Source organism: Molothrus aeneus, chromosome 8 (assembly GCF_037042795.1).
Source record: "Molothrus aeneus isolate 106 chromosome 8, BPBGC_Maene_1.0, whole genome shotgun sequence".
NCBI lineage: Eukaryota > Metazoa > Chordata > Aves > Passeriformes > Icteridae > Molothrus > Molothrus aeneus.
The window spans coordinates 28,941,165-29,195,048 of NC_089653.1; the positions used below are offsets into that span (position 1 = coordinate 28,941,165).

Sequence of the window (253,884 nt, forward strand, 5' to 3'; positions counted from 1 at the left end):
CTTTCAGCCTCTCCAAACCAGAATGAAGCCAGCAGTGGATTGGTAAATGCAGATTTATTTTTACATTTTTGTTTTTATAATTTATATCTGTGTGTGTACTTTGTGGGAGACTTCCAACTGCTTCTTATGAAGATTTTTGTGTTAACATCTCTTTTGAAAGCAAGAGGGATGTGGCACACTTGCAAACCTGGAGATAAATACCATCTGTTTAGTTAACTTCTCTGAGAATATTGGTGGAATGTTGTTCTTTTTTTAAAACATATATACAAGAGCAATTCAGAGATTTGAATTGCAGGTCCTTCCAAAACAATTGACTATAAGACTTTATTTTATAAGGCTACAAAAGATAAATGTATTTTTTATTAAAGACTCTGTAAACTACACTTTCTACCTCAGAGCAAAAGATTTTCTATCATCCTCTTTGGGAGAAAAAAAACCCCAACTACAACCAATCCAAAAAGCCTTCTGCACAATTACTATGGAGCAACATTTCCCAGTCCCTATTTTGGCTTTTTCCTCGCTGTTGCTCTGCAGTTTTCTGTAATTAATACAGATAAAAAATTTTGGTGACGCAGAATTAGGGGGCGTAATTTGTATTCAGAGCCAAAAAAGACATGCATCTCACCCAAACAACTGAGTTTATTGTTACCAAAAAATGTTTCAGGAAATCATACTTCTGTCTCTGAACACAAACCAGAACTCAGCATGAAGCAGACAATAACAGAGACAGGGTTTTTTGCCAACATGCAGGAGCAGTGCAAGTGTCAGGGCAGGCTGATTGCTTGGGCAGAGTGTTTTGGAGAGCTCGAGGAGCATGCCTGGGAAATGGTCAGGATCACCTTTCAAAATACCTTCCCTGTGCAACTTAGAACTCTGATAACTTAATGGCACACTGGAAATCTCCAAGAAAACTCCCAGTGGGAAGGTGTCACATTTGCTCCCTCTATCCTGTCCATTTTTGTCCATGCCTGCTTTGAAGATGCCAAACCATTCATCTGCTTACCAGGGTGCCATTTAAAGTGTCTCTGCCCATTTAACTGAAATTATTCTGTAAAAGCCATGTAAAGTAGATAACCCCACTCATCCAGGCATCACTGGACCTTACAAACATTCCTAAAGGAAGTCAGCCAAAGTGTGATGAGCACTGTTTTACACATGGCAGCCAGGACAGTGGAGAGAGAACTCAGTTTCTTCTTGAGGATGCTGGTGCCCTCTGTCATGACAGGAGATGGATGCTATGAGGGGTCATTTTTTATTAACAGCATAACCTCTACATGTGGAACAAAGTCAGCATAATACAATGTTTGTGCACCTTCTTGGCAGTCCCTTGGCACTAGCTTGCCCAGCCTTTGCCCAGGAAAAGTAGCCCTAACTGCCATGATCTGTCAGCCCTCAGGGAAATTGCCAAAGAAACCCTACGTGTGAACAATTAAAAGCAAAAACCCCGCCAGCCCTAGATCAACAAAACACAACCTAAAAATATACCCACAGATGAGACACACTGAAGAATCCATCTAGTCATGCACAGTTGGCTGCTTAGTGATGTCAAAAACAGCTTGGTTTCATCTGTCCCAGGAGAGGCTGCTCAGCAAGTCTGTCATGGAGCTGTACCTCATGAGTGAAGGCTTCGCTGCTGTTCCTCCATCCTCATCCTTCTCTTTCACAGCTGGAGCTGTGGCAGCACAGAGAAGGAGGGAAAGCTAGAAGGAAAGTCCAATGCTAACTCATACTGGCAAACATTTTGATTGCTTTTGTGCACCATGCTCTCCTAACACGTTTTGAAATGGTTCAACATTTGGAAGATGGCACTGCAGGAGCTGAAGAAGCTGGAGCACTTTATGTACAGGACTTAATAGCAGCAGAATGACTCCTAAGTCCAAGAAACCTCAATAGCTGGCCCAGGAAGCCAAGCTGAGTGTTGGATACTGCCAAACAGAATGTGCTGCCTTCCCCTCCCACCTCCTGAAACACAGATCATCTGGGTAGCAAACGATGCCAGGACAGCTAAACATCTCCTACTTGCATCACCCCTGCAACTCCAGACCCTCCTGGAGCTGCCAAAGCACAATGATGATTTAGTTGGAAAAGTGTTTTCAGCCCTTGTAGAGCAGACCTTTAACCTTGGATTTTGTGCATCTCTCCTTCTTGCACCCTGCCCCCAAACCTTGCTCCTCTCTCTGAGTAACAGCAATTTTAACTGTCTGGCCTTAAAATGGTGGGAGGCTCTGGCCCTCTGCTGAGCAGCAGCTTTTACATGGGTGAGTGTGATTGCTCTTTGCTCATAATATATTCATTTGTTAAATATCAGTTTGGATATGAGTAAATGCTGAAATAGTTTTCCCGGTTTTCAGTCACCGACATGAGGCAAGGCATCCTGAAAGCTTGTTTATCCACCTTCCCTTTCCTCTCCCAGCACACTCTGCATTTCCTAAAATATCCTCCCGCTAGAGCTTTTGTCTTCAAAGCCTTTGCAGCTCTTCTGCTGCCATTGTGTGGAAATAGGAGCAAGCCCTTTCTCTCTGGCCTGGCAGGAAGAAGGGGTGGGATGGGTGTGGAGGCGTCTGTGCGTGCCAGAGAGTGAACAAGCATGAATAGGGCCAGCTGGCCCCTCTCCTGCCCGTCCCTCCATCATTTCCATCTGATGCTGCATCCTCATTGTAATTTTGCAGGCCACATTCACTAACACAAAGAGACTAGGGAGCAAGCAAATGAGCAGATATTTAAAGGGAAAAAGCCTTATTTCTTATTTTCTTAGATCATGGTAGACTGCAAAACAACAGGGAAAAATGAGATCAACTTTGTTGTCCTTTGTCCTTTTTTTTTTTGTCGGTTAAGCGTCCTTTTTTTTTTTTTTAAAATAATAAATCAAAACAGAAGAAAAACAACCAGGAAATTGTTCTCACAAAAACATGCTTTTTAATAAAAAAAGAGAAGAATGTTTATTGAGAGGGATTTTTTTCCTGGATATGTACAATACTAATGCAGGAGGATTATGCTAACAGAAAATGCCAAACATCATGGATTGACTTCCAAAGTGTGGACAGTCCAAAGAGCAACGTCCTCAGAGCAAGTAAGTCAACAGGAACAAGTGAACAGTGGTTTTTGGGTTTTTTTTTTTACAACAAATTACCAGCCATTATGACTGAAGACCTGACACAGAATAACCTGCAGTGAGATGTACAGAAATCCCTAAGACGACACAGAATTTGCACAAGAATGTAACTGCTTGTGTAAGAATTTCCTCCAGAAAATGGAAGCAGGTTCTAGACAGTTTTGGAAAAAGACAAAGAGAAAAAATAGGTGGAAAAAAGTGCAGGAAAATACTAACATTGGATATCCTCAGATCACAGTGAATGCCAGTCCTCCTTGGTCCAAATGCTACCTGTTACCTTTATCTTCACCACTTCTGCTTACCCTCAATTATTTGCTTTATCATCATGATGTAAGAAAAATTACTTTTATTATGAATCTTCTCCTGCTACTTCCATTTTGCTGCAGCTCTCGTCAACTTGTAGTTTACACAAAAAGTGCAAAATTCAACCCACCCTCAGGTGAAAAGCACATGCACCTTCCCAGCCAGAGCAGTGCTAATCACAGCTAATCATTTCAGTACTAGGTAATGCTGCACAAAACCTCGCACAAACCCTGTCAGGGCAAACTCAGTAGCAATAATTCTGGGGGAGGGAGAACATGGAGATCAATAACTGCCACCAGTTAAGCTTCCCACATGTTGGAGTGCTTTGAAGCAATTTCTCCCACTGACTGCACTTGGGATTTATTTTTTGTTCTTATCCAGAAACAATGTAGGCTACTGGGAAGAGGTAAGAGGTTGATTTTATGCAGCACTTCTCAGAAAAGCAGCAATATAAAAATCAAGACCACATTTTTCTTTGAATTTTTACCTCTTCTTAGTTTTCTTTTTAAGAAATGTATGACTCAGCTCAGTCTGGGTTGTGCGCTCCTGACTGCCAGGCACAATCCCCTGCAAGGCTTTGTTCCACCTCTAATAACCCTTACAAACATTCCTTCTGTCCTAACTTTCACTTAAAGGTTGAAGCCTTTGTCTCACCCCCAAGCAGGCAGAGGATGTCATTGCAAATAACCAGGTCTGGGGATGTGAGAGGGAGATCCTGTGCTCCCAGCATGCTGGGCTGCATGCTCCCAAAACAATTGCTTCATTTCTCAGAAGGGGGAACAGTTTCCATGGGTTAATCCACAAAGTCAAAAGAAAAAATCCATGATTTCTCTGTTTTATCCTCAGTGGGACACACATTTCTCTCTCAGCAGTGTGCTTTCTGCAGTATCTCCTGCTAAAATAAATGGTGGTTCCCTAAACAGTAATTTTTGCATCTTCAGGCTTTCTCTTGTTTCTCCAGCTTCCTTCTGTCATATATATCCTATTCCATAAACATTTCCATGAGAGGACCATATAGTTTTAATCTTATTTTGAAAATTACTCCAGAGTTTCAGTAGATGTACTGGCTTCTGCGCTTGAAGGAGTTTTCATGTCCCTGTGGTTCACTACATCTGTGGGGGTTTAGCTTTTGTAGCATTTAAGCTCTGACCTAAAGACAAGTGCAGTGGCCAAAAATCAACTCCTTACTCAGCTGAAGAGCTGCAGCTAGCAAGCCTGCCATGACTTATTTGTCAGCATGTAGCTCTGACAGGTTTGTTAGTGGGGGATAAGCTTCACCCCAGCTGAGTGATGGAGCAGACACAAAGGCTTTGGAGGAAAGAGGTTTGTAAGAAGTAAAATATTTTGGTATTTTGGAAGGAGGAATTTGAGGAAAACTGACCTTAAATTTATTACTCACTTTCTTCTGGGTTCTAGGAAGTTCTAGAACCCTTTTGACAGATTAAAAACCACTGCAAAAGAATGGAATCACTACCAGCAGGTGAAAGGGGGCTAAGATTTGGTTGTTTTAATCAAGGCAACAATTACCTCTAATTCTGTGCATGGCAACAGCTATTGGCACTGAATAAGGTAAAACAACAGAAACTGGTTTAAACTCTGGTTAAATGTGCTCAGAGAACTCCTGTGAATAGTCTAGATAGTAGTAGTTTAGTACCAATTTAGAATATCACAGTCTATCTTGGTAAGAAATGCTACTGAGAAATTTGTTGACTCTGTGCTCCTTTAAAATTCAGGTAATTTTTAGGCCACATCTTGAATTTGTTGCTTATGTTTTTATGAATGATAAAAACCAGATGGAACATCTTGTAAGAGTTGCAGGAATTGGCTTCTATTTTTTTGAATTACTATTGAGGTGCCCACATCTAATATGCATCTATTAAGTATAAACATTGCCTAGAGGCAAACATCAGAAGAGAACATGAAGCAAGGGTGTATAAAATTCAAGATAATATTGAGTCAAAAATGAGAATTCATCGTCCCCCTGATTTTACCTTAAGAACAGAGCGATCAGAATTTCCCACAGAGAATTCTTACTCTTGTAAGAATTTACTACTTAGTGAGACTTTATCCATTTGACTGAAATTCCAACTGGAAAATACATTAGAAGTATTTAAATATTTCTAATAGCTTGCAAAGAGTTTGAAAGTTTTCAATCCTATTCAGTACCAAACTAAATTTTAAATTCCATCTGGGGAATAACAACATAATGTTTTAGATTATTCAAGTCAAACCAGTGCTAAAGAGATAAAATGGGAACTTTCAATTTTCTCCCCGTTAAAGGTGTTCTTAGTCCATTGGAGACATATTCCTGATCACATCTTTTTCTTCTCAAAAGTGAAGGCTGTAATTAAAAAAGAAAACCAGAAAATCAGCACTGAAGCAAATTTATAAACTTGAATACTGTGGAGTTGGACAAAATGACCTTCCAAAGTTAAAGAGAAGCTGAAACAGCCAATAATTGAAATGTCACAGGAGGAGCTGGCTGCTGAGAAAAAGCAAATATTTAAAGAGGAGAAATATTTAACAAGTCACTGGATTAATTTCTCTGCCAAGTTCATCAGAACCAAATATATTTCTATTTGATGTCAGGGACATCAGGTACAATCTGACTAACCTTATGGGCATAAAACTACCCTGGAGGCCTCCTTGGCCCAGAATAGTTTTAATGCAGAACATGCAGAATGCAGAACAGTTTAATGCAGAAAGAAATAATGTCATAAATTGAACATATTTTTCAGTGAGGTAGATGCACCTTGGTATTGAAGACAAAGAACTGCATTTTATGAAAGAAAGTTATAATTGTATGAATAACTGCTTGTGCTTCCATCTTTTACTGCTTGCTCTGAAGGAGCTGCTGCTGCAGCAGAATCCAGCTCTTTTATTAGAACCTAAGTATGAGATACTCCTGTCACTTGACATACATAAGATTTATGTCCCTTCAGGGAGCTGTTCTGAGTTTTGCTCTTCTACTTCACTGGTTTCTCACCATCTTTACTCCATGGAAATATCACAGTGATTAGCCAACAATCGCAAATTTTAATTAAATTGAGATTTCAAGGTGATTCCTGCTTTGTTTTCTTGATCTCCAGCCTCGTGGTACAGGCTTTGCAAATGTAGATACTTTCATGTTTTCAGTCTACTGATTTGAACTGCAACAAATTGTGACCACTCATGTTCAAAAGGCTGGGTCTCTAGAGGGACGTAATTTCACTGGGGGGGAAAAAAAAAGAAACAAAAAAAAAACCAAAACCAAACCAGAGAACCTGGGAACAGGTCTCCAGACAAAAGTATGTCTAGGCATGCTTTGAAATGATTAAGAATTCCAGTTCCTCCTAAATCTTCTTACTAACACGGTGGGAATGAAGCTGCTCAATGGGAAATGGCCAGTGCCCTGGTGGAGACAGATGGACAGCTCCTGCTAGGGGTCAGCACCTCAGTCCCATCCTCCTGAGGGAGCTGATCTCAGGGAGCCTGGTCAGTGAAGCAAGGGCTGCACCCCTCACCACGGACCAAGTCCCTGCATGGTCACTCCTTGGGGCTGCTGCCTGCTGGAGGGGCCACCACCCACACGGGGACAAGGGAAACCCTCAGCTGCTGTTTGTTATTCTTGCTGTTATTCTTGCAAATACCTGAAAGGTTCACCTTCAGTGCCTCTTTCACTGGAACAGCTTGTGGAATGAAGAGTAACACTGACTACTGCAAAACCTCAGCCATACATTTCAGTTCAGTCTCCATTTTACCTTTGTGTGCACTACTTTTAAAAAGAAGCATAAACATGCTGTTAATAATACTAATGACAGTGTCTGTTCCAGTACAAGATGATTTGGATGTGTTTATGGAAGTCCATGATTTAATTTACACACAACTGAATTGGTGAGATTTACAACTGGAACGGTAGATCATCTCTAGGTACATCTTTATTTGGATAGTTCCTATATTACTGTTATATGGATAAAATTAATCTTTTAAAGGGCTATATAAAGCCCAGGCTAAGCTTGTTCATTAGGCACTCAACACATGATATTTTAGTGACTGAAAGGGGAAAAAAAAATTAAACAATTTGCATAATTCAATACTGTAGCATGTGACTGCACAGACAAGGTCACCATGCTAAACTAACATCATCCACACCACATGCAACTTCGAAAAATCCTCCAATATTTGCATGATGATGCCTGTAAAGTGTCAGACTCATAAGGGTATTTTTTTCCTTTCTGCCCATTTAATAAGCAATTTAATTTTTTAAATTAGGACTTCAGTATATTTTTAATTTACAGGACAAAAAGCTTAAGTGCCCTGTTGAGCTTTTTTGACTACCTGTAAAAACCACCACTTTTTCCTCTACTACATATAAATTTTATTTCCAAAGGTAACCCTCACTGACTCAGATAACCAAGACAACCAATACAAAAGCAGTTACTTTTGTAATTAGAAGCTTATTAGGTTGTTATTTACAGTATAAGTGATCAATAGTTTTTACTCTGGATCAGACAGTGTCAAAGCTCTAATAATTGGTATTAAATGCAAGAGAGATACTGCAACCAAAGCAAACATTAAAAAATCTTCAAAAAGTATATACTATACTGGGAGATTATTAAAATTCCCGATACTGGCTAAAATGTTTAATGTGCTGAATACAAATGATATTTCAGAGAAAGATTTGTGGATCAAAGATGGATTTAATAATCATAATGTTTAGGAATTTGTTTTGAAAATATTTTTAATTGGATAATGTCAGACTTCTGAATTACAATGCTGTGTTCATTAGCATTTCAATAGGTTATACTATCAACTCCTTTTGACATAAAAGAATTTGACTCATTTTAAAAATCATGAATCTCATGATCTTTTTTCTGCTGCCACTAGTTTTCAGTAATTTGATTATCTTCTACAAGAAGAGCAACAGGAACCACATGGGCTTTGCTGGTAATGATGGTCTATATATCTTTTCTCAGAAAGCAGCTCTGCTGCCTTTGAAAGTAATTTGCAGTTTCTTATCAACACAGAATTAAAAAGTAATATTGTCTAATTTGTTATGTTCAGTGGCACAGAGTATTGTAGAATTCTATCACATGCAAATCGCTTTGAAACCTGTATTATGTGACTATAATCAAGAGTACATAAATGAATTTCAAAATTTATGAAAGTGTTTATTATTAGCCAAGAAAAATCTCAAAAGACGAACTTGTCAATAGGTTTAATAGTCTCTTAGCAAGATGTGTATTTTGCACACTCAAACCTCAGTGCAGTTCATAAAATAGTAATTTGTACTTTATAGTTGTATTGCAAATAACTGGTCTGGACATTTCAGTGCAGGACAGGGCATAATTGTGTAAGTCTCAGAGTAAATCTGTACATTCAACATGATGAACTCCTTGCTTGCAGAAGTTATCTTCTACTTCCAAGAGGAACCAAAACTGATTACTGTTGATCACTTAGACATAACTGCTTGTAACAGTCAACAAGCCATCACAGTAAGGTATAAAGACAGCCCTTAAGAGAAATGCTGCCTATCTGATGACATTTAAAGCTTTAAAGAACTCCTTCTAGATACTGCAGGAAATCATCATGAGCCAGCGCAGGCTGCCAATGCCATTGAGTGGAACCAAGCCATTAAATCATGTGTACTGGTAACACTGCCATCCAAACCATTAAATTAATTTATGGAGCTGGTCTTGCAAACAGTTCATCACGTCAGCAATGCCAAGGTCTGTGGTAGGAACTACTAGGGTGAGAAAAGCCTATCACATGGGTACATGTGCAGGATGCTGCTTTGCAATTGGATCAACCATCCTTCTGTGTTGGTTTTAGCAGTTCTAAGAAATAAAACATGGTTTAAATGATATCCTACTACCTCTTGTCCCTTTACAATGTTTTGGTAAGAGAAGTAAGGCATGAAGTTCCTGTAGCTGTTTGATCTGACATTATCAGGTATGTATAAACAGATGATGATGTTTTAGCAGAGCAAATAAATTGTATGTCATTTTTTTATTAAACAAAGAGTATAATAACTGGACTATATTATCACAATGGAAGCATAGAAGACCATAGACTGTACAGCTGAAACCCTGTAGCAATATTTGTTCCTCATATTTAAAGAAATGTATCTTTATCAAGCTTTCACAATGGCTGCATTTTGCTAATGTAAAGAATTTTCACTCTTGTTAAGGCTAGATGATTATAATTAAAAGATAAATGTACTGTTAGGAGGTTCTACGCCACACTCTATGAGAATTGAACTGAAAGACATACATTATACCTGTATGTGAAGTAGAATGGCTTCTCAGCAGGGAACGCAGAATCACTTACAGTACGTAAACATTTAAAGAGGAAAATGCTAACACACTGAAAGAGTTTAACATCAGTAGCGATTTATCAAATGAAGGAGTTTCATAAAGTCCACTCTCTGGGAGAACATTCACCATTAGACAAAAGCCTGGCATCCTTGATAGTCTGAAGTTCAATCAATTTGAAAACCAAAACCATTCAATGAGATAAACAAGATTTTAAGAAAACCATCATCTTCTTTCTCAGGTAAAAGCCAGAATTAAAATAATAATTATTAAAATAATCCAACCAGGTCACTTTACAGGCAAATTTACACACTGTCTCTTTAAAACACAGCATGCCCAAAAGCCTTTTGGGTTTGGAATGTAGCACTGCACCAAGTATTTCACAAAGCCTCTAAATATCACAAGAAGCTTTTTTTAGAGAGAAAAAAAAAATAAAATTCCAGCTGACTGAGACTGTTCTAGCAGGAGTGCCTCAGCATAGCTCCCAGACCTGGAATTCCAGATAAACAACAGAGGACAGCAAACAGATTTTTTTTTTTTGGGATTTTTTTTTTTAAACACTTTTGTCCTTTTGTAATGCAGCTACAAGACGACTGATGAGCTTAGGGACAAAGAGAGTGAGAGTGCAAGTGCCATCAGGGTGAGCTGTGTGCTTAGATAGGAGCTGGTGGGAAGAGCCAGGGAATTCTCTGCGGATATGTGACTGGTGGAGACTCCCGCTGTGTTGTCCTTCCCCAGAGCGTTCTGCAAGACACAACACCTTCCTTGGTCACCAGCACAACATTTGCATTGCAAAGCACTTCAGTTCTACTTCATGAAACTCATCTTTTGTGTGCCCATGTCCCACCCTCCGCTGATACCTGTACATCAATCTCATAAATTGAATGATAAGAAGGGCATTAAAACAGATGTTGCAATGACAGTATTTTGAAATTAGTTAACACTAGTACTGCACACTTCAAAAAAGAGAAGAATATTTAAAAATTCTTACTTTAGCAATGCTTCCATGTGTAAAGTATTGGGGTTTTTTTCAGGCATCTGGGTTTGTCATGTCAGTTTGTTTTATAACAAAAAAAGCAAGACCCCTAGAGAGACTGCACCCTCTGTACAGTCAACAGAGGAAATTTGTTTGACAAGTTATTTTTGGATAACAATAAATAAAATTTAATCCATGGGTGCAGATTATTAAGTATCCTTACTAGGTGCAACGGTGTTTATTATGGGATCTGCCTAAACATGTACCATATAGGTACTGAAATATCAAACCAGCATAGAACACTTTGAGCCCAGCTCTGAACTTCTAAGTGAAATCATTCTTTAATGCATTATGATATCCAAATACAACAAAACTGACAAGACAAGTGTGAGGTAGGCCATGATAATCTTGACAAATTTGGAATGTCTTTTCTTATGGGGAGGCACCTGTGCTGTGAAATATCCAAGATCCACACTTACCTCATTAAGACAGAGCTCTGTATCTACAGATTCATTGGATTTTCGCTTCTTCTGTGCCTATGAAAAAACACAAATTTTATTCCCAGTACAATTTATACTTCCAGCAGCACAAAGCACTTAGATAAATTTGCATCAGTTGTCATAATCCTATAATTTTAACAGCGATTTGCACATTATTAGCAAATAAACTCCAAATGTAACTGTACGTTTTCCAATAACACTCACATTCTCATTTGAATTTACAGCAAAATTTCCAACAGTCAACTAAGGGTACTTAGTAATTACAATGATGAGTGCCATCAGCTGCAGAGAACATGTTATCTCTTCTATGGCCCCTTAAAAATGCTGCTGGACGTTCATGAGAAGAAATGAAATGAGACAGTTAATAATTACCATAATACCACTGCATATTAACAAATAATCTATGATATACCTCAGTTTGAGGAAAATATACAACACAGGAGTATTTTATCCTTAATGATTCTTGTAATTTCCCCAAATATTATGATAAAAATATAAATATTATTTTAATATATGCCATGGTTGCCAGAGAATCTCCTCTACAAAGCTGCAGAAAGAACACTGACTCAAGCAAGAAGCATTTCAGGTGACATCATCCAAAGTGGAAGCAGCAGCCTGCACTCTGTCCAGCAGCAGGAGGTGTTTAATATTTCCACTTCTCAAGTGAACAGTGTGGGCTGGGTGTTTTCTGCTTTTCTACAGGGGCAGTACTAATCCTCAGGGTGTGGAAGGTGCTCTCAATAAATAGTGCTGTGGCTGACTTGAGCACTTCAGTGATTCTCAGTATCAGTTCTTTTGTAAGTTCCAGAAACAAACCAAGCACACTTTTACAGCAGGTAACTGAGCTGAAGTAAATCAGTTCTTGTAAGAGAAGACATGGGTTTACAAAACTACTGACTGCACTGGGCACATCTGGTGCCTCCACCTGGAAGTTTTGTTGGACCTGCCTCTTATTTCCTGCAAAAAACAAAGATCTGAATCTCAGAGTGCTGCTTTCATTTTGCACTGCAGAATCTCAGTGGTTTAGGCAGTGATGGCCTGGACTAAAGCAGATGTGAGAAAGTGCTGAGCACTCTGATTTTATGCCCTCAAAAATTCAGTTCCACATACTGATATTTATTTCATATCTGAGAGCCACCGGTTCTGCCAATGGATACAAAACAGCCTTTGACCTAATTACTGATTTTAGAATTCAAATGAAGGAACTGAACTTTTTATTAGGAAGCACATCCTCTGCTTTTGGTGAGACATGAACATATTACAGACAACTGAAAAAGTGAAACAGCTGGGATTTAAGAAAAAGACAGCTTAGCTATAGTAATAATACATACTGAATATATGTTGATAGTTTTTGTATATATGACAAAATAATAGCTCAATTTAGTAATAAACATCCTCCGTAAAATTTCCTTCTTACATACCCTCCCTACTAATTAGCACCATTAAAGTGGTTATGGTAAGCATAAATTTACCTGTCTAAATGGAAAAAGAAATGCCTGGAAGTAAATTTACAACAAAAAGAAGCACCACAGTGAAGCCTTTGTGCTGTGTTTGTAGTGCATAGGAAACTTCTTTTAAAGGCAACTGGGTATCTTTCTACTCCTAAATGGCTGGCTTCAAGGAGGCAGGTAAAGAAGGATAAACTAGATTTAAATCCTGATTTTCTTATGTCCATAACACCCATACTACCTTGATTTGGAATGTGAGGCTTCAGCTAAAGCCTCTGGATCAGAGGTTCAGATCCTGAAGGTGTAGGCTGTACGGATCATACAAGACTCTTATTTCTGTTTGTCACTTATTGTTAACTTTCCTATTCCCACGTGTGTTTGTTTATTTGAAACACTGCTTACACGTGCTGTGGATTGACAGCACTGTGCTAACTACAGGTCTACACCTGGTAGCTGGTTTCAACACCCAAGTCAGAATTTATATGCCTTTTGTACTGTGTTTATCAAATGAGTAAAAACATCATTATTTTGCCTATATACAGTAAAGTCTTCCTTTACTTCATTCAGCCTGAAAACAATAGAGTGCAGCAGCTAAAACATATCTACCTTTGAGAACACTATTTTAAGGGTAAAATCGACAGCTAAAAAAAAAAATCACCATAAAAGCCCCTTTTCAATCATTTTGATAAACATTGCCTGGTTTTCATTTGGAAGGTGATACTTCTCTGCATCCATATACTTATTGTAGACATTGTAACATCAACGCTTATTCACATGCATCCTCTATTAAAATGTCCTCCTCTCTTAGCACTGAAAAGCAATTTTAATAATCAGACAGGCTTTTCCCTTATCAAAACAGAAAGGACAGTATCTTCTATTTAAAAATACAACAAAAACTCAACCTTTTATTGGGAGGAAGGCAAACAGAAAGAAAAAACTGTCATTCTGAGGATGAGATGAGACATTATATGCCAAGTTTCAAATTGGAAGAGTACATTTTTAGTGTTGAGTTATAAACCTGTGAGAATGGGTTGTAATGGAAATACTGGCATAGGCTGCACTACTGGAATACAACAGAGCACCACTAAATCACAAATAATGGGATAAAAAAACCAAACCTACATGTTGAAGAGAGTGCTTTAGTGAATGTCCTTTACTTAAAACCAAAGGGGAAAATTCTTCCTGTCTTGGGCAGAAATAGCTCTACACCAAGCAGAATTCTTTCTTTGTGCTACAGTGAGTGAACACCTTATCAGAGATTAAAAATAAAATCAGAGCTTAGAGGTTATGCTGGTAGCCCTGGAGGAAATAGACCCAGACTGGGAGATGTGCATTTGAATTAAAGAGGATACCCTCTGCAGTCAGATATTTACTTTCTAACATCTTCCATTATCCTAAAAATTTAAACAAGAGAAATGAGTGTCCATCACGTACAGCTGCAGACAATTCTGGAATAACTGCACCACCAGTTAATCTGGGAATTGAGAGTTGTTCATTATGCAAGATGCCAAAGATTCACTGCCAATCCCATCTCAGGTATCCAGCCTGCCTACCAAGCAGGCAAGAAGGTGTTTTCAAATGTTCTGGAAGTACCTAACTCCACAGGAGTAAGAGAGCACACACAAATGTCTAAGTTGTCTGTATTCAAATTTGTGTTCTTTTAAAATTTTAATATAAAGCTGTTTATCTGGTGAAAAACAGCTTTATATTAAAATAAATCTACAGGGACTCTATCATTAAATAAAAAATCAAGCAGGGCTGGGCTGATAAAAATAATGATTTTAAAACAGAGACGGAAAATCAGCTTAAAATAAGTGGCTAACAAAGATGTATGAGTTCTTTTCTACTGAGGAAAAATAGCATTTGCTAATGACTTACTTAATGACACGCTGAGCTGTGACATATCTCAGTCTGTAAAACAAAGTTACATAAATGGGCTGACACTCCAGCTTTGCAGGGAATTGTAATTCATTAATGTGAGCTACTCTGGCAAAGCTGCATCCATACAGCCAACAGGCTTGACCTCACTTAAGCTTTTATGTTTTCTAAAAATGAATACCCCTCTTCCCAGAGAATCTCCTCACTGTAGCAGCACATCTCAAGCAATAGATGGGATTTAGAGATAATTGTATTTAAGCACCTCCTGATGAGCTTCAGTATCATGTCTGCTAGTCACATATAAGCCTTGTTTTGATCTCAAAACCCTTAGCTTTTAGTATTAGAACAAAAATATTGGACTTGGTCAGGGGCTGGTAGAGTAACCAACAGTATGTCCAGGAAAAAAACCCGAATCTCATTATGAGAAGCAAAATTTCACTTCTTTCCTAGAAAGAGAGTTAAATCAGGATTAGCAAATGACCTAGTAGTTTTCTAAAAAGAGAAAGGAATATTGCTTATAGAGCATTTCTCCTTCAGAAGACTCTGTGGACCTCCATGTTTCCTTCTGATCCTAGATGAGTTTAATTGCATGCTCCTAGTTAGTCTTCTCTTGCCCTGCACCTAATAATTATCATAAGATCCTCCTAAAACAACTCCCTGCTTTCCATCTCCCAAATCCCTCTGGATCCAGGCTCTGCAGACACTACAGCCCTGAATTTATGTCCAGAAATGCAATCTTGCAATTATGCATCCAGCTTTTGCAAATCCCAGCACTGCATGGTTAATAAAAGCATTAAACACTGCAGCAGTGTCTCACCAGGAGTCAGCACACACACTCAGGGCTTGTCACCCAGCAGTATTTCTATATGTTCACTACAGCATCCATCAACTTCTGTTCCCCAAAGCAAGGAAAGTTCTGACTGGGGATGTCTCCAAATGGAGGTGAGCTTCAATGGGAGGGAGGGAAGGAGAGGAGAGGGGTGTAAAGGGAGCTGAATGCATTGCTCTGAATGCAAACAGGCACAGAGTGAGCACCCAAATTCAGAACCCAGCCCCTTTAGCTACCCACTTTGGGCTTTATGAGCTTTATGGAATGTATTGCTTGGACAGGGAGAGGCAACAGAAGCATCATTAGGACAGATATCTGCTAGGTAGGCTGTTTATACAGCTAATTTTAATGAGTGAGCCCTTGTCCTCTCCTGAGATCCTGGTTAGTTATGCCAATATTAACAAGCCTTTCTGAAGAAGAGGGACAAATCTCCCAGAATGCATCCTTCAAATGACCACACTTCTAAAGCAGCTATAACAAATGAGTGTTTGTTCTTTTTGTTCTTCTCCTGTGTTGATTAGAGAGATTTACTATGCAACTAACCTGCTTTCCCCAACAGCAGGACACAATAAGCAGAGAAATATACAGACTGTAAAAATGCAATCAGTTTAATTCTTCTGTGCTCACTAAGTGGATGGTTCATCTATCACAAGTGACAACAGTATTTTCTTATTACCACAGGAGTACTCTGCCACACTGGAGTATAATTACTTTCAACAGGGAAGATAAGAAAAGTGTGGGTCAGAGACACAGGCTAGTGAAATAAAGATTCAATTCAGCACAGGGTAATTCTGAAACCCATACCATCCAGCCAGAGTGCAGATCTATTTAAGCTATAAAAACAAGCAGCTCTGTGCTGTCCTATAACAAAGCAGCCAGATATTTTTCTGCTGTGTTTTTTTTTTCCCTCTCTGCTGAATCAACCCTCAAGATACAAGCTCAGGGCATGAAATTATCAGTTGTCATTCTGCATAAAAGCACTGCAGTTCTGTCATGACACTTTGTGGAGAGAAGAAAGTATCTTCTAGAAACAAGCATCATGAAGACATTACTGGCACTATGCTCCAGAGCTACACAGATAACACCCAGCACAGAAGGAAGCAAATCACAAGATTTTCAGCTGAGACACATTAAATAAAGTAAACCAAGCATCCCCTGGTGCCCAAATATGCACTGGGAAAACACACACTGAAGGGATTTTTACAGCATTTCCCTTATCCCTCAACATTAATAAATTCTTGCTGGATTGGAGGACTTAAACATGAGAAACAAGAAACAGAGAGCAACCTTAAAGCAGGGAAGTTTGTTTTCTGGCCAGGAAAGAGAAGGACTATAGAAATCCTCTGGAAGAGGGGCTGGACAAAGGTAGGTCCTTGTTGTGCTAAAGCCAGCTCTGCAGTGACCAGGGAGGGAGAACCACCCAGTCCTTCTGGACAGGGCCAGGTGGGCTGGGAACAGCATCTCCTCCCCAGACTGCAGAGGAACAACAACTCAAATCAGCTCTGGGCTCACAGACACTCCAGACACTTGGGGCTACTGACAGATGCAGATGGAAACACACACAGCAGCAGACACCACTTCAGAAATCTAAGAAATGGGCAGAAGAGTTGATAAAGTCTGATATGGATAGAGGGGAAACTCCCTTCAGCTTCTTCGATTTGCAAATTGTTAGAAAATTTGATTGAAGGGGTAAGAATTGGAAGTAATCCTCCCAAAATGGGCTGAAAAGAGTGTGGAAGGAAGGAAAGATGACCTATATTATATTAATTATTGCTAGACCATTCCCAGATCCTTATGTTAATAAACATGAGACCTCATTAAGCTCCATCTCTCACTGCACTTATTTGGCTGGGATAACATGGCACTGAAATTGCCTAACAGCAATCTTAAAGGTTTTATAAAAAACAGATCCTATCAAAAACACCAAACTGATCAAACAGCTTACAAGGACCAGACATGGAGATCTTCAAATATTTATTTCAAGCAATTAGTTTCCCAGTGAGCACAGCACAAAATATGACATCCAGCCAAGACAACTGAGCTGACTTACCTTTCATGGCAGTACAGTAACTTGCTAACAATTTTGTTTTCATGTTCAGTCATTCATTTAGCTGAGTAAAATGAATTTCTATAGTCCCAGATTCTTCCTTCCTATTTTTAGGGAATATTATGCAATTCTCCTAATATGGTCTTTTTATGGATTTGCTGCGAGCAAATATTTTTGCATTAAGAAAGGCAAAGGAGGAAAGAGAATACTAAAAGGCAGAGACTGAATAAGTTTTATTAGGCTAATATCTCAACATCTTGGGCTGCCTAGGTTGTTGGGTTTTTTTCTCTAGTTATAAAACTAAACATCCATGTAATCCAAAGTTGAGTTGTTTTGGATTTTATTACTAAAATGCATTTCTCAAGTGATTCACCACAGAGATGAACCCAGAGCCATGGACAGCAGGTACAGGTAGCATCTGGCTGCTGCACACTGAACAGCACCTGAAGAAAAACAGCAGGAACACAAAGCCATTGTAGTCCCAGTTAGAAGAGGGGAATTTTGAGGGAATGTAATTGAAGCACAAGAGATCCCACAACACTTCTCCAGGCTGGAGCGTGTGGCCCCACGTGTCCGAATATCAGAACAAAGTTGCTCAGCTTGGCAGCAGGTGAAGTTGCTGCCTCCTGGATTAGCCATGGTGCCCTGGAGTGTGGTGGGAGCAGCCCTGAGCAGCTGCCAGCCAGGGCTACTGCAGGAGCACAGCAGCTCTGTGCTAACGAGCCTTGGACAGAGGCACCAAACCCATGCAGGGCTTCTGCAAGGCCTCCAGGGCAGCCTGGGCAGGGGCTCCAGGGCAGGCAGAATTCCCTGTGCCTGCTGCTGGCTGGAGAGCTTCCCTCTCTGCAGTCACACACCAGGACAGGGTGCAGCCAGGACCCTGCTGAGGCAGCTCCACAGCCAAGAGCAGAGCTGCAGGAGGGATGCTCAGCCACGGCTTGGCCTTTGAGGCTCCCAGTTGCAGCTGTGGGAGGTGAAGGGATGGAGCAAACAAGGTCAGGCACTGCCTCTGTGCCCTGGCAGGAGCAGGGCTGCTGCTCTGGGGTTCTGCAGCTGGCAGGGAAGATCAGGCAAGCTTGCCTGAACACCAGGCTGAGCCTCAGCACGACAGGAAGCTTCCCTTCGTGCCATGCCAGCCCTGAGCAGCCGGCATTACTGCTGCTTTTCTGAGCACTGCCCTCGCTCATAAATTTTAAAAGGGAAGGCAATGGAACGACCATGAGCATCTGCTTTTTGTTAAGTGCCTCAAAATGTTCAGGACTTTCTGTTAACAATATGTGTGCGCACGTGTGCATTGTGAGTACTGGCATGGTTACACAGAGACAAAAGGCTGAAAGCCTCAAAAGGGTGAAAACACTTCAGGTAAAAAGTGACTCTTCCTGCAATTACAGACAGGCAAAGGCTACAATAAAGTAACAGTGAAGCAGCCTTGCACAAAAAGGTAAAAGAAACCAGTTATCTGAGCACCCACCCTGCATCCATCCCTCGCTGCCCCTGTTTCGTTTGCACATTTCAAGCCCAACATATCAACTCCACAGTTGTGTGGTGGTGCACCCAAGTCCCACTAAATCATGGCATGATTCAGAGGGTAGTTCTTTTCTTTTAAAATAATCCACTCTTGAACAGCTGTGATTTGGATTAATTAGTGAATTTCGCATTTTTGGCACAATCTGCTCTCCAGAAGTGCCACTGAAATAAAAAATTAAAGCATTCACTCCCTTCTCTAATCCTGTAGCTGAATTTTGCAGGTGCACAGATGCATCCTTAGAACTGGCAGGGCTGCAATTGTAGTGAACTTGCTGCAGTACTTGTCTCAGCTCCTTTCTAGCACTGACAATACTATTTAGAATAAAAATATGCTTTTTTTTTTTTAATTGTGGAATCAAATCTAGCAAGGCGAGTGTTTAAAAAAAACCCCAGGTTATGGTGTATTGTGGCTTTGATAGGCAGCTATTCCTCAAGAATTTAGCTAGAACCACACACATAACGTGAAAATTTTCACCCAAATAATTAATGTTTTAGATCTTTTTTAATATGAAATGTAAGACAACTTCAACTTTAAGCATAGCTGCTAGCAATGTCTATGACAACCTATTTTTATTTTCATTAGAATAAAAGCCTTTAGAAGTCTGTAGAAAGGTGTGCAAATTCACTACTCTCATCCCTGTTTAATAATTCTGGAGGCATTTTAATTTCTAAAAAAAAAGTGAAGTATCATACAATTTGGATTACTGGCATTTTATTTTCTAAGACAAGCGTATTTTTCAACAGATTTAAGTCATGACCGAAAAAAAAATCCAATTGGTCTCATTTACAGATCTCCATTAGGTAAGCTAGACCTTGGTTTGTCCTGTCAGCTTCCTAAATGTTATTAAAAGGCCCCTGCAAAATGGATCTTAAAACTCAATACTTGTGAAAGACTTTGATGTAGCATCCAACATTCATTCTCCCCTTGCTGAAGTGAGTGAGGGAAAGAAAAATCACCCCTTCTCAGAAATACTATCAGTGAAACCCTGACAGTAATTCTCTTTAATGGGTTATCCTACAGTGGACCATACTTTAATGGATGGTATTAGAGTGGCCTTCCTCATATCTCTGATTTACACATGAATGATGCTCTCACAAACAGCCACACTGTAATTAATGAGCTATTCAAAAAAGCACAGAAACTCCTGTAAGAGATCTCTGCAGAATCATGGCATTGTTTGAAAGGTGCCTTATTTTTACTGCCCTGATCCCACCACACCCACAGGAATTTCTCCACTTGCCAGGCAGTACCAACTGGAAATCAAAAGCAACTTCCTAATATCATCTGCATATATGGCCTGAAATTTGAGAAGTAAGAAGCATGGAGGATTTTTTTCCATCACTGAAAAAAATTTCTTACACACAAAAAAGTACTGTGAATGTTAGATGTTTAACAATTATAACCCCACTAAAACAAAACCGTGCCTATAATGACCAGATTATGCAAATGATTACCAGATTATGAAAATTGTATTCACAGGATATAATCCTTCTTTGTTTCATCCCACAAGTTCTTTACAGAAGGACAGAAGGCTCAAATTTTTGTTTACATTTAATAAACTGGAAAATAAAAACAGATGAATGCTAATAATGTCAGTAATGCAGATCAACATCACTTTGGGTATATTTTGGAATGTTTCCATACCAAGCTGGAAGTAGCTTTAGAAGCTTAGTTGTGACTAGTCTGCCTACTTTTTGAAGAATTAAATTGTGGTAGACTGGATAGTTCAGGGGATTATTAATGGGACATACAGACTGAAATTCCAAGGTAGCTTGTTTAATCTAGCTCAGGTCAATACTGACAACTATTCTACAGCAGTTTTGAAATGAGGAGGTGGTTCTGAAGCACTTCTTCTCTAAACAGGACAGGTTCAATGCACAAAAGTGGCACTAATTTGCACCTCAGGCAGATCACCTCATCAGACTGGGGAATTAATGAGGTATAGGTTTATAGTATCACAAAGCATGCAGAATGTTTTCCTATGCCCTCCACTTCCTTTTCTGTGAGATGAGCTGCTGTGTTAAAAAGGGACAGTCCCACTCTAGCCTCAGATTTTTCTAAATCTACCGCAAATGCTGTAAGAAAAATCTTGAAGGTGCCTTGTGCTACCAAATTTTAATATCCTTTGGTGGAACTCAAGAGAGATTATAAAGTTTCACCTAGAAAAACATCTTAGGAATGCTATCTGAAGAGAATCTTGATTGATGATGGTTGGCAGCAAATATTTCCCTGAATGTATAACGGTTTTATTAATAGCTCTGGACTGAGCTGAAGTAGAAAACATGGCAAGTGAGGGGTGTTTTTTTGTGATCTACCTACTCAGATGCATCTAATCCCTCACTAGCATCAGCTTTGTCTTCCTAGCAAGTTTCAGTGTCAATACATTGCCATCAAGTATCTAGAGAGGAAGCACTAAAAACAAATTACAACTGTGTGTGTGCCAACCATAGCAGCAGTCTGGTTTCTTGTGTTTCTCCTGCCTACAGATCAGAGGGTGGAAAGTCACAAGGATGACAGCATTGCTAGAAACAAAAGATGGGTGTGATGCAGAAGTACCTTCTGTATATTAACATTTGCTATTGTGTCTGGACACCAGTGCTGATACTGCACTACTGAGCTGTCCCAGGAATTAAATGGGCTGAAATGCCATGTTCAGTGGCCAAGACAGGCCAAGCCTCTCTGGTGATTGAGAGCAGCATCCTCAGAAGGATTTGGGATATCACTGTGCTGCTCCCATCCAGTGACTGCAGGAGACATGCCACTGCTGAGGGGCTGGGCACAGATGGATGGAGCGGCACTCCAGCAGGCTCTGCACAGAACAAAGGGCAGCAGATGATGAACAGGGGCTGCAGAGCACATGTGAGCAGATGTGTCTCGCTGGCCTGCAGATGATGTGGAGCTGAAGCTTTGCCATTTGCTCTCTCTAAATGTCCATGGAACACCAGGGTCCAGTCCCCTGTTACAGGGACAAAAGCCAAGCCAACTGGCATTTTAGGGGCTGTCCCTGTGACATGGACTCACTTCAGCTCCCAGAGAGCAGAGCTCTCTCTCTCACTGAGGGCACTTACCAAAGAGCTGCACTGGTACTAAATATAACATGAGCCACCAGCCTGAAGGTGAAAAACTCTGCCTAATTAATTATTCCTAGGTATTCTCATTAAGCTGTTCTCTGGGTATAGACAGACTGTGTTTTTTATCTAAACCTTTTAGTTTAGTTTAGTTTATCTAAACCTTTTAGTATCAACCTGTTTAGTTGTGCATATAACAATCTGAATTTCTTCTCTGCATATGCCCATGACTGAGTCCTTAGGAATAATCAGGAAACCTTAATCAAAATTAACACAAACTCTTGATGAGAGCAGGATTCCGCAAACAGCTGCAAGAATTTCTCAAAGTTCAAAACCAATATGAAAAAAGGGATAATTATTTTCCACTGCATTTGGATTCTGAAACTGTATACATGCAGCCAGGTCCCTGCAGGAACAGACCCCAAAATTCACCCTGAGGACCAGACAATGGCAGTGCATGTGTGACTGAGGTGTGCAGAACAGCACTCCAGCACAGAAATCACCACAGACCAGGCAAGATACATGCAACTGTTAATGCACTACTTTTCCTACTGAAGGTAAGCCTTTGTAAAAACCATCCTGAATACCATCAGAACATTTCTGATCAAACCATCTTTTTTACATTTGTGCAGGCACAAATTTAGGAATGGGTTTTCACAGATTCTAGTAACTGCTTTGCTTTTGTCTGTGCACACCTGATTTATATGCTCATTTATCCAACCCTCTGCACAAATTAGGTACTTAGGGCTGCAGGTAGCTTTTTAGAGCCTGCCTGGTACATGCCCTACCTGCCACACACATAAAAAATTCAAATGCACACATTTCAAATCTGAGGATGAATTCAGAACATCCAAATGTTTAGGGTCATGTGGTAATGTATAACTTGCCTTGAATCAGAGGTTTCTTGAGGCTTCTGAAAATGTCAATCTGGAAATCTATAGCACCATGTAATGCAGTATTTAATAAATTACTGCCTGAATTCCTAATTCTGCTTTAAGAAAGACATGAGGGAGGATAATCCTATAATTCTTTAGGAAGCATGCTGAGTGAACCTATGAAAAATATTCTGTGTTAAGCACATCAGTCTGTTTACCCGTGACTCATAAACAGAGCTAAACACGCAGGAGGGCTTAACCTGAGGTGGGATTATTGGGCCAAGTTCACTGATTGGAACAGGATTTGGTGTGAAATAGTCAGGCTCTCCTCCAAAGTACTGACTAAAATAAACATTTTGCACTCCTATTGATTTTGACAGCAAGGGGCTCAAATGGGTGTCTCATGTTCCGGAACTCAACAGCAAATTCAAAAATGCTGTAGAGTAGATGGTTTGATGCAACATAAAGATCTATTATTCAGGTAAAACAGCTAATTAGGAGTCATGGGCATAAAAAGTAGGAGATAAAGGGTGAGATTTATTCCCAGTATTTGATTACTAATGTACAGTGAAGACTGGAAGTAAAATGAGCAGAAAGGGTAAAAGCAGAACAGAAATTTCTCTTCAGATGTTTTGTTGTAAATAATTTTTTTTATTAAGAGTATAGATTAGTCAATTTTGTTAAAAGATTGTGTTTAATTTTCTGTCCTATAAACTTGGTTTGATTACTTGAAAAATTAATGAATGCTATGGAAAAGGTTCCAAATTTCAGTTCTTCAACATTGTACCATTTTTGCAGCTACGCTGTCTCGTCAGCAATATATGGGTTAGAATGATTACTTATTATTGCACTATAATTTCCACTGGGCTTTTCTATATTTCATTTGCTGGTGGTAACACAGAATAAACTATTCCTAGAAAGTCTTCTTTATTATTCCTGAAATGATTTTGATCATATCTACCACATGGCAACTGAGAGTCTGGGTAGTTTATTTTTGAAAAATGTTAAGTCTCTGGGTTACACAGAAATATCAAAGAATGGTGTGCATACATGTAAGGGGTAATGGATAATTACAATGTACACTTAAGGATAATTGCAATATACACAACTGTGGAGTTATTCCCTTTTTACAAGTGTATAAACAAAAGCAGAATTTGATTAGGTCGTGTGATTGCCTCTTTAAAATCAAATTACTTTATATGCATAAACATACTTCAGGTACTTGGGTTTGCTGTTGGCAGAGGAAGGCAATGCATCCTCCTTAATCAAGGATAAGGAAGCAGGGTTGATTCAGACATTTCACCAAAATCAGAATGCAGACTTACTGCAATCTCAGCTGCACCCCAGTATGGCCACAACCCCCCTGTGCCCCTCTCCACTGAGCCTTCCAGGGCAGCCCAGCCCAGCATGGACACAACTCCAGGATTATACAGGCTCAACACCCTTCCAGCTCAGTCTGGTGCAGATTTTGGTGGGTTTTTTTCCCCTGAATCTGCATTTAGCCATTATATAATGAGAGGAAAATACAGAAAAATAACATAAATAAGTTTCATAGCAGATTCAGTCTATGAGGCGGTTGAGTGTCCAAACATTACAGAATGGATCTTCAAGAAAAGAGGACAAAATAACCCAAACCCACAAGGAAAGAAAAGAAACAAACAAAAACCACACAAAAAGAAAAAAAACCCAACAAAACAAACCAACCAAACAAACAAAAACAGACAGGAAAAGGATCTAATGAAGACTAATGGCTAACTGGAAGTGAAGTTTCAGGTGTAGATATGCCAGTGAGCATAAGACCATGAACTCCAATCAACACTTTTCTGTAGGATTGGACAAAATGTGATCAACCACTTGTCCCAGAAAAGAGCACAGGTTTGCTGTGCTCTAGGAAATAGATAGCTCATCTATGGAAATAACATTCTGATCACCAAGATAGTATCCAGTAGTATCTGCAAGGCTTCAAGAGCCACCAAGGGTGACAGCAAATGAGAAAATTACAGCAATGTCAATGTAGTTCCCATCTGTGAGCTCTTCTCTACCCACTCATATACCCAGGGAGGGGCAGGCAACCCCACACGCCTGCTCCAGGATCCAGGAACATTTCTCCCACCTCTGGGGATTTCAGGGAACCAGAGACAAGGCAAACCCCTTGACCCTGCAGCAGGATTGTGCACAACTCATCAGGTCCCTCTCTGTTAGTGAGCCTTCACCTCCAGGGAATGAGGAGCTGTACAACAAATTGCTGCTCTGCTCCCCTAAACTCTCACCCCCTCTGCACCACCCCCTCCAAGAGAGAGAAAGCAGGTAATTCATAAAACTCTCTGCATCTGTGACTAAAATGCTCCATTACCCAGAATTATTCAGCCTCCACACTGTCATTTGTCCTAAGCCATCATACTACAAAACAAAATTGTCGATACCACTTCAATAAAAGTGTTTAAAAGTACATTTCAATTATAGAAGTCTTGTGAAATCCTTCTGCTTACCTAGGGAAGAACAATTATTTGCAAAAATGGCAGAACTGATAAAGATTTAATGTGTTAAATTCTGATCAATTCTGGCAACTGCTGAGCTATTTTCATACCTTAGCAAGAAACATCTCTCTATTGACAACTGTATTCATTATCTCATATATTTATATCTGATAAAGCCTTTTACTTTGGTTTTCCTCATGAATCTTTGTGGATACATTTTTTGAGGATAACCTAATGCATTAACATCATTTATAATAGTAAAGTATTTACTGTTTCTGAAGCACTCAAATATACTATGTGGTTTTCAGAACAAGTGAGGCTATAAAATGATAGCTGCACTGAAGTTAACAGCAATTAATTGGGCTTTTAAGGCCAAGACTACCTTTTCATGAGGAGTTTCTGGAATAACTAGTATGATGAGATTTTGGTGCATAATAAGGACTGCTTGAGAGCTATTTCTGTAAAAAAAAAAAAAAAAAAAAAAAAAAAAGGAATTCAAGATTTCAAGGCTTCTAGTCTTGACTTCTGTTCTATTAAAAATCTGGTGGAAAAACCCCTTTTGCCTACTCTTGCTTGACAATAGGATGAGCCTGCTGGCATAACCAGAGCTTCTTTCACTCCAGCAAGTAGAGATGGGAGCAGAGACATGACTAAAACCTAATATTTGCTAATAGCAAACAATATGTCTTAAACAAAGCACTTTGTCAGGTCCCATAAAGGCACAATATATCCTGAATTCTACTTCCAAAGATAGTATGATTAAACACGTACCATCACAATGCAATGACCTAGAATTTTTATTGGTGGTAGTTATGCCTTAAAATTAATTTATAATACTGTACTCCTTTTTATGGCTGTTTTTTGCAGACTATAGTGAGCTATCTGTTTTAAAAGGGAAATACATGATGGACTAGGTATTTGACTGAGAACTAGAGTTGGCTGACATTAGGAATACCTTCAATATGATGAAGAACCACATAAAGTAATAACAAGGGCTATGAGTAGTTTGATTTGGCTTATCTGATGAAATCCAATTTTCTGATTCTGGTTTATTCTAGCACTTTGTATTTCTGTTGTATTCTTCTAAGAGGATACTCATGTGAAACACAGAAACAACTGTAGCTTAGGGGAACACTGCAAATGCAAATCTGGTATTAGTAGCAATAATTTGCAAAATTCTTTCTGAGGATAAAAACTATAATCCCTCCCAAAAAATTTTCAATTTTCTGTAAAAGTCTGTAGTGCATTTTCACAAAGCTGCATTTTTTTAAGTCGTTAAATTGGTTTTTAGTAACCTCATACTCATTTTCAATTGAACAATTATTAAACTATAAAACAAAATTGCACAATTCCTAAAACTGTAGTCTGGAGTTTTACAATCTGCTATAAAGTGCTGTATTATTATAATACACTAAAGATGCTCAGACTATTAAAACTTTTTTTTTAAATGAACCATAAAATATTTTATCATTGATGAAATAATTCTGAAGTATTATGCTCTTCAGCAGTATACATGCACAATATTTTGGTCTCATGAAAAGTATGCTAATCAAAAACCCACAGTTTAAACTATAATTCTAATGTGCAACATAAACCATGTCACTGTCTTTCAGGAAGAGTTTATTACACCCAATTTCAAGCATTAAAAATCAGAGTATTGATCATTAAATATAAGGTCCAGTCTTACAGAGAGATCTCCATGCCAAAGAAACTGAGTGTTAAGCACTGGTGATAACAACAGAGATGTTGTTCCTGTTGTAAAGTTTTAACTCCACAAATTTATTTCACTCCACAAATCACAACTGATCTTGTAAGGGGCCTGATGTTCAACTCAGAAGTTCAACCAAGCCTGGTAAATGAGAACAACTTTTTCCTGACTACTGATGGCTGATGTCTCGTAGCAGCACTGATGTGTCTGAGCTATCACGTTTGATCCTTGGCCACATCCTCTCACTGTTCCTCTCTCTTCAAAAGAGAGGCAAAAACTCCCTGCACACTTAGACATTCATCAGCGGTATGAACCACATCTTTAACTTCAGCAGGATTTCAACAAACTTGAAAACAAGCTATCTTGTGTGGTCCTGCAATTCTTTGGCAAAGAAGGTGAAAAGCTCAGTCTAGCTCTGAGTGGGAGCACCCACGCAACCACACCATGAACACACCCACGTGTGTGTGCACATTTGTCTCATTCATGTTTTCTGAAAAATCTCTTTGCCCAGGATTTTGCTCCTGGGAAGCTGAGAAGCCTCAGAGAAAAATGAAAACAAGAATTATCTGACTTGCTTCTTCTGTGTTTTGCTACTTTGGAATGTGTTTGGACATTGTTTACCAACAGGTGATTGTTTCATTGGTTTCTGCTGTGAATTGTTTTGACTTAATGACCAATCAGTGCCAAACTGTGTCAAGGCTCTGGAAAGAGTCATGAGTTTTCTTTAGTATCTTTCTAGCCTTCTGTCTGTATGCTTTCTGTATTCTTTAGTATAGTTTAGTATTCTTTAATATAATATAGATAATAAAGTAATAAATTAGCCTTCTAAGAGCATGGAGTCAGATGCATCATTCCTTCATGCCATGGGGCACCCCACAAACACAACACACATTCCCTGCAAGCCAGCCTGTGGCACTGGGAGCCACTGTCTGCACAGCAAGGCAGCTGGGCTGGGGCTGCTTTCCTGCCAGGAAACACCAGGATTTCCACACAGATTGAAAACCCCAACATGTCTCCATGATGTTACCCTCACCTCCTCTGGATCTGGCAAGAGTCATGCAGTAAATGACCACAGTCTCAGGGAATTGCACATCCACGCTTTCTGAGCACCCACTCCAGCATGGTGCTGAGGGCAACAAGGATTAACCTCCCTGAAACCAGTGTCAATGAAATCAATGGACAAAGCAGTATCTGTTGTGGCAAAACAGAACTTCATTTAGTGCTCCGTGAATTAGAGGTGTAAGACTAAAGATGAAACTTTAAGTTAGCCCTGTCAGATCTTAATCTGTATACACAAAGCACTCAAGACTTCTTTAGGTACAAGGGACTTGCCCTAAAGCAAATTAAAGACATTGCTTTTTAGCAGAAAAGCTGCCAATAAGTGTTCTCTAAATCACTCTTACCAGCAGGCCGACCCCATTATGTCAGCTAATCCTGGAAATACAGGAGGTAGATTTAAATCTTTTCATAAAAAACATTAAGTCTTTTTTTTTTTCTCCTTTCTTTTGGTTCTGGCACAGCATTGGGAGTTTTATACTGTTGTCCATCTTTTGCCCCAGACTATATCTTTCTGTGTAGTTGGAATGCCCAGAGGAAGAAGTCCAAGCAGGACTTTCCCAAGGGATAGAGCAGGCAAGGCATTTGAAAAATCAGTGCTTGTATATCACAAAAAGTTCACAGGTTGTGTGAGGGAAGGGGGAAAGAGGGTGCCAGGTGTATGGGTGAGTTAACAGCGGTGCTCAGGGGATAAAACAAGCCTTGTCTCCACCACAGTGCTCCATCTCAGCAGCTGTGCCATTCCCTCACCCACACACTGCCTGTGCTTCCTGCTTATGCTCACCCACCACCCAATTACCAGCCGGTGGAGATCCACACCTGCTGTGGCCTGATCCTCAGAATGCTGCACAGGAGCTTTTAACCCTCTCCAAACATCTACATAATGCTTTGAAAAATGGTATTTAGCACCTGGGAAGCAACATTAAGCAGTTAGAGAGGGTACTTAACCCACCAGATTAGCAGCTCCCTGCACAGTGCTGAAGGTCTGCACAGACAGATCTCCAGGGCAAAAGCAGAGTAATTTTCAGTCTCAGTTACACTCAATTCCTGCTCTCCTCAGAGTAATGTGAGCCCTCTCTCCTGTTTTTGTCCTAGGATTCACCATTATAAGTATTTTTTTTAAATCACAAGTAGTACACGAATTTGTGGAAGAGCAGCTTGCATTATGGCCCACATCTGCTAAAAACACCCATTAATCTTACATGCCAATAGAAAGAATTGATATATTTAAGTATCCAGATTTCTCTTTCCCAATGTTCCCCACAAGATGTTTGATATTTTCAATTTCTATCTCATAGTTTTTAAATTTTGCTGCTGAGAGCACAACAACATTTACATACTGGACTTGTCTTCAGTCCAAAGGGTCAGGGATCTCAATTATATCTCCCCATTGCTACATTCTTCAAAAGCACAAAAATCTTAATTTCTCTTTGAATGCTGGCTATCCAAAGCAAGAACAAGACACAATAAATATGAGAAAACAAAGTATAGAGCTAACTAACAAGACTTGGATGCATATATTTACTTAAATGTCCTTAACCATCTTGACTTCTACAATTTTTTTCTTTTGCAAAACATCCTTTAAAATATTATAGAAACCCCATGTGGGAGTCTGAGTTTTTTATTTATCTCTGCAATGACCCAGGAACAACTGGTCCAATCTATCACTTGAGGTTCATTTCATTATCATCCTTCAGTTCTATCCATCTCTCCTAAATGCAAAGGCAGCCTTTTTTTGAAGAATACATGCTGTGAGTACACATCCAAACTCATTCTTTTGTCCCTTTCAAATAATCCAACACGATGGTTCAGGCAGTGGGGGTAGAACATGAGACTGGAAGACCAGAACCATTTTTTGACTGGCATACTGAATGCAAGTTATGACTGAAAATGAAGGATTAACATATATGTCAGTTAAATAGAAAACATCAGAGTGAAGCCACCAGAAAAAAAGATAGGGTTGGCAATTACTTAATAAAATCTGCCTGCATAAGGAACATGCTGCTGGGATTCATCTTCCTTTTTGTTCACAATACTTTATGTTATTTTTATATGGTGCTAAGGATTCTTTGCAAGATGTCAAGCCCTTCAAATATACTTAAATTTAGCATTTTGTATAAACCTAACTACTGTTTACTGTGTTTAGCAAATTCTGTTAGAAGTCAGGTTTGTAAAAAGAGTTTAAAGGATTCTTGAATAAATCAAGCATCTTCCTGGCAAAGATAGAATGCTGACTTAATTGAGGGCAGGAAAAAAGAGTATCTCACACAATCCGTGCATATGTAAACATAAAGCAAGCAGATTCCAGAAATAAACATTTTGCTGTATTGATTTGAAGTAAGATAATACCCCACAATAGGATGAATTGCAAATTCTCATAGCAATGATAAGTTCAAATGAAGAACAACTTCTAAGCAGCATCACTAAAATAAACATTATTTTAAATTCCAAATCTTCAACAGGTTTTTGAAGTAAATATTGAGTACAGGTAAACAAAATTATCTCGTATTTTCTTCAAGCATTCCCCACCTTTCAGATTCCCAGGTTTGCTTGTGCAGGAGAACACGGCACAGCAACAAAACCATGGGTGCACTCCTGCTCCTCACACGACCACTCTGAACAAGTCAGAGAGAAATGTATCAAAAATTGCTCAGTCAGTGCTGCTCCTGGCAGATTGGGTTAGTGCCCTGTATTTTACAGCCCCGGGAGGTTGGTATTGCTCATTTCTGTGCCATATTATACTAATCAATCACTTCCTGCTCTTTCTTCCATTGCTGTATTTCTTTCACTGGCAATTTATACTAATCAATCACTTCCTGCTCTTTCTTCCTTTGCTGTATTTTTTAACCCACTAACTAGAATATGCAGCCCTGTTGCATCTCAATGACCGCTTCCCTAGCCCTCCTCTGCCATTGTCGTTTTGTGCTGAGACTGATGCTTGTAATTTGACTTTTCACAGCGTTCAGGCTATATTGCCTTTTAGAAACCTTTCAGCTCAGCTGCTAAGCATATAAAAAAGCTTTTGGCCACACTAGTTCATGTTTTGAAAACACTACAAAGGCATATTTTTATGGGAGGAGAGGCTTGGAATGAATACCCTTCTCCAAGTGCAACATGAATACCAGTTCTTTTATAAAATTTGCATTAAGGTTTAAGTCTCACATGCAAAGTGGCACCATACTGTCCAAAAAACATAGATTTCTTTTTACAAAATTGTGGGCTTGTTTTGGCTCTGTTCGTAAGTTACTTCTTGAAAAACGCATTAAAATATTAGAGCTTTGTTCTTTGTGTTTCAGTTCTGACAGAAGGAAGTGGTAGGCATAGAATATTGTGCTTCACAGGAATAAAACTGCTTGGTTCACATAACTTCAGTGACATTTTAGTGCAGACTTTATCTACAGTTTCTACCAAACACCAGAGATCCTTTATTTAAAGGAACCTAATTTCCCTACCAACCTTTATTTCTTGTGCCAAGTACTTCGGGGGGTACCCTTGAAGTCATAGCACAGCTTTAAACCAGAGCTGATAAATTCATGTGGGATGTGACTTCAAAATTCCACAGTAACAGGAGGAAGGACAGGGAAGAATTTAAGTTATTTTCAAAACACAAGAACATCTATTCAAGCCTAAGGAACATTTGCAAATTCAAGTGAATCCAATGGGATTTGTGATCATTTGCCATTTCTTCAGTTCTTTATTTATTATGTGTACTTTGGTAGCATCTGGAGGCCTGACTCTACAGGGGGCTGTACAAACACTGAAGGAAAAAGTGATCTTTCCCATAACACAACTTTTTAATATAACATGAAGTGACTCAATAACATCCCATCAAGGTCCTGTTCTAAATGCAAGATATTCCAAGTTTCAGTCTTTAAAAGGCTTTGTTTCATTCAACATATCCTATTTGTTAAAATGACTATTGCAATAGCAATATATGCCTCTGTCTCTTTTATCAATAACTTACAAAGCTCAAATAATAATGAATGCACAGATGAGAAAAACAGAATTAAAACAGAAGGACCTAAACTCAGCACCCTCTATCATTAACCCCCTGTACTTTGTGACTCTGAAATGTCCCTCATGTTGATACAGATACAATTTTCCAATGCAAAATAGATGCAGGAACTGGAAAAGGATGAAGAAGAGAGAGTGGTGCAGGAAAAAATTAAGAAGCAAAACATACTTCTCAGAAATAAAATCCTTCTGGTACAGTGAACATGGAACCATTTAATATTAAGAAAACAAAGTGATTTTTTTTTTTTTATAGGAAGTGAAAAATCAATGCTTTAACAGTGAAATCCAGAGATACAGAAAGTATTATTTTATATACCAGCTGAGACCTTAAATCTTGGACACTTATATTTGTGTCACATAGCAATTTTCCTTCTGTAAAGACAAAAATAAACAGGACAAGCTGATCTATCCCTGCTTGACCTAATTTTGTATTTAAACCACCAGAAATTTTTACAGCCCGATTCCAATCTGGCCTAAGGATGTTTTCATTTTACATTTCCTACTGACTTCCTCCTGCCTTGAGTCTGCTGTCTTCTCCTGCCCAAGTCCTTCAATCTTTCAAAGATCTGCACAAACTGTCTTCAGCAAGTGGTGAGCCTCTAAATCCAGGATCAATGATCCACTATCAATAGCCTAATTTAAGTGTCAAAGAAAGTCACTACAGCCATTGGCCAAAATCACATCATGACCTCCACCTCAGTTCAGCAAAGTGCCTGATTCAAAAGTTTTATCTTTGTCCAGCTTCTTCAATGTGTAGCTTGCAGCACCATATGTTCTATAATATCCAGACCTACTCAGCCAAAAAACCTTCTTGAGTTTAATACCAATAACATAAGAAAGAAGGCAGCAGGACTTGCTAGCTCACATTAAGAGTTCCCTCTGAATTAGGAGTACTCAAGGGATTAATTTAATCTGACATATCCTGGCAGGATTTGGAGAGTGCCACATTCATATTCAAACCTGTGATAAGAAATTAAATACCATCCCCTGTTTCTGAGACAGCAAGGCAATAAAGTCCACTTTGAGATATGCAAGTTCCTGATTAAAATAAGAGTGTCTGACAGCTCACAACATATGCAGCTTGTAACTACACCACAGGAATAAACAGATATTCCAGTTTAGGCAGGCATCTAGTTAGGCAGAGCGAGACTCCTCGACAGGTACCTATGAAAAACTTTTATTTATGCACAACAAGAAGTATAAAACTCTTACCTGCAGGTTTGCACATGCTGGTGAATCGTTGTGGGAGGGTATTTCGTTGTTGGTGGTCTCTGACCCTGTGTTTCTGAGTCTGGAAGCTGTCGTGGTTGTGGCTGTAGTGGTCTGTACTGGTAAGATTGGCTGCCAGACATTCACATCAGTGCCATTGCCAAAGGCCTGAATTGCATTTTCTGTGAAAATAAATTACAGGCAATTTTCTATTTCTAAAAAAAAAAAGAAAGGCAAAAAGCAGAACTGAGTTGTTTTTTATTGCTGTTGCTATTATTATTATTACATTTTAAATGTGTATTTGTAGAAACTCAATTTTATGCTGAAAAATGTGTCTTATTTTTGAACCTATCAGAAACGGGAACGGAAAATCTGGGGTCACATAATTATTTGGTGCAGCCTCTTCTTTGTAATGTTTCCAGTAATTCTTGACAGAAGCTTTAAGACTTACCATAATCATATTTGTTACCATCCCGAAGACTCAAAAATTTACTTTCAACATTTAAAATACAGTTTGAATGTCATGTCCTAATTCAGGCAGGTGAAGTTACAGAGCAAACTAAAAACAGAGAACTGGATAAATATTTATTTCTACAGCTTGTTGTAGTAAAACTAATATGCCTGTAACTACAAAATAGTTTAACTAAGGCAATCTTTTCCTTACCATTTTCAATCAAAATCTGCATAATTGGGTGAGGGAAACATGGTTAAACTAAAACTTTAGAATATAAAAGTTAAAAAGCTTATCACAGTTTCACAGGATTAAAGAGTGTGTTTATAGCAAGAGTAAATTGGTTGGAGTTTTTTTATAAACAAATAGAAAAACAGTTCTTAATCAGGTCTTTGGGGATTCAACAAGGATTTGGGGATTTCTTATTTCAAATTCTTTGTACAAGAAATCAAACAATTTCACTGGGGACTAATATGTAGAAGTTATTAACACTTCTTCTCAGTGCCATTCCTTGCCTTATAAAATAATTTACATGTCATTTTCTTCTGAAAAAGATGTATTTTATCCTGATATTAGTTCTCAGAACTTCAAGATGCAAAGAGAAGAACTTGTAAAAAGCACCAGAATGAGCTGCATTAATGGAGACAAAGTGGGAAGAGGGATAGGATAAGTTTTCTTGTGTTTCCATGAATAAGGCAATATAAAAAGCAGTATTTCCTAAAATAACAGTAACTCTTTGTTTCCACTGTTGCAAGAATGGCCACAGAAATACCTGCAAACCTTCCAGTTTTCAAAGTAACAAGTGGCCTTTACAATTAGTCTTCAATTATTTCATATAAGCATACTTGATGATCCTTATGACTCTCTTCCAACGTGAAATATTCTGTGATTCTATGACAGAATCACAGAATTGTTTGGGTTTAAGGAATCTTTCAAGGTCTTCCAGTCCAGCCCCACTGCAATGAGCAACTTCAATTAGATCATTGTTGTAAATGTCCCAAATAACAGGTTTGTTTTCGATTTTGAAGGGGAAATATATTGAAAAACAGACTAGCAAGAAATTCCTAGTTTCTTCTTTTTGTGGAAAAAGAAGTTTTTGTGTTGTATAAAAGAAGTGGGAAGAATTTTAATGACATTTTCTCCAGGCAGTGGAAGTCTCACTAATGAAAATAAAAATTTTTAAAAATTCCTATTCTATGTGAAAGACAAAACTTTACAGAAAATCCAGAAACACCTTTAATTTCTTCCTGAAGAAGACATTATCTTGCAGCTAGGATGACATAATTTGTCTCCCAGTAACCTCCAATGTCTTTGATTTGTCTTCATTAATGCTTTTGTACTGATGGCAAAAGAAAGGACAAGGAATCGCTCTGTCTTTATGTTCCAAAAGGAACCTGCAATACTCTAGAAATTAATGCATTCACAAATGAATAAAATCTGAGCTGCTGCAATAGATATAAATGGCAACTGCCATTAGGCCTGAAGGTCTTATGGCATATTGTTAAATTTTACCCCTCATAAAGTTTGAACTCTTTTCTCTTTTTCTTTTGTTAAATGAACTTGAGTAATTGATTCATTCTTCCAAAGCTTAATAAATAGTGTATCACAGAGCAACTCAGGTTTCTGTGCACAGAACTCCCTGTGCCTTCACTGCAATGCTGTCTCTTGAGAAGCTACCAATGGGGATTTTCAGACCCTCAAGTAAAATACTGGGCCCTGCCTCAGCATCAGCTCAAGTCTGTAGGGCTGGATGGGCCAGTCTGGATCACTGAGTTCATTTTACTGTTTTGGAGAGAAGCAATGATATCTGCTTCTTTGCATATGCTGATGAAATATGACTTTTAAAACCACTTTTACCCTCAAAACTCCTTCTGGAAGCCTATTTCTTTACTTTAGTCTGATGGTTTCAAATTTTTCCATTTCAAGCCTAAATATGTATGGCCAATATCTCCCTTTTTGATCTTATGCCAACGATGTTCTGCAGGTGAAGTAATCCCTTCCCCTCCTTGGGTTTGCCCTGCTAATGCAATTTCAGAGGACAATCACGTATCCTTTCAACTTCTGTTCTGATAGGCTAGGGAAGCCAAGCTCTTTTGGTCTCCTCATTTATCTGAAATTAAAACTCTGATGCACACTCCACATCATCCAATTATGCTGCTCCAGGCAGACAGGAAATTTGAAAAGAGAACCTGCCAAAATTGACTCCACTGTGCCATTCTGAAATTTATAATAGTCCCTAATTTGGAAGTGAATCTGACAGAGAAAAAAAATCAATAATTTAACAAAATCTTTACAATAGTTACTATCCAGGCTTGTGTTAAAACCAGGCATCTGAGATCCAATATCCTAAAAAAAATGAAGTTGGCTGTAAATTGCAAGCACAATCCAATTTATACTTAATCACGGCAAATCCTTCATATCCTAACTACATGTCTTTTTTATATGAACTTCTTAAATTATACAGAAACCCCTCAGGTGCGGCAATTCCATGGTAAAGATGCTGCCTGACTGTTAGGCTCCAAATATGCCCTGCAATGTAAACATATTTCAATATCATACAACTTCGGGTTCTATTTTTTTCCCCAGGAGTTTGTCATGTTTGAAATCATGGCCACAAAGCACAGTATCAGGCATATTTGCTCATTCTTTTAATTTTTACACCTACAACAGAACCCCGCTTGACAAAGTGCACAGTGATGGCCTCAATGTGTCGTAACACGCTTAAGCAGTAGAGGAATTCCAGAAAACACTCTGCAACTCATTAAAAGACACCTGATTTTGTACTCACTAAGGCATGTGTTGTCCTGGAAGAAATTCAGAAATTTCTTGCACTCCTCCTCGTCGTTGCCACTGTTGCTGCAGTCGCACCATGGGGCCACGCTGAGGCTGCTGGAGTCGATGTAGTTCGGGGTCATCACGGTGCCTGTCACAGAGTGAAGCACAGCACTGTCAGCAACCTCTGCACTGTTGTCAGGGTACCAGTTGTGGGTTTCTCTGGGTCTGGATTGAAGGCACTTGAGACAGTAGCTCATGTTCAGACTCAGGTGTTTATTATTTCTTATCAGTAAAACAGTCTCACTACTGTGAGTTAGCAGCTTTTCTTTAGAAGGCACAAAATGGCTAAGATTTTTTGTTACAAGGTCTTTTAAGACTAAACTGTCCAATTAAGAGCTGACACCTAGATTATTTTCCCTTTTAACCCAATAACTGATCCCAAAGAGCCCACAATGCAGACTATTCTGCCCAATTACAAAATGCCACCCAAACCCATGAAGAAGGAAGAAATCCAAGATGACACCCTGTGCCCTCCATCTCCCTTCCATCCACAACATGCTAAAAATCCCAAAACCTCAGTTTCTCACCAAGTGATACACCAACACTACTCTCTACAATCTATTGCACACTTTTGTGGATTCTAGTTTATCTTGAAGTCTAGGAAACTTTCTCCATGAATGAGGGTCAAAGTCAGTGCTCCCCTGGGGGTCAGGGCACCCCAGAGCAGACAGAGAAATATTCCCGGTGCTCCGGGTTTCCACAGCACTGGAACATTCCTTCCACCGTAAGAAGGCAAACAGCCCTTGGGAAGTCATGCATTCGGGGCTGGATTCACCACACAGACCCAGAGCAGGGCTCTGACCCACAGATTTGACAGCTCCTGGCTCCTCTCAGCCTCTGACACCCAGCCCTGGTGCTGTATTTCACACCCTCTGCTGTTTGAATGCAATCACTTTAGGGACTGTAACACAATTCACGCATTGAAGACACATTTCTTCCCTCCAAAAAGGATTCCCACAGAGAGCTGCATCAGCAGAACTGACAGGTAGAAAACCATAGCAGAGGGAGGGATGGGCTGGGAGAAGGTGAGTTCCTCTTTGAAAAGCTTTGCTGCCAAATCAAACACATGTGGACTGTCCTTAGAGCTGCACTTAAAAATCTTTTAGGATTTTCCTTCCTCACTTGTGTTTTTTCTCATTTTAATTCTAGCTGCAAATAAATGGCTAAAATGGTACCAGACCTGTGCTTCCTCCTTGAGTCTGCAGCCAGACTGGAAAAACATTTCTGAAATGCATGAGCAAAGAGAATGCTGGTGATGCTGAGGGGAGCCCTGGCACATCTTGGACCAGTGTTAACCCAGGATGCTCATGAGGGACCTGCCAGCAGAGTGGGTTAGGGTGATGAACAGAGCAACAACCAGCATGCATGAAAAGGTACAGCAGATTCTTTGCAGCTAAGAAACTATTATTAATCCTGCTGCTTCACTACTTCTTCAGTAAAGTGATTATTTCCTAAAAATTGTCAACAACTTTCCAACCACAGAATCATTCTAACTCTGTTACGAACTCTTGGGTAAATATTCTCCCATTTATATGCCAGTGAAAGGCAACCAAGAATGAAATGAAACCAAAGCAGGCATTTTGTGTCCTGAAAGATGTACAGCAAGTGTTCATCCCTCATCTGGATCAGGAAACTGCTGTATGATGAGCACTTGCTGAAACCAGTAGTGTCACTGAATGCATTACCCCAGCAGGTCAGATATTTCAAACTGTCCTAAGGACTGAGAAGTTCCAATCTTTATTTTATTTGTCTGACCAAAACAGAAAAATTAAATAAAAAGGGGAAGGTATTCCAGACCTGAACAGCTGCCAGCTGCTTCAGGGAACATGTTCCTCACTGGATAATTTGCAATCCTAGGACAGGTCATATATTGTGAGGAAATGTGATCACATCTCCTCAAAACTGACATCAAAGTAGTCATTAAGAAGATGGAATAGATGAAGGACAAATGTTAGAGACCCAAAGTGTACACAAGGAGAGAAAATTTGGTCCATAGGTCCAGGGTCCAACAGTCTGCAATAACAGACGGGAAAGGGCGATCAAACGTTAAGCTAAAAAAAGGAACATTAGGAATAGCACAAATCACAGAGTGATGTCTAACAGCCTTTCAGTCACCAGGCAGTGCTGGGAAATGAACAAATCAACATGCAAACTGCCTCATGTGTGACGTGGGAGACAAAGGACAACAGGCACTAGGGCTGGCCTGAGGAAGACAGTAATGGATGTGAAAATGAATGTGGTCCCTTTGTGAGATTCACAAAAAGCATCTTTTCTCTCCTTTTGGGATGTTCTTAAATTTCACTATAATCCCACACCTTTGGCTTCCTGCAGCTTTTAACAGGTAGTTGCACTAATAATTGCTTGAATTCTACATGAGATTGGTACATGAGTAAACAGCATGGTTCAAAATTCATTAAAAAGAGATAGAGAATTTAGTAAAATAGGCAAATTTAGTTTGCATTGTTAATGAAAACTGGACAGTAGATAAATAAGAAGAGGGATGATGTTAAATTAAAATAAAACACATTAAAATGTCTCTCCCTCATCTATGTGGTGGTTCAGAACACTATTTCAGCCTTGCAACATGATCTGAAAAGAAGTGTGAGAAAGAGAAAATCAAGAGGATTTTGCAAATGGAAAGAAAATAGTAGGCTGAAAAAAAAATTCTAATGAGCAAATGCTTAGTGAAGGGTTGAAAAAACAAAAAGGTACTGAGGAAATTAAAAAGGTCACTGAGGTAAGACTTTCTTATCACAAAGAGGTAATAAGGTAATTAAAATGGGTTAAGACAGGGGTTAAAAGTGTAACAGATACCAAGGTACAATTAGGGTTGATGAATACAGGAAAGACAGGACAAGGAAAGTGTGTACACAGCACACAGACTGTGCATCCAGCAAAAACAGAGTGGCTGAAAGAGCAGCTAGTAGAAAATCAGTCTGTCATTTAAACCTGGGGGCAGATGTGAAGTCAAGCAGATTATATGCTTGGTTTCCTGGGGTGGATTTTCATTTTTCCCTGTGACGTGTGTGCCTTTCCCTTCCCCCCCCTCTCCACTAGCTGGCATCTTGGAAATTCTGCTGATGGACACTAAGGGATCAGAGAAACCAGGGTAAAATAGGACATGCTTGGTTTTCTGAGCTCTAGGTATCAAACAGCTCTGGGATGGTCTCAAAGATCAGCAGCGAGACCTCCACAATTTAGACAAAAGCAGAGCTGGCCTGAACACAGCCCAGAAGTTGCTCAAATTTGGGTGAATTAACAAGGAGATGGATGGTAAGTCCAGGAGAAGGGACAAGGGGCTGAAGTTTCTTTCGCCCAAAGCAAGTCCAGCTTATTCACACAAACTCTCATGGAATTCCTGGGAATAAGAGGGAACTTGGATGGATTTTGCTCAAGACACAGGAAAATGTGTCAGAAAGTGAATGCTAAAGCAGATCTTGAAGTCAGCACTTAGAGCAAACCTTAATTCATATGGGAGTGCAGAGGGTCCAGATGGCTCAGCCAGGCTGTAACCAAAGCACTGACTCAACTGTGGCTAATCACAGTTTCCTTTTACGTTGATTATTTTTTATACTTTTCTGATAGTTAAAAAGAAAATATTAGCTTATCCCTATACTACAACAAGGAGCCTAAAGCAATGAATTGAGGTTTTTCAACTTCCTGTAAAGTGTCCACATCTTTAAAATTATATACATAACATCCTGATGCAAATACTCAAGCAGCTTCTAAAGACTGTTCTCCGTTTAGTTAATAAAGCACCTCACACAAAAGCTGTGACTGGCTCTATTTCCATTTAAGGTCATTAATTTTAGGTGGGATTCCACTAATTTCAGTGAAGTTAACTCTCATTTACATCCCTATATTTGAGGAAAGACTCATATTCACTGTAACTTCCATAGAGAAGCCTCAGTTTCCTGAACAAACTCTGTGGAGGTGAAATTTTTGCTACATTTAATGAAATGACTAAATGAAATAATATTTTATTTTAATGAACAATAGTTCATCTTAATTAAATGGAGATCCTGAAGCTCTGATGGATGAATGGATTTGTAGCAGCTTCTTACCACAGTCTCACTCTTCTTCTTGTGTTTTGTATCTATTAAGCAGACATTTGAAAGATTATACTGCTGATTTCTGCCTTACTCCACTTTCACAGCAGATTGATATCAGAAGCAGGAATTTACTGCTTCAGCACAAGAAACGTTTTTGGTAATTTCTTGATTTAACAGAATTACTACTAAGAAGCAGAAACTCTCGTAACACCAGTCAGCTCCTCTTTTGCAAGTCTCCAGGGGGTAGCAGGAAGAAAGAAAAGTGTGCATTTCTCCCTTTGTAAAGTAGATCTTCTTTTGATTTGAACTCCTTAGACCCATTCCACATTTCTGATGTGTGACAGTGTTTTGCAAGATGGTCGCCCCCATTCAAAAAAGAGGAATCATTTTTGGGGTTAAACTGAAAAATAAAACCAACAAAACTGCCAGTAATACTCTCAGGGTCCAGCAAGAACTTGGCAGCTCTTAGCCAGAAGTATCTGTGAGTAGTAGTTACTCCTTGCCAGCAGCCAGACTTCTTAATCTCATTGACAAGATCAGATTTCAAGGCTATTCAATTCTCTGTTTGAGAGTCAAATGACAGTCTGTCATAACTGCTCAGATGTTATAGCCTTTGCATACTGTCTTAATCTCTTCAGTGGTAGAAGAATATCCTTTGAAGCCATCACATCTCATTTTACCCATTGCCACATGGGCTTACCTCACTTGTTAACTGCTAGGGTAATAAGAATGGTAACAAGAAGTCACTGAGGATAGCTTTCAGTCATTTTTCAGCAAACCCAACCTATTCTAGAAATATTTTCATTTCGATCTTATCTCCAGAGACATTTATTTAACAGCAGGATCAGCTTCAGGGCCTCAGCTGGCACCTTCATGCCCAACAGAAGGAGATATTACTGCACTGCAGCAGGTGCAGGCTGCAAGCTTAAAAACACTTTATCTGGTGGCCTTTCAAATTTATTTGTTTCAGAGTTTTGACATTCACTTATTATTTATTGCCCAACTATGATATTTCTACCACACATTCAACTTCTTGACACGATCTCTTTCTTTCAGGAATCAAATACTGAGGGTGGCATGTGGAATCTGGCTTCCATAAAGGCATCCTTGTGCATGCTGACACTCAGGAAGGTGACAACAAACAAAAATAACTACTCTGGGAAGGGAAGAGGATTTCAGATTTAGTCTCAGCTCATCTCACTGACAGGCATCTCTGAAAACACTTAAGAGTGGACAGAAGGATATCATGGAAAGAACAGCAGCTGGAATTGATAAAAGGCTGGATTGATCTATTGTTTCATATCTCAGATTCAGGTACCTTTCTCTGAAGGTGTTTACCCAAACTTGTGATGACAGCTGCAATATCAATCAAGCTGCACTTCCACTTGTTAACTTCCTACTCCTTACTCCTGTCTACATTCAATCCTCTAAATAAGCTTTACTTTTTAAGCTTGCATTTATTTCAAGTTCAAGCACCTTTCTCTCCTTATCTTACATCCTTAATTTTCTTGCCATGTACAAGCTTACCCCAAGAATCTCTGTAAGGTAAAGCAGGGCCACTCCATGTAGGTGCAGAAACTGGCCTGGTGTCATATCATACAGCATTATATTCCAGCTTTTATTTCACACAGGCCTTCCAAATGCAGTTTGGGGTTTTTTTCTCATGAGCAAGCCCCCACCCTTCCCTGCCCTCTTACCAATGAGCCCCGAGTAAGCGAGCAGGCAGTCAGCATAGTTCTCCTTCAGACAGCCACTAACAGAGCGTGACTCAGGCTGGCAGTTTGTGAAGAAATCTGCAAGGCGAGATCTGCAATGGGAAGAAAAATGTGTATCTTTAAAAGTCAAGCCTGAAGGCATTCTTACCTTTTACACTCTGTTTTTGGACAAGGCTTAATATTCTTTAACTTAAATGCATATTGGACACATTTCAGCTATTGAGAGTCTCTTTCTAAGACACATCTCTTTCCAGAGTCTATTATTGAAGTCAGAGCAAAAAAGCGTAACAAAACAGTAAAAAGGGAACAGAACAGGGAAATGCCTGCCCTTGACTAAAAGAAATGTTCTGCATTTTCATGCCAAGAAAAAAAGACAAAGACTGATTTTATCATATGAGGACTCATTTTGCCTGGATCTGAACTCCAACTGGAGTCTTTATTCAGAGCACAGTTTCTGCTGTTTTACTGATTACACAAAGCTGTATGTTTGTGCTCACAGAGCAAGCAAGACTCTTCCTGCAGGACTGGAAGCAGGACCTGCTTTGGTGGTGTCCCACGTTTCCAGAGTGGGCTCACCCTGTCCTGGCCTGGCCTGCAGCAGCAGCTGGGGCAGCAGGCAGGAGCAGCTGGCACAGCCTCCTCACCCCCAGATCCACAGAGATCTGTTTGTTCTTGTAAAACCTGCATTTATCCAAACTCCAGAGTACTGGCTCCAGGGCTGAGATGAAAGGAAAGTGTGCTCTGCATGGAGTTCTGCTGCTGAGTGGCCACTTTATCCTCACTCACCTCAGCCAGCCCATGGCCAAGGAGGGGAGAGCACTGATTCCATGCAGGAGGTGCTTTAAGACCAGGAGTGAAGCTGTACTGTGATCAACTGATCACTACCCTGTTGGAAATTAAAAGGACTAACAGGATTTCTTCTAAATTTGTGATTTAAAGGCCACATAATGCTCCCATTCACGTCTGTAAAATTTGCAAGGCATTGATGAGGTGGGTCAAGGTCAAACATCCTACAGTCACTCCTCTGCTCATCTTACCCTTGTAATCTTGGAGTAGTGATTTTTTTTTATTTACAAAGTGTTATTTACTCCTTCATCATGGAAAAAAAATCACCTCCCTACTTCAATCTTCTCTTTTCTGAAATAGGTATAAAAATGTTCTTTTGCATCTGACAACCCACAGTAATGTCTCAGGATAAGATGCTTAATCTTTGCAAAGCCCTTTCAAAATCAGAATAGTACAATCTATGAATTTTCATTACTGCTCCAGTATTATGCAGATTTGCAATATAAATGCTCTTTTTCAGTTTTGCAACAACCCCACAAAAGTTAGCAGAAACAAGTGATTTGCAAGTGATTTACTTTATTTGTTTACATGCTCCAGAGACTAATTATCTTTGTATGCTTTATTGTTTTACCTACCCCGGAATGGGAATGGATACACATCATTAATTGGCCTGAAGTAACAATGGGCAAACATCAAAAGATTCAGAGGCTTAGTTTGAGAAAGCATCCTATAAATAAACTCCATGCAACCTATACCTGAATTTATGAGAACTGCTCTCATGGCCTTATTTTAGTTTCATCTTTCTCTAACTGTACTGACACCAGCAAACCCATGGTTGCCTTCAAGCCACAGTCAACCCTAAGCTTTTCACCCCCTCTCTTGCCTTATTTAACCACTTAACCTTGAGATGGAAATCTGTACCCAGTTGCCTTTATTAGCTTTAAAGAGTCAACCTCTCTAGCAAACTTTCATATACACATATATGTGTGTGTATATATGCATGTATACATATATTTCTAAATTTACATAAAATCCCTGCTTAGCTGGTGAATAGATACTGTACCTGCCAGGAGACAGGCTGAGAGGAAATGGGTCTCAATATATGGAAAGAGATAAATGGCAGCACCAGGAAGAAAATCTGGGACAGGAAACCCTCTGTCACTGCAGTGATTCCTCTCCCAGTCAGTAATTAAGATAGTGGCTCAAATCCAGCTTTTGGATCAACTGGGAACAAAGAGAGTTGATAGTTTCCAAGGATTTTTCTAATTCTACTAATTTCTGGATGAAGTCAAGTTTGGAACACAATAGAGCCTATTACATCTATCTAGTATGAAAAACCTCTGCCATGGTAGAAGGGGCAAGCCTTCTGCATATACAGTATTCTTGTATTTCTAAAACAAAGTAGCTCCTCAGATCTAAATTTCATTATTTATGTGACCACAAATAAATCTTTTTTGCAATGGATTATACAATTGGCATCTTGATAATCCTGAAAACACTTCTTGCAATCATTTCATCCTTCTTAAATGTCCAGTTCTCCCTTAGGTTATTAGGTGCATTGGTCCAGAGATCATTGAATACATTCCTCTTCTCTAAATGTTTTTAAGGACTGATAACCATGGAATAAGCCCAGTCATTTACTACCCAGCCTACTTAAAGAACTTATTTGTTGTATACCCTAAAGGAGGCTAAAGATAGCTCTGCTGATCTCTTTTGCATACACCTTGATTTCCATGTGAATTTCTGAAGAACTTTTGTGCTCATAAAAAGTAATGATGTGACAACATTGCACATTTAGGTTTTCATAAGTCAAATACAGTTCGGATAGCTCTGGTCTGAGCATTACTGGACATTATCACACAACCCTTCCCCAGCCAGTCATCCAAATTTCACACAACCCAAGCTCACCCTCTCCTGAGCTGTTAACCACACTTGATACTTATGTGGAGTCATTTGCACTGGAGATGAAGTTAAGGCCAGAAATAAAAGCAGAGACCTCCATCTGCCATAAAATACTGCAATACTTTCAGTGAAGATCTGCTGATTAACACCCACTGAAGATCTGCCCCCAAACACTTCCAGCAGACTGGCAGTGATGAAAGTGTGCTCATCAGTGAACACCAAAACAGTGGTACTGCTATTTATCCAGAGAGACAGACAAATTAGCCTAATGAGAACCATTAATCCTAAAGTATTGCACATGAATATTAAGAACTGTTTGGGTAAAAGAGACAATCCTTTTAGGGATGCAGAATCAGAGCAATCTGATAATAGCAGTCCTATTAAAAAATAAGCTGTTTTGAATTAGTGCTCCTTCAGCAGGAGGCAACCTGTAGGTGGCAACTTGAGGGTTTCTAACCCATGACTGAGCAGTTTTGTTGTCCAGAAAACAAACAGAATTTGCCACAGGTACCCTCAAGTGTGCACAGTTTTACATGTGCAGTGTACACAGACGTACCTCACTGCTGGAGAGAGACAATTTTATATTGTTCATACCATGTAGAAGGACCACATCTAAAAGAAAGTATTAATTTATTTTTCTGTCACGAAATCCTCATTGTGCACAGTCACATCTATGATGTGATCCCTTTTCCTTGCCTAAATAAGGGGTACTGCTCAGAAATCTTCCTCCCAGGAAGAGGAAAAAACAAAAACAAACAAAAAAAATCGTATCTTTGTAGGGCAAACCCCCCCATAAATTAAATTAGTCTTATCTTAGCCCTGGAAAACCTGCATATGTTCTGGAAAGCTTACTTTAAATATTTTGTATACCATTAGCTGGAAAAGTAAGAATAATCCCATCAGCAAATTCAAAGAAAATCTGCTCAAACAACAAACAGCCTTTCTGAAAAGAAGAGAAAAAATCCCAAACCTGCTATTCTCTAATGCTTCGTATTAGTACCAGTAAAATAATTTGTAACAGTTAAAAATACAAAGGAAGCAAAGTTAATTTGCTCTCCTTATGATAGTGGCTCTTCAAATACTCAGTTGGATAATTCAAAACTTTTACATTTGCTTACAAATAAGCTTTTTTAATAGCACTATTGTATTGAATCTGCATATAATTTTTGAAGCAATTTAATTTTATATTAGCACAACCCGTTGCATAGGCAACATTGATTAGGTTTTCACTACTTTTTGTTCTCAAGGTTCTGTAAAAGTTCTTTGATGTCCTGAAGTTGTCTTTGATATTTATCAGTTCTCCCTCTTTAAGGCTGGTCAATTCAGCTTTAGCATTGGTGCAATATTTAAAAGTATGGTAAGAATTGTGAAGTTACAGAAAATTTTTACAATTTTTAGTTTGCATATTAATGAGTTACCAGAAAGCAACACTCTGAAACAGATTCCTCCTCAAGAAGCAATGGCAGGTGTTGATTTCAGTCCTTTTTTTTCTCTCTGACTGTATTGTTGGTACACAAGGGCTGAGCCTTGAGGAGAAAAACCTCTTTCCTGGTGATGTTCACACCAAGCCAGACACTGAACGCAGGTCTCCTGCTGCTGCCCATGCACAGGTTGTGATGCCCAAGTCAGTGCTTACAACCACTTGCCCTGTCAGGAATGCAGAGAGCGACATCATTCCCGTGCCACACCTTGGGGATGTCAGGTGAGCCCTGGACATGCTCACTGCCACCTCTCCTTGCACTGCTGCTTGTGTTTAGGCACCTACTTATAGCAGTAACATAAAGAGTAGGTAAATGCCAGAGCTGAGAGACCGAGGTGACCACACTAATTAGTCAGAGCTGCTCGAGTGTCTAGACACCATTTGGCAGTGCAGTCACGTAAGGGAAGTGCTGCATCAATATTCAAAACAGAAAAGAGGTATAAATCCCACACTGAAAAAAGCCAGACTAAGTCAATGAATGTGTGCCATAGTGATAAATGGCACCATTACAGAAAAAAACAACAAGTCAAAATACTTGTTCTTCTTTCGTGGGGGTCAACTGCAGTGTCCTACTCTGGCTACAAGCAGCTCCCCTGTGGCTGGAGTGCTGCTGCTTCTGCTGGGATGCAAGAGTTGGTTGCAAGGGCTGGTATGTGGCCAAACTAATGGCTTCATTGTTGGAGGAGCATTTCATTTTCTCTTTCTTTCATAAACAGTGAGAAAATGAGGCAAAGGCCACATAAGCAACTCTATCAACCAGGGGGATGAAAAAAGCCTCAGAAGAACTCCATAACAAGAGATGACTCTCTCTGCACGTAGTAAAGTAGCTTTGACCCATCTTTTTTTCATTAAAGAACACTAGAGCTGTGTAATATTAATAAATCTTACACCTCCTTAGCTATCTAAACACACTGTTGAGCACCTGTGAGCAACTATAAATTTTGACATTTTTATTTAAGAGGTCACTTTCCCATGTATTTATTAAACAGCAACCCCACTAAATTTTTCCAACAAAAAGGCTGGTTTGTGTTTGGCTGCTACCCTCCTTCTCAAACAATGACAGTGTCCAAGTCCTGAGTCATTGATGTTCTTGTTCTGCCCAGAGATGAGCCCCATGGAGCCAGCTCTGCCCACAGGCTGATGTCCCATCCTGTACCCAGAGAGATGTCCCATTCCCTAGCTGAGCTGGTGGGATGAGCCCAACCTAAAAGGTTCTTTCCTGCCTGTCCCTGGAGTCCCCAGGAAGTCCCCATCTCATGCTGCATCCTGACATCCAGCTCAGCTTTGTACCTTTAGGGAGTGGGAAGGGTAAAAAAGTAAATTTCTCCTGGCAAACCATTTGCCTCCCAAGACCTGAATTTGAAGGCAGTTTCACGTTAGCTGATCCAAATCTTTTCCAACACTGGCAGAAACCATTACAGGATTTTAGATCCCAAATACCAGCTACTAACTGAGAGAAGCTGGCTTTTATCTGGTTTTGGTGCTGTTTTGTTATCTTAAATGTCTGGAAGCCTAAACCCAAGCAAATATTTGATTCTGGGTTTAACTTGCCTCTCAAAACTGTGATGTTCATCTGGAAGCAAAATATGGACAATGCCCAATTACACAGAGGCAGCCTGTTTGGACTGCGGGATAGCTAGACACAGGAACAAACACCAGGGACCACACAAGATCCACTGAGATGCCTTCCAGCAGCAGCAGTGCTTGCTCAGAGCACCAGGCACAGGCACAAAGCCACCAGGGCTGGTCCCTCCAGAGGGGCACCCAACTCCACCCAGCTCTCTGCCTCTACCATGTCCCCATCACATCTGCCAGCATTTATGTCACCGCTCAGGGCTTTTTGCTTACCAGGGGCCTCCTGGACATTTAACACCCCAGAAAATGGAGATCTAACTCCTTGAAATTCAGTCATGCAAAATGAAAAGCATTTCCACCTATGCATATCTGTATTTTAAAATTAAAAGTAAAAACATTGTATTCTTTCCATTCTTCTATTAGGAAATTAATACCCTACAACCATGTTCTTTTGCTGTACTTTGTGGAAAGCAAACTAAAATAAGTTCTATACCATTTTCTGTTAATATTGTCCTTTCCCTTTGCTCATATCATCTGCTGGTGACCAGTTAGATCTTTTTACACAGTATCTGTTACAGAAAATCAAAAGAACTTAACAAAACACTAATGCCATAGTTTATCAATGTTAATTAAATCCTCTAAGCGACTCAAGATCATGCATGAGAGTAATTTTAATTTAATATATTAGGTCTCCTTTGGGTTTAAGGGAAACTACTAAGCTCAAATGTGATTCTAAACAAGCATGATTTATTTGAAATTGGGTTATATAAATATTTATTTACTACTGACCTTTTGTGCAATAAAACCAATTTTGAAAAATATGGTGAAAATCCTGAGCACAAGGTAATGCAATAAAGAATTAGAACAGTGATTCTCAGATGCTGTGACACAAAACAGAATTTTCTCTTTCTGTTTGCAAAAAAAAAAAAAAAAAAAAAAAAAAAAAAAATTACCTCACATCATTTTTAGAGGCCTGTTGGAGAGAACATCTGGAAAACATTCCACAGGAAATCAAACCTATATTAAATATGCTTTGCAGGGCTCTGTTTCCTTGCATCGACCTTAAGCATTCATAATGTGTTTCTGTCTTCCCAGCTGCAAAGAAAACACTTCTGTCAGAGCCCTCTACAAAATGACAGGCTGAATTGTCAGCCAGTGATTTTATCAGGGGATGCTGGTAAGATTTCTATTAAGTCTACCTGTCTCTGTACCAAAGCTCTCCAATAATATGAACAAATCCACCAGCTGCTTTCCAGCTATCATGATTTTGTATGTTGTTTGTTTAATTTCCTTTATGCTGTTTAATTTGAAGCTTCAAAATAAAAATGATTGGCATTTTTAAAGATGCCCAAGCCTCAGTGTCTCCTGACAGGATGTTACTCAGGAAAGAACTGCTTTATGGGGAGAGCTGTTCTCACTTCATTAGCTGGGCAAGCAGAATAGTCTGAATTACAGGCTGGTAACCTAAGAAAATCAGTGTCACTCTCAAAAAGCAAGCCAAGGAAAAGTAGTGCCAATGCAAGTCCTTGAGCGTGCCACTGGATGCCTCAGTGTTTATGAATAACTATATTGTGAGTGCACACTGAAAGGATGTGCTTCCAAGTACCTGAGAAAGACATCCATGGCAATAATGTTCCCTGCAACCACTTGAATAAACCATAATAGACTATTACTAGCTCAAGCATGAAACTGATGGGAGTTTGGAGATGGAAAATAATCTAAAGAGTACAATACAAGTTCTCTCTTCACCAGAAAAGTTTCTGTTGGTAGATGTACTGGAACATCAGGTTTCCTGGGGTTATGCAGGGATGCTCTTTGCATCAGAAAATCTCTCAGGGGTATGTGTGGTGGCATTCCTGAAGGAAACAACTCCGTGCCCCCTTGTCAGAGGGGTGGCTCAAGGAAAGAAAGAGTGTCCAGTGTGTCCTTGCACTCAGCTGAGCAGGGTCTGTGGGCAGCCAGCATAGCTGAAACCCGTCCTGGAGCTACTCTAAATACTGCTCTGACCTTGGACTAAGACAACAAATATAAAATCAGAAATACAGAAGATAAAAGCAGAGTAGAGTCTTTTTTTATGTGGATCCATTTTTTCATGCACAAAACAGCCCCACCAAACATCAAGTCAAGAAGTTCTGGCAGCAGCAAGCCAAGAGAGTGTTGGTCTTATTCAACATGTTTTACTTGCTTTTAGAAGTAATATGGGTATACAATGATAGTACAGAAAGCACTGATTTGTAGTGTAAAACTGCAAAACAAATAATTTTTACCAGTTAAGGATGATGTACTGTATTAAGAGCACTTTTTTTTTACTCCACTCTCAAAAAATGTGAACGCACAAGGCAGATTAAAAAAAAGTGAGGCCAGGAGTTGACAGCCCGTGATACACCCAGACATTTACAGAGGTTGTTCTGAAACAAACTATCCATTCTGAAAAATATTTTGCAATGCTGCCTGATGGCCAGTAACTGAGATGTACCTCCAGCCTTTCATAATGACTAATTGGCAAAGGGAGCAACATAACTGAGAGGACAACCACTGTGACTTACGCTTGAACTGGTACAAAAGAAAATGAATATTCAAATAATACAGCTTGAATTTCACAGAGTTCTTAGTAGTATGTGCTTTATAATAAAAAGGTTCCTTTAATGGTTTATAGATTGTGCTTGAAGAAAATGAATGTCAGTACAAACATTATCTTTTGATGTAAGGTCATCTCTCAATAACCTCAGACAAGGGTCGCGGTCAGCTCACACAGAAAATCTATCATCAACAGTAAACACACATCAGAAAACGCCTTCTGTGTCACTTGTTTTAAAGCCAGCAGATCATTAAAGCATAGGAAACAACCACAGGAAACAACCAGCACCTCTGCTGAGAAGTCTTTGCAGACACTGCCACATTTACATCTCGCTTCCACTTAGAGGACTTACTCCAGTAACACTGTAGTGATTATTAACATAATTAAAGCAATGTAATTTCTATTCAGTAAACATGAGAATGCTAAAATTTGAAGATATGCATGTGGCTGTCACTTGCTCTGTTGAGAAACAAAGTTTTATTTTTAGCTCCAGTGCTTCCATTTTCTTGCAGCTATTTTAACAGATGAACTGCCACCAGAAATATTCTCTCACTGGGCCCTGATGTAGAATGATATAAATAACCTTTACAAAGTCCAGCATAACAGAATGGTAAAATCAGTTGACATTCTCCTAATTAGCACTGCCTGAAGATTTACCTACACAGATTAGGAAGAGCCAAAATCACCCCTGGAATAAATCCACTGAAGTCACTGATGTCAGAGGAAGTACACTGGGAATGGACTTGATAGAATAGATCTGTTATTTACATTAAACACAGAGCAGCTTCTTGCCTGTAGCATATACATGGCTTGAGGTAAATGAAAAAAGATTTGATTTATTAAAGAAAATGCTATTCTGTGATATATACACCCTTTCTTTGCCCCAGAAACAGCAAGTTAGCCAAATGTGACTGGGCGTACATGACAGATCTTCTCTACACTTTTCTACATCTAATAGATCAGAGGGTAGAAACTACTCATCAAACCAGTGGATGCTAAACTCCTTTCTACAGAAATCTCTCAATTAACAATTCAAAAAGTCAGCAGTAGCAGTACTCCTAGTTGGAACCCCATCCAGCAAAGCAATTAAGTGCTTGCATAACTGTAAGGACAGGAGTAGCTTCAAATTTAGATCTCTATTAAAGTTTAATGCCAAATTTAACTGTCTTGGATTTCAATATTTTTGACTAAACACGTGTGAAACTGCTTAATTAGCACATGTAGTTTAATCTCTCCCCCCTGCCCTGATAAATCAACAAAACAAAATGGGTCACTTTAGCCCTGCTGTAACCCCTACCCTGGCTCATGTTCCTAATGTGTAGTATTCCTGTTTCTTAAATTATACAGGAAGCTTTTCTTTTCCACTTAAATTAATAAAATAAGTGTTTTGACACAAAATGAACACCCAGGGAAGTGTTCCTTATCACTCTCTAGAACTACCTGAGGAGGCTGTAGCAAGGTCTTCTTCCAAGTAACAAATGACAGGGTGAGAGGAAATGACCTCAAGTTGTGCCAGAGGAGGTCTAGATGAGATATTAGGAAAATATTTTTCATGGAATGAGTTTTCATGCATTGGAACAGCTGCCCAGGGAAGTGGTGGAGTCACCACCCTTTCCAGTAGTCAACAGGCCTGTAGATGTGGCACTTGTGGACATGGTTTAGTGGTGGGCTTGGCAGTGTTGGGTTTATGGCCGGACTTGATGTTCTTAATGCTTTTCTCCAACTTAAGCAACTCTCTGAAGGATCACATTTAGATACAAGTACCCCAAGTTTTTGGAGCTGAAATGGTCACAAGTACCTCAATACTTGTGACAATTTCAGCTCCAAAAACTTGGGGCACTTGTACTCAGTACACAGCACCACTCAAGCTCACTGAGTCATTTTCCTTGAAAGAGACTGACATGGAAGCAGGGTATCTAAATACAGCCTATAAAACCTGAATCCTTGGCATCCAAGTTTCTTTTGTGATTGTTGTATGCCCAGACACACACTCTTTATTCCCACTTCCACTTCTCCAGCCCTGCAGAGAGGTAATATGGAATATTCAGTGCCACAGGTTATTTTTAACCTGATCAGCAGAGGATCTACCTGACTGCAGGGATGCTGCCTGGAGAGTTTGAGCTTGCCTGACAAGGGACCTCAGCATGAAATCCTGCCTAGTTACTGCTTCTTGGAGCATGAACTCTCCTCACTGCTACAGCACAAAGGCAAGGGAAAGTTGGGTGCACGACTAAAGTTGAGCCATTTTTCTAATTACTGTATCCTTGTGTCTCTCCTGCTTTTGGAGAAATGTCAATCACCCAGCAAGCTTTTAATCTTCAAGCCCCTCCTAAGCTGACCAAAGAGAGAATAAATGAGGGCCAGCCAAGCAGATCTGGGCACTGCAGAATGAGATCCATGCACCCTTCAACAGGGACAAAGCAGTCTTGTTTTGCAGGATGTTTGGATTTTTCTGATTCCAAAGGGATTTATGGATACCTTATAAGGAGGAACTGCTTGATTCATTTTGAGTTTTATTCAGATGGAAGAAATTTAAAGTTACCTTTGTTTCTGAGGGGGAAGGGAGAGCAATATTATGTCTATTTGCTCTGCTAACAGAAGACATCAAAGTAATGAATCATGTAAAGAAAGGGAAGAAAATAATACAATATTGCAGTATTTTCTATCTTTACTTTGCCTTTCTTGAAAGGTTTTTGCTTATTTTGCAGAGACTGCATTAATATTTTTTCCAGGCTAGCAGTTCCACACACACATATTCCACTACACCATCCAGTTTCCCCTGCAGAATACTCCAGCTTCTTTCCCACCTCCCCTCAGACTCCATTTTTTGAATTTTCTGAACTGTCACCATGCCTCACTATTAGTTCATTAAAATTAATGAACACCTGCTTTGTCTCTTTTTTTTTTCCACTTAAATAAATAAACCTCTAGCAATATAGACATATATGCATACATTTACATGCCTGTATATACATGTATGTATAAAAATCACACTTCAAATTCAGGCTATGTGAGGTGAGCTTGTGGGCATGGGCCAAAAAGCAGACTTACAATTTTTTCTGCCCCACTTGGTATTCTAGAGACACAGGAACTCTTCTGAGTGCAGGTGCAGGGAGCTCAGGCTCACCCTACCACACTGCAAGCATCCTACACCTACTGCAGGGTGAATCAGGTTTTGCACCCACTCCCTGACTCAGCCTCCAAACACACAATGCAGGCACACCCTGCACTTCTCTAGAAATCAAGAGTGTCCTTTTCTTCATGTCCTTAACAGCATTACAGAAACTACACTGTGGCCCTGGGTTTTGCATAACCACAACAAACTGATCATCTCAAGGAGCTGCCAGAGTGCTCCAAGTGCCAAATTGATATAAATGCCCCAGAGGGACTCAGACCCAGCTCTGTTACCCCAAACTGTGCAATGCTACTGTGTCCTTCATAAAAACACCCACCAAGTGCCCTTTTAACATGCAAAACCAGAGTCAGGCTGAGAGTGAGCACTCAGGCTTTTATCTGACCAGCTGAATTGTCACCAAGATCAGCTCCAAGGCTCAGAAAGGGAGGCAGCACCTCTGTTTTCCCTCTCATTTGCTGAATTACAGATGATCACTGGACCGTGGCAGGATACTGAGGGAGGAGAAGCACAACATGCAGAGAAGCAGGTGAGGAGGCACCCTAAGTGGCTGTAATGGAATTCAAACGTGTCAGAGAGGCAGTGAAAGTCAGATAATTGCAGGAAGATCTGGGGAGAGGAGATGAAAGGAGTCTAAGCAAGGGGAAGAGGTAGGAGGGGGGAAAAGCAATGGAAAAAAAATGAGAAAAATGAAGGAGAAGTATAAGGAATAGAAAATGTGAAGAAAAGGGCAAATTTCTTTTTCACCTCTTCCATCTCCTCCTGCACATCTGTCCAGTGCACTGCTCCCTGTTAATCCTGGAACTGAGGGCTGCTCCCTCCTAGAAAAAGGCTGTGGGCTCCCCCATTCTGAAGCAGGACAAAAAGGGATAGCCTGCACATTTATAACATCTCACCTGTCTCTAGTGCTGAAGCACGAGGGTGCAGGGTTTGCAGTCAGCAGTGGCTTTTGCTGCAGGAGCAGTGCACAGGACTCACACAGAGCAGCCACTTTCACCAACAGGTCCCAGGGGTGAAGCACCTGCAGATTTTCACAAGCCTCACAGAAAAGGAGCACAGACACAGTGACTCCCTTTCCACAGTTAATTATCATTAAAAGTGTTCAACAGAATATCACGAAGGAAAATTATTTCCTTGTCAAGCTTCTGATGTTTTCAGGAAGTGCAGCAAGCAGCTGAGCTTCTGTTCTAACATTTCCTGTGGATGAATTCTTCTCTGCACCGACAATAATGTTTGCATATCCCCACAGAATGCTCTGATACCTGCAGAGGCAGACATCCTTCATGCAGAGCTGAGTGGGTGGCTGCAACAAAATTAAGATTGGATAGGACAGGTGACCAAAAACTGGTCAAGAGATAAGAACACACCAATGAAAGCACATTTATAAAGATTTGACTCTCTGAACACACAGAGCTGGAAACATTTTTCACTGTATTTTCAAGGAGATGACCCATGTACTGGAACTTGAATGGATATTTCATTGTTATCCTTCTCCTTATCCCACATGAAGAAGTTATTTAAATATGTTAAGCATATTTTTCTATTTTTTTCAGTGTCAAACATCTGCAGACAACAGTATGTATCTTTTGCAGAATTAAGGCAAAAAAATGAAGAAGACAACTGTCTTCTGAAATTAGTTAAGAACTACTTTATGGCTATTTGAGCTTCAAAAATGGACCTCAATGATCTGACCAGTCTTTCTGAGTGTAATTATTGTGAAGGAGAAGAAACATGCTCCTACCAGTTTATTAGCAAAAAGATGCTGCCTTTCTTTTCTGATCTTTGCAGCACATGAATGGATTGATAGCATTATTTCAATAAATAATGTGTCTGTATCATTATCATTCTGGTCAGTGTCTTCTGAACATATCCAGGAAAAAATCCCAAGTATGCAAATTCAAGACACAGGTTATTAAAAAGACCAAACTAATGACTCACACTTTCATTACTCAAGCAAAATAGTATTTGCAGTACTGTCAAATGTGATAGTGGCAAATATGAAGCATCCTGCCCTGCATTTACAGCAGGATGATAGTCCTAAAACATGCCAGTCAGCTCTCTGAAGAGTAATTGTTAGCTGAAGTGATCAGATCACAAAGTTCTTTAGAGGTTTGTACTATTCCAGGACATCACTGGTGAAAGTTTTTGATGGTACACTGACTTTTCTTGGAAGATTTGCTTATGCTCACAACAGAAAAGAACTCTAATGGCTTCTTCTTTGGTTTTTTTTTTTTTTTTGCTTTTCTTCTCACCGAGCATTACAGACATGCCTGAGAGACTACAATTGTTTCAAAGCTGGGTAAGGACTGGGATACAAGCAGAGGCAGCAGACAAATGACAATGGAAGTGAACCATTCAGCATTCTGATGAAGTTGAAAATTAGGACTGTTTACATAAGTCAGAACCTATTTGCATTTCCTGACATTTCAGGTCTCTTTATCCCTCAATTGAGAATTTCTTATATAAGAGATTAATGAATTGAATAAAAAAAATAATAAAAAAGCAAAGCGTCCTGTCACGTTAGTGGTGCCTTTAGTTTGGCCAGATTGTTTCCCTGCTCCTAACTCTGCTTCAAGAACAGATTTGGTGATATATACACCAGGATAAAGGTTTTTAAGAGTGTTCAAAACTGAATGTTTAAACACTTTACACAGGCCCAGCTGATTTTTTATACAGAGTACAGGCAGATTCAAATCTTGCATTTCTGAGTAAGCAGCATTCATAAACCATTTTATGAACATATTTTCAGAAAACCTTTAGAACTTGCACCCCTTGTTCATAATACCCCTAGGATTATGAAAAGGCTTTAATAGGTGTAATAGGCATGCAAATAACAGTTTCTAAATTACCTGGTTTCACAGTAGGCAGACCATATATTCAAATTATTCTGCCATTTAGATACTCTCTCAGATTTCAAAATGAAATAGAAGTTATCAGAGTCAGAACTACACACCTACTGACTACTGCTTTTAGTTATTCTAAACATACCTGGAATTACTTTAAGGACTGATATTTATCAGTGCCAGTAGTTACAACAGCAAGGACATCTCCCATTTCTTTCCTGCCCTGCCCAAGTCCCTGTTTTCCTGCAGGACAAGGGGAACAAATCTCACCAATTTCCTGTAAGTGCACAAGTCACAGAGACAAAATGTCTTTCACTGCCTGATAGGCTGGGACAGCTTTGGTGCCAATTCCTCCTCTCCATGACAGCAGAGAGGGAAGGTATTAAACCATCAGCAGTTTAGAGAGCCCAGGAGGCTGTAACACAATGTGAGGTGACTCTCAGACATGCACCAAGCTGGCTGAGGTACCTCCACAGGACCTAAGTGCTGCCCACACTGAGCCTGCCCCAGGCCCTGCAGGGATTTGCCCACCCATTCCCTTGTACCAGTGCTGCCCCTCACCTCACAGCCAGGTCTCACAGAGCCTTGGAAGAGCCAAAACTTTTTAATTTTGATGTTCTAAAGCAAAGGAAGCCACTGTTCTTTTGCAAATAAATCCATTTTTATATCAGTGCTGACTGCAACTTCAGGCAGAGATTTTACCAAGTTTTCCCCTGCAACATTGCAATGGAGAAAGAGCAATACCAGACTCATGAAGTTAAATTAAACAAAATGCCATAAAAAACTTAACTGCTGAGACAACATTAGATCAAAGCTGACCAAAGAAAAACACAGTCATGAGAGAAGTAATGGCATTAATTTAACAAGTTAATTCCAGAATACTACAACCCAAATAACAGGGAGAAGTCTCTCTATAAAATCCTCTCTCCAATTTCACTGGCACTGTAACACACTGACAGTTTGGCAGAAAACAGAGTAAAGATACTGTAACTCTACTAATTAACAGGACCTGTGTATAGGGAAGGCAATACATAGAAGCAAAAATACTAATGGAGCAACATGGAAACAGAAAATGGATTGTTCTGAGGCTTTCATAAACTGCAGCAGCATCAGCAGTCAAGGTGCTGAATGCAAATCAGACTGCTCTGATTTAAATCTGCTCCTGTTGTTGTGGCCAGCAGGAAATGTGTCTCCAGATTCCCCCAAAGCCATGGAGGACAGGGCACTGCTCACCTCCTCACCTCTGAACAACACTCAGGCACAACCGAAGTGCTACCGCAAAAAGCTTCAAACCAGCAGTGGAAATCTCATAAACAAACTTCAAACTAAATATTTTACCAAGCATAAGTAAGTACTTATTAAGATTTAGATCTTATCTTCAGTGTCCTTGACATTTTACAATAGTGTTTATCTCCCTTGTTTGCTAATTCACAGAATTGGATAATCTACAAGAAATTTACACATTAGAAACGAGCAGGATTCTCGGGCACGACTTCATAAATATGACATTAGCACAACAATACTCTAATATAAACATACACAATGCTAAGTAGGAGCAAAGCATTTCCTGAGAGCAGAGGAGGCCCCGTTTGCCACTGAGTGAGCTCTGTGTGAGAACCTGCAGGGACCCCAGGAGGGGAAAGGACCCAGCTTGTCCTGTGGAGCAGGGCTCTGCACTGCCAGAACTCTCAGGGAAAGAGGCTGGGAATTAAGTCAGTGAATCAATGACCCCCAGTTACATCAGCCCAGCATTCTGCTCAGGGGAGGGGAGATGAGACAAGTTCAAGGCTAAACAGCTCTATGAAGACAGTGGGATTCTGTCTACAATGTGGACTCCTTTTTTTCCAATTAATTAAAAACACATGAGTAGTCTCTGCATTGTGACTATTTATGATGTCCAACATGAAGCTTGTATTCCCAATTATTAGTACTCATATGGACAATGAAAATAAATCCCATTGTAATAAAAAATTCTATTTTTATCTGGTCACTAATGGGACATAAAAATCATACTGAGACATTATTTCATAGAGACACAATGTTTCCAACAAAAACCTGTAAAAATTAAACTGGGGGTTTAAAGACTCCTCCATAATGTGAGGGAGTAGCTGTGACCACTTTTGGAGAAGGCACACACTGTAAGCAAATGAGGGCTTTTGTTACTCTGTGAAGGATGTCAGAGGCATTTGCTTTTTTTCCCTGACTCATCCTTTTCCTTAGCGGGCACTCTGACCCTTAGCCCTGGCAAATCCATCAGCACCACAAAGTTCTCCCTGGTACCTCATTAATCACTCCCCTGCCGTGTGCTATCTTACCTGCAGATGTAATTCTTCTTGCAGGACTCTTGCAAATTCAGGCAGTTTGGCTTCTCCCTGTCCTCATAGGAGCACACAGGAACAATGGTCTGGCGCCTCCTCTCAGTGCAGGCCACGTCCCGGCAGGAGCAGAAGAGCATCCCGTAGCTGTGCTTTGGGGGCACCTTGTCAAAGAACAGCCGCAGGGCCTTGTGGCACTTCCGCTTGTTACAGATCTCGTTGGACGTGCTGCTGGTGCAGGGCGTTATGTAAGCAGATCTGAACCTCTTGCAGGTGTCATTTAGGTTACAAGCTTTGGCTGCATCCAAGCAATTGTTCCCCTTTGAAAGTACTGGCTCCACTAGAAAAAACAACACAGCAGCGGTGAGAAAGGCGTCGCATTTACACTTCGCGCTTTGCGGTTATTTCACTGTTAACGAGACCCTGAATACATTTATTTGTTCCATACAAAGCTTTCAGTGCCAGGAACTGGGACCAGTCCTTCTGTTTCTCGGGGTAATGGTTGAACAAGTGAACAAGAGCATGGGCATGCTGTGAGGGCAGTGAATACGCTGGTGAATAAATGACACTCTGGGCAGGGTGTACTTCATCTTCTTCGCAGCAGACATGCAGGGTGAGGATTGGGTACTCACTAAACAGCTCTCTTTCTCTAAAAGCATACATCTGGCATAAGAACACAGTGAGAACATGGGCTTCTAACTCTGGTTTTGTAAAGCTCTGACATTTCCCAGTTCTTTCCCTTGAACAAGTTAAATGACATGCTGTGACTACCCCAGGTGACAACTTTTAAAATTAATCTGTGTATAGTGCAGAAAGTAAAGCAGACATGCCCAGTACTACATTTTTTGAGGTCTGAGGACAGCCCAACCAGATAGGAAGGAAATCAGGTGCAGCCTCATGTCTGGGAGCTCTCTAAGGCCACCCACAAGTTCCATACTTAGGTAAAACACGGTTATAAGATCTATAAACTCGACCTGAACCCTGGAAAATTTATGAACTTTAGAAGGTTTGAAAAAGCTGACATAAAATTAAAAAGTGACTGTGAAAGAAAACATTTTAAAACAAGGATGTCCCTTTCTCACACACACATTACAAGAAATTATAGTAAAAATTAAACTCAGATATAAGTTAAGGCTATAATTACACATTTAATTTCTCAATACATTACCCAGATATTAAAACCCAATAGATGGTTTGCTTGAAAACTAAGGCAACTGGCATCAGATTGCAAAATTCAATTAAGAATAATTGTAATGCTGCTTTGGATGTTAGAAATGCCAACATCAGAGATCCAAGAAAATACATTAATTTCCCACTGCTACAGAATTTGCAAGCTGAACAAAACATTTTGCAAATATCTGAAATCTGCTGTAACCTCTTGGGGGGGCTGGCCGAAGATAAAACATTTTAAATGATCCAAAGCTCTAAATTGGTCTTACAGAAAGCTTTTTTCCCCGTAGATCTTTCACCTTTACCCAGAAACTCAGTCCAAGGTCCTTCTGCAACTCACTGCCACTCATCTTTTTCTCTTCTTCCTCAGCAGGAAAACACGGAGCAGCTTGGCTGAGATGCTGCACTGAGGTGCTGCATTTGTTGGAACACACTGTGCCCAAGATGGGCCTTGGCTGCTTGCACACACTTCCCATTATTCAAATAGATCACCTGCAACTGTCCCATGCATCTCACCTACCCAAAAATAACACAAAGCTAAGGAGCATTAGATTTGTGTTTCACTCTAGCAGCATGCTGTAACTGTGTTCAGTGTGTTTGTACATTTAACTTCTGTAATTTAACAATCACACTCCAAATCCTTCTCAATCTCAGCTGCTTGCACAACAAAATGACAACTTTTGCATCTTATCTTCATAAATTACAAAACTGTAAATATGCAACATTTGACTATAAATTAAGAGCCCAGCATTTCTTATAATAGCAGCCTACAACAGATTATGCAACACCAGATGCAGAAGAGAAGAGACACCCAAAACACAACCCTCCCATAAAATTGTAACGTTTTTATATAAAATGTTGTACTACATTAGCATACAACTATAATATTAACTATGAACTCTCAAAGTTTTTTTTATACAGTATATAGAATTATATGTTTAGTACAAATATAATTACTCTGTAATCTGCAGGGCATATAATTATACAATATATGAATAGTATATGCTAATTACTATGTGATTGCAGAGTAATTACATGGTTATTTGTGCCTGGGAGTCAACTGCTGAATTCCACTATTTAAAACAAAATTCTGTGGAACAGCTCCGAATGGGGTACTGCAATATGAACAGACTTCAGCTTACAGTATTCATATATGCTGCTACAGAATTCAAAAGCACTGTGAATACAAGCATGTCAAAAATCAGAAGGGACAGGTTAATCAATCTTTTTTAAAAGGCAGAACATAAGCCAAGTCACTGACAGCGCAAACAGGAGTGAGAGTTATCTTGGGTGAAAGTTGAATTAGGTGCAAAGTCTTCACAAACTATAGTTATGCATATTCATACCTGTCATTCAATTTATATCTGCCCAACACTCACATTCCTCTACACATCAGCTCCGAATACAGACTGGTTTGGGGGTTTTTGTTTTTTAAAACCAGACCTGGCTGTAAAGTGCCCCTTGCCTTTTCTGTTTTGATACATATGTCTCTAACTGTTGTTTCTGGCATACTTGAAACATTATACAAATTATTTTTATCTTTTAAAAGCAAGACTAAATGTAGAAGAGGTGCATCAACTGCATCTCAATTAAACCAGATTGTCTAAACCAACTCTTCTCATTAATACCAACTTCTCTTAAGCTTTTAAATCACACTTGAAGGCAAAACTGTCAGTCTACAACACATTTAATGCTTTATTTCTATTGCAAAAGTGTAGAATTGTTCCCAAGTCCTGGGGTAACTACAAACAGTTAACAATACTGGGAGTGTTCCTGAGGATTACTTATGCAGCAGTAATTTATAAGGTCAAAATTTCACCCAGCTTCTGTTCTGCAAAGCTTAAATTATTAAGACAGGCAGGAGTTTGGCTCTTACCAGGTACTGACTACTTTAAAAGCAAATGGATCTTATCCAGAGCTACTTTCCATGCCAGAATCCTTTGAGAAAGGTTTGTGTAAGAAGATTCTTTTCCAGTTCTCCCCTCTCTTGGGGCATTAGGATATGGATTGGGGGCAGTCAGGGCAGGGGCCTGCGACAAGTCAAGATTTCTCTTCACCGGCATTTCCCAACCCAGAGCTTCCCCTCTTCCAAACCCACTTTGCCTGGGCCCATTCTGGAAAACTCTGCCAAACCACAGAGCCCTCCACTCGTGCCAAATCAGCAGAGAACCCGTGGGCAGTCACTTCACACGGGGATAAGTGGTGCCTGCTGGCTGTGAGCGAGGCGCTGGGTCCTGTCTGCAGCACGGGGCCCAGGAGAGCTGAGCTGAGCTGGGCTGGAAGCACCAGGGATGCCGCCCCAGCCAGCAGGAGCCTCCATCAGCAGCTGGGGATGCTGCCCTGAGGGGGGCAGGCAGAGGGACGGCAGAGCCCAGGCAGAGGCAGGAGCTGAGCCTTGGTGGGACAGCAGCAGCAGCGTTGGGATGCCCAAACGCCCCCGTGTCCCAGTAGGTGGCTGCTGCACAGCTCACACAAACTGGGGCAGGACCAGTGGGCACTGACACTGACTCACCTTCACCTGCACCCCCAGCGCTTCTACTGCACATGGAACACATGTGGCACCTTTTCTGATCAATTCTACTGGTGAAAAGCAGGCCTTGGACTACAGTGCAACCACTTTGGTGTTTGTCACCTCCTGCATCACTCCACCCTGGCCCAACACTGCTACAGCTGCAGCAGTCCTGGACTCCGTCTCCCACACACCACAGAAAGAAGAGAGCCAAAAGGCCCTGTCTTTTATCCAGAGGTGCTCTGAAAGTCTTATCAGGGCTTCCTCTACCCTGTTTGATCTTCCTCATGTTTCACCCTCTTTCACAGCCTCTCCACCTTCATCTTTTATTTTCTTTGTACCTCCACTTCTATTTCATTTCTACCTCCTGTGTAGGTTCTTTGCACCTCCACTTCTATTTCATTTCTACCTCAACTCCTGTTAACCCACCCCATGGTACTCAAAAAAGGATTCTCAAAGGGTAATTCTTATTTGGAGATTCTTATTTGTGCTCCCATCAGACAGAAGCAGCACAAGGAATATTAGTTGTTCTGTAAGACTCTTATTAAGCAGCAAAATGGACATTTAGTTTTCAATTTTCTTACAGCATATAAAAAACAATTTACTGAGGTTGTCATTAAAATTACCATTACTATTTGCAAGTAATTAGCATTAGTAGGTTTTCTAGTGGATATAGTGAAGGGAATGCTGTAAAGAGAGCAATAAATGCTAATGTGATGGAAGGCAAAATTACGAAGTGATAGAGGTGACCACATGGGTATGGGCCCACTCCAACACAGGTGCAGAATATGGCATACAGGAACCAAAACCTGACCAAAATTAAGAAGAGGGCCATGATCCCACTTAAACAAAAATACTGCCGTGGGGTCCACCAAAGTACTTTTGCTTTGTAAGAAGAGCAGATTAAAAAGTAAGGAAAGCATAGGAAATATTGTTATCTGGATTAAAATAAACTACCGTTTTCCTCAACAAATTATTCTAATGCCAAATGGAAGAAAAAAAAATAGTCATCCCCAAAAAAATCCTGAGAACGACAGTGTTATTCTGAAGTTCTACTTCTCTTCTGCTCAGCATTTACTACACAGCCAGCCTATTTCAAATCTTTTCCATAATCTTACTAAGCAGGTGACTTAGTTTTTAAATTAAAGCTAATATATTATCAGCTATGACCAGAGCTTTCAGAATACTACCAGTAGGTGACAAAGATGAGACTGATGCCTGTGAAAGGTACAACCAAAGCTACAGCAGCAGAAAGATCTAAACAAACCTGCCTAAAATGAGACTTCAGCTTCCTAAGACCAAAGCTGGAATATTTTACATTCCTGGTTAGTCATTATGTCTTTGACCACACAAATTGCCTAGGTCTCTAGAATTCTCTTCTGAATACCCCCATAAACTTACTGGAGGAGGTAAATAGTGTCTCCTGTCCAAGCCATTTAGAGATTGGGAACAATCTTAGCATGAACCAACAGGCATGATTTGGAAATGTTCATCTACCTAAGTGTTCATCATGTTATGTTTGGAAGTGTTCAGCTACTCTGTTATGCACAACTGCTGTGTCTGAAGTCTTTCCCAACACACCCTGGCCTTTGTTTCTGTGAGACTCCGCTGGTGAATCATCAGCTGGGATCTTGCAGACTTTGGTTCAATGCCTTCCGTGGCATGAGAGACTCAGAAACACTGTTCTCATTTCCCAGAAGGGCTCTCAAACCATCTCACTGCAGAGTGTTCTCAACAAGGAAACGGTACATATTGCAAAACAAAGAGGGAGCAGGATGCTTCAGCCCAAGAATGAGAGCTATCACTGGGAGGCAGACTGCTGGCTGCTGGCCTGCACCCAGGAAGGAGAGTTACTTCTCTTGCAAGAGCAATGACTGCAAACCTTCCCTGAAGAAGACTCTGCAAGCCTGCAGAGGCATGATCCCACTTGTACTCCCTACTTCTAATCCCTTCAAAAAATCCATAACCCTTTCTATAGCACACCTCCTTGCCTTCCTTCCAGACCAAGGTACTGCCAAACCCACAGGAAGAGTACCCTCCCAGGCTTTCTGAAATCCCAGAGACGAGCAGAGAGCAAAGACATCCCACTTCCTCAAGGACTGTTCTGATCCCTTCCTCAGAGGCTGAGGCACCAGGACCCCTTGTGCTGGGTGCCCATGACATTTCTGGCTGGCTGCTCCCAGGAGCACACACTGACTGCGGTGTGGGCAGATGCTCTGCCTGAGGCCCAGAGTCTGGCTCCTCTAGCCCAAAGCCTTCCAACAAAGCTCAATTTCTATATTTCCTTTCACTAGACCAGGTTGCTCAAACTTCATCCAACCTGGACTTGAATATTTCCAGGGATGGGCCATGTGCAATCTGTTCCAGTGCCTCACCCCCCTCACAATAAAGAGTTTCTTGTTCCTTTTTTAATTTGTTTGCTTGTTGTTAAAACTGTTTTCTCTGTGTACTTTATAAAGACTCTGGGCTTCTTCTAAGGATTTTAGGTATCACCTCAAAGCAGAGGCTTCTGACTTTCAGGTGGATACATTTATCTCTTGGTCTGCTCCTGGAAGTTTAATTCTACTAATGGGGCCACATTCTCTAAATACTGTATTTTTTATTGCCCAAGTTCACCACTTGATCTGGGCTCTAACACTCAACAGAGCTCTTGCCTATATTTTGACTTAGATCCTGCTTTAGTTAACCATTACCTGGTGCATTTCAGAGACACTGCAAATAAAGGTTGCAGTGAAATTGCAATTCCTAAGCTGCATATATATTGATTAAAAAGGGGGAAATTATATCTTACTATTTCCTTTAACACTTAAATTCTTTACTGGGGAGGAATGGGGAAAAGCTGAGCAGAACACTCCAAGGTGACTGAGCCCTGTGGGTGAGCTGAGGGACATCTGCTCAAATTACAAGTTATGTAAGAGGAAAGTCTTATAAATCTATAGTGATCTGGTTTAAATTTTAGTTCCACAAGGGCAGAGATGGAGAGGAAACCTTGCTCCCCAGTGTTAACAATACTGTGGCATACACTGCTGAAATTCTGTCTTCACTCACAAATACCCTGATCTATCACCTTTCATTTCTGCTACAAATCTAATGAAAGGTTATGCCAGGGTCCCTAATTTTCCACATGGCACTGAGGACAGCAGTTTTACATTATATTTATGCCAGCACAGTTATTTTGTTCACTGCAGCTATTCTGAATTTTCAATAATTTAAGTTATGAATTTGGCTCTTTAAAGCTACTGTTACTTCTGTCCAAAGTATCTCACTTAGGAGGCAGAAACACATTAATAAAGCCAGAGACTTGCTAAACAAAGAAACTACAGTTGTTGCAAACTGATCCGGCCGCTGTTTCTCACATTACTGCGCCAATGATTTCAGTTCTACCCTAAAGAGTTTTAGGGTGTAGAGATCATTTTAACCTATCTACACTACACAAACACTGGGGATGGATTATGCATGACTGGGGCCATGTACAGCATACAATTTTTTTGTGAGGGATTCAGCCATTCCACACACAATTCATGCTCTGTGCTGAGTGAGAGGCTGGGTTTGTGATGTGGAAGGCTATCACCACAGTTTCAGCTGAGTTCTTCTAATTAATTTCCCCTTAAAAATAGAGTGCAAACGTGTTACTGCATATGCTCTCGTCTTATACAGTTCAGTATTTTATTATTAGCTAAATACTAAGTCAACAGAATTAGGAAAGAACCAGAAGACACGGAAATAGAGAATAAACCTGTGAAAACATTCAAACCTACACGGTTGCCATGAGAAGTGATTTACTGCACGCAAGTTCTCAAGACACAGTGAGGGACTGTTTTGCCAAAGTCATGCCAATTTACAGGGCAACTTTCAGCATTTCTTTTTATTACTACAGAATTGAATTCACAACTTGCTTCCTCTTTTCCTCAGACTTGATTAATTGCCATGTTAACATAACTACTATTCTCCTGCTTATAATGGGCTCCCTCTAAAGTGCTGCCCCAGCAAAATAAGCCAGGAGAAAGCTTTGAGCTCTTTGCTCTAGCACTGCAATCCTTTCTAATCTCACTATTTTCCAAATTTATACTCCATTCCAATAAAGCTTGTGTGAATATTACAGCAAATCAGATAATACAAGGTTATGACCCTTGTAAGTGATCCTTCAAGGTTCTCTTTGCCTTTTTTTTCCAGTTGACGTGGTAAAACCCACATTTAGCTGTGCTTGTTGACACTTGAGAATTCACTTTGTTGGTCATATACACTGTTTCAGAGAGATCACATTACATAATGATGTATTTCTTGTGCTTCATTTCTTCTATACCTACAAGCCCATTAAGCTGTAAGCAAACCTCCCGTGGGGCTGTAAGACTGCAAGTATCAAGGGGGCAATGCTCCCATCCTGTTCAGAGGGAGCGTGGCTGGAACAGTGTATTATGTGGGGACACAGGGTTAAACATTAACTACTACCTAAATAATTTCAAATAAATAAAAGCAGCTTAAAATAAAAAAGTTAAATTTCCATTTATAGAAAAATACATTTAAATGAACACGGATCATGTATCCCAGCACTAGGAATCAGTTTTCTGGAGCAATGGTTTCTGTATCACATGACCACTGGAATAAAGTGATTAATTGGACTGTCTCAGTAAATGCAATCATTACACTTTTAATTAACCTTTTCAACCTCTCACACCTTTTCGTTTTGTTATGCATTAGATTTTTACAGTTTTCCAGTTATTATGCCTGACTACACTTAAAACAATGTGGAGCTCAGTTAGAAAGATAAGAAAAACAATTGAAACAGCTCTTACTGCTGGTAACAGGAAAATACCCCGATAGTGTCATCATCAGAGCAGTTATAAATCAGGTGGAGGACAGACATTCTGAACTCTGTGGCTACGTTCCCACCTAATTTTTGTTTTGGCAGCACACTGTTATTTAATGACTCTGGCTACCAGGAAACTAGCTTTTGAAAATTCTTTCTCAACCTAGTTATAATTACTCCATATAAATCATACAATGATCAATTATAATAATCTTAGCTTCATCCATTATTTAAACTTAGAGTTTGAATCTACACAGCAGGAGTGCAGGAAATTCCAAAGTCCCTTCTCTGCTCGCTCACAACTGCTTTACTCCTGAAGCCACGCCAGCTACAGCAAAGAAGGGGCCAGATATGCTCTTATCTATGACATCCAAACCTGAAATAACCACAGATTCCAGACAAGCAATGGTTTCTGGCTTGGTTTTTGGCTTGGCTTTTTCTAACCACACTATCTAACATTTGGTGAAACTAAATTCAACATGAGATTTTGCTTTCTTTACCTTGGTGGACCACAATCAGGGGATCTCTGCAAATACATACAGGGACAGCATGAAATATTCTTACTTTAAAACGGCCTAGGTCTTCCTCACATGGACACATACAGACACATTTGTACACACATATGTATGTACTAGAATGTTTTAGTACTATTTGGTTTCATGTGTCCTTTCACAAGAGCTTGAGAAAAAAAATCCAAATGTTTGTGTCTCATTTAAGACTGATCCTAAGATATCTAACTCAGTGTAATATAAACATTAAGTCTGATGGAAGGAGGAAAAAAACTTAAGAAGAAACAAACTTTCATAAAGGATCAAGCAAAACATCCAAACCTTTTTCAGAAAAACTTCAGAACTTTAACTGGATTTTGAAATAGTAACAAGAATTTTTACAACTATTTAATAAACTGACTATGTGTTTTTGATCTTGCAAAATATTACCTAATTGTTGTTAGTTTTCTGCATCTTGTCCTAATTCAGTCTCAGCTATAATGTTTGCTATCCAATGCAAAGACAGTGCCTGTTTTGAGGTTCAGCATTTTTTCATTTCCAACACATATTTTAATATTTCAACTACATGCCAAGAATTCCTCCGTCAATAGAGGTATACTTTTATGTACCTCTCAGCTAAGTCTGCCCAAAGCCCCCCAAATTTTGCAGCATTTAGGCTGAAGCAGAGAAAGGAGATGACAAGGAAGGAAACCTTGTCAGGGCAGGAAGAAAATTCTAGAAATACAAGGTCATACATATGATAAAGCATGTATTCATATCTGATATCAGAATCACAAGGTTTTTCAGTAACCCCACAGCCTCTCTGAACAGCTATTCAGTATTCCCAATGCATCCCATTAAATTTTTTTCATGGTATGTTATCTAGCACTTTCTGCAACTTAATTCCCCTGTTTTCTTCCTAAATTTACTCCTTTCCTCTTAACAATGGCTTTTTAATTTCTTGAAGACTCTCATTCTCCCATTACTTGTCTTTTAAGTTAGTACCCCTCATATTCTTTCTTCACAACCCAAATACATTTTCTGGATATCCAAACTCGTTCTATTTATTCACAGATTTGGGAAAGAAAAAAAAACCAAAACAAGAAGTTACAAAAAAAAAAAAAACCCAAATCATTGACCACGAATTTCTGTACAAGTTGTACTCAGGAGATTGCTACAGACAGACAAAACCTGTTAATTCAAGAGTTGCTGAAGCATAGCTTACTCCAGCCTCAAGCAATAGCAGTGTAGGTAGGGATGGTTTGCACACATTGACTGCCTGCTGCAGGAGTATATATTAGCTTATCTTTGACAGCAGCTTGCTCTTGATGGCTATAACCTGAAAAAAAAAAGTCAAAGTATATAAAACCTTAGTAGAAAAAGTATCCTGCTTATTCTGCAGTGTTCCTCTTTCAGAAGGAAACTGAGAAAGGACAGTAGGCTGGAGAGGTGATTGTGAACCCAGTCTGACGAGAGCAGCTGATGGGATAACTCAGAGAACACTTAAAGGCAGAGAAAGGGAAAGATCTGTCCAGAATAACAAGAGGAAAGCTCCACTGTTCCTAGATGGGAGAATCACAGATGTCTCACTGGTCATGACAAAAGTCCACCAGCACAAGAGAGTGAAGAGGCTAAAGCCCAGTGAGAGCAGCAGTGACAGACACAGGGCAGATGCTCAGCTGGTGACAGCAGCAGCAGCAGGGGTGGGGCAGAGGGTGCCATCATGGCATGGAGAGAGCTATAGAGACAGAGAACAGCAAAACCCACAGCAGCTGGGGAGGCACCAGCTCAGCCCCCCTTCCCCTGCTGCCAGTGAAAACATTTCTGGGCAATTATCTGGCCCATCGACCAAACAATATGAGCCTCATTCCATTAATCCACCACCAGCTGCTCCTCTTTTCCCTATCACTTGGTCCCAGCGAAATCCTGTTGAATACAAATAAATTCACCACAATGTGAAGAGGACAGCAGTGGTAACTTTTGGTTCATGGATTTGGTTATGTGAGTTTCAGTCACTGTGCTGCTGCTGACTCCATCTCCACTGCTGAGCCCAGAGCCAGTGACAAGGAGATGTGTGCACTGAGGCGGGTGTACCTAATGGATCAAGGGAAACAAGATACTTTGGAAATAAGTCACTTCAATGATAGTGCCCTGGAGAGTTAATAATGGTTCTGATGGTCCCCATCCTACTGTGTGCCCAGAAGATAAAGCAGTACAAAATGAAGGTGAGGCAGCTGTGTATGATATATGTCACTTACCTACAGTGCAACTGGGGGTTTGTTAACTTGACATCATGATGATATTTAATAGATTACACCACACTAACAATTAGACCACTGCCTACTGTCTAATCTAAGTCACTTGTCACTTTCATTTATGCCACGTGAAACACGTGAAAATAGACAAAAAGCTCCTTTTTGTTTTGTCTTCAGTGCTCTTGGCTTTCCCCTGTTCCCCACAGATCCCCCTCCTGAGCTAGTCTGGTTACATTTCCTTAGCTCTTATGGATGGCCAATATCCCTTTTTTTCCAAATGTAAAAATGTGTTTCTTTCTGAAAAAAAAAAGGCAAAGAGGGCATAAAATTATTTTGACTTGTTAACTATGTTTAACAGCATTTGTGTCTATTTTTTGAGGTGCTGACCCTACACTGAACATAATATTTTGACTTCCATTTACTTCAAAAAACTCTGAATCCAGATTTTATGCCCAAATTTATCTTGTCTTTGAAACCCATTTAAATCAACTAAGCATTTGACTGAGTGCTGTAGTGAGCTGGGCATCAGCTAACACTCTCCTTAACTCCATTTTTAACTCTAAAATACATAAAGAATGTATTGGTTTTTATTTGGCATACACGTTTGCAAATATTTTAATGCACAGGTACACAAGACAGAAGTAAACACAGTTGGAAGAGAAAAGCAGTGTTATAACAAAATTGATTATTTTGGTGTTCAAATACTTAAGTCAAATGAATGTCTTCCTAATTAGCGAGGAGTGAGCTTCACTAAGTAGAATGACAACACTATTTACATTTAAATAGTCTATTTTCTTCAGAGTCACTTCACACACATACACACTACTGAAATGCAGCCAATTCTGCAGTGGAGAATAATAATTATACAGCACCAGCAGCACTGTCCAAGAGACACTGGAGGGACATGGATAAGAGATGAATCAAGAGTGTATAATGCTCCTGTATTCAAAATTACAACACTTTTTTAAAAATTCTTTTTTCAACATTCATACTCCTGCCTGATCAGGTAAGAAGGGTTACTGCTGCCAGGAATTCATATCTCAAGACTGAGATCCCAACTCACATCCTGCTAGGATGCTTGCACAGTATTGACTAAAATGGATGGGTTTGAAATAGTAATTGACTAGTGATGTATGGCTTCCAAATAGGCAAATTATGTTGAACATGTCTCAGTAAGTGAAGAACCCATTTCAAGACAGCATTAGTATTAACACTGTTAATGTTTTAACACATTCCCTTCCTGAGGGTGCAGCCAGTGCAGTGCTGCAGAGGCAGCAGCAGCAGTGCAGCTCCCAGGAGCTGAGCAGTGTCACACATGACACTGCCCACTGGTCACTCTGTGACGTGGGGACATGGAGACTGCAGCTCTGCCCCTCCTTGCACAAACACAGCTCTGGTTCATGACTGCAGCTCTGCCTGAGTCACTGAGGCTGTGGTGCTGAACCTCTGCATTGCTAATTTCTGCCTGCAAACCTTGAGGCTTTGCAAACTGAGCAGAAAACTTTGGTAGTAACCTGCAGCTTCCCAGTCTTGTCCTACTCCTTCTCTTGAAGGATTGATTCAGTAACTCTGCTAGGAGAATGCTGAGAGATGGCTGAAGTACTTAAGAGTCAGTGCCCCTCACAAACAGGCTGATAAGGACTTTCTTAGCCCTGCTGGAGACTGGAGATCAACACCATTCCACATATATTTGCTCTGTGTTTTTATTTAATTGTTTCTTCATCCTCATCTAAAACACATATGGATTTGTTTATATACCTGATTATTGTCAACAGCATTATTTTACTTCTGAATACATTTGCAAATGCATATTTCAGTTAAAAACGGTACTCATGTTAAAGTCTGAGAGCTTAACTAAACCTGCATCTTGAAGCTAGTGATGCTCTAAGACTGTTGCCATGTGTTAGAGAGACATAAAATAACAGAGCCCCAATCCCAGAAAAAGCACTATTTATGGAAGCACTGGGGAGAGAACAGAATCTCAAAATTCATTACACACTGGGTACACACACATTTCTCAATCAGCAGCAGCTCCTGCTCTACCACTGGGAAAACTTTCACACGTCCAACTAAGTGCACGTCCAATACAATAGCCCAGCTCCTTCTGTAATTCAAGAGCAGAAGAAAGAATGATTAAGAATGCTATTGAAATCAACACCAAAACTTCAAATAAAATGAATCATGATTAGCTGTTGAAACTAGAATGATGTAGAAAAGCGAAATATCCACAATACAGCAGGGCACCAGTAAATAAATAAAGCACAAAAGTCCCACATATTTGACATTTGAAGAACAAAACTATCCATCAATGTCCTGGCACAGATCGATCAAACAGAATGCTGCTGACGAAAATCTAATAGTATGATGGTAATAATGTAGCCATAAAGCCTCTACTCTGTAATTGACTGCTTCCACTTCAAGCTAACATGTCTAAAAGAGTGACTAATGTTCACCTAAAGATTTCACTTGCGTTGAATGACAATCAGCTACACCTCCTGCTATTCTCCATAGATTGCTTGTGCTGGGTAATTGCTGAGGGAGAGGAGCCAGAGAGGAAATAGTCTTCTTAACTAAGGAAATTTATGTGAAGAATGGTATGATAATCTCAAAGGAAAATAGAGTTTCCCATCTGATTTTAAAGCACAACACAGTACTCCAGCCATAGCATTTCTAGCTTTCCTAAAGCAGAAGCATCAGTGCTGACTCCATAAACAGGGCAGAGTAGGTTTCATATTTAAAACAGATATTTAAAATTTCAACAAGATATAAAAAAAATACAATTTTTGCTCCCCAAAATTGCAGCCTAAATTCTTTGAAAAAAGAACACATTTCTGAGAGGCTAGAGATAGACTGTATGCTTTGGTCAGAATTTCCATTTCACTGAAAGTCAATACAGTTAATTAGCATTATAAACCAAACAGAACCATACCCTTAAATGACATGACTTTGTAACTTACTTCTGTGATCTTACAGAGCAGATTATTTTACAAATAATGTGAATTAATACACAGATTATGTAGTTTTAATTCAGGAGACTAAGATGAAATTAAGCACATTTTTGCATTTTCCTAAACAAAACCTGAAAAAATAAAGAAAAGGTTTTCCTAATTTCTTGAAGCCAGAATGAGAAATTTAAATTTCCTTTCTAATTTTCACTGAAGATAAAAATAATTAAAATGTTGGGAACTCTTTAATGGACCGTGATTGCTCTGTCGCCTTTGATATATACTTAAAGGTAATTGGCTAGTCTTAGTGATGTATTTTTAAAGAGTTACCTATTGATTAATAATGTTTCAGTATTAATATAACCACTTTGTGTGGATCAAGAAACATCAATAGCAGAAACCCATATTTATCCACAAATTAACTGGATATAGATCTGTTGCTTTAAGCAAAATGGGGTGTATTCACTCATTATTTTACCAGAGTAATGACTACGAGTGAGGATTAAAGGAAAATCTGGGTTTATATTTCAGCTGCATACAATAGATAAAGTTCATTTCTTCCTGCTCTTGCAGAATTAATGAAAAAAGGACAAAAAAGCAGAACTTCCAACTGCAGGAATTGGTGACACTGTAGTTTTGTACTTTTGGGCCTCCAGGTCAAACGCTGGACAAAATGAAATGTGCAGTACTGACAGAGGTGGATTTTTTTTTTTTTAATCCAGTTAAAAATGGATTAAACCAGTAAATGATCTTGTAATTGACCCCTATAACCAGGTCTCTTACAGCCCCACTCATCTCACTGTCACCCAGCAGGTTCCATAAGGACTCAGAGGTTTGCTGATTTATAGAGATGTTTGAAAAGAATGCTCTGGCCTGTGCTGAAGAGCCACCACAGAATTATAAAAACCTGCATCAGTTGATTTGCATAAGAAATGGCAGAAAAAGAGAGTGCTGTGCCTTCCTACCAGAACAAAAATAAATAAATTAGGGAATGACTCATTGTCAAGTATCTTACCAAGCAGTTCAAAACTTGTGCACTGAAATTTTAGGCAGATCAGGCAAATTCAGGTCTGAGAGCTGTAATGGCTATTCAATTTATCCTACTGTAGCAAGCCAAAAAAAGCCCATCCTTTTCAAACCATCTGTCCCAGTTTCCCAGTGGTTGTGATGCTACAGCCTCCACAGTATTCCATACAGTGTCTAGTTATCTTTAAAGTAAGATTTCTTTTCTCTAATATCTAACCTAAACTCCACATACTACAATTCAGAACAAATGACAATTACCCTGTCACAAAGGATATTACACTGCTTTGACATTTGTTCTTAATGAATCCACACTGACCCTCCTGATCACCTTACATCCCCTAGATACTTTTAAATCTTTTTTTTTTAGTACCCTATTCTAACATTCTTCCAAGCACTGTGTTTGGGAACTGGATCATAATTCACTGGGCTTTTTTCTAGGTCTATTTTATTGATGGGGTGGGTGTGTTTGTGTGTGTGTGTGTATATATATATATATATATATATAATGTATTTATTTATTTTAAATTAAGTAAGTTCTATGTTAGTTTTTCAGTAGCCCCCTTGGGGTTCTTTTTCCTTCCATGAATTCTCAAATTGCTAATGGTTTAGTGACAGCTTCAGTTTATTAAGTACACTAAAAATAATTTAATCAGGCCATAAGAAGGAGAAAACCCTCACATCTCTTGAGTGTTTTTCTTCTTTCTATTGAGGACACACTTTAACTTAAAATTAAAAAGGATTTTTTTTTAATGCTACATCATGTCACAACATACCACATGTTACAGGTCAAACAACTTAAAGCTACCTTCCTAAACTGTTTGCTGAGCTATGTTGCATAGTTTTAGATGGCCTTTTATCAATACAGAAAGCAGTTTTCATAGTCAAAAACCTGTGTTTTCACCTCCAGTACACACAGGTCACCAGGGGAAACAGAGAGATGGGAGTGAGGCCTAAAGGGATTGGCAGACTCTGTCTGTCTTGGGTGGTTTTGCTACTCTGGAAAAGGAAAAAATCTTTCACCCCAACTGAGAAGTTAAACCAGATTTCTGGTAGCTTTGTCTCACCATGGTGGCCCAGACAGGTAGAAGCATTTTGATAACCCAGGCCTTTATTATCATTAAGTTGGCCAAAACTTCATTGCTGTTGTTTTCTTTATGAACAATCACAAGTGTTTGTGAGACATTTCTCTTTCATGAGCTTTTCTTTCATGTCAACAAAACCCCTCCATGGCAAAACCAGGATCTTCAAACATGCACTCATACCTCCAGAGCCTGAAAGCCCCAAGCTCTGAGCAAAGTGATCTCTTCTCTTATTGAGAAGAGGACAATCTGTTTTAGGACAATCTCAGCGTCCTGACAGCCCTCTTAAACATGGACATGACCACCAGGAGCAATAAAACAAGCACTTCTGGAATCTCAAATGCATGAAACTGCTTGCTTTCCCATTTTCCTGAGCAGGAAGCTGGCATCTCTCTATATCTCTCTCCTGGTCACCACAGCTGAGTGGGGCAGCAGTGGCTGAGGCTCCTGCTGTAGAGAACATGATGCAGCTGAAGAAACCCCAAATCCAGGTGGAGACAGAACAATGGGAGGAAAAACAGCACAAAGCAAACCCCTCACTGCCCACAGCAAAAGGGGTGCCTGAGTCAGGATCCCCACTGCTACACAGCTGTGGGTCCAGCAAGGGAAGGACTTCTAAAATCCACATCTGACAGTCAGATCAGCAAGGGGCTTTTTCACAGCATCTGTCCCCAGCAATGACAGTTTGTTGAGCCTGACAAATAGGGGCTGTTTTATCTGTTCAGGCAAGCAGTGAAAACTGGACTAGAAGTGCTGGTCAGCTCCCCAAAGCCCTACCCCCACAGAGCTGTCAGGCAGCCAGAGCCTGGGGAGCTCCAGGCCCACTCTCCTACCATTTCCCATTCATCTATGAAATCGCAGGAAGCCAGTGAAGGGACAGTGCCAGGAGCATCAGTTTCCATTTCTGAAGGGCTCCTGGAAGAAATGTCAGTCTGCTCAGCCTTCATTCCCTGAGTTGGAGGGAGCTGAAAAGAGATGGAACCAGGGAATGCTGCACGAAATGTAATCTGTGACCCTCGGATGAGGGCCGCAGCCATTAAATGATCCCCTGAGTGTGAAACTCTGCAAAGCCTGGCTACAAACACAGGAGATCTAGTTCCTGGATGAAGCACTTTCTCCATCCCTAATCAGTAATTCTTTTCAAGCCAAATTAATGTAGACTAGTATGATTAGAAGAGTTTCCTCCTCTGAGTTTGGAGAAGCTTAGAATAAGCTCTAGACCAGGCTATCAACTCCACACATGCCCTTCCCATTCCACAGCAGGAACCCTCAGACTTCTGAAGCAACAGGAATAGGAATGGGACAGAGTAAAGGAAGCACAATTTATCACAAGCAACAATTTACTGTGAATTTGAATGCCCTGAAGTTGCAGCAACTGCAGAAACAGCACAAGGATTAGCTGCTTCAACAAACACACAAGTTGCATAAATATTCCCACTGTTATTTGTTTCCTAATGATAATTCTAAGGTAATTTTTTTTTCCTTTTCTTAAAAAAATTAAATAATCGACTTTTCTAGTTTGTCTTTATCCAAACAGATCTCCAAAATTCATTAATGATTGGACTGCTTCTGAAGAAGTTCTATTTGTATGAAAAGCTTGCTGCAAATTAAGTTGTGAAGAAGTAACGTGGCAGTAAAACAAAGTTTGACGTTTCCCTGCCTTCATTTAATCAGTCTCACATGATGCTTTACATTTTGTTATGATGTGTTCACGCAGTGCTGAATCTCAAGTAAGAATGACCCACCCAAATTCCCAACAAGTTAAGCAGATGCACAAAAAGCAATTCAGAAACAAGCAGCAATGCTAAGAAAAAAAGCCATTAAACATGAAGAGAAAGCTTTTACCAGGGCACAGGAATAGGTCAAGTTGTGCAAAAAGGAAATATAAGGAGCACTTTAATGGCTTTAAATGCACCAGTAATTTTACAGCATTTGCTTTCTTTTTCTTTGTTTTTTTTGTTAATAGTGAAAGGATGCACTCAATTCCTAAAAGCTACTATATTTAACTGGAAAAATGAGTGACCACTGTTCACTACTACAAAATCCATGTACTCAGTCCACAACAAAAAGAAAAAAAAGGTATTTACTTCAAGTCAAGCAGCTAAAAGGCTTTCCTATATTTCAAGTACATATTTTTCTGAAATTTCATCCAAGATTCCTCACTGTCATTTTTGAGAAATTACAGCGAATTACTAAGGATCTCTATCCGTGGTTGAAAATATTTTTTGTATAACAATGAAGTCATTACTCTTTTTATTCCTGTAAATTCCATGAGAGCAAGAAACAGAAACACAATAAAAAATCTCTTTCATAACAGTTGATTAGAAAATATGGCCTGCAGAAGTCTAGCTCTCTTTGCACTTCGCACATTAAGAATCCAAATACGTTACCAAAGCTGGGATTTTAACCCCCCACAGCTTTAGCACAAAGAAGCACATTAATAAGATACAATTTAGATTTGCATTTTTTAATAAGCAAGGGGATCAAAGAAAATATGAACGCTGAAGGGATGTTAAATCATGTGCAAATTCAAACATCAAGGTATGCTACAGATTGAAGACACACTGGCACTAAAGTGAATGTAGTAAGGCTTTCCAAAAGTTGTGGAGAACAGAATGAACTCTTTTTGAATTGTCTGCAGGCACCCAGTGAGTCTAGGAGAGGAGCAGATACATTGAAGGTCCACCCAACACTCTGTGTATTTGATTCTGAATACGGTAATGATTGATGGCAAATTAGCTGGGATGATGGAGGACCAGCAATGAAAGGATGCCTCTTTCTAATAACCAGTACTGTTCTTATTAAAGACTCTGGGCTGTTTCTACATGAAGATTTGAGTATTTTAACAGACATGTATTGTCACACAGACAGCAGGATGGCTCCTCTCACTAAGGTGCCCACACTCCTGTAGTTCACTGGGTGCAACCATCAGTTGGGCAGCCTGAGCACCATGGGCTGCTACAAAACTTTGCTGAGGCCTTGCCATTAAGAAGGGCTCTGTCTGCACTTCTTCACACCCCACAAGCAGGCTGAGATATCTCCCAGCCAACAGAATGCAAACCAGCACCAACATTTCAGCTGTTCCTACCCACCCAGGGCAGCTGACAGGTACATAAAGGGACACAAGAGTTGTTGAAAAGGGCACCAAGAAAACAAGAGGGAAACAGCCTTGACAGGCTAATGACAAACATTCTTTTCTGTAAAACTGTTTTACATTTTTTGAAGAATTGAGTTCATAAGCTGAAGCTGCCTCCAAGCATGACCAGCATTTACTCATCAGATCTCCACAGGCCTCAATGACCTTGGCAGTCTTAGAAGGATCATATCTTCACATGGATGAACTGTTCCTGAACAATTTCTCCAAACAGGGTTTCTATCAATGTCAGGCACACTTCTCTTTTCATTCTACTTCCCTTTCCTTGATTAGACATATCTACAGTGGACATTAAAGAGAAGAAAACAAGCGTTCACCAACATGCAGATTCAGTAAAATTAAATCAATCAATCACAGAACTAAACCAGTGTCTGCAGTTATCACACCCTTCACTGCAGTTATCACATCCCCACTGTTGCACGCTCCGTCCCTCTGCCCATCCTGGTGATTTACTTTGGAAGTTCATCAGGACAGGGTTTATCTTGCAGCAGCCTTGTTCCCAAACAGCTCTTGAGCATTATGTAATAAATATGATTCATATGTGGATCATCTCCATCACTCTCCCAAAGAGTGACAGAAGATAATGCCTTCTGAAGGAATCGCTTTCAACACGTCAGTGTCAGCATGCAGCAATGCTCTATGCTTATTTTAAACTTCCAGCCGAGGAGTTTCCCATGAATTTTGAGGGGAAAATGCTTGATGTACTTGGTGTATACAATGAACTATATTCTCTGCTTGCAATTAGACTCAAAAATTCAGAGCAACTCTGTTTTTCTAAGAGATGTCAAGTTCTGTCTCATTTCATAGACTTTTCCTATCTTTAGAAAAGACCAACACAGAACAAGGAATCTAATTTACAGCTCCTTAAGCATCAGACTGAGAAAATGAGGATGGTATTTATTCTTTGTCAGTATAAGCAATGCATAACAGAAATCTGTATTTTAAACAGAAAAAGAAGTCTGTGCCCATGGAAGAGCCTCTACTCAAACACAAATACTGAATTTATAAGCAGAATTCCAGATTTAGTTCTTAATTAGCATTGTCTACACCTGTATTAACAGCGAATTTATTTGATCCCATGTCACATACACACCAATCTTGCTCCAGTGAGTTCAATGGAGAGGAAGAAAGTAAAAAATGTCCTGAAAAGCAGCTTTTATTGGTTGCTGTCAGACAGGGATAGATGGACAGCTGTTCTGATTCACTGCAGAAATCTTTCTATTTGTAAATTCCTAACACATGCATAAATCATAAGAGGCTGAAAGGAGCAATTACTCTGTATCTGAACAATTTTTTTCCACTTTTTAGTGGAAAATAAACTTGGACAAAACCATCACCAGAAACACCTGCCCTAATGACTGCTTTTTCTAATAATATATTTATTAGGTTATCCTTTCAGACATAAAAATACAGTAACAAATAGACAGATTTTCCACTTTGAAAGAGATAAATAAGTTAAATTTCTCAATTCAACAACAGGTCAGCTGGTGCTGTGTGAAAGTTTTAAAGCTTGGCTGCCTGACTGTGAGATGTCACGGGTATCTCAGCTCTGGTATCACATGGCACAGCAATCATCTGGATACAAACTTGTATCACTCACTGGGACAGACCTGTCAAGCTTTATGGACTTGGTAAAAACAAACAGCTATAAAAATCAACTTGGGTTTATTAACTTGGCCCATAGAAAGTAAGAAACATACATTTATGCAAATCAGTTTCTAGTACAATAGCTAAAAACAAGCAACATACAACTGAAAAAGTGGTTTGACCTGGTAGTATTAGATATATTTTAAATATTTTGTAGTATGCACTGTTATATGTCTAATTCAAGGATTGCTGCATTTAGCTGTTGAAGCAATATTATAAATTAATGTCAGATCTTAGCAAAAGCTGGTTTAGCTCAGCCAAAAGGGAAAACAAAAAAATGCCATAAAATTCTATTTTTTTTTTGTAAAGCACTATCACTAGATATAGAGCATGAATACTGAATTGTAAACTAACTAGAATAACAAAAGCACCCTTTTAATGAATGTAATTCATCATGACAATGTCAATGTGATTCATGTAATGGGGCCACATGTCCTAAAAAAGGAAATTACAGGTCATTAGGGTAAATTAAAATTATGTAGTGGATCTGAATGATTTTCTTCATTTTGCTAGGAATTTATCAAAATTTTCTTTTAGTATGTTAAGTTTTCCTTTAAAATATCATGCCATTCTTCTCAACTCCAACCAGTTTTAGCTTGGAAAGTGACAAGCATGAGTTGTAGGGCTTTGTTTGATTATGTAACAACTGTATCAGTAAGGAAATGAATGAAAAACCCTCATGAATCTACTATTAAAAAGTCCTTCTTTTTGTTAATATAACTATATACATAAGTCCCTTTTTTTACCATGGATTTTTAGTAAACATACAGCTGGGTAAATTTTGTGCCTTGGAGATACAAACAAAAAATGACAAGCAAGACAAGGCACAAGAGTTTAGAGGACAAAAAAAGAAGATTTTGTAGGCAGAGGAGGGAGCTTAGGGATAGTACAATATAAAAGAACAAAATCAGAACACCATACAAAAATGTGATTTATCCTAAGGTCTTAGTTAACACTGCAAATAAACAGACCTAGGCATTGTCCCAAGCCTTAAAATAATGTCCCAAATATTAGAAGAATTATTTTTTGTGGATCCCCAAATCCAAATTCTAATAAAGCTTCTAGGGTAACTTTATGGATTGTTAAGAAAACTCTTTCATGCATTTTAGCTGAGAAATTCCAACCAGTCTTGAATGATGTCTGAAGCAATTTTGAAACTTATATTTTCATCCAGTTGGTAATTAATCAGTCAAAGCCATGTCTCCAGTCTGACAGTTTCCAGTAACATTTACAGAGGAAGCCAAGGTTAATATTTTTCAAATGCGGACCGTTCAAATTAACTCTTACCCCACTGAAGTCTTTTCTTCTTAAAATGGCCATGAGGCTGAACACTTCACTTGCCAGGGGTGAAACCATAAACTAATACACAACTTCATACAGCATGGCAAAGATTACTTTTAAGCCTACTTTGCTGTAAGAGCTGTAATTTTAACTGGGTTATAAATCAATACCCATTGTACAGTTTTTTAAAAATACACATACTGTCTTTAAACCACTGTACATTTAGAAATTTCAGAGTGGTATGGACCACTAGACATTTATCTATACACAGTTTTATGCTACTCTTATGCCTACTGGTTTTAATTAGTTACTATTTTAACATGTTCTCTTTGAAAGCACAAAGGCAGATGTCAAAAACAACCATGAAAGATTAATTCTGTTACAGGATCTTAATTTACTAAGCAGGTAACATGAATTTGTGTAAGTTGAGTCCTAAGAATATTATGAATGTTAATAGATGGCCAGGTCAGTGTCTGCTTTAATTTGATAAACATGGTGATGGTTTTCATTATTAAAATGTGGTTCCCTGAAGTATAGATTTAAAAAGATGAAAGAATAAAGCGAAGAGAGATTGATGAGATTCAGCTTTGTGCTGCACTGCATAGAAGTAATCTCAATGGCATGTGATCCAGGACTGCTTCAGAAAAAACAGATGAAATATTTGAGTAGAACAGGCCCCAGTAAGGTGAACTCCTCCTTCCAGGTGTGCACTGTAGTGAGAGAACTCCAGGCAGGAGGGAGTGGGGTGCAGGACATCCACAGGCAAGGGGTGTGAAGCCAAACTGCAGCAACAGGTGAATGACAGAGACAGGCAGAGCCCTGCCAAGAGGTCTGGTTGCATCAGGTCTGCTCTGTGGGTCTTTATTATTAGCTGCAGCACCTAGGGAACAGTCAGTGCCCCAATCAACCAGAGACAGAGAGTGCATGCTAAGTGAAACATGGCCTCAATAGAACAAAGATATGTAGCATTCATTAGCATCCAGCAATATTATTTCACTGTCTTTGGACCCTGTAACAATTCATAAGGAGCTAATCAGATTCCTATTTGCCATTAATATTCTTCTGTGGCACTACTATTTAAAAACTCTCTTTGTATGCTCTTCAGTATTCCAGTTTGGAATGACATGTTACTTTCAAGAACAGTCTTTCAAACAAACCTACTCTGAGAACTAAGGCAAGCCACTTTGTGGCTGAGATATGACACAAAATATTTCCATCCATGATCAAAACTCATGGCTACAGAGCTGCCCCTTTTTTTGAGATTATTCAGTAAGCGATCCTTGTACTTGAAATGAAAAAAACAACCAATCAACCAACCCCCAAAACTCTACTGGCCAAAATTGCATGTTTTTACCAAAATGACATTTAACAGATCATGTCCTTGCTGTGCATAAATGCATCAACATATGGAGGCATCCACACAGACACACACTGGGTATCCAGTGGAATGTGAAACTCAACACACTGCTCCAGTAGCATTTTGTATCCAGGCTTAAGTGCAGTGAGACTTTACACTGTTCAGCTGCTACAGAAAGTGAGTTGATAATGCTGTTCCTCCACTCCCTCATGAGACTGTAAGCACCAAAGCACAGCAGTCTCTGCTGTAATGTGGAGTACAGAGGGAGACTGAGAGACAATTGGAGGGAGAGTGTGAAAAATGGCAGAGGGCACTTAGTAATGAATAAAGAAAAAAAAACCAACGCTGCTAATTTCCCAAGGGTTGGGTATATTTAACTGTCACATCTGGAACCCATGTTTAAGTGTCATTAAGGGAGCTGGTTTTCAAAGAAGGTTATAAACTGAAGTGTTCTGAAATCACTCTGCAGCACTGTTTACACAGCAGAGTGGCTGCAGGTTTTACAGCTGTGAGCTGGATCCCGACAGCCACAGGAACCAGAAACCCCACAGGGATGCTCACACTGCTGTTCTCCCTGCCTGAAAAAGGGATGCTCACAAAAGCAAAGCAGCTTAACACCAGCCAAGGAGTTTGAAAGTCTCAGACACAGTTCTAGAGCTATTAGTACAACAGCCTCTCCTGGGTCAAAAAACCCTACCTCAAAGCACTGCTTTAGAGCTTGTCATCATGGTAACTGCACTTCAGGCAAGGGAGTGCCTGAAAGAGGCACAAAGGACAACAGGAGGAGTTTTAGTGATGTGACACTTGAAACACACTTCACATACAAAATAGTCTGTTTTCAGAGGTCTACCAAAATGTAGGTCTCTGTTCATTTAAGAAAATTGTTACTCCAAAAAAATCTTCTAAAGGCATTCGAGGTTACTGGGAACTCTGAACTGGTAGAAGGCGTCAAGACTCAACCTTCATCTGTGCCTATGTGCACTTCACACTGAATTCAAAAGCCCCCAAAACAAACAAACAAGCAAACCTCAGTAGTTTTTCTTTTTTGAAAGGTCAAAAGCTCTTTGATTACAGACAGCGTTGGTGAAGTGCTCTGGACTGCCAGTGTGAACATGTTTAGCATTGTGGTAAAGATGAAAAGATAGAGAGCGGCAGACAAGGTACAAACAAAGACACTGAATTTCTTTTGCATATGTGAGTTCTGCATGTGCTAGTTTGCTCTGAGCTATGTTAGGTCATGCTGTGTGACACACATTTGATTTGATATAGGATTTAGAAGGACACACCTATCAAAGTATGTTTATAAACTGCCTGCAGAATTAGTCAACTGAATTTTGCCTACATTTGAAGTAGATGTGGGATGCTTATTCCTAGACCCAAAGGCTAACCTAAGTCAATGACTGTTGCTGGATACTTTTTTTTTTTTTTTTTTGCAGGAGAAACAACTGGTGTTTATTGTATTGCCACCATATTTATCACTATTTTGTCTGAAAATGGAACTTGGAGATTAAGACTATTAACATAATACAATGCAACGTATTTGCTTAATTACTGCTTTTAAATTGTAACATGTCAGAGAAAACAAGATGAATTAAACCCCAAAATGAATTGATCTGTTTACATGTGTACACAGGAATACTGGAACGAATGACATTGCCATTACAAAACAACATTTACGCCTGAGTAAATTAGGTGCTGCATGCACTCTGTTGGAAGAATAACTGTATCTTGGAGAGCACTGTTTAAAACAGCAGCACACATGGTTAGTGTTTACAGAAATTCATAGTTTCGTTTCCATCTAGTAGTGCATGGATCTGTACCAGCCAATTTTTACCTGATAAAAAGGTGTTCCCAGTAACACCTACAGGCTTTCACCTGTTTAGAAACTTCTTTTGCATCATTGTCTTCAGAATGGGGACAAACAAAAAAAAAGTATAAGGACTAGAAGGCATTACTCCTGTATAAGGGTAGTTCAACATACACTCCCATCTTCCTTTAGAGTCTGGATTGTGCCCATGCACCCAAGGACCCACAAACCCCTTTCCCTGCGGTACTTCAAGAATGAGGTACCACACACAGCCACTTTGGAGCTGAATTTCTCAGGCTGCAAGAAGAAAACATGCTCTGCAGATGATGTCTGATGGGTGAGGGTAACCTGTCCAATTTTAATTTAGTTGACATACCAGGTTAGATTTTTAATTCTGTGTTTATCTGCAGACAAAGGACTACATTCTTAAAAACAAGCTTGAATTGTTCAAGTGAAACAGAGATCGAAATGCTAATTGAGTCTTCTCCCAGAAAGGTTTTGCTTAGATCTGTGAGAATACAAAAGGCCAGTTAATCGAAATATATGCAGTAAATTTTGTTTATTCAGTTCAAATCATATAGACAGGTTAATTAAAAATTCACAAAGGATTTGTTTTCTCTGTATCAAGCCTAAGGGTTCTAAGTGTTGCGTTTAAGCAGGTGCATGTAAGAGCAATGAATATGATATGTATCCTGAAACAGGAATTTTAAAAGAAAATCAATATCCCAGGCAAGAGAATAAATGGAATTTATCACTTGTGCATGCAAATGAGAGGGTAGTTGGATAAGAGCTAATGCAAATTTCTTATTCCTTTTGTCGTGCAGTCCATTCTGAGATTTCAAATTTCAGCAGCTCTAATGAGCTGATAAAGATCTGTATCATGATGTGTTGGGTTTGGCTCCAGAATACAAGAGTAGCATGTGAGAGGTTGAGTATCTCTCCCAGGCCACCTCGCCAGGGGGCAGGAGGCCAAGGGCCAACAGAGCTAGACTCAATCCCTGTTGAGTCCACAGAACAAATAAGGCACTGCCAAGGAACAGGTACATTCAGGCAAATTCCTTTTGGAATTCATCTGGGATAACAGAACAGCCCCGTCTGGAAGTGACCTTGAAGGGCCACCTGGTCTAACCTTACTTAAGCATACAGGGGACTGCAGTGAGTGTCACAAAGGGACTGTACCTTCCAGAGGTACTGCAGGTCTGACACTGAGACCAGCTCCAGGGGAACCTGGCATTTCACACCCTGAGAACACCTTTTAAATGCAAGTAAGTATTCTTCTTATTTGAGATGTGTGGCCGTAAGCAATTTCATTTTCTTATGTCCAGATCCAAAGCATGTAGGCTCCCAAGAGGATGAAGCAGTGGGGCTGGAACTCGACTTGCAGGTACTTTGTTTGACTGAGGCTCTGGAGTTTAAGCTAATTCTCACCCAAGCCAAGAATATTATAGATTTTATCAGTAAAAACACTGATGTGCCACTGACTTATATTTTCTATTTTCCCACTGCCATAAAAGGCCATTTAATACTCAAATGGTTTAATCTAAGATAGGAAACACTTCTAGCTGGAAAACTTGAAACAAACAGCTCTGTCCTCCAGAGAAGGAGAGAAAATTCAGCTCTAATCACCAGAAGGCTGGTGGTCAAAACAATTTTTGGCTGAGAGATGACACAAGATATTTCCATCCATGAGGGGGAAATTTCCACCCCTGACAAGAGCCTCTGCAGAGGCAAATGCAGACAGCAGGGGACACCTCACAAATGGAACATGGAAGAAGTGTCTCCAGTGGGAACCACCCTAAGAAAGGGGCACAACATCCATATCTAACTGACCCTGTTAAAGCAACACTTTCTGCATCCATGCTCTGGAATGCTGTATTCCTGACAAAGTAACTTTCAAGAATGGAAAAGGATGGCCTCAAATGCATTTACAAAGGAGATAAACTTTGAAGAACCAAGTTTTTTGGGATGGAGTAACAGAGGAGAGGTGATGAAAGCAGTAAATGTGTGAACATATGCTGACCTAGCACAGAAACAAATGGAAAGGAACACGTGATGATGGATCACACAATATGAGTAATTTAGAAAAGTATTCAAATAATATGCAGAAGCACTGCCTAGAAGATTCCTAAAAATATTACATGACCATTGTGTTCACATAGCATGCTGAGTATGAAAATATGGTTTACGGAAGATGTAAGAAGTTTTCAAATCATGCCCTTTTTTCCTCTCCTTTTTTTTACAAGTACAAAATTTTACTATATAGCACCCACTTTTTACAATTTCTCTGGACACCATAACAATATTTTAAAAACCAAGCAAGAGCAATTAATATCTCAGCAAGCACAGACAATTCTGCTACTACGGACTGAGCTGCAATCTCTCTTTTGCAAGAGGGGAATTGCAACCATTAATTCTTTCCAAACATAAACTTTAACGAAAATTAAGAGCAAAATGGTAGAGCAGGTTACCTTATGTCATACTTCTCAAAAAAAGCAGTTTTTTCTAGAGATATTCAACAAAGCAAGCTCATCTTGAGTTAGTGGTAGCTGGGGAAATATGACAACTCTGAAAATCACTTTGTTCTGAGCACCTCAGGAGCAACTGAAATGCCTGTCTTCACAAACACAGGCTTGACTAATTTGTCCACTCCTTCCCAGCCCTTTAGTTACAACAATAGCCTCCCAAAAGCAAAGTGCAAGTAAAGCAAATGCAGAATTGCCTTTCTGAAGCAGCTGGAGTGGAGATGTCTGACCCAAATCAAAACCCCAACCCAAAAAATAATAGAGGAAAGCATACAACCACCTCTCAGCTGTTGCTTACAGCTTTTAACTTGGAAAAAACCCCTAAAATTGACAACACTCCTGTCACAACATGGATTATTAAGAACTATGCAGGGCTGCTGCAAAGCTTTCAGAAGTCATGCCATTTTCATGCTTCTGTAAACCAGGGAATCTCAGAACTGAAGCATAGGTTAGCACCAGCTTCACTTTTAAAAGGAAAAAAGCCTGCAGAATTGGAGCCAGAGGAGTCTGCAGTAGCTGGGACCCCTTCTTTCTAGCTTCACAAAATAAAGCAAAATTGAACAATTAACAGTAGAGGGGTTGTGATCTTTACCCAGTCCAGAAGGGCTGAGGAAAAGGCAGAAATGTGAAGGCAGAGAAACAACTGGAAAAGGACACTTCACCTTCCATTTCAGGAGTGAGCGTGCAAACCTGACAATACAGACAGAGAAAGTGCAAAGAAGCAAAAGAACTGCCAAAAGAGGTGTAATCTTTTAGAGATTAACACTTAAATGTTTGTGTCAAATCTAGGCTTAGAGGGAGCTCATAAACAAAAACTGTATAAGTTACAGATGCAAAAAAGGAAAATTCCATCCCCTCTGAGGTGCTGTCAGGTCAAACTTTCGCCCCTTGGTTTCTTTTTCAACTTCAAATGCAGTTCTCTCCCAACAGACACCTAGAACCAGTTTTCCAGCAATCTCTGAAGCACGTCTGTGCTGGCTTTTAGCTGGAAACTAAGCACTTAATCCAGAATTACCAAGTTCCAGACCCCTGCTCAGCTGCTACTAAAGAGAGCCACAAAGCCCATAAGCACTTTATTTACAGCTCCGAAGTTTTCCAGTGTTTGAGGTTAGACCTTGGGCTTTTGGTCATGGCCAGACTGCCTCTCTCATGTTGCTAAACTCTATTCCAAGTTCAATCTCTGCACTCGTCCATAACCTCACTGCTAATGGGCAAAGCAACTTTCCATTTAGTTGATAACAATGTCCCTCAAGATCCACAAAGGAAATGTTCTCTCTCTCAGACCTAAGAAGCTTAAAGTCTACTGGAATTTATTTGAACTTGCTTAATAAACTGTGCACTGTTAAAATGTGGTCATTTTAACACGGCACCAGGACGGGAAATGAGATAGTGACAGTCATCCAATTCAATTATTTCTGCTAAATGCAAAAGCAGTTCTTGGAGCAGAACTGGAACTGTATTCCACTTCCCCAGGAGAAGGCTGACCACTACATTAGAGAATCATTATCACTCTTACATCCTCTCATCTTCTTTTTGTCTAGTCCTTATGTGGACGTAGGGCCTAATTAATTTTGCTGCCCTGATGTAATATCAGTCTCCAAATATGTTTATGCAGTTTCCAAGTAAGAGGGGAAAAAATAAAAAAAAAAAAAATTAAAAAAAAGGAGGAAAAAAAGAAAGAGGATACTTGAACCTAGCAAAACTACCCTCCCCCTCAAGTTCTTGAACTGTATCAGTCACAGCACTGTCTCAACACTTGAGGGCACAAGAAAATCCTGATTAAATGCACAGGGCTTGGAAGAAATTCAAAACATCAAACCCCAAGCTTAGTTAAAAAGTACCTACCATTGTGTAGGACTTATTCTCAGTGCTATGCAGATCTTAAACTAAAATAAAGACAGAATTGTACACTGCTTGTTCAAAAGAACAGACTTTATTTTTTGAGTACGAATTGTATGTGACTTTAATAGTATGAATTCTGTCAAGTTGTCCATAGAATAAATTTGCACACAGTTCAACATAACATGTGCACATTAAATAGGATTTGGCATTAAAAGACCCAACATTGAATGGAAATCGAAAATAAATGCCCACATTCTCCCCAGAAGACTATTCACCCCAAGGCCTTAGGCATTAATTTAAGTGAATGAGGAAGCCACTAGGGCAGCTGTCGGTAGCTTATTTGATTTGTGAATAAACAATGGCTTCATTTTAAATGCTATTTACTCCTACTACATACTAATGTCAGGATTGAAAACACAAAAAAGAACCGACTATTCCAAACCACACGTTTTTAAGAAATCTGCAAAATTCTTCATTTCAACATGGCAGAAAAATAAAATTATAAGAACTTCTGCTGCATTACTAATTTTAACTCCTGCTAATGCTAAGAAAGCCTGAGATTGTATCTTATACTTAATTGATATTGTGCATTTGGCTGTATATTAATGAGAACTTAGGGTATCATAGGTCATTCCAATAAAATCTTTGGGCTTGTCAGCTTGAATTATGTATCTTTACATCTGCAGAAAACAGTGGCAACATGATAATTACAGTAGTTGATACACGTTGTTATAACTTGTTAGTACAATCAGGTACATCATGTCCAAAGCGCAGATGCCAATCCAGTCTGGCACTAATAATCCATCAAACAGATTATTAATTAAGAACAGTTTCTATGCAAAGAGGAGCATTTAGCTGCACAATGAATTTTCAGATTGGAGCACAGCAATTTCTTCCTGATATTATGAAGACTTAATTACAACACAAAACCATCTCGCTGGCACTCCAAGATGAAAATGAAGACCTTTACCCCATACATCCATATAAACAATGCTGAACTTTATGTGTAGGTGTGCCTGTGGGTTTTCAGATAATTACACACAGAACTTCATTCATCTTGTTAGGTTTCATCTAAAACATCCTCATATTACCAGGATTCTTGTTTATATGTGGCTTTTGTGCTGGGCAGGGTTCAGAAAGAAACTGCCTACAAAGATGCAGTTCTATCCAGCCCTTCTCCAGCAGAACATCCATGCTAAACACTTTTGGTTTCCATCTAACTTTCTAATTTAAAAGACAACAAAGCTCAGCTGCCCCTTCCTACACTCAATTTCTATTTCACATATTGACATCTTGTCCAGTGATCAGACTCCTGCTTGACATGTAATAGAGGTATGGGAGTCTAAGAAAAGACAAGGAATTTACATAAAAGGAAAGGAACTGTTCCAAACAATAAGCAAATTGTATCTGCTCATGAATGCAAAATCTGACTACAAAGCAAACTGAGTGCACAAGTTAAATATGCCTTTGTGCAACTGGCACTTACAACAGCTGATAACCCAGGACAAAGCTGTCACTGAAAGCACTGCACAGACAACCTATGGATAAATCATTCCTGAACTATTTCTCCAATGTACATTAAGCACTAAAAGGCTCATTTTTAACACACACACCATTCAAGTTCAGCCTTCTTGGTTTTCTTGGTAAATATGAATATCCAGGCTAGCAAAGAAAAAGGAAAAGAAGTCCCACTGAGCACTTCCTATGCTGATCTCTGCTTCTAAGATGCAAACCTAGAAAAACTGCACTGAGACCCAAAAGGTGCTCTGAATTTACAATCTGTAATAGCAGAAAAAAATGCTATTGCCTCCAAAGGCCTGAGCTCCCAAACTTACTACACAGGAATAAACGTTTTTACATTACTCATTTAAATTCACCCAAGCTGTCCAGCACAAAGTATCAGGGTCTAGAGAAAGAAAAAACCCACAAAGACAAATTGCAGGTACTGGTGTCCATGTGCAATGAACCAGCCCAGCAGCTCAGGGTATTTCCATGCACGAGTCAGCTGTGCAGCACATGTGGAGGGAGGGAATCCAGCACTTCCCAGTGGCTGCTGTGCAAGGCTGTACCAGACCTCATGTGCACACCAGTTCCAGCTGGGCTGCCAGATGTCTGAGATTTATGGACATATGGCAGTCCACACGGTAGCATCTAAACTTTTAGGACTTCCACAAAACCCAGAGTAATCTTTTAAACCCCTGAAATCTACATGAACAATACCTCTGTGTGCAAAACAGAATATGTCCAGGAGCATGCAGATGACTGGTGCCTGACATGCATTAATGGCCCAAACTATCTGCAATCTTATATCCACTGAGAAGTCACAAACCCCACTATTTTTTCTTTCTGAGTTATGAAGCAGAGCTCAGCAGGCTGTAAAATGTTGTATTTGATGTATTAACAGTGTATTGGCCATAAGCATGTTTTCTTCCTCAAGTATTGCTCAAGTGTTTCCACATTACCTCCTACATGGGCCGATATTTAGGCAAAGGAGGTGCAAAGGAGCCCCTTTTGAGCAGAGCTGGTGTATTGCAGGCAGTAAGTTGTTGCATCTACAGTAAAAGATGAAAACAAGGAAAGAAGGTGGAGTGAGTTGCTTGGAAAATGTGCCTCTCATCTATGGCCTCAGACTCACCCTTGTGTTCACACTGCACAATGTTTCAGCACATTGCTGGTGAGCCCCAGTCCCTGTCTGGGGGCACCCTCTGGGGAGCAGCATCAGGGCAGGGCAAATTGCATCTGTCCTTAACTTTTGAACCACAGCTTTCTGGGCCAGGCTGCAGAGAAACACAGAACACAGCTGGGGGAGGAGTTTCTGGCCACTAATAGGACTTACCAGAATGATGCTTCTAAAGCATCTGTGTTTTCATTTCCTATTTTGGTTCAAGTGTTTAAGAAAAAGAATTCTGCTTCTGGGTTCTTGGATTCCAAACATTAAGCACATTAATACACTGAGTCTATTTGAGTACCTAAACAGAGCTGGCCTGTTTCTCAGTATCATCAAAGCTGTACACTTTCAACCAGTGCTTTTTAAGTTCAACTCTTCTTTCCCAGTCTTCAAAAATTATTCATCATTTTCCTTGCATAAAGAATGCTCAGATTAATAAGACAAGGAAGAAATGCCCTTGTAAAAGAAAAAAGAGGGATGAACATAAAGACACCACACTCACTCAGACCCTAACAACAGACCTTTTCATTAATTATCTTCCTAATGATGCATTCTCGAACAATACTGCAAAATTTCCTTCGAAAATTGAGCTGCTCGCTGGGGAAAGAGTCTATTTTATCTTGTTCCCTCAAGAACTCTGAAGCCATCTTCCTCATATTTATATTCTAATCTTTCTATGCTCACTTGTAAAAGCTGATAATTAGGAAAGCCTCTTTGATGGCCAGAAGCTGCACACTATTTCTGTGTGCATGGTAACAGCATGAATCACTGGCTGCACTAATCCTGTAAGAGTGTTAAAGGTCCCATGTGACACTTACCCTGAATGCTAAACCTGTCCTATATTATGCTATTTCACACTAATCCTGAGAAAATTAATGTTAATTTATCATGAAAAAAAGGTTAATTATACATTTACTTCTGATTTAGCCACATTACACCAGACTCACAAATAATACTGGGGGTTTTTGGTTTTTGTTCTTTTTTTTTTTTTTTAATGGAAGTTTTTTCTTTCAGCCTGAAATCAGGGGCTATATCCCAAAATCATACCAGGTTGGGAGGTAATGTTGCAGAGGCAGGACAACATCAAGATCCACTGGGAATTCTAATGATCCCTCTGATTCAGGTTGTAGAAACTTTAGCTTTTGTTCTTTAAGCGAAACTTGCAAACAGTATCTGATTCATTGTTTCTGCTGATGGTTTTCAAGTATACATTGAATGCCAACTCTGGTTCAGAAAACAGATTCAAGTTATTTAATTGCCTATTCATTGCTTATTAAAGTAATAACTTTTGGAATAAAATTTGCTCCTTTAAGAAATACTTGACTGTAATTAAACCACAGCATTTACTTGAAAATCAAAAACCCCAACAAAGACATCCTACATTTTGAATGATTTATTAATATGAGCAGACTCTAATCCCTAAGTACAATCCTGGCATTTTACCCAAAGTCCTGCAATAGCTGCATTACACATTACTATACAAACCAACTTTGAGAGATTGCCAGGAGACACTACCAGTGGCTACCCCATTGCTTCCAGACAGGAACCCACAAGAAAAGCAATAATGTACATCACTAACATTTCTGTTACAGAAGTTAAAACTTAATTGATCATAAATGGGAGAAGTCAGAAAGACATAAAGTATGTAATTTACATATATCTCAGAGTTCTCTCTGGGAAACCTGAACTTCTCCTACACCACTATTTATAATTAAATGCATACTCTCACCAACAGGATGTAGATGGGGTCAAACTAATATTACTAAAACAGCATTTACATTTTTCCTTATTTTTATATTAGATATGCCATCATAACGGGTGGTGAAAAACCATTTCAAATTCAGCTGCTTTTCAGAAAATTTATAACAACCAATTAAAGACAGGGTCTATCCCATTTCCTGGGTCTTCCAATAGCCTTTTGAAACCATTTCTCTGCTTAATAACCTATAAATTTTTCTTAGAAACATTCTTCAGTGTCTTTGATAGAAAAACTGTGCTGAAAATCAATAGTCTCCATATTTATTTGCCTGCAATATGTTATATATCAAAATCCTGTTTTATAGAAGTCTAAAATGAGCTAAAAGAGATTCAATTTTAAGATTCAGAATTCAAACTAATAGGTTTTAATTTAAGAAAATATCTGACACTGTGAATAGGCAAACAAATGGATTAGATTCTCTGGTTTTATTCCTTAGGCCATAAGTGTTAATCTCTCAGCAGAACCAACATAACACACCACTATAGATTATCAAAAGTGACTATGGCTGCCATGAATTATTCATTTGAAAAGTTATGCACCAGTGATAATATGAATTATATTTGAAAAATATTCAAATAACATTTTAATAAGCTTTAAAAATGATTTCTTTCCCAATGTTTAAACTAAAAATAATATTTAGTATCTCAGAAGGAATTATGGATTTGCTGGATGTGTTCAGCAGTCCTCCCATAAGGTATCTAAGACTAAGGGTAACTGATCGTGTAAATGCTCTTTAAGATGTACTTGCTCCACAAATTAAAGGTAATACATGCATATTTCTCTCAAAGGCCTCTAATCAAATTATCTCCATGCATGTAAATAGCTGGTCCTGTTAAAATGTATTTACAAAACATTCTAAAATTGAAATCAGTAAGGTTTCCATTTCTGCATTTGATTTGAGGCCGAGCAATGTAACACCTCCTCTTTCCTACCTTAGATGTCCGCTGTAGAAGTTGACACATCCAAGTTTGGTTTTTTTCTTCCTTTTGCTTCCATTGATTTCCAGTGGAAAATCTCAGCCAGTCCTCCTCCTCCCTGAGCCTCCTGTCTCAGCAGGTTCACCTGCCCTCAGCTTCCAGCACCACTCTGACACTGATGAATCACCAATCTTCACTCACATCTCTCATTTCCCCTACGTTGCAGGCTATCTCCCTTCTCTGCCTGCTTCTCAAACACACAATTTTGATGTCAAAGTCAGCCTCTTGAAAATTGAACTTCTTATCTTTCCTTCCAATTCTCCCCTCCTTGCCACTGCTGCTGACAACATCACTACCTTCCTCGATTCTCGAGATTTCAAATTTCATGGCCCATTCAACACTTTCCTCCATCCCTTGATCACAGCTCAAACTGTCACTGTGCTTCTCTATGATATCTCCAATGTGCACTCTGTCCTCTCCAATCCTTCCTCTAAAATACTTGTCCAAGGTTTTGCATCACTTGCATCACTTACAGCCAATTCCAGTTTAAGGTCTTATTCCCAATGCTCCAATACAATCTAAAATACAGCTGCTAAAATGACGACCCCACCTTGCCTGCACTGACCATTGTAACTGGCCACTGACCATGACTTTTAATGGTCATCCATTGAAAGAAGAGTTACATAAAGTTACCCATTACTTTCTACATTAAGCTCAAAGTTCTGACTCTTCCAAGGTTTAGTTCATTTTCCCTTTTATTTAATTTTTCTACACTTTCTTTTTCTTCTCTTTTTTCCTACAAATCCACTTAACTCTTCCTTCTTGTTTTTCCCAAGGCCTCCTGCATGCCACCACAACACTGAATATAAAAAATATATTTGTTTTTTTCCTTCCAAAACACGACTCTCTGTCATGCTTTCTCAGGTATCTCTTCTAAAAATGCTTCCTTCAACCTGAAGTTAGCCACTGGAACATAACCCTTGCCTTTATTCTGAAAAAGGAAGTAAGCACCCTAATTCAGCCAATTCTTTTTCTGTCCACAACAGTTTTGCCTGGAGTTTTTTCCTTTACAAAATATAAGCAAATCATTCCATGAGAGCGACGCCTTCAAAGGTTTTTCAAAAAAACCCACAACCAAACACAAAAAAAACCACTCAAAGCTCTCCCCGCCTAAACAGAAATAATCAGTTTAATTCACTGTGTATCTCATTGAAAAATCAATGCTTACTAACAACTAGAAATCAATATTTCTTTAGATAAATCATGAGATGGTAACATGCAAAGCAAAATTTGAATCAATTATTCAAATAGAGGCTACTTTAAAGTAAAATAATTTAAACCAAGATTGATTAATTAAATTAATCCACTCTGTCCCAATATATTACCATAGCAGGTTACTTCACCTACATAGTACTGTACACATTCAAAGTCCTTTTCATGAACTTGCACACACAGTTTGTCCTGGAGAAAAGCTGAATTTATTTTATTCCCATCAAACAGACTGATAAACTGAGGCAGAGAGAGCAGTCCATGAATCAGTGGCACATCTAAAGCTTTGAACTCAGCTCTGCTGACCAGCCAGCTCTGCCCTCCCTGAAGAGCAAGGCTGATGGTCGCCAGTTGAGCCCCCTCAAAGTTTGTGTCTTTGGTCTGCACTTCTGAACATTGCTACTGAGCCGAAAATTAAAGCTGTGAAACCTGAATAAAGACTACAAGAACAGGCCAACTTCACTATCATGTAGCCAACATTTCAGATCAGTTATTTGAGCATGGATATACGACAGTTCCAGAAACAGAGTTCCATGCAAAACATTCTCAAAAATGAGATGCTTCTTCCCCAAAAAAGTTCAACTCCGGGATTTTGCAAGATGGTAGAAAATATGTAAAAATAATTTCAGTACACTGGTTAAAATCTCGTTTTGACACCACAAATGCAAGTAAGGCAATAAAACCCAAAGTGTACTGCCCTGCAAGTAACACTTTTACTATTTCATTATTTTATAGGTACAACCCCAAATTTTAATACTACAAATATTTAATTCAAAGGTTTTTCTGGCTATGAGGACTCTATTGGGCACTAAAGCAAGAAGAAAAACAGATCTAAACTAAAAGTGCAATGAAGTGATTATGATGGTTATGAATCAGCCTTCCATTATTGAGCCACTTTAGCAGCATGTAATAGATTCTGATTAAGCTCTTTAAGCTGAATTACATTGTACTACTAGAAGACTACTCAATTAGTATTTTTCAAGGCCCAGAAGCTAATTTTGCCAGCATCACTAATTTTTACCAAGGTCTGATCAGACCTCACCCCAGTGTGCTCAGCAGGAGCAATGAGCCAACTCCAGCTGTACCAGACCTGCTATTATATACCAGGCTGATGTCAGAGCTCTGTCCCTCTGGGGAAGCCTCACCCCAGGTCACAGGCAGGAATTCCAAGATTCCCCATGGGCATACAGACATCACCTGCTTGTAAGAGACAATTCACAGACTGGATTTTGCCATTTCAGAAGCCCTGTACTACTGTAAGGCTGTTAGAGGCCACTACAAATGTTCAGAAGCCAAAACAAGAATAACTCAAGTTTTCTAAGCAGTTTATGGGTGCTCCTGGCAATGCAAGGTGTAATCACAGCATGCTGCTGCTGCTCCCTGACTGCACAATAGATTTTGAAACACAGCAATCATTCATGCTCCTGTTGTAAGACACAGTATTACCTCCCGTTTTCACAATATTAGAAGGACTATTCACATCTACTAAAAATGGCAAGAGCTGCAAAAAAAGAAAAAAAAATAAAAGGAAAAAGAAAAGCAGCACTGCAGCAGCTTCATCTACAGAAATCCTGTGTAGGAAATGACTGTGTCAACCTTAGAGACAGCTCCCTCTGACCTATGGGTCATATTAAAATCTGGGAGAAAAAGAGGTTTCTTTTATGAAACTCCTGAGAAGTTATCTCACTCTAACATTGTAGCTTAATAGCTTAATTTAAAATCCAACGATTTTCATCCTAGTAAACATTGAGAATTCTTAGTGTAGGTATTTCATTAATAAAAACAAGCACATTTTCCACAGCATGCTTCAAAAAGCTACTTCTTGTATTGAGAATCATGTAGCAAAGACAGCATAAGTTTAGCATTCAAGAAAGGTTTTGCTCCAAGTTCCCAGATGTACTTTTGCAGCCTGGAGTATTTCACATGCCAGTGAGGCTCCATGGCTCCAAATTCCAAATTTAATTCAAATGTTTGCACACTGAATGCAATGTAGACACAGGCAATCTAAACCAAGAGGTCTCTCAGATAAATGGATGAAGCAGTGCACAGTCATGTGCCAATTCATGTGAGACAGATCATAAAATCCCTTAGCCTTGTAATAAATGGGGCTCCTCAAGGAGGTCTCTCTACACAGATTACCCATAATCAATTTCAGATAGTACTCTAGTTATTGTTCATAAACTGTACTAAGTAGAGTCTTTGGAGCCTGGTTCTTCAGTTGGATGGCTTAACTTTGCTTCTATCTTTTTCTTTTTTTTCATTTTGTCTCTGAGAAAAGTTCATTTTAGTTTCCAGTTATTATCAGTAATTGATAAAATATGTTTCAGCATCTCCTTTGGTTTACAGCATTTTCTTCCCTGGGCTTTTGTTTCACATGGAGCAATAAGTAGCAGGTGCATTTTCTCACAGTCCATAAATATTTATGGCTTGTGAATAACAAAGTGCACAGGCTTTAAAAAAAAATCCTCTGTCGTATTTTTACACACAACAGGCGGAAAAGGAAATTTCCCCTCCAGAGCCCATGTGTGGGAGTGAATGTCTTGGCACTGTGTGTCAAGGAACCACCTGAGACCAAGGGTTATGTCCATATTCTTACAGCCATCCAATTATTCATTTATATTTGTATGCATGTGAGTCCATGACATCATGCACCTTTAATACATTTCCTATTAATTCAGGCAGCTGGTCTTTACATCAAGTTAAGAAATCCCACCAGCCTGGAGACAGTAGGAGTCTAGAGCAGATGAGCATGCTGTCCTGGGAATTTATGAAGTCCTACACTATTATTTCAATATTTTAAATTTCCATTAAAAAAGAATTGGAAATAGTTAGTTTACATAATAAACCCAAATTTTACTGTTGGTTTAGTGCCAGCTAAAAGTTATAAACTCCCCAGATATTCCCAGCTAAACAGTGGCTGGAATACACCTCAGGTGATCTGCACTTCTGTAGCACTGAGGCTGTCTCTCAGAGCTTTCTAAATGTGCATCATCCACTGTGGGGTAAACCAGTGAAAAAGGAGCCAGAGCTGCCTTTGGAAATAGTGCAACCTACTCCCTGAAGGTGTTACCAGTAATTAATGTGAAGTTACCACTGAGCAATGTGCACACTTGCATTAAGGACTATCTGCGAGCTCCCAGACAGCCTCTGGAGCTGCTGGTGCACTGCAATATCCTAATGTGGGCTCCATATAAGCAAGCTGCTTCACAGACAAAGGGCTACAGTGAGCAGACTGAAAAAAGAGTCAACAAATTTTTTTTTAAAGGCTATTGTTTATAAATCTGAATATATGTAAATATCCCAAATCAGCTCTGCATTGTCCTCTCCTCAGCATGGAGGGCTTTATGTGGCTTTACCAGATAAATGGTTTTATCTTCATTTACCAGAGTTATCTAATTGTCACTTGGGTTTTTGTCTTGTCTAGACTACAGACACAGAGATCTTCACCACCAGCATTTTTAGTGGGAAAATCAAGGCTGAGTCACCCACAAAATGTTCAGCGCTGTCCATTGACACATCTCTCTGAAGGAAAAGGGAAATTCTCCCACCTACTCCAACTGAAGACCACAAGTGGGTTACTAAAATGTGAATATCACTAACACAGAGCTGCTGGAATGTTTACAGTAGCTTTGATTTGACTATTTTAATAACAGTTTAATTGAGATTCTGTTCTTTATATAAAAATTATTATAGGGAACAGGATAAGTTTCTAAGCATGAAATAAAAATAGTCTCATGCAATGTGCCTGACCCTAAACCTGCCCATATGGATGTCCTGTCCTTCCTTTGATGCTCAGTGGAAATGCAGCTACAGAGCCAGCCAGGAGGGCCATGAACAAAGTGCTGCTGCACATAAAACACACCCTGGACAACAGAGAAGCTGTGCCCTCAGAAAAGGTGGCCTGAAACAGCACAGGTCTGCACAGACACTCTTTTATCTGCAAAGAAAAGGCCACTAAAACATTGTCATCTCTCAGGACTGTCCACCCTGCTCGCAGCCCAGGCTCACAGCAATTCAGTGATTCCTGGGGACTGACACACAAAACCTCCCTTTGCTCCTTCTGCCTAATGCGTGAACAGCTATGAGCTCAGAGAAGCCTGTCTGTCAAAAAGTCACCAGCAAATGGCTTTCTACTGACCTTTAAGCAGGTTTAAGTAGAAACAGGACAAGAAAAAAAGAAAATTTTTGTTTCTAAAATGCATGCTACCAAACTGTATGAAAACTAATTACATTAAACACTACATGGAGAAGGCTGCTTTGCAGATGCATTACCTCAAGAGCAACCCCTCCCATCTGCCTACTGGATAAAAATACATGTTTGTAATTTTAAGTATAAAAACACTTCATTTCATAATATTTTAAAAATTCTACACAGACATCTTGAAGTGTCCAACTATGTTTGCACTCCAGGACAGATGAAATGTGGTATGTGATGATTTCCCCCCCCCCGCCAAAATATCAAAATAGCAACAGGGAGAAAAAGTGTTATTCATATACAGACAGTGACAGTTTCTAATTACCGATGCATCACTAAGCAAGGTTTTGCTAACAGCTAAATGAGCTATTGCACTTACAAAATGAGGGCACGTGGCATATCTGATTAATTTTACTTATGCCTGTGATATTATGTAATTCTAGAAGGTTGGTATGTCTTTATCTTTTGGAAAAATGTGCCACTTAAAGGCATTAAATACCATATTGTTTTCAAACCAATTACGTTTTGTTTTCAACATGCAAATGGAAAAATGCTGAGTGGTCTTTTTAAGTCCTATATATTATCATAATTAATTGAGAGGTAGCTTCTGCTAGTGCTTGTCAAATACAGAGCATAAAAGAAATTAAAAATTCTTGGCAAAAGAAGGTAGAGTATTCCAAGAAATCTGCTTTTTGCGAACTAATGAAACAATTTTTAACAATTTTTATTGCAAGCATCTGTGAGCTCCCACCAGGCAGGAGCAGCAGAATTGTTTCTGCTTATATTGCTCAGTTCCAAGCTAATGTCCCCTAAAGCTGTTAGGCTGAATGCCAAGAGGAGATATTTCCACAAAGGGACCTGACCCTTACCCCTGCAACTAATAAGGTCTCCTGGAAGTTTTAACTTAATAGTCTATGTGAGATTCTTATTAGTGAAACTTTGCCTTTTTTTCCCAGCCATATTTAGTGAATTGTACTCTTCAGACAGTAGAAATCATAGAATCATTTAGGCAGGAGAAAACCTCTAAGATCACTGAGTCCAGCCACTAAACCAGCATTGCCAAGTCCACCACTAAACCACATCCCCAAATGCCACATCCACATGGCTCTTAAATCCTTCCAGTGCTTACAACCCAGCAGGTGAAGAAATTTTCCTGAATATCTGGTCTAAACCCCCCCTAGGGCAACTTGATGATGTTTCCTCTTGTCCTGTCACTGCTTTTTGGGAGAAGAGGCTGAACCCCACCCAGCTATAACCTCCTGTCAGGTGGTTGTACAGAGGGACAAGGTCCCCCTGAGCCTCCTCTTCTCCTGGATAAACACCCCCAGCTCCCTCAGCCACTCCTCATCAGACTCACCATGTACAAAAACCAATCAGTGGCATGAAAGAAACAGACTGATGGAAAATTCTCCAGCCACAGAACATTTGAAGTCTCTTAAATAAAGGACGTCAGTATCTACATTTCTCTTTTCCTTTCTCTTTTTACTAAACATGCTTTTACTTCTCTGCTTACCAAATCTCAGAATATGATCTCTTGAGTACTTGTGTGCCTGTGAACCCTGTTCTTAATTTCTTTGCTCCCACACTTCATATACATGGCAGAATCTTTCTGGAAGCTATTAGATAACATAAGGTCTCAGTCATTGGAATACCTCCCTTGTTCATGTGTTGCGATTTTGTTTGGGTTTTTTGGGGTTTTTTTTACCTGATTGCTTGAAAGGTTCTAGCAGCAGAGGCCAATGCTTTGACCCTTATAAATGCCCTTTTTCTTGAGACAATTTTGTATTTCCACTACTCCAACCACAAAAAATGCCTGACAAAACGGCATCTGTACCCTTAGTAAGTGAACCAACTGACTGAAAATATTTGACTTTACAGTGGGTAATGTATGTGTAGTTGAATCTCTGAAAACTAAAGAGGAAATGAAGCCAAAGAAACCACAGAGGTCAAGACTTCTAGAGAAATCCATATTTAAACACTTAAGCAAATAGTTGGTTCTTCTACAACAACTCTGACCTATACTTAAAAAATGAAGGTAATTTATCAAGTTCCTGGTTGCTCAGTTAATAGATGAATTCAGAACTGAATCTGGATTGGTGACTCTGAGGCCAACATCCTATGTGTGGAAAAGCACTGCCTAACCAGGAATCATTTAATGCATGAGTGACAGTTCCTCTCACAGAAAGAGAGAGGTTTAGAAAGAAAAAAAAAAAAGGGGGGGGAAACCCAATAGGAAAAGGAGCTGAAAATATCAGCTGCCTGAGCTACTGTGATATGACAACAATTTCAAGGAGTAGGATCATTTTCTAACATAAACCATTATTTGTAGACAAGGTGTTTCCTCTGAATACTGTCTCCAAGAAGGTCTGCAAGAAAAACTCCTTGTCTCAGTGTGCTGTAAAAGGATGGACCAGCACAGCCCTCTCTGAAGTTGCTCTTTGTTCCATGCTGTAGTGCAGAATACCTTGCACAGGAAAAGGATATTTGTCAGGAGTTTGAGAATTACGGTTTTCAGAGCTGGGGAGTAACTCAAAACTGCATTTTCAGTATGTGAAAATGAATGCAAAAGACTTCAAACAAAGTATATCACCATGGATTTCATATGTATGGGACAACATAATGTTGTGCAAATACCTGCTTATCTCCACCTTGTTGCAGACATCTTTTTATGAAAATCCTTTCTTAGGATTTTTTCTTCTTAAGAAGCTGAGAGGCTCCAGGAACAAAATGTAAACAATGATTATCTGCTGCTCTGGAATGCAACAGGTGGATCTGGGATTGGTCTCGTGTGGATGTTTGGGTTTAGTGACCAGTCACGGCAGAGCTGGCTCTCTATCTCTGTCCAAGCCAGCTGCCTTTGTTATCATTCTTTTCTATTCTATTCTTAGCTTAGCTAGCCTTCTGAGATGAAACTTTTCCTTCTATTCTTTTTAGTATAGTTATAATGTAATATATATATCATAAAATAATAAATCAAGCCTTCTGAAATATGGAGTCAGATCTACGTCTCTTCCCTCATCCTGAAAACCCCTGTGAACACACTTACACCACCTCTAAGTTATTACTGTGTTTACTGATAGAGAGATGCAAATCACATGGGAAGACAAAATTGATTTTATCAATTTAATTCAAAATACATCTTCCAACTAGTTATATATGGCAAGTATACTTCTAGAGATTAAATAAAATGTGCACCTGCAGTTCTAAATTACTTTGTTTGCTGGAATTTTAGGGGTGCAAGGTCTAGGAAAGGGGGCATAGACAATCTGTGAGGCTCTATACCTTGCCAGAGCTGAACAGTAGCTTATTCATGACTTGATCCTGAATAAAATCTAAATTCAGGCTTAATTTAAGATATCATTTATGTTCTACGTTTCTTTTTAAAGAAAAGCTCTCAGCCCACACTAAAGAATTAAGAGATATGCATAAAACAACCACAAAAACAGTTTTATAGAAAGCAGTAACATTACCACCTGAGTCTCTGCACAAGGCTGCATGTGAATTTTAAAACAAACCAAACTACTAAAGAGGAAACAGCTTGGATATAATGAAGTACAATTTATTTTTGTAATGATCTGATTCCAACACTAAACATTCCCAAATTCCAACACTAAACATTCCCTACTTGACAAATGTCAAGTAGGCACCTAAGTCATCTGTGAGTTTTCTGATTTTCACTCCCCTAATTAAACCGAGATCACCCCAAGTAAACAAAGGAAGATGTGGCTATTTCACTTTTGCTACATCCTCATGAACACAGATGATAAAGATCTGATAAAACAATGGGAATGTTAGGATTTAAAGCTTGTTCTCCTCCTGTACAGTAAGAGAGCAAGTGCTCTGTGCAGAACAGTTTGGCATAAATGAAATAATTTCTGGATAGTCGCCAGTGCTAAGGTTAAAATGCAGGATTACAACGCTTCCATGATGACAGCCTACAGGGAGACATTTGATGAAAATTGCTTTACCTATCATTCAGTCAGCAGAAAGAAGGGGGAAAAAAAAAGCTTTGCAGTACTAGTTACATTAGGGGTATGTTGAGTCTTTATCTATAAATGATACAAATTGTAAGCTTATAAAGCCCCCATACAGGTGCAATCAACATAAAAGCCGAGCATTTCTCCTCGTTTCTTTTGTATCACAAAGCTCTATATATTTTCACCATATGCCATTCCAGTAAGTGTGTGTAATTATAAAGGAAGCATGACCTAAGATTTAGATTCAAGTTTCAAAAATTAAATTGATTTTTTTTTTTTTTTTTGACAACAGGCAATAAAGTTTTCACCGGTTCCACTGAGAACAAGCAGAAGTCTTAAATCTTGCAGCATCACGTAGAACAACATGTTTTAACCATACTCTTTTACTCTGCAGGAAATGACAACTTAGGCAGTGCAATACAACTAAATTGTAGTATTTTAACTGCACTATACATGTCTGCCTTTGAAAGTCCACTGAATACATGAAAGTCTTCTACAACAGTTTGAAAGAAATAAGAATAAAGAACTAAGTCTCAAATTTTCAAAGAGGTCCATACAGACTGTCATTTGCCTCTCATCTAAATTAATAGGATTCAGTCAGCTGCTTCCCAGAATATTGCTTCAAAACCACACTACGTAGTCAGAAGGTTATTCCAATATGGTTAAAAAATTAATATTCATATTCTACAACAGCTTTTATCTTTATGTTATCTGTTACTGACAAAGAGAAATTAGAATTCTGATCTGTGTTTTGGTATTGCTAAGTGATTCAAGAATATATAATTTGTAGTCTCCCTTTTTTAAGAATTAGCAGATCTGTAGGTGAAACGGGATTTTAAGCGATTCTAACCTGTTATCAATGGGCAACTTTATGCATATACTTCATCAAAATATGGTTCATTTTGCAGTTTTTCATATTCTTCTGGACCAATTCTAAGGCAAAAAATGCGTGGTTTTGCAATGATTTCAATAATCCAGTTGTTTACTTGTATCCATAACACATGGAAAGAAAGCCTCTGCAGTTGAGTGGTATCATTGGGGACCCAAAGCGTTTGTCGATTTTTTTGTGTTTGTTTTCTTTTTTTCTTTTAATTTACTTCCTACCTATTTCTCAAGAAATTATTATTTTTCCTAGAAAAATGAGTGTAGACAGTCTAATGATGAATTCCCAAGTCCACAGAGAATTCATAGCTCTGTCACCAGCTCCCCTCTCTCAAAGGATTACTTAGAGAGATTCTCTCCGAGACCTGACTACAGTGAAGTAAAGCAGTAAAAAGTGTTATTTGGTATGAATAAAGGATTACTTTATATTAGATGGATTCATCCTTGTGACAACTGGGTAAGTGTTCAGTGTAACTCATCTAAAGCCAACAGAAAAACTATTTAGCACTTCTAGCATAAATTGGTCTCTTAAGCCAAATTATACTTGTGCATGTCGTATTTCAAATAAAGGGAAAGACAAAAATGGTTGTCTGATGCTGGTCTCAAGTTAATATCTGCTCACATGGTGCAAGAGAGATTCTGGCTCTGTGGTAGCATACACCATAAATTTCCCTGTAAGAAACAGGAATTTCTAATAATGTTGGGGGTTTTTTTATACCACTGGTACAAACTACACTTGGAAGTTAAAGCAATGAGTTTTCTTATTACATACTTATGGAAAACAAATGGTAAAGCAACTTGGTAGAATTACTGCAGTTTGAAAATTATTTTTTTTCACAAGACTTTTGGGTTCTAATGAAATCTCTCATTGTCATGAATCCATACTTTCTGCACTCATAATTATGAAAAACAAACTCAAAACCCTGCTTCTGCAATTCAAAAAATATTGGTATGGGTTATATTTGAGTTCATTTCATATTCAAGTGTTTCTATCCCTAATTAATTTGTATATCAAAGTCCAAATTCAGCATACTACACATAGATAAATATATGGTGGTGTTTTATTTACATTTACACAAAGTGATGTTGATCCTAAATTTAACCTCTCCTATCATACCAATCAGCCAGTGACTGTCAGCCTTTTTTACTTCCCTAAAAGCCATGAAAAAACCCCAAATGTCAAATCAGTGCCACCATCCACAAGCTGACTAGAAATGGATACAGAGATAGAGGCAGAAATGCTACACGATACTGACAAATCAAAGGGAAAAAAACAGCCCTAACATTTTATGTAGAAGAGAAAACTCTAAAATTAGTTTTGTACAAATAAACCCTGACTTGACAAGAAGTCAGGCAAATCTAGCTATAGTGGGTGACATGCAGCCATGACAAAATTCCAGCTAAGAATTTTATTTAAAGAGAAGTGAAAACATTTCCTTTTTTTTTTTTTTTTTTCAGTTGAGCATCATACAAATACAAGTGAGAACAAAGGCCCTTTGGGGCCTTTGGGAGAATCATTCTTACTGCTCTGTATGGCTGTTAACTCCTTTGCATGGATATCATCACCTCCTTCCACTCAGAAATGTCTTCTTCCATAATCTATTTTCCAGTTGGCTAACCTGATTTGGGTAATACCACTAATACAAAAACCCAAAGAAAGTTATCATACGTCCAGCTTTTCAGTTAGTTTGGGTATGGAAGCTTTTATTTTAGAAGGATACTGATAAAGAAAAATGTGATGGAAGGAGAATGGTAAGTAATGGGCAAAAGCAGGACTGTGGTGCCAGGGAGGTGCAAAAATAAAGGAGGAAAACAACTGCTGTCACTCAGCCTGTAGAACAGAGTTGCAGAATTATCAGATGTGACATCAGGATATTGTTGATATTAACGAAGAAATTTTATACAGAGAGGCTGTTAGGTCAGAGAGCCCAGAGCTCCTCCCCTGAGGAAGGAAAGCTCAGTGCGGGGATTAGGTAGGCTTCACTCAGCATATGTAATGTCACACAGGGGGTGGAACAGCTGTGGAGCCATGACATAGCTATGCCTGCTATGTAGAGGCTGTGCTGGGGCACTGGCCAGGGATTTGTAATGCTTGTAGGCTCCCCCACTGCTACTGCCAACCTTCTCAGCATCCTCAGCACACCACTGGGAAAAGAGCTCCCGTGGAAGTTACCAGCTCTCTACTGCCTGCGCCTATCCCATACATCCAAATGCTGCAGCTGTGATGATTTCCATACTTTCAACACTTGCACTCCAAGGGGAAGAGAGACTGGATTTGGTCCAAAGGATGTTATATCTATATGCTTTTAGAAGGATGAAGTAGATACCAATTCCACTCTGACCCCTAATGTCATAAAAGCTGTCACCAGAAGATATTAAAGCCAGCTACATGTAGGGCAACTGGAAATGGAAAAACTGAAAATGGAAAACCCCAAAACCACCAATTGCTGCACACATATTTAGTCCTTTCTTGATTTTCTGTCGTTGTTGTGCTGCTGTAGCAGCACCTCCAGATGGATACAGGCTTTGCTCACATGTACACACATGTACAGAGCCAAGCAGCCTCCCAATTTAGGCTACTACATACCTATTATTACACTTCAGAAAACACACTCTGAATATATTTCACAATGGTCTAAAACCAGAGAAGGGTAACAGGGAATGGTGTCAAAACCCAACAGCCCTTTCTCAGTGAATGCAAAATGGCATCTCTAACAAATGCAACTCTTAAACTTACGGTCCACTGGCCCCAGTATTTAAAAACCAATGGCAGGGAGTTTGAGAAGGATATGGATCATGAAAGGACCTCTGTGACAGCTTGGCAGAATTTCTAAACTGAAGAGACACCGGGATGTTATTTATATTCTAGAGTGAAACACACACAAACACACAATTACTAGTAAATACACCATACTTAATATAAAAATGAAGGTAAATCACTGGTAGGATAAAAATAGGCAGCAGGGAAAAAAAGGGAATTCACTTAAATTTTACTACTACAATAAACACCAATGAAATAAAGTGAGTGGAGTAAAAAAAATACTCCCTTTTGCAGATCCTTCAGGCCTTGTCTCAGCAAGTGTTTCCACCCCCTGTAAAGGGAGCTAAGCATACACAAACTCCCCTCTCATAATGATAGTAGTAGTAGGAGACAAGACAACCCCAAGCACAGGGGCTCTCGGGGAGAAAATCAGGGATCTGCTGTATGGAAAAAAGAAAAACCAAAGTAATCACTGATATTTTCCATGCAGGCTAAGAGATACAGCTACAGCTGTAAGCAGAATTTCAATGAAACAACAACAAACATTATTCAACATCTTGCTTCTCCAGCAGCGCACAGCGTAAACCCGCCAAATCCGTTCCTTTTCCACAGCGACGCAGCAGAAGCTGCTCTGGGGGTGCTTTTGGCCCAGGCAGGGTTTCTTTGCACAGTGCTCAGCACCAGGCACAGCAGCAAAGTGAGGAGCAGAGGGTTCCAGGTGGCACCAGGCTGCCCGACAGCGAGGGGAGCGCAGATGCCAAGCGCCGCCGCGCGCGCCCTGTCTAGCGGCCGACGGAGAGGCATTAGCAGCAGCCTCACAGCCTGCTCAGCCAGAACGCTGGCCAGAGGGCGAGTGCTGGTTACAGCAGCTGGGAAGGAGTGTGTGGAAAGGGGAAATAAAAATGGGGAAACATGGAAGGCCTCGCCAGCCAAAAGAGATAAACACACACACACACACACACACAAATAATCGCTGCAGCTTCACAGCCCGCTGGAAAGCGGCGCCGGGGCTGTGGTTTCTGGGTCTTTCTGTCATATTGGTAATGCTCAGAAATGGGCATAATGGAAAGGATTAATTTCAGAGGATTTCTTAAGTTTGCAATATTAACTGGGGCGAGAAGAACGAAAAAGCCCTCACAAAGGACTACTGTAGGACTTATGCAAATATTTCCATCTGGGTTTAGAATAAAAATCAAAGCCCTGAACCAACCAGCAGACACTTTCATGCACTGCTAATGAAGAGAGAATTCAATTCTCCTGTTTGCTGAAATGAATATTGAACTTGTATCTTAATGTTTTACGAGAATAAGGTATGTGTGTCAAAACAGGAGTTTCACAGACAATTTCAGGAGCACTGGCAGCTTCTCTTAATGTTTAAGGGCTGGACCACAGCTTCAGACCGAGATGTGAGTCAAGGACATTGAGCAGCCATGCCTCTACCTTGTAATATTTGAAATTCATACAGTAGCAGATGAGATGGTTGGGTCCTAGTCTGCCCTTGGCAGGGCCCCCTTCCCTACTAAATGGATGATACACACATACAGAATGGGACACGTTTCACAGCAGCACGAGTTAACCTAGATGCTAACACATGCTCTGGCACCTGAACCTGCCAGCTATTTTCCTCAGAAAAAGGATGGGGAAGAAGCTGAGCTGCATGGATCCCTTCCAGCACCTAGGGAGAGTGACAAAGGGCCAAGTTCCCATCACTGGGCAGCAATGGATGAGCGGGAGCATGTTGCTCCTACAGCAGCCTGGAAGCAGACAGCAAGGGCAGGATTAGAAAAAGGAGGGGAAAAAATCTGTTGTTCCACAATGGTGATAGAACAACCGGGAAGAAAAAAAAAAAGGTAAGATGATAGATGACTCATAAAAGTGTGAGACTGGTGCCAAAAGCAGTAGATTTGGCAGCGATGCAGGACATGCTGCCTCAGGAGAGCTGAGCTCCAGTTCTTGCTGCAGTGGGGGAGCAAGACGCACGAGCTCCCATCCAGGGCAGGCTCCTTCCCTGCCTCGGGCTCTGCCCCACCACCCCGAGCTGCTCCCTGCAGCACCAGGGACGGCACCAGCCTGCCTTCCCCTCCCTGCTCCCAGTGCTACACAGCACTTCCAGCAACAATTTGACAGTAAATTAATACATGGATTCCTACACCGCTAAGCCTGAAATGGTTTATAAATCCCTTTTTTTTTCCTCCTTGTCACATAATTAAAACTCTGCTTTTCTTCCACCCTCCTTCACTAAAATCTTTTGTCATAAATTTTGTCATCTGTGGCATGTGAACTTGGGGTGGTTTTGTCTCCCCCACTCCGCCCCATAACTGTTCAATATATATCAGACAGGCATTTGGGAAATAAAGGAGATCTGAAAAATGAGGGAAGCTGAACTCTTGGACATATGCCGAAAAAACCTCAAGACAAAATTAAGGCCGTAAATACCTATTGATTACTCAGGGGAAGCTTTTTACAATGTTTTATCAAAGGTTACCTGCTCCCAATCCTTTATATTCTAAACTCTGATACTGCTGATCCACAAAGTGCCACAGCATCTGTCCACTCCTTGAATATAAGACTACAGAATGACTCTCGCTCACCATAGGCAGGCAAACAACTCAAGATATTGCTTTGCTGCAGATGCACATATGTTGACTGCGAGAGTCACTCACAACTTTCTCAATCCTTCCTTCACCCATAAATGCAGGTTACTGAAGCAGTGATACATTAGGAGACCCCAGAGTATCAGGTTCCATATCTGTTACGTGTTTGGAACAGGCTAATAACAAAAATGTTCATTCATATCAAAACACATTTTACTATCTTTTGGTAACAGGAACTGCTTTGGCTACAGAGCTGCAGAAAATGCAGCAAAAGTAACATTTCCTGTTTGCATCTGAGAGCATAACTTTCCTCAGAGTCTCCTGAAGCACAGAAAGCAAATGGCTTCCTCCTGGTATTCTGAAAAGGTGTTTTAAGGTAAAAGCAGGCACCCAAGTGGGTTGATTCTTCTGTTTAAGTCTAGGGGTATGAGGAAGACACCTCCAGGGAGTCAAGGACAAGAGAAGCTTCATGTAGCTTCCAGATTCAGGGAAAGCACAAGTCCACTTGGACTCCTTCATACACTTGATCGCTGGTGCATAAAAGGATATTAACAAAAAGTTAATATATATTAACAAAAAGTTCAGTTCACACATGTATTTATAGGGTCTCCGACAGCCTTCTGGCAACAGTGCCTAACTGAAGATTTCTTACTGGCATTAGGAACACCCCCTTCTTTAGCTGGATTCCTGCTTCACACTAACATTAAAGCAGAAACCAAACCAAGTCATCAGCCTAGAGAGCTCTGAATTCAGCAGAATTTTGAAGTTTTGAAGGCTCAGCCACTGCCTTGCCTCTGAAGTAAGGATGAAGCAGCTACTGCAACTGAAAGTGGCATATGCTCACCACTTTTAGGGAACATGAACATCGATATCACTGTTCTGCAGGCTAAAGTCACCTTTTGTGTGCTTTCTAGCCCTGGAAAGCTCCAAAACAAACACCCTACAGGCCCAAGTAAAGCAATACATAACTCCAGCAATTATGCACAGGTTGACAAATACAGGAAATTTTCAAAATTCTCAAGTTTCTCAAAAAGCAGTATTTAGGGGCCTGGCTATGGCCCTTTCATTAAAACATAACCCCACCACTCTTTCTTGCTTTCCTGATATTTCTTCTCAGAATTAGGCTGTCACTACATAAAAAAATTTGATTTTATGTGATACTGCCAAACATCCAGCACACAACTGTGCAATGTGTCATTCAGAAAGCAATTGTATTTATAAATTTTCAATTACACTTGCTGAACCTAACACCAGCCTTATAGCCTTATTTGGGTAGTTTTTCCAATGTTCTAAGCAAAGATTGAATTAAAATAGTGAGAGCAATAAACTGTGTATCAAGCCAAACAACTCTAACTGCCTTGCATCCCAAAAGAGAAGAAAACCATGACAGAATTTCTATGCTTTTATATAGCACTGCCTTGCACAGAGTAAAAATTTTTAGAATGTTTTTCGTAGTGTTTGTAGTGTTTCTTCCAATAAGAAAACTGCTGTCAGATAATCATGGGAGAACGTAACAGTATAACAACAACTGTTCCAGTGTTTAAAAAAATGATTCTGACTTTCCAATTATGAGAAATTTTCAGAAGATTATGCTTAACAGCACATCATGTTACTGACTGGCAAATCCTACCAAGAGAATGGCTAATTGTACAAAGTATGGCAAGCTATTTAGTAATAAACCTAAATTTATTCTTTGCACTTCAGTGGTGCTCACAAATTACGCGCTTAGATTTTATCATCGTAAGTGATAAATCTGTCTTGCGTTTTGCACACAGAAAGACTTTCACAGTGCAGATACTGTGGTAACATAAAAAGTACAGTCTACCCTTCTGGTTGTGTTTATTTCTAATTTATGAAACATGTAATAGTCAAAGCTGACTAGATGGCTCAAGCCAATTAGAAATAGTCCCAATAGATATGCATCTCCACAACAGATATTTCATTAAAAAACAAGCCTCATCCCCTTTTCAGTTTTGTTTGTTCAACCTCAACTAACTATAACCTCTAATGCACCTCACAGGATATTGGGTTATATACATTACACAGAAAGTCTCTGTTGGTAAAAAAAGTTACTACATAGCCCCCGGAAATAAATAATGTACAATCTACAAACAGTAAGCACCTTATTTCTCATGCCATATGCCCCCAGTAATCATTGACAGATCCTGACTTTCAAGAGAGATTTTTAGAGACAGACAACTGTGTAAATAAATAGACTCTTATGAACTGCATTTTGATAGCCATATAAATGAAGAGTACTTTCACTATTTAATTAATCCAATTAACGTACCAGCTTCCCAAATCTTTGGGAAAACATCAACATGCCTACAGCTATCCATTCCCAAAAGCTGGTATTTCATTTATTAATCTTAAAAGGATGTCAGAAAGGGATGTCACGGATCTGCAATCTTCACCACTTGCTTGGTGGATCAGTCCTTGCCACCACAGCACACCCCCTTCCTTGAGGGGTCTCTGAGACACAGCAGATCAGTGGGAAGAGGAGAACCATGAGCTATCCCATCCTTCCCTGTGCCTCTTGCCCACAGCGTCCTTGGAAGGCACAATGGGAAAGAAACACTCAGGCCCAACCTGATTTGATGAAATGTTTTCTGCCCATTGTGGACAGGGACTCCATAAAGCAGAAGGCAGCAGAGACTGTGACTCACGAATTGTGCATGAGAATTCTGAACCTCCCCTCTGTGAATGGCAGGACTTGCAGTCACTTTCAGCCACGAAGAACTGGCCTTCTATTACAATCTGTTATTCATAAACAGAGTGAAGCCATATTACAGCATAATGAGATCTGTATATTACACCCAGATACCATTTAGGAAAAGCAGTTTTGCCTTATTTAACAAATTCAGTATACACATTCTCAAATGCTGTTGATTGTTTGTTCATAAAAATCATAGAGGAACTCAGCTTGGAAGGACTCTTGAGGTTTGGATATAAAGCACTGCTAAAAGCAGGATCAGCTGCAGTATCAAACCAAGTGGCTCTGGGCTTATCCAAACGTTTTGAAACTTCCAAGGAGGGAGTGTGGACTTCAGTGTGTACATTTTATAATCAGTTTACAGGGATATAAATTAATGCACATTAATTTATATCCCTGCATCTGGCTGCTATGTATTTATACCTATGCATCTGGCTTAGCAAACACTCTGCCAGAGGGCAGCCAGGAGATATGCTGGGCAAAACAATTGAGACAAATTTACTCCTTTATCCACAGGGCCCCTTTCCTTCTTAATGGCCAAGTGCACCTTCCATCTCTGGGAGATGCTGCCTCACCTGCTCTGTGGGCACTAAAGGTTGTCTCAATCTTCTGTGCAAAGGTGACACTGGCTGTAGATTGACATGGCCCACTCCTCAAAACCCAAAATTGCCTTTAAAAACATCCGAGGAACAATTCATTCTACAAAAGCACATTTCTGCTTTTACAAAAATATCCCCCTATTCACAAGAACACACCAACATGTTAATTGTGACCAAATAAAAGGAGTCTTAGACAAGAATAATCCAGAGCACAGCTTTTCTCTCAGGATCTCTCTTTAAGTGGGCACTGAAATAACTCCAATCCATAAAATTTTCTCCTATGTTCTCATGCAATAATAATATCAATGGAACTAATAAATCAGGATTCATTTGTCCAAAGATCCATTATTGTATCAATAAAGCTACTGGTCTCAAACAAAGAAGACAGTACAAAAGCATGAGCACAAGCTTTTTGCATGTTGAATAAAGCTTCTGAAAATGGTTTTCTCTGAAACAAATGCTAGCAATGTGAAATTTGATGACCTTAGCAGCAAGCAATCATAGGTAACTCTACATGGAACATGAACTCCAGGCCTAGGGATATGGGTCTTTTGAAGACAAAATATCCACTCCTGGACTCTTTCCCAAGTTGCTGTAGAGAAGCTGTTTCAAGAATTCTATCTTTATATATGTCCAGCAAACCACAGACAGCTGTCTACAAAACTGTTACAGGATTTCTTTAGGTTTTGTGGAGTTTTTCTGGGTTTGTTTTTTTTAATATCTGTTTTCTTTTAAATTTGTCTGTTTCTGATATATTTTGTCTGCATAAGTTTACAAGTTTTTAATATTTCCATTTTCTGCAAGAACTTTCACTCTTGCACCTTCACATTCTGCCTCTGGTAATTAAGTTTCACTCCCACCCAAGATCTACTAATTTCTGTAAGGATTAAGAGAATACTCAAACACTGTAAACTGCTTTATCTAAGAAAATTGAGATTTACCATGACAAAATCTCAGAAGTCATTCATGTTTGGGAACAGAGATGCCATTCTCAATGAACTCCAGCCTAAATCTGGTTTTCTCTGTCCTATACACGAATCCTCACAGTGCAGCTCAGAAGAGAAGACACATGATTTCAACCAATTTGGTCAAAGTGAAAAGGCTTTTCTCCAATTTTTAAAAGATTGCAGTAAATTGAGTTGCACATTTTGGTACCAAACTCTCTGCCTTAAGCCACACAATCCAAGAAGCTGGAGTAGAAAGGGAAAGAGCTCTGCTGGACAGGAACACGAAGCCCGTTCATTTGCATGTCAGATGAGTTTGATCAGATGAACCAGGAGACTTCCTTGCTGAGGGAGTATCTCCTCCTTCCACACTGCAACCAAGCAAAGCTCAAACTGCTACCCTGTAAAGAGGGGTTTATAAAATGGACTAGGAAGGAAACTTTCCTCTTTCTCCAAACTGATGTGAATCCCAAACCAAGCTTACCCCGCGCACTTAATCATTTCCAAGAATTGCCCTATTTTGAGTTTGCACATATTACACAGTTCCACACGCTCTTTTACAGGATCTGTGTACTTCATGCCATGCTTTGTTGCCTCTACCACAAAATTATTCTCATTCTCCTTTTATCTAAGTCAGAGTTTAATCACATTTGCAAAGTAAGCAAGCATTAAGCTGTATCCCTGGGTGAGTTTCTAATGCTAACAGCATGCAACAAAAGGAGAATCCCATCACTTTATTGATTGTCTCCACACAAAAGCCAAAACCTGATTTAGCATGAATGGAACCATTTCTTCTGTTTAAAGGCTATATCAGAATGAATGCTTGCACTGCTTCCCTACAGGATCTGGAGAAAAGAGATCACATTGCTCAAATGTACAAAGTTAAACACAATACACATTAAATCTATTTCAGAAGTTCCCCAAAACTGGCTAATTATTTGACTGCAATGTGGGAAATTAACTAAAAAGGTACAAAAAGAGATGATAAACCCTCTTCCAAAATAAACTACACTCATTAGAATGTTAATTTGGTTAGTCTACTTAGGATGCTGTATCATAGAGTGCAGAGCTATAAAAGCTGTAACTTCAGATAAAAAAACCCAAGCAATCCACTTTTCTTAGAATAAACCAAAAGGTATTTCTAAAATAATAGCATAAGAGCATCAGCCTAATGCTTATTTTACACTTGGATGCTTTCTAATATGCAGACAACCTCAGTGTGAGAATTGGTGTAGTTCACAAAACTAATTAAGAAGACAGGATATAAAATCGAGACATTATAAACATTTTAGGCAACTGATCAAGCTTCTTCATCTTTTCTTAATAGGTCTGTTCAACTATTTTTCCACCCACACAATCATTCTGAAGAAAGATTATGGAACAGGACACATTTAGAAACAAAATAAAATAAAAATATGAACCCCAAAAGACAACCATGTTTTCAGTTCATTTTAGAAAACAAGATTCAGAGGGAAGTAATACAAGATGACACAACAGAGGAAAGATCACCCTTTTGCAAATGATTTCACTATGATTTTATGGGGTTCATGACAGAAATCAGTTGTCTTAAATGGAATTCATCGGTGATGTAATTTAGGGATGAGAGATAAGGGGCTGTGAACAAGGGGGAGAAATAATCTCTCATAGGGGCATGGGTGACTACAATACTTAGCACTGTCTCACAAAAAGTGATTAGCACGTTTTATCTCTGATGCAGACACCCAATTCCTGCCTGCCCTGTCGCTTCCTACTGCCCCAGCAGCAGCAAGCCAGGCAGTGTGGCTGCAGAGGTGGCCAGCCCAGACAGATGTGTGCTTGTCCCACCCCACTGCCTGCACCCGCCTCTGCCTGTGGCAGCTGGCATCTATAGCCATGTGTACATGGATACAGATAAGGGGTATGTATAAATATACACACACACAGTGGAGTGGGGTGGAGAGAGACTGAGAAGCTCTGTGTGCTGAATTACTGAATACAAAGTCAGAACAAGCTCTTCCATACACACAGAGGGTGCTACAAAACACTTCCCAGCTTTGCTGCAACTGGAAGCCAAGGAGAAAAAATTCTGGTCCCAGCTGTAGGATACACAGCTCTGCCAGCCTTCAAAGAAGGCCTAAGGACACTTTAAAAATTGCTCAGGATGTGTCATATGTACAAAAAAAAATCATTAAGTAACCCTATTCCTTTTCATATCTTATTTGGGAGAAATCACAGATATTTTGTGCTTTTCTTTTGACACAAAATCTGTTTAAATGAAGAAAGGATGAAGTTGGATATCTCAATGTGGATCAATGCAAAAGAAGAGTATCAGTGCTCAATATCACCTTACAGCCTAACTACTGGCAAAGCAATCTGCCCAGCATTTAAAGCCCTTACTGAGGGCATTCAACCACAGGAGCAGTGTGATTTCTTCACAAGGACACAGAAAAGCAAAGTCAAGACTTTTTACAAGTCCATGCAGTGATAGCACAAGAGGGAATGGCTTCAAACTGACAAAGGGCAGGTTCAGATGGGGCATTAGGGAGAAATTCTTTACTGTGAGGATGGGAAGGCCCTGGCACAGGTTGTTCAGAGAAGCTGTGGCTGCTCCATCCCTGGAATTGTTCAAGGCAAGGCTGGATGGGACTCTGAGCAACCTGGGATAGTGGAAGGTGTCCCTGCCCATGGCAAGGGGCTGGAACAAGATGAGCTTTAAGGTCCAACCATCCTGTGATTCTTCCTCTGGGTGTTCATATCTCCTTTTGTTCTGCCTCATGGAAACCAATTATGACAGTACTGCTCATTTCTTCCCTGCTGAATTATCATGTGTTTTGATACATGTTGTTAACAGATTTGCCTTTTTTTTTTACCTTTGAACTCCTTTCATTTTTTATGATTAGGAACAAGCCTCTACCTGCCGTTTGCTCTGCTTTGGCATCTCTTCTGTCTCCAAGTATCCTGTACAATTGAAGATGTTTTCCATTATCTCAGCCCAGTGCTGTCAGGACTCATTTTCCAGACATTTTACTAGCATCCCTTGCAATTCACAAGCTTCAGAATATCAGACCCAGATCACTTCCCATTTTCAATACAATGCAATATACAATACATACACAGTTTCATCTTTTCCTTCTTCAAATCTTTTTAGTATGATTCTCTATTTCAAGAGCTATAAATGCTAGCTGTGATTTGAAAGAATTGTGGAGAAAACATATGACCAAAAAGAAATTCCACATACACTTGCTTATGTTGAATGATTGCTTTTTGTGGCAATGCTTTATAGCTATGATCTTTTAACAGATTATATATATGTAAAAACAGAGTAATAAAAATAGCAGTGAACTAGTAATACATTTACAACTTTTATGGAAGGCTTTCATTGTTATGGATCATACAAAATTTACAAGACAGCCCTATTTAGTGGTGGTGTTTTTAAATGAATACATTGGAGTGCAATGTCCTTTTCTGTTCATAAACTATAAGCCAAATTCAGAACCAAGCATATTATTATTAGAATTATGAGTATACCCCAATTTATATCTATTTAGAATTTCTGAAATTGAATTACTTTTTAATTACAATACATGCAATTCAGGCATAAGGAATTCAAGTATTATTAAACTCTCTGGGCTATAAAAATATATTAAACTCCATCCCTCTAGCAGCTACCGATGACTTATCTGAGTCTAGCAAAGCAATATATATTACTTTTCTTCCCAAATACCTTGGCAAGGTCACTTGTTTGAGAGTTGAAATGTAAATTACTTGTATTACAGCAGTATCCTCAAAAGTTTTTCATTTTCTGCATTAGCTCTCCCTCATTCCATCTGTGCTATTTTAGGACTATGAAGTCTGAACTGATTGTTTTCATAAAAAGACATGTTAGGACAGCACTGAGACAACAATCTGGAAAGTGAGTTTCCCTTAATACTACCAATATTAATCCTTCTTCACCCTTGCCCTACAGAACTCAGTATTTATGAACAGTTAATCTTCCTTTGCTCCCCATGGCCCCTGTTCCTCTCATCTCCCAAGGTCACTGCATTTCTGGCCTGGCCACACGTCCGTTCTTGACCCGTCTGGTTTTGTGTCACCAACAAATTTGATCATGGTTGAAACTGCATCAAAGGAACACCCAACAAAGAAGATGTGAAGCAGCTGCAGATCAGACAGAAAGGCAATAGTTTACAGTTTCCATCATGAAAAGAGTTTCTGTAAATGCAGCTCTCCAGAAGAGCCAAGCACTCTTGAGAACCAGGACAAAGTTCACGTGTATAACAGATGCAGCACACCAGCACGGCCTGTCATGAAATTTGTCTCTAAAAAGGCATGTATTGTGAGTGAGATCTTTCCCAAAGTCATGTCACTGAAAAAGAAACTGCTTCATTAAATAATAAACAATGTTGCGACATCCCCTATGAAGACAAAAACACACGCAAAAAAGCCAAACCAATACACATATGCATTTTTAATAAGATCATCTTCTTTAAGCACCCTGTTGTTTAAAACAGATATTCCATTTCTTTCTCCAAAACCACAGGCCAGGGGGAAATACTTCTGCAGCACAACTGATATGTCCCAAACCAACCATGGATTCAAGTTGCTAAACTTCACAGATGGGTTTTTTTTTTCCTTATTTTCTTTCAGCTGTATTTACAAGACAGCTGGTAATTAAATCACATCTATATATTCCCTATGGAGAATACATGAGTTATTTCAGAGGTCCTAGTTAGTGTTTGCAGCAAGTTAGCCCTCAAATCAAATAGGGTGGCAACCAAAACTGCACATCCCGTCTTACCCAGCATTTATTTCAACACACTATTTTAAAAATAAACGTAGAAGACAGCAATCATCACTATACTAAATTGGCACCAAAATATTGCATAACCAGGATCCCTGGATACAATAAAAGCTTAGACAGTGATTCAGTTCCTAGTATTGGGTCCTTATTGTCATGCTCTGGCCCAAATCAATATCCAGAAAGTTTTACTGGTGTAAATGGTAACAGTGTTGATAATGATTTTATACTTATCTTTCACATTTCCTACAGAAAAATTCTCAGTATTTCACCAAACCCACACAAATTTAATGGAAGAATCAGTTTATACATCAGAAACCCAAGCATTTTTCAAGTGGATGCAAGTGATATAGTCCTGCTACACAGCCACAGGTCTAAAATTCAGACAACTGCCTGACATGGAGGTAGAAGATTCCAAAAGACAGAATAAAACCCACAAAACTTCATTTGGATGAGACACCACATCAAAGATTTCACAGAGTAGAGAAGTTTAGCAGAACCGGTGACTAGTTAATCTTTTTTTTTTTTCTGTTGAGTAAATTCTCTGTCCAGTGCTACCTCAAGATGCAGATGGTTTCAGCAAGTCTGTGGGAAGATGATCCCCACAATGTTTAATGAGACCAGCTTTGGTTTCTACACATACACTATATCACAGCTCTTCCTGAGCAAGGAAATACCAAAGACAGCAGCAGCAAAAGCTAAATGCTAAGAAATCCCTTCATCCCCCATCTGTCCCAACCACTGGCACCTCAGCCAATAGTTAGGATTCAGTGAGTTTTCCTCGCCTCTTTCTTTCCCATTCTTAGAAGTTTACATCCTAGAACAGATTCTCCTTCTAAAACTGGAAACTTAAGGATTTGTTCATAACAGTAATAATGGCATTAAACTCATAATATGGCCAGTCAAGTCCCTCGGGGATTTTAATGCAGTTCTCATAAGCCTCCAAACACAAACACCAAAATATGCTGGCCCTGGAAACAAAACAGAAGGAAAGAAGAGGAATGCACATAATGCATGTGCCCTTCCTTTGTTTCATCTGTTTTCCAGTCTATGCAAAAGAAATATTTTTTGTGTTAAAGTGTTTCAAAAATAACACAGACATTAATTTTTTTAAACTTGGAAACATTTCTATTTTTGCCTAATCCAGTCAGAAGTAAATACTGAACATGGCCACTTTACAAACCTTTCAAAGCTGCTCTTTATTCCTGAAAGCAGTATGTTTTCCAAATCCTAGAAACTATAACATGCTCAATTTGTCCACATCAGTTACATTGCATGGCTTTATGTGGCAAGGCGTGAGACAATGTGCTCAACTACACAGCAAGCAAAATAATAAATGCTTGACAGAAATGGAACTTCTCCAAAAGCCTAAAAAATTATTTCTGAAGTTTTTTTGTTATAAACAAAGACAGCTCTGGAAGTCACCAGACAATGACTGAGAAGATCTGGTACTTTAAAAGGAGAAGGGTTTTTGAGTATCATAAATCTGATACAGTCTATAGCAGTGATTACACAAAGTAATAAGCATTGAGCACACTATTGATGAGTTTTATTTAGCTTAATATGGAAGTAAACCTCCTTTGAAACAATGCAAAATACTTGAAAGCTCAATAGTATTGGCAAAAATATAATAATAATTAAAAGTCAGCAGAGGAAGGAAATGCAATTGCCAGGTACCTCAGAGAAAAAACACGGCGGTGTTTTCTGAGTTATGCGTGGGAAGTTTGATCTGTGTCAAGCCTGGACATAACCAGAGGTGCAGGGGACTGTGCAGTGACAGCCAGAGCTGGTGCAGGCTCACTGCAGACTGTGAGCTACAGGAGAAACACTGACAGCTCCTCCTCCTCACAATTAATCCACTCAGGTCAGCGTTTCATGAAGAATCCTCATTCCACCTGTGGCACCTTTCCTCAGCCAATGGGCTGATCACTGGAATCAGTGCCCACTGCCTGAGGGTAATTCCTACAGTCTGCACACACCATCAGTGGTGGCATAAACAGCAAATAGACCCCCTGAAACAGGGCTGTGCACGCTGCTCATGGCACTGCTTGAAACAATTCCTAAACAACCATGGTGCTTCTTTTCAATTAGATCCTGTAAGGGTCCTGTAAGGGGCTACATTTAATTGCTCACAGCCCCTTTATCAAACACAAGACCTCGGCACCATAGGGTGTGTCTATACAGCTCAAATATACATTGAGGAACTCATTAGCATTTTTTCCTACTCAAATTAATTAGCCCTACTGAAAAGATGCATTTTTCCCCAGCTTGTGATTCAAGTCTGACTTCTGACTACAATTTCAGTTAAGAGTTGAATAAACAATAATAGAATGCTATAAGGCCAGTAAACTTTTTTCCAACACATTTTTTTTTAACAGAGAATTATTTTATTTAGACTCTAAATGGTAATTAACTTAGGAGTACACTCAGCAGTGGTAAAATTCATGCTGTTCTGCACTTGTAGAGGTACAAAAGGTCCCTTGTTTGCAGTACTATGCTGGTCAATTCCTGTGGTAGAGCTGTTGATTCTCTGCACGAGTTTTCTCAGATAATATATAGCCTTTTAAATATTGGTGCACAGGGTATTTATAAAGCTTGTATTTTCCAAAGCTTGGCAAAGAAAGCTTATTGACTTTGATAATTTTTCAATGTTTGATTTAAACTTTGTAATTTAAATTGAACATTTAGAAATAATTAAAGGTTTATGCTACATATTTTTCAATTATGAAGGCAGGTTTTATATTTATAAGAATGACTGATATCAGAGAGAAATATATTAAAAATAGCATTTATAAACCAGAAATTTGAGGTACCTAAAAAGCGTATTTGGGATAAATACACTCAAATTTGCTTTAGCATGTCAAAAATAATATTGTACTTCAGCTGACTAAAGCATCTTGAACTGAAACAGCCATAGGAGAGCTGTCTTAATTTTCCTTTGGGTGTGTGCCAGCACAAAGCCAGGCAAGAGTGACTTCTAAGCTGCAGTGTTTTCAGAGTGGTGGCATGAAAAGTGCCAACACTATCAATTAAACAAAGATGGGAATACTGCTCTCCCAGAGCATCAGCTCTGGATCTAGCAGCTGCTTGCTTTACAAATAGGAGCAGCTTGCTCTGTTTCAGAGCCTTCTAACTTTCATAAAGTAGATGGGTTTACAAACAGGACAAGATGTTTCTGAGGTTCTGGTAATGGAGGAAAATACATCTGCTGTCTGATTGCAGAGCTATAAACTGAGTTTTCCACATAAATAATCCTCTCCATCTGTAGCATCAAGTGTAGGTGAAAAACATAAGGCTACCAATTCTGCTCTGTAAAATTCAGGCATTGCCTTTATAAATGAATTTCATGCAAGGTCTCAGTTCTATTTGTTCCTGACAGAACAAGGCATATAGCTTTTATACCATAACTGCCTAAAGCTTGCTTGCTCTCCTGAAATGAATACCAATTCTAAGTCAGATGATGATCACAGCAATGCTCAAAACGCACACAAGATGCATGACAAGCATCACAAACAGGACACTGAAGTGCTCCATTAAAACCTGTCTTGGGTCTAGAAGGATCTTAGAGATCTGACCAACAAGAGACACATCACGAAGTGAAGGACTGAGCAGTGGCACACACACGTTACACTCAGGTGAACCTTTATCAGTGTAAGGGAGAGCACGGAGCATCCTACACATTTTAAAAAACAACAGAGCTTTTAAGTCCAAGAGCTGCCCACATGGAAAATCTCCTGTGCTTGGAAGGAATCTTCTTGCCTCTGCGTGATGTACTCTCCTTATCAGGTCGATCAAAGCAAAGAAGTCATAATGTGAGAATAATTATCAAGAACAAGTCCTGTTTTGTGGAAAGTATCTCCTAAGATTATCTGTCAGAGGCATCAGACTACTGCATAAAAGCCTATATAAAAACTCTTGAGAGTTTTTAATCCGTATTTTTCATGAGTAATGAAAAATAACATCTGGAATTAGACCAAAGGCTGAAAAAGTGTTTCTTTAAATGTTACACACTGCTTAGATATATCTTATAGAAGGCAAACACAATCCTCTTTCCTCACATAACTTAACAGGGAAGGTAATAGCTGTGTCCCTTTTTATGTGTGAATAAAGCAGGCACAACACACACACAGAATTCCAAAAGATGCAATTAATCAAAACATCTCAAGGTCACACAGACAAGCTGTTTTCAACCTAGAATACACAAAGCTACATCATTATTGAGAGTGGTTATATCCTGCAGTTTGCTTGGGAAAGCTCCATCTGATCCTAGCAAAAAAATTTGCCCAAGGAGGGACTAAAATTCTGATCCAGTGAATCTGATTTTGATTCAACTCTGATGGAAAACAACTGGAGACTCAATGGTAGCAGAGGGTCTACAGTGCTCATAATGAGACCCTGATAATAGAATGTAAATGGTATCCTGTGACTAAAAGCAAGAGAAAACACTGCAGCAGCTAACTATAAAACATATTTGTGATAATTTAATGCTATGGATATGGGTTCTCCAGCTTAAAACAAATTCTTTCCAGATGAAGCAGCAAAATAATACAAAATGTATTTTGCTCCAGTATTCCACCATACATGAATAGAAAAACAATGAGAAGCCAATTTCACAGTGGCTGATGCTATCCTCACAAATAAAATATAATCTGTAATTAAAAGAAGTAATTGGCACACTACTTAATTACTGCAAAATACATTCTTGAAATAACGTGACCTGATGAAATAAGCAGGTTTTAACATGCAAACATCACTTTTCTCCCTCTGCCAAGTGTCCTTAAGAACCATTATTTAGCTTGCAAAATAGCTGCTACAATTTGACTGGTGTCGGTATAACCTGGTTTCTCATTAATGTGTCTCCAAGATTCCCATTAGCAGCCAACTGACAATGAGTGAAAACAACAAACAGAAAAACATTTATATTCCATTACACAGCAGGAGTGATTGTATAAAGATGTAACACAATACCAGAGTTTGTGGAATTCTGCCAGGTGAGAAAGCAAAGTGGTCATTTCCTTCTCTCCAACACCAAACACAGCACTACACGCCCTCCTCCAGGAATATGCTGCCAGCTTTCAAGTTTTGGTACTCAGTGGAGTAGCTTTTTGATAGAAATGAAAGGAGAGTGAAAACAAACAGAGGATTTTCTGTTTGAAGATGTATTTTACACTACCTGAAGCTCTCCAGTTCAGGGTTTGACACATTTTAGTTTTATTCACACGCAAGATGTTGTCTTCTTCCCTTCTACTTGTCTGCCTCATTCCAGATGTTACTTCTCTAAAATTATATTTCAATTGATTATTCAACATTTACTTGTCACCAGCGCAGAAAAGAAACTGCCAAAAATGCAGGTATTTAAATTCTAAGTACAGCATAAAAATTAATGCTGTATGACAGTCATCACAGGATACATCCTCTAAACAACAAAAGGCAGATTTTTCCTTATGAAGCAAATCCAACTTGCTTCTTCCATGTTTGTTTTATTAAATAAAACTGTGGCATGGCTGTCTATCTGAAGTACAATTCACTTTATTAACTCTAATAAAATAAATGGCCTCTGAATGCCAGATGTGAGACGGGACTCGTGCATTTTTGTTTCTTTCCAACTCATGTCCTTGAGCTGATTCCACTGTGAGGCAACAAACACAGACAGCAGAATTGGGAGCAGGATTAAGCAAGTTTGGGAGCAGTTTATTAACCATGATTTGGGTTAAGAGAGCAACACTCTGCTTTGAGAATATTTGGCCTTATGATGGTAGTGCCTTTAAACAGGTGCTGACCTAAGATCCTATGGTTTAAGGGCACCATGTTGAATTACAAACAGAAAGGTTTGGCTCTTCCCAAATTGCACACTGCTGGCCAGCTCTGTGAACAGAAATGTTCACACATCTCCTGCACAGTACAAACTGCCACCAGTGAAGGTTTTGAAAACTTCTAACAGAATTAAATGCACTCTCACAGAACAACCAGTGCAGAGTACAGTCAGGAAATTAGGATAACTGCATTTTTTCCAATGGAAAAGAGCTATTTCTGGGGAAATGTCTGGAAGTTTACACAAATGAGCCTCCTAACCTTCCTCTCAGTAAACCTGCTGTTGAATGATTTATGAAAAGAAACTTTCCAGTCAGCAAGGCCCAGAATTCAAGATGTGTTTCTACCTTAACTTTCCCTGTCATGCACATATTAGTCAGATTTTAACTACATCAGTAAAGGTGATCTTAGTCACTGGTACAGCATTTCACAAAATATTCTGAGTTGGAAGGGACCCGAGAGCATCAAGTCTGATTTTTAAGTGAATGGCCCATACAGAGATCAACCCACAACCTCTGGTGTTGTTAACACCATGCTCTGACCCACTGAGCTAAAATCAGGGTCATTGGTTCATGGGAATGGCCTGAAGTTGTGTCAGGGGAGGTTTAGGTGTGGTATTGGAAAAAGGTTCTTGCCCCAGAGGGTGGTTGGGCACTGGAACAGGCTCCCCAGGGCAGTGGTCACAGCACCAAGCCCGACAGAGCAAGAATATTTGTACAGCACTCCTGGGCACATGGTGAGATCCTTGGGCTCGTCCTGGGCAGGGTCAGGAGTTGGACTCAATGATCCCTGTGGGTCCCTTCCAACTCAGCAGATTCTGTGATACCACATCCTGGAAAAGGAGTGTTTGAATTCAGTTTCAAGCCAGCACCAGAAAGGAACTGTACAGGAGAGAAAAAGCTACAGCTTTAACTCTCCTGACCTCCAAGTTCTTGTGTCTGCCAAATATACATTAGCTCTGCTTTTACATTTAATATGAAAAAACCGGGAGTCCTGTCAGCACCTATTCACTCAAGTCTTAAAACAACTAAGGATAAAGAAGTCAAGAGAATGAACTCGGCCACATTCTCAGCAAACCTCACAGCTTCTCATGCTTCTGCTGGAGGAAAGAAACAACCTGGGTGTTACAATGTGCAATGGATAAACACTTCCTTTGACAATTAAAATGAGCATGATCTTCCACAGCAAATACCAGCACACACCCCCCACACCTTTCAGGTGAACTCAATAATTTCAGACAAATCAGGGATGCTTCAAACCACATAGAAGAAATGTGAACAGCAGGAGTCCCCCAGTGGTAAAAATACCTCAAAGAAACCTTTTCTTCCTCCCAAATACCACTTTGTACAGCACTTTGGGCAGCTAGCCAAAACCTTGTCTCTAAAAGCAGCTGTAGAGTGATTTAGAGATGTATTTTAGTACTTTTACCACTCTTTAAAAATCAACAAAATAATACATTTATTGCACCTTAATAGTACACACCTGAGGAGTTAACACCATTAAAAAAACCCCTTTCTAGCTTTCCTGTTGTAGTATAATAAATCATTCCAAATATGCACAGTAATTTCTAGAATTTTATTTAAATACTTTGCTGCAATTGGATCATTTCACACAACAGAAAGTCATTACCAATGAATTAGACCACTGCACTCAGCTACAATCTGGGGAAAAGCTGATTTGTAAAGTAATACTCTGAAGTACCAACGTTTTCTGAGTTTGAACATTTTTCAAATATTAGAAAGACCTTCAAAATTCTGAAAGGCATGAGGAAGGATAAGTTCTAAACCTTAATTCTCTCTGACATGCTCCTTGACAGTGTGATCGTGTTCAACATGGAGCATTTGTGCTTAGGAACATTATGAATTGTCACCCTAATCTACTGGCAACACTTTTCCACAGAAGAGGAACAACCCGCTCAGGAGACAGAGGAGCCATCTATCTGTTACAAGCACTTTGCACATCTCCCATTCTGACAGCTGCAGTGGGCAGCAGCTCTTCTTACCACACTGCAGGTCCAGAATTACTTATTGCATTTCTCAGGCTGGCTGAAGACAGGAACTCGACACTTTGAGTATACTACAAGCCTGAATATTGACTCTTACAATGCAGTCCTTCAATTAGCAGGCATCACTGCTCAAGGGGAGCTGACTGTTGGCTCTACATTATTCTTTTTACAACAGAATAATTCATTCTGTAACTTGTAAATCACATTTCTCCTCACAGTCTACAACAAATATTGCATACTGCCCGCATTACAGAAATCAGTGATGGTTTCTTTTCTGAAGATCTTACTAGAAACAGCTCTAGAGAAAACATTTGAGATCAATTACTCCCGCCTCCTGTTAGTGTCCTAGCTATAGTCACTTATTGATTACCTTTCAAGCATTATTTTGATTTTATTATGTCCATGTAGGATTAAATACATATTTAAAACACTGAGTTAACTAAAAATAATTATTAAAATCAGTATATACAGTTGCAATGCTACAAACACGACTTTGAAAGGCAAAATAGAATAAGGTTTCCTGTTTTCTTAGCCTGGCAAAGTGTTGATATTGAGAAGATTCTCATGGTGACATTTTCCTCCTTAAAGCAGGACCAAAAGTTTGCAACATTTAAATCCTTGACTTAACGCCACAGGAAGGAGATAAATCTCTTTTTAATAATCTGAGGGGTTTATAAGCTTACTTGCAATTAGCATAAATGAAAACTACTATCAGAGTGTGTAATTACTGCCCAGCAATGCAGTACCTAAGCCTAGAAATGACAGCTCCACAAGTGCACCCATTCTCTGCCCTGCTGAGTGATTTAAAGCAGGTAAGAGCAGTGCAGAGTGGCTGCCTGCAGCGGTGTCACAACAAGCCACCTGCTGTCAGAAATGTCCCTGTGACACCTGGGATACCCAAATGCCAACGCGATTTTAATAAATAAATAAAAACACAAAGCTCAAGCATCACAGTTATTCACTGTTTGTAGTTATGCCATTAAGGATGTCTTTAATATATTGACAACCTCACCTCTGAGTCACCAGCTCAAACACAGAGGGCAATGACTGAGAGGACTTCCACAGCTGCATGGGGAGCTACACACAACAAGCTGGGGAGAAAGGGCAACGTTCAGGGGGAGAGAACTGAGCTACAGAAATCCTTTTTGTAATTGGCATCTCCTGCAAGGAGGAGAACTGAGCAAGGAATGAAAAATTAACTACTTTCCTTTTCCAGGGCTACCTGCTCTGCTCTGCCACACTGGCCATGCAGGACTGACAACCCCAGCTTGAAGAGAGCTAAGGCATGTGGTACTGTTTTTCTTCAAATAGGAAAATACTAAATTTATTCTCATTTATGCTTTTGAATCTTCCCACAGCTCTCAGAGAAAGGTCAAGGGCATGCAGATAAGATATTTTTAGTTATACAGCAGAAATGTATTAAAAAACTAAATGCAGCCTCAAGTCAGATTCAAATATTTCTATTTAGCAAATTCAAAAACACTGTATGCCTTTCTCTCTAAACATTAACACAGCTAGAGTTAATAAATGTACTTTCTACCCAACCCAAAAAGAGCTGTCTAGGTACTTTTAAAACGTGCAAAAATTAAAAAAAAAACCACCCAAACACATCACCAAACACTGTGTTTAACAATTCTCACAGCAATTTATAGACAAGATTTATACACTAACACACCACATTTCTTTGCAAGTCTTCTTTAATTTTCTGTTGCAAAGGTGGGATGTTTGGCAAGGGGAAGAGACATCTCACACATCAGCAGCCTTGGGGAATGTTTGCTTAGAAACACACAGTTTGACCTCTCAGAGGATCAAATCAGTTTACTTCATCAGGTCATGAGTGTTATCAACCACTGCAAGTTTGTGTCTCTATTTCACTGTTTAGGAGACTGAGATTAAGTAATAGATTACAAGAAAAAGAACTGACACCATTTCTCAGTCTATATGGGTTGATTTTAAAGCTGTAATTTTCATGACTTTTTTTTTATGAGAATACTATAGGCAGTTCTTACCCATGCAATCCTTTAAAGGAATCTGACAAGCAAATTCATCAATTTCTAATAGAATTTCAAATACAGCTGACACCTTGCTGTCTTCAATCATGTCTTGTTTCATAACTGTGTATGTGGAGAAAAGACATGTCTGTCTGGGGCCTAATGGATAACATGATGTACATTCCCGTGGCAATAGAAAATGAACAACAATAAAAATTATCATTTACTTTGCTGTCAGGTGCTGATCCTGTAGGTGTGAAGGAAAGCAAGCAAAGCTCCAGGGACTGAGTTTTGATCTGGTATTGTATTTAAATATTCTGTAGTTGAGATTTAATTGCACCTGATCTGCTCAATAAAATCATCTTTACTGTTATTCATATCCCAGACTTGTGTTATTATATAATCCTAACCTATTTTTTTATACAGCAATTTTAATCTGCTGCTTAAGCATTCATTAATGCAAAGCCACTGCTGTGGAGAATACATTCCACTCTATTTGCAAGAGGCAAGAATTCTTTGAAACTACTACCAAATGCTAGTGCTGTCTTACTTAACTTTGTTTATGGCCTTATGACAACAAACATCAGCAAAACTTAATCATTAATCCTAAAAATATTCCATCTGGAAAAGAAGATGACTCTACAAAGTGCAGTGTCATTTGTAAACACAATGTGGTATCATCCAAATAGTCAAATGCAATACATGTGTTCATATATAACAGCTTTTGGATGGCTCCTTTCTTTCCTGCATCATTTCTAAATCTGAATAAATAATCTGCATGCCAGCTAACCTAAATGATGAGTTATTTCCCATTCAGAGAATCCTGAGATGCTCAATTATCTCACACAACTGCCAGCCATCAACTGCACTTAATTGCCTGTATGTTTCAAGTCCACTGCATGTTTATTTATATCACTTGCATGACACACTAGATGTTTTATGAGACCAGAATGAGATGAGATATGTCACAGTCTAATGCTTAGGGATATGACAGGAGCTGTATTTGCTTTTTTTAATCATAAGTTTCCAAGGAAATCTAAGTAAATTAAATATCAGTCTCTATCTTCTCTACACCTTGCAGCTCCCAGTGATTTCTTAACCCATAGGACATACTTAACAAATCTGACAGAGCAATGAATATGAAGTTCTTACAAATTTTATGAAAAAAAAACCACCAATTTTTAGACCTGAGTAGACCTGACAAGGCAGGCGTGGCTCTGGCTCTGAGCCATTCCAAGAGGGAGTCGGGACCCAGATTCCTTCAGCACAGGTGAAACACTCAGGCAGCTGCATCACCTGCTGCCCTGCAGAGCAGAGGTGTGGGACAGAGCTGAGGACCAGGGAAGGGACAGAGGAACACACCTGTCTGGTGACAACTGTGTCACAAAAGGGATGGGGAAAAGTGCAGCCAGATTGCTGAGGAGCAGCAAAGTGGAAAGCAGAGCTGCAGTAACAGAGAAAGAAACCGGTGGAGCCCCTGCAGCTGAAGGGGATTTGATGGGGAAGTTACAGAGAGAGAGGAAAGTTGACAATCCAAGAAGGGAAGGAAGCACATGGAAAAGGTACATCAAGGCAGGAGTGAGCTGGGGTTCTCAGCTCAGGGCAGCAGCAGTGCTCAACATGAGCCTGGCTGCCAGGGCTAAACCCAAAAAAACACCTGCACTGGGATGGAGGCTGTGGGACTGGGGAGCAGGAAGAATCCTTGTGCTGGCTCCAGCAGAGGAGGAACAAAGAATCAGCCATTTCTGGGTTTGCTGAACTGAGCTTTAGTACTGAATTTCGGGTGGAGAATTTAAAAGGAAGAGCATGGAAGTTTTTAAGACTTCTGAACCTCATCAGCTGCACGACAAAATGCTGATGGGAAGATGTATTCTATGGACATCAGAAAGTGATAAAATCGTATAACCACTGAATGCAGAAATTCATCTTTATTTATGGGTTTCTATTCAAATTGTTTGATACCTTCAAGTCTCTTTACAGCCTATCATTTCTGCAAATTTCTATGCAGCAAGAGCTATCTCTATGCCATTACACTTTGTGTCATGCCTCTCTCATGTTAAATTTCAAGCTGAGTGCAGATTGTACAGGACAATAGCCTGACACTTGGAAAAATTGTCAAAGCATCACCGTAACTAAAGAACAGTTCCAAAAATAACTTAATTGTGGTAATGCTGTAACTATACTGACAGCATTATTGCTGCATTAGTTTCATCCATGGAAAATGCAAGAATATAAAAATACTACCAAAAATAACAAATTACAGAATTACATTTCATGAACAAAACCAGTCACATTTCTAAAAATCAAAGCTATAAACACATTCCTTTCTAAGGTTAAAACAATATAATGTGCAAGTTAAAATAAGAAATGTTAGATACTTATCATAAATAAGTATCTGCCTTGCAATCCAGAAATCATTATTTCATCACACACAAGCATTTTACTCTTAGCATTTTTAACATACTGTCAAGTCCTGACAGAAAGCACTGACTTCTCCAAGACTGTCAAAGATATATATCTTTGAGAGTCCAATACAAATAGGGTTATTAAAAAAAAAAAAGTTTAAAAATATCTTCAAATGTAAAGAGCCCCTTTGCAGAACACCTGGCATAAACTGCACCTTGCTGTGCCATCAAGAGACAGAGAGCTGCAGGATGCTGTTCTTTTGGTTTCACCAGGGAAAACTGCTTTCACACAAGGCATTTTGGAAGCACTGCAAGGAAGGCTGCCATAGAAATCTGCCCACTCAGTGCAGTCCTCTCTTCCACCCTCACACCACCTTCATCACTTAAGAAGTGACAACAGTGTGGTCACCACATGAACCAAGCAGCTTCTGCTCACTCTCACCACATGACACCTGCAGCTGCCCCATCAGCAGGCTCAGTGTGTGCCACCACTCACCCTGAGACACAGCAGTCTGCAGACACCTGACAGAACAGGGAATCCAGCTAGCTCTGCGTGTCTGAGGGGCTCAGCAGCCCATGCCTGCTCCTACTCACTGCACCCCTGGAGTGGTGCTGCCTTCTCTCAACAGATAACCCGATTCTGCTTCCCTCCTCAGCCACCTGATCTCTCCATAATCCCACCAACACTACTGGCAACTCCTCTGCCCTTTGCTCCTCTTTCAGAGAAACTCAGGTGCCACTCAAGTGAACCATAAAGCTGCCCTGCAGTGGGAAGCAAGAATACAGAGTTAGCTGCCCAATAATGTATATACATCTATGTTCATTTAATATCTGACCCACCACAGCATAACTGAGGCTTTCCTGCAAAGACACAGATTAAGGGATGGCAGTTCCATTCTCCAAGGATGTTACTCTAGAAAAGATGTGGTTTACTGCATACATTATATATATTTGGTAATAAAGTAGGTACTTTATTAACAAATGGTCATGCTTGTTCAACCAGCTATACCCAAACACTTCCCTTTGAGGCTTCAGGAAAATACTGCCCAAGCACAAGTTTCCTTCAAGACTTCTAACTATTCCCTCTTACTACTCCTGGCATTAAAGGAGAGGCAGAATATTCATGCATAAATGCTTTGTGTTCAATCAGGTGGTTCCTCCTTCCATGGAATGAATTTCATCCTGTGTCCCATGTTGAAACAGTTTGGCAAAGCCTGTCTGGACTAACAGGACAAGCAGAAACACTACACTTGCTCAAAGCTGTGTATTTTAAGTACTTGAGGAACCAAGACCTCATCTTCTGTTTTACAGCTCTTCAAAGAAATTAGCAAAAAGGTTCCAATAATCTGACCAAGGAACTGAGAGTATTTTACATATTCCTATTTTCAAGGCCTGCTGAAGGTAAAGAGGGAAGGCACTGCCTTTAGAGGCCAGCCAATCAGTTACTTCAGCAAGGTATTTAATTCCCCTCTCATAATCAAATCTAGCTTCAAGACATGCAGAAAACAGGATATTCAAAGAGTTCCTGCAAGCCAGCAGTCACCAAAGTGATTTTCTTTTGTGTGAAGTCCAATCTGATTATAAAAATGCAGAAGTGGAAATAGGAACTGGTATCTATGCATCCTTGATAACTTGTTATCTGCCTGGAACTCAGCCTAGTTGCCTCTGCAAAGAAAATCTGCACTCAGAAATGTCAAACAACACAAACATTGTACATGCTTAGATTTATTTTTGTCAAACTATTTTCATTCTCTTAAACACAGCTAAAATAGGTGCCTGGTTTGTCTGTTAGTTTGTCTTCTTGTAACAGGACACAAATTCTCACTGAGGAAAACCAGACAGACTGGTTTTGTGTAAAACTAGTATTAAATATTGGTTCAAAGGCTATTATTTTAAAATACAGTTATGTGTGTAACAATGTAGGCTAAATATAAGCAGTTTTTACTTTTCTAATATCAGAGAGCTCGACCTCACATCAGAAAACCAGAACCAAGCCAAAAAAAAAGAAAAATACAACAGGAAACAGAATACATCATAATGAAATAAAATTTTTATATGTTATGCTTACTTCAGTGGGAAAAGAATCAGATTGCAAGACTCCTATTAGCCTAACAAGATCTGGTTTATTGTTCGTGAACTCGGGTGTATGCACAAGGTAACTAACATGAGGTAACTCAACTTTTTAAACTCAGCAGTAATGATATGGGGGGTAAGAGCTAATAAAAGCATTGCAGAGAGTCAACAGAAATCAACATTTTTTAAATATTTTTTAATTAAAAATATTTTTAAACTGCCTTTGTAGAAAAGTGGCAGCTCATATAATCTTACAGAAATTTCACAAAAAGAAATAGTGTTAAATTAGAAAAACACGTGGCATTTGAAATACATGCAGATTTAGGAACAGAAACAGGATTAGAGGCCTCAGGCAACAGGAATTGGAGATGTCATACAGTGTTAATTCATGGGAGAAGCCACTAATTCACATGGAACAAACCCCAAAAGGAAAAAACAGTGAATCTCTTGGCTAGCAGAGAGATTCTAACTTATCTTTTTGATAAACAATATAAAAAAGGCCATACATGGATTCTACAAATGAAAAGTCATTTACCAGGTAGGAAAAAAAGAAGTAAATAATAATTAAAGTGTCAGGGACTTGTTACCCAGAACACAGCTCTCACCAATCAGATCAAGAATTACAAAAATGAAAAGGGAAACACTCCATTCTTGAATACAAGAATTTTGGGGGTAATGAAAGTTTTGGGGGTATTAATTCACTATGACACAGCTTGCTCTAATTCAACAGAATACCAGGAGGAGAAGGTACAAGGAAAAGCACACAGACAAGGAAGTTCTGTTTCTCTGCATTGTGGGGATTCAGACTGAAAAGCCCCAACCTTCCTCCCCCACCTTTGCTGATGGACACCTTTCCAAGGAAACACCAGCAGTTCATTGTCAGTGATGTCCCTACCCCAGCCCAGAGAAGAAAAATATAATGGGGAAGGGGCAAATAGATGCCATCAATACTCAGAGCAGGTTTTATGCCGGGGAGAGGGAGTTATTGCCTTATAAAAGTCTGTCCTATCCTCAAGAAAGTGTTTTGCACACTGGATTCATTCTTTCCCCACAATCAACTTAGTGATTTGTGAATAAATTATACAAGATGCCTAAAAGACTTTGAAAAACTCAAAGGAAGTTAGGGAAAGTATTGATCAACCTACTCTCCTTCTGAGCAAGGAAGAGATGCTAGAGGGAGACCCAGAGCCATCCTTGTATCCTTGTGCATCCCACAGAGTCCAACAGCCACCAGCACACACACACTCCCTCCTGAGATCCCAGCACTGCTCACTTTTTAAGTCTCAACTTTTTCCACACAATAAAAAGCCACCTTACTGACCATAACTGCTTCTGTCTGCACTTAGAGCTTATTCAGTGGGCAAACCAAAGCTGGTAACTTCATGTGCTGAGTTCTGACAGGGAATGATACACTCCAGCAAGAAGCCCGACATGCTGTGCTGTCTACTGAATTCTTGGTTTTAATTTAGAAGTTTACTATAATAAATATTAAATACACCCTTTTCTAAATACAAGCTTCCACATACCTTCTACAACAAAAGATTCCCAGAGATTTTAGATCAGGCAGCCTCTCATGAGAGCAGCAGAACCACAACACTCCCTTTGACATACAATCAGGTGAACCATTTTCTTTCTCTGATTTGCTAATGATGCAAAAGGAACTTTGCAAAAACAGTTAACTACACTAAGAATAGTGGCAAAATCATTAATTTCTACCAGGCCTGTGCTTTAGCAACTAGAAACAAGGTTTAACTAGTAGCATGTAACCAACCAATTCTTCACAGATCAACAGCAAACACTCTGTGTTTTAACAAATGCTCTAATTTATGTAGCCTGTTCTTTTAAGATTATTTCTGAACATAAAGGATATAAAAGAAAGAAGATTCACAAAGCTGAACAATGGGATAATAAGCCTATGAACAACTAGGCAACTTAGAAGTGAATCCATGGGAGGAGAGGATTTTGTCACCCTAAATGCATTGATCTAAATAGCCAACTCTTTTTAACACTGAGAATTCTATTTACACCACTCCACAGACACGGCTTTAGGCATTTTATTCAGATAGAGTGGCTCTCTCTTTTCTGTTGAAGTGAATGAGGCATTTCAGAAACATTACTTTGTTAAATATTTCTGCAGATATGTACAGCTACATTTTTTATGAAAGATATTTTCTTACTAGGTGCCTGAGCTGACCACTATACTGTATCAGCTAACACCAAAATAATAACATATCTTCCAGTTGCAAAGCTCAATATCAACTACAAATACAAATTTAAGAGGCAAACTGTTCTCCAGGTAGTAAAAAGCCACAGATAGCTTGAAGAAGTTACTAATTCAAGCATCACTCCTTAATGTAGTGTGAAACTCAATTCTGAAATCCAATCAACAGATTTTACATTTACTGTAGTTGTGACAGAAGTCAATGGCCTTAAAATGTTTTCACCTCTCAAAAGTTGCAAAGGTTCAAGCAAAAATGTCTGTTTAAGCAAAATCTTTACATCATAATAGCTAACCCAAATCTGTTACCCTCCAAAACTAACACACAAGTCTTCAGCAATTTCAAGAGCTGCTTAACAGGAAGAAATTCACACCCTTGAGGCAGAAGCACCACATCTGATGTAGTAGTTAGAAAAAAAATTCAACCCTACATATGCCCAAAACAAAATACAAGACAGTCTTTCAACTAGGAAGACTCAATCTTAGTAACAGGTTTAGCCATATATTCCTGATTTTTCTCCTAAACCAACATATTGATGCTTAAAATAAAGAGAATGTGGCATCCTGTCTCCATAGGCAAAGCAATTTTGGACATCAGTCAGAACAGAATTACATCAACTTTAACTGGTTTTAAAAACTGTCCTTCATTTTGTAGGCTTATGTACACTACTTAAAAGGCTTATCTGACACAAAACAGTCATCTCAGCCAGTGATTTCTCCTTTCACATACCACAAAAGAAAACTACTGTGATTTTCTACACTACCACAAAAATAAATACAAAAGGGAGCAAAGACATGACCCTTGATATAAGTCCAAGTAATACAGGACCACAGAATGGGTTTTGTGGTATGAAAGAGTTAATTGCTGCTTTTAATTACACAAAACTAACTTTAATGGGAGCGAACACTCAGCAACATCTATTAACAGAATGTCCACATTAGCAGAACACCAGGTATGAAACCCCTGCCAACACTACTTGTACAGGGATTGTTTTGTTTGGTTTAATCAAATTTTATGAAGTTCTGCTGTATTTGCAGAGCTCTGCAAAAAAACCTGTAAGGATGAGGAGCTTTAAAGAATGTAACATGCAATAGTAACCATGACAATAAGAAAAATGCTTTTGCTCATCTTTTTCTTTCAGCTGACAATACTTTCAAATACTGGTGTTTTTCTTCTAGATGACAACTTCTGTTTGTTGCTCACTATGAATTCTAGGCCTCCCATCCTTGTAAACCTGAATCTTTTGACCAAGGAAGCAGCAATCTGGGGGGCACTGAAAACATGGGATGAGACCTAACTGTGGTAGGATGGACATCATCTGTTGGCAACTATATCTTACTTCATTGTTGCTCTCAATAGTGGCATGAAAATTACATTTTTAAGGTAATTATTCTGCAAGTAAATGGGGAACTAAAAAAAAAAAAAAACAACCAAAAAACAATAGAAAGGCAGAATGCAGATAAGGATATTCCTCTTGAGATCACAAATCTGCTGAGATATGTTACAATCTGGCCCCAGGCAGGCTGATCATAAACTTCAAGAAAACAGCCTAGAACTCCTCTACACTGATTTTCGTCTTGGTTTTATATTAAGTAGGAGTTTTAAGCAATAAAAAATAAAAAAATAAAGATTCTTCAGAGATTTATCGTTGCTCTCTACCATTTCTCCAACAGGCATGCTCACCAAATAGGACAATGCTTTCAAAAGATGTATGGGATAAGGATCTGAAGTCACATATTGAAAAGTGACTAAAGGGACGATTTTCAAAGGCATTAAGATACCTAAAGATGCATTAAGCACTTAAAATTTTCAAAACTGCCTGGGCATCCAACGCCTATTTAAATCACTTAGTCCTTTTTGAAAATCCCAATGGGCAGTTATCTACATTTTATGTGTCTATATGCCTTTGAAAATCTGTACCATTAAATACTTAACAACCTAAGTACCCCTGGCTTTTAATGGGATTTTGAGTCCTAAAAAGTGTAAGTACATCTGACAATTGGTCAAGCCACTCTCTTTGGTCTTTTTTCCCCCTTTCTTTTAAAGAGGCATCTCCTAATGCTTTATCCATAGCATGTCATTTAAGTAGAGCTTCAGCACTGTCCAACTTACACACGGAGCTGTGCACATTTGATTTGTTTTATGGAGGTAAACAAATAAAAATCCAGAGTACAGACTGCATCCTCAAAAAAGACTTTCTGAAGCTCCTAAAAAGAAATGAAATTCCAATCTGTAACCCCAGTGAATGCCCCCCAAAAAACACGTTTTCAGTAAATGTGACCTCACATGAGAACAACTTAGGCTGGTAAAGAACCAACACCATTGTTTAATACCCATGCAACATATTCAAAATAGCACAAAAAAGTTCTGAAAGGCAGCCACACAGCAACAACAACAAAAAAAAAAAAACAGAAAAAGGAGGAAGTTGTGAATAGGCTCTTTAAAAAGGCAGCAGTTCCAGAAAAGAAGACAAGCTTTAATTCTGAATTTTCTTTTTCTAAAAAACTGTATGAAGCTATAAAGCATTCCCTTATGCAAGCATTTGAAAGACGTATCTTCTGATCTTCTGTAATGTCAATAGGAGGTAACTTGCACTGACCAAATTCCCAAAAAGGAACAGATTTGTAAATTGGGAACGCAGGGAATCAGATTGCCACCTACAGGAAAATTCAGCATTTATTGTCAAGAATGACTCAAAAAGAATACAAATTGCCATCCTGCCAAGCATTCTTTCATTTCAAAACCAATTAGTCTTTTCTTTTGTGCAACCATATCATGAGCTTCCTAAATCCAGGAAGCCATTATAATTTCTTTTTATTTATGAGTACTGCTTGAAAGTTTCATAATTCAATAACAAAATCATGTGTCAGTTAAAGAATTTTAATTCTGCTTACCTGATACCATTGGTGCTAGCCTGAATATGTCTGATAGTCTGCTGTTAACTGGCTCATAAGGGGAATCTTCAAGCAAGTCATTTCCTAAGGACAAAAAAATATTTGGATGTTTTTCTTACACATGAATTCAGGATAAGATTTTTTGTTTATTTTTACTCCATAACAGTGAAATGTACTTCCCTTTAATCCCTTTAAAAAGTTTATATGGCTACTTGTTTTCAAAGAATTACCTATAAAAACACCTGAAATAAGCTAATTGTTTATCCCTGTCACTAGATATCTTCTCTCCCTCCTCCCTGGGTAAGGTCATAATTTGCAGAGACAGCTTGTGACATCACAGGGACTGTCCCATCTCATGCCAGCAGGAGAAAAGCTGTAGCAAGGATGCTCCTCTTCATTCACCATAACAGCAGAGCTCTTTTTTAGAAGCTCAGCTAACAGCCAAAAACTAGCATCTCTGGTATGAAACTCTCCTGACAGGATGCTGCTGGAAAAGAAACTTTTTATGATGTAGAAAACGTCTGTTATTACCTTTAGCAAAAAAAGTACATATGGACTCATTAAAATATATGGACAAATGAACAGAAAGGGATTGTTTCCCTTTCTGCAGAAGCAACTTTAAAAAAAGTTAAATGGGGAGCACACTGAAGTGAGAGATTGTACCTTCAACTCCAGGGCCACAGCAAGACAGGACTAAAAATGATGTGTCTCATATGAGGACCTGACTGTTCTCAGGAAACTAACAGAAATTTGCCTTATGAATAAGAATAACAGAGCAGTCCTGAGTCAATCACTGTTGTATCTCTTCTAACTGGCCCATCTACATGTTGTAGGAACCATAAACTTTGGGTTTTTTTCTGCCTCTGGAGATACTGCGAGTAAATACAGGAAAGGAAAACATAAACTTTCACTTAAAACAACCTTCTCTTCACATTATATTTAACTTTCAGCTAAAAAGGCTAAGAAACTAGTTCCAGCGTCCTGTTAGGTGAGCCCTAATTAAGGAGTTTTAACACGATCAGGAGAATGCCTCCAAATGACTGTTTTCGTGATGCTCGTGCCCCTATCTTCGGCTGCGGTGCACGAAGGTCAGCTGGGTCCCTGGAGGAAGCTCTGGCTGCGGCTTTGGCAGCCCGGGAGCGGAGCCGCAGCTGCGCGGGGCGGACGGGGCTCCTGGGGCGGCAGCTGCGGGCACAGCCAGGGCCTGGGGGGCAGCCAGGGCCCTCGGGGGGCGCAGGCCAGGGCCTGGGGGGCGCAGCCAGGGCCCTTCGGGGGGCGCAGCCAGAGCTCTCCGGGGGGCGCAGCCAGGGCCCCTCGGGGGCAGCCAGGGCCTGGGGGGCACAGCCAGGGCCCCTCGGGGGGCGCAGGCCAGGGCCTGGGGGGCAGCCAGAGCCCCTCGGGGACAGCCAGAGCCCCTCGGGGGGCGCAGCCAGGGCCCCTCGGGGGGCGCAGCCAGGGCCCCTCGGGGCAGCCGCACACCCGCACCCTGCGCTGGGGGTTCTGCGTGCGCCACGTACCCTGCAAGCTCTGGTACATGCTCCAGTAAATGCGCAGGCAGTTCTTCTCCTTCTTCATGCCCCTCTTGCAGCGGCAGTTGTACAGGGATTTCTGCTTGAGAGCTTCCATGGCGCTTCTGCATTCGTCCTTCGCCTCCAGGCCCGTGGCCCGGCTGAAGTTGCTCTCTTTCCCGGCTACACACTGCCTCAGTGTCCTGAATTTAGTACTACAGCTCTGCTCCTTCAGACACTGATCGCTGGCTTTCACGCAGTCCAGGCGGTCCCCTCCAGGCAGCCCGCTCACTTCTGCAGACAAAAGTACATCTATGGAGAGCAGACACAAACCAACCCGCGCTCTTTGGGGGAGCAGCGTGCCTGGAAGCCCAGATCCTGAGCAGCGCCTGGGAGGCACGGGGCACCTCCTCACGCTGCACATGCGGCCAACCCCAGGGGCAGCACCTTGCAAACCTCCTGGCTTCATGCTACGCCTTAGGAAAAAGCACACAGGGTTTCCGTGGGCTTAGATCCACTTTCGGGGGAGTCCAATGAAACAGTAATTTTTAACCCTGATGGCTGATTTATGAGGAAAGAGAAAAATGAAAGAAAACCCGGAGGGATTAATGTGCCTGATAAAACAAGCATTTGTTATTCCATAGATCCACTTTGGTGAAACAAATCAGCTTTCCATTGCAGGGTTTAAGTAAGGGGTTAAATATTCAGCCTCACTTTCCACAAGAGCTTTGCTGTAATTTCACTTACATCCAGGAACAGCCCGCTCAGAGAGATAAGTATCTTCACTGATTGATATTAGCCTGTCTTTGCGTCAGTCACTTTTTAAAGGCTGTGCACATTTTTGCTTATTCTATATGCATAAAGGTAGAATTTGTTACTTCCCCCCCTCCCCACTTCTCTCCACGTATGATGCTTTTGCAGGAGAACAAAGCAAATTGCATTAACTCTCTCCTCTCCATCGTGCCCCCGTCATGCTCCCTCAGACACATGCGGATGGAAACGCAAACCTCTCCTGTGGAAAGGAAACCAGTTTGGGCTGCAAACCACTACCAGTCGGGCAGGTTGCCAGGTTCAGGTGAAGATGTAATCCTTCAGTTGGTCTTGTCATCCCCCACCCTCCCCAGGCAGCCTTATTTTATTTAAATGAAAAGTTTCCCTGTAACTTGCGAGAACCCAATTTAACAAGAGGCTAAACAGGCAAGTACCGAAGTCTGTAACCTACAGAGCTTTAAACGTAGACCGGGCTAACTGATGTGAGGCAGAGCCATTAAAACTACTGGAAACTTCACTGTTCTGCCTAAACAATAGACTGACAAGCATCAGGCTCCCGGTCCCATAAACCCAATGCCTCGCTTTATGAAGCGATGAGCAAACCGAAATCAGGCACCAGCAACTTACCCACTAAGGGCAAAGCGAAGTACAAGAGAACGAGAAACATCTTGCTGTCTTTGGTTTCCCCAAACGACTTGATGTGTCACAACAAAGATGATCAGCATGTAGATATTCCAATACCGCCGAGGTCTAAAGGCTCCAAGTTCAGATCCATTGAATTCAAGGGGAAAGAAAAAAAAAAAAGCCACCAAGCAAAAAAAACCCCACAACCCCCTCTCCTCTTCACCGCTACCACCACCGGCGGCAGGAGCAGCGACGCAAACGCTGAGCTTTTCCCTTAGATTTCAGGTCTGAGCAACCTGCAGGCACAAGCGCTGACTCCAGTGCGGGAGCGAGAGGCGCACGCACGGTTTATGTGTGTGTGTGTCTGTGTGATGTGTGTGAGTGAGCGAGCGAGCGGCAGCGGGGCAGGAGCGCCGGTCGCCTCCTTGGGTGGGCAGCGCCTGTTCCCAGGGAGGGACCGAGAGGCACGGGGGGCGGGAGGGGGGTGCCCACACCAGACCGCAGCGCCCGCCCGCCCCCGGCCGCGCAGCCGGGGCCGGCCGCTGGGATCAGCCCCGCTGGTGGCAGCACCTCTGACAGCCCCGAGCCGCGGCTTCCCGAGCCCCCCCACCCCGGGGTAATTCGCCTCTTCCACCCCCCCGACCGCAACTTTATTGACGCCGGGGCGGTGCGCGGGGCCGCGCAGGCTGCGCGGAGCGCTCGCCGCCGGGGCGGAGCGGGAGTGGCCGCGCTGCCGGCAGCCAAACTTTGCCAGGGAAAACTGGGACGGGCGGGAGACACGGCCGCTCCGGTTCCGCCGAGCAGAGCGGGGCCCCCTCGGCCTCGAGAGCGGCCCCGGCGGGAGCGGATCCCAGCGGGCGCCGCCGGCACCGGGCGAGCCGGGGAGAGGCGGCGGCCCCGCGGCGATGCTCCGCTCCCCGCCGCCCTCCGCGGGGCTCGGCGGTCGCGGCCTCCCCCTGCCGGCCCCGCCGCCCGCGGGGGAAGGTCCGGGGCGTCCCGCAGCGGCCCCGGGAGCACCGCCCGTCCTTCCCCGCAGCCCCCGCGGGCCGGGCGGGCCCCGTACCCCTGCAGTGCGCGGTGCGCTCCGGCCTTCGGCCGGGGCCCAGCGCTGTGTATCGGCTTCCACTTGGCTCCTGAATAAACAAAGCGAACATATGTCCCATATTCGTGACAGATGGTTCAAACAGAGAACTATTTAGTGGTTTTCCCACAGTTGCTACTATGTACCACTCCTCCGAAACCCAGCAAAATGCAATTAGCCTAAAATAGCTTCAGCTTCCAGATTTCCTTATTTTCATGTGTGGAAAATTTGATTCAGGTGTTTTAATGTCCTGGCTGCAATCAAATGTGTTAAGTTGTTTTGGGTTTATTTTTTTCTATTTTTAAAAGAAGTCAGCGTATATGTTCCTTGGCAGTTTTGTCAACAAGCTATTTGGTCCATTCGACTCAAGGAATTTGCTTCTCCTTGCAATAAATTTTGCCTAAAGGAGTTGAGTCGCCTCATGAGATGGGAGATGATCAGGCTGGCCACTTTTATAGCAAAAACTGGATGGCAGATGGAGCTAAACTGTTGAAAGGTACTTCAAAACACTTATTTAAAAGCTTAGCATATGCCAGGATATACAGAGAGTACAACATTCATAGAGCCCAAATGGAAAGGGCTTATTTTTGTTTGCTTTGCTGTTCGGTTTTTTTTTTTCAGTTTTTTTTTCCCCTCTCTTGCCACTTTTTCTAAACAGATGGATTTGCATTATACCAAAAAAAAAAAAAAAGCCCCGAAACCCACAAAACCCATGACCCACAATAAAAATAAACAAAATCCAACAGAACCCAAAAAACCTGTGTAAAGTACTGGTTCTCTCAATGAAATTGTAATAGTGATATCAACTTGAAACTGATTAAGTCCCAAGTTTTGTGGTTTGGTTGTTTAATGTGAAGAGGCATGCACTATTAAATGGTCACGAAGTCTATTATCTGCTGCACATACGAGGATGTAATTGGAGGAACAAAGACAATGACCAGATTTCTGGAGTATTTCAGGGTAATTAGAAGGTGCTAAGTTGGTGATAGCATTGACGATTGGAGACAGCTTCAGCTTCTCAAATCGCTGGTATTTAATGAACCAAGTTGGTCTTCTAAACACTTCAATAGAAATTGAGCTGAGTGATACAGAGAGATGATTACTTCTTCACTGGTAATTTTGACATCGTTATGGCACACAGATAAGCTCTGTATAGAAGTTATCTGTGTATCTAACACAAAGGTAGCATAATTCTCCTGTCATTTAGAAACTAAGTCAAGAATAGCTACAAGATTCACAGCAGAGGGTAGCAACTGAAAATCAGACTGAAATCCAGGCCACTTTTTACAAAACCATTCATGCTTTAATGTCCTGAATACATACATAAGCGCATACATATATACACACAAGTTATTTGGCATTTAAAAAAGCAACACATTGTAAATCTCTGCATTAATAACTACTTTTGCTGTTATAAAACACGGCTTTTGTGGGGTGTTTCTGTTACAGTAAAACTGAACTCGCATTTTAAGTGTTAAAAGTTGAATAAAATGTCGCTGACAGTTCAGAAATAACAAAACAGCTGGAAAACATGCATCCAAAAATTCTTAATACTATCTAAACACTCCTCTTGCCAGTATTTTGACTCATCTCTGGAAAACTACCACCCAAAGTGAAAAAAGGTTAAAAAGTTTTAATCGAGAAAAAAGTTTAAAATGCAGCCACGTTTGAAGGTCAAGATCCAAGAAGAAAGTCCATGCTGCATACAGTTGCTCAGAATATCCAACTGCTACACACTCCTTACCGGGACAGTAGGTGGGAGACAGCTCCTTACCAACCACAAGGACATTTTTCCATAGGAGAAATTATTTTTTTTTCCTTTTTCTCTTTCATATATGGAATTATTTATAAATTTCTGTTGCGCACAAAACCTCATAAGCCACTCAGTGGCTGGAGGCATAATCCTTTGGGTATTTGGAGTGTTTTCCAACTGCCTTTTACTTGCCCTGGGGTAAAATTAAGTCATTGAATGTTTTGCTGTTGATTTCAGTCAAACCAAGGTCTGCCTTTTAATTTGTATCTGTCAATCATTCAACTAATGAATCTCTTCAGATAAAAGAAAAATAAAAGAGTAAGCAACACAGAAGTACTTAATGCAAATATTTTAAAGTATTTTTAAAGTACTTTTTAAAATATTCTGCTGGTCAAGTTTTATAAAAAAGTTTCAGAACAATTAACATAATGTAACATACATAAGGTGCAGCTGGTGAGGACAAACACTTCATTACAGGAAGGATGATGACACAATCACCACTGGATTATTGTTTAAAGGCCATTACAGTATAAATAATATGGAAGGTAGAACTAAATACTCCAAGCTAGTTGCTGCCAGCATTAACTGCCAGTACTTCAGTCTTTATGTAGTTGTAGTTACTGGTTTCTTTCTAGTTGGAAGCTGTTATACTTCACTGGAAACTTTTCACAAAGAAAAGGCAAAGTAATGTGGATAGTGGGGTTATTTGACACTAAAACTTCAGTAAAATCAGTGCTTCAAACCCTTTTCTTTCCAAGTAGATTGAGGTTAAGTGTAAGCCCTAACACTGGGCAGTTTTCAGCTTCCTGTCACCTTTCAGCCTGGGCCCAAATGCTCTGAATGCAGCAACAGCATCAAGCGAGGGCAACCTGTATCCATCCAGGCCATCTGCTCCAGGAGGCCAGGCATGCACAGCAAAATCAGAACTTTGCTGCATTCTGTCCTTCTGCCTCCTCCTCTGCATGTAAACTAATGACAGCAAACTCTTCAGAGGTGTCCAGTGCAGAGGTGCCTCCCTCAAAGGCAGTGGATGTGGTTTTGCAGCCAGTTCCACCTGCAAAGGCTGCAGTGTTGGAGCATTGTGTTGGGTTGGTCTGTGGATGACAATGTACCCCTGAGCTGACAAGAAGGCTGAATTAATCCATTGCCTGGCCCAGGGTTAGCCTGCAGATTCCCTTTGCCATCTCTGCCACAGACCTTCTTTTAAAGAGTGAACCCTGCAAGAAGATATTGGAGTTGGAGCCACTGAGCCCAGGGAACATTACACAGTATTATCTGCAGTGCCGCTAGGTATGTGAAGAGAAGGTATGCAGAGAATAAGAACAGTGCCATGAACTTTAAATACGATTCTTAAGGGAGTGGAGAGGTGAAGCAAAGCTAAAGTTGAACTAATGAGTCAGATCCAGCAGGTGGGGGAGAGCAGGCTAGTGATGGGAAAAAGCCTCTGTGCTGTGGGAGCACAAAAAGTAGTGTTTACACAGGAGGCTTTCTTCACTAATGAGAAAGGGAGAATAGAGAAGTTAGAGAATTACTAGGGACTGGGGGAACAGTCTGAACAGCATTTTTTGTCTTACATTTATCTGCTTACCATGAAGTCAAAGTGCCTTTTGGTGGGAATAAGGCAAGAAGGATTTGCTCAAGGCATTAAAGTTTTGTAAAGGGCAGATTAAATAACAGCGCTCCAAAAATCAATTTTGAGGGGCTTATGAAACCTTGAATGGGCTTTTGCAGCACAAAAGCAAGATTGAGTTTTTACTGAACCTGTCATTTATTTGGGTTTAGAGCTTTCAGTAAGTATCAGAAAAAAACTATAAAACAAAAGCAAAGTAAGCAATGAACATTCACACAGCAGTTAAATAAAAAACACATGGAGGTGCAATCCAGATTACTAAGTGACTTAATTGATGTAAAAGTATAAGAAAAGAAAGTCAATGTTTCATGTCTGCCATCCCCAATCCCCTCTCCCTGAGCTTTAATCAGACCTGATAGTGAATTCCCACAGCTCTTGGCCAGGAAGTTTTTCCTAAACTCTTGCGTCCCTGTTCTCACCAAAAGTTGTGCTGATATACTATCAAGCCACCTGGAAGGAGGAAAAAAAAAAGAAGAAAAGAAAGGAAGAAAAATAAACCTACAAAATTCAGTAGAATAGGTACAGAAACACCAAAAGAGTACAATGCAAGTCAGAGTTTGCAGTTAAGAAACACAACACACTGGTTACCCCTGAAAACATGAAAATGCTGATGGAACTGCAGCTATTTGTGAAGGTATCTTATAGAAATGATTCCGTTTAACTTTAAGTGGTGATCTAAAGGCATAGGCTCTGATATTTGCCCAAACTGGTAAGAAAAGTGTTGTTAGGAAAAGCCAATCCCTGGATCCCTGGATTTGGGATTTTTGCTTTAAAAATGGGGTAACACCGCCCCCTAGCCGCTGGTGGGGACAGTGCAGGCTGTCGTGGGCAGGGATTCTGCCTCCGCAGGAAACAAGGCGAGGAATTCCATGGCACAGGAGGGTCCAGCAGCACAGAGACTCGACGTGATGCATTAGGTAAAAGCATAAAAGATTACAAAAAAAATTAAATATAATCTGTTAAGCAGTAGTAATTCAAGTGCCATGGGAATCTAGAGCAATACAATTCAGATGCTACAACAGCATCATTTGAAACTTCAGCTTTTAGATCAGTTGGTCACAGCACAGTGCTTATAAGGCCAGGGTTGTGGGTTTGATCTCATATGGACCATTCATTTAAAAGCTGACTCAATGATCCTGCTCATTCCCTTCCAACTCAGAATATTCCATGTGATTCTGTGAAATGTATCATCAGCATCAACCTTTAGCATCCCCTGGACATTGACAACAAATGTGATTAAACCAAGGCCACATTATGGTTTGGTAACTTGGAACCTTCCTTTTGTCTTAAAAATTCCAGTGATTACTACAGCTTGGGCTAGTGGAATCCATTTGATCCTGAGCCACAGGACAGGTAACCCTACCTTATACTACTTAAAATATATTTACATTAATGAACCTACCTCATGGTTTTTGCAGAAAAACTAGAGCTAGGAAATTGCTTATTCTAATTGTTTATTGCTGTAAGACTATATCATCCACACTGCTTTAAAAACACAACTACATGAGCATTTCAGACCATTGAAATCAGATTCTTGATCTGAGAAATCCATGTTAAAATCAGAATGTTGGTATCTTGTATTTGCATACTGCTTCACTTACATGTGGATTCATTTCCCTCCCATTTTTAATTGAAAGTGATGAAAATTCTGTGTGTAAAATGGTGTGTAAAGGTGGTGAGATTTTCTGTTCAAACATGCACAGCTCAAGTGGTGGGTATTGAGCTTTCACTGTTCATGCTACACTGGATACACACACTAACAGAGCAAAGCAAGTTAAATCAGAGAGCAACATTTTGCTTTCACTTACTGTACATATCTTCTTCTAAATTGTGGAACCAAATCTGCCCTGACACCTGCCCTGTGTAGGGAAGTCAAAAAAAGATGTGTGGAGGTTAAAGCCATTTTAGAATTTAGTGACCAAAGGCAAAATTATCATCTTGGATTGTCAAAGCCATATTTTCTGTACATTTGCTAGAATAGCCCTGACGAGTGAAATAAATTTTTCTCCTGATGGTATCACCAAAACTGTAATTTTATTGGAAGTTTCTCTAAAGGTTAGTGACTCTGTCAGTGTTAATTTCTGTAATCTCTGTTTCATGAGTCTTCCTCTGAGGTAAAGAATTTTGGGGACAAAAAGTCACAAGATATTTATATTGGAGGTGAAAGGATATCAAGGAAAAATGGAAGTGGAAGAAACTAGTGCTGTGAATGCCATGAGAATTTTACTGAGAAACCAAAACCGACTATTCTCAGATACCTGCAATCACCTGCATGTCACAATATCTCTACCTTTACAAGGGCAGCAATATTGGGTGGGTATATTGTTTGCTTTGTGGGGTTTTTTTTTGTGGGGAAGGTGGGGGGGTTTGTGCCTTGTTGGGATTTGAGGAGGGGTTGTGTGTTTTTATAAGTTGCTTTTTGGGTTTGGCTTGTGGTGGATTTTTTTATTTGGTGTGGATGGGAAGAGGTATTTCTTGGTTTGTTTACTCAGTTTTAAGAATAGCTGCAAAAACTTCAGAAAAAAAATGAAAAAACAGATCAGAATTTGAACTCAGAGGTTTAATTATAAAAGTTATTGAATAAGTATGGCATGAAAAGGCAATATTTCTTGAATCAGGAACATCTCCTTAATTAACACTTTTTTTGTTTTTAATATAGTTTAGGAAGAACCTTATGATGAGATAATTCTCCTTTAATCCAATTGATTATCAGATGGGAACAGTGTTGAAAATCAAGACCTGTTTGTTCTATTAAAATAACCCATAATCTCATTACTTGGCTTCTCTGCTACTGCTGCAGAATTCTGAGGGAGCAGTGCACACACTAAAGCAGTGAACATGACAGACTCTGAAAGCCAGAGTCCCAACTGATGGTATTTGCAGTTTCTTCCCTTTTCTGTGAGCACTCATTGCATGGATACAGCTCTGTCCATTCAGGGAGTTCCCCTGGTTTAATCATGTGATGCACAGTTAAATCTACAGCACTTGTTTTGGATGGATGGAGTTACCTGCTGGGAACACCAGTAAAGGAAGCTTTTTTGCATGTCTGCATCTGTCCTGCAGTTTCAATGGCAGGCATAATTCATGTGAAAAAAAAAACAATGGAGACTTTTAAATTTGGTCCTGAAAGTCATTTACATGTATTCTGAATATCCCAGAATAAAGTGTATCCTAACTCAGCAGTGAAAGTATCCCCATGTGAAGGACTCCACTCTGTCTGTCCCTCTGTGAGAGATATGGATATGGAATTACCATTTTCTCCACACCCAATCCATCCCTGAGAAACATTTCTAAAGGCCATATTTGTGAACTCAGCAATGGCTGCAGACAAGAGCAGTTGAGACATGTAACTTACTTTATAAATGGCAAAAAGACCAGGAATCTTCAGCCCCAAGTAAGGAAAAGAAATACATTTCTGATGAACTCATTTTCGTAGGAATTTCTGAGTTATTAATTTATGAAAGAAGAAAAAACTGTTTGCAGACAAAATGTTAAGATAAAATGTAAATACTTTACAGTAAATTTAAAGCTATAACAAATTACCTTTATGCTCACAGTGTGACCCCTCCAAGTTTCTGACTTGTTTAATTATCCAGTAGAACACTATTTATAACAAAATAATGCAAACTTGTTTAAACATGTACAATGATGGCACCTTGCCATTATGAAATGTAAGCATGATGTTCACAGAATTGCAAAAATCCAAAGCAATTGATATTAATATCATGGTTTCTGAATTTGATTATGTTATAATCTTTATGACTGGAGCTAGTCAGAGGTTCTTTGGGTTTTTTTTCTTAAATTCTTCTAATTCTTCAAATATTTTTAATATGGAAAAATATTAAGATAATAGTTGTCACTTTGTCACTAGCTACAAGTTCCATGTCATCATCAAAGCCATGCAATTTCCTGTGATTTTTGAATTTGCCTTTTTTTGCAGAGCTTCAATAAAGATCCAGTTAATATTTCAGATATCAAAATTATATTCTTTCTATAATTAAAAAGAATATTATTCAACATGTTTATGTGCTTTTTTGACACTTGTCCATACCCACTTTTAATCTACTGTAAACAGATTGAATTAAAGTGATATGCCAACCTGAAAGTATGAATAGCACAAATTTCAAAATTATTGATTTCTGACAGTGCTTGCAGGCATTAAGCAATACTTTTTCAGACATTTAAAATAGCTCACTTCAGCACAGAGACATTGTATTGAAGAAAAGCTGAAAATTTACTGACTGCTCAGTCAATATTAATTTAAAATTGAGGTTTAGATCTTTGCTAAAAGTGAAAAAAAAATTTAAAACTCCTTTTATCCCATGGGATACCCTCTTCCTCAACCCAAATCACCATATTCTTACCATATTTCAAGGTCTCAATCTAACACTTTTGCAGAGGAACCCAGTATCCTGTAATTACAACGAGCAGTGAAATACTGTGCTGACTCCTTGGAGTTAGACATAGTAGAGTTTGCTTTCCATCTTGTGGGTGGACTTGTAAATTCAGCCCCACTCAGGTTTCCTTGAAAGGGAGGTGCCCAAACACTTTGCTGCTCCATCTGAGGTGATCTGGGACACTGGTGCAGCACACAAGTAAAATCACACGAAGGTAAGTGTGACTTCCTGCCAACAGAGGCTGGGGTCTGCTTAGCAGCAGGACTTTGTGGATATCAGGAAACTAAGGCTTGAAAGCACTGATGTTTGTATCACAGTTTTCCTGAGGAATAAAAGGAGAATAAATGTTTGATGACAATAATTTAGACAACAACAATAAAGAGGTTAGGGCACGTAGGAGAGGAGTATTATGGTATCTAAAATGCTTAAAATGAAATTGCCTTAAAATATCCTGTGTTTCTGACCAAAACTTAAAACAAGCCAACTTAAAATGACCATCCTGGTTTAGGCCATGTGGAGTTAGTAGCTGTTACAGTGCTGAGTTTGGATTTAGGATGAGAGTAACATTTATAACACACTGATGTTTAGTTGTTGCTGAGCAGTGCTTACACCATACAAGGACTTTTTTTCTCTACCCCATCAGCGAGGAGGCTGGGTGTGCACCAGAAGCTGGGAGGGGTCAGAGCCAGGACAGCTGACCCCAACTGACCACAGGGATATTCTGTACCATGGCCCATCATATAAATTTGGGGGATAGCTGGCTGGGGACTGCTGCTGAGGAATAGGCTGAGCAGAATTCTGTCTGTGGCAAGCAATTGTTTTTCATTTGCATCCCTTATTTTTTGGGGTGGTTATTTATCTCTTTCTGTTATGTCCCTTTTCATTCCAATTTATTATTCTGATTTTAGTTTTTAAAGTGTTTTTTTCAACCCACACTTTTCTGACTTTCACCTTTCCAATTCTCTCATCCCACTGAGGAAGCAGCTGTGTGGTGCTTAGTTGCTGGCCAGGGTTAAACCACAACAATGACTCGACAAAATTTTTCAGCTTAAATTTAATCATAAAATTTGTTGGGGGTGGGGGGGGGAAGCTAATTTCAACTGGATTTATGTATCAAAGATGATAATGAAAGGAGTTTAGTTTTATTTTACTGCTGCTCCAGATGGTACTCAAAAGGGACTGAGAAGCGTGGGAGAAACAATTCTCTGTCTATGAGGGGTTGAATTTGGAAAGTTCTGTATTCCAGGCAATTGCCAACTATTTCTTACAAGGTTCCATGGCTTGTAACTTTGGGCTCCTCAGAGACAACAGTATGAAGAACAAAGGAAAACTAATTTGGTGATTTTGCAGTTTCCATCACTAGCAGACAACTGAGCTTTTGTTTAATTCACAGAAAATTACACAAGAGGATTTCGGAGGACTGGCAGGTTTAGAGACATGAATTTTCTAGAGATGTCTCAGGCCTAAGGGTAAGGTATGTTAAGGATAACTTACCTTTCAGTAAATATTTTTATATAATATTAATATTTATAGTGCCTTTATAAGATTTTTATAATTTGTCTTAAAAGATCATTTACCAATACAAGACACAAAAAACAGATATAGACTTGATTTGACCTGACTTATGAATCTGCTATTTTCTTTGACAAGAAATATGAGAGGGAAAGACTGAGTAGCAGTAGATTACACTGTCATTTAGTAACCTGTGCTTTTAAAAAAAAGGCAAAAAAAAACCCTCTTGAACTTCAACCTCCCAGATTGCAAGAGATAAACCTCATCTCAGAACTGACACCACTGTAGAGGTTATGAAAAATGAACTGCATTATTTCAAAGTACACTTATTCAGAATCCAAGAAGCAGTATGGAGATAAACCAAGTATCTTGTTTTTATTAGTTAGCAAGAAAGATGTCAACCCAACCACTACAAGCATAGATATGGATGTCAATAATCCACACTGAATTACTCAGTAGATTTTTTATACAATTATGTCCTATGTGGCCTACAGTTTGAGCACCCATATTTGTATAAAAAAAGAATCTTTAGAATTACATATTATAAATACAGCACATTTACACCCCATCTGATTGTATCCACTTAAGTATGACAGGTGAGTTAGCAGCCTAATTGCTGTAGGGCCCCTATACATTTAATGAGATAAAGCACTACCATTTTCCAAGCATTTCTTTCCAGGCAGCAGTTTTTATGCCTTTTTAGACAGTTTATGTTAGAGAAGAATACAATACCCTCCATAACCCCAACTACTATGATTTGGAGAATAAATACTTCCTAATCTCAATCAGGTGATCAGTTTAATCCTGATCATATATGTAGGTTAAATCCAGTTAATACCTGACATCCTAAAAAATTGCTCCATTTTTGCCCGCTTCTAATCTTACCATTTAAGAAAGGGCAGTCCCTTTCTCCTATACTTTGCACCAAGAAGGAACTTAAGAGTCCTGGGGAATGCAGAATAGAAGGGCTGGCATGTGGACCAGTTAGAACCATTTCTTTTTAGGGACTGTGTAAAGAAAGTACACAAACAAGTTTCCAATTAAGCTTCCCTGGAAATGTCAGTAGGTATCCAAAGTTTTATATCCCAAACTTTATATTCTGACACATGATCTCTTCACCATGTCACACATACCCTTTATTAATTTATAAATTTCCATCTGGAAGTAGTTCAAGTCCCTGCCTCCGTGACCTTGTCTGTAAGCAGTCCCAGAGCTTTGCACAGATTGCCAAGAACCTTCTTTTAAATTTCTCATTTATTCATAATTGTTTGTAAGTATCTGATCTTGAAATAGTGTTATCCTTTAACACAAAAGTCGTCTTGCCTCACATCTACCCCCACACATACTTATAAAGAAAACCATATGCCCTTACAAGCTTTGTTTTGCCAGATAAGCTATTTCCATCTCAGCTGCAAAAACAGGTACTGCTTTCCCCAAACCAGCCCACTCTGCACCTGCTGTGCATCAATGTGGGTCATGAGAACTGTAAACAATATTCTGAGAGTTGTCTTACCAGTGCCTTGTAAAGCAAAATTAACACTTTGCTAACAGCCCTCACTGAAGATTCTTCATCCAATATTCCCTGAAACTTCTGCATGGCCATGACACAACCGTGGCTCATGGTCACACCACAGCTGATTAATGCATTAAATCTCTTCCCCTCACAACTGACACCAATTATCAAGACGCCAGGTTATACTAGAAGAACATGACATTAATTCCCAAGCACCTCCCTCTAGTTGCTGAACTATTAGATTTCCATTTTGTCAGTCCATAAGGTCATTTATTTTTTTCTGATACACTAGTCATTCCAATTTTGTGTCATCTCTTAATGCCATACCCATTCTCCTTCCTTCACCAAGTTCAAAAATACTACTTAAATCAGTGCCAAGATCAATCCCAGAGGAATTCTACTAGTAAACTCCTTTCATTTTGATATTTTTATTTTTAACAGAACCACATTTTAATATAACCCTTCAGTCAGTTCCTCTTCCACCTTCAGTACCTGCATTAAAGCTCATCTTTTCCACCCTCAGTAACTTCCTACACCAAACAATATAATGCCTTATTTCGATCAAGGTAGATTAGGTCTACTGCATTACTCTTCTCTGGGACAATTATCTTATCAAATAAAGATATTAAGTTAGTCTGATACAATCCTTCCTTGATAAAATCATGTTGTAGTTTTTCCCACTTTCCATTTACTCCTAGGTTCTTGATAATTTTCTTTTTTTCATTCAAAATTTACTCCCTAAGACCTTGCTTGGTGTTGAGGTCAAACCATCACACCTGCATTTTCTTTGACCATTTCTTTTTCTTTTCATAAATGCAGGGAATAACATTATTAGTCTTTAGTTGTATTGAGATACCCCTGAATTGAACAGATACGCATAAAATCCCTACAAATGCATTCAGTGCAAATCAGCATTATAGGATTCTTCCAATGCCCTGAAGTGGGCATTGTTTAACCCTCTCCATTTTTGCAGTAAATAGGCTTTGTTCAGCTGATAGCTCATTTGGGAAAAATTCCATTGTTCTGTGTATCTTAACCACCTTTTCTTTTTCTTTTTTTTCCTTTTTTTTTTTTTTTGTAGCACTGGGAGATCTAACAGCATTCACAACCAACAACAGCTGCTTTGAAACTGGCATTTAGGACACGTTTATTTATTTTAGCAGTGGAAGAGCAGGGTTAAAAACATCATCAACAGTAGTCTCGATATGATAGATATTTTCAAAGAAAGAGGAATAGGCCAAAACATGCATGAAAACACATATGAAAGCACATATGAAATGTTATTAATTTTTATAAACGCTGCTGTCTCAACTATGGATATTAATTTTGTATTCAAAGAACTGACTTAGGGCAGATATCTTAAATATTCTGATTTATTTTTCAAAATGAGAAAAGAGTAATTATTTTTAAAGGAGTAACAATTTTGCCACTTATTCCATTCACTTTCCTTCTGTTATCTTCTTTCTCAAAAGGCAAGCTGTAAAAAGACAAACCCAGCAGAATTATTTATATACTTTTCACACAATCTGTGAATAGACATGTTTAATGCTTCTGGAAAGAAGTGACTGTAATACAATGCAAATTATTAATTTATGAATGTGGCACATTTGATAATACATGCTTACTGCAGCTGTGACTTTCTACTCTACTTGAATGGAATGCATTTATTATCCTGCCTATGCTCTGAGTCCTGGCAGATGTGTGCAGATGTGTGCCATGGAGCCTTTGAAAATTTCAGGATTAAAGGTGGCTAATCTTCCAGAAGCATCAATGGGAAGGAATATGGAAGGGATAGATACCTAACTCTGGGTTCTCTTTTTTTATGCCACCTTTAAAAAAGATGAAATTACAGCATAACATCAGGATCAATAGGCAGTAAAGTTTATGTAGTGTTATTTATCATTGTTAAGTCTTTATTAAATATGTACCTCTGCCTGCAAAGGGCTGTGCAGAATGAAGAGGGCCCAGTTTTATAGAGATACAGTTATTAGACTGGATTTTACAAAGCAGCTTGTAAAACCTGCAGGTAGAACATACATTTTCCACAATACCCTCAAGGAAAGAGGTATTCTGAAAACTGCTCAGGATATTTTGAGGCAGTTGGGACAATAATTTTTTTTTTTGATAAATCATTGGAATTGAAACTTTCTTAGAAAACAGTTTGTCACTAAAAAATACCATCTGGCCCTATTTTGATAAGAGGTTTTATGAGACCATGCAGTTTCCATGCAGCAAGTTTCCAGATCCAGGGTCTGTCTTTTAGTCAAACTGAGACAGCCCTTCCTCAAACTTTCTTGGTCTGGGCTTTGCATGGAATATGGAATAATTTCTGCTGCTGCCTAGTTCAGCCCGTGGGCATGCATCCAATGCTTCTGAATGTCTAAGGAAGTTGTCATGTGTTTAAGAAAGAGCACAGATGGAACCACAAAATTCATCTTATGAAAAACTATTAGCAGAGAAGCCTAAAAGTGTAATGGACAACTCTTGGTTTCACATGAGAGTTATTCTCATTGTGCAAGAAATTGATTTGGCTTTAATGCATACAGTGGAAGGGTAAAAGTTATCTAACTTTGTACTAAATAACACTCTTGTTATGAATAAAGACAATAAAGCCGTTTCATTTCAGTCATCTGCACATACTCTTTTTCCTACAAGTGCAGCATCAAGTAGAAATACAGCTTTTAGAACAATTTACAATTTTTTTAAAAATCTGAAATATATCAAAAGAAATAATGACAGCTACTCACCTGATAATTTAGCAGGATTATATGTGAACTTCTGAGAACTGACTGAAATGGAAAAAAAAGTTCCTTTGATTAACTAACTATAAAACTATTACTTTCTCCTTTGGTGTTTATCAATATTTTTCTATTATTAAGGTAAAATTTATACGACACAAAGCTAAGTTGGCATACTGGCATTATATGCTTATAGGAAACATACCATAATTAAGCAATTATAAAGAAGTCTTTTCAACAGGCTGTTTAATGCATTTCAATCCAAGATTACTTTCTTACATGAAGGTCCCAGTCCTCAAAGTGTTTCTTTAACAGCCATTTTTTAGAGGATTTAATGCTACCACCCATCTTCTTATAGGATGTTACAACCCAATGGATAATTTATTTACATTTCTGTTAATATCAAATGAAAAAAAACCAAAACCACAACCTCTTTTATAAATGGAAGATACAAACAATTACAATGTAAGTATTTATTCACTGTTTCTGTTGTAGCTTCCATTGAGTGCCAACTTATGGGTAACCAGTATTGAAGTAAAGCAAACTACACTCTCCCATATAAAGAATTAAGAAAATTTACTATGAAAATGCAAATTCAAGGCTGTGTTTTGTACTGTGATATGGACTCCAGATCTGAAAAGTTTCTCTTCATTAGGCAAGTTACTACCCTTATTCAAAGATAAATAAAAGCTCTGATATATGTTTCAAAATGTGAGCCTCATTTGTTGCTTATCCAAATAGCAGAGTATAAAAGTTTTAGGATAGACTCCCTGACCCAGTAAAAGAAACAACTGAAATGTATTTAGGACTCTAAGCCACAGCAGAGGAACAATGTGGATCCCTGTATAACAGCACGGTTACCAATCAGCAAAGAAAGCAGGTGGTGTGTTCTCTGACCAAAGAAAATAGAAAACTTAGATTTAAACCCATAAAAGAATAATCTTTGCCTTAGTAAGCTGAAGGGATCCAGTGAAGCCTTTCCAGATGGAATTAAACAAAATCTTGGATGTAAGACTCAAACAGAGATATCACAATGCAAATAGCAGGCTTTGTCCTTATAAAGAACATCTGTTGTGAAGTTGTTTACATTCCTACCAAAGTGGAAAAGGGTATCACTAATTCTCCATTGCAGCCAGGCATGTAGGGAGTAAAAGTTACTGCTTAATATTTTATTAATAAACACACAGAGCTTTTCAGTAACAGTTTTTTCACCTGAAAAAGTAAATAGGGATTTGGGGCAAAGAGAAATATTTTCATTTCTCATGATATTCATTTCCATATAATTTTCCAGGGATTTATTTTTCAATTTTCCATTATTTTATTCCATGAATTTTGTAGTCTATTTCCCTCCTGTTCAAAGGAGTAAACATCATGTGCATTCATGACTGCCTTGCTGAGCACTTCACTAGAAGTGGAGAACTTCCAGCCTGTGGATCAGCAGTTTGCTCTCACTCTTCCAGAGCTAAAAACTAGATTGTTCTTAGCCTGAGTTCCTCAGGAAATTGGAGATAGCCCATAAATTATAGGTTACTGTTTCCCTTTTCTGTTGTCCTGCTGTAGGTTTTCAGAAGTAGTTGAGGTATTTAAGTAGCCAGCAAGAGCAGTAGAACCAGCCCACAAAATGTTCTTGATTTACATTGAAAACACTTTATTTGATGTCACCAAGTTACACTGCTTGCTGTAGTTTAACAATTTCAACAAAGTTTTAAATAATAGACTTAAAGCCTTGCAGTTTAGAAGTGGCATTATAAAATTAATTTTTAATAAGTCTGTGATTTTTTAATGCTGATTTATGATAATTACTGGGTTTCTCACTGTTTGTGGTTTCTCTCAATAGAATTGCTGCTCAGTATTACATTCCATTTCAGCATACAAGTGGCTAGAGCTCTCATATACATTTTTGTTTTTACCATATAAACACATGCATATATATAGGCTATTTCCTGTAAAGGAAATAGCACTTCAGCACTATACAAATGCAAAATGACAGCTGTGAATTTGTGCCACAGAACAATTTGACTTTATTCCTTCATGTGAGGTAGACAAAAGTAGTTGCCAAATACAAAGACCACCAAGAGCAAAGGAAGACCAGAGATGTAGGTTGGTAAGAAGGTTTACTATAAATAAAACCATTCAAAAGTAAGCAGTGTAGTTTGTATATGGAAAAAATAATACTAACAGTGCCTAAGGCCAAAAGACAAAATTTATTTGTAACTATAATCCTACAATTTCTAGTTCTTATTATGCATTTCTTATGATGAAGACCCTATTGCATCATCTGACTTTTACCCTGCCACCTCTTTACTTTTGCCTCTATTTTTTGGCTTTTAAAAAAACAATTTATGACACAATCTGAGTGTATATGATTTAGAAATAAGTTACAGTAATAATTTTATAGTGACTTGAAATTACAAGCAAAATCTTTCTTTTCTTCTTCCTACACAAACAAGAGAAGAAACTTGTAGAAGAAACTTTACTATTAGTACAGCAGCCTGATTACGAAGGGCAATTAGTAATTTTGAAGAACACTAAAAAGACATTACCTGATTACAGCACAGTGATTAAGATACAGATATAGATTAAGATTAGGATGTACTGATATGACCGACAGAATGAAATTAAAGTCACCTTTCTAGCAGCTAGTGATCTACCAAAGATCTTATGCTTTGCAGAAGTTGCAGTTAAGGTAATGAACGTTTTACTTTTATCCTGAAACATTCAGGTTCGTGCCCTTTCCATGGGAGCCAGCAACTGCACACCTTTGATCTTGGACCTGATCCTGATTCTGAAACTACTGGTATATGTTTGACATGTGTGCTTAAATTTACATAATCCTGAGTTATTATTGTGAGTAATTTACCATATGAAAATCAAGCACATGGCAAATAGCTGCAGGAGTCAAAAGCTGTGAATCTTAATGTCAAATACTTATCCCACTGAATTTTTTTCTGAAGAGAACTCTTAGAGAACGGTTAATCGTGCTGAATGGTCATTCTCAGACAGTGAGAAGTGCAGTTGGAGTCAGACTCCTCTTTCTGGGGAGAACAGCTCCTTTGCCATAATTAGAGTTGCTGAAGCACCCTCCACAAAACACAGTAGTTCCTTTAATAAGTGACACTGAACTCTATCCCAGCCTACAGCAGCCTTCTCAGCTTCAAACACAAAAGCAGTCAAGTCTCAAAAACTTCAAAGAAAGCTTTTCATTTTATTTTCTCCTTGATCCACTGATAGAGCAGTTCATTTTCTTGAATTTTGTAAAATGACTTTTCACTCATCAGACCTGCTTAACAAATCACTGTCTCAGTCACCAAATGTTCCCGTTTGACTCATCTGCTTTTCCTTTGGCCTTTGGGTAGGAAGAGTCACTTCTGAAACATTTTCTAAATTCACTTTGGTGAACTCTTCCCCCTCAGTTGCACTTTGTGCCATTTTAAAAAAATAATTGCATTTCCTGCAACATAATGTGCTAGTTTCAGGGGTTTAAATTTCATCAGAACCCACATTTTCTTTCTTAGAGCAATGTCTTTCCTTTAAAAAACATCATTTTCTAACACACTACCAGCTGTAACATGATGCCTTTTAAGCAGTAAATACTATAAGATTTTTCAGAATTCTGCTGCATTCTGCTAACTTAGAACAGGCTTTTCATTAATTATACATTTGTACTCTCATGTATATTGTTTTGGTTTTTGATGGCCAAAGATTTTCTAATTTCTGAACTTTGCTGCTGCAGTCTATGCTAAGACAGTATCTCCTCTGAGGAAAACTATAACACAGGACTGTCAATAATCCTAATATTTTTCAGTGTTAAAAAGGCTGTAAATCTATAAAGTTTCATTCCTCCAGGCTTTTTCTGCCTCAAAGCAAATAGGCAAACTTCGCATGGTTATTCTCCACAGGGAATGTAGTCAATCCTTCCCAAGATGTAAAAGAAAACCCTGTAATGTGAATTATATTTTCAACCAGGTGCTTACATTTCCAGGTGTACCATCCAGTAACATAAAAACCAGAACTTTGCAGGAAGTCAGAGCATTGTAAATTTTACACAATTATGCTCCAGAAGAGCATAAAATGGGCTGTGTTGTGATCTTTGCTTACTGGGACTAACTGGAACAGAAGAACTGCCCATTTTATGCTCATGGTGAAATGCAGCTGAGGTGAGTCTGATCACTGTAAATTCCATAGAGTCAACTTGACCATGTTCTCCTGTGTGACAGCAGTTTTTATCTCCTTAATTTCTCAGGTTAGACATTAGTCCTAAAAAGATAAGTAAATCTGAGCAGATGTAACATTTAGAAAGGATGGTGGTCGCTGCATAGGAAAAGGAAGCGGCAGAGAAAAAAACCAGTTTCTGAATGATGGAAAACCAGTATGGAGCACATGGTCCTAGAGAATTAAAAAAGCCAGAATTGTTTGACTAAAACCTCCCAGATCCTGAGTCAGAACCAGCTTGACAGGTGTGCCCATGTTTGACATGATTCAGTGTCATCTGTCTTATTCCTTACCAAACATCTCCAGCTCCTACCATGCTGCCCCCCCCACCTGCATGTTCCCATTCCCTGTTTTCCATGTGGGCTCCTCCACCCAGTCACCCACATTCCCCTCTGCATGAGGTTTGCTCTTGCCACCCTTTCTGTAAAAAGTGTGGCAAACCCTCACCTCCCTGTCTGTCCCTGTGTCCCCTCAGCCGTGTTCCCAGACCTCTGTCCCAAGCCCAGGCAGGCCGAGGCCTGAGGGCAGCGCTGTGGGGACCCTCCCGGAGCCCTCACAAAGAGCTCGGCCCACAGAGCCCCAGGAGAAGCCAGGAATGAACCTGAACGCTTTGTTCCAGCAAATACAGTTCACTGAGAAGCAGGCGAGGGAGAAGAGGAGCTTCATCCAACAAGGTCAGTCCCATGGGCGCCATCCCCGTTCCCAAGGGGTGTCCTGAGTGGACTCGTGCCAGGGAAAGCTTGGCAGAGCCAGCGTGGCTGGTTCTCGCCACCAGCACGTTTCTGTAAGGATGTAACAATTGAGGATTTACAAACTGAGCACATACTCTTACGGGTTTTTGTTGTCTTGCAGCAAAATGGGACATAAATAGAAGTTATGAAAAAATTAACCAAATAAAAGAAGAGCTGAGTGCTGCAAAAATTAACTTAGAAACCAAGGTGAGCAGGCATATTTATAGTGTACATAATAATGAAATGCGTTATGTTTACAAATACACGACCTGTTCTTTCAGGAATAAGCACTTTCGAGGAGTGTGCTTCATCTGCTGAGTGGCACAGCATGGAGGAAACCTGTACTGGGCCTTTCTGAATTAAAAATGTGTCCATCAGCATCCTTCCTCCCACAGACCTCACCCTTGGGGCTGTGTCAGGGCAGGCTGACTTTTGGGGCCATACTCTGTTTCAACATCCTGCAGCTTGTTACAGCACTTTCCTACAGTGTGCAGAACACACCCCTTGGTTGCCCAATGCCATTTATTAATGGCCTTTCACAGAAAATATATGGAAACATTCCCTGTATTTATTTCAGAGGATCTTGAATCATATACTGAAGATCTTTCTGTGAACTTACAGTTAAGGCTTACAACCACTACAGGTTTTTCTAGGGAGGCCAAAGACAGAGGAAAGTTTCTGAATCTATTTAGTGATTTTATTACTCTTTCCATTTAATCAAACTGCAGATGTATTTTCAGATTAACCCACCGGTTTTGCAGAGTTTTTCACCAAGAACACCTGTGGTTGCAAATTATTTAAAAATCCATTTGCTTGTGTCTGAAAATTAAGTCTAAATACCCTCCCCTGTGCTCTTAAGTGTCTGTGCTGACAGAATGTGTGTTCACAACAGGAAAGGATGTGGAGCCTCCTTTGAAGTCAGAGCTGTTGGATCCTATCATTTAAATAAACAACTTCAAGAACCTTTGGGAGATTGCCTCATCTAGTTGTGAAAATAAATGTTTGGGGGATGACTTTCATCCTTCCTAAAACAGTCTCTTCTGCCTTCTGTAACAGACGATATAATATATATGTGTGTGTGTATATATATATATATATATATATAGATCAACATTGCTGAGAAGGGATAGAATAGAACTCATTTACAAATATTTACTGGTTGCAAATTGAGACTATAATCATGCAGGCAGTTATTCAGACACTAACATTTATGCATGCCACAATCTCAGAGCCCAAAGGTGCTTTAAAATAGTAACTTATTTATCCAACACAGATTATATCTGGATGTTGCTTGTTAGGTGAAGTCCTCAGTAGTCCACCTCATAAGTTTATTTACAAACATCACAATTTTATGTTTATATTACTAATTTGTTATTGATGCATTGTGATTTATAATCAAGGTTTATGTGGTAGGTACAGAAGGTCCCGAGAGTAGAGCCATTATTGTAAATGACTAATGGAAAGAGCTGAAGAACTATTCCTAATTAAATTTTATGTGCTTTACTGACCAGTATTAATTATATTCTCACTGATGTCCACAAAAATACATTTTACTTGCTTGCCTAGTCTGACATTGATTCATTTATAGATAGGAAATGATACAGAAAAGTAGTGGAATAGAAAAATGCGTTTGAATCAGACTGTATTTAGGTTTAAAGATTATATAGTTATTGACTAGTTATAGTTTATTATTTAAAGTAATTTATTTTTCACTACAGGAATTAGCTTTACATATGTCTGCAATAGTTCATGTAATTCAAATAATATTAAATAATGCTGTTCAACCAATGCTGTTCAATTTATCCCACACCAAATAACTGCAGTTCTTTACAAGCACACATATCCAACCACGTGCATGCTCAGCAGCTGATGCCTGACCAAGATACTGAGACTGAGTTCAGAAGTTTTTTTGACATCTATTTCACAGACACTGCCTGTGGTCAATCAAAGAGTCCTAGGAAATGCAATTTTTCCCTCTCTTCTCTAAAACCAGGTAGCATGTAATTAGAACCCAAATTACAGCATTTTTCTCTTTGTAGCTCAATGACTTCTTTAAAAAATTGATTGCAAATGCATAGATGAATTTTGGTAACTTGAAGAAACTACTCTAAAGCTAGTCGTGTACAGTATTAGAAATACAGTGATGTAAGACCACCTACTCTGTTTGAATTCATATATAAAATAAATTCTGAGCCAAGCATGACCAGACCTTAGCATTCTGGACATATCAAGGACAAGGAAAAAATCTAGTCCTTTCCTTTCCACCTCTCACATTGCAGTTTTGGGCATTTCATTCCACTATCTTCCTATTTTGATCAGATGCACTTCATCTGTGCCCCCTCCACAATCATGTGCATTATTTAACTTTTAAATATTTACATTTTTTTACATTTTACAATATTTACATTTTACATTACCACTGTAATACCACTCTTATTTGGCTTTTTCTGCTTCTACACACACAAACACTCCTGAATCAGCCTGACTGTTCAATTTAATTCCTGATACTTACCCTGTGCCTTTATTCTTTGTGGGCAAATCTTAACTTTGCTTTCCCTATTCATTGCTCTGAGTCAAGAGAACTTGACACTCCATCAAATAAATGATTCTCCTCCTTTAAGACTCTACAACGCCTAGCTGCTTCCTATTTGTTATTGTTATAGTTTATCCCACCACATATCTGCACTTTGGTTAGATGATGATACAGTAGATGTGCTAGAAAAATGAGAAGTCTTCAGCAAATTTTGAAAATGCAGTGGTTGAACAGCATACTTGCCTAGCAGATAAACTAATGGTTAAAAGTAATAAAACTCTAAATAAACCCAGGTGCAAAATTGAGGTTTAGGGCTTGGGGGTTTTACGATCAAACTGTCAATAACCAGTGAGCTAATTCCCATTAGCCTTCTTCAGCTAAAACTTCTAAAAATTGTGCTCAGAAAAATATCCTGCTCTCCTTTGCATACTCCATGGTAGCATTGCAGAGTGGGTGACATGTACAGCCATTCAGCCAAAACCCCCTGATATTATTCTGATATTATTGTCTCATTTGGTTTGTGAGATGGAGGATGGTGGAGTATGTTGGCTAAAGGATCCCATGTGGTCAATATTTTTCCTGAAAAAAATTTCTTCTAAACCTAGCAGATTTTAAAATGCCATTTTAGATAGACAGAGCACTACTAAATGAGTCTTTCAAAGAAAGGAGGCTTCTCAAAATCTAAGCAGAACACTGAAAGGTTATTGAGGGAAAAAAAGCTGTTATGCTTCTGTTAGTCCAGCAGCTGTGCCAGCTCTTTTTAAACTGGACCAAGATCCTTATGTACAATTTCAGGGCATATGAAACAATTAAACAATAACTTTATAATTTTTTTTTTCCCTTTTGGAAGGTTCAGCATCTGTCTGTAAAACAGCTCAATGTAGAAATTCTGAAGAAACGTGAAGACAGCTTAGAAAAACAAAAAGCTGAACTTATTAATCAAAGAACCAGTCTTCTTAAAATCATGGTATGTTTCCAGCTGTGATATTCACACAGCTCTTTTCTATTGTACAAGAGCAATCAGCTTTAAAATTTGAAAATCTGGAAAAGCTAACGTCTTAATCAGGAAATTTTTATTGTTTTTTTATATTAGTATATATAACAACGTAAACTTAGATAAATTCTCACACTTCATTTAAACCATGATCTAAGGTAGTGTATGCTGCATTTTATCTCCAAAGCTGATTTTATATTCTTGACTTAATTTTTTAATGTTTGCTGTTTTATGAGCGAACTCCAATTCTGACAGATTATTTCCTTTGTAAAAGTAAGCTACGGAAGCCTCGCCTAAATTGGATTGCCTCATCCACAGTAAAAAATATTGAAAAGGATCAAAGGAAAACCCCAGGGAGGCCCACACCACATTTTAGCAAATGTGGACAGTTTAGCAATCCTGACATAGCACACAATCTCTTTGATGCCAGACACACCTCACCACCTCTTCAAAGGTAGCTACTTACAACAAGTTTTCCAGTTCTCTCACATGCTAACCTGAATATTGCCTTCCTCTTACTTTGTTGAGGCTTCTTGGATCTGTACATATGAAGAAATGCCACAGAGGAACAGTCTTTTCTGCATATGTATTTGCTCTTTAAATCAGCAGAGCTAAATTTTAAACATTCAGTACAAAGCACCATTATTAAACCTAAATCTTTAGGCAGATATCTTTTTAACTTTAGTCATAGTTCTGCATCACCCAAAGTATTCCCAGTATATGTGTGAAGTTTGATATATAATTTAGCTTTTCTTTTTTCCTGTACATAGGGGTAATTTAATTTTATTTAATTTAGCCATCAATTAAGACTTCTTAGAAGAAATTTAATATAACCTTACTCTTTTGAATATTTTTCCCCAGAAAATTGATCTCTGATTTTCTATCAACAATAGCATTCTTGGTAGTTATAAAAGGAGTTAAAGTACGTCTGCATTCTGCAGAGGGTTAAACAACACTTTTATTTAGTTTAATAACAAGCTGGAAAAAAGAGCTGCCATGCTATGCTAGTGAATTCAAACAGAATTTTCTAATTTCAGTATGAGAGTTGAACTGAAAGTCTGCTGGTTCAAGTCTATAACATAATGTAGTAATTTTTTTAAATGCTGTTATCAAGAATAGACTTCATTTTTGTAGGGAAAACATAAGTTTAAAACAACTGGCATAATGATAGAGCTGTAGCTCATAAGAAAAAGTAAATATTTTCTTTACTTTTGCATTTTAAAATTTTATTTACTTTCCTACTACAAATTTAAGGATAAAAAGCAAGTGTGTCTCAGTCTGCTTAGCTTAATAAAGACTAATTTTTTTCACTTCAATATTCAGCCTTCCCTTGCTTTTTTTCAGGCAGATGCAAAGAGAAAAATTACTGAAGAGGAAGATAATTTTACCAGAGAAATAACAGAGTTTAACAATGAATATGGGCTAACAAGTAATAGGGATCTTCTTATTAAAAAGAAAGTCAAGACTGAAATAAATTATTTAGAGAATGAGGCCGCTCTGTTAAAAAATGGTAAGTCTTATATTAAACTAGTTTATCTTGGATTAACAAAAATCGATAAAGTACAGCTGTTTAGCACTAAACTGAAAGAGTGTGGTCTGACATACCAAGCATAATTAAAGGCTCTTCTGTTCCCTGTCCTCTTCAGCCTTTCTGATGTGAGCACTGTGAGGAGAAGGAGCCAACCTAAAGGGGCAGCTCCCAGTGTCTAATTCAGCCCACACAGAGCTCACGGTCATACACAGCCACTGAATTAGGATTAGAATCACCTGAGGTTGAGCATTCCCTTAGCTTCAAAAGAATTGTATGCACAAATTGCCTGTAGGACTGGTTCTTCACTGCCACAGTGTAGCTTGATTTTCAGTTAAGGTACAGAGTATGGGATCTCTCAGAGCACAGGGTCACACCGCAGGGCACTCCTTCCGCAAGGAATTCAGGGTCGTCATGGATCACAGGCTGAACATGAGTCAACGACATCAGAATGCCAACACCACACTGAGACACAAACACAATTCTGACCTCTAACACATGAAAATAATTCCTCACTCTATTTGGGGCAGTTAAGCTCTGAACTGAAGTGCTGTGCATCTCATTTTGATCTTAAACTTAAAAAAAAATGTATGGACCAGCTGGAGAGAATCCACATAGGACCAGTAAGAGTGATCAGAATGGAGCACATGAGAAGGAAGAAAATGAAAGACTTGTGACTATTTAAGCTATTAAGGAAAAGACTGATGAAAGATGGATTCTAGAAAGGAAATAAATATATTCTCTATACCTGTAGTGAACTGTATAAAAAGTAACAAGTGTAAAGCACAACGAGGGAGAGTCTGACAGCTTAGGAATCTTTCTAAGAACAGTGGACAACTGAAGCTCTCTGCCTTAGAAGATTCCATTACCAAAGGAATTAGGAGTGTCCATTACCAAAGGTTATCAAAAAAAGGTCAAACCAGCATTTTTCAGAAACAAGAGGTACAGCTGATCCTGCCTTCAGGAGAAGAATGCAGTAGGTGACCCCTCAAAGTCCATTCCAGCCTCATGATCTGTCAAGCAACAGCACTTTCAATTCCCCATACCTGCTATAAAGACACTGAAAAATGACTGCCCACTGGAGCTTGCACTTGGTAACACCTTCTGTCTTATTTCCTGTGGCTAAGATACTAATCTACAACTGAAAAGTCTGCTTTTGGTGTCAAGTGCTACTTTTAGCATTTAATTTTTTACATATTCAGGCAGAGCTGGGCAGTTAAATGATCAGTAGTACCTGGAGGGTGACCAAAATTCTTCTCTAGGTTCAGTTGCCATCTCAGTTCCATCCTTTAATTGCACTTTTCTTGAGGTACAACTTGTCTTTTTGCTTGCTACACTCCTGGGCACACTGACAATTCTGAAGTGAAAAGTTTAAGCAACTCATAACAAGGAAGTTACGTGAGGACCTCCAGTTGGTAGAAAAACAATCACAATTAATTCCAGATGCTGTCTAATAGTAAGGGTCAAATATATATAACACCAAAAATACTAAGAAGTTTTTTTTTTCAGTCCTGCTGAGAGATGTCTGTTCTCCACCTATTCAATCAGTCATCTTCCTTTCTTTATAGCTGAATTAACTGTAAAGCAAAACATTCTTTTTATGCCCAGACAACAAAATACGTTGAACAGCTCAATAACATTAAAAAAATCATTTTCTTTCATAGCTATGAGTGCATTATATGACATAATTTCCTGTGAACTGTGTTTTATATGCATTATTTTAGTTTATTTTGGTTTTATATTTAAGGTTCTTTTGACTAGCTGAAGATTGGTAGAAGTAGTTAAGAATATTTAAGATTGTATCATGAATGCAAAAACTGCAATGCATTTTAATTTAAAATGTATTTTTTCTTAGAAATGGAGTCAATGGAACATAAAAATGTTCAGTTAAATGCACTCCAGCTGCAGAAGAATGAATTAAAGCAGGATTTATTTACTCTCCAAAGTGAGCTCAAAGGTGTGCCTGATAATTATTTCTTGTGATAATTATTTCTGGCTTGACAAATGCTTTTGAAAAATGTTTTCTGTCAATTTTCTCAAGCAAAAGGAATCATAGTAACAATATTTTAATTTAGTTTTGCAATATGTAATACATCATTTTTAAACATGATTATAAAAAATATTATGGATTTCAATGCAATTTAAATTAAATGTCATTGATACTGAGGTCCAGAGATCTGCTGAATCATGAGCTATAAATAAAGAAAGTTTTGCTTTTGCTGGTAAGTCATATACTTAAATGTAGAATTTAATGTTTCAAAGAACCTGAAGTCAACATAAATATTGTTTAAAATTTTCTGTGTCAAAGGTGATCACAGCAATAGGGAGTATTTTGAAATCTAAATTAAAATAATGTAAATGAGTGCTTTATCTATTTTTTTTTACCAATATCTAAGTAACATGTCACAGTAAGAGCTAAGAAAAGCAGTAAATATGGTCCTAAATTGTTTGGGAAAAGGAGGGAAATTTTCTAGATTGCAATATGTGATTAATAATAAAAAAAATAATTAATTTTCTTTATTTAGATGCCTTTACCCTTCAAAAAGTTTCATGAAGAAATATTAGAAAATATAAATTTAGAATATGTAGAAAGTCTTTGAATATGTATGATTAATATATATTTATAGGGTAATTCTGATTTCATGTTTAGACCTTGAGAAAGTAATCAGGGAAGCGGAAAGAATGACAAAAGATTTAGAAGCAGAAAAAGTCCAAGTCACTGAAAAACCTCAGACTGATCCTGAATGTTTAAGGTAAAAGCCTCACATTAATTAGTTCTTCATTTAATTTTAGGAGTGTAACTGCAGTGTAGTCCTGGTAACTATTTTACCTTCCACGTGCAACAATCCTTCTGAAGCCAGCAGAACCCTTCATTTTTTCTTAGTCAGCCCCAAGTCCTGTTGTTAATTGTAGCATTTCACCCTCACATCCACACCCCAATGAACTCAAAACTGCAAGTGTTTGCAGGGGTGTCAGTCAAACCAAGAGCAAGAACAAACTGCTGCTGCTGCTTGGGAGGAAGATCAGTTCCTGAGCTCCTGCAGAAATGATGGTGGTGCACAAAGCACTAAGGCACTACCCAGTGCTAAACCTATTTCTGCTGCCTGGCTGTGCAGAGTCCATTGCAATGGACAGGGCTGGCCACAGTAACCCCCCCTCCTTGGGTAACTGGGGCCTCTATTGGAGCAACTAAATGCAGATTTATTTGCTCTGTGTTCTCTGCTATCTAGTTTGCCTACTAATTAAGCTGGTTTAAAAATTTTTGAAGACTTAACCAAGACAGAAGAGAAGACCTTGCACAGTCTCCCTTAACAGTGAAGTTTTCTTCTTGGGAACTGAGTGGTTCATTTCTTGTCAGTTTGCTTAAGTGAAACATGAGATTTTCACTTCACAGAAAATAATGTAGAGTTTTGGTTTTTTTTTAAATCTCTGAATGCAGAAAGCCCCATATCACAGAATTTACCACCTTTTTCCTATTTTATGGTAGTCCATGTGGAAGTGCCTCGGAATATTCAAAAATAATTAATAGACAATTCAAAGGAACTCCTCCTTATAAAGCTAGACCAAAAGATTCTCTAACAAAATTTAAGGCAAACACAACTTATATTACCATCACAGGGTTTTTTCCTATATATCCCTAAGCTTTTGACAAAAATAAATAAATATAGTGGGGATTTTTTTATCTGAAAACTTTCAATGGAAAGTTATAACTTTGCAGAGAACCCTGAGCAATTTTCTGAAAGATGATTTGGTAATGACCCGTTTTTTGCTGAATATTGGTTTTTGAAAGAAAATGATATATCAGCCCTATTACTAACTCTCTTCAACCTCTTGCATGGTGTTGAGACATGGCCAAAATCCCCTCAGCATAAAAATTAATTAGCTCACAATCCTGCATACAGTAGCAAAAAATTTGCATTCAACATATACATAGAAGACACAGTGTAAATAATAATAACAGTAACGATTCTCCAGGACAGCACATTATATTTCACTCCTTTACATTATTCATTCAATCATGATATATTGGGGTTGGTGATACACGAGGCTGTCAGCTTCCTTGCAGCTAACATACTTCCCTTGGAATAGTTTACTGCCATGATGCCACTGAATATCCAAATTTGAGCAATTAGTTTTCTAGAGTAGGTTTCCTGTGTGGAAGGTACAGAAGTAGCCAACATTATCATACTTTTAATCCCCAGCTCTGCTGCTGAGATCCTAAGGATCAATCAAATCCATGTGTGTCCTTCTAGGCTGTGAAATTAACTTACAGCTCTTCAGAATGACACTTTGCTTTTCTCTGGGTTAAAAAACTGGATAAAACATATCAAATTCTATTAACTGCAAAATCAGCAAGTGTCATTTACAGCCAAGGCAAGAAGGATGATGAGATTTTCTTATTTCATGAAATGCCTCCTTTTATGGTCAAGATAAGCTAACATTATTTGATAATTGCATGTAGTGCAAAAAATAAAGTGCTCCTATGCTATTACCACTATCACAAAATGCAAGCCCTTCTTGAAGTCTAGTAATATACTGAACACATTTTCTTAAAATTGGAACATTTTTTTCATTTCAGATACTGGAAAAAGTTTAAGACAGATTTGCCTAAATCATATTTTTATCTTGCACTTGCTTTTGATCAGAAAAGCTCAATGCTTCATAGAGAGAGATAGCCCTGCAAAAGTTAACTCAGATGCCAGAAGCAATAGAGCTGTGCTGCTGTATTTCCATGTCAGCACTAATAGATTCTGCTTTTCAGTGGAGCCAAGCAGACAATCCTCATCTGTCTGCCTCTCTGTGTCACTGCTGGGCTCTTTAGAGCCACCCCAAACTTTATCAGACTCATACAATTCTTAGCAGTTGTTTCGGTTTTTTGGGTTTTTTTCTATTTAACAAAGCCTACTCATCACTTCTTGGTTTGGACTACTGAATTAAGAGAATGAAAGGGGATTTAAAGTATTAGACACTGTAAATTGTGCAGCATATAAATAGTCCCCTGGAGGGTATCTGATCACTTTCTGGTACCTCTGTATCATCCAGAGGATGGAGCCAGAATCTGCACTGTGCTGCACACTAAGAGAACAAAAGGCAAAAAGCAGAAGTTGAAACAAGAGGATTTAGAGTGAGTTTGAGAAAAAAGCATTTTTATCATGATGAGGAGGCACAGCTTGCTTAGAGAGGTTGCATAGTTTTCATCCTTGAAGGCTCTCCTTCCTGAGACACACTCATATACTTGTGTATCTTAACAGGAGTCAATTTTGGTCATATTAAAATCAATGTGATTGAACCTTCTGTGTCTGAGACACAGCTCTTTTTAGCCTAACAAGATCAGGGTTTTTATCCTCATACAGAGTTTATTGCAAGAATAGAGTTCTAGTTTTTCACTGAAAATCATTTTTATTACACATAAAGATAATATTTTGACACATGTAATGTAGGTCAGAAATACTTTTTTTCCCCCCTATGAAATAGCACAAAATCTGATTTTATTTTTTACAGAGCTGGAAACCACACCACTCTAAGTGGTAAAAATACCTCTTTTTTTGATGCTTCCTTAGAACAAACATGAGAGACAGTCAGCATCAATAACCTGATATATGTAGCTCCCAGATCACCCTGCAAGTCTGTTACTGTATCACATCCCTAGTCCCAGTTTAAAAATCAATATCAAAAGTAGCTGGCAAGGCAAGAATCCTCATTGCAATTAAGTATATATCTAAAAGTAAATTGCATTTCAGCTGAACAGCGTAGCCAGCTAATTCAAATTACAGCAATTCATCTTTGATCTGAGAAAAATGCCCCATACCACGTCTGCAGTTTCATAAAATTTCTCTGAAATCCATCAAAGAATTGCAAAGGGTCACGAGAAGCACACACCAGTAATTCCAGCAGCTATTGGAGCTGCTGTAGAGGCTTGTCCTGACCCACACTGGATGCAGAAAAAATCCAACCAGAATTGGAATGTTGAGCACAGATGTAATTAGCAGGCACCATGGAAAATGCAAGTCTCATGATACAAGTACATAATTCAGAGAAATTTTTAAGAAAATAGGGCTTTTTCATTTTCCTTGTTGGTTTACTTTTTGTTTTTTGGTGTTTTTGTGGGGGTTTTGGGGTTTTGTTTTGTTTTTTTTTTCCCTAAAGAGAGCTGCAATTAAGATCAAAAGCCTTGTTTTAATCATCTGTTCTGCCAATGCCATCCTCAAACACAAAACAGCAGGAAAGAACTTTGGCATCAGCTCTCTGGAGTCCCATTTCCCTGGCAGGTAGCAAGTAACATCACTTAAGTGGAACAATGCAGGAGTCAAACAGAAACTAACTGATACCAGTAAATTCCTAACTATGGCATTTCATTGTTATATTCATTGCAATTACTGTATTAATTATTTATCCTCTTTCACATTTTAATTTTAAATTTTTGTGTTGCCTTAAGTAAAACAGCCTAGAAATAATTCTCATTGAAGTTCATTTAGACTAAAACTAGAGCATTTCTACCTAAAATAGATATCTTTCAACCTATTTAAAAGGTAGAATAAGGATAAAATTCTTCTTTGAAACCTGAATTTCTCTTCTACTTCAGAAAAGAAGCAGCAGAAAGGAAATGCATGAAATCTGCTTACTTTGTAAATAGTTCACAGCTTTGTATACATGTCTAAATCCTAAATATATAGTATTCCTTCTTATTCTTCATAATCCAGAAAAAGAAACTCTATTATCAAAATTAGGAAGGAAAAAGTAATTTCTTTCATACAGGAAATATATTCTTTAGAGCTCAACAAATTGTTCAGGCAAACAACAGTCTGCCTAAGCCCCATGCATTCTTCTGGTGGGTTAAATTTTTTTTGCAATTTAATTTGATGTTAAATTTTATAATCAGAAAATATCAGTCTCTGGAGTAATATATGTGGTTCAAAATGAGTTTTTCAATGGCAATCTCCTCATTGATTTTTTGAGCTTTTCTTTTTAATAGCAGTGCCTAGTGGAACTATTATAGCTTGAATTATGTTAAAATAGCTTTCCATTATGAATTGTAGAATGGATTTACAAAAAGCAGATCAAATCTGACTAATGATGCTTTTCTTTGATAAGACAATAGATAGATTAGACAAAGAAAAGTCCAATGCCATCCATCTAGACATTTATAAAGTATTTGATGCTATCCCAAATGGAAAAATACTAGTTAACCCAGGGAAGACATATTAAAAAAATTAAGTAAAGAAATGAGTAATAGTAACAACAGTCATAGGTCTGCAATTTAAAATCCTCGGACTCAAAGGTAACAACAGTCACAGTTGGTCTTGCTTAATGTTTTAATTAAAGACTTTAGAATAGAAAGTGTTTCAAGACAACATTATCTTAAACAATTAAACTCTACACCTTGCAGAAGAGTCACTAAAAAGAGGAGGAATATGACTGTTTAGAGTGTAAGTTTATCTACTTGTACACAATTAGGCCTTCAATAAAAGGTACCTTGAAGCAGAGAGGTCTGAGCATACTGTGTGTGCAAAATACAGCTATAAACATCAAAAGAAAATATAGCTGTGCACAAGATAAAAGAAAGAGTTATTTCCAAAAAAAATACCAGGAGGGTGTAAGAATACTTTGTACAAATCTCTCACCTACTTGTCAAGAAAGATTCATTCAACCTGGAAGATGAGCAGAGCATGGAGAGCCCATAAAGCAGAATGAAACAAGGACAATTCTAAATCCTTTTTAGCTCCAAGTCTGTTATACACATGAAGAAAGCAGTACACAACAGAGACACTAACTTCAGCAATAAAGTAGCCATATTAATATACTCAGATTAAAATCTAATTTTCTTTGTCCAATAGAAAAATCAAGATAATTGAACTAGAAAAACCATTGACCCCTAGTTACCTTCCCTGCTTTTCAATAGGAATCTTATTGACCCTTAGAAACACATTTCATTTCACATCTCACATATGTGCTTATGTATTTTTTCTTTCCTGTGTAGCTCATTCCTACAGTTCCAATGAAAAATAATCCACACAACTTTGGTTTGCTGTCTGCACAATAGCAAATCTCATCCTAGATGTGCAATTTAATTTAGTGTGCCTTAACCTTACCATGTTTATTCACCTATTATTATATATTCCTAAAATACGTCTTGTGATGGTTTATGTATTTTTTCAAGACCTCTAACTCCTCTTATCAACAGTTGCCTGACAGCATTCACAAAATGCAAGCTTTAATCATTGGTAACTATGTATTTTACACTTAACATTTTATCCAGGACAGCAAAAGCTGAAAATTTCTTATTTTACTTAAAATACATAAATTTCTTTTTGTTTGCATTTGATTTCCATTGTTATGTTGTCTAGTACCTTCTTTGTGTTCATGTTTCATCTTCCTGCTAGACTTTATTATTACTATTAGGTGACTTGCTTAATTTTATTATCCTTCTGCTCCATCAAGCACAGACTTTTATATTTAATTGTGTAACTCAAGTACTTGACTTTATATTTTGGGATGCTGTATTCCATTTAGGACTTATTTTTTTTCTTCCTCAATCAATTGATAATAGTCTGAAATTTATTGACTTCTCCAACTGTATAAATAGCATATTCTGTTTAGTAGTGTCAGCAAATTGTAAATACCAGTAAAATCTTGCTCTCACTGTAGAAACATACACATTATTTAAACCCAGTCATGAACTGACAGAATTACCTCAATGTCTTACCTCTACTTGAGCTTGAGACAATAAACTTAAATCTTCAATACTTTTCTTCAGTCCCAATAAAATCTTAAAATATTGATAAATGTATCTCCTGATGTTCATGATGAAATTCCAGAAAATCAAGATACGTACTCTCAAGTTATATATAGCTTCTTAAGGAAGTTCATTTTGTACCATGGATTCTATGGCCTGTATATCAGTGTCAAACAATTCTGTTTTATAACACACCACAATGTTTTCCCTCCAATTTATGATTAAAAAATAAAATGGCGGGTGTAAACAAGGCAAAGACAAAAAGGAGAATATGGAAAACATTTGTACTTGTGTCAGCTAAACATAACTAAGATATAGTCTGCTCCTCCTGCAATTCCAACAACAATTAGATAGGGTCTTTCAGCCCCACTAGAAAAAAAACCACTAAAATCACATATTAACCCTACCTTCTACAGAAATTATTTCTCATTTAAGACCTCTTTACAGAAAATTATTCTTGGAATGCAAGTTTTGGATACTAAAGTTTTGATCCAGTAATTTGAATCTGTGGATGATTTGTAGAGAGACCTGTTTGACAATAACATTATTTTCTTCATAGTTCAATTTATAATACCAGCATGTATTGATTTCAAATTATTTTTCCTCTTTGCCACGTGCATATAGAGCTGAAATTCAAGAAGAATGTGTATCAGCCACAAATGCCAATGACATTTAATAGCTGGGCTCATTTCAGAGCTGCAAAATCGATCATCTTCAGTGATCTCCTCCTTCTTCATCTCTGTCACTTCTAGCATTCAAGACTAATGGAAAATGGGCCATTGATAGCAGAGCTCGGTCTAGGACAAGCTAGCATCCAAAAAATGCTGATGTTGTTTTCCCACCTACTTGATTTAAGGCTAGGTTTAGCTATTGCAAATGTGGCATTTCAGCTCCAGCTGTTCATTACAGCCTGTGATACTGTGACTTGCCAAGACACTGTTAGTCCAGTGCAATGACTTATTTTAAAGCTATATTTTATTGTCAGCAAGGAGAACAAAATGCTAAAAATAAAACAAAACCAAAGGACATGGGGAGCCAAATGCTAATGTGATTTTTCAGATTATTTTTCCTAAGAGATCTGCCTTTTTTCATAGTCATAAAAAGGGTATAATCATCAAATTAATCCCTGTTCTACCAAAAGTTACATCTTTTTACATTTTCAAAGGTGACAGAAAACCTGCCTTCCATCAAGACAGTATAGTTTAATGAATAATTGGTTTGCACATTCAATCTGATAATGGAAAGATGAATATAAATATCCTGCTTATCTTAAATGTAAAATGAAAAAAAATGAATCTGCTTTCAGGTTAAACATTTTTTTTAATAGTTCCATTGTCTCACATTCCTTCTGGTAAAACTTCATCATTTATTCAGTAACTCAGGCGTCTCCAATGCATTAATTTTGTAGACTGTAACCTAACAGACAGCTCTTATTTTGTGAGTATATTATTCCTGGCACATACTGTAATTATCTAGCTTCTAAATAAGAAAGAAGGATGACCTGAAAGCAGAATCAATTGATTAATGTAAGAATTAAACACCACATTTGAATGAATGTCTTGTATCACCACTACCTGATGCTATGTAAGGTATTGTGCTGCCACTACCATTAAAAATCTTATAAAATATTTGAAATAAAATTTTAAAATCCATACACAAAATGTTAGTTTCAAAGCCCATCATCAACAAAAATTAATTCACAATCTCAAGACACAAATAAGCCCCTCCTACTGCTGATCTTCCGCTCGTCCTATCCCTAATGTGGACCTAGCATGGACTGGTATCATTCCTAGCTAACAAGTGACAGACAGGCTGTGCATCAGTTTTACAGTGTGACACACAGAGGGAGAGCATTTTCTCTGAGACCAGAGACTCTGTCTTTTTCTAAAGTAAATTAAACTAAGTAGGGCTTTTGTTTGTCCCAAGCAAATTAGGGTTCTAATATCACACTAGCAGAGAACACAGAGAGAAAAAAGGCAGAGACAAGGCAATGGAGTTAAGCAGATTTAATCAAGATCACAAGCTTATCCTAGACCTTGAAGTGAACTTCTCTCAATGAAATGGATTGAAAGCTAACAATGTACTAGAGTGCACTGAAAATTTCACTTCTTAAAGCGTAGCTCAAAGTTCCCTTTTTGATTCTTGTAAGTGTTATGAGAAATATTTCTGAAAGAAGAGTCATTTACTCCTTTATAATGCAAGGACATAGAGCTCATGCTTTTTCCATATTGATGGTAAGATATTTGCATTTTCCACAGGAACAGCAAAATTAACTTCCAGTCCAGTCTTACTCTGTTATTCTAAAGCTGCACAGTGACTAAGCTATTCCTGTATTTAAAGATACACCTTTTAATAAAGCCATTTTTGTGTAGAAAACCAACTCTCTTTGCACTAGGACAGTTGAAGACGTACATCTCTATAGTAAGGTCAAATAATTTATTGTCTACTATAGTATATAAAAGCAAAAATAGTTGCTACCTTCTGTTTCAACTTCAGAAAAAAACAAGGTCCTGCTTTAATGCATTGGTTTAGCTATTTCATGACAAGCAGAATATTTTCAGTCTGCTTGTATGTTCCAGAACATTCAGATTGTTTCCTGAAACTGTATTAAGGGTACACAACTTTATCTTTGTCATTATGCTTTTCTTCTGACAGCCATGAAAAGACCCAGTATAATCTCATCACCTTGTATTTATCAGACTACTGAAAGCTCTGTCAGAGATTTTTGTGGGCCTACCAAGTATTAATTTAAACCACTACAGTCAGTGATGTGCAGAGCTGAGGTATCTCCTTTTAGCAGGACTAAACTATCTTTTGAATGGAGAAATATCTATATTAAAAGTAATCCTTACTGTAGAAAAGTTGAAGAGCTCCTGGCTGAGAATACTGGGAAACAGTAAGTGCTGAGGAATAGTGGGAGCAGGGGGGAGAGAAGAGGAACAAAAGCTGTGGAGTTTGTGGAGGGTATGGAGCAATGCTGGCACACAGGCAGCACAGCACCCATCTAATCCAACATTCTGTCCACAGCAGAGGCTACGAGAAGATACCCAGGAGAGAGAAGAACAGTAACATATGGTACTTTCTAAGTATCACCATTCCAATTCCTGTGTTTAAATAAGGAAAATGACAACTGGTGAGGCCATTTATCTTTCACAGTTTATGGAAACAACACAGTCCAGAAATTTGTCTAACTAGCAAACTTAAATCCTGACCAGGAAAATAGATCAATGAGGCTTTTCTCACACAAGTCAAATTGAGAACTGGGACCAAAGCTGAAAAAAAAGTTACCCAGTAACAGTTCTCTGACCTGAAAATTTATTTGCTTTTGGACACAGACTTAAGAAAGAGTTGGAAAAATGCAAAGATGATAGCTGGGAAAGTGTCTGTGAGACTCTTCAAACAGAAATTGAAATTCTGCAAATGGTATGCCATTTTCATTATATATTTTAAGTGTTTGATAATTTTAGTTTAAAAGGTATCCTTTAGGATGATAGGCAGTGGTTTTGGATAAGCAGTTTTTTTTTTATTCTTTGCACATGTCTAGGTATTCTCTTGATGTAGACATGCTCCAATATTCATTTGTTTCAGCTTATTTCCAAATGTCCACAAATATAATTTCTATAGAAAAGGAAAGCACAAAGAAGAATTTAAAGATATGCTTTCAGCACAAGAAATATGTACTGGGGGGGTCTTATATAAATTGTTAGTTTATTGAAAGCTGCAAAAGATTATGCATTTAGGAGCTAAATTAACCTTTACATGCAGCTGCCAGTTAAATGGAAGATGGGAGTATGGAGAAATAAGATGATAAAAACATCCTTTCAACTAGTATTTTATTTTGTCCACCCACAAATTCCTTACAAAAACTTACTAAAACATATTTTTCTCTGAATTCCAATCCTAACTTCAAATTTCTTGATTGTCAGTCTGTGTCACAATACAAAGAGAAAAAATATTTTGAAGTTCCTTTTGAGAAACAAAGAAGTTTTAAAGGTTCATTTTAGAGCCCCTGATTGAGCTGTACAAAGACACAGCTGCCACTACCATCAAGCAGAACAACAGTCCTGAGAAATTTGCATTACTCACTCTTATAATCCGTTTCAAGTTTCTGTTGAAGTAATGTAACTTACTTGTTCTTTGTTATTTTTTTTTCATAATTTTTTCAGAAAGGAAAATAAAACATCTCAATGTTTAAAAATTTCTCTGTGAGAAAATACTATACTCAAAATATTTCATTTTCTACAATTCCATTCTTTTTCTTTTTCAGAATTTATCACAAAAGAAGTCTTCAGAGAAATGAATGATATCTGGCATATAATATGGAGTGTCACAGAAGCAAGTCTGAGAATTTTTTAATTGTTTTACTCAGGTTCTCTCAGATTTGCTTCTATTTTATGTTTGTTTAATTCACACTTTGAAACTGCCTTTCATTTTCATTAAAATAAAATTTGATTCATTTAAAAGTGAGGGGAGGTTTGTGTTTTATCTTCACAGTCAATAGCTGTCCCTCCATAGGTTCCTCTTTGTGGCCCATGGATCACAGTACCTGGTAAACTACACCTAAAGCTCGGTTCCTACATTACTAGCTCTATTCTTTATGTACTATTTTTCACATGAATGGTCTCCTATTTTTTAAAGGTAGTGACATGGTCTTATTTGAGAGGAAGACTGCTATTACCATCAATAACTCCTAAGAGGAGCTGTGACTATTTCATTTATTCCTCAACAATGTAATCCTGTAATGAACTCTCTGAAATAGCTCAGCTCCAGCAACACAGCTTGACAGTCCAGAAAGCTTTGCAGATCTACTGAGCTCTAGGTGCCTCCAGTGGTGGGAAGCCAGTCCATTACTTAGCACTTGCCTTCTGATAACACAAAAAAAATCTTTTCTCCCTCTCCCACAACCCACAAAATACTGGGTGCTTAACTTCAGCACTTGAGAGCAGATAAAACCTTATTCTAAATGAAAAGTCCACATTCCTAGAGGATTGGTGCAGCATTTGGGTTGAATCAGAATATTCACTCCAGCATGTAGGGTGTATAATGTAACAGCAGTTCCCAGCCCCACAGTGGGAACTGACTTTATCATTCAGGTGCTTACAGTAAAGCCATGTAAGAGCATTCACTCTGCTCAACCTCAGTGCTCTCTGTGGCCAGTCTCATCACATCCCACTGCACGTGCAAATATTTTTCAATGCTTCTCACCCAGGGCTGGGATGGATAATTGCTCTTTGCTAGTTTTTCTACACCCTGACACCTCCAAGCTACAGTGAGTGTCTGTCACACATAAAACTGCAAAAGATGTTTTATTAAGAAGGGAGGAATAAATCACTTTTGGAAGCTGACCAAATTCTGCCTTAGATGGTGAAAGTTTTTCCTCTTGGGATACAGCTGCAGTTTGAAGTTTGGCAAGGTTTGATCTGCAGCACTGGTATCAAAGAGTCTTCTGATCCACTGGGTTAGCTAGCATAATTCCAAGTGGTTGGAATTATCATTCTTAATAACCAGTACTGTTGAAGCTGACATCCCTATAAGACTTTTTTTTGTCTCTTCCCTAAGAGAGATCCTCTTAGGGTTGCTTGATTTTAAACAACTTAGTCCTGCAGACTTCTGATTTCTAAAGTTAGGCAGCTGCTGCTTGTGGGTTTTCATCAAATCCAAAATAATATCAAAACATCTACAGACAGCTAAAGCAGTGCTATTTCTGAGTTTAACTGATGAAACATAAATCTGGGATTTGCTAGAATGGCTGAGTTTATCTTGATCATTTTTTCTTCATTTAAGAAAACTTGCTTATGTTAAGTGTTTTTGGCAGTCAACCAGGAAAACCTTCTTTTTAAACTTTGTGCTTGTCTACTTATAGTTGCTTTTATTTATGAAAATCCTTGAATTTCTTTTGAAATGGTATCATATACAGCTCTTTGGTCCATATAGATTAAATATTCAGATAGGACATAAAACAGAACTTACTGGCTTATCTCAAATGTATATTTGAAATTTTTGTCTAAGTGGAATGAGTAATAGTATCCAATAACTACCAATTAATACTATAGATTAATGTCCCTGTATCACCTGAAAAATCATCTGGAAAAAAAATATGGTAAGTTCTTTTGAGAGACTTCAGATTCCAGCAAACCAGTTGAAAGTTCCATTTTTCGTGTGTGCATGAAAGTCTGTGAAAGTCTGACTCCTTGATTATTGTAGCAGGATTACAGCATAAATATAGCAACATTTGTAATAACCCAAATGGCTAAAGCTTTCAGAATCAATATAAGAAAAAAACCCAAGAATAAAGATCACCAAAAAAAAGAAAAGTGAAACAGAAATCAATACAAATCCTATTGGGCTAAACAGATCCCTCAACAGCTCTGGAAAAAAGTATGCCAGACTAACCCAGTCATTGCAAGGTGAATGTAAGGCATACTAATTTTTCCAAGTATAAAAATACATTTGTCACCATTGTCTTAGAAGTAATTTAATTTTGGACAAACACAGTACTTGGGTTTTTAAGACTCAAAATAAAAATTAAGTAAAAATTTGTGTTCTGTGGATTTTTTTTTTAATTGTCAAACTGAGTGTGAGTAATCTTTTAAATAATGAATGCAAAATAACCAAATCTTTTGTTATGCTTAATAAATATAAAAAAAAGAAAGAAAAGAATTGCTGGGTTGCCATGAAAACACACAGACTTATTATGAATAAGTGAATGCTTTCAGAGATGACATAATAAAAATATCTTTTTAAGTGCAGGTTGCATATTATATGGATGTAGTTGTCCCTTTTTATGACCAAAAAGATGAATTACAGACAAAGAAATACTTGAAAAAGTTAATGAGAATGAGGAAGATAGTACAAGCAAAATGTACTATTATTATTTTTATTTTTATTATTATTCCAGAGAGTACAAGCAAAATGTACTATTTTTATTTTTATTCCAGAGGTGGAAAAAAAGGCTTTGGAAAACTAGCTATGCTTCTATGTTGGACCTGGGAACAGTTGCTTCTTAGGATCAACAGATAAACAGTCTCTTATTTGTGAAGAGAGACAGAGAAATACTTTATTTACTTATTAAAAGCTCTGACAAGCAGCAAGTCCTACCTCCTCCACAAAAAGGGTGTTAAGTGCAGTTTCAGCTCTGCTGTGCTCCTGTGATCATGTACCCGAGACACAGCTGGGCAGCCTGGTTTTATCACCAAATCACAGCTCCCAGCCGTGCTTTGTGAAAGGCCTTCCCAGCCTAATGCAAACAGGCTACTGCAAAGGAAAAAGCCAGGATCCATTTGAAAAAACAGAGCAGGATAATCATCAGGCCAGGCCATGGACATGAGACAGCTTGGGAAAAATCATGGGACTTTCCAAAAGAGCTTTCCAGCCAGGATGAGTAAGGACCAAGTACAGGGCCCTGAAGAGGCATCTGTTGACCCCTGAATTTACAAGATCACTGCCTTAAGACTTTGGAAGGACAATGCAGGAGCCAAAGAAACTGAGTTACACAATGACAAAGTCGTGGTCAGAGACCATGCTGAGGAGCAGAAGACCCAAGAACCTGCACTCCCAACGAGCCAGGACTCAGAACACAAACCATATGGCTTAACTATGTAAAAGCTGCCCCCATGACCTAATGTTATTTCTCCAGAGGTGAAGCTATTCTTGAAGCAAGGAGCACCTACAACAAAGTAGGGGGAGGGAACCCAGGCAAATAAAAGGAATTAAAATGCAATTATTTTGTATCTTATTGAAGAATGATTTAAGCTATTACATTTTCATGTTACTTTATTCATTATTATGAACATTTCAAAGACTAACAAGAAAACCACTACAATACCTGACCACAGAATGAAATTACAGTTAGCTAATGCAACAGTGCCCACACAAATTATCTCTAATTGGTTGACATTAATATGATTGAGCTCCTGATAGTGCCAAATTAATGTCATAAAATGAAGAACAGCAAGGAAAAAAACTCATAAAAAACAGTATCTGTAACTAAATGACAGAATGAGTTAATGAGAATTTTTTTTTGTATGACACGGGGAAAAATACATCAACTGAGGTCCCATATCCTTCTTCAGCTGACCCAGATTATGGGGTCCTCAGTCACAGAGGGAACTGACAGTCTCCAGCTACAGGGATGGTTGCCTGCTTTGAGCTTGACAGTTTTGCAGTTGACTGATCTAAAAAAATTGAACACCAAGATCTGTGTCGACCTGCTCAGGTGCTTTCTGCTCTGATATCACAGCATCCACCCGAGTGATTTTGGATGAAACTGTGGGTATCTCTCTATATTGTCATGCTGCTCCATGTTTAACCTCATCCCAGCTCAGCTAAGCTCAGGTGCAGAGCGAGGCAGCTGGCTTAGCACAAGTAATTTTCTGTTTGATACCCAAAAGAGGATTTCACCACTGACTGAGCTGGAGAAAGAGACAGGGGCCTTATAAAAAGTCTCCAGGTGATTTCCATGAAAAAGATAACAGGCTTAGCAGCTGTGCTACACACCCATTTTCAAGGATGACCATGCAGTACACGAATACTGGCTAAAGAGGACCAGCAAAATAGTTCCAGTTCTGTGCAGTTAAATGTGGCACTACAGTGGAGTAACTGGGTCACAGATCAATGATTCAATCAGACAGATCAACAGATTCAATGTCCAATGACCCAACTCTTGCCTGTCAATAGAGTATTTAAGCAAGTAGTAGTTCTGCTTCTTTTATTGACAGCAGCTGATGTGTAGTGCTTACATATTGTAGTGATAACCCCACCTTCCAAATTCCCATCATTCTTTTGTTTCTGCTTAGGATTTGTCAGCCCCTTATCCAAATGGCTTTTGCAATTATTTGCTGGTTCAGTTTGTGAATTTTTGGGGCTGAGTTTATCAAGTTTCTACATACATTTTTTAATATTCTACACCAGGCTGCTGTCAGTAGCCCTTTGTCTAGCAAAGCATCTGTATTCTGGGCTGAAAAACAATTATATTTACTAATACCTTCTTCTGCAGAAGGACAGTTTTCACCTGGCTCACAAGTAAAGCTCCTAAAGCCCAAACTGTCAAAACCACTTAGAGACTCTGAGTTCCAAGGAGGGGACATGCCAGCTCCCATTCTCTGAAGGGCCAAACTCAAGGCACATCCAGACATTTACAGTCACCTCGAGTCACCCTACTGATATTTGTAGGGTTTGAATGTGTTTTCAGCATGAGACTGCCATCAGCAGAAGGTTCATATTTCTTTTAATTTTTGACTAAAATTTTATCAGAGAGCATAATACTCTTATCACTTTGAATTTTAAAACACTATGCTATATACCCTCTAAATGTCTTCAACCAGACCTACACATTAATTCCATTATTTTATCAGTTTTACCATTCTTGTGATCATTCCCACAAGCCAGTCATCCTGAATAGCTGAGGATCTTAAAAATTTCTGGGAAAATGTGAAATGAGAGCTGATTTCTTTCTTCCCACTTAATGCCTTGAGTACTTAAAGGTAACATCTATTTGTTTGGAAGAAACAGCTTCAAAGTGATCAATTTTACCTGTAAATAATTTATTATATAGATGAAATCCCAGAAAAGAGTTTTTAAAAGTATACAGCATAATTCTTGTGTCTTACTGGAACAGTAATTCCTGTTATTGTGTATTACTAGAATTTGAGGCAGTTTTGATGCCTTGTCCTAGTGAAAAGAACCCATGGCCTTTATTTCACTTTCAAATAGATAATTGCTGTTATTAATTCAACTAAATTTACTCTAGCAGGAAGACAACAATGCCTAGCCAGAAATCCATGTTCTAAGGAGGATTTTACACAATTTGGTACAGATTAAGTTCCCTTAAACAAAGCCTCCAAACATTTAAGTGCATAAAGATAATGCAGATAATCATAAAATAAACAGTGAACAGTATATTATGTACAGTAAAGAGATAGAAAGAAAACTCCTCTTGTGTAATATCAGAATTTTATGTCTCTTAGATTCTTCATACTGTGGTTCATAAATTCCTTTTAGCCTTGATTAAAATACTTGGATAATGAGGTTGTTGGTCAAAGTGAGAATTGTAAAGGGATGTTTCAGTGCCATCTAGTGGGTTTATCATGTTAATAAAAAAAGTTCCCTCTTGTATGGCAATTTTTATTTTATAATCATAAAACTATTTTTGGTACTGCTCTACACTTCCTTTTTCTTCAGTTTTGTACTTAATGATGTTGGACACATTACCATTAAAATATTTGTGTTTATTACTCCTAAGGCTATTCTGTTTCTGTGCAAAAATAAATACCATGCAGGGTGGGAGTATACTATTGAGCTGTATTGGGAGTATACAATGAGCTATATTGTGTACAGGGAGGAGGCATCATACATTGAGTCCAAGACCAATAATCAGCCTTGTGAGGCAGTCCTCCATCCTTTGGAAAGAAACAGCTTCAGCTTGAAGATTGCAAGAGTGGGGATGTATCAGACCTGTTCTGCTAATTGGCATCTTGATCTTCATCTAACTGATAGTTTCAATGTGTTTGCTGGAGCTTCTCATCCTTGCTTTTCCTAATATTTTCTTCTTTGAGGTAAAAAACCCTTTTAATATATTTTCCACGTGTTACTACTTCTGTGCTACAATCAAGACTTACCTTTTCAGAGTCCTTTTTGATATGCTTAACAAATTGCATTCATTCTGTCCTTCACAGTAAGGCTTTTTTCCCCCAGCATTCAGGTAATCTTTGTGGCTTTCTTTTTACACCTTCTCCATTTCTTCCACTGTCAGAAACACTTGACACCTGACTTGTAAGCAATATTCTAGTACTGGCTTCATCAGGGTTTATATAAACAAAAAATTACCTCCCTACTCCGACACACTGCCTTCCTGAATAGATTTACAAATTCACGTTAATCCTGTTTGCCTCACACATCACATTAGGAGTGTGTGTTGACTCAGTTGTTCAAGATGATTTAAAAGCACTTTTCAAAGTTGCTGTTTTCAAGGATACTATCCTCCCCTCCACAGTGATAAGTTTGATTATTTTTCAGACATACAATTCAGTACATGAATACATTAAAGCAGAGTTAATTGCATGGGTTCATTCTCTTTACCAAACTATCCATGTTACTCTGTGCAACTTCAGCATCAATATTTGGCATGCTGTCAACCTCTGCATCATCTGCATATTTTATCTGTGATGATTTTATATCTAAATCAGGTTATGCATAAAACTAGCATCACTTTCCTTTGAGCATTCATCTTTGGAAGACACAGTTTTAAACAGCATCACTGAAGGATTATTTCTCACTGGCATTATTTTTTTAATCCATCAGTTTCAGACTGTAGGTGCTACAGTGGCAGCTACTTTAAATGAACAGTAGCACATTGTGCTTGCTCAATGTCCTCTAGCAGCTAAAGCATATGGTATCAGCATGTATGATTACATCTGTAATCACTCAAAGACCTAAATCAAGCCTATAAAATGTATTCCTATAGTTTAAATCTGTCACCAAAATCCTCTGCCCTTCTCCACTATTTTAGCTGGATCACATCAGGTTATCTACAAGTCCTTTTTAAATGCTCATAAGTTATTCATGCCTCTGCAATTTCCTCAGCACTCCAAAACTCATCTCAAAGGCCGTTGGTGTACATGAAGTGCCTCAGCCAAATGTGTTTTCTTTATGGACTTTCAGGTGTGAATAATCCAGATTTGATCATTTAAGAGAAATCATCGCAAGCAGATGCTAAACTTCCTCCTTACATATTAATGAATTCAGTGGAATTAATGCATTAGCACATTTTGTTCCAAACACAAGAGAGGAAAAATATACTGAAGCTCTTTGCCCTTTTTGCAGTCTTCTAAATAGCTGTAACACAAATGTCTCTGAGGAGTCCACTTGAAACTTGTTTGGGAGCATAGCCCAACATCCCAAAGAAAATTCACCTGAGCTCTATGGCCATCAATCACAAACTTTCACTCCTCTAAAGCCCCCATGGTTAATCCCTAGCACACCTGTCTGCCATGGAAGCATGACACAGAAAGCAAAATCAGAGATACCACATTACAGAAAGAGCCACTGCTGGTGTGGTAGGCAAACCACAGCTGATGTTTCTCCTAGAAACATTCACTCTATCAGAAAAGGTCAATACAGCTTCTAGTGATATACTTGCAATACTACAGCTTAAAATTATTTAATAACTGATTACATTCTGTTCATATTTGAGCCCCTTCCAGTCTTGCTAAAACCCAGAGAATTATCCATCAATTAGCAATTTGTCCCTTTAAGCCTGTAGCCTAAGCTTTGAACACTTAGCTTTGCATGGGGGTAAGATCCCTTTGCCCAAATCACACTGGAATTCCAGATTAGTGAATTTCCTCAGCTATTTATGTGCTTATGGGGAGATTTATCCTTCTGGTCTCTATAGATCTGACTTTCAAATGAAAGGGATACAAAAAAAGGAGGTCTCAAAAAAAGACTTGCTTATTGAATTAAAGTGTATGTAGTTCCCTCAGAGTTTAGTAAGTCCAGAACTTACTGTGAACAGATTTGGTTTATTCCTTCATATGAAATAAATATATATTCTATATTTCTGAGCAAGGACAAATACAGCTAGTATTAAAGAAAGCATTTTTCAGAAAGTTCTGCTGACCACTAATTCTCTATATTTTTTTTCTCTTTATTTCTCTTATATTCTCTATATTTTTCCTATTGATAAAGCATTAAGTAAGGCTGGGGAATTAAACAGAAAAATAAAATATTAATTTGTGTGGCTTCTTTTTAAAAAGTGATCATATCCAATTGTGATATAAAATAATTCATTGAGACAAATGAGGATTCCAATATAAAGAAAACTCAAACACCAAAGTTCCTTTAAATGGACAATGGGCTTGTCTGTTCTTTTTCCATTATTATTATTTTATGTATTATTACATAGCCATAGCAAGGAGCAACATTATTTTTTGCCCTTAAGAATTTAATTTAAATAATTCCTATATAATTTGAGAATTTCTATTGGACACAGCTTTTAAAATTATTTATTATTTCATGAAAGAAGTAGAATAGCACCAAAGCAATAGCTACACACTAGGAATTAGCAACATTAGCTGGGTAATCCATATTCTTCTTTGTTAAAACCAGAATGCTAATTCTTGTGAACTTAGAGATTTACTGGAGGTTTACATACCAGAGCACATGAGATCAAGGCAATCTACCCTTCTTTTCCAAATCACACTTCAAATATTAAAAGGGTGTTTGTACAAAGCAACCCCTGTTCATTCATATAAACCCACAGCTGCATAATTCAGCAGGGTTGTAGGCATGTACTGTTGTGCTACAGAATGATTGCTGTCTTAAAATTGCTATATACATGAGAGAAAATAGGCAGATAAAGCATGGAAGTCAGGGTACTATTTACAGAGGGCTTACAGGAAGAAAACTCCATTGTTTTCTGTGTCTGTTTCTTTCATTAAAATAAAGTCAATGTTACAGTCAATAAATACCTCAGATAGATTAATTATTCACAAGAGTTTATAAATAAGAAAGACAGCAGACAGAATAATGCTGCTGCACTGGAACAGGAATTGCACTAGGTGGTAGTGTGAACTTGCTCCTCATGAGAAAGTGGTCGAGGATTAACAGTGACGGTTGTGATGCTCATTGAAAAAATCTGCTGCTTTCTACCAGCAGACATACTTCACCTAGGAGATGTTACTAAGCTGAATGGGGTAGCAAATACCAAGAAATTGAGAGATTTTTCAGAGTGAAATTTCAAAAAAGCCCCGCAACTTCACCTTGTCTCATATTCATGCCTGTAGCGCTATAACCAAACACATATCATATATATCTCGTTCCTTACAAGTACACAAAAAGGAGACCAAAACAACAGGTTCTATTCTTTTTTTCAAACCCTTAATCGTTTTTTTCACTCCTTCAGAAAGACTTTTTCAATCTGAGTTTTCTCATGTTGATCACTTATTCTAGGGAATTTTTTTCCTGTTTCTTTGCCTTCCATACCTGTATCCTCAATACCATCTTTCAGGTGCTCACATCAGCAAGTTTTTCCAACTTGTCAGCTAGATACCATCACCAAGTTCAGAAGAACACACTAGATTTTGAAAATCCAACGATTTTCAAAAATTCATGGTCACCAAAAGGCTCAAATTTACCTCTGTGATGGTGGCTCAGTTTCAGCACCCCCTTGCAGCACTTCTCTTGGAGACTCAGAGACTTTACAGCTACAAAACTCCCTTAGAGCTCACTGCAAGCATTGGTATTTATTTATGGCACCTGGAAGTGAACAGGTGCCTCATGGCACAGACAAATTACAGAGCATCAGAGAAGAGCTAGAAATCCCATTTCAGCCCCAGCAGGAAGAGCAAGAGCCTGATGAAGGCAGGAGCAAGGATCACCTGCAGTGAGGCTGCAGCTGCCCTGGGAAGAGCTGAGGGCATTGTTGTGATGCTCAGCACAGGAACCCGAGCTCAGGAATGTTTTACAGGTGATGTGTAGGAAGGAGAGAAGAGATGAGAGCAAGCTGGGCTCAAGTTCTAGGACTAGGAGTGGCTTAGGAGGAGGATGTACATCCACCAGAGCAGAGGTGAACAAACAAACCAAGGCTGGCATTATTGGCTCAGCAGGGATTGGGGCGGAGCAAAGAGCACAACAAAGTTGTGAAACTAAAGAGTGCTGGTAATTCACTTCCCTGAGGTAACCTAGCATTAAAAAATAAAAAAAGCATCAATAAAAAATCCAAACTACTTGGCTTTCACTGGAAGATATTTAGGAGTATCAGCTCTTATCCACCTCTCTATAACACTCAGAAATCTTAACTCTGGCTCCTGGCTCTAATTATGCCATGACCAGTGAAAGCACTCATTCAATCAGTGTACATTCCTTCTATTTTATAACACAAAATAGCACAAATAAAGAAATAATAATGAAGTGTAGTGTGTATAATCATTCTCAAGTCTCCAGAGAAACTATCTCAACTACTAGACTACTTTAAAAAGTAACAAATTTAAATTACCGTTAAATCCTTTTAACACAGTTGTCTCCAACTGTATCTTCAATGCAATTATTTGAACTAAATGTTCAGTTTTGTGCTTCTCAGAAGATATTCAAGCAAATATGATATAGGACATCAGACATATTCAAATATCCTATTAGTCCATGCCTGGTTTGTTCCTGTGGAATTGAATGTACATAAATAGATATTTTACACCCTTAGAGGATTCAAATAACATAAATTGCAACTCAATACCTGACAGAAGACACTGGAATATGCCAGATGTGTGGATACATCTTAGGATCTCAAATGCACTGATACACCTTTATATCCTAAACTCTAACAACAACATGCAGCTGACATTGTAGATGTATGGTTGCATGCAAATACTGCCATCCACTCACCAAAACTCCCAGATTTTATTTTATTTTGTTCATGGTGCTTCAGTAGAATGTGAGCTCCACTGAACAGCACCAAGATATTTTCAAGCAGTATCTGATTCATTACTGGAAAAGTGGTTTCTCACTGTGATTCCTGCAAGGAAACAAGTCATCATGTTTTATTCACTCATGGAGAGCAGGAAGATGCAGTTCATCTAATAAAAGGAAAATCAACCAGCTCTAACATTTAATAAATAAAACACAGGTATAAACTAGAATAAACTTCACAGAAGGAATGTCATGAAGCAGTAAATATAAAAGGACAAAACTATCAGAATAATAGTCATGTCTGCTTCCTTTAAATCCTTCTAAGGGGTGCTGCAGCATGGTTTTACCTAGAGAATGCCCTTAACTCCTGGCAGCTGTGGGGAGGCAGCAATGACTGCTGCCATGTGTCTCAGTCTTTGCTTGTTCATCACTGTCAGGCTCTGCTGCCTCCAGCCCTCCTGCTCCTTTCAGCTGTTCCTCATCAGGATCAGGATCAGGATCAGGATCGTCCCCTTTTTTCTCCATGCCCCTCTGGGTATTGCAGTGATGCTACTGGCAGTAAGGGTGATGGAAATGACTCTGACGTGGAGTTAAAAGGTGCATGCAAAACTGCCCTCAGTTTCAGGACCTTCCCTATTAACTTCTGAGCTTTTTTCTTTGACATAAAATATCTACAGATGGTTGTTGATCCTGTCCTGAGTAATAAAATGCTTGCACTCTTCAGTTGTTTCTACAACTGTAATCATACTTAGTAGCTTCATAGGAAACTCCAAGCAGATTTGAGACCCAGATCATAAAGTTAAATTCAAGAGTTTCTTTCTCTGATTAATACATGCCTGCTATAATCTTTTATCATTTCTAAACTGTCATGGAATGTTGCAGTACTTCACACCCTTAGATAAGTTTTGAGATTAATAACTGATAATAAAAACTACTTGGAATTTATTTTAAGTAGATATTTTAAAGGCTTTTCCCTTTAGGCAGGTGGTGAATTGATGTGACAATGCCAGGGTTAGTAAAATGATATTTCTGTGGCAGTCACAGCATCTGAGCCCCATGGAGTGCAATCGTGTCTCAGGTGGGGATCTCTGAGCTAATGCAATCTCCAGAGGGAAGAATTGCTCACTTTGTTGTTCTTACTCTAATTTAAGATTAGCTGCAAGTATCTTGACATGATTCTTGTGCAGTCCCTGGCATTTTGCATTCCTGGTTCATGCAAGGCTTCCCAGGAACACTGGTAATGCAAATTGGTTGTAAAAGTAGAACATACTCTGTGCTACCATCTCACACACTTCATTTATCCTGCCCTGAACATCACCAGATGCCCTTTGATCTGAACACAAGAAATGAGACCAAGTTTGCCCTACACCAAAGCAAGAGTGTTTTCAATTTATCTCTTGATCTACTGTACAACAGGAAACGTAACCAGAAAAGTGATGTTCCTAGGAATTTACTTTCAATTCTACTGATAAAATGCCTGCATATATCAGTCTAATGGGATTAACTAATGAGACAAGCTGATAATTAATGTGTTGTTTAGAGGCTATGCTATTTCAAGGCAGTAATGAACTGCTCAGCAATGCAATGTAGGCTGGGTTTTTTTCATTTAGGTTGAAGGACCGGGGAGGGGTGGTGGCCCACACAGCTCCCTGTCCCAGCTGACTGCAGTGTGAAGGGGGTGGTGCAGGTTGGGTCTCACCCCTTGTACAATGAAAGCTTTGTCAGGGCACAGACCCCAGCCTGAGAACCAGAAAATGTTCCTTCCTGGGGCTGATGGAGTAGATGAATCACCAGACATAATTAGGGACCAGAGTGTCTCTGCAAATCAACTGAAAATAGAGGTAAACAGAGATTCTGGTATTTACACATCCACACCTGGCTGATTGTGGAAGGACACTTCAGCTTTTCAGGGAACCCTCTAATAAAATGAGACCCTGATTCTTCTTACAAAGTAATCATTTTTTGAGATATGTTATCATTCCTTATCAATTCTCTAGATATATGTATTGCATCAGTTTGAGACTTATGAACATTTATGGCCCAGAAAGGCAGAACTCAGGGCTTGTTCCCTCTCCCTGTTCAGTAACTGAGATGGCCACTCCCCTGCTGCTCCCTGTCCTGAAGTTGTTCATTGCTGTACTTTTTCTTCATGAATAGGGTAGGGGGAATGAATCATTAATGAAAGAAATAATTTTATCTTATAATGGGATACCAAACATGCCATGACTTTTTGGCCTTTGTGAATGACAATCTTGCAAGTGCTCCTTGCAGATGGAGAGGGCTGGAATTGCTTCTATTTGAGACCCAGAGTTCCCTGTAATCAGCACTTACACAATGGAGAGGAGGGTTGTGCAAATCTTGAAAACACATACCTAACTCACTCTCTGTCTATGGATTCTGGATTCTGTGCTTGTCTGAAGATAGTTCTCTCTTTTAGCACTTGAACAACTTAATTTCAATGGCATTAAAAAGTATGCCCAGTAAATATCTGACTATCATTACAGACTCACAGAGTGCAGCAAGCAAGTTAAAAAGCACCCATGTACACAGTGCATAAGAAGTAATAATTTAGTTTATTAAATATCTACTGTCTATAGAGTATTGCTGCAGGGTAAAAGAAAAGCTTCAATATGAAATCTTCCTGGTATAAAGGGAGAAAAGCAGAGAAAATTTCTAAGGCCAAACCAAAGAATCCTGAAGTGACATTTTTACTGTATTTAAGATTTCATGCCAGTGAATGCACTTCCAGTTATTTTAAAAGCAGTGTTATACTAAAAAGACTATAAAGGCCTTTAACTTCCATACTGCCTTTATTCTGTGTTATAAATTGCAAATTAAATAAAGTATTAGCTTACGCCACCTGGTAAATTTTCTATTTTAAAGCAAATAGAGAATTATTACTTAAAGAAGAGACATCAAATACATAAAGAACAATCCCTTTGATGTGTATTTTCAAGGCTGGCAGGAAGTTTTTCAGAGAAAAAAAGAGCTGGTTTTCTCAGAACCCATGAAACTGCCTCAACTGAGATGAGGATGGCCTTTGATTTCTTGTCCAAATGCTGCATCTTTTTGGGCCAGGCTTTTAGTCCAGGCTCGGACCTGGAGGCAGTGGAGCAAACTGTCTGCAGACCCCTTTTCATTACCTCTGATGCAGGCTCTGACTGCTTTTCCAGTCAGATATAACCAGTAGCCCCCAGGATTTTGGCAACCCCTGGCTCCCAACTCCTGGCTAACATTTGGGATGTTCTCATCCCAAATCAGTGTTCAAGGCTCCCCTTGTCATTTGACAGCCCAGGTGTCGTTTCACTCTCACCTCTGGTAACTGTCAATAATTCTAGCTTTGACCATTAGGTGTTTTTCATTAATCTCAACAAAATTAAACTGTAGTCTAGCTGGTAGAAAAGCAGATGATAGTTGCTTAAAACACTGACATACATTGTGCATAACTAGTGTTGCAAATTCCCAGAATATCAGTACTTCCTCCTTTGAACACAGCAGCATTGCTGAAATCACTTCATGGTTAGCAACTCCACAGCATGTCACATTGTTGTTATAATGCACTTTAGGGGGTGATGTAATTTCTTTTCATAAGGTGTAAGTGTTGAATAATCCCAAAACAGGCACAGCTCCTTGAAAAATCAAGGCCCGCATGCTGCAATCACCTACAAGTGATGTGTTCACAAACAACCCAACTGGTTTTCAGAAGCAGGAAGTCCACACAAAAACCAGCCCTAAAGCTTTTCACTCCCCAGTTGTTCACCCTTAGCATTTAGTGCCTGTCCAGTTACAGATCACTGAAATATCCCTGAGATCTGACAGCTTTTTCAGGCATTTGCATGCACTCAGGTTCAGCTATGTACACCTTGAAACAGCTGCATAACCCTGGAAGAAATACTGCAGTGCAGCCTTGTACCCTTGCTTGTTGAAAACAATGGCAATCACTTCAGCTCACTTAAAAAGAGGCTGGGTTGGACTCACATTGTGAAATACTCCAGTTAAACTTATTAAGTCTAATTGGTGTGGTAATGTTGAGTGCTGTGCTGGTTGCAACATCCCACTCCCACATTCCTTAGGCTCAAATGACTTCATGCTTTGCAGCCCTGCCTCATAACTCTTATTTAGGGAAGCCCTTTAAAAACCTTTCACTGTTCCTCATTATTGTTTTCTTCAATTCTTTTTAAAAAGCAATATTTCTTAACTTCAAAGCCAAAAGGCTTAAAATCAAAATGATGATGCTCGATTTTTCTGAAGTAATTTTGAACGTGATACTGATTTAATTGGCCAGCAAAATAAATGGATGTCATCTTGTAGCTTTTCATTAATTTATTTACAAAGAGGCTATAAACTAGATACTTTTCATCAGTCTACCCTGCATTAGCTGGCCTCTCTCAAAGGAGTTTTGCAAGACCTTCCAAAAATAGCAGAGGGCAAAGGTAGTGCTTCATTGAAACCAACCTGCTGGATTTAATTCCAGTAGTGGCCAACAAATCCATAAAATTCTGATAGTATTCTCAAAGTATACTAAAAACTCAAGTTGCTTCAAGAAGAAACAGTACTCAAAAGCAAAATAAAGAAGCCCTCCTGCTTACAGTCAGCCTTGTTGCTCTTATCAGCAAATATGATAAAAGAGTATTCCCTGTGCAAGCCATCCTCTTGTTCAGGGAGTGGCAAAGTCAGTGAGAGGCACCAAGCAGACTTTGGGAATCATCCATGTGCTGCTTCTCCTCATGTCAGCATTTCCAGGAGTTTTCTGAGGAACAAATCTCTCAATCACAGCTCCGAACTGAAACCTCCTTGCCAGGCACGACACCAACGGGGCACAAACACAAACCTGCGGTCACAAGGGGAGAGGACACCACAAAACAACACAAAGTTTTATGAAAGCACCACAGGTGCTGCCACACCACAAGCACTTAAGAATAAATTTACACTGGCACAAACATAACAGTGCCCTGATGGAAACTTCCTGTGCTAGACTGAAGTTGGAAATGGGATTGTGATGGAACAGAACCAGCACCTACAAAATGACAAACTCAAAAACACCAGGCCCCATATCACATCCAAGGTCTGATATGGAACCATCTGGGGTTTTTCTTATGTGTTTCCATTTAATAGTGACTAACAGGTTGTATAAATTAATGTACTTTCTTATTTTCATTTTTTTGCACTGTAATTTAGTAATTTGCATCCCAGAAAATTAGATCAATGCACATAGTGCCCATAGGACTTAAAATACCTTGCTGCAGATTTAAACTTTTCTGTTTCTATCATATTCCTTAGGTCCCTATTTTGTACTTTTTAATTCAATATTGCCCTCAAAACATGCACTGAGCACCAGAGTGTTTTATCACAGAAAACGATGACCAGGTAATTCACCTGGAATTCTCTTTGATGAAAACTAAGGCATGACTGCAGGAATAAATATATTTTCTTTATTAGATACAGGAATAAATATATTAAAAAAAAAAAAAAACTAAGGCATGACTGCAGGAATAAATATATTTTCTTTATTAGATACAAACTTCAGACCTTACCCCATGTATTCAGAAAAAAACTTGGGCTTACATGAAAGTTACAAATAAGTCATGCAACAACTGTTAGTTAAGATGGTATTAAAATACAAAGTAAATGGAACTTAACATTTGGTATTCTTTCTTTATCTAAGAAGTATTTTATTCTATGAGTCATCCCATTGGGATTGGCATCAATAAAAGTATTAGAAGCTGGATCATAAGAAAGGCACAGCAGATATCAATAACAATCCCTTCATCTCTTTTTCAGCAGCCAAGCAGACCGGAATGAATAGAAAAATACTTGCTGGTATTTAAGATTTTTTAAATTCAAATTTGTTACAACTGATACATTGGAAAAGGTGACCTTTACATTACTGTTGCTATCTATAATACTCACACATTATTCATACACCCAAAACTGAATTATACACCCTGCAATGTGCGTAGATAGGCAGGTCCCTGCCCAGAAAATTTTTTCTCTAGATCAAGACTTGACAGTGGTGCAATTAAAACTGAGAGAAAAGAAAAAAATAAATAAAAAAAAAACAGCCCTGAACAATAACTTGCCTGAATTATCCCTATTAAGCCTTTTTTTGAATTGTAGGATATTATATGCACTGTACCTCGTCATGAAAGATGAGTACAGATGTTGCTAAAGAAGAGAGATTTTAGGAGAGAATGCACAAAGCTGTGTTTTAGCTGTAGAAAGAACCTTCTTCCACATTTGGCCACTTCATCCCTCACAAAAACACATTCATTGATAAAACTTCAGGACAGAAGGAATTTTCCTCGCTGGTTTTGGTAATGGAGAGCAAAAGACTAAAGTCCATCTTATCCAGCCTGATGGAATAAGCAATCATTTTCCCATGTTGGCATGTATGAGAAAAACAGAAGTCAGCCAAGAACAGAGATGAAGGTATGAATGTCATCTATGACAAGAAGAGGGTCATGCAGAAAGCAAACACAAAATGCCTTGTTCCTTTCCTTCCACCCTAGTAACAGGGACATGAAATGAAGCTCGCACTGCACACCTGAAAGGAAAGGAGATTATTCTCCTCACAGATGCATGATTCCAAAGTGCCTGATACGAGATGCTGGGTGTGCTAGAGCTGTGCATGAGTTCAGGGACAGCATGGACAAGCTCAGGGATGAGAAACCCTCAGGCACTTCTAAGGGATGGAGAGTCAGCATTTTGTTGCTTGCTGCTTCCTCCCCAGGTCCCAGATAATACCAAAGCAGTTAACCCCATTAAAGTGCAAAGATTTCTAGAAGCCAGCACAGAAGTGCTGACGTCTGACAATGCTGCTGAGCTATGAGCTTTCCTGGTATTAGCAAACTAGCATAGAAAACCCATTTCATGCCTGTCAGCTGGAGCAAATCCTCTGAGTAATTTGTTACATAGATGAGGATACCTTGCTCTCCCAGTAACCTTGTCTTGAACACTGGAGGAGAACTGTGGTGTCTCCCTGGCTGCTGAAAGGCAGCAAGAACCTTCCTAAAGAGTCACTTTATGTGTTCTGAGAAAAGCCTGGGTAAGTTAAACTTCATTTGATTCTCAGTGTTCCCAACTGATCTGTAAAAACTGCATAGCACACATTTACACCTAGGATGTGAGACAGTAATGTCCTCATCTTGGGAAAAATCAAAAACCCTTTAAGATTTTGTTGTTTGAATTTTAACTTGACAAAGTCACTGAATCTTTAAGTGATCTGAAATCTGCACCACCAGATTGCAGTTGAGTCCATGCTGCAGCAGAGGGTACAGGTATGGTACCAGGTTTGAAAAAGGCTTCTTAATGTAATGAGTTATTCACATTCCTTGAGCTCCCCTGAGAACACAGGCACCAAAATGTGCTGCATAGGTAAAATCTCTGAATTCAAATTATTCAAGAATAATTCACTGCATCAACTAGATTCACTTAGAAGTTTGAGCAACATGTTTGTGCAGTAAACTTTCCTTCTGAAGTGTGAAGAAATGGTGAGGATAGAATGAAATGAGGGTTTGGTCCAATGTTATATATAATAGAATTAAATCAGAAGGTAAGATTAAACACTAATTTTCTGTGGGGCCCTTAAATTCTAATGAATCGAACTTTCTTTGTCTATGAATTCTTAATTATATAAAAAAACAAGATTAAGTACTTCCAAATGTGATGCTTTATCTGAGTATACCACACATGACAGTTCTGAGTTCTATAACATATCACTGAAGCCAGTTTTGTCCAGGATGACCCAAGATAACTTGGAAGCAGATTTTTTTGTGTGTGCATCTTTTAAACACTTATTTTTTGTTTACTTAACTTCTGTGGGTAGCTGGCTAACTGATCAATTTGCAATCCAACAACAGACTTTAACAATGTGAACAGAGGATAACTCAATTTTAATGTGACTAATTCAATACTTTACTGGACTAACTTAGTCTTGAAGAGATGAATGGGAACTCCTGAACTCCATACTAGCCTTGATTCTTAATTTTCTCTTAGGGACACAGAGTTGGAACCTATATTTTCTTCTACAATATACAGCTGAAGAAATCAACCTTTCAAGGCTAGCTTTATAAAAAAAGAAAACCTTGAAAATGCTTTTGTACCTAGCATTTGTAAGAGTCACTTTAACCCAGTTCATATTTGTGTGTGCTAGATATGGAATAACGCATCAGTCAGTGGAAAGGATTATACCAAAAAGGGAGTCTCCCCTTCCTGTACACCCTTGTCTTAGGAGGTGTCAGTAGTCACCCTTTTACTTAAAGGGTTTAACATTAAAATGTGGAGATGCAGGTTTCTCATTTGTGTCTACACAGAATTATAGAATCATTTAGGTTGGAGAAGCCCCACTTACACCTGCAGGAACAAAGATTTCTAGGAAAGTCTGATCAGAAACCTGAACATAATAGTATAACAACAATATAGTACTATGTGAAATGACATCATTATCAAAACACTAAAAAATAAAATTACTGCAATTAATACAATTTAATTATGAAGATTCATGGTGATTGAATGTGGTGACAATCTGCCCCAGGAACTATTCTCTTCTCTTTAAAAGCATTTTTGTCACCTTTTCAAAGAAAAGTCAGGTAATTCATCTGGTAGCAAAATTAGAGATAAGAGATCTACAAGATGAACAAATAACAAGTGACAGACTAAGCCATTTAATTTTATTTATCATTTTTCATACTTCTTTCTGCATTTTCTCAAGTGACAGTTTGAACCTGGCAAACATATGCTAGCTCATTCTAAAACACCTTGTTTGTGTCTTCATGTTGCAAGAGTAGACTTAGATATCAAACACAAATTTGAAAATTTTGCCTAAGACTGTAAGTTATTTAAGAGAGGGATCAGTTTTATCCAGGAAGGATAGTTTTGCTACCAAAACTGTGGGATGGAATGCAAAGGTTGGAGGCTCTGTCACTGCCATCAGTGTGATGTTAAGTCACAATTTCAGCTCAGCCTCGCTGCACCAAGATGAGCAGCACCACTGATCCTGAAAGGCCCTGTGTTTTTTCAATATTTACATCACACTTCCCAGCAATTTTTAGCTTGAAAAATAATAAGCAATGGAGGGCAATAACAGCCTGTTTGAAACTTTGCATTAAGTGGGTGGGGTCACGCAGCAACTGGTTGGACCTGGCTGGTGTTATCTCAGATAAAGGCTGACAGAGGGAGATCTCTTTTGGCACTACCCAACACAGCCACAGATGCAGCTGGGAATCCAAGCACTGTGGAGCAGCAGAGGGTGAGCATCCCTCTGCCACGTGCCCTTGGAGGGCAGGCACGGAGCTGTCCTGCCTCTCTCCAAGCTCCTCAAAGAGCTTCTGCAAGGTTTGCCACGAGCAACGGAGAGGCTGACCCCGAGAACTTGCTCTGAGCCTTGCCAAGGTAAAATGGGATGCACTGGAGCCAAGGACATCTAAGGAACTGAAATAAGGATCATGGTGACGAGGGGTGGGGTATTTGGTGAGTGGCTGGAGGAGAGGAGATGGAAGCAGGACCTGCTTGAACCTGCACTTGGCTTCACAGGGATGGACTCTTTGCTCCTAACAGTGTCTTATGGATTTCAGAGGATGCAGGGCTCTGCCTGTGCATCACTGGCTGGATGATCTGGGCATGACATTAGATTTTTTTAAGAATTATCTATTTTCCTTTGAAGATAAGTTGCTCATGGTAGTAGTGAGACTGACTTAAAAGTCTTTCCCTGCTTCACCTTGGAGTAAATGATGGGTTCCATTTACCCCTGTGCTTACCTATCAGCTGGTGATTAAGTGATCAGGCAGATGAGGGCTGATAAGCATGCATGGCTGATAGCAGTGATCAAAATGAGTTTTCAAGACCATCTGTATGATTTATAAGCACAAACTAAGTTTGTTCTTGGGTTGTTTTTTTTTTTAATGCAATCATTGATGGCAGTTCTGTGAGTAACTTTTCTATGAAATCCTAGGACAAATTTCAGTCTGTAATATGTTGTTGCAAGTCCTGTTAGAATTTAATTCTCATGCCCATAAAGTGCACCTCTACAGAGAAAAAGAGTTTCTGTTTGTCAAGGACAGAAAGATGATCTTTAAGGATTCCTAGAGGATCTCCTGATCATGTAAAATCTCCATGGCAAACAGAAATAATCCCAAAGCTATTTTTTTGAAACCTCACTATTTTTGAGGAGGAGTTGCTTTTTTTGGATCTAACTGAGTAAATGACTAAAGTACTGAGATTCAAGAGGTTTTAATGGGTTAAGGGAACCCTTAGGTGAATTCCAGATTCTAATTTCAATTCTGTTTGAATTGTGTTCTTATTCACTTCAGATGCTTGCAGTATGGATCACTACTCTTTTTCTTCTCAATGCAGCCAGAGGTGAGACATATCATGAATAAAGTCTATAAAGAGTAAAAATGATGTGCAGCTTACACCAGGATATCTATATTCTAGAAAAAAACTGTTCATTGGAATGGATTTAACATAATTTTTCATTAGTATCACTGAGTCATGTCATGTCTTTCCCACATTTAACTCATTACTTTTTAATTCTGTAAAGGTTTTTGCAGCTAGTAAACAGAATGGAAATCAGAAAGGTATTTTTATATGCAAATTGACACTGAAATTCTTCCAGAACATTTCCTATCCTGAAATCACTCATGGTAGCTACAACCCTGGTAATGAGAGCCTAGGCACCCACTCTTCACAGTGCTATGCAGAGAACAAGAAAGTAGTCTTGGTCCAAAATACCTCTTCAATGACAGGAAAGAATGGACTTTTCAATAGCAATAAAAATTTATTGGGATTTCACAACCGATGTGCTATAACAGTGTGGAAGGATGACAATTAATGGCAACACCCGCATGTCATATTTGCACCATTACTGTATTAAAGGCACAATAGAAATTGTGAAACTGGTCCTTCAGGCACAGATCACACATCCTGAGGCTGTGCTTTGCTCTAGGCTTCCACTCAGATTCCACTTTATTGCTTCCACTAAAATCTTATGGTGATGAAAACAATAAGGGAGATGTTTAATGTCCATTGTGGAGCAAGCAGAAGTATCTATTTTAATGTTTTGGTTTCTTTTGGCTCCCTCATGAGCTGTTGCACAAGAAATAACAATTTAGATAATCCCTAGAGTTTAGGACTGATTTAAAGGACTACTCTGTGCTGACAGCAAAAGCTGATTTCTTCTTCCCTGGATCAAGATTTTATTGTCTTGTTCCAAGGGCTGTGTTAACAATATGTTGAACCAAACTTACCCTGAGCTCACCAGGCTGAGCTCCAGCCTCTGTTTGCAGCAGGAACCACTCCTGAAGTTCAAGTCCTTGCCTCAAACACCCGAGCAGAACTGAGCCCCTAAATGAAAAAAGCTCAGAAGTGCCATCCCAATCCAAATCAGGCTTGTTTGGCTTTCCTGGTGTAAACCCTCTCCTGCCAGCTTCGTATGCAGAACCTGTGACATTCCCAGAACGCAAATATCTCTTTCTTTGTGCACCCCAGGAAGGGAAGTTTGCTACCAAAGGCTTGGATGCTTTTCAGACAGCCCCCCATGGGCTGGGATCCCGGGGAGACAACTGGCAGGCTTGCCCAACTCTCCAGATGCTGTGAACACAAATTTCCTCCTCTACACCAGAGATAACATGGTGAAATACCAAGTAAGAAAATGCTTTGTTTTTAAATACTGACAGTGTACAATACATTCAATAAATTGTAGGGAGGGTTTCTTTTCTCACATATTTTGCTCATAAGACTGCTGGGAGAACCTCCAATTCTATATTCGACACATGATAATTTTCTTCCATCTTTTTTCCTTTTTCCTCATTTCAGCTCCCTGAGGAGCCAGGTATATTTACAACATACATTAATCACAGCCCTCTAACACAAGTTATTACAGGTAAAAGGCTCCAGAATTAAGGGGTTTTATATAAATGGCAGTCACAATCAGTGGAGGTGTTTATTAAGTCACTTCAGAACAAGCCCAACTCCTCCAGCTGAGGGCCTATGAGGTTTTAACAAATCAATCTTTCACCAAAGGTGAGATGTCTGCTAATTAGTGCAGGACATCCCCCTTCTTTTAGGTCAACAAAACCATAACAAAAAATATGTAAGGGCTAGTACTCAGAATTTCTTTTAAAGAAAATAATGTATTTTTTCTCAATACACATCAAAATACCTACAGCCTCTGAATTTGAAGCCTGGTGGGATTTCCCATCAAATATCAATGAAGCAATTAAGGTCTTATCTTCAAAGGAAAAAAGAAAGAAAAATAGGTATAGTTTCAAAGTCAACCACATAATACCTTTCAGAAGATGCTATCTTTGCATTTCTATTGCCAAGTTTGATAAAATCTTGTACTTACATGGCATGTTGTACCAGTATATCACAAAGCACTGCAGAAGATGCCAGTATCATTAATTCAATTAACCAGAGGCAGTGAAGCATTTGTTGAAGTGATTAATTGATTAAATGAAACTTGAAAGGGAGTTTAGGAATGAGGAATAAGACCCATCTTTTCCAGGTCTAGAACTATGCCTTAACCATTGGGGCACTCGGTCCTTCATCAACATGCACAGTGGGATGGAACAGTCACATCCTTGTTGTGTTTGTTGGTTGTTTGGTTCTCTTGGCACAGAAAATTTCAGCTACAATTCCTTCAACTATAAAAGCTTCGAATTTCCGAGCGCACAGGAAAACTCGTTTCATTATCCACGGCCACCTTGCTGGAGCAGATCTCCCCTGGATAACAAGCATCTGCAGGGTAGGTACAACTATTTTTAATAGTCATGTTGCTTGTATTTGAAATTCTAAATATCCACATCTGGCTTTAAATTCCCATGTAAAATTTGCACCTCTGTTCTCTTGTTAATTCAGGGAGCACAAAAGTCAGATTGAAGCCCAACATGACCACTGTCTTGTTCCTGGCTAGGAGTATAGTGCACTTCAGCCTGCTCCTTAATGCCCTTTTGCTGCATTCGCCTCCTCAGGGAAAGCTATAATAAATTGATTTTTCAATTCCTTGCCAATAATAAAGGGAGAAAAAAGAGTGAGTTTTCTCACCTCAGCAAAAGGTCACAATAAACGTGTCAGTTTGAGTGACACATTTGATCTAATAAAACCAAAAGGCTTTGTTCAGCAGATTGGTTTCATTCTACTCTGGCACATTCCAAAAATGAAATTATTTCAGAATAAAATACAAAATCAGAAAGTTCTATTGGTAGAAATGTCTAAATAGAATATTTTTGTTATAATCTATGAAATTCAGGGCTGAACAATTCAAGCACAAATTTGAGAATGCTTTTAGATGATTCAAGCATAAACATTTTGAAGGATAATGCTTGTACATATTTTGGTAACATGGGTACTGTCATTAAGAGAAGTTGGTACCTTAGAGCCAACCAAGGCATCTGGAATGGAAGAAGAGCTGAAGGAAGCTTGTGGGCGTCCTCTAATCACTGGTTCCACTCTGCCTCCTTGTGTTGATCTTCAGCATCAGTAGGAATTACTAGAGATGTGTCATCAGCGGTCACACAAACAAAACAAAATACAGTTTACAAGTGCCCTGCTACAGTTGTAATTAATGGCTGTTCCTGTCTCCTCGGTTCTTTTCCTGTTCTCCACCAGTTCATGTTTCACTCTGAAGATGTGAACTGCATTTTGACAGACTGGAGGGGTGGCTCCAGTGGTCTGTACATGGATGCCGTCAACAACGTCCGCGTTGTGGGGGCCGAGCTGGAGTACCTGGTGAACTTCCTCGAGGTAAAAAATATCCCTGGCACGTGCACAGTCCACATAAAGGTTGTGCTCAGAGTGGCACCTTTAGGTTTGACTCAATAGAGCCAGGAAGAACAAGAAGTACCCAGTAAAGCAGGTCCAAATGTTATTAAAGAAGGGCTTTAATCCCGCACAAATAAAAATACTTGCTTTAGCGTCATAATTGATTTTGAAAAACTAACATGAATTTTCAGCAGTTCAAAAGGTTTGAAAATCTGAAATGAAAAATTAAATCCCCTAGATTTAGTGTATTGGGATAAGAGGTAAATAGCCATGAACACCCTGAAAATGAAGAGGGGTGGGATGATTGGGGAATTGCTTCTCTTTAGGTAGAGATCCCATCACCCAGAACTGTGACTTTCCACCAGAACACTCATCTCCACTGCCCAGTGACCTGGCCATGTCCTGGCACTGCATAGGGACATGCTGCAGTGTCACTTGTATACCCACACTGCTTTCTTCTCCTTTCCATAAACCTTCACAGAAGGAGTATGGCTACTCTCCTGCCAACATCCATTTCATCGGCCACAGCCTTGGAGCACACGTTGCAGGGGAGGCAGGGAGAAGGAAGCCTGGCATTGGAAGAATAACAGGTACTGCAGCTATTCCAGCTGATAAAACTTTATATTTTCATGCAACTTAAAGAGAACTGAAGAATCATTTCTGCTTTATAAAAATACAATACAGAATGCAATGTGCTGCTCTGTCATAAATAACAGTGTCCAGCCAGCATGGTGGCACACAAGTCGTGACACAGTCACACATTGCTTTCTTCTAAAAACTCATTATTTTCTGCTTTCCTTCTCTCCCAGTCAGCTCTTTTCTCTGCATAGGCATTGCTTTGTCTAAGCCATGACTGAGCAGTCACATGAGCAGTTCAGGGAAACTGGAGTGAGAGCTGTGTCTCTTTATCTCCAAAGAGACCTCACTGACACTGAAGTGAAGGGATACCATTTTCAACCAAGATATTCTGGAAATAAAAATAGACTTCTTGCCAAATAAAAATTCATAAATAAATCTACGTGCTCAGAGTAACATATGAAGATTTCATATTTTTCAATAAAATGATTAAAAAATCCCAATAAACCAAACCTCTTATATCATTGTTCCCAAAAGTAAGCCGAGCAGCCATCACCATTTTACTGTGCTGCAATGCCTTCAGACAGATTTCTATTAAAATACCCTGCCTGTTTTTCCAGCTGTGGACCACAAAATGGATTTTTTTTATGTAAAGGCAGAAATGTAATCACATATATAGCATACATAACCTGTGTGTGGTGATATACAGAGAGTATTATTTACTCAATCAGATGTATCTCCATTCATTTAGGTTTGGATCCAGCTGGGCCCCTTTTCCAGTACACTCCCACAATGGTTAGGCTGGATCCTTCAGATGCAAAATTTGTTGATATAATTCACACTCATGCTGGTCACCTTTTCTTTGATTTTGGTAAGTTTTCATTGAAAGGCTGCCATCGGCACACAGGTTGGCTACAGAACACCTGGGATTGATCTGCCAGGATCCATTGTGCATTTCAGCTCCAGGGATTCTTCAGACTTGTGGCCACCTGGATTTTTACCCAAATGGTGGGAAGAAGATGCCAGGATGCAAGCAGCTTCGTGTGCCTCCTGCAACTCGGGATATCAACGACCTGATGAGAGGTAAATACATTTTAAAGAAGTAATACCTCATTATAAATTACAGGTAGAAACAAAGGCTAGGATAAGGTAAGACCTTTATATAGTTCAGATTTGGGATAGGAAGACAATACTCAAAAATGGAACATTTAAAGTTGCCTCTGAAATACCCTCCAATTTTCTTTTATACTAAACAAGACAAAATCTAGATGAAAACTTCAGTTAAAGCATGCAAAAATGTGCATCACAAGCTTTCTAAAAGCCTGCCACTGTGCTGACAGGCTGAACTCAGTGGGAATTCTTCATATGAAGGATTGGTAAAATTTCATCCATGGATAATTCAAAAATGAGTATTTTAAAATCTTGAGCTCTCCTTCTCCCTAGGAAGATATTACTCCCAATATTAGTGGGATTCATGCATGCCATCAAGCTTTAGTCTCTTCAAAGAGAACAGTCCAAGGTCAGAAATATAAAAGATGATAAAATGACTGCTCCATTAGTAGTTCTTCAAAGAAAATTGGCCCATTAATCAGAATTACCCTGGGATCCAGTACAATAGATCCACAAAATCCTGTCTTCTGATCCTAACCTACAGAAATGAGAACATCTATATTTCACAGCTAAATGGTTTGAAATCCCTACCACTAGTTAAATAATTTGCTTTCAAAAATGCTCTCCCTTAGAACTGGTCAAGAACTTAGTAACAAAGAAAACTGAAATCTGGCTGTGCTCAAAGTCACTTGGAACAAAAACACTTTCCAACTGGAATGCATAAAAATGTCTGCATTTAAATAAAAAAAAATAAATATTTTTCCAGAGACATTTCAAAAGGCTCTTTGCAATGTTTTGTCATGAAGGAGAAACTCAACTCTATTGAACACGAGCAGATGGAGTTGGTTGTTCAAGGAGCTCTTGAAAAATAGAGACAGCCTTAACTCCCTCTTCTTGGTTAAACCTTACTTTGTTTGGTAACCTCTCTATTGTTTGCTAATGTTTACATTTATGTAGTGCTTTTATGTATTAAGTGCTTTAGACATAATATTTAGTGACTTTTTCCCTACAGTTTTAGATGCAATAGAAAGACTATAGGTGTTAAGTGAATTTGCCACTAACATAAATTGAGCCAGCTGTAAGAGCTGAGGGTTTAAAAGCACAAACCTTTCTGAATTAAAGAAGGAGCTACTTCTTTAATTCAGAAAATTATGTTCAGAAAACATACTCAGGAAGCATTGATGATGCAGATTATTTCCAAGAAAAACAGACAACAAGGACTTTTCAAAGAGATTTTAGTGTGGGGTTTCTTTTCTTTTCTTATGGAAAGAACAATGTGTCAACTGGTCAACACCAGCTGGTCTATCTTTAAGATGCATGAACATTGCCATTGGGGGAAATTTTGATTTCACTACAACCTGTGCTAGTCTGCAACTACTTCAGTGCCTCCCAGACTTGCCCCTGACGTTTGGTGAGCCCCCACCACATGCTCAAGTGGAATAAAACCCATTTTTATACAAACAACCTAACTTGAGTATATGGATTATTGATATAGGAGAGACCTCGGAATCAAGGAAGATAACATTTCCTATAAGGGACATGTAAATATAACCCAAATAGCACTTCCTTTTTTCCTTACTGGCTACTTATAAATTTCAGTGTGATGGGGAAAAGTACTTGTTTCAAAGAGTTCTGACAAAACCAAAGACATGCTGCCAAATATCCTGCTTTTCAGAGGATTTTACAGAATTGCTATCAAATGACTTCAGATTTTATAGTGCTTAAAAACACCAAAAGCCACTGAATTCATAATAATTGCTAAAATTACTTTTAATTCTAGAAATTAGTGGAAACTGTGATTTTGCAGAATACCATGTTGTGATAACTGTAAGAAAAGGGAAACTACTTCATTGTAACTCCTGTATGCTTTACAAAAACTGCAGCTATAAAATATTCCAGTCTTTGAAATATCAAAGGGGAACACTCCCAAATGCTTCTTCTTTCACCTTGTGCATCTCCACCTCTGTTAAAAACTACCTCTTTCCAACAGAAAATAATATATGTAGGCATAAGTACACTGTCTTACTACAAAACCAAATAATGCACAATTTAAATGTCTTTTAATCATTGTTATTTCTTTTACCTGAGACATCACTATATGTGCAAGTGCTTTTGAGGAAAAGATACCCCAAGATGTTTCTTTGGCATGGACTTTATGTTAGTTTATTGCTTTAACCACTTTTTACCTGTTGGGTTTTTTGTTGGTTTGTTTTTTTCCCCAGCATACAGATCTTTTGGATGTGGACATAAAAGAAGTCTCAGGTATTATGCTGAGAGCATCATCACTCCAAATGGATTTGTTGGGTACCAGTGTGACACATATCGAGAGTTTGTGTTGGTAAGTGCCAGGTATGGATTTATCTGAGCCCTGCCCTTCTTCTTTTAATAATTCCTGGGACAACTTCTACACTTGGGATCATGGGATATGAGCCCAGGGGACATTCAGAACCAGATCATACCCAAAGCCAAGCAATTTCACAATGGAGAAGTGATAATGATAATTTTGCCTTTTTTCATCAAATGCACCAATAGCCGAAGGACTACAAATACCAGTTTGAACAGAACCTCCCACATATCAATACTGAACTACCTAAACACAGCAGAGCTATTTTTTCCCACTGCAATTAATCTGCTTTCATGCTTATCTTGTTTTACCTTCTTTTAATGGATGTCAAGGTCTTGATCTGATTGTCTGATCTGTGCAGGTAGATTGAATCCATTAAGGCTCTTCATGGGAATAAAGAGCTGACAGAACAAATCCCAAATGGAAAGCCCAACCTTCCTAAATTCCAGTATTCCTAAACATAAATATTTTTACCATATGGGTGAGATATTCAGCCAGACCCACTTGGAAATGTGGTTATCCATCCTATAACCAGCAGAAAACCTTCCAGTGGACCCTATGAAAGACGAATTTATTACCTGGACATAACAGATCAGATAGCAAGGCACAACACTCTTTATGGTATTTACTTATGGTCCCTGCAAGACCACAAGGAATTAGGCCAGATGTCCAACCTGTTTCTCTCTGATTTTCAACAAGATGAAATAACATGACTGACCACCTCAACTCCTTTTTCAACCACAATGATAAATACTGAAGATATGATCTGAACTGAGAAGCAAAGACCTACAAAAAACCCAAACAAACAAACAAACAAACAAACAAACAAACAACTAGGAAAAAGCTGAAATACCCTAGTTTTCTAAAATTCAAGAAGTAGGATTTAAATAGATGATGTCTTATAACACACATTTTTATTTTCCCCCCAGGGAGACTGCTTTCCATGTCCAGAAGAAGGATGCCCACTGATGGGTCATCATGCTGATAAGTTTTTACATAAAACTGAAAAAGAAGAGCAAAAGGTTTATTTAAACACAGGGCCCTCCCCTCCATATGCTCGTAAGTGCTCATTTTGTGGTGTATTCTAAAATGGCAAGGAATTATGTGTGAAAAAGGACCTTACACTTCTGCAGAGCTGCTGCAGTTAATGAGTTGCACTCAATAAAACATCCAGAATTTTAGGTGTTAGGAACATGCAGTACCAGCATTATTTGGGAAAGCTGAGATAATTGTAAAAACAGATCAAATGATGCTCACCCTTGGGTTAAACTTGGTTATTACATGATGACTTCAAAAATTCTATAAAGCTGAAATTGGGAGGAATTTTATGCTGGAAATGCATAGTTTCAAATTTTAAAATGTTGCATTGTTTTTATTGGCAAAATTTATAAAACTGGAGCATTTCAGGATATTTTTGCCAAGCTCATCAAGTCAAAATGGCAGGGAGCAATCAGAAATACAGTTTTAGTTGTGATTAATGTAGAAACAGCCACAGGACTGGGGAAATAGGAAAATTAATAAATGAACTGCAATTTGTCAGAGGTGTTTTTTGCTTACAAGCATGTTTGTGCAATCCTTTTCTCTCTCTTAGAGACACTGAAACATATAAGAAATTTAACCCTTAGGAAAGAAATCTCCTTACAACTGTAATCCATTTGATTTTGCTTCCCAAGGCTGGCGAAAGGAAATACATGTTAAAGTATGTGCAACAGAAACCATGAAGGGAAATATAGATGTAGCCTTGACTGGAACTAATGGCTTCAGAAAAAAATATACCATTGACAAGTAAGTTTAATGTGGCTGTTGGAGACATGGCTCTGTCACTGTTAGCACATGGAATGTACCCACAGCTTCTCTCACATGTGTCGCCTTGTTCTGTGTGGTCTGTGATTTATACTGGTAATAAAAGCAGCTGATAAGTGATGGAAGTTCCCTGTGCTGCAGACTGTGGTAAAAATCTGTTTGCTGGTCCCTCTTGCTCTGTATTTTCTTTTGTTTACTGAGGTTGATGTTAGCCCAGCAAAGTGGGCAAGAGCTCTGTGGCTGCTGCTGGACTCAAGCACGATTTGGTGATCTCTGAGAATACAAAGAGCTCAGAGATGTACAGTCATCCAATTATCCCCTCCTCTGGGGAATAGGTGAATAAGAAAGTTGCAGCTTGCCCATGAATTGTGCTGGAATGTGGGATTCCTGTCCACTCAGCCTGGCCTTTTCCAGTAAATGGGAATTTAAATTTCAATAAATAGATGCTGGTCAGCAACCCAGCTTCAATATTACAAAACCAACCTCCTCTGTGTTTGAACACAGCCTCATTACTGGTCTGTACCAGGAGTACCTTTGGTTATAAATACACCACTGCAGCAATAAACTCACAGATAATTTCAATGTTAATGTCACATTTGCAGTTTGTGTTTTGTTAGAGTGAACAGTGATAGCACAGAAGGCACAAATGTAAACTATAATTTTCAATTTCCTTCGTGGTTGAGAGCAACCAGAAACACTGAGAGAACTTTTTGACTTGGATTTATTTGAAGATAGATCTTACTTTTCAAAAGTAATGTATAGAATAAATCATGGTGATACTGACAAAGGCTGAGCTAAATGATAAGTGTTTTCATCCTGAAAGGCACAGGAATTTCAGCAAAACTATAAAAAAAGCTCATAAAATTCCAGCACTAGTATTCAAAGCCCCAACTCCCACGGCACCCCTCAGCTCATCTCCCTTATTCCCTATAGTCAAGTTTTCTTTTCCCCCTCATTTGTGTAGAACATTGAGCATCACTTCTGTGGTTTTCTTTTGGCAGGGGAACTTTCAAACCAGGCAACACATACTTGAACTACATTGATACAGAAATTTCTGGGAACATTTCAAAAGTTGAGTTTCTCTGGAAAAAGCAAATAGGTCATGCAGACAGAGGCTGCATGGGAGCTGAAGAAGTCAGAATAATATCGGGGGAAAACGGGAATATGTAAGTACATAATCTAATGATGTAAATGTAGAAGTTTTTCTCCTAAATAGCATTTTCATGTGCCCAGCTCTCCACGGCACATAGCACAGCGAAACAGCTCTGCAGGGTTCAGCCCTGTCCCTGCCTGGGCAGGGTGCTTCATGCTGACTCCAGCCCGAGCCAATGGGCCTGGCAGCCACTGCCATCTGCAGGACTTTAGATACACTTTTGGAAAATACCTCTTGTTTAGTTTTAACCAAAATTAATCCAGTTTATGCATCCACCTTGATGGATTCTTTGCTTCTTTTCTGCCAAGGTCAGGATTAAATCGCTAGATGGTATTTCTTGTTTGGACTCAGATGTTTATTCATTCTTATCTATGTTACAATCTCACAAGCTGTGAGTTCTACAGTACTTTAACAAGGTAAAAAATGGCAGAGTAGCTCTCCCTACAAGGTATTTCAAGGATAAACTGTCCAATTAAGAAATTACACCTAAATTATTTTTAACAATAACCAATCACCCATGGCCCACAATATGAACTTTACTATCCAATTACACAAAACCACCCAAATCCATGGACAAGAAGAAGGACCAACCTCTGCCCCAAAACCTCCATCTTGCTTTATATATATATTACTATGTTCTAAAACCTTAAACTCTTAAGTTTTCCACCATGTGACATTACACACTTCTATTCAAACTACACACCCACAATCCCAGTTCTATCATTCCATTCTGGAAGCCTTCTCCATGGCCTCAGGTCAAATATAGTGTTCTTTTGGGAGTCAGTGCCTCTCAGGCACAGAAAGTCTAAAATTCTCAGCATCCAGGGTTCCAACACATCCCACTCTGTCATGTAAACCAAAGTGTGGTAAGTGGGAGAAATGGAGGGAGCAATTCCCTTCAAAAGCACACTCCTATTCCAAATGAAAATGCTAAGGGAGCCTGATCAAAAAGGCAAACACATCCTAAAGTTAATAATTAGTCGAGAACTAGTAAGTCTTAAAAAAAAAAATTGATAACACACTCTATGTTCTCAGTCTACTGGAACGTATGCTTTGGCCTAACATGAAATAAACCCAGGGTTTGTATTAATTATGTTGGCTAGCTGCCTTGAAAATGTCCCATTTTACTGACAAGTGTTTCCTTTAACTCTCTCCCCTTGCCAGGTCTGTGTTCTGTGGGTGTGGAACTGTGCAGCCCAGCATGTGGCAAGCCCTGGCTCTTTGCTGACGGCCAGGAATGCCCAACCCTCACCAGCTGCAGGAGGACCCTGCAGGCAACAACAAAGGGTTAACGAGGCTCCTTCAACAGACTTTGAGTCCAGCCCTCTATGAAAGCTCAATTTCCAAGTTAGTGCTGTCACCTTTTCTCCATGCAGGGCAGCTACACTCCTGTGAACTATGGTTACAATGACAGAAAACACATATGTTACTAATAACCAGCTGGACTCTTTTCTATACCTGAAACAGGCATCTCCTTATCAAAACTGTATTGTACTACTGAGGAACTTGAATTTTCTGGAAGCCTTCAACAAGAAACTATTTTCTCTTTGCCAGTGAAACTGAATTTTCCACCTCTACTTTGCCTTTGTGAAAATGCTGAAGTCAGACTTGAGCTACATCATTTGGGTTAGCACTGCCACTCCAAATTTGTCAGCACTTTGATTGTACTGGTCAGCAAAACCAGACCACTAAGAGCTATCATCATCAGCCAAAATAAGCTAAAGTTCCTTTGTTTCAACACAGGCAACCCACAAAAATTATTTCATTTTTTAATTACCAGCTGCTGTCTGAGGCACACAACAGATTTCTGCCTCTGATGTGAGGTTTATCATTTGGGTGCAGAAATGGAGTGTATCAATCACATTGGGCAATTCTGTGGTGTCCCATGCTGCCAGCCAGCTGTTGCAGAATGCTCCCAGTGAGGTTCCCCAGAAGGTGTTGGGGTGTTACACAAGGCTGAATGTGGCTGATGAACAGGTGTGTTTCAAATGATGCAGCAATACTTTTGAGATGTCAGAACCCTGTCACCTCCTGTGCAGTTTGCTGAAGGAGCTTGCTCAGGATATTTGATAAATCAGGTGTCTGCCTTCTCAAAAGTACCCTTTATTTATCATCTCCCCACGAGCAGGGTGGGACCAGAAACCACCTTCAGCAGGAAATTCATCCTTCTTTTCCCTTTAAGGAAACTTCTTGGCAAGATTCCCTTCTTGAGCAAGAAGGGGCTTCCCTCTCCTGTGCTCCCCTGGAGATATAAAAAAGCCCCAGGTACTTCTACACAGTTTGGAAATATCTGTAACTGGTAATTACAACATCTTGAACATCCTCCATAAACCATGCATGGCTCTCTGCCCCAGAGTTGCACAAATTAAGGGGACTCTATTCTATTGCCTTTCTTTCAGTCAGGAACTGAAGCAAAATAAATGTAAATCTTTTCCTCAGGATCACAAAAACCTGGGTTTTATGGCACAAACAGGAGTGTGATCAGTGCCATGTAAGGCATCACTCCTCACAGGAAGGAAACAAAGTCCTGTTGGACTCAAGGCTTCTTTAAAGCCCATCCTCTCCTACCTCCATACTTGACTGTGCTCCTTTTGCAATTCTAAAAACTCATTTGAGGTTTTTATGAATAATAAATCATATTCTTTCAAGAATACAAGCTTCATTTTGCTTAATTTTAAGCTATAGATTTCTGTGTTCTGACATTACAGGGTTCGGACAAACTGTGACAGTCCATTCAGGCTGCTGACAATGTTGTACAGCTGATTAGACCACTTAAAACTGCATTTTCTCACACAACTTTTTCAGCTAAAACTAGAACATTGCATTAATTTCTTCCCTTTGCCTTGTCATATGCTATTTCTTGAGTTAGTTTTTATTCTTTGGTATAGTAGACATCAACACTGCCCTTCTTTTGCTAATACATTTTTAGACAGAACAGGAGAGATTTATTTTTATGAAATAAAGGTGAAAAAACCCACACTGACAGCACCTGTGTGTTGCTGGTGGCAAATAATCTCCCTCCTTTTTTCTTGTATATAAAAATTTTAAATTCTTCCTACTATGAAATTTTTGGATACTATCTCTTCATATTAATGGTGCTAGTCCAAATAATGCAAGGGTTTGATATTTCATGAGAAAATCTGCCTTTGACAAATGTCTGGACAGGCAATTCTTTCATATCTTTAAAATAAGGTAAGCCATCTTTTCAGAACAATTTAAATTGAATCTTTAAAATGTCGAGTGAGACACACCACTCCATATGTTTGGCTGTCATGTGGAAAGGTAGTGCTTTTTAATATCAAACATGCCTCATTTCTGCAGGGATTTAAAGGACATACTATGATTTGCATTCTGTCTTTCACATCATTTAAATATTGTGCCAAATTATAAGTGCTTCAGAATTACAATACAAATTTAATTTTATACTCCTTAAACATGTGTTCACTACAAAAATTATGCCAAAGGTAAATTGAAAAGAAAGCCATTATGAAGCTTTCAGCCTCAGCCACTTTGCTCTTCATGGCACTCTTTTGACAATGGGGTAACATAAAACAACTACACAAACCTCTTAAGCCTTTTCTGGAAAAGGGGACAGCAACAATTAGCAATCCAAAATATGAACTATCTGGTCCACTCACATTATCTTTATGTACTTTATATGTGACAGAAAAATAATTTTGGAAGAAAACACATTTGTCATAAAGGCATATGTGCAGATGTGCTGAGGAGACAACAAGGGCTATTTTTGTCAGAATTCTCTGATAACAAAAATAAAATACTCTACTGCATAGCACAGTAGTTTCTCTTCTTTCCAAAATCACAGCCTATCAAAATGACCCTCCTAAATGTTTGTGAGCCCAGAATTAATATAACAACAATAATAGAAATTAACTAACTGGAATAATAGACAGAGACTTCAGCATTCAGATTGGGCAGTTTCTCTTTCCCTACTTTTCATCCTATCTTAATAAGTGACTTTTTAGATTTTTTTCATGCTACTGTAATCCACGACAATACATTGATAAAATCCTTGCAAAATAACCAAAAATTTGCAGGAATAAGCCTTCCAAGATCTTCTGGTCTTTCATCTTTGTTTCGTTGTTTGTTTTTTTTTCCTACAATATGTTCCAATCCTCAAATATCTGTCATACAGACAGCCTAAAAAACCAGCGTTTGGAAGGTAATTTTTCTGAGAATTTAATGCAGTCAGGGTATTTTGTGAAGGCCCTGGTTCTCACAGTTGTTGGACAGGCTGCTGGGACAGAAGCAAAACCAAATCTTTGCACATGCCCAACGTTTATTTGAGTTATTCTTCCATAACCAATGCTGACTGGAGTTGGAATTGCCACTAAACAACTGGCCTATCTCTGACCTATCAGTAAATCTATCTGGGTGGAGTCTCTACAAAACCTGGGGCTTTCCTATTGTCCTTTTGTCATTACACAGTATCAGGGACTTTGTCATTTCAAGTGTGCTCCAAGCTGCTTTAAGTTGCTCTGTTTCCAGTAATCAGGGAGCAGAAGTTGATAGCATGCCCAAATCTATTCCTGTGGCATATTTCCAGGACAAAACGGAGCCAATAACCTTTATCTTCAAATATCAAGGATATAAAAATTTTCCAGAAAGAACATGCCTCATCACCAGCCCTTGCACAAACAGAGCACGCCCACGTTGCTGTGTGAGGAGCACAAACCTCTCCCAGCTGCCACAAGGGTCTTGCAACACAGGAAGCATAAGCAATATGTGAAAATACAGGCTGGCAGTGCTGTCATCCCAGAGTTTCTTCCTTTTTTTGTGACACTAGGAAAGCTTGGGGCCAAGTGTTGATGTTCAGAGCTCTAGAGGATTAGCTTTGTTCTGAGCCACTGGGCTGTCGGTGAGCTGCTCAGAGCTACGCTTTGATCAAAATGCATATTCAAGATTTGCATCTACCTTCAATTTCCAAGGCAAATCTATAGTTATTCCCTTTATCTCACCTGATTTGTTCAAATAAGTTCAATACTGCAGCATTAATAGGAGATAAAGCATTCAGAATAATGAACCTCTTCCCTTTAATTCTGCCCATTACTTGTGAAGAAAATCTGGCTGTCCCTAAGGTCTCCCCTCTGCCTTGGGTTACTTTCATCATCTGCCTCTAAAACTCCCTTTTCTAGTGCTATTTGCTTCAAATACTATACTCCATAAATCTCCAGCTCACAAAACCAATAGTTAATATTAGCTTTGCTTGCTTTGAGTGATTTAATTAACAGCCAGCATGTATTGTGGAAAATCATAAATATTTATAAGTTCCAAAACATTCTTTTATTTGCTGCTGTGTGATACTGGAAAGGATACACTAAGGTAAATTGAGTTTGTCTCAATTCAATTTAAAATTTGATTTTCACTTGACCAGAAAGAAAACACTGGAGTTAAACAATAGAAATATGAAGCACATCTCTTATTCTTGGCTCTGCCACTCAAATACTGCAGGTAAGATTCTCCAATCAGCTGAGTGGTCTTTTTTTATACATACTAGCAATTCTCTACAGGATGGAATACACAAAGCTGCTCCCAGATGACCTCCACCCAAGCTAAGACATTCATTAACCATCTTCAATCTAAAATTGAAATGAGAACAAGAAAAAGTTGCTTTCACAGTTTTATACACTTATCCTTCTATGAAAGCCATGGTAATTTATATATTGCTGCACTTGAAACACAGTTTCTGAGATTCTTGTTTGGAGAACAAGATTCTCAGTGAGTGTTTTGATTCTCTTTTTCCTACCAATGTGAATGCCACTGCTACCAAAAAGGATTTATGCCCTTGATAATTCTCAAGCTGACATTTATAAAACCACTGGATATGTTCACTTGCTCATTGTCAGAGGCAGCTGCAAAAGCCAGACTTTTCCTCCTGTCTACTAAAATCTGTTTTAAGACATAGAAACAGGCCCAGAAAAAATGACCATTCCTAAAAGGAGCTACACCTCAAAAGCCTACAATATGGGTTAGAAATTACTTTTTCTATTAATTCTGATTTGTTGTACTAGCCTACATTAATTTAATCACACCAGTGTGATTAAAAATACTCTGAAATACACAGACAGTGAAACTCAGTGGCACTGTTTCAGCACTCACACACCAAGACTGACTCTGTGGAAAGAACAGCAAAATATTTGAGCATATCCAGAAATCCTGGTCCCCTTAAAAATGTTTCAAAGGGGTCTGATTGCCACACAAAGATGTCCATCAGATTCTGAAGGTGTCTCATCATAAACAGAGGCACCAGTTTCAGTGGCTGCTTTGCATTTGAGTTCCATGCCAGAATTTTGACAAGAGGCACATGAGGGCACATGGCATTCCTTATCTCTTCTCCTTGGCTCCCCAACTCCCTATCCCAGACTTATCTAATGAGCTGCATTGTTCTGAGCACAACAATTAATGTGTTCCATACCTGCTGCCAAACCTGCCTCTTCCAGTCAATGAAGGTAGACTCAAGGGTCAAGAATTTCTTATTAGCTGGATCTCTTCTGTCTTATCTGAAATTACACACACATTGTCAGTGTAAGCAGAAATTAAATATGGGATGCAGTCCCTTACTGGCCAGTGCTCCCTCCACATTCCTCTCAGAGTTCCTTCTAATGATTATTTTCATGTATGGCACTGCCTTGCACCACTCTACCAAGAACCAGACCCAGACCCAAACACTCCTGTAGGTGCCATGAGCCACAGGGACTGACAGACACTCCTGACTCAGTTTTTCCAATGCCTGGCAGGCTGGTTGCCTTACATACAATCCAGTATATGGAGAAACATTTTTTGGGGGGTGTAATTTCTGAAATATCTTCTTTCAGGCAATGCACATATCTCAGGACCACAAATTGGCTCCTTATGTGAACCACAGACCCAGCCCAAGTGACTTCCTGCCCTCAGGCACTTGCACCACTCCCTGTTAAGGGTGACAGTCCTTCCTACCCAGGTGATTATGGCAGCACTCATCCTGCAGACAGCACTGTGGGGACTTGAGGCCTGCTCAGGAACTGAAAGAACTGGGTTCTGACATGGCTGTGACTCACAATCTGCAGAGCACAGAAGAGAATCTGGGATTTACATGATGGACAAGGCATGAAAAGATGAATGACATGATTATCATCACCCTATCCTTCTCCTGGAACAACTCTGAATGAAAGTGCTTGTGGTTTCTCTGATCTAGGTGGATCACAATAATGTCAGTTTACACCAGTTATATCCAGAGCATGCCAGCTGATAAGAGAGCTTGGTACAGAGACACCTAAAGTGTAAATCCCACATGGCCTAAGAGGACAAAATGGTAGTGGGTACACAGAGCATGAGGAACTGCACTAGTAAAAACTCAGATACGCGTATTACCCCTAAGTTGTATTACTATTTTTCCTATTCCTTTCTTTTAAAAGAAGCTAGTCTTCCCTTGATTAAAAAAAAAAATTAAAAATACAAGGAGGTTTGATTGCATGAAAATGTACAAGGGTTTGCTTTGACAAGGCATGCTCACCAGGCAGCTACCCAAAAGGCAGCTGGTGGCTGCTGGGGGGGACACAGAGGAAGGAAATAAAGCTCCTTCTCTGAGCTGCCCAGCAGTGGAGGGTCAGTCATTACCTGCACCACCAGCTCACAACACGCAGGTATCTCAGGACAGAATTCCATGCTGGATCAATGTCACACACAGCAACCCCTCTGAGGGGCTCAAACAGCCTCACTCTGCTTTTCTTCAAACTAACAAAACTTCAGGAGGGGAAAATCTTGCTGAATTACACACAAGGAGAGAAAAGGAAAGGCAACACCTGTTATAGCCAGCAGTGAGGGGATCACTCTTACAGAGGCTCTCACTCACCCACCCCAAACCTGTAATTAGACACCGTGTGGGCAGGCCTGCACCTCCTGTCGTGGCACTGATTCCACGTGAAAAAGGCCAGCAGCCACAGGATTTGACAGGGAGCTGGCTGAACAGAGCCTGCCAAGCACCAACCCCTTCTGCATTCACAGTGGTAAGTGCTGAAAAATCGCTGGGCTTTGGGGAATGAGTGTCTGTACAAGCTCTAGGTCAGGATTTCAAGGATTCCGGAGCTTAAAAATAGCCGGGCTGAATGGCGTGGACTGAGTGAACATGCAAAAAGCAAACAGCAGCACTCGGGGACCTGGGTAGCAGCTAGGAGGCTTAAAACTTTTCAATTCCAGGAAATCCCAGTAGGGGATGAGAATTTCTGGGCTGTGACAATGCAGTGCAGCTAGGAAAACAGGGTGGGTTCAGTGGGGCTAAGGTAATCTGAGACTCAATATATCCCTGTTTTTAAAGGAAGAACAAAATGACAGTATTTGCAGATGGTGGCTGGATTTCTTTCATTTTTAAGGGAAAATGCATTCGAGTAACAACAGAAATTAAAAAGGAGGATAAAACAGGCTACCTATTTAAGCATTATTAGGAGCACTGAAAATTTAAAGGGAGAATGGAAATGGGGAAGAATTCTAGAGCTGTTTTGTGGAAGAATGTGAAAAATTAGACTTTTTTTGGTAGACTGCTGTGCCCAGGGGAACTTGAACTAGTCGTTGACAAGGGTTATTCTGCACTTCAAAAATGGACAACAAAAGGTCAACAGAGTTGGTCTTGGAGCTGACTAAGTTTAAAAGCAGCCTAATCATGGAGATGGACAGTGGAGATCACCCAGGGAGGACAGACTAGTGGCCAGGTGGTGGCTGAAGGCTCCCTGGCTACACAGAATTGGCACAGCCACTTCCCCAAACTGAATCACTTTTGTTGTTGGTTTGTTTGGGGGTTTTTATGATGCTTGTAGTTAGATTAAATTATCATAATTGCCTCTGTAAACTTGAATGTATGAATACCATGTAAGGTCAAGGTGAGAACCCTATTATTTAGGAAATCTGAACAAATTCTGCACAGTAGGAAGCCAGACTTGTTATTAAATTTGTTTTCTTCACTGTTATCCTACAATTTCTTCAGGTTGTTCTCGTGTTCTAAGCAACTGACCTAAACAACCTAAATCTTACTGCACGCTCCAACATACCTACCTAACCTTTTATTGGAGCTCTTCCCACATTAAATGCCTCAAGAAAATAATTTGCATCACTATTCTGAGTCATTCAGGTCAATGTCCTAGTCCACTGTTTCAGATTCAGTTTAAGAGGTCAATTGGCACTCAGAAAAATCTCCTACCCAGAGCAGACAATGTGTGTGAGCCCTGCCTTGCCATGGTTACTACTTTGTATTGGGTGCTTTGGAGGAAAAAAAAATTTGCAAAAGGTTCTGCACATCTTTGCTCTGCTACAAAATTGATTTCTCTAATATTAAATTTGTGGCTTCAATTAAGGCCAGTACCCTCCTGCAGAACTTCACTGTACCTAAAACTGGTGAGCAAGCAGGAAAGGAGGTTGACCAATGCCAAGATGATTTTTACTTGTTTTTGCTCATTTGTACTGAAGCAGTGTCAGAACCTTCATCCAGAACCCTGCATTGAGTCCATGGGGAGTAGCTGGAGATGAAATTAAGTCTTTAACAATTATGCCAATTACTCTGCTACCTGAGTTATCCCACCATACCACCAGCATTTTCCTCAGTACTCTGCACACCAGTTTTGAGTATTTGATAGTTATTTCATAGTCTGCTCAAGCAGTGTACCTGAGCCACTGACTGTGGGCTGTGCCTAGGAAAAATTGTATTCCTTCTGTGCTTGTATAGAGTGGGATGAACAACAAAATTACATTCAAATAAACAACTAAAAATCATATTGGACTTTCAGGTATTCACATATGTAATAAAGGATAAATATGTACATGATAACCATTATGAGGCCTAAGGATACTATTGTAATTATTTTTCATTTTCTTTCTTTTACCATTTAAAGTAATGTTCAATACTTGGGTGTGGAAGTAGTTCTTTAAATGCCTCACATTCAAAGCCATGCAAGAATTTGCTGGGAGAACAAGAAATTTAACCTACAACTCCTATATCCAAAGCATATATGTTAAACTCTGGGTGGGTTCTCCTCCTCTGTATTGATTTACAATTTTAACTGAACGCTGAGCCAAGCTGCTGAAAAATAGAAAAATACTTAAATAAAACAATGGAAAGACAGAACTGCAAAAATATCCTCTGTTTAAGGACAATGCCAGTGCAGGGAATATAGGAAGTATGGTTGCAGTGGTAAGGCAAGAAAAAAATTGAAAAAAAAGAAATCACATATCAAAAGGACCTGAAAGGAGGTAGAGAACTTAAACTTCAGTATTGAAGGGGATAAAGCAGACCTGAAAGTTGGAAAGTAGTATTCTCCCAATTTTATGTGTGGAAACAAAGAATAACAAGTTCCTTGGCACTTCAAAAGTCACTACTAATACATTAGCAAGACTTTAAAGGTCTTTGCAGTTACAGCTTCCTCAAATGTTCACCTCAGATCTGCAAACATGATATGCAGTGTGACAGCATTTAATTCCCCAAACATCTAAAACAATCCTACATCCAAAAACTGTACATTTTTACTACACTTTAGCCTAGATGTCAGCATTTTTCCAGTCTGAGCTTGTGTCCATTTAATATCAGTGCTGAAAGCTGGCATTCGGTGTAATGCCAGAAACTGATTCCTCTAAAACCTTTGTCAGTGATGGTGCAGTATGAGCAGTGACTAAAGAAACCCTTGAAGCTAAAAAGCTAAAAAACCAAAATCACACCTTGATGGCGGTAAGCTCTGAGATATGATCTGATAATGATATGATATATGACATTATATGGTATATGACATGATGGTTCACAGCAGCAAGAACTGTATTTGTAAACCCAGGAGCTGCCTTCTAGTTCTTCCAACTAAAGCCTGAAATGCGATAATTACTCAATTTTTAATCTACTTAATCCATGCGTTTAATTTTAATCTACTTAACTGTTGTAGTATTGCGTGTTTATAATTTTACTTTCTTAATCAAAATATCAAGTGGCAGAGATCTTCCTAAAATCCGAGTATCATGTGGCTTAAAATGTTGATCTTCTAAGGCTGTCAGTTCGTTTGTCATGTCATTGAAGTGAATTCAATTATACAGCTTAATCTTCACAATTTTTCTTTCATGAATGAGTGGAGAAACTCTCCTGTGGAGAATTTCTTTACTCTGCCTCAGGTTGATGCTGGACTGAAGTTCCACAGGTCTGAAATTCCTCAGGTCATTCATCCTAATTTTTTACCTAATATCATATTAGTTTCCTTCAAAATATATATCTGGACTTTTCCTACAGATCAATAACTTTTTTTTAAAAAATACCAGTAGTTTTTTGATAGTTTCTTTTTTTTAAAGAATCTCAGCTATGAGTTACTGAAGTCCAGTGATTTTTGAATTTCCAGCTCCAACAGCTATTCTACATCAGATCTAAAACAATTCTCTGAACAGAGAATCACTGTGAATTCTTTTTTTTCCTGCTGTGAACTTCACCTGGTTTTGGTAAAGATAGACAAAAAAAAATGTATCTTCTTAATTCTTTCATGCATCAGATATTTTTCCTTTATTCCAATGCCCATAAATTATACATGTTGACGTTGTTATTTTCCCTATGAAATCTGTGTATCTTTAAGCCATTAATTCCCAGTTACCAATATTACTAATTTTTGCCCCCCTGTTTTCTTCTCATTTCTTCCACTTTACCAAGTTACCCATAGGTTTTTAATTTATTTTCTATTGCTTTCTTTTTTCAGCATAAATCTCTCCAATTTTCATTAAAGAAAACAGCAGCCATTTTTGTATCCTGGTACTGCCCACCAGAAAAAGAGATAACAAGAGTTATAAGAGAATGGTGAGTAAAATTCTTAGCAATTCAATACATAACAAATGTTGTTTAAAATGTTAAAAAAAAAATCTGTTTATGGCAGTGAAATCATTGGGTTAAAATGCTGATAAAGAGAACTCTTGAGATTTGGCCTTGCTTCTCATTAAGGCTCTGTGTGCCTGCTTGTGTGCATGTCCTCAGGAAGCTGTGTGGGTACATGTGTGGGACTTAGAAATGCACTGCAGACACTCATTATGCAGACTTTCTCATATCTCCCCAGCCCCTGCTGTGGCCCATGAGTCACTGATTGAGCAACAGTGTCCTGAAGGTGACTTGATGTCCTGTTGTGAGGAACCACCACTGCTCCAGTGCAGCTTTTATACAATAGGATGGCAGGCTAGGAATATTTGCACTTTTTTTTTTTTTTCTAGGCTGAACATCAATTTAAGAATCTTTAGTGCAGGTTTTGCATGTGTTCTGTGCATTGAGATGCTGCCTGAGCTCAGCACAGAGCAGCCTCCTGCCAGCAGCCCTGGGTAGGCTGAGCTCTCATTCACAAACAAGTCCTTCCAGTTCCTCTTGTTCAGCACTACGCCTCCCAAATGCCCAGTGAAAGAATTTTCAAATTGCATGCTGCCTGAACTCTTTTTGCATAGTTTTTTAACCTCTTTGCAATCTTTTTGTCCATTAACATGGACTGATACAGAAAGGCTTCCCACTAAAAAAATTATATTCTACCCAAACTACAACTCTCTTAATTACAGAATGTATCAACATCCCATAATTGATAAAATCTCTGCTACTCCTTTTATTTCCCTGGCCACATGTTCATTTCTATTTTCTGTCTTCAAAGGAAGATCCTTTGAAGGAAATTACTGACCACTTTTATTTTGCAATGACCTCCCACATCTCGTTAAATCACTTGCCTTTCAGATTTTGGGTCTGCAAAGAAATTCTACTCTCCTTCCTGCTGTAGTGTTCCTGACAGGGACTGTCCATCTCCTGGGTGGGAGGGCTGCCCATTAATTTTAAGATATCCTGTGGAGCTCTCCAATTCATTTGATGAGCCACATCAGCTGTGATTTTCCTGCACTGTCATCAGGTTCTCATCAGGATGATGGGCACCGTGACAGACATTCCAGCTGAATGGAGCTGCTCCTTTTGGCTAACAGCTGGGACCTCTCTGTTCCTGCCCTTCACCAGATGCTTAGAATAGCTCCTGATCCTTTTCCCTCCTATTTTACTGCCAGACTTCCTCTCTCCTTTCCACCCTTCTCTCTGGTAACTACATCAATAAATGAGGTTTAGGATCAGAACTGTATTTCTGAGGAAATTTCATGATTCCTCTCAGCTCTGCACTTTGCAGCTCCTGCTCACTGCTGAGATATTCATCCTCACTCCTCTGCCCTAACACACAAACAAAACAAGCTCTTACCAAACAGGGACTTCAGAGTTTATTAGAGAGTGCTCTGACCTATCCTGTTTGGCTTTGTTAGGAAACCATGTTATTACAGCCAGGTAATCCCACTTCCATCAAAAACAAGCACAGAGGTGGATCACACATTCCTCCTGCTGACACGTGTCACACAGGCTTCAAGGACAAATCCTGTAAAATTACCAATTGTTTCTTCTTTGTTTCTGAAAGCATTTTGTAGTGTCAGAGACCTCTGGGGTGTTGTGTTTCTGGCTTTCTCACACCTGTAAAAACATCCCTGGGGGAGTGCTATGCACATAGTGAGATTATAACTACTGAATTTACCACTTTTTCTTAATATTTCTAATGAGCTATCCCAGTGGCCAGGGGTGGCAACTTTTTGGTTTAAAAGTAAAGCAGTGTGTTGGGATGTGGGTGCCATAGGAACCTAAAAGGAAATTGAGAACAGTGACTGAGGCAAACAAGAGGGGAGGAGGAAAAGCCCAGTAAGGAAAGTGTAGAGGAAAGGAATCTGATCAGAGTTTTTCTTGCAGTGTGGAGCCTAAGCTTCCAAGAGTGCAGACCTCACCAAGTTATTTGCACCATTGTGCTTGTTGTACCCCACCTCTCACCTCTCCCACCACAGCTGGAAAAAAAATCAGGATGCTGTGATCTGATTGACTCCAGCAGCAGCCAGCATGCAGTATTGTCTGTGCAAGAAATGCAGTGAACAGCAAATCTGAGTGGTGGGGAAGGATCCCTCTGTTACTCTTGTGCTGAGAATGACACAGGAACAGGTGGGAGGCGCTATTGTAGAAAGAGTAAAGAAGGTTTATTAAAGAGAACTGCGTGGTTTTTATAGAGTGATATGATAGATTCAATTTGATTGGCTAACTAACAAAAACACCTTCTTCACACACTGTCTTTGAGAAGAATAGACAGACAAGGTAGAAAAACACCACTTGCACATTGTTTATACTTAACAAGTTATCACATCCTTACAACTCTAAAAATTTTCACAAGCCGCTGTGAGAAACATTTGCTGTTTCACTGTCTCTGTCCCATGGCATCCACATCCCTTCCCTCATCCTGCTGGGAACACTGCCCCTCAAGCAGCCCAGGATGTGTGGGGCACATTGTTTCATGGTCAGTTGGTGTCTGCCAGGACCCCCTGGCCTCCTTCTGGCTGATGTGCGCAGACCAATGCGTGAGGTTATTCCTCTTCAGGTGAAGGTCTTTGCGTTTCTCTTTGTATTACACTCTTTTTAAAAGGACAAAACACTCAAAACAAGCTGCTTAACCCGTGTATTCAATTTGCTTTAGGTTGTTGGAATGTGGATTGTTGCACTTTATCTCCTTGGCACAGTAGCAGGTGAGAAATTGTATCTTTAAATACTGCCACTGTAAAGTGAATTCAGATGAAGTGGTACATAGCAGATGATAACTGTTATTTTCCTTTACATTGAAATTGTAGTATGATTTGTGGGTCATGGTAGGGCAATGTCTGTTACAGTGCATGGAACTAATGCTAAAAGGCTCTGCTATGTTTAAAATTTATTTTTAAGAGTGCAAGAGACATAACTCTGTGCTGAAAATCCACAGAGAAATTCAGAGTTGTGTGTCCTATTTCTATCAAGGCAATGCAAGATCTGTTTTTATATTGCTGCTCTATACAAAGAACTGACCAGCAGCAGGGTGCTCAGCACACCAATGCTAAAACATAAAAGTTGAGTGTAAGTGAGCACGAGACCCACTTGATCTAGAAAAAACAGCTATATTGAAGGAAATATTCACATCAATCTTTGTACAAGGTTACCTTCATTCCCATGGCAGGGACACAATGCTTTGGAGTAGAAGGTATGCAGGAGAAACTCTAACAAGCATTTCTTACTAGGCTGTTTTTAAAAAGGAACTGAACAAATCCCTTACAAGCCTAGAAAGTGGTGTCAAAACACTGTGTGGGCCTTTACTTGGTTTATCCTCCTTTACTTGGTTTATTTAGCTCTGCTTGTGTTCCCACTTGAGGCAATACACACAAAGGACATATAAATGACTTTTTAAAAATTAATTTTAAAATCAATCATAAAATTAAATCCTTAGTTTTTTGCTCTTCAAACTGCTTAATCTCAAATACATCATCAAGAAGAGAGTCATTCATATAAACAAGTTGTTTCTTCTGCTCCAGGTAAAGAAGTTTGCTACCCCAGGCTTGGCTGTTTTACAGATGACCCACCCTGGTCTGGGGTACCAGGGAGGCTTCTGACAGGTTTGCCTGATCCCCCAGAAGAGATGAACATCAGCTTCTCTCTCTACACCAGAGAAACAGGAAACAACTCACAGGTGACATTTATTTTTAACATCAAAAGCTGACTGAACCTAAAAATGTTTGCTTAACTTGTTACAAAGTCTGTGTCAGTCACCATAGGCAAACAAGTCAGAATCAGAAGTTAGTTTGAAGGTACACTAATTAATATACTTTGGGGCAAAACACAAAAAAATATTATGAATGAACTGTAGGACACAAGAAATTTCCTGATATTTTCCTGAAATTTAGGATATAGGTTATGGGAGACTACCTTTTGCATGTATTTAAGTCTCTGAGGAAGGCTGGAGCACATGGGATACACTCAGCAGCAGGTTGCTCAGCACTTCTGGTGCAGATAAAATAAATCAAAATACAGCTTCCACTACTTCCCATTAAACTTTAGCATATCTATGATCTAGGACACAGCCCTTCCACACCCAAACTCCCTGAGCTCACATCACAACCCCTGTATTTGTCTGAAAACAATACAGACAGATAACATTCTCAAGAAAAAATAGATAATTAAGTAGCTTGCAGCAGTGTGTGAAGATCAGCCCCACCCCTGCTGCTTGCAGCCCTTGCATGAATCTCTTCCAGCTTTTCTGGAGTGGCTAATGAGGAAAACAGGCTGCAGCTTGGAAACAGAGCAGCACTGAAGCCAAAGGTCAGGGCAGCAAAGGACAAGCTGGAGCAGGAATTGTGGAGCTGGTGGGCTGCTCCCTGCAGAAACTCACCACCTCAGGCCAAGAGACACCCTGTGACCATGTGGCACTTTTAGGTTGCTTCACATCCTGCAAAAGAGTGTCCTTCATGCAGAGTCATGGGAGCAGCAAAAACCACAAGAGCTCAGTTTCTGTGGAAACCATAGTGGAAGTGAGAAAGATGAGATTTTTGATCCCTGAGTTCCAAAAACCACAGACTTTGTCCTGTCAAAGTAGAGTCCCTTTAGTCCTGAGGCTATGACCTAGCTGACTTTTTTTAATGTTTGAAAGTAGGAACAGATAAAACCTTTTTTTTTTTTTTTTTTTTTTAACCTATAGGTGATCTCAGCGATAAACTCCTCGACCATCCAGAAGTCACATTTTTCCTCACATAGGAAAACCTCCTTCATCATTCATGGATTTGGCAGCACTGGAAAAACAGGCTGGGTGGTAGAAATGTGCTTGGTATGAGACAGTATCCTCTGGTTCCCATCATCTCTCTTGGAATCCTTTAGGCATTAATGCCCACCATGCATTTTACAGTTCTTTAGGCAGTAGAAGATACAAACCAAGAATTAAATTTCACACACACCAGTGTTCCCACTCAGGAAGATGCAGCATATCAAGGTCCCTTGGTCCTCTGTGGCACAGTTTTTCTCTAGAGTTTCCATTTGCAAACCCAGATCAAGGCAATAACTGAGCAGAGCTGTCCCCAGCCTCTCACCCGTGGGCAGACATGGGGTTAGACACCAAACCACAGCTGCTCCCCGGAGCAGAAACTTCCCTCAGTCCAAGGGCCCTCCTGACTGTAAAGCTCAAGTTTTAGTCTATAAATACAACCCTGGCTCACCACTATTTGTTCTTAGAGAAAAACAAAACCAGCACAAACAACAACAAAACCCCAAACAAACAAACATAAGAATACCACCAAAATTTTTGCTTTTTGTTTGGTTACAGAGTCCGATGGAAAAAAACATTTCAAATATGAAATGTGGAAGCTCCCACAAAACCAGCAGAGTGTACCTTGGCTCTGGCAGACAAGCAAGATCTGCTCTACCTGCTGCTGCTTCTGTGCTGGCAGGGAAAAGGCCAAGCTGGGAAAAGACACCACTGGATTTTAAGTCACAAATTGACAGCACTACTTCTCTTCACAAATCTATGAACACTTTTAATCTGAAGTACTAAATTTCCTTTTTCTCTTTTTTTCCAATTGAAAAGAAACAGCAATTCTTTCTGGCTCTCTACACTACAAACTTATGGTCCCCACAGGAGAGGAATGAGTCCAGGATCCATTACAGTTTCACTTCTGTTTTCCTTGCCATTCACCTTTGGCTGGTTTTCATGGATTGATTTCTGTTACCACTCCTTGTTCTATCTCAAACCTTAAGTGAACCTTATTCACAGAAAACTGTAACTGCAGACTAACATGATTCTTCCACTGGAAAAATCACTATCTCTGCAGGACTGTGCCCAGTACCAAATTGACCAATGCTTGCTTTGATGAAATAGAATCTTTCTTCTCTCCTCCAAATTCTTTTGAGTCTGACATGACTTTGACAGTTTTAATCCCAGTTGGTAAATAAAACAGTATACTTCTTATACAATTTAGTTAAATTACCAATGTCCCTCAAAGAAAGCCACAATACTGTACATAGAATCTATTGTGCAGCTGTATGGCATTTCAGAAGCATTTCAAATATAGAAATTGTTTATAAAGTAAAATATTTTTATTACAGTTTTCATAATTGATATTTTTTGAGGAATGGCTTGTTGCATTCTGTCTTGTAAGATCTGTTTCAGTATGGTACAGGCTACAGTGAAGAGTCCCTTTTAGTAAAGAATGAGAAACTTATGTTACATTTTAATCATTAGTCCAGTTGAAGTTGAATCTCTGATTGCTATTTTGTTTCTTTAAATACTTTGCTTTGTGTGTTCCCACGTCAGCTGTTACTGGAGGTGGAAAACATCAACTGCATTGCTGTGGATTGGAAAGAGGGAGCAAAAGGCACCTACGTCAGTGCAGTGAACAACATCCGTGTGCTGGGGGCTGAGGTTGCTTATTTCATAACAACTCTGCAGGTAAAGGACCCTTCACCTTTATTATTTCATAGCAGCTCTGCAGGTAAAGGACCCTGCTGCCATTCCCTGCTTCAGCTCCTGCCATTTCTCAGTGCAGTGCTGGGGCTGTGGCACTGCTGCCTGCGGTTTGCACCTTGGCCAGTACGGTCAGGCAGGGCTGTACAGCTGAGATCCAGATAATTATACTAATTATCAGCCCTGTGAGAACTTCTCACAGCCTCAAAGGACTCAGATGAAGCTGAGACCGAGGAGATGTGCCTATTAATTAGAGACAGTAGGTGGCAACATCTCCTTACAGGCAAGCCAGCATTCCGCGGAAATGAGGCGAGTGCAGCGCTAACCTGTTTCCCAGCATTATATATCTGTGCCAGAAGTGCATTAATATCTCAGCTTAGCACCACCAAAACGGGCTGCCTTACTTAATAATTCCATGTTTACTGTCTGCAGGCACCATAAACTGTGCAGCTGCCTCCTGGCTGTGAGCCTCGTGCTCCCAAAGGCAGGTGTTCACTTTTGCACACAGAGTGCAGAACTGCTCACTTGCAAGGTTTGTGCAGCAGCATTTCCCACTGATTTCAGAAAGACTGTGGGGTACTTGGAGCAGCTGAAAATCAGAATCTTGCCTGGCACGGGACTTGACCCTGGCCAGGAGTTGTTCATCTTAAAGTGTGCAGCAAGAGGAAGTTCAGAGCCTGTGAGGCAAAGTGCCAACCTTGCAAGAACCTGAGGCTCAAAGAGCACTTTACCAATATCTACTGTTCCTTCCCAGGAAAATCATGTGTATCCTCACACATTTGGCTTCTGGATCTTTCTCCTCTATGTCTAAATATCAGGTCATTTGAAGATGTGTTCAGTTCCTTATTTACTATGTTTACATGTTTCTGCATCATGTGCAGTCTAGGGTACCCTTTGTTCCCTTACAAAAATGCATAAATGATGCTTAGACTTCCTTTTCCCTAATTTAAAAATGTCTGGAGTTTCATTGTCAGAAAGGTTCAACTGCTTTGTAAATGGAAGCACTGCAGTAAAATATTCTCAAAGGAATCTGGCACCTAACAATAAAGACAGACAGGACCATTCTCCAGATCTGCTTTAATTTTGGTACACACATTACAAAACTTAATGTAAAAAACTCAAGTATATAGCAACTTTTTTTGTTTTGGTTGCTACAAAACTCAATGAATGTCTTTCCACCTTCAATGCAAGTATAATATCTCAGCAGTGAGATGTTTTACAGCTTGTACAACATCTTGAGACCTTGTACAGCTGACACCTGGCTAAGAGGAGAATGGATGTCACCCCACCTGAGCTTGGCAGTGAAAATCTTATTCATTATATGATCACATATTCTAAATAGACATGGAGAATAGATATGTCATAAAAAAAAGGGCTGCAAAGTAGAATAAATAAAGAAAAAAGTAAGATCATTTTTATGGAAGATGACATTAGACATTGATCCATATGGGAAAGATGGTCCATAATTTGTCACACAGGATAATGGAATACAGCAAGCATATGCCAACACTACAGCAGTGAACCCTTCATCACTATGCATGTAAAATTCCAGATGGGATCATTTTTCTGTCAATTCTTAGTGTAATTTAAACAGCAATTAACTCAAGGAACTCCCCCTCTGTTTGCTATGCAGAAAGTCGGCCTAGATGTTCCCAGAGGCCCATAATGTCAGACCTTCTCTTTGCTTGTTATTCAAAGCCTGTGTTCTTATCTCCTACCACCACCACCACCACTTTAATGGTCAGAAAATGTTCGGGTACTCCCCTTATGAAATCCATTTAATTGGCCACAGCCTGGGAGCACACACTGCAGGAGAGGCAGGAAGAAGGATCCGAGGCATCCGACGGATAACAGGTAATGGATAACTCTGCTCACCAAGATGCAGAGCTGGCAGCGTGTGTTTAAAGAAAAAAAAAAACAAAAAACTTGGAACACACTGGTCTGTAGACTGGAATTTAATTATTGGCAGTGCTGGAGATACCTGTCGTGAGAGCAGACCAAATTTATGCTTCTCAGAAACAGGGTAATTATTACATCTTCTTTCTGTGTTTAGGTGAAGTACTCTTTAGTGGAAGGATAAGCATAGCTAACATGTTTGTAGAATTACCATCATTCACTGGGTTGCATCAAGCCCCAGACAAAGACAAAGCCACAAAAACCCTTAGTTTTCCCTATTTACAGCTTTAGAGTCCAGTGATAAGTCCATGGGTAATAAATACCTCCTTCCTAGTAATATAATATGCCATTATATAATCTATTGAAAAAAAAAATTTACTTCTCTTGGAATAAGTTTTCAGAAAGGTTCACAAAACCATACTATTTGCTTTTTTTCTTTTTTTTTTTAATCAACAAAGTGATTTTGAAACCATCATTGCAGGTAAACATGCAATTCCAACACTATAAAAATAGCTTGGAATTCACATCAAATAGCTTGGAGTTCACATCATTATTGGGCTTGCCTTTTGCAAAACTAAACATCTGATTTCATAAGTTGGCAAAAGATATATTAATGCGTGCAACACTTCTCTCTCTCCCTCAACCTATAAATTTGGGGGTTTTTTTTAGGTTTAGACCCTGCTGGGCCCTATTTTGAAGGTACTCCCCCCGAGGTGAGACTGGATCCTACAGATGCAAACTTTGTTGATGTTATCCACAGCAATGCTGCTCACTTCCCTGCAGCAGGTGAGTGCTCCTGTGCCAGGGGGCACCTGCAGGGATGGGCACCAAGGCACTGACACCTTCCCATGCATCTCTCAGGGTTTGGAATGTATAACACCACTGGGCACCTGGACTTTTACCCAAATGGAGGAACTGTGATGCCTGGATGTGCTGATTTGATTCCAGAGATGAAACAAAGTGATTTTGAAGCCATCATTGCAGGTAAACATGCAATTCCAACACACTTAATGTTTATTTTTTGTTCAGTTCTGAAATGTGAATGGTGAAAACTGCCCATTGTTTGGGAGTAAACAAGAAAACAAAATTGCTTTTTGCCTGTTTACTCCTAACTTCAAAGGAAGTAAGAAACAACAAAGGCTGGAACAGAACAGTGCTCCGCAGAGAACTCTGCAGGGAAAGGAGGTGTCATACATGCCTAAGCTCTGCTTCTGTAATTTGAAATCAGATGCAGACCCCAAAAAGGCAGGAAGCAGGGGGTCTGCAGGTCCAACAACCCCAGCAGGAGACTTTCCAAGCTGAGAAAGGCCAAATCAGCAGCATGACAGCACCACCTCTGGTTTCTTGCAGGTGCTGTAAAGGGCATTCACACCTCTAAGGCATGAATTAGGTAAAAGCACTGAGTGTTCCCAGGGACTGTACATGCCTCACCTCTGAACCTGAGACTTCTCTATTTTCAGAGATTTTGGACAGTTTGGTGGATTCTCCATGCTCTGTTAAGCCCTTCAAAGTGTAACAAATGGTATCTTGCTATGACATGTCATATATATATATGTATATATATGTGTGTATGTATATATATACATACACATATATATGATGTGTGTGTAGGTATATGTATATATGGATGTGTGTACATATATAAATATATATGTATATATATGTGTGTATGTATATATGACTATCTTCTTAAAGGATACTATTACATCATAGCAAACCAATGCACCTCACTAGAAATCTTAGGGCAATGGTACACTATTCTCCAGACAAAACACAAAAAACCAGCAATTTCTCCTGCAACAACTAGAAATTCGGACCAAAAAAGAAATTATTACAGGCCCATGCTGCTGTTCTGTTGTGTGCCTGAGCTGTTTCCATGGTGAGACAAGGACAACTCTTGCAGAAGATAAGGGGAGGTTGTTTTATCAAAGCTTATAAACTTTAAACTTTTTTTCCAACAGATGCTACACTCTTTGGGGGGTGCCACCACTCACGCAGCCACGAGTTTTATTTTGCAAGTATCCTCTACCCCACTGGGTACCTTGCATATCCCTGTGACTCCTATGAAGCCTTTAAGAAAGTAAGTATTTCAGCCTAGAAAGGGCTGAGGTGCAAAGCAAACATTCCAGGTCTCTGGAGCAGCCAGCACTTGGATGCTGGTGGCTGGGGTCCCATGGAGTGGCTGGGAAGGAGGGAGCACAGCACACAGCAGTTCCACTATTCCACCCCGGAAAAGGCATCCTGAAGCATAAATGGTGTCACCAAAATACTGGGGACAGATGCGAAAGCTCGTGGAATTCTCACCCCAAACCTTTCTGCAAAGGGAATGTAAGTTAGGTAGATGTATCCTACTAATTCCTACATTTAGAGCCTCCAGACTCTCTAGTTTGCATTGGGCACTGATTAGAGCACCTAAACACATTTATGAACATTGCTCCTTCCATTTTCCCCCATTTGTGAATGCAGGCAAGTCCCCCTTGACTAGGAGGGTAAAACTGGCCTGTATTTTGCACTAGAATCTAACTGAAAAACATTTGAGCTAACAAGTTTCAGGCTATTACCATACACAGGCTCATTATTACCAAACCTGCCCATTCTGCACCCTCTTGGGTGCAGGAGCAATTATCTAAAACAAGTTTGTCAGGTTTTGGTGTTAAGTTATGAAAACACACAGTACTGCCAAAGCTTTGCAAGATCAGAACAGCATCTGGAGCCTTAATTTCATAAGGGCTAGCATGAAAAATAACATTACTCATTAACTGATGCTCTTATTTTCCCTAGGGAAACTGTTTCCCATGTCCACAGGAGGGATGTCCAATGATGGGGCACTATGCTGACAGATTCCCAGAAAAATTGAAGAGAGTAGACCAAAAGTATTTTTTGAATACAGCAGCAGATGAGCCTTTTGCTAGTAAGTGGGGAAGGTTTGTTGCAGTTGTTCACAAGTTTGAAAAGTGCCTTGATGTGATTTACAGCCTGCACCTGTGCTGCTTCTATAAATAACTGCTAATAGCCTGACAGAAAATGCTACATGGCTTGTGCAATGTAGCATTCAAGCTCACCAAGGATAGTCTGGATTTGTTTTTGTTTTTATTTATGCAGCTTGGAGACAAAAAGTATTTATCAAATTGTCTGGTGTAAAGAAAACGAGGGGAGACATAAACCTGGTTTACTACGACACACAGGGGAACTCAAAAGAATATGAAGTTGCCAGGTAAGCTAGATTAATATTTTTCTGCAGTATTTAATGCTGCTAGCATTAATCTACATACTTTCCACACATTTAAGCAGTGTTAAGACTCATCCTGCATTGCAGATATTCTGCTTCACATCAGATAGGAAAGAAGTTGTTACTTAAGTAAGAGCCATGAGGGCAGATGGATGGTTGTAAAAGGAAGTGGAAGGCATCTCCATTTCCATGAGTTCTGTGTTTCTGAACTCCAGGTGAGTGATCCCTGCAAACTCAGCACACAGGGGCTCTGGGGACAGCCCCAGTCTCACTCTTGCCACCTCCCCATGGCCTCCTGCCACAGGCACATTTAAAGTGTTCTGTACTGCTTTTCATCCTCTCCTCATTCAGAGCCCTGGTCCAGTGCCCTGTGCTCTTGCAAAGAACACCAAAAATGCAAATTTCTATTGTAAAAAAAGGGAAAACCTGAAAATAATGTGGAGCATGTGATTTATTTCAGTGATCTCTGAACTTAGTGATACCATTTTCCCTTCTATGTGCAGTGGAGACCTCTCTCAAGATGATGTTTACACACAGTATCTTGATGTTGAAATCAACCCCAAAAATACTACAAAAATTGAATTTCGCTGGAATAAAGCCATATTCTCTCTGCTCTGGGCAAGACTGGGAGCAGAAACAGTCAATATAATACATGGAGCAGATGGGCATAGGTGAGTGTATCCCATTTAGAGGTCAGAAGGCAAGAGAAAAAGCCCTGTGAGAAAAGATGGAGAAATGGTCTTGAATTTGACACATGGTCTGTAATCAACAATGTGAATTTCAATAAGGAAAAATACAAGCCATTGTACTTTGGACAGAAAAAAATTTAAAAAATCAGGTGTTTGACTATGCACCAGGGAATAACTGTCTGGGAAAGAATACAGCAATGAATAATTTGAAATGTTCAGCTTTTCCACAGCAAAACAATTACAAACCAAGATAAAGCATATTAAACCTCAAATTTTACAGCTGGCCCCCAAAAGAAGGAAATTCCCCTTGTTACTCTTCATAGCAGATGTTAATAACTTTGCAGCAAGCTATTAGGAAGCCTTCAGTGGGATTATGGGTTGGACTAGCAACCCTCAAGGTGACAGCTGGCACCCTTTCATTTTTCATTGGGCAAAAAGAGATAAATCTTGATTCAAGCTTTTTTTTTTTTTTCCTTCCCAGGTCAACTCTTTGTGGCCATGGAGCTGTGGCATATGGAGAGCCTCAGTTACTTACACCTTGCTAGAGGTCCCCAAGGTCTGTACATGGCAGCTGAGTAAACCCTGTCTTGTGCATGGAGATCTTGGCACAAAACACAATTAAAGCAACTTAAAAAAAAATTATTGTTGTTCCCTTTGGGTTTTTTTTTAGTTCTTTGCAAACACACATATCAGTGTTTCTAATGTTTGAGCCACGTTTATTTTGCTTGTAACTGTGGAACAACCAGAAATCACAGATACTAAAAATCCATTTCAAACAGTGCACAGCTTCACTCTGCCTGTTCCTCAAGGTAAGAGCTGAGTTCCACCACACTGGCAGATAAATCTGGGATATTATCAAACACTCTCAAGGCAACACACGTCCTCAGAGCACCCCTGCAGGTCTGAAACACCTCCTTTCTGCAGCCTGTGCTGCTGTTGAGGGTTTCGCAGCCCCACACAGGAGCACTGCCCCCAGAACATATTCTGGGATGGGGCAGGAGCAGCACAAGGAGCAGCACAAGGTGGTTCCTGCAGCAGGTGAGCACAGCCCTTTGTGCTGCACCTGCCTGAAAAGGCAGACAAGGCAAACATCAGGTGCTCCCACTTTAGAAGGAACTAAACACTGAATTCCAGCTCCTGGATGCTGCTTAATTTCAAACACAAGCATTTGCAGTGGCCACTGACAGTCTTGAAGAGAAACTCTGAGTAACCAGCTTTGCAAAACCTGGGACTGACCATTTCACATTTAAAATGGCCATTACTGCTCTGCAAAGCATGGCATGAGTGAGCCTCCTGCAGCTGTAAGAGACCAAGGCAGTGGATATTTTTCCAAGTGTAAAACCCAAACTCTGAGCTAATGAAGAAGGAGTTAATAATTTATTTACTCCCATTCCCTCATGTCTGATAAATGGCATACTAGCACTTGGGCAGATAAAGTTCTAAGAAATAGGGGCAGAAATACTATGAGAAAACATTTATGAGTATAGACTTCTGAATGATTTTTTTTTTAAAGAAAAACCCCAGCCCTGCTGTATCTTTGATTAAACACAAGTGTAAAAAAATTAAAAGCATAATTAAACACAAGACTGAGGTTCAGCCAGAGAGACCTGCAGTTCTGAGTCCTGCAAGTCTCCTGGGGATCTGACACATGGCAAGGAAAAGTGAACAATGCTGGGAAGCTCCACAGTGTCCCAAGAGAGAGCCACAGCATCCTGAGCACCAGAAATACAGTCCTCTCCTCTGCCTGCTTCCTATTCCAGGCTACACCTTCTTCAGGACTGGAGAAGCATAGCTGTGCCTTAATTTATTACTTTTTTTTTAAATCAAAACCCATCCTTTTTCCAAAGCCCCCAAGAGTGGGACCACAAGGACCAGAGCATCTTCTCCAGGCACAGAGCAGCCTGCATGGTACTGAGGGACTGCATCCCAGCCCTGCCCAGCCTTCCCAAAGGAGAAGCAAGCAGCTGAAATCCAACTGACCTAAGGAATTGTCCATTTATTCTGTCTGACCTGTATTATTACAGTATTGAATAGGAGCAGCAGACTAATGGATAAAATCCTAACTCAAATCTTTTCCACCAGCTTTTTAATTAAGTGGGAAAAAATTCTCCCCACATTTTGAACAAGTGTTAAATCTTGTCAGTGCACTGGGGCATGTGTGATTCCACTGACACAAACCTATTTACAAACCAAAATCCCACTTCAACTAAAAACAGGAGCACTGAGCTCTAAATCAGTATCAAAGCTGCTATCTTAATAAAAATAAAATGTAGCTGTTTAAAGAAATAAACTCCATTATCACTGATGATAGCAGTGGAACACCTGGTATCCATTTGGTCATTCCCAGAGGTGGAGATCAGGGAACATCAACTCTGCAAACATAAAAGGCCATAAAGCAGAGCCAAGCTGATGAAACTCTTTAAGTGGAGTCAGCTCAGGTGTCATTTCTTCTTGAGTTCACTTAGGGCCTTCTCCAAGAGACAAACAGGTCCAAGGGGTTGCCAGACCTCGTCTTGTGCATTTTGCAGAGACTGCTTTTCACCTTTTAGTTATGTTTCTACTAGAACAATCTACAGAGCTTTGTAACACTCCAGCCATATCCCAGTGTCTGGGGGAATTCTGCATGTCATTTGTATATATTTCCAGTGTGTTTGCTCTCAGTTCACCACTCTGAACTTCTCTCAAAGTTTGTGTTACATGGGTAGTATAGAAAGGATCCCAGTGGTTACACAACTGTTATTCTCAGTTAATCTCTCAGAACTTTTCTCAAATCTTGGGTTTCATGGGTAGTATAGAAAGGATCCCAGTGGTTACACAACTGTTAATCTCAGTTAATCTCTCAGAACTTTTCTCAAAGCTTGTGTTTCATGGGTAGTACAGAAAGGATCCCAGTGGTTACACAACTGTCCTACATCTACTTAATTCAGCAAGGAAATTAAAGTGATGCCTGGAGAAGGTCAGATTCTTTCACCATAAAAAGAATATACCAAGCCCACTAAGAGTTTTCCAAAAGGGATAAGCCCTCCTCAAAAGACCCAGAAAACACAGGAGCATTTGACATCTGAAGTCACTTGATACAGGGAGAGGACTGGAGCCTAAAAATGATGTGGTTCCCTACTAACTCCCCCAGTAGTTCTCCTTCACCCAAACTATACAACACCAAAAATAAAAGCCTTCCCAGCCAAGACAAGACACACAGATCCATATAATTCTCTTTCATGGGCCTCTCCTGATGAGTTGCTGCCTGGGAATTACCAGCCTCTGGACCTCCAAACATATTGTGGGATCCAGCTCACTGATTCCAGAAATCTATGTCCATGAATATTGAAGCTATCAGAGAAACCAATCGTTAAAGTTGTTTGCCAGCTTATCTATAAACTATCATCTGAAACAAAGATTCCTATCTTTCCAGGAACCTTTCCAAGGATAAAGCAGACTATAAAAGCACATGCAATGTTCACACGTTAGTGCCAGGAGCTCCAAGATTCCATCGTAAGTAGATCAGGTCTGGGGTTTTTTCCTTCTACCTCATCAGATTTGTGGCTTCTCACAGCACAGGAGTGTGGAGAGGAATGGCAGCTCATGTTCTCTAATCCTCAGGCTAATTCTAAAGAAGCTCCTGTACAGCTGATTAGAAGGAAAAAAATCAACCTGGATTTAAGTTATGCTTCTGTATATTTATGGCCCCCAATATCTCATGGAGCAAGCAAACACAAAGCTGACTCACACAGAGTGTGTCTGGCACACAGCAGTCAGGGATACAGCAGGCACTCTGCTCACCTTGAGAAAATTCAGCACCAGGGGGCTGAGTGTTCTTGCTAAACGAGTGGGTTAGCAAATCCTAGCTGCTTCTTTTTCTACTGTTCCAGATGCTTGGAATTTGGATTCTTGCTCTGTTTCTGCTCAGCGCAGCAGAAGGTAAGCATATGGGGTTAGTGTTTGTAATGCCTTTCTATTCTGCTGTATTTTCCACCTATTTTCTAGGTGTTATTCTACACCCTGGTGGCTGAAAACTTATTTATTGAGGTAAATGTGGTTCACTTTTCCATACAGGAATGATGGGATGAGGGAGTGAGTGTCGTCTTTCTACTCCATTCTGGGATTTTGCCCTAAGAGTGAGCAAGAAAAGCTGATGTTTCCTGTCTCAGAACAAAGCTACTGCTCTACTAAACATAGGGAATTCTTTCTTCTACTCTTATTAATGATGGAAATGGGGAAAAAAAGCCAGGGCAAGGGGGGAGGCAATCTAATGAGGACATAGCTTTGTATTCAGCAGAAGACACTGGCTTGTGTGCTATAAGATTTCCCATGTGCAGTCAGCTGTTCAGCACAGTCTCAATTTATTGCTGATTATCTGCAATATTTTGGCTTGGCATTAGGAGAAACTCATCAGCTGTCTCTGCCTTGGGCAAAGCAACAGCTGGGGGAGGGTACCCAAGGATGCCACAAAGGAATCCTCTGAAGACTTTTTTGATGAGCAATAAGGTGGCTTCTCTCCTTGGGATAAACTGCAACTCCTCAAGATCTAGGAAAGGGCAACTGCTGGTGTTGGCTTTCTATAAACTGTGGGATTTTCTAGAATAAAATAAAGAACCCCCAAGCCATGCTACGAGTTCTGACTGCTCCATTTCTCTGCCTCTGCCCATTCACACTTCTTTTTATTTTTTTGTCTTCATGCTACAGGCAAAGAAGTTTGCTATGAAAGGCTTGGGTGCTTCACAGATGATGCACCATGGTCTGGGACTGTGGAAAGGCCAGTCTACAAATTACCCTGGAAACCAGAGAGTGTAGACACTCGCTTCCTCCTGTACACCAGAGAGAACATGGATGACTTTCAAGTAAGAACTGTTTTAGTTTGAACATTGGTACATCCCATGCAAAACTCATAATTAAAACACAGACTCCAGCTGTGTTCCTTAAAAATGGCCAAACTGCCACTATATTCCAAAGACCACCTCTTCCAGCTCCTTGGCAGGGTGCCCACTGAGAACTACTGGGAAACTGAGCATTATGGGGCAATTTTTTTTCCACAAATAAAATGAAAGCACACTGAAGTCTTGTTTGCTCTAAGATGGGTGTCAAAGCTTGGTTTGAATTCACATGAACCTTCATGTGAATTCTTGCAGATGAGTTTGACATTGCAAAACTTTTAAACACCTGCACAGATAAGCACAGTTCAGGTCTTTGCAGTTTTGAAAACTTATTTACAGAAAGCAGATTTAAAGGTTTATTAAGTTCTTAGCTATGCTAATTTATTTTTTTATTTACATTAATGTAGGAGCTGTCTGCTGTTGATAAGTCAACAATCAAGGCCTCAAATTTTAATGCAAGTAGGAAGACCAGATTTATTGTACATGGATTTGTAGACAATGGAGAAGAAAACTGGTTGTCAGACATGTGCAAGGTAGGTACCACAGGGACACCCTTAGTTTGCATTTATAAACACATTCATATGTTTGTTGTCTGTTTTCTCTATTTCTAACCAATTTTTCTCATGGTATTTGTAGTGATAAGAAAGCAAAAATTAGTTCACATTTTCAGATTGTTACCAAATTGAATAGGTAGCTTTGCACCTTGAGGAAATAATGAGGTAAAATGCATTCAGCTTTTCTCTTTAGTGAAGTGAGTGACAAAAGATTTGACTCAGTAGGTGCCCTTTTTCTTGGCAAAAAGAACATGAGCCCTGGGGTAAGATACTGGCTGGGATTGGGATGATTCCAGAAATGACTGCAGACTCACAGGTCCTGCATCCTATTTCTCCAGCCAAGAGAAGGTTTCTAGATGTGGAAGGGCTATCAGGAAGGTTTGGGCTGCCACATGAGTGCAGGAGGCTGAGCACCTGAGCTGGCCATTGCCAAAAGCAACAAAGACATAAAAATGTACATCCAAAGGGGACCTCAAGGGGAGCATTTCAAACAAAGCTTTCAAGCTAGGACTTGCTATGAGCACTGGATGTAGTAAAGCACTCTGCTTTATTGATTTTTGTGCTAATTCCACAAATTATTTCCTAACTCTGTGCCTATGCAAAGTGCAATTCCAGCTTGTGGCTTTCTCAAGTCCTCCAAACATGATTTAATTGCTGCTGGAGGTAATCAAAGCCCCTAGTCATGCAGCACAGAGCAAAATACCAGTTGATGGCACTTTGAGGATAAGGTTTTTTTAACCATTAACAGAAATACAATTTTTAAAAATAATGTGTTCCTATTTTACTTATGAGAACACTATGAGGAACAACGTGAAACTAAAATCAAGGTATTTCACATTTATTGCATCCCTATTGCCTGCTTCTTTTTGATGCTAGATGAAAAGAAAAATGATGGATGATTGTTGGATTTGTCAGTTAATAATTTGTTTCAAGTATCAAAAGCAGAATGATGCTTTTATAATTTTCTGTCTTACATTTTGCATTTTAAAATAGAGGTTTTTTTCCTGGAACTTCACAATCAATGAGATATCTCACAATATTTTTTTTCAGCTTGTCCCTTAAATCCATTTGATCAATTTTCCAGGATGTAGAGGCAGGAGATAAATCCTTGAATTCTTCATCTATTATGGCAGCCTGTGTTTTATCACAATACTCTAGTTTATATTTAGAAACAAATTGGTCTCAGTGAATCTTTTCAATAAAGAGCAGAGCAAAGGGGATTGTGAATACATCAATCCTCCTATGTGTATCTATTACTTGCTTTCCTATCTGCAGATTGATTTTACCACTTCTAGTATGGTCACAGACACTTTTATTGCCTTTTTAGTCCTTTGTCAGCTGTTGTCATGTACTGAAGCTGCTAAAACAAAATACTTTTAGCCAAACAATCCAGCTCAATGGAGAACAGTAAAGCTTCTGATTCTGTGGCAAAGTCTCTGCCTGCATATACATATTTCCGAATAAAGCCATAAATCCTAAATGAGCACCAACAGTTTATGCACCATCTTATAAAAACATATTCTCTTTCTTACAAATCTGCGTCAGAAAACCACTATTGACTTTAACTATCAAAAATATTCCAATTGAATTTGAGTTAAAGTAGTACTTTTAAATCACTGAAGTGAATGGGTGCATAAGTAGAGCTCTTATTTAGTGTTACATATCAAGTTTGTTTGAAAATAAAAATTGAACGTTTCATTATTGATATTGTTCTCCTTTCTGTAAAAAATACTGCTCTGGGTATTTGAAATTATTACTACATTACATATCACCCTCTTCCAGCATTGTGTGATCGCACAAACCCCTCTGAGCACACGTCCATGCTACAGCTTTGGTTTTCAAATCATTCTCACACAAGTTCACACAAGATTTAGTAGCTGAGCCACAATGACCAACATGAACTGATCCCATACTGTATTTACCACGGTTTTTACTTTTGTTTTACAAAACAGAGGATGCTTACTGTGGAAGACGTGAACTGCATCTGTGTGAACTGGCAGAGAGGTGCAATGTGTCAGTACACCCAGGCAGCCAACAACGTCCGCATCGTGGGCGCTGAAATCGCTTATTTTGTGGATGTCCTCAAGGTAAGAGTCTGCTGTTCCTAAAGCTGTACTTTAGTACTGATTTGAAAGAAATACAGCTCTGGAACTTCCACAAATATGGATGTAACCAGCAGAAAACATTGTCCTTTACTCCACAGTCAGATGTGCTGAAAACAAACAGCACAAAAAACAAACAGCACAATATTTTTAAAAAGAAGAGTATTATGTGATAGCAACAAGGCCTGCCAACTTAAGGAGAGGAAATTCTAAAGGAAATTCTCATAGTACAGCCAAAGAGTTATTCTGTAGATGTTAACAAACACAGTGTAAAACTAAATACGCAGAAATAATGTATTGGCAAACTTCTTTTTCATGGAGACAACCGATGAGCTCTCAAGAACACCAGAAAACCAGCTGGCAGCACTGGCTGGGGACAAGCAGGACCCACCAGCTGCCCCAGGAAAAGCTGCAGTGGACAGTGCCCAAACCCACAGGGGATGGCTCCTTTTGCAGCCTGCTTCACATGGCAAGTGAAGCTTGGTCTAAAACCTTCCCTTAATCTAACTGCTTTCAACACACATTTCCCATAAAAGAACTATAACTAAAACCAGAGAGTGTGCTGGGTCGAGCAGTGCTCTGACCCACCTCTCATTCTCCACATCTGCATTGCAGCTACTGAATTCCTGTCCAAAAAGGCTAAAGGGATTTCTCATCTCATGGTCTCCTCCAGGTTTGCGTATAACCAAAAGTATAACTCCAGCCAGGAGTAACTAAATGTTCCTGGCTGGCCTATTCTTCTTCAGACAATCATTCTGTGAAACTTACTGGGCCCTCTGGAAGGATACAGAGCCCCTCAGGACTCTTGACAGAGCTGTCTGGAGTTATAACAGTCTCCAAACCAGGGCAGCAGCTGAATAAGGTGGTTTGGAAAAATCTCTGTGCTGAATAGAAGTAACTGGCAAAGAGACACTGAAATCCTAGAGAAGATTCTGAGCCAGCAGGCAAATTAAAGTAGTTTCCCAGCCCTTTTCAAATCTCCCCTGTTGCTGTTTGCTGATGCAAAGGGGCATGGCAATGTGTGTGTTTTGCTGTTTTGTCAGGAGGAATACGGGTACTCCCCAGCTGATGTTCACATCATCGGTCACAGCCTGGGAGCGCACGCTGCTGGCGAGGCTGGCCGGAGGCAGCCGGGCATCGGCAGAATTACAGGTCAGTGCCTGCAGCCACCTTCCTCCCACCAGAGACACCTCACAAAACCCTGCTACCCACTCTGAATCATCCCATCTCTGGGCTGCAGCACAGTCAGGGGCAATTGGAATATTATGCTCCTTTCACGCTGTACCCCAAGGAGCAGGGCTGTGCTAAGTGGGCAAAAGAGTGTGACAATTATTTTCTTTGCATATGTTACAGAAAAGGATTTTTTTTTTTTTTTTTAAATTCAGTACTTCCAGAGGTTAAAGCTGTGGGTTTGGTCCCCTTATTCATCATGTAGACAACACCAAGGGCAATGTGCATTAAGCGGAGCGGCCTTTCATGGATAAAAGACAATTTTGAACATTATTAATAAAACCCTTTTCAATTGTTTTCCTCGGGGATTTCAGGCTTGGTGAAACTTGGACTAATAGTCTACAAAGTTCAGTTTAAAAGCAAACCCAAAATAAGCTGCCTAGGGACAAGAAGAGATGCAAGTATAAGGCAGCTAAAGCTGTGCAATTTGCAAGACTTTACAAGCACCTGAAATTGCTACAGCAATTTGGGAAGCTAATTGATTCCATTTTCTGCTAAGTTCAAAAGCAAAGCTCATTGCTTCAAAACTAGATGTTTTTCCCAAAATCTGACTGGAGCCCAATGTAGGCAGGCAGGTTTCAACATTTCAACACCTCCAAGCAGGGGGTGCTATCAGCACAAATTCCTCTGAGTACTCTCAAGCAAGGGACTCCAGAAACCACCCAGGTGGATCAGCTCTTTGGGATGCATACACAGTAACCTCAGTTTGAGCAGTGTTATTAAAGAGAAGTTCAATTAAAAGAAAAAAAAAGTTAATTCCAACTGTTGGCATTCAGTATTGTTGTAAGTACGTAAAGCAGTGAAATTTAATAGGCTTTCCACAGGTGACTTCCTGGGAGAAAAACCACTTGGAAGTTGAGAGCAAACATCCTCATTTTATTAATGCCTATATTACTTAGATATAAGAACCATATGCAACTATATTTGTGACATTCATTACATACCATCAATATATAAAATGATTCTACACCTACATTTCTTTATTTATACTTAATACTACTCTTTTTGTCTCAGGACTGGACCCTGCACAACCTTATTTTCAAGGCACTCCAATTGAAGTCAGACTGGATAAATCTGATGCAGAATTTGTTGATGTTATCCATACAGACTCAGCTCCCACAATTCCCAACTTAGGTGAGTATGCAACTCTACTCTACTGATAATTTATTATTTACTGCACTGAATTATTTATGCCCCGTGGCACTTCAGTGTCCTGATTGTTCACTGAGGCTTTTGTGCTGGGGCAGAACAGAACAAATTCCCCACTTCAGTCACTAACAGCTCCTGGCCTAAAACACCATGCACAGGTAAACATGAAGCCAGCAGCCACAGGTATGAGACAACGTTAATTTAAAACGTGCTTACCCCTGTTTCAAATGCTGCAGGTTTTGGCATGCGGCCAGCTATAGGACATCTTGACTTTTATCCAAACGGAGGAGAGGAGATGCCCGGCTGTGACAAGAACCCTATTTCACAGATTGTAGATCTCGATGGCATCTGGGAAGGTAAGGTGTTGTTTGCATGACAAATTCAGGGGAACCCCTCAAAGTGTAGCCACTTATCTTGCCTGAATTCAGGTGTTTTACATTAGCTTTTGGTGTATCCACCAGCTGCAGACTGCAGCCAAGCTGTTAAAATGCTCAAAATACGCCACTTTTCCAGAGCTTATTAAAAAATAAACAAGACAAAGGGTTTGCCTCTGGAAAATGTGTTTCCTCTAAAGGATCTAATATCAGAAACTAAAGTTGCTGGAGCTGTGCCAGACATTTTGCAGGGTCTTTTAAGAACACATTGCATTTTGTGTCAGCTGTCCCAGCAGCAGCACTGGTGGAATTGGGCAAAGATGTTCACAGCTACTCCTGGGAGAGTGTCTCCGGCTGAAATTCTTCGGAGATAGAGCAATTAATTCGATTCCTTGTGAAGTTACAGATTACAATCAGAGTTGCAATGAAGTGATCTCACTGTGCCTATTTTTAGGCAGCTAAAAAAAGATGGGCATATAGTTGCTCAAATACTCTGTTCTTTGTTGTTTAACGTGGTTCTAACGAAATATCTAAGTATCAGAGGGTTCCTATGTATATTTCTAAAATTAAATTGCACATAAGATTAAAAAAATAAATTAACAACCTCGAAGGTTTCTGCTGTGGAGATTTTTCAGTACATTATCTGAGCTCTTTCTTACACTACTGCAAACAACTGAAACTCTGGGAATCCATTATCTGATTTGTGATCGCTAGCCTTTTACTCCAGGTTTTATTCAATGCAGCTGGAGGCATTACTTTTTCATTCTCGCCCCCCCCCCCTTTTTTTTATAGAGTAAACTTGTTATCATAATGGGGAATTAAAGCACAAAGAAATAACTGTGTAGTATATGGTCTTCTTTTTAACCTGAAGTCAGGAAAATACAGGCAACACAAAGGAAAATAATATATTCATTATTTTAATTTTAAGAGTCTCCCTTTCTTAAGTACCTCCCAAATAATAATAATTTTGTTTTGAAGCCCTCAGCTGGAGCAAATCAGCACTGCCCTAGGAAGTTCACTGTTAAATACTTTTCATTTGGTTTTCTTTTGTTATGGTAATGAAACCGTTGCCTACAAAAGACCCGCTGCAGGCAGCTCTGGTTTCTATTGTTAAACTCGGTCAGATTGCTTGAATAAGTGTTTTTTGAGGGGCAGGGGCTGGGCTGAGCTGCACAGTCGGTTCCACAAAGCATTTCAAGTTTGCATTTTATACCTGTTGAGCCAGTAACATTCCTTAGGGATTCATTCCTTGGGGTGAGCGCATGAGAAGCAAGAAAGGTTCCACCCTCACGTTTGATGCTCCAAGAACTGAGATGAGGCTTTTGAGGAGGAACGAGGTATCCCAGTGACATGGGTTTCTTTCCTTGAGTGGGAAGAGAAAAGGAGAACCAACCTGGGGGCATCTTTTCACAGGAACTCGGGACTTCATAGCTTGCAATCACCTGAGGAGTTACAAGTACTACTCGGACAGTATCATCTACCCCGACGGATTTTTAGGCTATCCTTGTCCTTCATATAATCTTTTTAAAGACGTAAGTATTTCTCAGAGCTTCGGGATGGACCCTGCTGAAAGCATTATTAAAAATAAATCCTTTGACTATTTTTTTTTTCTTTTTCTTGTCTGGCTGGATAATGTTTGTAATAGATATATTTATTTTCACTAGGGAACCTGTTTCCCATGCCCAGAAGACGGATGCCCAACTATGGGTCACTATGCAGACAGATTCAAGGACAAGGTTAAAACTGAGTTCACTAAACTTTACCTGAATACTAGAGAGGCCAAGGATTTTCCTCGTGAGTTTTGAATGCTTCCATTGCTACCTACTCCTCATAAAAATTTTATTTTCCTGTTTGACAGTTAACTTTAGCAGATGAACAGATCTCATCACAGTGCAAAGTCTCTTCTGTTCTTCATGCTTTTTCTTCTTTTGCCCCATCACTAATGCCAGTTTGGGGCCCTACAGGACAAGAAAGTTGCTAACAAACTCTGGAGTCTAATGAAGGTTACTGAGATGTTTGGAGACCTGCAAGGTTCAAGGAAAAGGGAGGAGAGACAATGCACAGAAGTTGCAGAAAGGAAATTTCTTATTAAATAATATTAAAGTTATATCACAATGGAAGTGGTTAAATGCAGGAAGAGGGGTCCAGGGAAGCTGGGAAATCTCCATCATTGGAGATACCAAAAACTCCATTTGACAAAGGCCAAGAACAAGCTGATCACAGTTGTTGGATGGACAAGATGAGCTCCTGTACAACCTCAGTTATCCTAAATGCCAGCACTCACAACACACTGCTTAGTTTGCTCTTGGAAGCACAAATCAGAACCTCCTTGAGCTCCTTTGGGCAACTGCAGTCTAAAAGGAAGTTCCCACCAACAAAAATGATTTTCCTGGAGCTTCAGAATTCCTTCATGCTGCTTAGATTCTGTATCGGTATTTATCCCTAACACCCCTTTATTTCCAGCTTCACTCTGTATGAAAACCTTAATGGTCAAAATGCTGAGATCTGTATAGTATTTACTACAATATGGACTAGTTTTCTCTTTTTTTATCTCCCAGAAAGTAACACAAATATCTTCTGTTTCTCATGTTGATCTCATTAGGACATAACAGATTTGACTCACTGGTGTTTTGTATTTTCTGTTTTCAACTATACTGTACAGACACACAAGCAAAAAAAAAAAAAACAAAACTAGAATTTGATATTTTAGGGACTGTTTCTCCCTGGGTACAGTCTAAGTAATTCTATTTCTTCTGTGTAGTTTGGAGGTACAAAGTTTCCGTGACCCTCTCTGGAAAGAGCAAAGTAAAAGGATATGTAAATGTTGCCCTCTATGGCACTGATGGGAACACAAAGCAGCACCAGATCACCGAGTAAGTTAAAAATTCAATAGAAAAGAAACTTTTCTTCTAGAACCCTTAATTTGTATTTGTAATTAATAATTCTGTTTTAATTGATCTTGTGAAGAGAGAAACAAAAAGGCAGCATTTCAGGCCCACCTGCCTTTGCTGCCTCTGAAAAAGTGATTTGGGGTGAATTACATCAGAAATCTGGCTATAATATTGCTGCCATATAATGGGATAAGTGTTGTCTCTCTGCTGGATTTCTACCCTCTTGCCACCACAGCAGAGCCTTTGACAAGACTGGTAATTAACTGTAAATGTTGCCATGCCTCACATCCATAAAATGCTGTTTTTCACAGGGGTACCCTCAAACCAGACAACACTTACACAGCCTACATTGATGCAGAAGTTAATGTAGGAGAAGTTACCAAGGTCAAATTCCTTTGGAACAACAACTGGATAAACCCAACTCTTCCTAAACTGGGAGCTGCAACTATCACAGTAGAAGTTGGGCAAAATAGAAGAGAGTAAGTACATCCATTGTGAAAATCTTGAAAGTTACTGGAGAAGGTAGGTGACAAAATTATAAGTGGAGTGGAAGCCTTTCCACAAGAAAAGTTATTTAAGGCATTAAAAGGAAAAGATTCTCAAGGAAACCTTTTCTTTCCTTCCTTTCAAGACACTGTTCATCCATAGTTCTATTCACTGCTACTTCAACCCTTTGCCTTAAATAACCTCAAAGAAAAACTGAAAATCTCTCCAGGCTTTAGAAGAGCAAACTTTTTGTATAACCCTTTGGGTGAGAAAAATTAATGCTGACTTGGATTGTCAGCATCATTCTTGCTAAACTCCTTCTGTCCACAAAAACAGATTATTTGTGGGTCTGATTCACTGTCAGCTGGAACCAGCCAAGTATTCTGTTGGTATTGATGACCCCTAAGGTCATGACTGACTAGAGAGGATGGTGATAATAAATCCACCTTTCCAATGAGGAACACTAACACTTGGAGCCTGCACTGAAAAGCTACTACCTATAAAGCTGAGGGGAAAAGGCTAAAATTGATTTCTCTACACTTTGTAAAGCACAGCTTGGATTTTCAGATTATAGAAGCATGCTTTACTGATCCAGTTTTACTAATTTTCCTGGACTTTAAACATGAATTTCCTTATTTTCTTGATCAGTTATTTTACTTTATCCACATCATGAGTTGGCATCTAGAACAGGAGGTACAGTTTAAATTTTATTTATTCTATATTCAAATGAGCAGTTAAAATTCCATCACTTAAAAGACAACATGAGAGGTAGAAACAGTTTCAAGCAAAGTGAAATTATTACAGCCAAGCGAAATTATTACAGCCAAGCAACACTCGAACTCACCTTAAGCAGAGGTATTGAGTCTGGTTGTAATTTCCAGTCACCAAAGCACCTTGCTGACAAAGTGTAACCCTGTAGATAGGAACTCACCCTTCTACTGACTTACGGCCTTTGCACAAATAGTTGTGATCATCTCTATGGAGATGGTAGCACAAAATTTGGGGAAAGACCCCAAAACTGTAACATTAAAGTAAGGTGGGGAATGAAACAGAATGGAGTCTATCAATGCATTCCCCAGCAGTTATAGTTCAAATTTAGAAGCTCAAGGTTTGTCCGTTTGTCTGAAATGACAGATCAGGTTGTGTTACCATCAGTGTAAATCCACCTGTACAATTTCAGCAGCTGCTGACAGCTCAAGGTGCTCTCATTTCCTTTATCCTCAGGTACCGTTTCTGTGGCTCTGAGACCGTGAGGGAGGATGTCCTGCAGACTCTGACTGCTTGCTAACAGCATGTTCAGATCCCCAAATCCTGCTACCAATAAAAGCTACTCATGCAGAAAACACTGGGATTTGCAGCTGTGATACTGATGGTGTGTGTTGTTTGGGGTGGGGTTCTGCTGCTTTGGGAGGCAGAGGTTAAGTCTGTGGATACCTCTCTACAGACAGAATTTTTAGAGTGGCTTTAGGAGTGAATGTGCCAAGACCTGTTGGAGAATTCCCCTGCTTTCAGCCTGTTTCAAAAAAAAAAAAAATTCAAGCAAGAGGAAAGGGGGCAGGTAACAGAAACAAATTCATTTCTGTCCCCATGTAATCCTGCCTCGTGTCCCTCAGCATTCTGCTGGACAAGGGGGCTGTGTCTCCTCTGCTGCCAGAGGAATCTCATCCTCACTGATAAAACCTCACAGAACTGCTGGGGATCTGCTGCTCCTCACATCTGCTGCTCCTGGGGACCTTCTCCCAGTTTCTCCTGACCTCTCCTGGGTCTCTCTGGGCAAGCTTTCCTCACCCAGAACGCCCTGTCCTGGAGGACATCAACCCCCCAGCAAGGCTTTAGATTCTGTGTCATGGTGGAGGTGGAAACCAATTTATTTTGTGTTGCAGCACTACTTTTCTAGTCTAGAAAAAAAAAAAAAAAGAAGCAGGTTTCAGGGTTTTTGGTTGTTGTTTGTTTGTTTTTTTAATTGAGTGCATTCTGCCAGCCCTCACAGGGTGATGGGAAGGAGATAGGGGATGTGAATAATAGACAAAGAAACATCAGCACTGAAGATTATCAACCTATAGGCATGCTCTGGGCTGAAGTAAGTTCTTTATGTAAAAGCCAAAGTGCTCCTTGCTTTAACACAACTGAAGAGAAAGAATATCCTCCAGCAATTTCAGTTTTAGTCAGAGACATGCAGGCTTGCTTTTATGCTTAAAAACCTAAATTGCACTTCTGCTTCTTGCCCTGATTAAAAGGTACTATTTGACTTACATTAGATGTATGGAAGGAGTTCTGTATTACAGGAGTGTTAAAACTGACCCAGGTTGCCCTGAGAGGTGTTAGGTGCCCCATCTCTGGAAATATTCAACACCAAGCTGGTTGAATTTCCTGAATTCCTGGAGTATTCCCCCTGTCACACTCCTTCTGTCCCCGTTCAGCTCCTCAGGCAGCAGCAAGCACACAGCAGAGTTCTCTTTGTGTGCTTTCCTCACAGCCTATGCTGTCCTGAAGGACACTTAAAAACTGACATTTATTTTGTCTCCAGTTTTTCCCAAATGTGGTCAGTCTTATAGTGGTAGAATAATAGAGTCAGGCCTAATAAATACAAGGATTTGAGTTCTTTGTCCTGCATCAGGGTCTGATAAGTCCAGCTCTGGGTTGCTCCTGCAATGCCTTCCTTGGCTTTCCATAGCTGCAGTTGGGCAGGAGGAAGAGGATCCAGCCACAGGAACAGAGATTTTCACACTTCATCCAGTCCTTGGAGGAGCACACAAACCCTCTCCAGGAAGATAAATAGTTCTGGGTTCATGAATAGCCACAGACAGGGGAGCTGGTGTCTGATGCTGGGTTTTTATGTATCCCCCATCCCTTTGGCATCCCCTGTTTCCTTCTGCATTCCCTGTTTGTGTCTCCTAGGATTTGGTGTCCTGATCTCAGTGCCTCCTGCTGAGGAAACCTCAACAGGGTTATTAACTTCCTAACACTACAGAAGAGTTTCTCCTTTGTCTTTTGTTCCATTATCTTGGAATAAGCAGGTTCTTGCCTACACAATTGTTTTGACAGTTATGATATTCTCAGCATTATCCTCTGCCATAGCCACTTCAGCAGCCCGTGTAATTTTAACAAACACCTAACAGAATCAAGACGTTAAAGTTGACAATAGCATAATAAAAAATCTCCTTTTAATAATGAACTGGAGCTGCCGTCATCCTGTTTCAGCAGAGTAAAATCTCTCCCCCCCTCCCGAACACTTTACAAAGCTATTACATAAAATGCAATGTTAAATGAACAACAAATTACTTTCCCTTTAGCTAGCTTTTAATGCTAATGGTGCTATTTATTCCTGACCTTTTGAAATATTAGATTTTTTAAATGACAACATAAAAAGAATTCTTGTTTGAAAACGCGAGCGACTTTAAACCACATGTTATTACTTGTAAGTATAGCATGCACATGCATCATTCATTTCAGTGTCCCATTTAGGGCTAATTGGTATATATTTCAGTTGACATATATTGTTCTCCTGCAAACGTGTCAAATTCCTTAACGATGGTGGTGACAAAAGCAGAACGCTTGAGATATATAAATTACGCTCTTAACCATATAATCATTCTTATCTATTGGGAATGGTATTTGTGACAAACTATGGTCAAAAATACACAGCAAATTGATTTTATTTTTTTTTTAAACTTTAATATCACACCATTCACGGCAAGTCTTTGATTGCATCCTTAAATGTAGAAATGTTCTGATTTTTATCTGCATCGTTTTGTGGTTTTTGAAAAGCTCACTTCATTTATTAAAGGAAGAGTAGCACAGCGAGGATCTTAAAATGCATCTTTTGTTATCAGCATAAGGAAAAAAAATGGGCTGTAATTGTGGATATAGAGTGAGTAATTTGGTGAAAAACGCTTTGTGCTATAGTTAAGGTTTTATAATTCCTGCCAGAAAATACTATTATTTTGTTGGTGGGCAGCATTGCAAGAAGAATTTTAAATATTTTAAATATGGGAACAACTTGGGCCACATATTTCCATTACATTTTAGAGTGCTGCGTGCCATGCATTTTCCCTCTTTATTACAAATCACCTTAGAATCAGACAAAAAAAAATAAAAATCGAAGATTTCACGTGACTCTAATTATTACTGCAGTGTTCATTGTTGTCTTTAGACAATGCTGTCCACAGTCATTACTTTGCTCCATAAATCAGTAGCATAATGCGGTTTTATCTTTCAAGAAATATTTGAGCGTATCTTAATTTGGCATTGATGAATTCTCCTTCCCGAATCTCTGGAGGGTTTTTTTTAATCTAGTTTGTCATGTTAGAGCTTTCATCACCTAGCCCCAGCTGACAGTGTTATGGCTGTGTATTTATTTCCATACCTTCTGCAATATGTCCTCAGAGGCTGCAAATAGGAATTTTATGATGTTGTGCCTTGAAGGCTGTTTTTCCTTGATTGAAGTGTAATTCCCAAACTCTTTTGCCCCACCCTCATCCTTCAGAAATATATACCATGTGTGGCTGTAAAAAAGTGTGGAAAAACAAGGTTAAATTTGTTAACATCTTATTGCTGATAGAAACTGGGAGCAGTTTATTTGACAAAAGAGATATTCACTAGAAATAAATACCATTTTTTGCTAAATAAATTATACAATAAGTTCAGATACCATTTTTCTTCTAAAACTTGAAGACAAGAAAAAGGCAAGTCAAAAAAGGTCAGCAGAGGGCAGAGGAAGAAAGGAGAGGGTTGATGTGATGCTCCACAGTTCTAAATCAAAAAATACCGATAGTGCCCTACGTGACACTTCCAAACTGTGCTTGCAGACTAACAGCAACAAGAAGCAAAGTACTTTTTAAATTATTCCAAAAGTTGTGTTCAATTACACAGGAACAACTGGGTGGCTACTGCACTTGCTATCACTTTGATGACCTCTGCTTTGTCAGACCCAAAGACAAAAGTTGCAGTCAAGTCCCTCTTTGTGCTCTGGCCCATGGAATTATTGTTGTGTGTTTATCCCAAGAAAGATATTACCTTTAATTGCATTAAGTAGATAATGACTTCACATCTAACCAATTAGGGAGGTGAAGGGGAAAAAAGGGATCTAAACCTCCACAGTAATGCATTAGTTCAGCTAATAATTCACACTACTGTAATTTAGCATACAATTTATATAACCTAAGTGTCAATTCCACATGAAAAATAACAGCAATGAACATTACTGGTGGCTTGGGTGCCTAAGCTTGGGTGCCTAAGCTTGAGGTGTGCAGTTTCAGAGGATGGATTCTCTGGGAGTCCTGATTATCCTCTTTGGAAAGTGAGTGCAGCCCTAAGTGCAGCACCATCTCTCACTCTGAAGAGGTTCTTCATGGAGGAGGAATATATACAGTCATCACCTTAATTATATGGGATGC

General features: G+C 39.2%; 5 protein-coding genes and 1 long non-coding RNA gene across 6 annotated transcripts; 4 read left to right on the forward strand and 2 right to left on the reverse strand.

Moving 5' to 3' along the window:
• Positions 1-2,893: 2,893 nt before the first annotated feature.
• Positions 2,894-141,639, reverse strand: GFRA1 (GDNF family receptor alpha 1). Its single transcript, XM_066554245.1, is given in 10 exon segments — positions 2,894-10,452; positions 11,164-11,220; positions 33,325-33,503; positions 36,561-36,695; positions 42,357-42,466; positions 58,987-59,326; positions 138,329-138,412; positions 139,846-140,130; positions 141,235-141,284; positions 141,286-141,639. Coding segments are annotated over 10 exon segments (1,449 nt in total). The 5' UTR covers positions 141,333-141,639; the 3' UTR covers positions 2,894-10,290.
• Positions 141,640-154,478: 12,839 nt separating this feature from the next.
• Positions 154,479-167,187, reverse strand: LOC136559742 (uncharacterized). Its single transcript, XR_010784043.1, has 3 exons — positions 167,088-167,187; positions 155,865-155,906; positions 154,479-154,594 (listed from the first exon to the last, which is right to left on the reverse strand). It is a non-coding gene; the product is annotated as an uncharacterized lncRNA (long non-coding RNA).
• CCDC172 (coiled-coil domain containing 172) lies at positions 160,663-178,887 on the forward strand. Its single transcript, XM_066555103.1, has 8 exons — positions 160,663-160,741; positions 160,920-161,005; positions 164,182-164,298; positions 165,670-165,835; positions 167,709-167,810; positions 168,504-168,606; positions 177,923-178,010; positions 178,855-178,887. Exons 1-8 carry the CDS (start codon positions 160,663-160,665, stop codon positions 178,885-178,887), a joined length of 774 nt encoding a protein of 257 aa, XP_066411200.1.
• A 21,406-nt stretch (positions 178,888-200,293) lies between these two features.
• LOC136559778 (pancreatic lipase-related protein 2-like) lies at positions 200,294-212,062 on the forward strand. The gene is given in 12 exon segments (XM_066555168.1): positions 200,294-200,342; positions 201,471-201,625; positions 202,603-202,728; positions 203,592-203,726; positions 204,226-204,334; positions 205,072-205,191; positions 205,281-205,403; positions 207,653-207,768; positions 208,704-208,833; positions 209,448-209,559; positions 210,579-210,747; positions 211,895-212,062. Coding segments are annotated over 12 exon segments (1,512 nt in total).
• Positions 212,063-221,429: 9,367 nt separating this feature from the next.
• On the forward strand, positions 221,430-235,376 carry LOC136559779 (pancreatic lipase-related protein 2-like). Its single transcript, XM_066555169.1, has 13 exons — positions 221,430-221,435; positions 225,241-225,289; positions 226,103-226,257; positions 227,263-227,388; positions 228,868-229,002; positions 230,763-230,871; positions 231,583-231,699; positions 231,775-231,897; positions 232,875-232,993; positions 233,695-233,824; positions 234,016-234,127; positions 234,646-234,813; positions 235,313-235,376. Exons 1-13 carry the CDS (start codon positions 221,430-221,432, stop codon positions 235,374-235,376), a joined length of 1,413 nt encoding a protein of 470 aa, XP_066411266.1.
• Positions 235,377-238,700: 3,324 nt separating this feature from the next.
• LOC136559384 (pancreatic triacylglycerol lipase-like) lies at positions 238,701-249,823 on the forward strand. Its single transcript, XM_066554560.1, has 12 exons — positions 238,701-238,749; positions 239,515-239,669; positions 240,110-240,235; positions 242,209-242,343; positions 243,402-243,510; positions 244,603-244,722; positions 244,974-245,093; positions 246,525-246,643; positions 246,776-246,905; positions 247,873-247,984; positions 248,314-248,481; positions 249,713-249,823. Exons 1-12 carry the CDS (start codon positions 238,701-238,703, stop codon positions 249,774-249,776), a joined length of 1,407 nt encoding a protein of 468 aa, XP_066410657.1. The 3' UTR covers positions 249,777-249,823.
• The last annotated feature ends 4,061 nt before the right edge of the window (positions 249,824-253,884 follow it).

Excerpts from the sequence above, each read along its gene's own strand:
- CCDC172 (XM_066555103.1), top strand. The coding sequence starts at position 160,663 with ATGAACCTGAACGCTTTGTTCCAGCAAATACAGTTCACTGAGAAGCAG. Across the intron at positions 164,299-165,669 it reads CCAGTCTTCTTAAAATCATG|GCAGATGCAAAGAGAAAAAT; the intron begins GTATGTTTCCAG and ends GCTTTTTTTCAG. Across the intron at positions 178,011-178,854 it reads AAATTGAAATTCTGCAAATG|AATTTATCACAAAAGAAGTC; the intron begins GTATGCCATTTT and ends TTTCTTTTTCAG.
- LOC136559779 (XM_066555169.1), top strand. Across the intron at positions 226,258-227,262 it reads AAACAGGAAACAACTCACAG|GTGATCTCAGCGATAAACTC; the intron begins GTGACATTTATT and ends TTTAACCTATAG. Across the intron at positions 231,898-232,874 it reads TTTTGAAGCCATCATTGCAG|ATGCTACACTCTTTGGGGGG; the intron begins GTAAACATGCAA and ends TTTTTCCAACAG.
- LOC136559384 (XM_066554560.1), top strand. The coding sequence starts at position 238,701 with ATGCTTGGAATTTGGATTCTTGCTCTGTTTCTGCTCAGCGCAGCAGAA. Across the intron at positions 243,511-244,602 it reads GGGCATCGGCAGAATTACAG|GACTGGACCCTGCACAACCT; the intron begins GTCAGTGCCTGC and ends TTTTTGTCTCAG. Across the intron at positions 246,644-246,775 it reads CATATAATCTTTTTAAAGAC|GGAACCTGTTTCCCATGCCC; the intron begins GTAAGTATTTCT and ends TATTTTCACTAG.